Raw genomic sequence first — 288,358 nt, 5'->3', positions numbered from 1 at the left:
TACCCAGGCTACTTGCTGTACATGAAGGCATCAACTTAGCTTTGTGATGTCTGTAGTCATTTCTATAGCTGAAGTACATGCTTTTGCGTGTGTCTATCTGATGCTGGCTGGGTAAGTTGTTCAAGTTTTTGTGAAAGGCAGGTGATCACTCCCAGCTGTGTGCCATGCCCCTAACTTCAACGGTCTTCTAGGGAAGGATCTTGAATGACACTCAACCATAAACACACAGCTTTTATTTAATTATTTTAGGGACCTGAGGTAGTTTACAGGCCGTTCAATGTCTTGATTGAACTACTACATGTCATATCACTAAAGTCAGATGATTTAGATATCCATCCTTAAACACCCGCCAAAACTGAGCTAAGTATCTGTCACTCCTAGATTTATGCCACAGACCAGCTCTCCCAAGACAGTTCGCAGAAGTTAAGCTGGTAGTTTCATGCATGCTTCACAAATCCTCTTATATGTGCTGCTCAAGTTTAGTAAGAATACTTCTGACACTGTCTAAGCATTGTCCTTCCCTCTCTCCCCCTTTCCTTTTTTTTTTAACTTTCAAGTTTGTCTCATTTTACAGTCTTATTTTGGTTGCAGGCACCCATTTCCTTCATGTTCAATTTAGGTATGGGCCACTTTCCCAGAACTAAAATGAAGGCATGAGTAAGGAAAATGGTATGCAGAGTATGAGCACTGGTGAGGAGTAGATGCTCTCCATTACTACAAGTGAAGCCTTTATTATCCCTATGACAAGCCAATTCAGAGCTACCATTAAGGCAGCTTTATTTTGGCACAGGAGGAAATAATCAGTCAGTTCTTGAATTGAGTTTCAACTTTATAGACTAACACAGGGAGTAAAAAAATTGCCTCTCCATTTGGGCCAGACACATGGAAGGACCATTTACCTGGGTAGTATAGGTCTCTCACAGAGCATTGTTTAACCTCTAGGCCTCCTCCAAAACATCTGGAAATTTGCGGGATTGTTTTCAGCTGGGTTTTTGGCCTTAATGCCAATGTGCCCATTTTACTTGTATGGAGCTACATCACATGATACTCACCTCTGTTGCCTCAATGAGCTAATCACCTGGACTCCAAGGCCACAGAGGCAGAGAAGCAACTGCCCATATTTCACACTACTGGATGGAGAAGAGAGAACCTGGCATGTATAAAAAGTACCATTGGTTCTGCATCCCGCAAGCATCTTCCTCTGGTGATTTGTTTTCTCTGCAATATTTCTATTTTTCTTGCCATTAACCATATCACTGGGTCCAACATGTGCCTGATGGCCATTTCTATAAAGTACAGTAGTGGCAAATGTTGGAATTATATCAATGAAACTAAACTGTGCAATTTCTAAGGAAGCTGAAAAGTGTGTGCATGCAAGTGCTTAGGGGCAGAACTGCTTTGTCATCCCATCACGCAGCAATATGTATCACATTGAAATTCAAAAACAAGGAGTGAGCATGCATTTTAAAAAAATTTAAATTAAACCTAATTCTTTTTCCAAGCCCATTTGCTTATTTACTTAAACAAATGGGTAAAACTATCATCAGGAAAACACTGTTATATGACAATCGCCTGAAGTGTATTCTTACCACTGGATCATAATTCCCTTTCTTTCCATTCCTTAAAAGTTCATTCAGTTCTAACTTCTACAGTAATGTTTATCTAGGGTACCTAATTATATAGTGCAACCTGCATCTGGAGTACTGGTTCAAGGTTATTATAGTTCTCCACAGACATAACAAAAATATTATTTTAAACTTATCCATTGAGGAAAAATGGCTGCATTTTACCACTGATAGAAGAATATGAATGTAAAATAAAATCATTGGTACTTTAGAAACATAACAGGGTTGTCTATTCAGATTAGTTTTCTCCTTGAAACTTGCTGTCACAGAAGTATCTCCTTTTTGTTTCTGCTGCGGACATAAGATCTGTCAAACTAAAGTTAAACTAAATAAATTAGATGCATAAAATGATGGATTACACTGATAGGCAAATAAGAAAGGTGAATTTTTTGAATGCTTGTCAGTACATGTTCCTTGTTGGGTAGATTAGATAAGATTAATGAAATATGAATAATGGAGTAGAATAATAATTTGATGGTTTCTCAGTACTCAGTATCTGAAAAAGAAGCTTCCACTTCATCTATATCATACTGATTATATGCAGAGCACCATTACTTTTACTACAAAGAAGAAAACTTTCTTTGGCAGCAGTCGAAGGAAAGTGGGTAGATAAAACAAACTCTTTAATTCATATGTCTTTACTCATAGGTTTCCCGTCAAGCATGGTTTCTTCTTTATTTAGAATCAATACTAAGTAAGGAAAGGATAAATATATAAATCGCAAAACTCTTTCTGTGGGTGTTTTGGTAGCCAAAGTAAATTGCCTGAGGTTTGGAGAGACCATGGGCTTGTTCTGTATTTGCTCTAAAATTCAGAAGTGATGAAGAAATATTTTGCTTCAATCCTTAGAATGAGGGCCACAAGCCCTGCCGGGAGCACTGGCCATGTTTACAACATGCAGCATTCCTGACAGATCCCTTGCTCACTCCCATGGCATTCATGGCTCTGTGGAAAGGGTGAGCTCACACACAGCCAAAAATGGGAAGTCACGAGCCTTTAGCTGGAGCCCAGTTATGGTTTCTGCCATGCCAAGCATGTGCAAGGCAAGAACACTACAGGGCCTTCTCCTCAGGGATTTACAGTGTGGAAGTCTGATCTTCCTAACTCAAGTAGCTATTCAAGTGCAAAGGTAAAAATAGTCCTTTAAAGTCAGCAATGACTTTAGATAAAGAATGTGATTAAAATTCTTTTACTGAGAGTGGACTGAATTAATTGTACTCATACCACCCCCTACCCCCCCAAAAATATTTCATTGTTACCAGGCATGTCACTTCTATTTTGTCCATGTCAGTGCCCTTATGGGAAATGGATGCAGTAAAATGCCCAGATGATGATGTGATAGAGTTGTGAAAGTTCACATTTTTGGCATATCCTAAGATCTCCAGAAAAAGTTAAACAAGAACTACAGAAACTCTAATTTTTAAAATAATGCTTCTGGTTAGTTGCTCAGGTAAGGCAGTCTTCAGATAATGAAATCAGTTGGGAGAAATCATAAGTTTATTAAAGGTATGATTTAATGCTACTTGTAAGCTTCTGAGACTTTTTATGTGTGCCAATATTTTTTACTCCTCTTAATGATGAGAAAGAGCCTTCACTTTTATCTTGGTAAAAATAGTATCAATATTAGAATAAATTTGGGACCGTGATAATTGATACTTCTAGGTATTTGAAGTAAAGTAAGTTAAAAAAAATAAGGAAGTATGAAATACCTGTGTATGGCATAGGAACTTCTCCCTTCCTTTAAAATCAGGCATGTTCACTCAACCATTCAGCTAGATAAGCCTAGACAAGCCAGTGCAGAAAACTCCTTCACATTTCATAAAAGGTTTCAACACATGTGCGGTTAAATATCACTTCAAAACATCTGAGTGTAGCCACCTAACTGGGTCTGACTGTTGCTTAGTAAAAATTGTCAAAAATGGATCAATATCCTAAAGAATGATTGCTTGCATTATGTTAATGTACAGTTTGGTCAACCAACCAACCTTCCTTCTTTCCTTCTTTCCTTCTTTCCTTCCTTCCTTCCTCTGCCCATTCTGAAAATGGCAAGAAAGTCACCTGAACACTCAGGATGACCATGAGGCTTCATTGGCTCAGCTCCAAAGGAAATTAATTTACTTTGAGGAATTTTCAAATTTTGCATAAAATGACCTGGATGCCGACCTGTGTGTTTAGATGTGGAACACATGAAAATTACTGTCACAGTAGATGTGGAAGGTCAAATGATGAGACAATGCACTCCTTGTGCTTGTTTCTAACAATGACAAAAACAGGAAGGAAGTGGTGACATAAAGGGGACTATCTGGGATTACAGGCTGCCTGCACTGGTGCAGTGTTTTTGTTGCATGTCTATCCATAACTAAAAACATAGCTTAACTTTTCATAAGGCTGGTCCTTATGCATGTACAAAAGGTTCAAATAAACATACTTCTGGAATCATTGGGTTTCAGGGGGACTAACACTGAATTCACAAAATAATTTCTTCACGAGAAAAAATGCTGGTGTAAGAATGGAGATGACATGAAAGCAGTGTTGGGGTAGCTAGGGCAGAGGTGTGAGTGGCACAGATCTTAGGTGACAAATGTTCAAGAATTTGATTGCAAGACGTTGAAAGAAGGTTGCAAAAAATCTCAGCCAAGATTTCTTATGGAACAAACACAAGAAAAAAATTCATCATTACAGAGTGGAAATTCTGGAAGACAGTGACAACATTTCCAATCTTGTTTTCATTGTTTATTTTAAGCTTTAGAAATATACTAAGAAAAGTATTTGCTCTCTACACTACAGTCCACAGTATCCGGAATAGGGCAAACCAAAAGTATGATGATGTTTTAGGTCTAAAACAATACTAACAGTGGTCTCTTCTTTGACATTTAAGACCCCACCTGAACAGTATAGGACTTAAAAGCCCCACAGGCCATAGGAACAAAAAGAAAGAGAAAAGCAGAAAGCATTGCAGCAGCAAGACTGGCAGGCAAAGGGAAGGTGGGGCCGTGGGTCTCTTCAAGCCTGGGACAGAGTAAGTGGATTTCTTGGAGCTGAGGAGGTGCCTTATTAGAAATGCCAGGAAAGGAAGGAAGTTTTACAGCCCAGACACAGGGTACGGCTAGTGGACACAGGCCAGACTGGAGCAGATAGGATGCGGGAGCTAGGGACAAATTTGTCAGTGCAAATGAATACATGAAAGAAAACATTTCAGGCTGTCAGTCAAAAAAAGGTGGGAGAATTTCACCCCTGGCAAATAAATAATTGGAGACTTTGCAGTGAGATCACTATTTATCTAGAGGCTGCGGAAGAACCTTAACCAAGCAGGGTGCTTTCAGCCTGGGACTCCATTCACAGAAAGATCACCACAAAGTTGAGTGGTGAAAGCAAACAGCAGCCAAACTGAGGCCAGACAGGTCCAAATTTGATAAAATTGCTCGAATCCAGATATACCCCACATTTTTCCAGACTTTCAACAAAGCTATTACAGACACGATTGTGAGAACTGGCAAACTGCTGCTATGACATGAAACTCCTGCTGAGCCCAAGTTAAAGGAAAATAGCAATTAAAATTTTTTTAAATCCTTTCTTCTACTTACGGTACAGAAATAAGGGAAAGCTGAAGTAATCAATCCAATGCAGCACAGTATCAAGAATTCCTGTTAGTCTAAGTGAAAGCTCAATTCATATACTGAATTAGCCATCACTATTTTCTAAATCACAAAGAAAATGGTTTTCATATGAGATTTTCCTTTAAAAATAAATGTTCACATGACAGCAAAATACTCCCAAGTACACTAGGAAGTTTAAACAGAATTGCTTATTGTCTGAGATCCCAGAGCTCTTCCAGGCCTCCCTCACCATGCCAGGAGAGTGCAATAGATGAGACCCTTCTCTGAGTGTTGCACTTCACTATGTATCTGGCTGGTTTTAGAGTGCATTCCTTATTGTCCTTTTCACACCTACAGTCAGAAGCTCCTGAAGACCACCATTGAATTCCTCTGAAAACAAAGCTAAAAGAAAAAGAGGAAAGGGATGAAGCACCTGCCTTTTTTTTTCAGGGTTTTTCTATTTCAAATAATATCAAAATATGTGAGAATCATTTGTTCCAAAGAAGAAGTAATGTAAATGATGAATTTTGTTCTACTTCAAGGTAGGGGACAACAGGATTACTGTGGAAAAATTGTCCCAGTTCTTTGTTTTCTCTTGAGTACCACTAGCAAAAAATAAAAACATATTGGAATTTGTTTTTCCAATTTCAGATGCTTGAGAAGCTTTCACTCAGCAAACTCAACACAAACGATAAAGCATGTGGATACACTGGCAACCTGTTTGGGTTTTAATGAGCATCATGTATATTTTGACTGGGGAGAAAGAAGTTCCTGTGTTTTTTTTCCAATATACCATTGCTTTAGTGGGAGTCAAATGTGAAATGAAACCATCGTGTTAACCAAGAGGATACCAAGATGATAGTGTTCTTCGGTTGTTCCCAGCACTAATACCCACTTGAAAGCAGTAAGGAGACCTTATTTCCTTTTGGGGGGTTTATTTTAGCATTTGAAATATGGTAGATAGCATAATTGGATTTTAAATATCTGATCCAAATTTATTTCAGGGGACTGAGTCAAAACAAATACAAATTCAAGTTTGTCTAGTGCATCTAAAAATTGGCAGCACACGCATTTCAGGACCTCACCAATTACAACACTTCACTTATTTCTGAAATAGTTGGCTGCATATTATTTCTATCTAAAACCTGGTCCCACACTTTCAGGCTTAGTTGTGGATTCATAAGTGTTTGTTCTATTATTCAGTCATATTATAAAATGAACCACATTTTCCAATAGCTACTTCATGTTCCCCGTTTCATTTTTAATTGCGGCGTTTCTTCAAACATCAGCTCTCCCACAGGATTTCGGTTTTGGACCACTTTTGCAAGCCACTAAAAATGATGAATTCTTGAAGTTTGCAGTCTGAGCTCTCTTTAAGCCCACATACCAAATTCTTATCCAAAACTATGTCAAAGAAGCCAAAACCAACCATCCCACTTCCTAGGTCTAAGTTGCATAACAAAAAGGTCTGAACCCTCCCATAAAATAACATAGGTTCCCTGGCCTACTGCTTTTTTAACAAACAGAGACTTATCTCAATATCCATGGGGCATTGTCTTGCACCATGTAAACATGGGCCTTTTGTCCATTGCATCTGGTTTTCACTCTTGCATTTTAAATCACCTGATTTTCTGTGAACTGATGATATTATTTGTCTCACTCAATACTAGAAAAAAGATTTTGTGATGACTGACAGGGTAGTTTTCATCAGCTAAACCATGTTTTAATTTTTATTTTAATTTTAGAGTGTCCAAAACTGTCCAGATGCTGCTGGTTCTTCTCTCATAACCATATGCACTCTTGAGGACCCTTCTCTGCCCTGCGTTGCAACCTCTAAGACATCCCACGCTCTCTCAGAGAAGTACATGGGTCTTTCAATGTGGTCCAAAAGAATTCACAGAAAAATCTCAGGCCAGTAATCCAGCTTTCTGAGGAAAAAGACAGATCATTATTACAAAGCCCACATGTGAAGAGAAGAATCAATCATCATTTTCTGGTGGAATGAAAAAACAAATGCTGGTGAGGATGAGGTTGCTGCCATATGACTTATGGTGGCTGGGATCCAAGCAATCACCACATCTCAAGCAGGTTAAAAAGGACAGGCACCTCAGCTACATATCCTATCACCACTGTTTGTAACTTCTTCTTGCACCATCAAAAATATCAAATTCTAATTTTTCTTCTCTTATATGTTGCAAAACACTTTGAGTGGAATTAGTTCTTTTACTTAAGTTCTCCTGAAAGGTTTTCATTCTGGGACCAAAGTAATGAGTTTGTCACTGGGTTGCATTTGAAAATTGACTCCAGGCTAAGATGCAAAGCCAGTTTCACGTGCTGCACGAGACACAGCAGACAGAGATATGAGATAAGGAGCTGCAGCCTCTTCCAGTTGTCACCAAACACTGCTGGTCGAGAGTCCTGTAACTCATTGAGCAGCATGTAGGGGCATGTAGGGAGCACTGACATGGTGGCAGTGCCACCCACCTGTGTCTTTGAGCCTACTGTGCTGCACGTTTCCGGCTCCAGGTTCCTGCCATTATTCCTCCTGTAACATGCATGGAGCCCATGTTTTGGTGGCATCCCCTGCATCCAGGCTGGGGAGTCCTTGTGAACACTGGGGAGATTTGCTGAAGCTCTGATAGCCATCTACCGTGGTCCCTATGGCAAAGCAAAAGCAAGCTCAGTTTTTGCTGAGCAAACTGAGTTTGCAGTTCATGTTTCCATACAGCACTTGAAACCCTTAGCTGCATCTCCACCACTTTCCTACATTATCGTTACAGGCTTCTCTAAATTTCCCTTCTGTCACACAAAGCTCACAAAGCTTATCTCCCTACAGCACGGATCACTCCTGCTTCTTTTAGGCCATGAATCCTTAGATCTTTCAGGAAGGTCAGTCAGAGCAAGATGAGACTGGGTTTTGCTTTCACATCCAGTAACAGGCCAGATGCATTTCTTCCTACACTGTAATGAAGAATGCTAATGGAAAAGCCTGGGCTAGATCCTTCTTTTTCCCGTTCAAAAATATCTCTTTTGGGATCTGTAGTCCACAAACAGCAGGTGAATAAACGTGTCTATAATGCATGAATTAATCATCTCAGAATATTGAAAAAAATCTATGTCCATTAATCTCAGAAGCAAGCTGATCCATTTGCATGGCTCCCTCAGCCAGGAATCTGTAGAGTCCCTTGACTTGGGAGGGTCATGGGAAAAGTTTGTAAATGGAAGAAATACAAAGGAAAAGCCAGAAGACTGCTGAGTATAGAGAAACACAGTTAAGGGCGGACCTCACTCTAGTTCAGCAGTTAGTTCATAAGCCTTTCATATATAGCTCCTTTCAAGCCTCAGCAGTCCTCACAATCTTCAGTATATTTATGATTCTACATCAGAGGAGTATTACACCAACCCCCTTTTGGGTGGCCAAAATGTTGACGATTGTTATAGGTTTGCATCTGGCAGAAAAAGTCATATGTGCCTTGACATGGCCATAAAAATTGGTTCTGGACCGAGTTTCTCCTGGAGAGTCCAGGTATGCAGCTGGAATATGCTGAATGCTGTATTTCACCATGCTACAAGAGTCAATTATGCTTTCTCAAGGAGGAGGGCTGGCATAAATTCTGCTAAGTCTTCTGGCTGCCTTCCCTACTCAATTCCTCCTGGCTGGCATGAGTGGTGAGATCTCAGCCAGGGTTTACGTTCATCAAGGTGGTGTATCACTCATCATCCATGTCAGAAATGACAGTGATGTAGGAACTGAAAGTCATCAGTGAATTGGATGCACCAAAGCCAATATTCCTTCCTAACCTTTCATACAAATGTCTTAATACAAAAGCTAAGCCAGAAACAATGGGCTGTAAGTTAATTGGGGAATACAAATTATATAGGTCCCAGCTAATCTCTCCCAAAAGAAAGACTGGAGCTGCAGACCATTATCACAGGTACTTTCCTAAGATTTCCTTAAGTTTACAGACAGTCACAGTAATTCTATGTGAGCTTCCAAACACAGGTACAATGCCACACACTATAATGGACAGTATAAACTAGTGCTCAGTAAGACTGTTCTACCATGGAGTGCATCAGGCACAGCATCTGGGCTGTGTCCAGCTGGGCAAGGGATGCAATTGTCCTGCTCTGCTCTGCCCTGCTCTGCTCTGCACTGGGGCAGCGAGTCCTGGGTGCAGTTTTGGGCACCACAGTATTAAAAAGACTTGAAACTATTAGAGAGCATACTGAGAAGGGCCATGAGGATGGTGAAGCATTGCAAGGGGAAGCCTTATCAGGGGCAGCTGAGGTCACTTTGCTCAGCCTGGAGAACAGGAGACTGAGGGGAAACCTCACTGTGATCTTCAACATCCTCACCAGGTGAAGGTCAAGTACTGATGTCTTCACTCTTGTTGACCAGTGACAGGACCCAAGGGAATGGCAGGAAGTTGTATCAGAGGGAGGTTTAAGTTAAATGTTAGGAGAACTTTTTTCATCCAGAGAGTGGTTGAGCACTGGAATGGGCTCCCCAGGCAAGTGGTCACAGCATCGAGCCTGCCAGACTTTAAGAAGTGAATTCTTGGGGTGTTCTGTGCAGGTCCAGGAGCTGAACTCAATGATCCTAATGGGTCCCTTCCAACTTAGCACATTCTATGATTCTTTGCTTATTCACTCTTTCATTATCTCCAGTGCAAAGCTCCTTATGACTTCTAAGTATATATCTATAACTGGTTGAGAGTGTAGGAAGTGAAAGCAGGAAAGTGAATTCCAAATAGAGCCATTCTGCATGCAGCTACACAGAAGCACATTAAATTAAGATTACAGTTGATATCTGTAATTTTGATGCTTCTTAGCATCTAATAGGCTGTCATGTGGCGAGCTTTCTTTATATGAAGGTGGGGGGGAGTGTTGTTTGTAATTTTTAAGGTTCTTTGAAAAGCCAGAAAAATCCTCTCCTCAATTCCTCTATGTGGAATCATATTGACAGCATGGAGGGATCATTGGCAGGGCTGAAATTCCTACCCAGAGAAAGTAAGACCAGACAGTCACCTTCTGGGTCCGTCAGCTTTCTAAGGGAGCATGAGATGCAGTCTGAAAGTGAACTGCACAGATAATTTTAACATGGCGACAGAGCAAGTCTCAGCAACTGGGTGTAATTTCAAGTCTTCATGGTCACAGATCATGTGTGCCAATTTACAAGGCTTTCCTTTCTTGTTTTTCTTTTCTCCCTTGACACATTCATGACCTTTTTTGCTTTATTACCTCTAATCCTTTCTTATCACAAAGCTTCTTTTTCCTGTCTGTCTGCATGGGAAGTCCCACACTCAAACATTATTCAGCGTAACAACCAAATTTACTGTTCCCATCCACAGTCTCTCCTGTTTCTTCTTCTTCTGCCAATTTCGTTATTCTTTTCTTCCTTATACATGATCCTGGCTCTACACCCAGCCTCTCCAAATCAGTTCTGTATCTAGTGAGTCTGCTTTCCACCCACTTTTTTCATCACCTGGGGTCCTTGTTTCAATCTTTCCTTTCCTCCAACTAGTTCTCACAAACTACCGTTCCTAATCCTCTCCTTAGGCTGCTCAGTCATCTCTCCCTAAGTCTCTCTTCATTCAGACTGACTTCTCATCTGCTCTGCTTTCTTTTGTAACTGCCTCTTCATTCCTAGTGTCTAAAGGTGACCTATGTCCTTGCACTCATCCTTCTTTACAGCTTTTCAGGTGGCCAGCAGAAGTTTCTTCATCCCTGTCGTTGTTCTGTTCTGATCTTGTCAGTCTTTCCAGCTTTTCATATAGGCCATTCTTTCTTACTGATTTTAGGTTATTGTCTCCTTCCTTATCCAACAAGTTTATCCTTTTATTTTCTTTTTGAAAAAACCCACCAGCTCCCATGTTTTTCCAGCTTAAGCTCTTGGTCCTCTCTGGACATATATCTGAGATCTTGGTCTTTTCTTGCCTGGATGGAAGAGAGACGGTTTCTTGCTCTCTGTGGATCTGGCAGCATGTGGGCACAGAAGGCACCAGTCACAAGCCATCCTGCTGTAACTTTTAAAAGCATCTGCAAGGAAATCCTGGGTTGGTAAAAATGCAGAGGGCATAAATTACTCAGTGGAGATAATGCAATTGGCCTGCAAAAGGTAGCACATGCTCAGGACAGACAGAAATTTTGAGGAATTTATCTGCCAAACTCTACCATATTACTACAGAATAGGGTTTAAAACTCAGCCAAATACGGGCAAATGCTTATGTGTCTGGCACCAGGAGGTCTCCAGCCTGCCAACCTCCAAGTCAAAGCATGAAGTAGCTAGCATTTCCAAAAAAGAATTCTTACAACCAATTCATTAACATTGGCAAAACAATGTCTTTTTTTCATAATCTTTTTTTCTGGGAAATAGCATAACCATTTTTGCTGAAACTTTCCAAAAAAAATCTAAACATAGGCAGACACCCAGCATAAAAATTCACAAAGTTATAAATAACCAGAATAGGAATTTATAATTAAAAGCATTGAACAAATTTCCAGTACTGGGTAGCATAGTAGCAATAACAACCATTTTTACTACTGTAGCCCCAAAAATGCTGCTCAGGGACCACAGCTCCACTGTGTAAAATGCATGCAAAAATGGAACAGGGATATGTCTGCTATATTGTGTTTCCAAAGAGTTTATAGCCCAAATTTTAGACAACAGAACACAAATAGATCCAGAGACATGGGGAGTGCAGGAAAACAATACGAAAATCCTATTCAGTGTGACTGGCAAATCATCCCAAGGTACCATCAATCTATATACTGTCCCACTTTTCACGGGTATTTTGAAAAATAAGAGCTTTTAAGGAAAGTGAAGCTTGATCAGAGGACAATGAGGTAGTTAAGCAGATACTTACAGAGGCATGGGCTCAGGATAGGAGAAAGCATGGAGGAATTTAAATTAAAGTAATCGGTCATGCCGTGAACCTGTGGGCAATGACATCCAGCCATTAGAAAGGGCCAGTAAGTAGAGGGACACTGGACTGGAAAACAAGTCAGTCAAGGATGGCACCCAAGGAGTCATCTTAATTATTGGGATTTCCACATGTGAGCATCCTTGTTAGTAGAGGGGACTATACGACTAAAGGACCACTATTTCTCTTTCCTTCCACTTTCTTGTGAGGGAATGGTCTGCTTCACTCTTGTGTGCATTGGAAGGATCCTGAAGATCCTATTTCTTTGTCCCACAAGAGAGATTGGTTGGAGGTAAAACAAAGCCCATCTATAGCTCTAATTGAAGTGGGAGTTTGTGGGATAGAAGTGACCTTATCAGCTTGACTCCGAAGCCTGAAACTCTCCACCATACCAAGCGATCCTGTTCAGCGAGGCTGTCGCGGAACCCGGGGACTCTGGGCTCTCAGCTCGGCCGTTCGCGGCGAGGGCCGGAGTCGGGGCGCCGGGTGCTTGCCCGGCAGAGACGCCGCGTCGGGTCCCGTTGCGAGCGGCCGCGGCCCTCGGGCCAGCGGGAGCAGCCCGGACACCGGCAGGCAGCGATGGGGGAGCCGAGGGGAACGCGGTGAGGATCCCGAGGGACGGGACCGAGGGGAGCGCGGTGAGGATCCCGAGGGACGGGACCGAGGGGAGCGCGGTGAGGATCCCGAGGGACGGGACCGAGGGGAACGCGGTGAGGATCCCGAGGGACGGGACCGAGGGGAGAGCGGTGAGGATCCCGAGGGACGGGACCGAGGGGAACGCGGTGAGGATCCCGAGGGACGGGACCGAGGGGAGCGCGGTGAGGATCCCGAGGGACGGGACCGAGGGGAGCGCGGTGAGGATCCCGAGGGACGGGAGCACGGCTGGGCGGGAGCGCGCGGCGCGAGCGCCATCTGCTGGGCGGGGGGCGGTGCGCGGGGGCTCTGCGCTGCCGCCGCCCTGTAACATGTGCCAGACCCCTCCTGGCACCGCCCTGTAACATGTGCCAGACCCCTCCTGGCACCGCCCTGTAACATGTGCCAGACCCCTCCTCCCCCCCCCTGTAACATGTGCCAGACCCCTCCTGGCACCGCCCTGTAACATGTGCCAGACCCCTCCTGCCCCCTCCTGTAACATGTGCCAGACCCCTCCTGGCACCGCCCTGTAACATGTGCCAGACCCCTCCTGCCCCCTCCTGTAACATGTGCCAGACCCCTCCTGGCACCGCCCTGTAACATGTGCCAGACCCCTCCTGCCCCCTCCTGTAACATGTGCCAGACCCCTCCTGGCACCGCCCTGTAACATGTGCCAGACCCCTCCTCCCCCCCCCTGTAACATGTGCCAGACCCCTCCTGGCCCCCCCTGTAACATGTGCCAGACCCCTCCTGCCCCCTCCTGTAACATGTGCCAGACCCCTCCTGGCACCGCCCTGTAACATGTGCCAGACCCCTCCTGCCCCCTCCTGTAACATGTGCCAGACCCCTCCTGGCACCGCCCGACACCGCCCTGTAACTTGTGCCCAACACCGCCTGCCACAATCTGTAGCTGGCCTTCCACCAGCACCCACCACGCCTGCCATTGCCCCATGCCTGCCGCAGTGTGTGTGGGCAGTAGGTCTATCCCACCCAGTCGTGAGGCTGGCTGGCCGTGACTGGCACGGTCTGTGGGTGACAGGGCAGCGGGCATCGCTCTCGCTGTGCACAAAGAACGGGAATGGCACATCATCCAGAGGGACAGTGGCGGTGGAGATCTCACCTTGAGCATGATGCCAGCACAGCCAGGATCCAAACATCCAGCTTCCCAACTCCAGTCCCTGAGAGGTTCTGAGACAAGTGGATGCTGAAGAAGAGGGCCATGAGCCTTTCCTGCTGCAAGCCAACCTGATCCCTCTGTCAGTGCCCTCAGGCTGAGCTCAGTGTCACCTTCATATCTACTGTTGTGTCAGGGGTTTCTGCTACTCAGCTCCTGGCTCTTGTTACATCTTGCAGGTGGCTTTAAATTGATTTCAGGGCTCTGCCTGCAAACCTTCAGCATCTTTAGCTCCAGTAATTTAGACTTGACCAAGACATCTATAGTGAATGCTGCAGTGAGCCTGTCCCTGTGGAAAGAATCCATTGCTCTCTGATGGGTCTATCAGCTTTGGCAGGAAAAGGAGTTCTTCCAAACACCTAAGTCTCCTTTCCAGAAGCAGTGAGAGGGGTCATCTTCCCAAAACAGTCCTTCAGCAATCCTTGAGCATATATCCTGCTGAGAACACGCATCCTGCTAGCCCCACCAAGCTGTTTCTGGTGGGCATAAATATTCCCTCCTGCAGTAATCAGCATCTGGGACCCAAGTGGCTGGCCAAGGTGAAAGTGCATCATTGGAGGGGATGGAGCAAAATGAGATGATCTCAGCTGTTTGTTCACATTGGAAAACTGTTGGAGAAATAATATTACCATTTCATTGCCAGTGGCCTGGTGTGACCTGCTTTGCTGCAAATGCTTGTCTTTGTTTCACACTTTCAGCTTGTTTCTACCACATATTCATAAAGTTTCAGGGGGAAAAGATTCCAATAACTTTCTGGTGGATTTTGCCATTATTTTCATGCTGAGTTCTCCCAGAAAAAGATGCCCTTCAAGATAGATCAAGAGGTGAAGAATCCATAACTTCCCTTGGCAATTTGAACCAAAGACTAATCTCCCTCTCAGTTAAATTTTAATTACTAATTTCTGATTTGCATTTCTCTGGCTTTATCCGCAGTTCTGCCTTCCCCCTCTCCCCCCTCTATTTTTACTAGTTGGTAAAAACTCAATCCTGTATTTTCTCTGTTTTTTGGGGTTTTTTTTATTAGCTAAACTGGCTAAGCCTATTACATCTACCATTGTAAGTAATATCTCTAGAGCTTTGGCAATTTTTATTCTTTCTCCTCCAATTCTTTAATATCCACTCTGAAATGTGAAGTGTTGATTTGTATAAATATTCTGCAGTTTCAGTCCAATCAGGAAGACCATGGACAGAGGAAAATCCCAAGACCCATGGCTCTTGTGTTGACGTATCTAGACACATCTACGACCATATTGGCTCTTTTATTAAGGATTCACAGTGGAAGCTTATGCTTCTCTCTTCTGCTTTCCAGCATTCTTGCTGGTTTTTCTGCAACCACTGACTACTTTTTTATTTCTTGACACACTACTTTCACTTGATTTTAATAAAAGTCAATTGATTTGAAAAGGCATGGCTTAAGAAATTTTGTTGTTGTTGTTGTTGTTCTATAAACATTACTTTTTACCATAGGACTGACCCCATTTGATGGTAATTTGCAGTGACAGCTACTTTATGAGCTTTGTAGTGGTAATACGTGGAGTCGATATGTGTGCATTTCAGGTAGACGTGAGCATATTTTCTGTCCTCATTGTCAGAGGCTGAGGCACAGAAGTGGTCTAACAATTTATGGCATTATGGTCTTTGATGAGTAGCTGTGTGCATGCCCTTAGACCATGACAAACATGAGATAAAGCCTCAGAAGAAGACATGCATGTCATTTTACATGTGTACTTCTAAACCACCGGGAATTCATCTTGCGATTCCTTGATCTGTGAGAAGTCACCTATTTATCTGAGTCCTGGGTTCAGGATGGGGTCTCAGAAGTTCTTCTATTAGCACATCTCCAGGACTATATTTTCTCTGGAAACACTAGTGTGAAATAACCAAATAGCACAGTAGTTATCAAAAAATATAGAGAAAATTTATTTTAAAAGAAGATTTGAAAAACATCCACATCTGCATTCCAAAAGAAGTTAATTGCTTACATCTGTCTCTTCAGACATTTTTTTATCAGATCTGCCCATAATTTCTGTCATCTCAGCAGAGGCAATATCTGTGTTGTGGCCAGGGATCTCCCTCTTCAGATCTATGAAGAAAGAAGAAAGCAAAAATCAATTCAGCATCACTATCCACAAAGGTTTCTTCTGCTTTTCCTGACAGTTTTCTCCAGATATTTACACATAACATTTGTGAAAAAGTTTAACTATTTTCAAGAGGGATATATAAAACTGCCTTATGCCAGCAGAGGAGATTGACTTTATTGGAATAATGGTGCAGACTCCTGGATTTGTGCTCTTTTAACTAGGTTGATTTCAGACTAAATTAAAGTTGCACCAAAAAAAAAAAAAAAAAAAGCTGGCAAGTGCTAAAATATCCCACTGAGATTTTAAAGACTCTTACCAATGATTAACTACTTTCTTAAAACCACTTAACTGCTCACTTCTGAAACCTTACCCTTCAGATCCTTCTCCATACAGAAGACAAGTACTCAAACCTCCACTTGCAATCCTCTTTTATTAATGTTCCTTGAAGCACCTTTTGGAAAATATATGAATGGTGGTTTCAGACCATTTGTAATGATCTTGCTCTTCATCAGAGTTCCCGGATGCATCCTTCCACCACACTTTGAGATAAAAGTGTGTCGCAAATCACTTGTAAATAAAACAAGACAGCAGAGGTGAAGCTGAGAGCTTAAGGCAAAGGACAGAAACTGGTGCTCACCTTGGTGGAACATTCCTCCCCAGTAACAGAAATTAAAGCTGGCACTTTTTCTGTTTTCCTCTGCTTTTTGTTTTGTTTTAAATAAAGTAGCCATTTTTGCTACAGCTAACAGAGTAAGGGGTTAGGGTTGGCAGAGTATGAACACTGTTACTAACTGTTTGCTCTCAGTCTGCCCATTTTCAACTTCAGTAATGCAGTTTAAACTGCCTATGCTCTGGGTCCTATCAGTAATATCCCTACCTTCAGTGGATCTGCTCACCTAGAAATATGGAAGTGGGAAACCTTTCAAATGGATGTAAAAAGATTGAAACCAAAAGGTTATTCTTCTCTTTCAAAACACGTCGTTCTGAAATCTTACACGGAAGGCATTATCCAAATGGTAAACAGGGTGAATTAACCTAGACTTTGTCCTTGAAGAAAACCAGATCAATTATTTATTGTTAGGAATAGAATTTCTTTCATTTGTCCAGCTGCTTGGCGGTTTTGTCAACTTTGCTACATTCAGCCCAAGGCTATGGGCAGAGGTAGAGTGTAGGGGCAGCAATGCACTGCTTGATTCTGTTGAGTGTACTCTGACCTCCTAACTAGGTACAAGGAGACTCTCTACAGCTACTTGTAAGGCCAGTTTTGAAGATAAAAACCCTACTCTACTTAGGAAAGTAAAAAAACAGCTGCTAATCTCTGTGTCTCTTCAACATTGGTGCAATCAACTAATTTCTTCATTGCTGAGAACATTTTAATATTGTCCTGTAGGGAGAAGGATATTTCCGCTTTACATCCTCATTGCACTCTTCCTCAAGAAATAATTCATCTGTCTCTTCCTTCTCTTCCCCTTTCTTCCCTTTTGAGTGTGCTGAGGTGGTCTACCAAGTTTATAGTGAATGGCTATAAATAGTAGTGTTCAAGGAACCTTTCTAATTGCCTTAATCCTGGTGCCCAGGACTCTCTGTATGCACATTGCACTACATTGACCCAAAGAGTTTAGTCTAAACTGCATCTTTCAACATTTTTTTATAAAAAAGACCACAAGCTATTGCAGACCATGCCTGGAGCTGACAGGGATGACTTTGGGGAGTAACTCCTACCAGGGCAAGGAGTGATCTGGGAGGAAGAAGCCATCTTGATCCTGAATGCTCTGCATTTTTGACTACTTGGAAGCATTAAGCAATCTGACAGCTTGCCCATAATTAAAGGATTTACTAAGATAGCTCTGTGATAGAGTGACTGCAATGCTGAGATGCAGCAGCACTTTTTCTTTCTGCTATCATTTATATTAACTCCCAGAGGAAAATCAGTTGTGGTAATTAGGACTTGTAAGTCTAAATGCCAATATGTAACTGCAAGGTACAGAGGGAAAAGCCCTTCAGGAATGATTTCTTTCCTGTACAGAAGAACACGCGGCAAAACATTTATGCAAAAGGTTAGTCCAAAGCCAGTGGAAAGGCAGGAAACAACCATTTTAAAAATATATTTGGTAACTGTCTCGGTTTTGAAAGACAGGTGTCTGCTAAGGAAGGCAGAGGCCCCCCTTGAAGTGGCAGATATAACCCCTTTTCCCTCCAAGTTATTATATTTTGAAATCAAGAGCCTTTAGGCGAAGATGTGGGAAATAGGAATAACAGTTCTTTACTATATATATATATATGTATATAACCAGTCAAACAAAACAACAACAACTCTGGCAGTAACAGCAATCACAAACCCAGTGCCAGCCTTCTCGGCTGTCAGGCTATTTCCCCTCGGGTGCAGTTCCGCTCGCAGCCGGCAGGGGCGCTGGCGGCTCCCGGTGAGCAGGGCAGGTGCGATGGTTCCCCCGCAGCTGCAGGGGGCGCTCCGGAGCGAGCTCGGGAAACCCGCGGCTCTGGTGCCCTGGGATCCCGGGAAGGGATGGAACAAAGGCTTCACAAACCGCTGGGCAGTTGATCCCGGGCTCTCAGGGACAGCAGGCTGGAACGGCAGGGACGAACGCAAATCCCGGGTGGCAGACGAGATGTATCCAGATGGGAAAAACCCACGGAGGCCCAGGCAGGCAGGGCGAGCAGGGCTACAGCGTAGCGAAAGCTCGAAGCAGCAGCGGAGCAGGGCAGCCACAGCTCGGTCTCCAGCAGGGCAGGGAAAGCGGCTTTTGGGGTCCCGGCGTTGTTTCCAGCAGGAAGAAAGAACGGCCAAAAAGAAAGAAGCAGCAGCTCCTTTCTCTGCAGCTTCTCTCCCCGGACGCTCAGAGCGAACTGACCCCACACCCAGGTGTAGACAAAGGAGTAGCCAGGTCCGCCCCACTCCCCTTTTGTCTTTCTTAAGTACAGCTATTTGTCCCCTAGCAACATGCATATGGGAGAAAATTCCTTTAACAGAGAAAAAAACAGACTAAACTAAAACCCCAACATTATCCACCCCGAATTTTTTCCCATACTAACATGTTACATGAAACTTAACTTTTTTAACCATATAAATCTATGCATTACCCAAATTATATACAAATATACATGCTGATACTGATACAAGTACAGAGCCATGGGTAGTTCACCCTAAAACAAGGTCCCCTTGAGGTAAGCATTGGGTCTCTCCATCCTTTTGCATCACCCACCAGGTGCAACCTGGTCCCTGAGCAAAAACAACCCCACGGATGGGTTTGTCTTTGCTCAAGGCAGACTTTACCCAAACAGTTTTTCCAAGCATACCTCTCATGTGCACCACTGGAACCTTATCCCCGTCTGTTGTTTGTAGGGGTTCAGATTGGGCAGGGCCTGCTCGGCTGGTGGAACCTCGAGTGTTAACTAACCAGGTGGCTCTTGCTAAATGCATCTCCCAGTTTTTGAAAGTCCCCCCACCCAGTGCCTTCAAGGTGGTTTTAAGCAGTCCATTACACCGCTCAACCTTCCCAGCTGCTGGTGCATGGTAAGGGATGTGGTACACCCACTCTATGCCATGTTCTCTAGCCCAGGTGTTTATAAGGCTGTTCTTGAAATGAGTCCCATTGTCAGACTCGATTCTCTCAGGGGTGCCATGCCTCCAAAGGACTTGCTTTTCCAGGCCCAGGATGGTGTTCCGGGCAGTAGCATGAGGCACAGGGTAGGTCTCCAGCCACCCAGTGGTGGCTTCTACCATTGTGAGCACATAGCGCTTGCCTTGGCGGGTTTGAGGCAGTGTGATGTAATCAATCTGCCAGGCCTCCCCATACTTGTATTTGGACCATCGCCCGCCATACCACAGAGGCTTCACCCGCTTGGCCTGCTTGATCGCAGCGCATGTCTCACAATCATGGATAACCTGGGAGATACTGTCCATGGTTAGATCCACCCCTCGGTCTCGTGCCCACTTATAGGTGGCATCTCTGCCCTGATGACCTGAGGCATCATGGGCCCATCGAGCTAGGAACAGTTCTCCTTTATGTTGCCAATCCAAGTCTATCTGGGACACCTCTATTTTCGCAGCCTGATCTACCTGTTTGTTGTTACGATGTTCTTCATTAGCCCGGCTCTTGGGGATGTGAGCATCTACATGACGGACCTTCACGGATAGCTTCTCTACCCGAGTGGCAATGTCTTTCCACTCTTCAGCAGCCCAGATTGGTTTTCCTCTGCGCTGCCAGTTTGCCTTATTCCACCTTTCCAGCCAACCCCACAGAGCATTGGCTACCATCCATGAATCAGTGTAGAGGTAGAGCTTTGGCCACTTCTCTCTTTCAGCTATGTCCAGAGCTAATTGGACAGCTTTGAGCTCAGCAAATTGGCTCGATCCACCTTCTCCTTCAGTAGCCTGTGCAACTTGTCGTGTGGGGCTCCATACAGCGGCTTTCCATTTCCGGCTAGCGCCTACAATTCGGCAGGAACCATCAGTGAAGAGGGCGTATTGTCTTTCACTCTCTGGTAGCTCGTTATATGGTGGGGCTTCTTCGGCACGTGTCACCTGCTCCTCTTCTTCTTCAGAAGATAACCCAAAAGTCTCACCTTCCGGCCAGTTCGTAATTATTTCCAAGATCCCAGGGCGACTTGGGTTTCCAATTCGGGCGCGCTGCGTGATGAGGGCAATCCATTTGCTCCAAGTAGCGTCGGTGGCGTGATGCGTGGAGGGAATCTTTCCTTTGAACATCCACCCCAGCACCGGTAGTCGGGGTGCCAGGAGGAGTTGTGCCTCTGTGCCGATTACTTCTGAGGCAGCCTGGACTCCTTCATAAGCTGCCAGGATTTCCTTCTCTGTGGGAGTGTAGTTGGCTTCAGATCCTCTGTAGCTTCGGCTCCAGAATCCCAGTGGTCGGCCCCGAGTCTCACCAGGCACCTTCTGCCAGAGGCTCCAGGACAGACCCTTGTTCCCGGCTGCAGAGTAGAGCACGTTCTTCACCTCTGGTCCTGTCCTGACTGGGCCAAGGGCTACGGCGTGAGCAATTTCCTGTTTGATCTGGGCGAAGGCCTGCTGCTGTTCAGGGCCCCAGTGGAAATCATTCTTCTTGCGGGTAACCAGGTAGAGAGGACTCACGATCTGGCTATACTCGGGAATGTGCATCCTCCAGAAACCTATAGCACCTAGGAAAGCTTGTGTTTCCTTCTTGTTGGTCGGCGGAGACATTGCTGTGATCTTATTGATGACCTCAATGGGAATCTGACGTCGTCCATCTTGCCACTTTACTCCCAGGAACTGGATCTCTCGGGCAGGTCCCTTGACCTTGCTCTTCTTGATGGCAAAACCAGCTTGCAGGAGAATTTGAATTATTCTCTCTCCTTTCTCAAACACTTCGGTTGCGGTGTTCCCCCACACAATGATGTCATCAATGTACTGCAGATGTTCTGGAGCCTCACCCTTTTCTAGTGCAGTCTGGATCAGTCCATGACAGATGGTGGGACTGTGCTTCCACCCCTGGGGCAGTCGATTCCAGGTGTACTGCACGCCCCTCCAGGTGAAGGCAAACTGAGGCCTGCACTCTGCTGCCAGAGGAATGGAGAAAAATGCATTGGCAATGTCAATAGTGGCGTACCACTTTGCTGCTTTGGACTCCAGCTCGTACTGGAGCTCCAACATGTCTGGCACGGCAGCGCTCAGCGGTGGAGTCACTTCATTCAGGGCACGATAGTCCACAGTCAATCTCCATTCCCCGTCAGACTTGCGCACAGGCCAGATGGGGCTGTTGAAGGGTGAGTGGGTCTTGCTGACCACCCCTTGACTCTCCAGCTCGCGGATCATCTTGTGGATGGGGATCACAGCATCTCGATTTGTCCGATACTGCCGGCGGTGCACTGTCGAGGTGGCAATTGGCACTCGTTGCTCTTCCACTTTCAGGAGCCCAACTGCAGAAGGATTCTCAGATAGTCCAGGCAGGGTGTTCAATTGCCTAATGCCCTCTGCCTCCACAGCAGCAATCCCAAATGCCCACCTGAGTCCTTTTGGGTCTTTGTAGTAGCCATTCCGGAGGAAGTCTATGCCCAGAATACACGGGGCCTCTGGGCCGGTCACAATCGGATGCTTTTGCCACTCCTTCCCAGTCAGGCTCACCTCAGCTTCCAAAAGGGTCAACTGCTGTGATCCCCCAGTCACCCCAGCGATGGATACAGGTTCTGCCCCCACATGTCCCGATGGCATTAAAGTACACTGTGCCCCAGTATCAACCAATGCATCATATTTTTGTGGCTCTGATGTGCCAGGCCATCGGATCCACACCGTCCAGAAAACTCGGTTCTCCCGTGCCTCTTCCTGGCTAGAGGCAGGGCCCCTCTAGCCCTGGTTATCATTCTTTCCCTGGGTGTACATGCTCGAGGTACCTTCAAGGGGATCCGACATATCATCCTCCCTTCTGTAATGCCTGGCAGCTCGGTCACGGGAGGCTGGGGCTACTTTCACCTTAGCGGAACCCCCTCGGTTAGTGCCTCCCTCCTTGAGTTCACGCACCCGCGCTGCCAGGGCAGAGGTGGGTTTCCCATCCCACCTTCTCATGTCTTCCCCATGCTCACACAGGAAAAACCACAGCTCAGCTCGTGGGGTGTACCCTCTCTCTCTAGCAGGGGGACGACGGGCTCTGACTTGGGGGCCTGTGACTCGCACTGGTGCCACACTGACCCTCCTCATCTCCTCCCTCATCTCCTCCATCTTCTCCTTCATCTCCTCTTTGAGGTCCTGGACCACAGCAGAGACATGAGCTTTTAGCGGGCCATTGATCATGCTGTCATAATGCCTGAGCCTGTTGGCAACAGAGCCCACTGTTTCTCGGGTATTGTCAGCATCAATCGTTGCAATGAAGGTGGTGTATTGCGATGGCCCTAGCCTTGCCAGGTTCCACATCATCTGTCCTGTGCACCTGACCTTATCGGGGTCATTATCATGCTGTCCATCCTTCCCAAAGAGTACCTCTAATATTGCCACCTCTCTTAGCTGTTGGATCCCTTGCTCGAGTGTCTTCCACTGCATTCTATGATGATACTCCTGCATTCTTTCTTTGTGAATGAACCTTTCTCTCACACTCATTAAGAGCCGCTCCCAAAGAGAGAGAGGCCCTGGCTCCCTCACAAATATCTGGTCCACACCTGGGTCCTGGGTCAACGATCCCAGATACCTTGCCTCACCACTATCCAGTTGCACACTTGTGCCCATAAGGTCCCAAACCCGAAGCAGCCAGGTGGTATAAGGCTCACGCCCCCTTCGCACAATGTCGTTTCGCATAGCACGGAGACTGTCGTGCGACAGGGACTCAGTGATGACTTCTGGCTCTGGCTCTCCTGCTGGTTGTGAGGGCCCTGGTTGCCCATCATCATTAACTGGTCGTACTGATTTGGTCTTATACTTCCTCCTTTGCACAGGGGCGACTGCTGCTGGCTGTGGTTGTCCTTGTGGTTCAGCTGAAGCCTGGACGGTTGTAACATCCGTGGGTTCCACTGCTGCACCATCGGACTCACCCTCTTTGGGGCAGGGAGAGGGTTTTTCACTAGCTGAGGAGGTGTATTCCCTTAGCAATTGGCATATCTCCTGGCGCACCTGGCCCATCTCCTGGCACATCTCCTTGCGCACCTGGCCCATCTCCTGGCATATCTCCTGGCGCACCTGACCCATCTCCTGGCATATCCCCTGGCGCACCTGACCCATCTCTTGGCACATCTCCTGCATCCCTTTTGCCAGTACCCCCACCCAGTTTGGGTAGTCCATTTCTGAGGTGGACTGTTGGGCAGTATCAGTCTGTGGGGCGGGATCTCTAGTGTCTGGGGCTGTGGCAGGCTCTGGCTCTGGGGTAGGATCTCTAGTGTCTGGGGCCGTGTCAGGCTCTGGGGCAGGATCAGGCTCTGGGGTAGGAACTCTACTCTCTGGGGCCATGTCAGGCTCTGGGGCAGGATCAGGCTCTGGGGTAGGATCTCTAGTCTCTGGGGCTGGTGTCCGGGTAGATATCCAAGCCAATCTCAACTTATCCTTGAATGCTAAATAGAGTAGGCCTATCAGCAGCAGATGGTTAGTATTCAGAGGGAATTTAAACCCTTCGAAAATTGATGGGGTGGGCCCAAAGAACTGGTTGAGGGGTTGGGAGAAAACTTCTCCTGGTGTCATTTCCTCACAGAAGGTACCATTGTTAACATAACCCCAAAAACATGTGCTCAGTGTGTGATAGCTGTTTATCCATGTGCCCACATTCCGGAGGAAGTTAAAAACCCATGAATTCCTCACCTTCTCGACCCATAACGCAAGCTGGATAACAGCAATGGTAGCCTTAGTCAGAGGACCCATATTCAAGTAAGGAGCTGCAAAGGGGAAGAATATAGCCACGGCTACATGCCACCCGAACCAGGGTAAACTAGACCACATAGTGCTGCCTAACAAGGTTCCAATATCCAGCACACAAAATAAAGTTATCGAGGAACTGTTATTCCTTTTTCACCTCTATCTCTTAATGCCCTTAGGCCCCACGTTGGGCGCCAAGATCTGTCTCGGTTTTGAAAGACAGGTGTCTGCTAAGGAAGGCAGAGGCCCCCCTTGAAGTGGCAGATATAACCCCTTTTCCCTCCAAGTTATTATATTTTGAAATCAAGAGCCTTTAGGCGAAGATGTGGGAAATAGGAATAACAGTTCTTTACTATATATATATATATGTATATAACCAGTCAAACAAAACAACAACAACTCTGGCAGTAACAGCAATCACAAACCCAGTGCCAGCCTTCTCGGCTGTCAGGCTATTTCCCCTCGGGTGCAGTTCCACTCGCAGCCGGCAGGGGCGCTGGCGGCTCCCGGTGAGCAGGGCAGGTGCGATGGTTCCCCCGCAGCTGCAGGGGGCGCTCCGGAGCGAGCTCGGGAAACCCGCGGCTCTGGTGCCCTGGGATCCCGGGAAGGGATGGAACAAAGGCTTCACAAACCGCTGGGCAGTTGATCCCGGGCTCTCAGGGACAGCAGGCTGGAACGGCAGGGACGAACGCAAATCCCGGGTGGCAGACGAGATGTATCCAGATGGGAAAAACCCACGGAGGCCCAGGCAGGCAGGGCGAGCAGGGCTACAGCGTAGCGAAAGCTCGAAGCAGCAGCGGAGCAGGGCAGCCACAGCTCGGTCTCCAGCAGGGCAGGGAAAGCGGCTTTTGGGGTCCCGGCGTTGTTTCCAGCAGGAAGAAAGAACGGCCAAAAAGAAAGAAGCAGCAGCTCCTTTCTCTGCAGCTTCTCTCCCCGGACGCTCAGAGCGAACTGACCCCACACCCAGGTGTAGACAAAGGAGTAGCCAGGTCCGCCCCACTCCCCTTTTGTCTTTCTTAAGTACAGCTATTTGTCCCCTAGCAACATGCATATGGGAGAAAATTCCTTTAACAGAGAAAAAAACAGACTAAACTAAAACCCCAACAGTAACATTTATCTGTTGCAGAATGAACTTTGGACATTGCCTCTTCTTGAATAAGCACTTGTTATTTGTTCACTTCAAAATATCCTGCAGTACATCTGAGTGTGTGTTGTTCATATCAATAGAGAAGGGAAAGCGAAAGAGGAAGGTAAAAGACATTTTGATTAATTCTAACGCTCGAGGTTAGACATTCAAGAACACAGATATTTGCTTTTTTTAATCTTCCTGAATTCTTACCTTTCCATGCAACTGAGATATAAACTAAATTACTTAAGAATAGTAAGATAAAAATAACTTCAAGTAAACTGCATTTTCATTAAGTGGTTGGTCAGATATTGATGTTTAAACAACTGTAGAAAGAAAATCAATAATGAATGCAGCAGTTTGGAGGAAAGTCTTTAAAAACAGCATTTCTTTTAATGTCCATAGCAAAGGAAAAAAAAGTCAGTGATATTATTACCTGTCCAAAATAGCCAACCTATAGCTAATTTCTTTTGTTTGATTAAATATGATCTTAAACAAGTTATTTTTACTTTATTTGCTATGACATAGCATTAAATCAGTATTTATAGAGTGTGACAGCCAAGAATTGGAGGTACTGATTAAAACCAGCAGCAACTAAGGCCCGGGAAACAGGGTGAACTATAAAGTGCACAGACCCCCCGCACAATCTGTACAGCACAATATTATCCTACAGACCCGAAAAATAACTGAGACCTGCAGATTATTTGCAACAGTTTAATGCAAAGACTCATGCAACTAGAACAAATGTTTCTTTAGTGTTATGAAAATTGGGATATAGGTTTCTTGAAACACACCTGACATCCATGAGTCTGTTCCTCATGTCCATCCTTCATTGCCCACTTAATCCAGGCTCTCACCTGTGTTAGTCTCAGCCATTAATTTTCTCCAGTCAAGCATACAAAACCTACTGACGCCATCTGTTGGGGCCCTACCCCCGCCGTGGGGTCCTGGGAGAGGGGCCCTGGGGGGGAGGCACGGGGTTTCCCTGCCCCTGCTCAGCCTCGTTCCCCATCGGTTGTTTTGTGTTCCCTGCGTGGGCAAGGACCCTCGGGTCCCGGGATTGCCTCAGTTCCTCGGCAGAGCCCCGGCCATGCGGCTGGAGAAATCAACATCTCTGAAACAGCTATCAAGAATCAGTCCATATATATTTCTTTTCCATGGGCCGCCTTGTTTGATACGCGTGTTACAGTATCCCCACTGTAACAAATGGTGGATAATGTGGGCAGAAAGATCCCCGATCCCTAAGCAACTGATTTGTGAGTAAACTCTCTGGATTTCTCTTCTTGTTTTTGTTTTGCTATTCCATATCTAAACTGTGGAGGAACCGTGGAAAGACTCTTGGCTCTCAGAGCTGCATATGGACATTTATCTTAAACTTGAAAAGAGTCTTGAACAACGATTTGTAAATTTTAGCTTAATTCAAGCTCAAGGGGAACTGAAACATTTCCTTGTATGGTTGTTTAAGAACTTTTTCTACGTTTCTTGGGATTTAATTCTTACCAAAGCCTTTTGGAAGACCGTTTGGACACAGTTAATTTCTGAGTCAAAATATACGCCGATGGAAGAATATTTTCGTGAATATTATTTAATTACCGAGACTGTTGAGCAATGTCAGCTGTGTCTTGGCAAAGGGAAGCGTGCCTCAGGGACCCTGCGGCCTCGGCCACGTGGACTGAGCCCTCTGCGAGCAGCAGCGAGGCAGTTCCCGCGCATGGGTGGAGCGACGCAATCTGCAGTGTCGGCAGCGGAGCGAGGCGCGGTGGGAGCCCGCCCGGCCCTGCGCAGCGTGTGGCGGAGCGAGCCCCGTGAGAGGGGCGGTGCGCGGGCGGCAGCTGGTGGCAGCGGTGGCGGTGGAGCGGAGCTGCACCTCGCCAAAACGCGCGCCGGAGCAGCGCCGCTCGGAGGGCGCGGAGCAGCCGCAACGCAGGTGCCCAGCCGAGACATTGGAATCGGCGAGGCGGCGGCCACGCGGGACCAGCAGCCACGACAAACACACAAGCACGTGATAGGAGAAGTTGTAGCAACAAAAATTACAGGAACTGTGAAATGGTACAATGTAAAAAACAACTATGGATTTATAACAGGAGATGATACAGGGGAAGATTTATTCATCCATAGAACTGCCATTGAAAGGAATAACCCTAAAAATTACCTGCGAAGTGTAGGAGATGGGGAAGTTGTAGAATTTGATCTAGTGCAAGGAAAGAAGGGTTTACAAGCAACAAATGTTACTGGGCCTGGAGGTATCCCAGTCAAAGGCAGCCGTTATGCACAAAATGATAAACAATATCCATCCCAGCAGCTTCCCTACCCACAACCTACTTTCCCCTTTTACCCTATATCCAGTATGAACCCTTTCCTAAGTTTACCCCATCCCCAGTTTATTCCTAGTCCATTTTTCACCCCATGGCTTCCCTATACAATTCCCTTTCCCTACAACTCCTCTCCGATGCCGAGGGGGGGATGAAAAGGGGGAGGGAAGAAATTAAACCCTCTCCTGCCTCAGTTTCCCCACAAAACATGCTCAGAGAGTCCTGTCTCCCTTCTGTCAGCCTTAAGATGTTCCAGAGAATCTGTTTGGACATTTAAAGACTCAGGAGGGTGGCTTGTTTTGTTTTGAAGCTGTCCTCGTTATCTCATGTTTATCCAGTTGTTTTCAATGTTAAGTTTAAATCTCTTTTTGTTAAAAATAAATGGGTGAAATGTTGGGGCCCTCCCCCCCCAGCCGTGGGGTCCTGGGAGAGGGGCCCTGAGGGGAGGCACAGGATTTCCTTGCCCCTGCTCAGCCTCGTTCCCCGTTGGTTGTTTTGTGTTCCCCTGTGCGGGCAAGGACCCTCGGGTCCCGGGATTGAGCAGCTCCTCGGCAGAGCCCTGGCCATGCGGCTGGAGAAATAAACATCTCTGAAACATCTATCAAGAATCGGTCCATAGATATTTCTTTTCCACTGGCCTTGTTGTTTGATACGCATGTTACAGTATCCGCACTGTAACACCCATATCTTGGATATGCTTTAACTCAGGATGGATTTAACACAGGGAAGAACCTGGTAATATCATTATAGAGACTGGGAAAGTCCTAGTGTGTCTCAACAGATAACACACTTGGACACGCAAGGAATGCAAAACCATGCAGGTTATAGTAATACACGTCGTACTTTGTTGTCCGTCCTAATCTGGGTTAACCTAGATTCTCAAAGAGAGGTATCTGTCATACAAGCAAGGGCTATTACTAGCTCTCATCTTCTGCCTGAAAATCATGCATTGTGAAACACTGCAAGAAAGGACTATGTTAAGGGATTTGATTCTCAAGAAAAATACAGATTTGAAGTCTGTATATATTTGTAGCTGTGACCTAACAAACCCATAACTTGCCAGATAAAAGTTTGTAATAATTTGGTCCCTAGCAGAGTGGTAACTTCCAGTTGAAACTATTTAGTAACAAATATTTTCTTGTCAAAATCAAAGCATTTTATGGTAAAAATAACAACTTCATGAAAAAATAGAATTTTTTTTCTACTGAACAAAAATGAAAATGAAATATTTGGTTTCAGGTTTGCTTGGATAAAATTGTTTTGTTAACCAACAGCATGTTCCAGCATCCATGCTCAGGACTCACAGCTGCCGATGTGCAGGCAGCAGTTCTGGTCATGGGTGCCAGAACTCTGTCCCAGAACAGAAGGGAGGTGTTTAATTCCAGAGGAAGCACAGTGTTGGACATGATGTTCTTATTGTTGTTCCTGTTGTCTAGCTTGTGGTCTCTCCACCTCCCTCCTCCTCTATCCCAAGCTGTCAATCCTGTTCTGGGATTTTGGGCTCTTCCCAGCCCAAATGCCCAAGCAACGCCCTTGGGTTTCTGAATTCCTCCCAGTGAATGGGTCTTGCCTTGCCAGTTTGCATCCAAATCCCCTGATCTTTCCATCCTGTTTACTTACCCCAGGTTTTAATCTAACATTTTTTCTCTTGCTCAATTTCCTGCTTGCACTTCTCCTCTTTCTTTGGCTGGTGCTCTATTCAGTGCCTTCTGAGCATAGTTATTTCCTCATTTTATTGACTAATCCTTCAGCCATCTTTGTGCCATTGGAGACCTTCATCCCTTGTATGCACATGCATTCTTCCAGGTCATCACTATGCACTGGAGGCAGTCTAACTGGCTATACTGATCCTTGGTAACAGAAGCTGGGATTCAGTCTGTCAGAACTTACAGGACAGAGGACTCTTAAAGAGAGAGCTGACAACAGGAAAGACTGGAAAACAAAATACCTTTTGAAAATACAGAGGAGAAAAATGAAAAAACAGTAGTGAGAGAATAATCAGTTTCAAACTGACTTTGAAACCATGGCATGAAAATCTAAAGTAAAAAATATAATATAGCTTTAGCCTTCCAACTTCCAAAATGACAAGATGCTTTCTACTGGGGGCCAGTTGGTCTTTAGGATGTACACCCCTTTAATCAGCTTGAGAGACCCCATCTCAGGAAGACATTAGAGATTTCTGAAGGTCTTTCTGGGCTCCCATAAAGTCACTGTTGCCAAAATAGTATCTCACATATACAACTACTGCCAGCACAAGAATTTTCAGCCTGCAGCAAATGTGTAAAATTTAATCTAGTTTAACCCTCTGCACTGAGGCTGACCTAATTCCAGTGGCTATGCATTTGTGGTGGGTTAAAATGCACACACAGCTGCTGTGATGAGGATGACATGGAGTGCATCACCCCATGATAAGCCATTTCCATGGATGTGTTTCAGGGAGTCTACAGGCACCTTGTCCAGGCCTTCTAGACTCAATGGGAATTTTTTCCTTCATGTGACTGGTCCTCAGGATCAGTCCTACAATGACAAAAGAGGCCACTTCCTGTCTAATTATCCCCTTGCCAAAATACTTAATATCTTCTTATTGCAAATGTGAAATTGCTGGGATGGGAGACTGCTTCCAGTTCTAAGGCGATTGATATCACTAAATGACTTCTGGACACTTGTGCTCTGCAAGCACTGCGCTGTCGATACAGGTCAATAACAGACTTATCACAAAATAAATAAATTATATGTGCCTGTGGTAAGATGCAGCTCCACAGTAGAGTGGAGCAAGTAATTACAGAGGAAAGTGGAGCAAGTAATTACAGAGGAAAACAATTTCTCCTTCAGATGGTTTTTAAGAGCACGAAAAATAAGTCAAATCTGGCACTGCTGATTTAGCAAAAATCTGGTGGACCTCAGTAGAGGAGAAATATTATCCCTCCTGCCTCTGGGTTTGTGGTAGAATTTTAACAAGGAGTTCCTAAGAGACCCCTCAAAGCACATCACTGCATGTAATTCATTAGCTCAGCTGCACCTGAGGTCTTGGATTTTCTGGACAGGTTGTGCTTCTGCGAAGTGACTATAAAAAATAGAGACCAGGCTCAAGCACAAATCTCCAGAGGAAGTCCAGATGGCTATTGTGAAAATGCAATCAAAAAAAGCCTCTGGCCTTGATGATTTGTAGACTGATTTTAATAAGAATTATCAGAGCATTTTCTCTCCCAAATTGTGAGAGGATTTTTCAGTACTAAAATAACAATCTGTCACTCAACTGAAATTTGTTTATGACACAAACCACAGGGATCTTGGATGGTGAAGGATAGAAAGTGTCATTGACAACCCAATTTGTCAATTTTATTTTTTGGTTTGGTTTATCCTCTTATCTTTTCTCTAACATTTTTAAAATATCTGACTAAATATTACAACAGTTGTGGGAAGGTTAGAGGAAGAATAAATTTAACTAGATTTGAGGAAGTCAGGGTCTGAGCAATTAACACTTCAGTCACGGTTGGCCAAAGATACAATTTCAAAAATATTAGCAGGTTCAAAGTGTAGCTACTTGGGGAGGTGGTAAAATGTCTTTGTTGCAATATTACCACGTCTGAACACTTCCTAATTAACATACAGGTAACATTTGGAGGATATCAAGCAATGAGTGTTGGCATATCTTTTGAGAAAAAGTTGCTCAAGAGACTATTTTCTAATGTTTGTGCACACTGTGGCCAGCAAGAAACACTCTTAACCAAAAGAAAAGGATTAAAAATTAATGTCGTATCTTTCACAATGTATAATTAAACTGTGACACTCATTTTTACAAAATATTGAGGTCAAGAGTTTAGCAGCATTGAAAGAAAGATTATATCTTACAAGGATAATACTAAATCAAATGGGGTGGAAAAAAATTCAGGTAATACACAACCTCCCTGCTGCAGGCACAGACATCTTCTAATTAATGATAAGACAAATACTCCTCTCGGTAGGTTATCCTGTAAGTGTTCACCACTGAGATTCCTGATGCCCTCTTCCTCTGCCAAGAACAAACTCCCTGAGACAATGACCATGCCAGCAAACCACCACTGCATGCCCAGGTCGCCACATACTTGAAAGGACTTCACCTAAAGAAGGGCCCACCAAAATTACTGCGACTTTAAGAGAAGAACACTGTCTCAAGCATGACCAGGAAATTATCTCCAGTTCTTGTATGGCCTGTTTTGTCTGAAAAATTGACAATTTATTCTAAAAAGGAGCAAACTAGATGGGTAGCCACTAGTAGGGGATGGGATAAACAGTGCAAGGGATCTTGCCTGTATAAGGAGGCTAGCACAGAAAGAGAGACAGAGTACTCATGTCTCTGCAGTGTTAATTGATGCACACACAGAGACAAATTGTTCTTTAACTTCTTCCACTGTCACTCATAAGAAATTTGAGGTCATCAGAAAAGGCAGTGTTCTGCTCCAGACTGTCATAAAACATTCTTTCTATGGGAACAAAAATTAAAGCAATTATCTGTGAAATTTTGTATACAGAAAGTATTGTGTAAAGGTGGACTCCAACAAAGAACGGCACAGGAAGGAGAGAATAGTAACAATACAAAAAATTGTGCTTTTGTTAAAAGCACCTTCTTCTGAAAACCAAAATAGTTGACCAAAACATAATTTACTCAGGCATAAAAAAGTGAAACAAAATTTAAAATGGAAAATTCCAGTGAAATATTTCCTTTAGCTCTGTGCACAGTTATGCTCCCAGGTAGGGGGACTAGTGATGAAGACTACAAACAAAAGAACATGCTGAGCAGGAGGCATCGAGTCAGCCTCTGAGACCTGGTCTCATTTGTTACTGTTGATCCATTGACTTCTCACATGAATACAACTCCTCCCCGATGGCCAGGATCCTATTGTGCCTCTAATTTACTTGGACTCCAGTTTCATATTTCCCCTATGATAACAGCATTATAACAAATCCCAGGGATTGCAGTGTTAGCACGAGGCTCACTGTGGAGCTGCCTTGGAGATGAAATTGTGACAAGTACCACAGGAAGCTTCATTGAAAGATGAGACACTCCATGTGAGAATAAAAGCAAGACCAGCAGCTACAGCTCCAAGGAGAACATCCAATGGACCACAATGCATTATATTTGAGGATGTTAAATTGGTTGCTAAGTGGGTTAAGAGAGAAATTCCCCTCTCCCATTCAGCACGGCAGAGGTGGAAGAATGAAGCAGCTGCTTACCAAAGACTGCTTTTTTCTGAAGCTTTCAGCACTGCCCATGAGGAAGGTGGGGGACAGGGAGTGTGGACTTGCTGCAGTGTTCAATGCCATCCAGTCCCAAGTTCAGAGGAAACATGTCTGTCTCTTCAGGATGTGCAGGTTTTAGGTCACATCCACCAGCTCCATGCAGATACCTCAGATGCTTCACTGAAGACCCCTTAACCCTGATGGTCAGGCACCCAGACTAAGCCCTGAGCTCCACTGACTGAAATAGGAGCTCAGACAACTAAATTTAGATGAAAATGTCACTGTCTAGAGATGCAGCTGGAACCTGTAATGTGTTATCTGTGGCTGAGTATTGACTGCTCCGTGATTAAAGGATATATGATGGTAACATAGTAAGTCCTTGCAAACCAGAGTGCAGGATCTCAAATACCCTCACATTTTTGTGAAGAGGAACTGCAAATATTTAGTCTGTAAATGAGATTCTGGAAAAAGAAATTACAGTGCTGCTAAATATATCCTTTGAATCTTATCCTGTGAATCTCAGAAGACCTGAGTTGGCAGTGTTTTCTCAGTCAGAATTTGTAGGGTATGCCCAGCCTCTGCCCTGGAGGGATGTCTGCTGAGGTAAGAAGATTGAGCAATCTCCAGGAAGGCAGCTACTTTCAGTTACAGCGAGAAGAAGACAGACCCAGAATCCTCTGGGACACTCTGTGCAGATCTTTTGTAGCCCATTAGCCTTTACCCTCTGACACCCACCCTCTGTACCCCTATAAAGCCCCCTGCCCCTGCGAGGGCAGAGAGATGTTTGTCCCTGGCTCTCCTTCGCCGGAGTACGGATAATAAAGCTACCTCGTGTGGAACAGCTACACGAGCCTCTCGTCTCTCTCCCTGGTCTGGCCTGGAGGCTGCCCTGCAGAGCTGAGCTGAAATCACGAGCTGACAATCACTAAAGAGCTGACAGCTTCTGCACGGGCCCTCCTGCCAGCAGCTGAGGGAAGACACCGGGCCTCGGGAAGATGATCCTCCACAGGACCATCTCTCCGGACCGGTCACAGCTTCCTCGGTCAGAGCTACTGACCCCTCACCAGCTGTCATAAGAATTTCCTCTGCTGTTCATGGGATGATGGACTGTGGCTGCGAGTACCATTGTGGGCAGAGTGGGAAGGAGAGGTGAGCTCTTCCCATAGGCATGGAGCAAACCCAGTGAGCATGACATTCCATCCATGCAATTATCTAAGCCTCCATGCCCCCTTTGGTCAAGGGGAATCTACTCTCACCTTGCCATGCTGCAGAGCCAAATTTTTTCTGCATCCTCTTCACCATTTACTGGAGCACAAGGAATTGGATTACATTAACCTCTGTGCTCATACAAGGGAGGAGGAAAGACTCGCTTCCTTCTTCCTGGCTGCACAGGTCCAATGACATCCTCGCCCTGGGGTGCTGTCCTGACTTGAGTAAAACCTGAATAAGCCCAGACAGATCTGACTCAAACTACTACTACTTAAAACAACTTTTTTTTGAAGGGTTAATAAGCAGTTTGAAAATCCCATATCAAAGACATAAGGCTATACATGCGGAATAATGCAGAATATTTCATTTTCAGACGGATTTGCTCCATTCTATTTAAATTCTGTGACCTTCAGGGAATCAAGTTAGTCCTACCTTTTAGCTTATAGATTTTGCATTTGGTATTCAAGGTTAACTTCTTGCTTGATTAGACACAGCTTGCAGCTGCAGTACCACAGTGGAAATGTTGCCCTATACTGTATTTAGTCAGAAATGTCAAGAACCTAGTAGTTATCTACAAAGAACTCATTTTGTCTTCCATTAGCGGCATTCAAGAAAATATGGTACTGTTTTGTTTTCATGTTGCACAACATAAAAATGTCATAAAGTGGAACATATGAGATGATTTGATGATGACCATCCTTATTTACACAGGGAGTACCATTCCGTTGTTAATTCATTATCACTATTATCACAGAAACAGCAAATGAAAGTTCAAGCAATTTGGAAAAATATTTGCCTGCTAAAGGAGCCATGCAAACCATCCTGGTAACACTGTAAATGGATGCTAAAAATTCCAGAATGTTGAACAACGTAAAATTCATATTATGTGGCACACAAGAACAAAAGAATATGAATCAAATACACAGGAGAAAGGTTCAAAAAAACCATCAGTGTTGTGTTTGCCCCTGATTAGTTGCTTAAGATGAACTGGTGCTGGCAGAAGCTGGTCTGTTCAGACAGCTGCCTGTGCCAGTGTCTGCACAGTCTTGTAGGGACATGGTACATGCCCTTTGGCCACCTAATAACTGCCATGGTTTGTGAGGCATCTTTTTCAAATGGAGTGTCAGACACAAGTCTGCACCTCCCAAGATTATGAGGGGCTCCAGCTGTGACCTGCTGTACCTGAAGATGGCTGCTCCCAGGGGCTGCCAAAGCTGAAGGCAATCTCAGGTCCAGCTTAAGAAAGTATATACTCAAGACTGTTTTCAGGATGCTTCAGATCTTGTTTGCCTTGGTAGCAGACTGTGACAGGGCTTTCCTCTTCAGGAGGGGGCCATTGCTGTGTTTGCTGATGTGCAGTGACATGAAGCCAGGCCGGAAGATATAGGTGAAGGTGTCAGGCCAGGCACCGAGTGCCACCCATGGGCAGACAGGGCAGCCCTTGAAGGGGCTCTAGTATGGCCCTGGGAGGTATCATTAGCTTGCCCCAGAGATATTTCCCAAGGCCTTGCCTGTGAATTGGCCTCCATTGTACAGACATGTCCACATTTCCAGGGAAATATCGCTGTTATGCAGCTGTTTCATGCTCCCAGTTCCAGTGCAAGCATCAGCTTCAAGTCAGACCTTTGCCTTATAATGTTTGGTTTACAAATATTACTGACTTTATATTTGAGTGAAGAGAGACAAATTTAGTTTGCAGTCAAAGTAAACACCTTTGAAATGACCTTAGCTAGTACACGGCTGTTATGCATCAGTTTGAAATGAGCTTGACAAGAGAATACACATTGGCTGCTTCTTTTGATGCACAGTTCAAGTACAGACTTGAGAGCTTGTTGACTGGAAACACTCAGATATGGATCAGGGAAAGAATGCTTTCACATGCAGCTTCCTCCTCCACCTTTTCTTTACTTCCTTTAATATGATTTCCAGATATTTCCCCAAGACATTGGCAACAGGAGCTGCTATGTGACAAAGAAACTCTATTTAGGGTGTTTACAGATAATTCTAGACATATATTCAAAAAAATTTTTGATGCTACAGGAACACTACTATTTTCCTTCACTTTCTAAGTCAGAATTCAACCAACTTTTTTATTTTTAGGAGTTGCCAGTGCAAACTGGAATAAAGAAATATAATTTAATGCCTTGGTATTTGAAGAGATCTGATCTTTCAGCACTGCTACTGAGGTATACAGTGTGTTGAAGTTTCAGCAAGATAGATAAAGAGTACTCTTTGTAGGGAAGGTCCTAAAATTGTCATCAGAATTACAACAGCCCTCATAGCTATTTGTGCGGGAGTGCAAGGAATCTTCAGACTAACTTCTTTTCTTGAAGAAGATAAGGAAGGAAAGTGTCATCTAGAACTCCAGTGTGGTCTGGCTGTGCAGAAAATATCTGTAGCTCAGAACTGTCTGCAAGCGGCAGGGGGACCAAATAATATGCTTTTGATACCAGATCCGAGACTGTCCTGTGCCCATTGGAGGTGATCATCAATGGGGTTGGGTAGGCTGTGGGGTCTGAGATGTGAAGTACATGGCTCTCCTAAGACTTGCTCTGCCACTGTCTGTGGACATGCCTTGTGTAACCTTCTCTTTGTACTATGTACAACAATCTCTTCCCTTCCCATCTCTAAAGATATGAGTATCTCTCAACTGTGGTGATTGAGGGATTTCTCCCCATTCTGGGGACTGAAGGTCTGCTAGATGAGACCCACCCTTGCAAGAGCCCAAGGAGCACAGGCTGCTCCAGAGCAGGTTGTAGTGCAAATGTAACCTGGATATGTTGTACCCTGGAAAAGGTTTAGCACAGGTGACTTAGTGTTGCTTCTGGGCTGCTGTAACCAGCACTGGCCCCTTCACAATGCCCAGGAAAGGTAAACCTGCCTATATTATATCACTGTGCTGTTCTTGGTGGTGGGGTCAGTTTGTGCTCTTCTGACAGCTGACAGCATGAACAGGGCCCTGACTGGGAGGGAGTGTTTGGACCAACTCCTGTAGGGTTGGCTGGGCCTCATGGCACTACATTTGCTGAGAAAAACATACAGTCCTGCTGCTGAATTGCAACAGCAATTAGTCTTCTGGAGCACCATGAAGATCCAGAGGAAGAAATACACCAAAACCCCATGTGATGTGGAGGCTCCTCCCACTGGGCCATACTTATCATTACCTGTTGAAACACCGTCTCCCCATCACGGAGGGTTGGCTTCTCCTCTGGGCAGCTGTCATGTGCAAAGAACAGCCCCTTCCTCCTGCCTGCCCATGACTCCCCTCTGGAAGCAGTATCATACACAATAGTTTGCAAACAAATAAATCAAATAATTCTTTCATTGTAATCTATGACAACTGTGTTGAACATGACAGTATTGCAGGTAAAGCAAACCCGCAGCTTCCTTTCTTAGAGTTGTCTTAAATGATGGACAGGTGTTTTTAACCAGCATCAGCACAAGCTCATGCCACCATTCAAAACTGAAGGACACTGAAAATATGAACATGTGTGTTGGTGATTGTACTAGTTTGAAAACAAACCAGTGGGAGGCACTAAGTCAGAATAACAATTTAATGGAAATTAAAGAAAAGGAGAAAAAAAAGGTAAAAGAAAACACTATCAAACTGACAGAGTCAAGGTACAACCTGACACCCTGTTAGGCAGGGTGGTGGTAGCAGTCTGGTAGAATGGTGGCTGCAGTCCTCTGAAGCAGTGATCCTGTAGTAAAACAGTCTGCTCTTCCTCAGGAAGTCCAATGGTGGCTGTGTAGCTCCTGTCCTCTGGAAATCCAGTGGGAAGCCGGTGTCTCTGGTGTTCAGCCTCAGCTTATATCCACGCTGGGATGCTTGGTTCCTCCCTCTGGGTGGAGCATCTCACAATGGGGTAACAAGTCATGAGGCAGAGTGTTGATTAGGCTCATTAACAGAAGATAATCCGGAGGGAGTTATCTCTGAGTCAGGCGGCAGGACAATGATGGGCAATTAACAGAAAGATAGTCTGGGGGGAGGAGGCAAGGAAACACTGCCCCACCTGATTTTAACAGCTGATGGGGATGGTAATAGAATACACTGCAACCCAGGACAGTGATCTTGAAGAAGAAATGTCTGAAGTAAAGTGAGGACTAGGATTAAAGAAGCTCAAAGTGATACAGTATAGATAAGGAAATCCAGGCACAGAGTCAAGGTTAAATGCTTGGGTTCCTGAAAAGCCTAAAGAAGGACCAAGATTTGGGGCTAAAAGCTAGCAAAAAAGGAGAACAAGAGATGCTATGTCATTTAATCCTTTTGGGAAAAGAAGCAGGGTTCTAAGATCAACAGATAAAATTTGCCAATGAGAATATTTCATGGCTTTGCCTAATCCATGGACCACAACTTTTTGGAGCATTGGCTTGCAGTTGGTGGCCTATCATGTACATTTCCTGGATGGCCCAATCTACTGATTTTGTGCCTGGGAGCTCAACTGCATCTTGTTTAAAACATGAAACGCAGCTCTTAGATCCAAGTGATTACTGGCTGATTCATATAAATGTTAATATTAATACAGAGGCGAGGGCTTTCCTTTCCCCCACAGAAGACTGCAAAATAAATCATAGATGCTAATGTTGATGTCTTGGAAATGAAAGCTAAAGTAAACTGTCAATGAGACTTGCGTAAATGGCTCCAATAATTTTGTCTTGAAGAGAACTCAAACTCTTAGCATCAGCCAGCTGGCATGTTCAAAGTCTATAAATATTAAAAGTTTTCTTTGGCAAGAATACCAAAATATTACTGGTATCTCTGGCATGTAATTAAAATAAAAATTAAGTCAACTGTAAATGTTAACAAACCTTAAATAGCCCTGATGCCAACTAAATGGAGAGCTTCATTATGCCAGGCTGACATGGCCTCAAGTAGTGCTTGAACAATAAGGACTGTGTTGGGTGATTCCTGCTGGGTGCATGAAGTGTTTAATGAGGGTTTTCTTAGACAACTGGGTACCTTTCCTTTGATGTGGCTGTTTCTGCAGTGATAACCCCCTCCCCTCTGGCTCCTTTTGCAGCAAGCCCCAGGATGGACTGCTGCATAGCCTAGTTAGGTTTTCCTCTGTCTGGTCCTTGATGTTTGAGACATCCTGAGCCTTTATCACAAGACTAAAAAGCATGTATGCCCTTCAGAGAAGGTCAACTCAGCAGCACATGTGCTGAATGCTGATTCTGCGGATGCACTGAAGATTTCTGGATGTGCAGTGGCCCTTGAGGGACATGTCCAGCCTGTTGTGTGAGCACTTTGTGCAACTGCTGCATGCACAGGAAGAGACCCAGTCACTCAGGGAAGAATTTCTGCACAATTGGAAATCTGTACAAATAGAGCAGTTGCCAAATTATGTATGGAGAAGATTTGCGGAAGATGATTCTGGAGGAGGCTGACTATCCAGTAGCCTTATCTGTTCCTGATTCCCAGAAAACACGTCTCTGGCAGCCAAGTAAGGGTGTTCTGCTTGTTACCTTTGCTTGTATTGATGAAGCCTGGTATGTTTGCAAAGATGGCAGTTCGTCCATTAATGCACAGGTCATTTCTCTAGTCTGAGGCTAAGAACAAGCTGCAAAACACTGCTTGGTGGTTGCTTCCCAAAGACCCCTGGCAGTGGGAAGGAAAAAGAAGAAAATCTGATGGCTGCTGGCAGCCTGGGCTGTGATGTGTATTTCTTTATCAGCCCCAAATCTGTCTGAACTGCATGAACAAGGATTTGAGTCCATGCTAAGGCACTGTGTGTTCCCAGGTTCCTCATCCTTCTCCTCCCCTCAGCCCTCCAGAAGGGTAAAAGGGAGAAAACTTGTGGGTTGAGATAAAGACAGTTCAATTTGGTAAAGCCAAAGCCATGTGCAGAAGCAAAGAAGTACTAGGAAGTGATTCACCACTTCCCATGGACACACAGGTGTTCAGCCATCCTTAGGAAAGCAGGTCTCCATCATGTGTAATGGTGACTTTGGAAGACAAACACCACTACTCCAAACATCTTTCCCTCCCTCCTTCTTCCCCCAGCTTTAAATGCTGAGTAGGATGCTATATGATTTGGAATGTCCCTTGGGTCAGTTGGGATCAGCTGTCTGGGCTGTGTCCCCTCCCAACTCCTTCCGCCCCCTCAGCCTCCTCACTGGTGGGGTGGGATGAGAGGCAGAAAAGGCCTAATGCTGTGTAAGCCCTGCTCAGCAGTGACAAAAACATCCCTGAACTATCAACACTGTTTTCAGCACAAATCCAAAGCACAGCCTCATACCAGCTACTATGAAGAAAATCAACTCCTTCCCTGCCAAAACCAGAACAGTCTGGAACTGAGAACCATCAAACTAATAAAAGCATGGAGATGCCCCTCTGCTAGTAAGCCCAGAGACTGTGGCACTGTGGCTCATTGCATATGCTCCAACACACGAGCAGCTACATCTGTGCAGTGACCTGGCAAACCCAGCAGAGCTCTCCATGGCACAGCCCTTAGCCTGGGAAGACCAAGACCTGCAGGATTTGTAATTTAATTTTTACAGCTCTGTGGTATGGAACGATGAATCTAGCAGAAACTGCAATATTGTATTGTTCAAAAATCAAAAAAATAATGCCCATGAAGCAGAAAGAATACATTGTCAGGCACAATTATTTTTTGATAAAAAGCAATAGGAGTTGGTGTAAGAAGTAGACTTTCATTTTTCCTATCTTTTCAAGTATCAACTTGGCAAAGGGTTAGGTATACATAATGCAGTATTCCGTGGTTATATAGAAGGACAACCTGAGCAGTATGGCATTATATTTTTCAAGGCTATCTAATGAAAGAGGCCAAAAGTGTGTCTAGATTATTTTTCTGCAAATAAGTAATGTGGAAGATAATAAAATATGTTATATAACTGGAACCCTCTGATTATGCTTTATTTTTGGAAATGTTAAATAAAAAAATAGCATTTACTAACTTGATGGGAAATGCAATGTGGGTTTAGCAGAAGCCATGAAAAGAGTAGCAGACTGAAGTATCAAGTGGAGTGCTCTGGGGTTCTGTTGCATTGTACTTGCTGCAAGCCTCTGTCACATGGAGATTATGTGCTTACCACATTTGTCAGGAGAGCAGTTTTTCTCTATTTCCCCACACAAATGTGTGTCTCATGTATGCTTCTAAGGCTTTTAACTGAAACAGGGTGTGTTTCCACCCTGAATTACCAGTAAGTAGTTAATACTCTGCCAGGGAGCAATACAAGAGAGGAGAGCAGCTCTGAGCATCCTGGTGATGCCCACACTTTCCAAATAGTGTTGGAGTCTGGTTTTGCTGAACTATTGCAAATGAGGAGGTTCAGGATCACCTGCTGCTGGTGATGTTGAAGTGCTTGTCTCTCCCACTGTTAACCCTCTGAGTGCAAAATAGGTTTTGAAATGTTATCTGATAACACCACATCATCACAGGCATACTTGGCGTTTTCCAAAATGATGCAAAAATACCACAGAAAGATAAATACAATGTTCCTGACATACCGCCTGGATATTTCATTGCCTCATTGCTACACACCAATGTTATAGTACACCATGCCATTACCTACATCCTGACAGGGTATTATCCCAGGTAAGGGCTCAGGCGTCCTGCTGATAAATTTGATAAATGAACAGATGCAGAAAAAAATTTAAAAATAAAAAAAAAAGAAAAAAAGAAAAAAAGAAGAAAGGACCAGTGAGTGGAGAAAAGAGAGGCAGAGAGCCTGAGCCTCAAAATTGCAACTCTGTTGGTGATCAGGTGAGGGAGAATAGACTTACACACACAGGCCTGTGTCATGTTACTGACTTTATTTATTCAATTAACAGTACTGAAATCAGTCTAATTATTTATTACAAAAAGGCATGCAGGACTCAATGGTTTTTTAGCACTGGCAGGATTTTTTTCACCCCTACTTTAGCAGCTATTTGTCTGAGGGCTGCTTGCACCGGCCTGTGACCAGCCACACTGGCACTGGTCAATGGGAAACCCAGATTTTGCATCTTCTCTGGCCAAATCTGTCATGCTGGGTACTGATAGCCAGGCTGTGCAGAGCTGCTTTTAGGGATAAAATTGGATAATGGTGAATAGACAGGGACTGATGGTGACTGCTAAAGATTTATATTAGGTTTTTTCCCCATTCATCTGTGGAAATGTGTTCCCTAAAGCTGGGGGAAACAATGTGGTTCCTTCCACAGCTCCTGTATTAGAATTCAAAGTAGGGGGAAGATGAGTGGTTGGGACAGGAGGTTTTTATAGAGCCTTACATAGTTTGTGCTCACTGTCATCTGGAGAAGGTGTTGTTGATTTTCTGCTTATTCTCTGAGATGTCTGAGAAGGAAAAATGTCTGCTGTAACCCAGTGTTACACAAGCAACACAATACAAAGTAAACACCAGCTTGGATCAGGACAGTACTAGGTTTTCTGAGTCCATGAGGAGCAGTAAGCTTAGTTATCAGTATCTGCAAAATATTATAAGAGATGAAACGCAGAAAATTCTGCCCCTGGCTGTAGGCAGATGGAGGGTGTGTGGCAGTACAGAGACAGGACAAGGATAAGCCATCAACCACTCCACTGATGGGAGTCATCACCCCACATACCCTCACTTCTGTGCAGTCACTTACTGCACTCTCTGAGGCAATGTCCCATGTAAATGTTTCAAAGGCTGGTGGAACCAAAACCCCCAAATATTTGACCAGCACAGGGGTACAGGGAGGAATGGAAAATTCTTACTAACATATCAGGATGCCACAAATCATGCAACTATTGAAAAGTTGGGGGGGCAAGCTGCAAAAGTGATTAGTAGCATACAGAGTAGGAGGATATTTAACTTAGATTCAGCTTTCCATACAGTACAAAGGCTTCTACGCATCTGTGTGGCCACGGATATGTTGTTTCCTGATAAAGATATCAGTATTTGAAGAAAGATTAAGGAAACATATGATGACACGATCCTACTTTACATCTGCTACTACAATTCTGGGCAGGTAAGGAGAGAAGAGAGAGCCCCACTCTATCCAAATAGTGCACCATGTGAAGGAAACATATACTTAAACGGCAGGAAAGAGACAGCTTGAAAAATTCCTAAACAGCCAAATTTACTTCTAAAATTTCCAAACAATGCAAAATCAGAAAAGCCTGATGTTCAGCAAAGGAATGCTCTGTCCTGTTGCAGTGCATGTGGCAGTGGCCACTGCAGCAGACCATTCAGAGGACTGGGGGCCAGGCCTCCAGAACACAGAGGTCTGATTCTCACCCCGTGGTTACAGCGAGTTCTCACGTTCCCAGTGGTTCTTAGTTTACATGTTTTAAGTTTATTGGTTCAGGAGTTCTCCACCCAGTTTTATGTATAAATTCATGTTTATGTATTTCCCCTAGTTGCTTATGTATTAGTTCTGGAAAGTTCTCCCTTCTTCGATGCTCCATTGGTTTACTCATGTAATTCCCTCCCTTAAGTTATTCCCATCGGTTATTCCCCTGTTATCTCCTCCTCCTCAGTCGATCCCCACTGGTTGTTTCCCTTTGTTCCACGTCCATATAAAGTGCTGTGCTCTCCCCTTTTTCCTGGTCTTTGACCCTCCACTGGCAATAAACCAGCCAGAACCTACACAGAGACCCCTCTCTTGTCCTTTGCCTCTGCTGATGCTTTTACACCACCTTTGTTTTGGGCACGCTCCTTGCTGCAGCTGACAGCTTTCCCTACAAGCTGCAGCCAGCCCCTGCCTGTTGCAGCTGACAGCTTTCCCTCCTTGCTGAAGCTGACCCTTGCCTGCAGCAGCAGAAGCCAAGGATGTATGTAGCTGGACACTGCTGCCTTGGGCAGCCCCAACAGTGTCACTGTCCTTTCCCCAGCCTTCTGCCCATCCCCACTACTTTCCATTTAAGACCATTCACATCCCAGTTGAGCCAGGGCTGTGTCCCTGTATCAGCAGTGTGCCAGTGTATGGCTCGAGCTTTACACAATTAAAAGTTTAAGAGGCTTGTGATACAGAAGGCAAGTTCCTAAATCAAATAAAAATACTCTCTATTTGCTTCAGAGTCTACAATAATTTGTTACAAATTTTCTGCTCTCCATTGGTCCAATTTACACAAACTCACAGTAATTAGCTGCAGAGCTTCTTTTAAATTTACAAAAGCAATCATTCTCTGTGATAGCTCGATGCTATGCCCAACTCCCTCTGAATAGACTTTAATGACACAGTAACCATGGTTACAATATATAAAAATATGCAGCCATGAAATGGGGAAATGTAATGGTGTAATATAATTTTCTCTGGAAAATAAAGGGGTTTGGCATATTTGCATTAATTAGGACATCACATTAAGTATTTCATGTTTGCATTCTTTATGAAAATAAAAGTTGTAACAGATGAAGTGATTTTTGAATTCTATTCAGTGGCATATAGTACCATTGGGAAAGCATTTTCCCTGATAAAATGGGACATTTTAATTGGACATCTCTAAGTGCCATTCTGGTAAATTGAAGTTATAGCATGTTGGAAACAAGCCGAAAGATCCACTGCAACTGGAGCAGCCATATGTCACAGAGCTCAGGCTTTTAATCTGAGTGGCCACTGGGAGGAAACAGCTAAACCCCTTGCCTGCACAGCTCAGCAGGTAACAGGGGAAATCCATGGAGAAGCACAGCAAACCAACACTGGCTGCATTGTTTTTCAGGCATTTTGCTTTCCTGATGCTATTTGTTATTACATCTTCTTAACTGGTATAAAACAATCTATAGCACACAAATTAAACCTGCTGCTAAATGATACCCTGAATATTTTGCGAAAGCTGCAGCCCCCTCCATCAGTTTCATATATCACACCACTCCCTTGCATGGGGTTGAGGATCCTGAAATCTCTCTTCTTCTGACAATATGCCTCTCTGTAGCAGACTTAATTGTACTGATGGGCTGGAATATGATCTACAGCATTTCATCCCTCCAACTTACACCTTCAACATCTCTACTTCGGTGGTTTATTAGGAAGAGGGGGAAGGATGGCCATCTCAAGGCAAAGGGAGAGGCAAAACACAGCCCTGCTCTAACTTTTGCTCTAGCCATATTTAATGCCAACATATCCATGAAAAATGCAATAGGTTGGGTTGGGTGCATCCTCCAGCTCTAGTTTGGAACTGCAGAGATAATTTGAACCAATTTAGCTAGTTAGTAGTGACTGAAATGCAAAGCTTACTTCCAAAGTAGATACTACCTGTTGCTCTGTCCTCTCCAGGGGGCAACTTCAGAGTAGTCCTGACAAGCCCATCTACTTAATTGTATTTACAGCAGTGATGCCATAACGAGTGGCAAATAGCCTTGAAGTGACAGCTTTTATGAATACAAAGGCAGTTACTTTATTTTCTCTTGAAGCATTCATCAAATTACGTTAGATGAGGAATGTATTTATATAATCTGGTCTCTTCATGACAAACTGATGTGCAAGAGAAAAGATTAAATTAATTGAAAAACATTGATTATGAACAGGTCATTTATCTCTAGCCTCAAGCAAACCACCTCCTTGTGAGCTAGGCATGGAAAGATGCTCTGAGTTCAGCTGTACCTCTTGTTCTCCCAGCTGCAGCCTAGTGAAGGAATCACAAAAGAAGGAAGATTAACCTTAGAAAATACAAAAGGATGAAAGGTTGGTGAAAATACTTCAGTTCCATTTAGGTCAGGCTGGCATTCAGCAACTACTCCTGTCCAATTAGGCAACTGGAACGAATCTGCTTTTTGTCCCCATATCTTGTGCAACCTTGTTGCAGAAACAGAAGTGGATGATAACATTTTTATTTCAGTTTCAAAATACAGATATAATAAGATTCCATTTAGGGAAATGAGACTAGGTTTCTTTTTTTTTTTGCTAGCATACTATCCTTTTTTGTTTGTCTTTGATTACATTTTTTCCCCATCATCCAGATTGACATGTATATGTTCTTTATAATCTTGGACTCAATTTCTGAGATATATATTTTGTTGGTGCAGAAGGGACAAAAAGAGCAGGACTCCTTTCTGAATCTTCTGCGTGTTAAAATATTTATGAAATAGAGTCATAGGATGGTTTGGGTTGGAAGGAACCTTAAATATTACCTACTTCCAGCATTCCTGGCATGGGCAGGTGTACCTTCCACTAGACCAGGTTACTCAGAGCCCCACACAATCTGGCCTTGAACATTTCCAGGGATGGGGCATCCACCACTTCTCTGGAAAACTTGTTCCAGTGTCTCACCACCCTCACAGGAAAGAATTTCTTCTTTATTTCCAAACTAAATCTATCCTCTTTCAGTTTAAAGCTATTCCCCTTGTTTGGTCACTACATGTGATCACTACATGTGATCACTACATAAAAAGTCCCTCTCCAGGTTTCTTGTAGCCCCTTGATGCACTGGAAGCACTGGAAGCTGCTGTAAGTTCTCCCAGAATCTTCTCTTCTAGAGGCTGAACAACCCCAATTCTATGAGCTTGCCTTCACAGGAGAGGTGCTCCAGCCCTTTGATCATCCATGAAGCCCTCCTCTGGACTTAATCCAACAGGCACAAGTCCTCCTTATGTTGGGGGCCCTGTAAGTGGATGAGTACTCCAGCTGAGGACTCACCAGAGTGGAGTAGAGGCACAGAATCCCCTCCCTCGTCCTGCTGGTCATGCTGCTTTTGATGCAGCCCAGGACACAGTTGGCTTTCTAGGCTGCAAGTGCACATCACGATGAGTTTCTCATTCACCAACATCCCCAAGTCCTTCTCTTCAGGGCTACTCTCAATCCATTCTCTTCCCAGCCTGTATTTGTGCTTGGGATTGCCCTGACCCAGGTGCAGGACCTTGCACTTGGTCTTGTTGAACTTCATGAGGTTCACACAGGCCCACCTGTCAAGCCTGTCCAGGTGCCTCTGGATTTCTCCTCACAGCACAGAGCATCTTCCTCAGGTATTTGCAAAGCACTTGTCACTATGGGAACAAAATTAAACATCAGAAAAGCAAAGGAAAAACTATTTTCTACTCTATTGTATGCTTCCAAAGAAAAAGAAGGACCAAGTAGAGCACCAGCTCCAAACTTCAGTCTAGGTTTGAGCTCATTTCTAGCAGAAAGCACTGAGGACAACCACCTTCCTTCCTCCCTTTCTTTAATGAACATAACATCACCAAAGAAATCAAAGGGCATTATTTGAGAAAGTAATGACTATATCCTGGTCCACCTAGTGTCATTCTGATAAAAAGCATGGTAAAATCCTAGTCTTTATTGAGTCAATGCAAAAATTAGCATTGATTTCAATATTTTTATTTTCACGTGAAGCACAGTTACAACATTCTCTTCAACACTGAGACTTGACATAAGTACTTCATGTCTACTGGCCATCCAGACAGAACTGTTAGTCAGAGGACCAGAACTCATGATGGTCAGGATTTCACAGCCCTTCTGAAGTCTCAGTGACATACTGATGTGTTACAGTGGGGATTCTGTAACACAATGTATCAAACAAGGAGTCCCGTGGAAAAGAAATATCTATGGACCGATTCTTGATAGCTGTTTCAGAGATGTTTATTTCTCCAGCCGCATGGCCGGGGCTCTGCTGAGGAACTGCTCAATCCCGGGACCCGAGGGTCCTTGCCCGCGCAGGGGAACACAAAACAACCAACGGGGAATGAGGCTGAGCAGGGGCAGGGAAACACCGTGCCTCCCCCCCCGGGGCTACATGGCAGGGGGGACGAACCCCAACACTGATGTTGGTTCCTGCTCTGTCAATACTGTGCCCACCTGTCCTGGTTCAGTTCTGCATCTCACAGAGAGAGGTGGCAAAAGCACCTCCCACCCCTCTCTTTCCCAGAAGCACAGCACTGACATGCCCTGCTCACTGAACAACTTGTCCTCAAACCATTCCGATGTTCTCAATAATTCAAACCTACTAAAAATAGGTGTCTTTTGAAAGATTAATTACACACTACTACTATTCTTTGAAACTGAGTAAGTATATCAAATTATAGCAAAAAAGGGCAGAGATATAGAACAGTGAGCCCCTTCTTAGTTTTTACTGCTATGTTTTTGAGCTATACATTTCCACACGCACTAGGTTCTGTACCCAATAGCAACTCATGGTATCATATGGTATTGTGGTTTCTTCTCCAGTCCCATGCAAAAATGTCAGCCAGACACATCTCGGAAGCTGGCTGTTTGAAGACTAATACATATTGTTTGATATTATTAATGTATGATACTTGTGTTTTATGGTAAAACCCAGTGCTGACCTCATCCAGGAACATTTCCTGATTAAGGGCTGCCTCCCAGGAATTGACCCATGGCATTACTGAAGAGACCCAGAGATGATCAGCTGATGCAGTATACATCACATCCAGACCTGCACTGGTGTTTAAGTTCTCCCTCCTCCCCAGCCCATGCTGAACTGTATTTATGCTTTTTTTTGTTGTTTTTTTAAAATAACTCTGCTGGTAGATCTTTTTCAGTTGCTTGGAATGAAGAAGTCCTTGCTTAAAATTGCTGCATTGCAACATCGCTACTCCCAGCTATTAAACATCCCACAGCACGAAACACCAAGTCCACACAGGCTTACCTTAGCAAGTGTTCCAGTCAAGCACAACATGAGTCATCTTCTGAGCTTCAGCTGGATGACTTGTGAGGAATTTGCAGGTGTGTGTGTTTGTTTGGATTACAAGGAGACTATTTCAAGTGGAGACAGAATGTTTCATTCCTGCTCCTCAGTCTCATACACACATTATATTTGTCACTCCTGTCAACAAACATTTGTAAACTAAAAATAATGAGTTAAATATATGCACTTTATTACACTGCTCTGGAAGCTATTTCTGCTTTCAACTTGAATTTCAGCTCTTGGCTGTCTCCTTTCTTTCAGAGACAGCCCTCTCACTGTTCCATTGGAAAGAAAGATCTGTTCCTCTCCCCATACCCATTCTCAGTTTACTCACCCTTACTTTCAAACTTTATATTCAGAGAAGAGCAACATCTTCTGAAAGTCCACATATTTTGTAGTCAGCCTTGGGAATACTGGCTTGAATCACTTTTTGGGGCAAATTTGCGAGACCTCATTTTCCACCAGTGGAAGTTACATGCAAGCAAATGACAGCCTAACCAGGACCCTGTCAGGTTAAACAAACATGGTCATCCTTTCCAGCACAGGCTTTCTGTTTGCTCTGAGTCAATTTTGCTGGATTGCTCAGACTCCTGAAATAATTGTCTCATAAGGTATACAGGATACAATTTGTAAACTGCATTCTGTCATCTCAAGAATAAATTATCCCCAAACAGCTACTGAACAGTGAGTGAGAACATAGTCTGGCATATCTATTTTGCATGATTCTTGGAAGAAGCAATATCTATATGTAATCATTGCAGTTCAGGTCGTAAGGTCAAGGTCAAATCCTTTGCATTGCCTAATCTCTTCCAAAGGCTGTGCGAAAGGAGCGGGATCATTATCCAGCATCACCTAACAATGCATCCAAATATTTCTATAAAAATCAGATGAGAACTGATTATTTACAAGATCTCCCCAGTGATCTTTCACAGATGCATGTGAGACAGGTAAAAAGAGAGGTAAAATAGGCAAAGTAGGAAAATCGTCTATAGAAAACTAGGCAAAATTAAGAAGAAAAAAAGAGAACTATATCAATGTTAACTAAGGATTCAAAATGGGATAAATATGTAAAAATTCAAGCAAAAAAAAAAAAGAAGTGAACAAGCACAGGATGCGAAGATCATAAATTAATCTCAGATCATCTGAGATTGTTATCAAGATAGCTGTCTTCTCTTCAGCAGATGCACCAAGAATTTCACTTCTGAAATTGTCTGACTGCAATTTAATTGTACTTCAAGCATACAACAAAGTGTCATAAATGGAAATAGAATATACAATTATTTTCATTTTTCTTAATTAAAGCAAAATTGCATACAATTTATACCTTGTTTTCTTTTCTGTAACACTTAAAGACAAAGATAGCCAAAATAATTGGACCTTTTGGTCTTTCATTGCATCTTCCCCCCTCAAAGAAGGTAATTTGCCCCTAGGTGGTTTAAGTGTTTCATTAATTAGGAATCCCAGATGTAAAAGAAAATCTTCATTAACAAAACAGAATGAGAATGAAGGAATTTAGTGATGATTCTCTTGAAATGGACAGTGTCAGCAAGTGGTTCATAGGCTGTAGCAGAGGTGCTGCATCTTTAATAAATGAGCAGCTGTGCAATCTCAGGCATCATACAGTAATGTACCATTTTGCTCTGAGGCACTGGTTCCACCTATCCAATTTTCTTAGTGGTTCTGATAAGCCATTAAGACCTTCCCCCCAATGCCCACTCATCAAAAAATGTCACTGAGCTCCAATCACACACTACAACACAGCATGGGAAGATGTGTGGGCATACTCTGCTCTTCTCTCATGGTGCCTAAGGTAGCTGCACTCTGATTCTGTGACTTGTCACCAGCTCAGTGCATATGTCACTATTGGGAGGAAAGAGTTAAACCCAGAAGATTTGGCAAAGAGGATGGAATAGCTTCTCTCAAACTGACCTTGCAGCTAGGAATGCCAAGAATGTCAGTGTGGGAAAACTCTATGTATTATGGCCACTACTGTTCTTCCTGTACCTGTTTCGAGAGGTGGAATTCCTGTGTGGAAGTAACTCTCACAGATATGCTTGAGCTTCCTGCTGGGAGAGAGAGAGGGAACGATCCTAAAGGCACAGCCTTGTGATGAACTGTGTGTGGGGGAAGCCCTTCGGAGCAGGCAGTGCTCCCCCCACAGCTCCACTGTGCACTAGGATGAACTCAGCCTAAAGGAGCCCATGTCCCCATGTGTCTCTGCTGTCCAGAATTGTTAGCCAGGTAATGAAAAAAACAATCTTTGCATCTCAGCTGAGGTTTGGTGGTCACCCTGGTTACCTGTATGGTTACACTGGCACCGCATGCCCATTAAAATAGTCTCAAGATGTTTTCACTTGTTTACTCTCTCAAGGGAAAACAATTTTAATTTCTTGTTTCTTTTTGATTTAACTTGCTTTCTCAACAATTTTTTTTTTGTTAGGACAGGTCAGTTTGGGACAGCACTAATGGGTTCTTGATTCTAGCTAGACCCACTGCTATTGAAAAAAGTGTTTCTTTTGTTTTTGTTTTTTTTTTTTTGTAAGGCACATAAAATTAAGGCTAAAATCATACTTAGATGCTAATACAGTTTCCTGATCCTGTAATTGGATATGCAATGACAAACCAGAAGGCTAGGATGAAGTTCGCGCTACTTCGAGGGATGTACACATTGCAAAGCCTTGGTCAAAGTGTTCTGAATCTTACAAGTGCTGCCAATAAGAGCAATGTGCAGCTCCAGAGATGCTTGTGTGATGCTCTTCACTACAGCTCACACCCCAAAAGCCAAACTGCTGTTCTTGAATCTCTGCCATGGAGCTACTAGGGGTAATGACAAGACAAATTTTCCCTTTGGCTAATATCTTTCCACCTTCCTGAGATATTTCTGATCAAGGATGGTATGTAGGAGGAATACGAGGAGAAAGCTCAGGAAATATTTTTGTACAAAGCACCACTACAAAAACACTTGCAGAAGATCATTTCTTTCAGCAGAAGACACATAATCTAGAAATAATAATTTGCAAGGCAGACTGTGCACATAGTTATGCAGAAAGAAAGAAAATTTTACAAGTGAAAGGAATGAAACTCTACTATGGGATTAATGGAAAACTCCAAGAAGATATCAACTCTGCAAGAGGTGGTAGACACTTAGCATGCTGAAAAGCATTCCTTTATTATTTTAAAGGAGCAGCAAAAAATACTGAAAAAATATGCAAAGGGAATTGAAGATTAACTTTGACATGTAATATTCATAGCCAGAGAAAATAGCTATTATTATTTATGTAGGAAAGATAGACAATATAGGATTCTTGTGGACATCTAGCAATTTATATAATAACGAGAACTAATTTCAATCTTTTTCTAATCATAGACAAAATAATCTCAAATATTTCTAGTACTCAGATGAAAAATAGTGAGCAAACAACAGAATAACCTAACTCACACATATACACCTCCTTCTGTATCCTAGTCTCCAAGGGCTGAAAAGGTTTTGGTTTGTGACCCAGCATTCCAGCTGTATTTGGAGTTGCCCCTGGAGACAGCCTGAGCAGCTTGGGGTCACCCTAGGCCACCCCAGGCTGAGCAGTTCATCCTGCCAGTCTCCTCTTAGGCACTGTGGAGCCAGCAGGTTGGAGATCAGTGCTGGAGGGGCAAGGTTCAGCCAAGGAGTCCGGCACACAGAGAGGCAGCACAAAGATGTCTAGAATTTAGATCCCTGGGTCATTGTGTTTTAATGTCCACACTCTTTTTTTTCTTTTTTTTTCTTTTCTTAAGAGTTTGGAGTTGAAAATTGATACTTGGCTGAAGACATTTGCATTATTCTTTTTTTTGTTTGTTTTCTTTTTGTTTTTGTTTTTGTTTTTGTTTTTGTAACACCAGTATTTTCATTTGGAGAAAAATCTTTGCCTGGTGAGCTCTAATTAAATATGAAAGCTGGTTTATTTGAATGAGTAACAGTTGCAGGAATTAAGGAGCGTTGCAGATGATCGCCCCATGAGGCAGCTTCAGGAATCCCAGCTGCTCAGGATGATGTAGTTTTAGGATAGTGCTAATCCTCTGATCAACAGTTCCGACCTTTTTGCAATTTTCATGCTTCTAAAAATCAATATGTTCCTTGAGGGACATTGTTTCCTTGAGGGAGACATGTCAGGTATGTGGCTGAGATGCTAGAAGGTGCTGGTGTTTTGCATCTGGGTGACAGGACATGACGCACAGTTCAGCACTCAGGTAGGCAAAGGGTGTCAAAGGTGAAAAACGGAGGGCTGGATGAACTGCTGTTGGGAAGTTGAGTTGTACCTGAAATCGTGTTTCCCACTCTTCCATGGAAATATTCAGTGACAAGCATGGTTTGGACAGCAGATGGAGTACAAAATGTGGAGAGATCAGAGAGCTATCAATATTAAATATGTCTTCTGTATATCAGGAATTGAAATGAACTGACACTGCTCATGGGGAGGAAATAAATCACCATTTCTATCTTTGGGGTTTTATTAAATGTAGTGTAAGCCCACAATGAAAACTACTGAACACCAGAAATGAAGGTTGGCAAAGGCACAGTTCATGGGTAAAGACCCTCCCATGCTGGCCTTTTGGTGAGCTGCTGAGAGTGAAGTCCTTCTGAAAATCAAGTCACTTTGTTGGGTGCTTGAAATAAAGTTTTCCTTTCAAATCTTCATTTTACGCCTAAGTTTGTGAGAGATGAGAGTATGGTTAAACATCCTTCCCTCGTAAAGACACTCTGACAACATGTGAGAAGGGTTTAGGCAATTTTTTAATAGATTGGAATCTAGATCACAAAAACCACAAAAAAAGTTGCTAATTTTATTTGCTTAGAGCTACATGACTATGAAATAAAATGGCTCCTCCGTCTGAAACCATCTGTTACTAGAGAAGGCCATACATCCTGAAATGAAAAAACAACTGTGTGCAAATGAATAAGGAATAGAGTTTGTAAGACTTACAGAAAAATTCTGATAGAAAATGCATGGTATTTTATAATGAAAATCATAGATGATAGCATTTTATGCCAAATAAAAAACAACATTTACGTTAAAGCCTGAGAAAACAATGACTTAGTAAGTCCTTTTGTCATATGTGCTACAAAATTAAATTAAACACTGACTATGTACAACAAACTAAAACAGGCTTATAGCAGCATCAGGGCTAGAAAAGTTCTCTAAAAATAGTGATATTTTGATTGTAAAATGACAACAATGCAAGGCTATGTTTAATCCAGAATATCTTTGGGAAAATCTCTATGGTAAAGGAAGCACTACAAATACAGGATAAGGGATTTCTTATGAAAAGGCATCTTTAAACAGCAGTATCAATTATATTATTTACAAAACAAAAAGTGAAATAACTAATAATGCAAATTGTATAAAATTCTTGAATTTGCCAATGTCAATTGATTGGAAACTGCTAGCAGCAAAGGTCAGAACAGGCTAGAATAGTGATTTCTTTAATAAATGGTCGATGAAAGACCAGGAAGCAGTGGTTATTTGGACTCTATTTCAGTGGGTGTGAAGCTCTTGCAGAAAAAGTGGCTGTAAAAATAGCTATCGATAGGTTGAGTTCTTCATGTTAAATTGCAATATGAACATATGCAAATCCATAACTGAATTAGAGAATTAGGGCTTCCAATGGGAAAAAAAAAAAAAAACACCTTAGACCATAAGATGTAATAAAATTCAGGATGCAGGAAATTCCTATTCCATAGCATTAAAAGAACTGGGATGTGAAATGGCAAGTCCAGTAGAAGGCACTTGATGAAAACGTTGTCTGAAAGGTTGCAAATGCAGTATGTATCTTCAGAGAAGGAGGAAAATATGATTCCAAGCAACACCAGGCCTTTCAATGTAACTTTTACTGTGCAAAATTCTAGAACAGATTTTGGAGGAATGTGTAAGTAAGAGCAGATAGGCAATACAAAGTAGACTAAATTGCAGCATGGTTTTGTTAAAGATAACTCAAGACAGAATAATCTTCTTTTTCTTTTAATGCCAAATTGGTGAGTTACTACACAGAGGTATGCAGCAGATATAATCTAAATAGGTTTCAGTTAGGTGTTTCTTACAACACTTTACAGGAAATTTTGAGGATACGAGGGATTAATGTGAAATGGATAAAGAGCTGTTTAAGGAAAAAAAATTGCCCTAAATCATATTTTGGAAAGAGTTATTAGGCTGACAGTGGTTACTACCTCAATGATCAGTATTGGGACCTATGCTCTTCATATATTAGTGGTCAAGGAGACAGAATCAAATTATTTGCTAATGGAATTTACAGATGACAAAAAGTTGGGAGATGCCATGAACAGCAAGAGAGTAGAGAGTCACACAAGAAAACCTTTCTGCAGAAGACACTGAAATACTTCGGAATATAGTGTTCTCTTCTCACCTATATTGAAAAAAAACAAAGCAAAACAAAACTAAATTGGAATAAAAACACAGAAGGCTTTGGAAGATGAAGTTTTCATTTTATAAGGAAAAATGAAAAGATTAGGGTTTATTTATCTTAGGCAAATGAAAGTTTGAAGGGGATTGACAATTCTTTATATTCGGGGGAAATTGTTAAAAGGGGAGAAGAACTGCATACGTGAATTAAAAAAGCTGGTCTAAGATCAAATGCTATAAAACAATCATGAGTATTTATTAGCCTAGAAATTTAGAAGATGACTTTTAAACATCCCAAGAATTAAATTCAGGAGGAGTTTTCAAAAAATAGGTGGTGAGAACCAGAGTCTGAATTTATTTTAAGATGGAACCTGGCAAAGTAATGGAACTGCTGTTTGGCAACCTAATATGCCTCATTGAAAACTGAAGTCTTTGATATATATATTTATATATATATATATATATTAGTCTTTGGTACTTTTATTTTATTTTAGGATCTTCAATGAACTGAAAGATGTCTTGCTGGTTGTTTGCATCATATTTACACTGCATGTACATGACATACATGCTATTCTATATTTAGATTTAAGTTATTTAAATTTAGATTTAGATTTATTCATATTTAGATTTATTTATGAGGGTCATTCTTAGCGGAAGAAAAGAAAATGTTGTTATCCTTGATAAATATAATCCAATTTCTGCAGTGGAACGAATGAAGGAGATTATTTCATGTTTTCATGAAACTCTGGATGTTGAACAACCTAAGAGAATTTAAATAGAAAACTGTGGTAGTTCTAGTGCCATTAAATTCTTAGGTGATTGCTTGGTATATCCTGTTTCAATCCTCAAATCCATACTTCTGCAATTGGACAGATATTCAGTCAGTAGTAAGGGGAACGGGTAAGTGGGTTAATCACCTTTGTTGCCCTCTGCTGGACTTGCTCCAAGAGCTCCATTTGTTTCTAGTCCTGAGGAGACCAGAACTGGACACAGCTCTCCAGATGTGCCTCACCAGGGGCAGGACCACCTCCCCTGACTGGCTGGCAATGCTCATCCTGATGCATCCCAGGATATCACTGACTTTCTTGGCCACAAGGGCACGGCTGGCTCATGGACAGCTGGTTGTCCACGAGGACCCCGGGTCCTTCTCTGCAGAGCTGCTTTCCAGCAGATCAGCCTTTGGGCTGTACTGGTGCCTGGGGTTATTCCTCCCCAGGAGCAGCACCTTGCAGTTGTGTTTGTTGAATTTCAGACAGTTCTTCTCCTCAACCTGTCAAGGTCCTTCTGAAGGGTTCACAGCACTCTGAAGTATTGGCCACTCCTCCCAGCTTTGTGTCATCAGTGAACTTGCTGAGGAAGCCTCTGCCCCTTCATCCAAGTCATTGATAAGTAAGTTAAATGATACTAGGCCCAGTACTGAACTTTGGGGGATACCACTAGTGAGAGGCCTCCAAGTAGACCCTGCGCCACTGATTACAACTGAAACAAAGTAAAAGATGATAATAATAATAATAATAATGATAATAATAGTACCAATAGTAATTATACTACTACTAATAATAATTGTAACTAAAAGGAGATGGAGATAGGGAGAGAAACCCCAAGAAATATAAGTGATGCACAATATGGTTGCTCACTCCTCCCCCCACCTCATGCCCAGCCTGTTCCCCAGCAGCAATTGGCCCCTTCCAGGTAACTCCCCCAGTTTATATACTGGGCAAGATGTTCTGAGATATGGAATATCCCTTTGGCCAGTTTGGGTCAGCAGATCTGGCCATGCTCCCTTCCCAGCTTCTGGCGCAGCTCCTCACAGGCAGCGCATGTGACACTGAAAAGTCCTTGACTCAGGGTAAGCACAGCTTAGCAACAACCAAAACATCAGTGTGTTTTCAACATTATTCTCATACTGAATCCAAAACACAGCACTGTACCAGCTACTACAAAAAAATGGTATCTATCCAGCTGGGACCAGGACAGCCTGCCACACTAGGCATTTTCCATTCTGTATTTTCAGATAGACTCCAATTGTTCTTTGTCCCCAAAACTGTAATCACCAATGCTCTTAGCATAAAACCCACAGCCATATGCCAGATGGGTGTGGTGAGATGGGTACCATTTTGGCTAGCTGCATGCCAAGTCTCTTCACAGCTTTAATTATTACTGTAGGCTATATCCATGCAGATATTTGCTGATATGATTAGTGAGACAAACAATAATAGAAAGGTTAACAAAACTGGTCATGATGCTCATGGAATTATTATTGAGGTGGACAATTGAGAGGACAGATGTCCCAGTCCTACTTATCTTAGAAATTGTTAACATGTGTTGGCAGTATTTCAGGACCAACCAGCTGGACAAAATTCAGTATCTTTGCCCTCCTATCATATTTTATTCTTCTAAATATTTGTTCCAGTAAATGAATGATGGGTTTTACAAACACCTATTTTATAGAATAGGTCATCTTCTGCCCACAGGAGAAGGAGGTGAACTTTGTGTTTCCCTAGAAGCCCACGCAGATTTTTGCTGGAGAATTCAGGAGCGTAGAGTTTCTCTGAATCTTACATTCCTTTTATCAGCAGGAGGTCATATGCTCTGCCAATCCCATATTCATGTAAATCCAAAAGCCTAAAGGGGGAGATTTACAGAGAACTCTGTGAAAGCAAGTTTGCAATACTTGCCTGGCTCTGTATTTTATTAGCTGCTGCAGGAAATGGGCCAATCCAGCTCATAGTTACAGCAGTATTAAACTAAATAATGGACTTAATAACATAGTAAAATATATTCAGAGCCCTATGATGCAAAATATATTAGATTATTTCAAAGACAGGACAATCTGAGTCCCTGGAGAAAACCAAATGTAATTAAAATTATTTCTACTCCAAAAATTCACTCCTCATTACAAATGTCACCATGGAGTATTCCCAATGTAATTTTTATTCAGAGTTAGAGACAGACATATTAGCCTTCCTAAAAACTGTGTTAGCTTGAATAAAATAGTGTATGCCTTGCCTTGAGTGAAAGACGAATGGGAAGTAGATGCTAGATAGTGTCAGATGACTTTCAGTCTTCACATTACATGATCTTGGCAGGAAAATGTAGTATTTGCTGATGTGGAGATGAGAGACAATCTCATGTGTCTTCAGAGTGCAATTATATGGTATTTAAGGAAGGTATTAAACATATGTGGAAAACAGTGTGTAGGAAAAAAGGGAATCTAGTCATAAAAGTGATGTCTGCTAATTAAAATCCTCAGGTTACTTACCTAACTGAGAATACTTTATTATGTGGAATCAGGGCCAGAAGCAGCAGGTCATTTTATTTGACCTTTCATTCATTTACATTTTATTTTCTTAATTTAAATGTTGAGAGAAAATGAGAATTAATTAAAGAGATTCATAGGGACTGGGAATATAAAACATATGCTTTTCACTATAATAACAAAAGACAGTTTGCTGAGGAAGAAATGTGTGTGTACCTTTTACTTGGACAGGATATTTACACAGCAGTAGGTAGAAGCACCATATGAAAATATAACTTTACAAACACTTGCTCCTCAGCAAATAGTACATTGAAAATTCTTCCTCTGGATGACAGGAACAAGATCATGATTTCTCTAAAAAGATACTAGAAAAGGAGATGTTGATACAGCAGAGAAGAGCTACAAGGCAATAATTACAGAATAGTTGATACAACTATAATTGAAACAGTTTAAAATACTTTGCCTGTGGGAACTCTGAATAAGCTTGAGATAGACAGATGGCTGTCTCTAAAAAACAAAAGAAAAAAGCCAATCCTATCATTTCTAGATAAGGCCAACAGGCTTAGATTTTTGATGCATAGCTGAAAAAGTGAACTATATCCAAATGTACTAAAAATACAGTATATTGATGCAGAGTGATGTCACAGAGTGCCTTGATGGCAACTCACTGAAGAACTGGCAACAATCCAGCAGCAAATGTAAATATAGACATTAGCAAAAAGATTTGGCAGAGGTCAGATGGGATTTCTATTTTCCTGTTCCCCAGCCAATCTTGTCCCGTCAACCACCGGCTTTCAAATTCTGCATTTCCTGACCATTGTCATTTCCCTGCTAAGTAATGAGTAAGCACTGTATTCTCCCACCTGTACAATTTTTCAATGAAACCCACAGAATTGCTTCCCCTTTTCCGCTTCTCCCTCATTCTTCAGGGAGCAAGACGAAAAGACACTCCATCACCCCTACAGGCAAATGACTCTCACAGCTACTGCAGCCCAATAAGCACTTCGTGGTTCTACACTCCCAGTATTTCCATCCTCTTCTCCTTTTTGGAGGAAGAGTGTGAATGTGAAAGAACAGCAAATGAGAGCCCTCCACTGTGGTTAGAATCAGCTACCTTCACTAACAAGTAGTGTCCTTCAGATCAAAATGATGGCAGTAAATGTTGTCTAGGCTCATTCAGCTTCTTATAGAGAGCCAGATATCCTCTTGCAGGAGGATCAAAGCCTATGTTATTTTGTGTTTTACTGTAGCCTTCTAATAGCTGCCATCGGACATATAAATTAGATAATCTAGGAAGAGAAGATGGCCCAGCAGTTCCAGTTCTATGTGGTGAGAAATATTCATCTACCAAAAAAAGATGCAGATGGTGTTTCCCTGCTGTGAAGGGCGTTGATCAGGCACCCCTGGGCAGCAGGGGAAGGACAGACCCTTTCTCCTGGCTGCCCTGTCTCTGTGTGCTTATTGTTAGATTCTTTCTGTCATGCAACTGCTGTGACCATGTTACATCAGTACTTTTATGCATTTAGAAGAAGCACTGTAAAACCTGCATTTACCTTCAGTTAAGATGCCCAATGATTCAGAAAAAAGAACATCAGTGCATATGCACCATTTCTCCAAATTCTGAGAAATTCTTGAATTCACGAACATTTGAAAAATAGATACTTACAATACATAACATTAATCGTTCAACAGAGAAAAAGACACATTCTCCTTATGCATTAAGCTGGAATGCAGCAAAGAGGTTTCATGCCCTTTTGTTGGTGATAAATATGATATGGTATTGGGGCTGTTAGAGAACCTGCTGCTTCATGCATTGCTGCTTTTATGGCAGGTGATCACAGGTGAGCTTGCAAATGTAGCACATGAAACACTGAAAGACCTGCTTGTAGAAGACCATCTAAACTTTGCTGCAGAGAGCTCATACTGCTTGCACAAGATGTGATATGAAAGAAGAGTATAGGCATTGCCATCCAGACCAAGGTGACAACAGCAGCACTAAGTGAGCAGGAGATTCATGGCTCACACTGTTCAAGCTGTAGGAGCAGTACCTTGATGGCTTACAGCATGGCCAAGAGAAAATCACAATACCGCAGACACAACCCCCAAGCTCTGGGAAAAACAGAGGCACAGCAGGAAGCAGAGTGCTGCCAGCATCTCAGAAAATCTTCTTTATATGACTTCACATTCTTGTGAAGAAAATTTGATGGGAAAATTTGATGCAAAAAAACGGTACTGACATGCTTGGGGAACACACATCAGTTAATGTTTTGCATAAGGACAGAAGCAACCTCAAATGCAATGAAGATGCAACACCATGTCAGCGTTTCTGTTGTGTGATTAGGCAGTCTATTTAAGTCTATATCAAGAAGTCTATTTAATTAACATTGGATGTTGATTATTTACTTCCTGCAACATGAAACTGTTTACTTGGAGTATTTAAGACTAGTCCAGTTTATGTGCAGTTTGTTACCTGAAGATGAAATTCCTGAGCATGGTGGTTGGCATGTAGATGTGCCTGTAAGTGTGATTTGTGTAACTGCTGAATTCTCTACTAGAAAAGCACACAGGTCTAGGACTACCACAATAAATATGCAAATATGTAATGGGGATTGCACGTCTTTACCATGAGATGTTAATCAGTGCAGAGTCCAGTTATTTATTATGAGAGTCACAGATGAAGGAAATTCTGCTGAAGGATTTGTTCACAGGGGTAAAATTTAGCATAATCAGATCCCAAGGGACAGAAGTTACTTTAACAATCGTTTACAGCAAGAGATGATCAATCAGAAAAACTTGTTTTAGGAGAAATTGAGTCTTGTGAATGACAAATATCTTCAATGACAACAAAGTCATAGAGCACCAGATGAGGCTCCTGTGACCAACAGGGTTTGGGTCTGTAGAGCTAGCAGGGCTGGGAGGGGTATTTGGGAAACTCTATGGTACAAAAATATATTTTGGATTGAATGAGTAACACCAAGACATAATGTTGTGAATGGCAAAGGACTCCAGATGCTGCTGGTTCACCGTAACACTCCCACAAGCATCAGACAGAACCCAGGGATTTGAGACACAGTGGAAGGGTAACACCAGGAAAAGGAGTAGGAACTGGAAAATGTCTATATAACAATTTAAACTGTATATAACCATCATCATCACCATCATCATTACTATTATTACTATTATCACCATTATCACTATTGACAATTCCTTTCCTTTCATATTCATAAAATATGAGTATTTTAATAGTTCTTCTTTCTTTTTCAGTAATACTTAAATCTGGTCCGACAGTGATTGTTAAATGAATTAAGATTTCTATGGTAAAAACATAAATTCCTGACTTTACATAAAAGGTGTGTTTCCTCTTTGTCCATAGACAAAGCTTTAAATTTAACTAATTGCACAGCCTTTTGGGACAATTGTTTGAATACTTCTCAGAAATGGTGTCCATGTTTTTCATTAAATTGTCCAAAATCCAGTGTTCCTTGGATGTAATCTCTTCTCTTCTCTTCTCTTCTCTTCTCTTCTCTTCTCTTCTCTTCTCTTCTCTTCTCTTCTCTTCTCTTCTCTTCTCTTCTCTTCTCTTCTCTCTTCCCCTCCTCTTTCCTCTCCTTCCTTCTCCTTCTCCTTCTCCTTCTCCTTCTCCTTCTCCTTCTCCTTCTCCTTCTCCTTCTCCTTCTCCCCTTCTCCCCTTTTCCTTTTTTCCTTTTCCTTTTTTAAATTTACTCAGAAGGAATACAGAAGAACAAGCAGTAGAGGAACCAATCATTTTAACCTGCACCAACTCAGCATTACAGAGATGAACTTTGCCAGATAACACTTCAGATGGAGAGAGTCATCTTTTCTAAGGAATGTAAATTTTCCAGCAGGACAAGAATCTAATCTTGGCATTACAAACAAATAGTTTGTAGGTATCAAAGTTTAAAACTGCCAGAAAAATGACAGGCAAACTGTTTTTCAGGCTTATTTCATGCATGTTGTTGAAGAAACTTTGTTCTTGCCTCTGCTTGAGGTGTAAATCAGAACCACTTCAGAGAATTTCAAGCCCGTCCTGGGCAGACCCACAGAAATAGTGAAATCCTGGATCACAGCTAGCACAACACTTACTTATTTCATTTTGTGCTACTGCAGCTCTGATGCCTCAGACTACGAAGTCAGAGCTCTGCTTACTATAGCCCTACTATACTTGATGCAAGAACACTTAATAAAACCAATAGAGAGTATATTGCTCTTCAAAGACTCATGTACATAAAAATAGAGAAACTACCCCTTAAGCCATAGATTCAAACAGCATACAGATTATTTCCTTCTGTGAACAACAGAGGGATTCGAATTAACAGAGATATAAAATGCCTAATGGTCAGTGAGATAACTTAAATTTACAGGCATAAATTCAGATCTTCACTGACATAAAAAGCCCATCAGAAACTGAACACAGGACAGATGTTTCACCCATCTTTATTTTCACTAGGTGTCTGGACAATGAAAGCTAATTGTTGTCCGTACTGGAATTGTTAGTGCAACTATTTGAAAGAGAGTCCTTATCACATCTGATTCCACAGAAGTTAAGTGGCTTTCTGGCAGTAAGATGGCCTAACAACCCCAAGCACTTTAATTTAAGATTGCAAATGGATTTGCCCCGAATGCAGTTGTGCAGTGTACGTTACTCACGATCTTGTTATTTCATTAAATTGACACACAGAATATGTAAAATTGGCTCATACTAAAAGCTCAACTCATTTTCAGAAGAAAAACCTGACAGTGGTGTGTGTATTGGATGCTCCAGTTTGAATTAATATGAAATATTTAATTACTTACAGAGTTCTTAAGAAGCCAACAGTGACCAATATGCCCCTCTCATGAATGTTCATCAAGGCATGGTTGACATGGGCCTGTGAGCTGATGCACCACTTAACTGCTGCTCTGCTCTCCTCCCCTCCGGGTAGGAAGTGACTAGAAATGGCTTTAAGGTCACAAGACACACCTGCTACTATTGGTCACTTTTCTTCCTGCTATTTTCAGCCTGGAAGAAAATCTCAAAGAATCAACATCTGACCAAGGATCACAATTCACCATCTTAGGATGTGAATTTCTTCTTAAGGAAGAAAAGCACAATGCAGGGCCACCATTGGAAACTTACCTTCAGGAAACCAGAGAACTTGAAAATGTCAGTAGAATTTTGAAAGAAATTATTTGCAGGAAAGCAGGAAGGTCTTCACTGGAGACTTTCTATAAAGCCTTTTATGGCATAATAGTAAGAGGCATGTTAAGATGTGGCTTGCCCATTTTTGAAAGACCTCAGTCAGTAAAAGATTCCTTGCTTCCGACATGGGTGAACTCACCATGGGGCTGAAGGTCACGGAAAGGCAGCACTGGTAGCTCTTTTGGCAGCCTTATTAAAGGCATGGCTTGCACAACAAAAGGATAGTTTTAATTTTGTGGAAGATACCATGTATTTCCTCATTGGCGAGAGTTGCAGAACTTTTCTCACACCATATTGCTGTGTACTGCATTGCCTTTCTGTACGGCATCATCGGATAAGAAGAGATCTGTAAAACAGGTGACCAGCAAGCATCACCCATGTTGTGGTAGGAATCTTGCATCTACATTTTGCAGCTAATAGGTATTTAACACTAAGGGCTTTTTAGTGTAGTTCTGGTATATGCAGAGGTAAAATATACAATAAAGGCCTTAAAACTTAAATTATGAAGACTTAAGAATTTACTTGGAGTACTAACCACAGCAGCAACAGAGGAGCGGTTCAGAGCAAAAAGGAAAAATGAAGCAGTCTTATGAAAGAAACTGAAGGAGGCAGATGGCAATTAGGTGTCAGTAAGTTCTCATTAAAAGCAGATGGTTTCCAGACTCAGATAAAAGAAAACTCTTTGAAAACATCTTTTGGAGTAGAAGACAGAAAAAAGAAACATTAAACCCCTTACAAGGCTGTTGTGTATTACAATATATTTTCTTTTCACTCTTACTTGGGGAAAGAGTGAAAAAGTTATATGTGGAATCTGTAGTCCTGTCATATAACTCAGATTTCTGCTGCTATAGGCTTGCAAAACAGAGGTGTTCAAACTAGTAGAAAAAAGGGAATAGAGTGGAAAAATAAAAGCATAACTAAAAGATTGTTCTTTGCTTTCTTCCTGTGTGTTAAAAATAATGAAGTCATTACAACTGACATTTCTAAAAATAATCTGCAGTAGCAATCTTGGAGAGAATACACAGATTTCTCACCTGTAACACAAAGTTAAAGACTCCTTTTGTCTGTTATCCTGGACAAATAATGCTGTGAAAGCTATTAAGATCAGAGCATGGCTGCTTAGTGCCCTCAAAAATCACACCAGTAATCTAACACCAGCTCAGGCTACTATTCCTTCAGCTGCATGAGTTGAACCAAGAGCATCCACATGGCTGACTGCAGTTTCTTCCTGGTCTACACACAAAATGTGTTCACCAGGGCTGAGCATGGGTCAGAACTGTGTCCCTGTGCACTGTGACCTCCAGCAGGTCTGGCTGCAGCCCCACACATGCTGGGGATGCGGGTGGCCTCCAGCTCCTCTGTGGTACGTGCTGGGAGGAGCACAGGGTGACTGGCTGAAGGATACCAGCACCTTCTGAAGGCTACCAGCAGCTTCTAAAGGCTACCATCACACAGGGTTGAGGAGGAGAGAACTGAGCAGTTCCCAGCTCTCTGTTATTCCTGGCAGGCATTTCTGTGCAGCTGGGACAACAGTAAGTACAGAACTGCTGGGCATAGCCTCCACCCCAGGGCCCAAGTCACACAGCTTCTGCTGCTCAGTAGGAAGCTGGACTGTGATGGAAAAGTCTACCACAAGGACTGTCATAGATGTCAAGGAAAGAATCTCAAACGACACCGAACACTTGTGTTTAGACAGCTGAATTGATGCTGGAACCTCTACACACCACAGTCTCAACCACCACTTGCATTTCTGGGCTTACTGCGTATTTCAGAGCTTCTCCATTGCAATGTGTCAGAGAAAGGCACTTGGGGACACCTTCACTGACTTTGGCACAGCTGCATAATATCTGCAAGGGCACTGAAGTAACATACTCAGCCTGCAATGCTGCTTGGCACATCTGCCTTCCATGATCTCACCTCCCCTCTCCTCCCTTTCCCTGTCCTCTCCCTCAAGGCTTTTCAGCAGCTCACACAAAGCCACTTGCCAAGATGGGCACAAAATAACTTACAACTTATTTTGTGCTTATCTTTAGGATGGCAAAATCCAACTTTACAGTAGAATGGAGTTTTGCAGTTACCATAAAATGCTGGGCCAAGGAAGCAAAATGTCAGGGGATTGCAGGAGGTTTCACAGTCATACAGATGGAAATGGAAGAACCTCATATTCTCTCACTAACAACACTGAAGGAACTTCCTCCCCTGTCCCCAAACAGACCATGTTCACCGCCACATAACTCTGGGGACAGAGAGAGACAGCAGGCATCTTTAGCCATGGGGAATCTTGAAAAGAGGCCAGAGAGCTGGAGGGACAGCTCCAAAGGGCCTTGGTGAGCTGGACTTGTTGCTTCTGCTGTTGGGTGATAATGGGAAAGGTGCACTTCCTCCCCCAGAAACCAACATCTCTCACATCCCAATTCCTGCTCAGACAGCAGCAGTGCCTAAGCTGGTCACATGGCTATGTGCTGTTCCCCAAGCCAGTCTTTTAGCCTGCTAGAACAGGAAAATAAGTATCACAGGGCATTATTTGGGTTATTTACATCACCCCAGCGGTCTGTGACCTATCCTTGGCACTGACAGCAAGACCCACGTACAGCCAATTCAGCCAGTGTGAACAGAGATTTCTATTCTCCTGAGGTGTGCTTAGATTCTCTAACCTGTGCTGGATATTGTGGGAAGAGATGGAATAAAGTTGAATTACAAGCTGTAAAACCTGCCTGCAGAGGCACATGGCAGCACAAAGGAGCACACGGTGGCACAGAGAGGCTTGTCTCCACCGGGCCTGGGGGGAGGAGGTGTCACACGGCAGAGCCCTGCAGAGGGGAGCCCGCCGGGAGCTGCCGGACGGGTCAACAGCGAGTGACCACCCCAGAGAAGGAAGTGTGCTGCTGATGTGGCAACACGGGATAGGTCACGTAGTAAGAATTACCATATAAGCAAATACGGTGCCTTAGAAAAGTGTATAAAACCAGCTGATTGCTTTGAACAAGCGGTTCGGATTCCCTGCTGGTCTGGGTCTGTGTGTCAACCGTGGACAAGATACTGCAGCTGAATCCTCCTCTTGCTTCTATGCCAACATAATCTAAATCAACTCCATCTACTTTCCTCAGATGATGCTTTGTGGGTTCGAGAAAGTAGGAATTGAGGATTTGGCACTCCCAAAGCTTGTCTTCATTTGCAATCATTAGTTTAACTTAATACACCTGAATGATTTCATTTGTACTTAGCCCAGCTTTAGGGAGCACTGGCATTCAGGAAACACTACTCCAGCTACTGGAGTGATTTGATTAGCAGTGTGAGTGATTAGATTAGCAGAGTGGCTGGACAGACTGTTAATTACTTACTGTCATTCCAGCTGATGTATCCCCACTGCACCCACAGCTCCCGCTATGCATTTGCATACACAAAACCTGTGCATGCTTGTACTTGGTGGTTTGTAATTCACAGCCTTGCCTTCAGCCAGTGCTTCTGGTCCCTCAGCTTACATGTCGGAGGTCCATACCAGCTGCAAAGTCCATTGTTAGCCTGTACTGGGGTCATTGCATGGTGCTGAAAATGTCAGTGAGAGAAACTATTGGTTCTTGGTCATCACTCCAGCAGAGACCTATTTCAGATTCTCTGGGTAATGCTGTTTCTGGAGTGATGTTTCTTAGCATGCAAAAGCTTCCTAGGAAATAACCCTAGTTTTAAGTCTGGGGCTCCAGAGAAGTATGTGCTCACATTGTATTTGTGACCATTTCTGTTCGAGGGCAAATGAAAATAAAGTGAGTAGGAAGTGAAAGTAAGATTTCTCTCTGTGAACCTAGTCCCCTGTGAGTTACATGTTTAAGGTCATTGATCACCTGGGCTGCTGAAGGCAAGCAGCTTCAAAAAATGCTGCTTTTCCTCCCTTTGGTGACTTCTAGGAAATGCAGCTTTACTGAGTGCTTGATGCTTTGGTAGATAAAGTTCAGTGAGATTAATCCTACCCTTCCTGCTCTCTGCCAAGAGGAAGCAGACCTATGCTGGTGCTCCTCTGCCAAGAAATAGCAGACATTATGTTTCCCCATATGGAGCAGCGCTCTGGATTATTGTGGAATTCCCTTTCTATTAAAAAGACAACCAAAATAGCCTGTTCAGAAAAAATTGAAAGATTTTTAGGAATGTGGAAGAGGTGTTTTTTCCAGGATACCAGAGACAATTTAATGTTCTGCTAGATTGTTATCAATTCCCTTGTCCCTCCAGGTAGTAAAAGCATGTAATGTACAAAGGGAAAACATTAATGCTGTACAAATGATCTCAAAATATGAAACTGATAAGGAAAATTAGCATAAGAAAGAGGATAGGGCTGTGATATTTTGCATTGCTCCTAGGAGTTGATTTTTGCACAGTAAAAGGATAAAATCCAGCAATACTGGACCTACACCTCCTCTGCACTGGGAATTTTACTATATGAGGTGTGAGGCAATAAAAAATCAGGGCCATAATATCCTACTGAGCTTCTGAGTCATCTTACTGCACTGAAGTAAAAGCACTTTAGAAAATACCAGCCATCTGTGATGTTAAATGCAATTATCTGATTTGCCTTAATAAATGCTCACAAATCACTGCCAGCCACTTCAATTTTTCAACACTGTTCTGAGTCATTCAGAAGCAGGTAAAGGTCATCATGCTAAGACCTTATCAACTCTCATCATTATCAAGTTGTTATTTTCTGCAACAACACAACTGCTTCCCTCCAAATCCAGCACATAAAAGAACTTTAAAGGGGATGTAATTTTTTTTTAGCTCTGTCCTGGTTTCAGCTTAAACCATGACAGCTCTGACATTCAGAGGATCACACTAGGTGTATTACATTGAAGTCAACACAGTATTGGTTATTACTTGTAGCTTCTTCCTAATGGCATCAAGGTAAGTGACAAACATTACTGTTGTTAAAGGTCAGATCCCAAGCTCTGTATTTCAGATTCCTCGTGACTGGAGTTTCTGTACACCAGGAATTATCTAGATATGTCCCTTTTCCATTAGCACAATAATTCTGTCCAAGTGTGAATAGGGCACTGTGATTGTACAAATTACATGTTCTGGTTGTAAGTGCACTATGCTCATGATGTGGCAGCCCCACTGGGAATACACAGATCGTGTTCTAGGCAGGCTCTGTACAGATGCACAAGTCCCACAATGCACAGGTTCATGTATTTCTTGCCAGGGAGGCCCAGAACAGCTATGATAGTACTACCTAAAGCTTTATTTCTCTTAAGTTATTTACACCTGTAACAAAAGCTACAAGTATGAATTTAAAATCTATGTTGCATAAGTGGAAACGTTTGCAGCTGCCTGCCCATCAGGAAAAGCTGCACATATGTTACCCAAATCTGAGCACACTGAGCACAAATATCAGTGCACACACTAGCCAGTGTCTAATGTGTGAATGTAGCAGGAGTGATTTAAATGCTCAGCCAGTAAAAAACAGTATAGTAGCTCCACTACAAACCTGGTCCAGGTTCCTCAAAACAGCAGAGAAGAAAATTGCTATAACCAGCAGGAGACACTGTCCAAGCATGCAGAGATGGTGTTAGGAATGCCAAAGCCCACCTGGGGATGTATCTGCATAAAGCACAACAAGAAGAGCTCTACATCTTTGTCAACAGGAAGACTGGGGAAAAATATGGGCCTGCTGCTGAATGGGAAACAGGCTGTAGTGACAAAGTAAATCAAAAAAGCCAATGTACTCAATGCCTTCTTCGTCTTTACTTGTAGGACCAGCCTCCAGGAATCGCAGGCCCCTGGGAGCAGTGACAAAGTCTGGCACAAGGAAGCCAAGCCCTTGGGTGGATGAGGACTAGGTCAGGGAACATTTAAACACACTGGGCTTGATGGTTTGCACCTGACAAGTGCTGAGGGATGACTCAATTATCTTTGAAAGCTCATGGCAATCGGGGAAGATTCCTGATGACTAGAACAGAGCAAATCTGGACAACTACAGGTCAGTTGGCCGTGCCTTGATCCCTGTGAAGGTGACAGAGCAACTAATCTGGGAAACCATTTCCCGTATTCAGGATAGGAATGCCACTGTACTGGAATCCATGGTCAAAAATGGATTTGCACTGGGGAAATCAAGCCTGACTTGACATGCCTGACCCGACAGCCTCCCATGATGAAATGACTGGCTTTCAATTCTGTGTCCAATAACACTGTCTTAGAAAACTGATAAAGTACAGGCTAGGTAAGTGGTTGGGGAGCTGGATAAAACTGGCTGATATGTTGAACTCAGAGAATTGTGATCAGCAGCACGAAGTCCATTTGGAAGCCAAACATTACTGGTCTACTGTGCAGGCCAGTGGGCCTGCTGGACAAGAAACAAAAGGAGTCCTATGGTGGGACAAGTCCTAGGTTCCTTTCAAGGTTAGGGTGAGAAAAGAAGCTTCTCCCAGGATGCCTTGTGTTGCTACGTTAATGTACCCCAGTTCTGCTTCCCTGGTTGGCTCTGTTGGCTGTCCCATCCCTTGTTACCTTATGGGCCCTCAGAGTTTCCCTACTGGTTCCCTTACCCTGGCCTTGCCTTTATACCACCCCTTGCCCTCAGATCATTGGTCCCTGATGCTCTCTCCACTCCAGTATGTAAGCCTGGACCCCCCATTGTTCTTGGGCTACTTCTCTGGAACCTTGCACGAGTGTGGTTGCAGTAAATCTCTCACATAGAACCCCATGCGAAGACCCTTCCTGCTCCTTCATCGTCGGACTGTTTTGCCAGCTGTCGTGTGTGTACCTGTGTGTGTACGTGTGTGTGTACGTGTGTGTGTGTACGTGTCTGTGTGTGTGTGTACATGTGTGTACGTGTGTGTACGTGTGTGTGTACGCGTGTGTGTACGTGTGTGTGTGTACGTGTGTGTGTGTGTGTGTGTATGTGTGTGTGTACGTGTGTGTGTGTACGTGTGTGTGTGTACGTGTGTGTGTGTGTGTACGTGTGTGTGTGTACGTGTGTGTGTACGTGTGTGTGTGTACGCGTGTGTGTGTACGTGTGTGTGTGTGTGTGTGTGTACGTGTGTGTGTACGTGGGTGTGTGTGTGTGTGTGTACGTGTGTGTGTGTGTGTGTACGTGTGTGTGTGTGTACGTGTGTGTGTGTATGTGTGTGTGTACGTGTGTGTGTGTACGTGTGTGTGTGTGTATGTGTGTGTGTACGTGTGTGTGTGTGTACGTGTGTGTGTGTACGTGTGTATGTGTGTGTGTACGTGTGTGTGTGTACGTGTGTGTGTGTACGTGTGTGTGTGTGTATGTGTGTGTGTACGTGTGTGTGTGTACGTGTGTGTGTGTGTACGTGTGTGTGTATGCGTGTGTGTACGTGTGTGTGTGTACGTGGGTGTGTACGTGGGTGTGTACGTGGGTGTACGCGTGTGTACGCGCGTGTGTGTACATGTGTGTACGTGTGTGTGTACGTGTGTGTGTACGTGTGTGTGTGTGTACGTGTGTATGTGTGTGTGTACGCGCGTGTGTGTGTACGTGTGTGTGTACACGTGTGTGTGTACGTGTGTGTGTATGTGTGTGTGTACGTGTGTGTACATGTGTGTACGTGTGTGTGTGTACGTGTGTGTGTGTGTACGTGTGTGTGTACGCGTGTGTGTACGTGTGTGTGTGTGTGTACGTGTGTGTGTGTATGTGTGTGTGTACGTGTGTGTGTGTACGTGTGTGTGTGTGTACGTGTGTGTGTGTACGTGTGTGTGTGTGTGTGTACGTGTGTGTGTGTACGTGTGTGTGTATGTGTGTGTGTACGTGTGTGTGTGTATGTGTGTGTGTGTGTGTGTGTGTACGTGTGTGTGTGTATGTGTGTGTGTGTGTGTACGTGTGTGTGTACGTGTGTGTGTGTGTGTGTACGTGTGTGTGTATGTGTGTGTACATGTGTGTACGTGTGTGTGTGTACGTGTGTATGTGTGTGTGTACGTGTGTGTGTACATGTGTGTGTGTACGTGTGTGTGTGTGTGTACGTGTGTGTGTGTACGTGTGTGTGTGTGTATGTGTGTGTGTACGTGTGTGTGTGTACGTGTGTGTGTGTGTGTACGTGTGTATGTGTGTGTGTGTACGTGTGTGTGTACGTGTGTGTGTATGTGTGTGTACGTGTGTGTACGTGTGTGTGTACGTGTGTGTGTACGTGTGTATGTGTGTGTGTACGTGTGTGTGTGTACGTGTGTGTGTGTGTACGTGTGTATGTGTGTGTGTACGTGTGTGTGTGTACGTGTGTGTGTGTGTACGTGTGTGTGTGTGTGTACGTGTGTATGTGTGTGTGTACGTGTGTGTACGCGCGTGTGTGTACGTGTGTGTGTACGTGTGTGTGTACGTGTGTGTACGTGTGTGTGTACGTGTGTGTGTGTACGTGTGTATGTGTGTGTGTACGCGCGTGTGTGTGTGTGTACGTGTGTGTGTACACGTGTGTGTGTACGTGTGTGTGTATGTGTGTGTGTACGTGTGTGTACATGTGTGTACGTGTGTGTGTGCGTGTGTGTATGTGTGTGTGTGCGTGTGTACGTGTGTGTATACGCGTGTGTGTGTACGTGTGTGTGTGTACGTGTGTGTGTGTACGTGTGTGTATGTGTGTGTGTGCGTGTGTACGTGTGTGTATACGCGTGTGTGTGTACGTGTGTGTGTGTACGTGTGTGTGTGTGTATGTGTGTGTACGTGTGTGTGTGTACGTGTGTGTGTGTGTACGTGTGTGTGTGTACGTGTGTGTATGTGTGTGTGTGCGTGTGTACGTGTGTGTATACGCGTGTGTGTACGTGTGTGTGTGTACGTGTGCGTGTGTACGTGTGTGTGTGTATGTGTGTGTGTACGTGTGTGTGTGTGCGTGTGTGTGTGTGTGTACGTGTGTGTGTGTACGTGTGTGTGTGTACGTGTGTGTGTGTATGTGTGTGTGTACGTGTGTGTGTGTGTACGTGTCTCTGTGTGTGTGTACGTGTTGTGTACGTGTGTGTGTGTACGTGTGTGTGTGTGTACGTGTGTGTGTGTACGTGTGTATGTGTGTGTGTACGTGTGTGTGTACGTGTGTGTGTGTACATGTGTGTGTGTGTACGTGTGTGCGAGTGTGGTGGCTGCACCAAGCGGCTTCCTCCTGGAGACGCCTTTTGGAAAGGTCAGGGCACTGTACCATCCAAAACCACGGCAACAGTCTACTCCAGGGGTTGGTACTGGGGCCAATACCCTTCTGTCATTAATGAACTGGGATGATGGAACAGTGTGCACCTTCACCAAGTTTGTTGATAATCTCAAACTGGAAGGAGTGGCTGATGCACAGGATGGTTATGCTGCCATTCAGAGGAGCCTGGACATGCTGGAGTGTGTCCATTGAGGGCCATGAAGATGATTAAGCAGTACCATCTTCAGGAGTATCTCTTATTCAAGAAGAGGCTGAGAGAGATGGGCCTGTTCAGATCATAGAAGGGGGGCATCTCATCAATGTGTATAAATACCCGATGGTGGGGAATAAAGAACGTGGAGACAGATTCTTCTCAGCAGTGTCTCAGAAACAAGGTAGTGGCCACAAACTGAAATACAGAACATTCCATTTAAATGAAAAAAGAAACTGAGGAGAGATCAAACATTGGAGCAAGTTGCCCAGAAGGGCTGTGCAGTATCCACCCTTGGCAATATTGAAACCAATAAACAGACATGACCCTGAGCAACTTGCTCTAGTTGCCCCTGCTCCAAGCACAGGTTTAGACAGGATGATCCCTAGAGCTGCCTTACGCCCCCAATGGCTCTGTAATTCAGTGCTTGCAGGTTACTGACAGCACTGAATTGTTCCAGTCCACATCAAGTTGCCATTCAACAAACAACAGCATTAGTCAGGATTGTTTAAAGAAGTTACTCAACTGTTTGCTAACTGGTCACATGGACCTGCTATAGTAGACTGCTTCTCTAGTTCTGTTTAAATACACATCCTCTATTAGGTATGGTTCTTCCATTTTTTATGAGGAATGCTTATGTGTTAGGGCTCAGCGAGTCACACTCTCCAACCATGAGCAAGGAGGGCACTCAATATGTAACTTTTCTCTGCAGGAAAGGGACATAAACATTTTTCAGGCAAGCACAAATCTTATTCGCTGCTCTCAGATCTCCAGGACAAACTAACTCATCTGAGGCTATCACTGAAACAGCCAAATTCTGCATCAGTGACACTACCCTCACTTGTTCCCACCTCACACCACCCAACTCCTTGTGCTACCACACTGTTTGGGCAGTCACCAGTGAATGAGAGCAGGTAACTGAGGGGTGTAACACTCAATGGGCTTTGTGCCAGGTTCCAAAAGAAAGGAAGGCTGTTTGAGGTTAATGATAGCAGGAAGGTAATCCACCACTTTAGATAGAAGTGCTAGTCCAGGGCAGCTGAAGGCATTTATGAGATCACAAGATGATGCAGAGTAAAAGGAACCACAAGAGGTCTCTAGCCCAGTCTCTTGCTCCAAGCAGGATCAGGTGCAAGATTTGAGCAGGTTGCTCAGGGCTTCATGCCAGTGGGGGCTTGGGAATCACCAAGGATGATGGCTGCAAAACTTCTCTGAGCACCAACCTGCTCCTATAAATGACTGCCCACCAGGTGAAAAAGGGTTTCCTTATAAACAGCCTGAACCTCTCTTTTTTTCAGTCTATGCCCAGTTTCTTCCAGCCTCCCCCCATACACGAGTGGAAAAGCCAGACTCAAAAAGCTGCCATGCAAGGCAGTCACAGCTGGGGTCTCTGCCTGCAGCCCTGCTGCTGATTTTGGACTGTATTGCTGGGTGAGTTGTCACAAACTTGCTTTGGGAGGAAAATCTGTGGCATATTTCCACATTTGTATAAAAATTATCTATAGTTCACCACAAAGCAATGAATGGAATAACCCATCAAAACATTGATGATGGCAAAAGTCAGTACCATTTTTTGTGCATAAAACATAGGTGTTACTGGAAAGTGGAATTGACCTCCCACTTAGAACAGGAGTGACATTTGTATGTAGTGCTATCTGCCTCAGACATGTACAGATCATGTTAACCCACCCACTTTCCTTCCCTGATCTTCTATCAAGTAAAGTAAAACACAAAAAATTCTATGAATCTTCTAGGTATTTTAACACTCACACACCATTTCTTTCCTCGAAATTGAGAGCAGAGAACATGGTTTTTTAAGAATATTTTAATTTATTTTAAAAAATAAATAAATAACCAAAAAAACCCCCAAATTAGAGAAAACACCAGAAAATACTACAGCAATTATAAAATACACCTGGCAGACATCTTGTGATTGTTTCTGAGTCTCCTACAAATCCCTAAATGCACTTTCTGTAGTATTATGGATTATCACACAAAATATTTTTGACAATTAGGAAATGTAGGCATGTAAGATAAACAATACTCAGAGTGTATTTCAGCAACTGTATAAACAAAATAATATTAATTGTGTAATTAGACTATTACACTAGAAAAACCTGAATATCCTTGCCTTAGTGACACTGTTAAAATCTTATTACATATATTTAAACATATTTATCTATATTTTCCTTGCCTAAGAGCTCTTCTGAACTCATTCTCAGACCCCAGAAAACTCCTTCTGAACATTGGTGCTTACACTGCGACATATACCATACCTTCAGTCATTTTGTGGTAGTAAGCCTGGATCCACACTAGCCTAAGAATCTGTTTCCATGGATAAGAGCATGGGACTTAGACTGAAACTCTGTTTCTCCCCTTTTCTCAGTATATGCCTATATGGGTTAAAGAGAGTCTTTTAATTAAAAGACAAAAAAAAAAGCAGCAATGCACCAAGCATTTTCTCCCTGTGCCTTTCAGGTATTTGCATGAGTCTCAGGTTTCTTAGGAAATGCCACTTCCTGGAAAAAAAAGAGAATGCAGAGAAACTCCACACCCTCCTCCTCTCACTCCAGATCTGGCACCCACAATTCCTCAGGCTGTTTTTCCAGCCATGTGGCTGACTGTGACAAAGGGAGGGGAATTGGAAGGGAATTCTCTACTCACTGCTTCCACACCTGAATTTTCACCTACCTCCTACACTGTAGCGTCCACAAAATTTCTGCCGAAACATCCTTGTTTTTCATTAGCAAACAAGTGCAGCTCCTGGCCCAGGGCATGTGCTAAGAGTGGGCCCGAGCCATCATACAGCCCTTCCCTTTTCCTCTTCCAGCCCTCCATACTGGCAGAGGCACTGAAGTGGAAAACCCCACTTCTTCCCCATCAGTATCAAATCTGTATAGTCCTACATATGTTCCTCCCAAACCTTTTCCCAAACTAAATGTACTTATCATCAGTTACCTTTGAAATACATATTCTTTCCCAGGAATGTAGGAGTCCAGATAATGAAATTTTAGGCAGATGGTGTGGTCCTGTTTCTGTCATCCTTGAGTTTGACAACAAACCATCACAGTTTAGACCCACTCAGCAAAGCAAATCACAGACAAAAATGTTCAGACACAGCTGTGCCACCGTGTGTTCACTGCCAGAGACACGTGGTGCCTGACTTGAGGTCAACTGTCCCTGAAAACTGCTCCTGTGCGTGTGTTTGGGCACCCAAAATAAAATAATCATGTTTGAAAATCTTGGGTCACAGTGATATGGCAGAAGTACCTTGCTAACAAGATCATTAGATGAAGATAAGTGAGAATGTCACTGTTTTACAGAAAAGACTTAGGAACACAAGCAGTTGCTTAAAGCTTAATGACTGTTGAATTTCTATAAGGTGAAAGGGGAATAAAAAGAGAAAAACGATGATGGATTACAGTGTAGTGAAGTATGCAAGTCTAACATCTTGTTTAGACTTCAGAACTCTTGCAATAGAGCAATACTGTTGATGGACATTCATCAACTGTACTTTCATCTGATGTTAGCTGGCAGAAGTCCTATTCAGAAATAATTCAAATGGCTGAGGAGCCTCTGGTCAGTATTGCCTTTTCATCTGGTGACCTAGGGCAAAGTACACAGCAAACTCACTGTGGCTGTGACAAACCAAGTCTGTTTAAAAGGAATTTGCTACACTTTTAAGAGAAAGTTTAGAAGAAATCTCTCCGAAGAAAGGCAAGGTAAAATGAGAAGCAAGAAAGCAAGGCAGAGAAAGCAAGAAATAGCTCTTTCTTAGCAGAGAAAGATGGTCTTTTTCTACACTATAATTTTAGCAGGGTGTTTTAAGAAAGTTAGCTCACTTTCACCTGATGCTTCTGAAAGCTTTTCTCAAAACAGACTGTACTTTACCATAGATTAATTGAATCAATTCACACAACCTCTTGAATCAATTCACAGCCTTTTTTCTCTAATGAGCAACATACATTAAATTACAATTTGTCTAGTTTTGACCAGAATTTGTTAAGTTTCTGATGGTTTTAGATACTGTTGAATATTAGGTTTCACTAGCTATTAGGTATCACACACTACACCTTTTAACATTTGTCATGCCCTATTTGCTATCTAGTCACAGCCGTAATTTTGCTGTTCTTCAGCAGGCATGAAGTTGTAATTAAAAACTACAGGGCTGTTTAAAGGGCTTAGTAAAATTGTACTCACTGGGGATGTCCTCGGGGTCCAGAGCTGAAATGTAGTTACCAGTCAGAAATTCAGCATACCAATGGGGATACGACTCCAGCTCTCCATGTCCATGCCATTTCAACTCTGAACCTTGATTTATTCCCTCTATGGCTCCCAACTCATTTCAAAGAAAGCACTGCTTCACATATGCATTAGTCAGGTAATTACTCCAACATGTCTCCAAATATTGTCACAGTCAAATAAATTATTAATATTTGAATACATAAGCTTAATACAAAATGCCATCAAAATCACAGAAGCTTATTATGTATTGAAGGCTGTATGTGTGTATTACATATATTTGAAAACTGTGATATCTAAGATCATCCTATCTGCTTGACAGAAAGCATGTGAAGATCAGTCCATTCTGCCAGCATGTGGGATCAGGTGTGTAACTGTATTGCACTTGGGAGTACCAGCATATCCTCTCAATTTTTTTACTTATAATGCACTCTGCATATGCCTCCCACTTTGCAAACACATGAACGATAAGGCTGCTGCTCCAGGAAACTTGTATCTTGACTCATGTACAACAAAAAGGCTAATAGTTCAAGTGCTTATGAGAGCAAACAACAAGTCAGCTCTTCAGGGCAAAGTTGTTTATTAGAAAGCTTAAGGAAAGAGTTGGGCTTCAAAACATTCCTTATTGGCTCTGAGTTTCCTTTCTAAAATAAATAATGACAACCCAGTTTTTAATTACTTTAGATATTTCAAAAGTGTCACAATTCCTGGGGTTTATGAAGACTGTATTCACTTGCATATTGTATGTTCTTTGCACTCTAATTTGAAGGTTTGTTTTGCAAAAATTTGTCACAAATAACACTTATTAGCCACAATGGCCACTGCTAACAAACAAAAAGAACATGTGGCAAAGTTTTCATGCCCTATCTGGGTTTGCCCTTGTATACTCAGTCTCTTTGCTGTTGTCCTCTTTGATTTTAATAATGACATAACTTTGATGAGTGGAGTAATTCATAGACTCTTTCTGGGTAGTTAATATTTGCTGGTACACTCAAAATGAAAAAAATGGCTACTTTTGAAGTGGAAAAAAGTTTTCAAAACCTTTCTGATATCTCAAAATAAAACTGAAAAGTGTACAAAGTCCAACGCTGTTTCCCAGGACAGATCTCGAGGGTGCCATTGGCTCCGCTACTGTGTCCCTAATCTCCTTCGTTTTCTGGATTTGTTGTAGGACCTGACAGTGTGGGATAGGGTGGAGAATGGACAAAAACTGAGGGCCTCACTCCGGGGTGAGGTGCTGACTGGTAGTTCCCAGGGCTGTGTGTGCCTTTTTCTTTCGTTGCGGACAAACTCCTCCGGCCGGCCAGGGCGTGCAGCGGGGTGGGACGGGGACAGGCTTATCCTGGAGCCGTCAGCCTGGATGTCTGAGGTGACTGAAATCCTGGAGAGAAACATCCCAGAGCTGTGAAATGAAGCTCCTTGGGGCAGGGTGCCCGCACAGTCCCTGTCCCACACAAACGCCTCGCGGGGGTCCCCAGCCCTGCCGCCTCTCACAGCGCACGGCCCGCCCCCGTGCTGCTGTCCCTGCCCTGCGGGGACACGCGGAGGCGCCCCGGGGCCCCGCCGGCGGCAGGCAACGCCGGTGCCTGGCCGGGCGCCCGTTTCCCGGGACTACGTTTCCCAGGGATCCGCGGCGCGGCCCCGCCCGCTGTCAGCGAGCGCTGCAGGTTGATCGCCGCGGCTGCAGATGAGCGGAGCCCGCGCGGGCGGGGGGGCGGCCGGGGCAGCGCCGCCGGGGCCGGGTCGGCGGCCGGCGCACTATGCGAGGCCGGGAGGATGGCGGTGGAAGGTAAGGGCGTCGCGTCCCCTGCCCGCCGCCCCCGGGGTCCCTCCCCTGTCTCCTCCCCCGGGCACTCACCTGCGCCGTGGCGGAGCTACCCGGCTCGGCCCGGTGGGAGAGCAGTGCCCGCCGGCGGGGCCACTCTGCCGCGCACTGCCCCGGCCTCGCCCGCGGGGTACCCGCCGACCCCGCGCCCCTCGGCCCCGCCGCCCGCAGCGCCGCGGCTGCCCCGGACCAGGTGCCGTGGGGCCGGGCCGCGGCTGCCGCCCCCGCCCGCGGCGGGGTAGGCGGCAGGGGCTGCCCGGCGGCTTCGGTCGGCAACTTCCCGGCGGGCCCGGAGGTGCCGCCTCTCCCGGCAAGGGCGGCCGACCTGCGCCGCCTCCCTCCGGAGCGGCCCCGGCGGCCGCGCTCAGCCCCGGGCGCCTCCCCCGCCCCGCCGCCGGTCGGTTTCCCGCGGGCGCCGAGGCGCCGCCGTCCCTCGCTGCTGCCCAGATCCCTGAAGTGCCCCGAGGCCGCGATGCCCGCGTAGCTCCAGCAGCCCCCGGCCGTCCCCCGCATGGGCGCAGAGCTGTGCTCGGCCCCTCCTTCCCTCAGAAGGATGGAGAAGCCAAAGGGCCGAGATGCTCAGCTCCTGGGCAGCCGGGAGCTGTGAGGTGTTCATAAGGTGCCCAGTTCTTGGGGAAGTACCCCGGTAACTGAGGCGATAACTACCAAGACAGGTGGATGCTTTGCTAGGTCTTCCAGTTAGTGCTGGGCTCCTTTTAGCCGTCTGACATTGGCTGTGTTCCCTTTCCATTGGGTCTTTTGGGAAGTTGGAGGAGAGAGGTGTATGGGAAATGGCAAATCCGCTTTACTGCTCTCTGCTTTCAAAATTCACTTGGTTTTCTAGTGCTTTAGAGTGAGGCAGTGACAGTCCTGGGGTTTGTGCCTCGTCTTGCTGGTTTTGGTGCCCTTGGGAAAATTAAAGAATCCTGTGTAAACCAGCCATCTGACCCCTTCTGCTGTGCTTAATTTAGTGTATGTTGGTGTTTTTGTGTGTTCATTTTGAGACTACTATGAATTTTGTTTCTCAGCTATGCCGAAATCTACAGTTCTACCAGAGACACTTTATTGCTGAAAATCATGCTGATGCTGTCTTTTGCTAGGTACCTAAAGTGAACAGCACAAATGATAGTCCAGCAAAAACTTATGCTTCCTGGAGGCAGTGGGGAGCTAAACATCCCTGGAAAACAGATTCCTATGCAAATTCAAATAAACGTAAACAAGACCACTATGTCTCAAAAGGTGTCTGTCAACATCCCAAGTTGTTCTTCCTAAGCGTAAGCCTCTCCATGAGGCAAACATTTCTTATGCCCAGGCTGCTTTGCCAAATGGCAGTTTTGAAGACTGGAATGATACAAAGAAGGAAGGTCCTGAATAAAAGCTTTACTTCTTTGGTGGCAAAAGCATAGTGACATGAACTGGGCATGCGTGCCCAGTAGTGGGTAAGTAAGTAAATGAAATGGACTGCCATGCACCAGATGGTTCATATGCCAGCAGCAACCCCTGTTTCAGTGTGCTCACTAATGTCATCCTCTTTTATTTACTTGAAGTCCTTCTCAGTCTGTTTGCTAGATCTTTTCAGGTCTGTAATAATTCCTGTCATATCTGCAGTGCCCTCCATCTGAGAATCTCTAAAAGCTTTGTAAATATTAATGAAGGAAAGCTCTGCTAAAGCTTTGAGAAGCAGTGCCTTTCCCTTCTCCTGAGGTGTAATTTTTCTCTTTAACTCCTTCTTCCCATTTCCTTCCCCCAGGATGCATCCTGCTGTGGTGTCTCAGAATAGGCATTCTTGTCTGTGTGTTCTGCATTCCTCCCATTTTGTTTTTTTCTCCCTCAACTTTCTTGCCTTTGCATAATTCTGTTGCCCTCACACTAACACAGCAGTATGACTATTTCAGCACAAGTAGCCATGTGGCCATAACTACTTTGTGTGTATGTAGTGCATCCACATTTCAGGCCTTTTATTATCCATCATTTACTGTTGGAACCATGTTTCTTTGTGTGACTGTGCTTAAAAGCTTGCTTTTCCCTTAATGCATCTTCTGCCGTATTGGAGCCCTGAGTGTGAGCTGTGCTCTGTTCCTGAACTGTGACTTTTGGCAATGAACATGTGGCATTACAGCTTCTGTTTGGAAAGCTGAGAGGTTACTTGTTCCTCATGATTCCGATGACCACAGTGTACAGACCCTGCTTTAGTCGAAAGTAAGGTTGCCATTGAATTTTCTAAATAGATAGTTTTGTAGAAAAATGTCCTGGACTCAGGAAGAACAGTTGGGATTTTTTTGTTTTCTGTTTGTTTGATTTGTTAGTTTTCTTCGGAAAAATGCTTTCCTGGTTTTCAGCTTGGGATCTTGAGAGCATAAACCTGCTGTACATCAGTTCTGGAAGCTTGGTAATAAGGTTTAAGGTGAGGTTGTCTGGCCTTCCAGTCTCTGCAGTAGTCAGCTGGGAGCTTGGCTAGGATGGGCTTCCTGGGCTTTCTTTTATAGAGTGAAGCGAGGCTTTTGAATGGTTGGGCCAGCTGGCTTCTTGCACAGACTTGCAAGTGGCTGGCTCTGGGATGCAACTGGCAGAGAGTGGAAAGGTCCCTGGGGCACAAGAGAGGCCTGGATTCTGCAGCACGGAGAGTTCCTGACCTGAGCCAACATCCACTGCCCCACCAGCTCCACCAGGGCTATTGTTCTATGGAACCTGCTCGTTGGTCAGCTTCAGCCACAAACCCAGAGTCTTTCTTTTGTTTTTTCTTTCAGAAATGCTCCGTGTGGCTAAGGTGAAAACATTTTGTAGCTTATACTTTTTGGAGAATCTTTGAAAAGTTTGTTCATTTTATGTAACAAATTTCTGAAATCTTCCTCAAATCTGATTATTTTAAAGCTGTCTTAGCATGGTGTTTAGCTATGGCAACAAATGTCCATTGGTTTACTTAAGGAAAATATCCAAACATTTTTACTGGGATAGCTGACAGTGGTAGACTTTCAAATATGAAGTGGGAATTTGGAGAATACTACAGTTCTTTGCCATTTATATATTATACATACTCTAGTGTCCCAAAAGAGATTCTGTGGACTGGGAAGTACTTTGGGCTGTATAGTATCAGTGCTTCCAGATTGATGAAAGGATTGGTATGTGTATGAGGAAAGTGAGTTTGCACTCCTTAATATGAGCCCATCGAGATGGGAGCACTGCCAAGGTAAGTCTATTTTTAGACTCAACAGTTTTGACAATGTTCCTTTAAGTGTTTTTTTTCCTTCTAGTAAGAATGAAAGAACTAGGTCAGAGCCAGTAGAAAAAGGCTTTTGATCTCTGGAACAGTGTTCTCAAATTTTTTTTTTTCAGTTTGCTCTTGTGCAGCAGAGGTAAAGGGGAAGAGAGAGAAATGGTGATTTCCTTACCCCCCAGTGTTTATTGCACAGGAAAGTGAGAGACTGACAGCACCTACCAGATGATGTCTGCATACAGGTGATCCCACACAGTTCTGTTGGATCCCCTGCAGCTCTGATCTGTGGTGTCTTTCAGATTCCTGTGCAAAGAAAAAGTGCTAATGATATCATGGATTTCTTTCATGGTAAGTGTTTAATGAAGTTTGGTCTAACACCTTTCTTGTATAGGGTTTGGAAAGTGCCACATAACATTTGTTGCAGGTCTCCTCCTGGAAGTTTATGTAAATTTCCAGTCTCCTGTGGCTCTTCTGTAGTGGGCTCATGCTATTGAGACCTTGGGTCTTCCTATGGGATATTTTTTACTAAGAAGTGGAGCCTTGCTGGCATAAAATGTCAACGACTGGCCTTACCCCTTGGTAATCCTTAAAGAGACTGAGACTCGAAGGAGGTTAGGGCATTCTGTGGAGTGGCATCCAGGTTAACTGCTGCAGGACTGAAGTTATTTGCAGCTTGTAACCAGCTTGTATCAGAGTGATCCTGTGAATTTCAGCTATGTGATGTACCTTGGTTGAACGCCTTCAGTGCCTAGCAACTCCATGGATATTGAATGCTGCCATGTGTTTTTTCAGGGACTCGAGATACGGTGAGCTCATAGATGTGCTATGCTAACTCTGCCAAGAATGTTAAAGTGAGTTCAGGATCATCCAGAGGACAGCTTTGAAGCAGGTTTCAGTGTAGGTACCTATCATGCTGTTCCAGGGTGTGCCCAAAAGTACAACTCTTCTGACAGGTATTCAGTTGTTCAACTTTGTCTTATTCCTACATGCACTTCAAGCTCAGACTGGATATGTCTCCATATCTAAGTCTCCAGGGAACGTGATCCAATAGATGGTCTTTCAGCACACTTACTTTCCTATGGACCAGAGAAGTAACAAACCCTGTGATTCAAAAATAGGACATGCTTCCATCAGTGTTTTTGGTTTCTTCACTGATTTCTAACCACTTCTTAGCTTGAGGGATTCAGACATGTGGCTTGGAAATAGCTGCCAGTTGGAAGCAGGACTGAGACACACATCTCAATTCAGCTCTCCAGTTGAAACAATCACATTGGGCCATAGCAGAGGCGATTGGCAAGACCAATGCTGGAAGTGCATTGGACAGTGGGGCATAAGATTTGAACATCAGCCTTTGGTCTTGTGTTCTGTATGTTACTTTCTGACCATTTATTGTAAAAATGCATCAGCATTTATGGAATTCCAGACCTGAACACAGATCTTTCCTTACCCACGTTCACGTGGCAGCCTTCTTGTTGGTCTGTAACATCTACACCCTTATTTCTTGCTCAGCAGCAGCACAACCTCCTGCCCGCCCCCACAGTGTGCATATAGCCTGGTGGTTGCGTGTGCTTCTCTGCTTTGAACTACTGCTTAGAGCTTTCCAATCTATGTTGCTACATTTGAAAGGGAGACTGTGAGCTGAAGTTCAGAAGTTGCATTCCATTGTGGGAATTGGAAACCCCAAAATGAAGCTAAAACAAAGAAGGTCACTGCAATGGAGTGTCTTTGGGTGTACTCAGATTGAGTGGAGGGTGGATATTATGGAAGTTATGTAATCATTTTACCCTTCTTGCTTTTACAAATGAACATATACTAGGCAGGAATCAAGGTACCAAGTATAGACTTGGTGTGACACTGTGTTTCCCTTGGATTAAATTTGGTTGTAGAATAAGAGTGTTTCTGGAAACTCGGAAGTACTTTCAGGTCAACTAGTTTAGATACAGTTCCTTGAGTGTTTGACCTTACCCTTTAAAATACTTGGAAGACTTAGAAGCTCAAGGAGGGCGTTGATTAATATAAATTTACTCGTTCAGCACAATTGAATCCCATCATAAGGTTAAAACTTGTCAGGTGGTGGTAATATATGGGCAAAAGGAAGGAGTCATGCTTTGAAAGTTCATGTGCTTTCTGCACCAAGAAGGAAATGCAAGTGAGCAAATGACAAGAGTTAGACTTTGGATGCATTTCCTAACGTACTACTGGAAAGTACTGACAAAACCTGTAGTGACATTGTAAGATCTTATTTAAATGGATGTAAGATCTCATGCTTAAATGGAAATTAAATGTAAGATCTCATGCTTAAATGGAAATTATAAAATAGAACTGTTCTTGAGAGGTTTTGGAGGGTTTTTTTGTTCTTCTGTTATGTCCAAGCATGGCACGTGACATCCAAGGAGGTTGTGTAGCTTTGTTCCTCTTGTTTACAGCTGAGTGTATGAGGTTCAGGGCAGGCTGCTTAGAGCCAATCTCTAGTGCTTCCCAGTATTGCTGTGTCACAAGGGCTATGGCAGGAGAACAGCAGTGACAGGCTCAGAGCAAGGCACTGTAGCTGGATGGAGTCAGAATTGCAGACTGGTACTGGTTGTTGAGCTGATAACCATGGAGAGGTTTCTGTCCAAAACATCTTCTATGCAGGCTTGGTGGTGGATGCAGAACTAGGTGTCTGTGGAGCACTGTAAGGTTTTGGTTTGCCCATTTGTCTCTGAAAGTAATACAGCTAGTTTGCAGAGGTAGTAGAGCTGTTAAAAGGCTACTTTTAAGTTCACTAAGTATTGAGTCTGTGGGTCTGTTAGGATACTGTGCCTGGTTCTGGAGCCAATTTTCTCTGTTGTCCTGGCTGAGACAGCTTTACTCTCTTGTGCCCTGTTTTGTCTCTTCACTGTCTCTCCTTTTGTCCAGACTGTGTGATCTCTAATGCAATGCCCTTTCTGTGATCAAGAGATACTCAGTTTAAAACTGAGCAATCCTGTTGTGGGTTATTTCTCATGAAAGCTGTTGCCTTTGAATGGATACAGGTATTTATCCTTGCAGATTAACAGTTGAACAGCTCAGCCCTCAATTATCTCTCAAAACATGCAGAGAATGCAGAGGGTGTAGTTCTGGAAGGTGCCAAGGGCAAAGGTGGAGAAAAGGGCTAAAAAATTGAGTAATTTTGAAGTCTTCTGAAACTGTCTGGTTGGTGCTGGTCAAAATAACAAACAAGATTTCAAGAACTATGAGGAGAACTCAGAAAAAGGCAAGGAAGATCTTTGTTTCTGTATCATTGCGTATTGCTCTTGTATTGTGAATGCTCCCTGCAGCTTTTGCTTGTCACGCCCCAAAAGAAGGAGAGGACTAGAAGGAATACAGAAAAGAACAGTCAGTTGGTCAGAGACGTGGTCTCTGAAGGCAGGTTACAGATATTATCATTCTTTAGCTTGGAAAAGAGATGGGCAGGTTACAAAGATTCTGATTCTTCAGCTCGGAAGAGATGACCATGGAGAGAATCCTTAGGCCTTGATGAATAGTTTGGAGAAGGTGGAAAAAGGAACTAGGTCACAAGGCAGAACGATGAAGCTGTCGGGTTTTGTGCTTTAAATTAAAAAAAGGAAATAGTTTTTCGTATAACACAGAGTTCCCCAAGTGCACTTTTACCTTTGCGGGTTATTCCTAAGGTGCCAAGGAAGGATCAATTCATGTACGCCCTGCTCTCATGCTGTTTTCTCAAGGAGTGGCATAAAGGGCTAGACTTCTAGTCTGACCCAGCCTGATCACTTTTATGACAAAGTCTAGCTCATCTGTGTGTCCAGAACAATTCCACTCACCACAAGAACTTGATTTGCATCGAGTAGCTAAGAGGGAAATTTGGCCAGGACAACCCAGAAACAGAGAGGAGATGGGGAATTAGGCACTGAGCCATAAAAATGTTAACAGGCAGGGTCATGATGCATAAGATATGTAGCTTTCATTTTCCTAGTATATAAGAACTGATACTGCTCTGTAAGAGGAACCCTGCTTTGTCTGGTCAATGGGATTTGGGGGAAGGAGGGGTCCTGCATTAGGCTGCAGCTGTAGAAATGCCATCCTGGAAAGTACTGATTCTCCACAGCAGGTAGGGTTGGAAACACCTGTACTAACTTCTATAAATGAGGCGAAGTATGGTCTGAGAGAGACCTTCAGGAAAAGCTGAAGCAGATTAGATCTACAGATCTCAGCCACAGTGGCTTCTGCCTTGAGTAAGTTTTATGTTCCCTCACCTTTGCATAGGGTCCTCCTTCTCTCTCCAGAAGTGTCCTCTTGCAAAAGGACTACAGAAAGAGTGAGGGAGTTGCTGTGAATAGCTGCATGTTCTCTGTGCAGTATGAGCTAAACTTGGCATTAAAGAGCAGGTTCATTACTTAAAACAATAAGAATTCACCCTAGTTTGTGCTCCTCCTGGATGAAGCAAGGAGGTGTGCAGGGGACTGAACTTGGGCTGAAGTGAACTCTGCATTCAATTACATGATCTAATATGCTTGCAGGGAGTATGTGATTGACAAAAAAAAGGGTATGAGGAAGACACTCAGTGAGGATTTTAGCTGGTCTTTAGTGCAGCCCTATCCATCTCTGTATAATGTGGAACTTTGCTAGCTCCTATTCTTCAGCTGAACAATCAAGTTACTATTTTCCTCCATTCCCCATTCATTTGCTCTCTGCCCTATCTTTGTGGCTTTTCTTTTTAAATTTTATTTTCTTCCCCCAGAGGGGATTTTGGTTGATTTGATCTGCTTCTCTGCACATAACCTAGTAAAAGCAAGAAAGAGACTTTTAATAATGCTGTTTCATAAACATAAAGAAAGAGAATTGTAATGTGCGTCAATAGAAGCTTTCTCTCAGATTGTCCTCTGCGTGCTCTCGGCTGATGGTTCATTGCTACACAAATCATCTGGGGTACTAGAGCGAGTAGGATACAGTGGTATGAGTAAGCAGTAGGAGGTGAAGAATTTTACTGGGGGAAGGAAAGAAGGCGTTTCCAGGCTCTTCAGTTAAGTGTACCAGGGAAGGGATAGCCTTGAACAGTGATAAGGGAGGTAACTTTTAGGCAGTTGAGGGAAAGCCAGGACTGAAAACAGAAGTCAACTGCCAGATAGCAAACTAGTTATGCTAGTGAGAATGAATAAAGATATTTTCATTTGCATTTTGATGACTGTGCATCATTCATGGGACAAGAAATAAAGCCTGGATCGACAGCTGAATCGCAGCCATTTCTGTGCCACATGTTCAGCAGACACCAGCTTTCATGAGTAGGGCAAAGGCAGAGATCTGTGATGCGTGTGTGGGTCAATGCACCTCTGATGCTATAATAAAGACTTAACCACTGTGTGTCTGAGCTGTTCTGTGTGTGTTGGATAGGTACTTTAGTGTTTAAAAAAAGTTTTTGATTTAATGTTGGCTGATTATAGAATTGAATAGTAGTACTGTTAGGACTTGAGAAAGAGGCATTCTCAGAAAAAAAAATTTGTGGTGAAGCATGACTAGCCAACTTTCTAAGCAGTGACTACAAGACAAGTTTCTTCCAAGATCAGTGCAACTAATGAAGACTTGTTGCATACCCAGGTGCTTTATTACTCTTTTTTATCTCTCCATATTCTCTCTGAAATTCTTAGGGCAGCAGTGGTACCTAGTTTGGAGTTTGCCTAAGTAGGTTGGTGACTGACAATTGTAATTTATGGTGAATACTTTTCCTTGTGAGAGAGTTATTTTAGGTCTCTTCCTCTCTATCCACCAATTGGTTTTCTTTGCTTTTTGTACTTACACTTCTTATCTCTTGTAGCACCCTCTTTGCATGCAACTTTGTGCATCTCACAATCTTGAAATCCAGAGTTCTTCACTATTCAAGAGAATCTCTGTAGATGCTTGCACAAGCCTGCTTATTGACTTACTAGTTTGCAAAACAAATGAGCAACTATTTTGTACTTTAATCCATAGCTTAAATTATTTTCTCGTGTGCATGTGATGCATGTTACTTACTGCCCTTTATTACTTTGTTCACTAAGATCCATTTTGCTCTTAAGTTAATTGCATAGCTCACTTGGTCCCCTTATGTCTGTTCTCCTCTTCATCTATACCTGTACAGAATTTGTGGTAGCCTGGCCTTATTTATTCACTGAATGGGTTCATGTTTCAATGAGCCTATGTTGCTAGCGTGAATTCAAGAGCTGCTTGTATCAAGTGTACCTTTATTGAAAAGGAATGAGAAAGTGCTTCAGAAATAATTTGGCTGTCCAGTCACTGTGTCTGCTTTTTACCATGAAATCCTGTTGCTGTTATAAAGGTTGAACTTGCATTGCTGAGACTCCAAGGTCTATCAGCATAGTGATGACATGCAGTCTGTCTCCTGAAGAGCAGGTGTAAAAGAAACTGTTTACAGCATTTGCTAAAGTCTGTGAAATAAGAGATGTCAAGTGGATATTGCCATACATAAAATAAATAGTTTCCAGTAGGAAAATTGTAAAAAATGCATAAGGAAATTTTTTAGCTGAAGAAACTTAATTACATACATATCCTGGTGTGATGAGGGTCTTCGAAGGCAAACTCAACCGATACAAGAAGAGACTTTCTTTTTCTGGGCATAGTGTTTCTGTTCTGTAGAGAACTAAGGGGTCTTTTCTCTCTACACTCAAGATTTGTTTGGCCTTCAACCAAATTATGAGTTTAGTTTGATTCCAGATACTAAAGTGTTAAGTTACTCATTCTGGTTTCTTGATATATTTCTGATGCTGTACAAGATTTTGTACCATCTTATAGCTGAAGTTTGTTTGAGAGATGTATGTGAAGTGTAGTAGCTTGTCTCAGAAAACATACTTTTTCTGTGTTTTTCTTTGGCTTTAGTTTTGGTTATTTTTCCATTGTTTCTGGAGAGAGTGAATGGCTTATAGTAGTATTTGGCTTGATACCATGAGATGACTACCCCATTGCCTAGCTAGAGATGTTCAGGGATAGTTGCCTCAGGAATGCTGTTACCTTAAATTTTCTTGTTGATAATAGTTCTAAAGGGATAAAAAAGGCAAAAGCCCCACAAGTCACAGTTACAAACTAAAATGAACGCTCCTCCTCTGAACCCTTTATCCCCTTCTGCCTCTATCCCCTTCCTACACCTGTCTCTGCTTTGCTCTGCCCTTCCTGCCCTCTTGAACTGGTTCAATGTCCACTTCCTTGTTGCTGAGCTGTCACTTCTCTTGCCCTTCAAGATACCGCCCACTCTTGGGCATGTCCCACTGCTTTAACAAAGACTTGACTGTAAAATTCTTGTAAGAAGCCTGCTTTTTTGTTAAACTGATTAATTAATGATTAGTAGTCATGATAACGAGTAGCTAGAAAGACAAGCAACTCTCTGGAGGGACCTGCAGGTCCAGGTGTGTGTCTGTGTCTGCCAGGCCTTGCTGCCTGTGTCTATCTGAGCTTTGTACTCAAAGCTACGGGTACAGCTCATCAGTAGCAGCAGGTCACAGTGCACTCCTCAGCTCAGTACTGGCCTGCCTTTTGGCACAGCATGTTTGTAATTGCTTAATGCTGCTTTTTGATGCTGACCAACAGAAGCAGATAGCTAGACACCAATATTACTTCAGTTAAGTGCTTTGGGATTTCAGCCTTACAGGAACTTGTGATAAATTCATGTTATTTGTACTGAAGTAGAAAAGGTCCTGACTGATTTGCTGGGCTTCTTTGCTCTGTGTGAATGCTGCTGATTTGGTGGCCATTAGACAGACAAGTTTGAGGAACAGAGCGGGCAAAATCTTGGAAATTACTAGCTCAGCAGGTTGCCAGCAATATTTACTAGGTTGCAACATAAGCAGCAGATTGTATTCATGTGAAACTTGGACTGCATTTTCAGCTGGTCCAACATGATGTATTGGGGGAACTGTGCAAATTTACATTAGGTGGAGAGAGGTCTGCATGGAGAAGTAGGTCTGCTAGGCAAAAGCTAGACTGTTTCTCAAAACTAGAAGCTGATTGATGAGGCAGATGGACCATCCATAGGAGTTATAGAAACTCATTACTGTGGAAGAAATTGCCGCCAGACAAAGTAGTCAAAATACTCCTAAGTTTTATAGTACAAATTAAAGCCATCCTTATTCGCTGTTTTAAATCTTGTTTTTTACTAGTGTAGAAGTGGTACTAACTGCTCAGGTCAGACATCTTTGAAATAATCCCATGTTTCCTAGGGATATGCAGAGCTACTAATGAAGTATAAGCTTCTTGAAATACAAGAAGGGCTTTGCAGTGCAGATCCATCTTGCTCATTTGGTCAGTGTGAGGAGGCATCTCAATCTGAAAAAGACTTCAGTATTCTCAGTGTGACTGTCTCCTCTCTAATCAATGCAGGTAAAGCAGACTGTGAGTAAAGGCAAGCAAAAAGCCTCAGGGATGCTGTCTGACTACTCTGGATTGAAATGCAGCATCTGGAAGTGTATAGAACTCTCATTAAAAATGCTGACTGCAAAATTTATTGTGGTTGGAGGTTTGATTTGCTTTTGACAAAGAAATGGCAAGAGATGGAAGGAAGAAGTCCAGTGAGAGCTGCTGTCCAAAGGTCTTTTGCCCTGGAAATACCTGTTAAATCTTTGTGACTACTGAGATGACTGAAAAGAGATATTTAGACCCTTTTTGTAAGGTTCCTGCTATGTCCAGCCTGAGTTTGTTAGTGTTCAAACTCTATGGATGAACTTTTGTCTGTCCTTTTCAACAGTGTGGCATTTTATGGTGGGAGTAGCAGGTGGATTGTATGGATTTACCTCTTAGCATTGTGCAGCTAAGTCTGTGGAATGAATACGTAAAATGGAGCTTGCGAGTTTGCCAGTATTTGACACATGAAAGTTTTGTAAGGATTGTTAGTGGTTGGGTGGGTATCTCCTGTGCCTGCTTTTTGTGTCTGAATAGCAAAAGCGAGCATATGACTATGATGCATGCAGAACAGGGCACATGAGTAAGAAGATGCTATTTTTACTCGATCACTTTTTAGAATAGAACAATTGTTATTGCATGTAACTCAAGTACTTGCCAAATATGCTTTAATGTAGCCTTAATTGATCTGCTTAAAATATTAAGCAGCCAGCAGTATTCCCACTGAAGCACGTAGTTACGAAATGTTTGACACAGTAGGCAGGGAGTGCACAGAGGTAGTGATTGATCATAGATTTATCTGCTAAGCCTTGAGCCTACAGATGGAGAGACAAAGACTTCCCATCTGCCCATGCAAAAATTTGGATATATCAAGGCTGTGTTTTGAAGAGTGCCTTCAGGCTTTTTTCCAGACAGGATTCACAGAGTACCCTCTAGGAAAAGACAAGGCTTGCCCCAGATGCCAGTAACTTAGGATGGCTCTTGGTAACTTCTGTATACCATCAAGCATGCTCAGACAAGCTGTCTCTTGGCTGCTTGCCATCTGGGAGGCAGGCATGCATGGCAGGAAGGTGGTGGCAGGGAGGGGGGGCAGAGCATTCTTTTTGCCCTGCGAGCTCTCCTGTCCAAATGCATGCGCACCCTGTAAGGATCTGTGTGGGCATGGAACTGGCTCACATGTATCAGCCAGCTTCTGCAGGGCAACAAATTATCTTGCTCCATATACATGGAAAGGACTTGAGCTTGTGTTCCACCGTATGTAAAAAGTACACTGTGTATTGCATTAATTTCCCTAGTTTTTAGAACAGATATGGGGTCATTTTTCCATTTTGGGTGCTCCACTTACTGTTCTTCTGACAGAGCTTTTCACTCTCGTAACCTGGCAGATCTCAGCAGCCTTTTCTTTAAGTTCTGGAAAAGAGGATATTTTCCATTAGATTCCTCTCTACCATTAGGTTAGGAGTACAAGAGTACTCAAGTACCTTTGTTTTAAATAATAGTTTGTTTCATAAATGTAATCTGTGGATCTGTGTTATTGTCAGCCAGTGCCATTCATTATGTGCTTGTTGTGCAGTCAGAGCTCTACAGAGCATCCACCCTCCTTCCACAAAAGGAAACAAGTTCCCACCATAGAAAGCTTTCAATGCAAGTTGAACGACAATTGTTAGAGGACCATGAAGAGAGACATGACATTAATCAACTGAGGCGGGGTTTTCAGCAGGGAAAGGTGAATACAGGTGATCTGAAACTGGATGAATAGTTGTATTACTGAGACATGGATGATACATGAGTATCGAGATTGTATGGAAGACTGTTGGAAGAGGTTCTGTTTCAAAATTTAATGATACTGCTGGTATTGGATACTATGAGCTGATTTGGAGAGTGTTTGTTGTCTTGATGTACTGTTAAAATTTGGGACTGATGAGGTGGATGTAGTTTGGTAGAATGAAGAGGTGCTGAGGGAGTAGGGATATTGTCAAAGGAGTAGTGTGGGAAAATGGTCTGAATGCAGAGGGCAGGATGAGCTAGCATTAGCCAATACGCAGGCAAGGAGGAGTAATGGTCTGGACAATATTTTAGCCAGAAACTACTTTGTCTGTAGGAAGATTTTTTTCCAGATGAATGCTATTAAGTCCTAAAAGAGATTTAAGATATGTCAGCTAAGAGAGTTCGGAGCACTTGGGCTGTGGTAAAGTTAGTGATTTGTGATTATTTTCTAAGAGCTGTTTAGGCTCAGTTCTATGAGATGCTAGCCCTGGGTGCTGTCAGTCCCCCAAGCCCCATTAGGTTTGATAGTTGATCCTGAGTTTAGAGCTGACCTAATCTAGCTAAAATTATATAAGGTATGGATTTAAGATAAGAATAAATTACTGACCAAACATTGATCTCTTTCACTGCCTTTTAACAAATCTTGAAAGGGAACAATTTTGGTTTGTATTGACATTTAAAAGAAGGCAGGAGCTCCACCTCTGTCCGCCACGAAGATGGATCTAGGTATTCTGTGTGGTAACAGGAAGTAACAGACCCATGCAAGCAAATACTCCTTCCTCCTCTTCTCTGTGTAGCTGAGGGTTGGAGGTAGCACTAGAAGAAAGTAGTAGAGCTGGCTACCTGAAGATGTGTCATGACAAAGAAAGATAAGCTTTGCCAAGTGACTGAGATTCTTATTCTCCTTAGGAAATAAATACCCCTAGAAAATAAAAAAGCTGTCTCTCCCCACTTCTCCCCCTCCCTCCCAATATTAACAACTCTCGAAGAGTCCCCTGAGGCAGCCTGTGTTTCTTTGAACCACTCGCCTGTTTTCAATTAAAAGGTAGTGGGCATCTATGCAATTGCTAGCAACCTCTTCCATTTTTTCCTCTTTTCTAACCTGAAGGAGCCCAGTAAAAAGCATTGCTGAAAAAGCACTAGCATTCATTACTCTTGAATGCATGATGGGCTAAGGGTCAAGCAGCATCTTGCCAAGTGACTTATTTCATTTTTAAGCCATCCAGGTGCTTATAAATTTATAAAACCATTGAAGTTGGAAAAGAGCTTTAAAATCAAGTCCTACCCTTAACCCCGCACTGTCAAGTTCACCACTGTGTCCCCAGGTTCCATGTCTACATGTTTTTTAAAGACTTTCAGGGATGGCGACTCTACCACTTCCCTGAGCAGCCTGTTTCAATGCCTCACAACCCTTTCCATAAAGAAATTTTTCCTAATATCCAATCTAAACTTCCCCTAGCACAACTTCATGACTTTTCCTCTTGCCCTATTGTTACCTGGAAGAAGAGACAGACCCCCACCTGGCTACAGCCTCCTTTCAGGGAGTTGTAGGGAATGATAAGCCATCCCCTGACCTTCCTTTTCTCCAGGCTAAACACCCCCAGCTCCCTCAGCTGCTCCTCATCAGACTGGTGCTCCAGACCCTTCCCCAGCTCTGTTGCCCTTCTCTGGACACGCTCCAGCACCTCAGTGTCCTTTTTGTAGTGAGGGGCCCAGAACTGGACAAAGCACTCAAGCTATGGCCTCAGCAATGCCGAGTAGAGGGGGACAATCACTGGCCTGGTCCTGCTGACCACAATTTCTGGTACAGGCCAGGATGCTGTTGGCCTTCTTGGCCACCTGGGCACACGCTGGCTCATGTTCAGTCGCTGTCAACCTCCAGGTCCTTTTCCAAGGGCAGCTTTCCAGCCACTGTTCCCCAGCCTGTAGCACTGCATGGAGTTGTTGTGACTCAAGTGCAGGACCCAGCACCTGGTGTTATTGAACCTCATGCCACTGCCTTGGCCCATCACTCCAGACTGTCCCGGTTCCTCTGTAGAGCCCTCCTACCTTCCAGCAGATCAATACTCCCAACTGATTTGGTGTCATCTACAGACTTTCTGAGGGTACTCTTGATCCCCTCACCCAGACTGTTGATACTAAATAGAATTGGCCCTGGGGAAAACCACTTGGGACCAGTCACCAGCTGGATATAACTCCATTTGCCACCACTCTCTGGGCCTGGCCACTCAGCCAGGTTTTTACCTGGCTGTACACCAATCCAAGCCATGAAAAGCCATTTCTCCAGGAGAATCCTGTGGGAGACAGGCTTTACTAAAGTCCAGACAGACAACATACACAGCCTTTCCCTCATCCACCAAATGTGTCATGTGGTTATACACAGAAGGAGATAAGGTTACTCATCATGCTGCCATGTTATCAAAACCTGTACCATTTGCTCCCTCTAATGCATGGTAAATTAGTGCCATAACCAACAGCGACCTCCTTGTTCATCCCATGCAACCTTTCTCCCTAATCTCTATTGCCTGGGGGCACTGGGAGGGGAGGAGTTGCAATTCACAGGAAACTTGCTGCTGGCAGTGTTCTTCCAGGCAGTTTTAAGTCCCACTGTGCTATGTAATTTCTCTTTGGTGAGCACTGGAACTGGGCTGACAGCCAAAAACTGCCTCTTTCCGGATGTTGCTGTAGTGTGTTAAGGTTTCAAAGGTGTCTCTAGGAGTCTTCCTATTCAGCTAGGCAAGATCCTTGCAGAAGACAGTTGGAAGTATTTTTATGGATCACATTTAGTATCAAATGTCTTTTCACTGCTGATCAGCCCTTGCTGGAGCAGGGTGTGCTGGGAGTACTTTTACAGGTTGGTTAAGATACATTTACATTTTTTGTAAAGGAGGGAATTAATTTGGTTACTAACAGAATGGTTTTCATTTTCCTTGGGCTGTGAAAATAGTCGGTCTTACTGGATAACATCTGTCTTTTCTGTGGTCTGGAGGATAGGCAAAGAAGTTGTTAGTAGTTGTTTCTTTCAGGTAGGTAAATGTGATCTAGAGGAGCTAGATAATAGTAGGTGGGTATAATCTAGGAGAGAGAATTTTTTGGTGTCTTGAGGCACACTGATGTAAATAGAAACCACAGAATCAAATTGTTTTTTAAGTTTTCATAGGAGGTGTTCCTGTCCCTGGCTTGCAGATGTAGGTATTGTAGTGGTTGCAGAGATCACTTACCTTTTACAAATATTTTGATGTTTTTAAAGATCCCAAAGGAAAAAGGTCAACATTTTGGCCTCTGCTTTACTTCTGTACCAAGGAATTGCTGTAACTTAGGCTCAAAGTTTTCAATTAAGACTCTAGGATTTAAGGTGAATAGATTTTTGAAAGGTGCTATAGTTAAAGAACCCTTTGCTTTCACTGCAGCTTGAGTCAGTTTCCTGTGAGAGGCTTTCAAGGGCTGATCTGTAGCTGGTAGAAACTGGCAGTTCTGATTTCTTCCCCAGCTCCCCACCCTTTGCTTCTAAGCCAAGCAAGAGTAAAAGGGCAGCTGTTATTTTGGATGTACATTGTTTCTACTCAGATCTGTCAAACATTGCATCACAGTATCTGAGCAAAGTTCTTTTGCACACAGGGGAAGTTGGGACCATTAAATTACCAGTAGCGCTAAAAGTAGCCCAGTTATGCAGGAACATAAGTGCAAAAGTCAGTTGCATAAAGGGGAAGTTTCCTCAGGATCCACACATTTATAAAATCACTACTATCTATGTGAGTGCTGGAACTGTGAAAATTTGGGCAGGAAACAAGCTACTGCCATAGTTCTAAATGGGCATTTCTGTTGTATTGTTTGCATTTGGGGTTTTTTTTCTCTGGATGCTTTCCTTATTCTGCTGTCATTAGTCTGCACCTCATTATATACTCCCAGGGAGTACATCTCTTTTGCTTGTTAGGATGGTGTAGGTGGTAACTTGGAGTGGTACAAAGGACTGAAGGAGGGATAATCAGCTGGATAAGTCATTACTCTGTGCAGAGACTGACTTGCTGATTTTTTGTGCACAGCTTATTTATTCCACATTCTTTAAGACCTAGAATGTTGTAGGAATTGAAAATGTAGTAGAAAACCCTTAACTAGTTTGCCTAGAAAGGAAAAAAGGTATGGTTGAATGATGAATACTTAGTAAAAGCTCTAAGTTGAGGATCTTGGATGCTGCAGTGACTCCAGCAGAGCACAGTTCCACACGGTAGCCTGCACTAAATAAATTTATACAGTGCTGCGTTCCTCTCATTTTCTTTCTTAAATATCTCACCTTGAATCCGCATCAAGGTGCAGATGGTTCATTTGCTTTGGTCTGACATAGCTCTGGTTACCACATGGCACTTCCCAGTAGTTTGTGCTAAATGTTTAAAACATTGGATTCTTCTTTCCTAAAGCAGTGTTTCTCATATTTTTTTCCCAGCTATCCATTGCAATCTGAATCCAAATGGTATTGATCACCCAGTCCCCACAGAAGGTATTAATCTGCAACTTGAAGGCGAAGGAGTTGAATCACCTGCGGTAAAGAACACTAGTACTCCAAAAGGGCCTGAGTCAAAAGAGTCACCCAAGAGACAAGTGGAGCCAGAAATATCTAAGGTAGGTGCGATTGCCTTCTTATTTGTTTTGGTGAGCCTTTAAGAATCCAGGCTTCCTGAAGTCCTGGCTTCTCTTAAAAAGCATTTCTTATAAAGGTGTAAAAATATCAGTCTGAGGAGGCGGGTGTTACAGAAGCAAGGTACTGCTATGGAGTTGTAGCACACACACATCTTGGATATTGCACTATTCTATTTTTCTCTAAATGAAGATAATTAAAATAATGGAATCTCTCTTTTTCAGGCACTATGGAAACTCTTTTTCCAAATGACTTGGGTAACAAGCAGAATGGGTATAAATGTTTTTCTTGAGGGTTTTTTTTTGTTTGCCTGGGGCAGGTAAAGGAGGAGGAAAGTTCTATGGATATATGAATATGTGGATTTTTATATGGGTGACTGATTTTAATAAACTGTTAACTGATTTTAGGTAAAATACCAGGCCAGTTCTTCTGTGTCTGATACAACAGTGAACAAACATAGTTCGGAGATGAGTTTCTGAAAACAAATGTAGTGTCTGTTGTTACTCACAAGCTTCTACTTCTTTTGTGAGTGCAGCAGACATGACAACCAAGTGCAAGTGAATGTGTGTACTCCAGATACTTTGGTATAGGACAGTAATTTGTCATATTAGATACATTTTTCACTAGAATCGCAGACTATTCTGAGTTGGAAGGGACCCCACAAGGATCAGCAAGTCCAACTCCTAAGTGAATGGCCCGTATGGGGATTGAACCCACAAGCTTGGCGTTCCTAGCATAAGGCTCTAACCAAGGAAGCTGGTCTCAGGGTCAAAGGAAAGATAATGGAATGTTATAAAATAACTGGGAATTATTTAAAATTCTTTAAAATTAAAATTCTTTAAAATTCTTTAAAATTAAAATTATTTAAAAGCCATCTCAGTCTTTTTGATTCTTAAAGGCCTAAAATGAGGAGTTTGGGGGTAAGTTGTGCAGGAGAATTGAGTTTTTACTGAATCTGACACTTGGGGAATTATTAAAGCAAATAAAATGAGTGTATTTTTTTTTTTACAGGTTCAAAAAGGCAATAGAAATTATTTCAATGACTGAACAAATAGGAGTATTTCCTACTGCCAGTAGTACAGTAAATCCAACAAATAATACACATATGGTTGTGATGTATTTCACTTTTAGAATAAAATAGCATAACATGTTTTGAGCAGTAGCCTTGACAATAAAGGCTTGGTATGAATTCTCCATTCTGATTTTTATCTAAAATACCTAGTTTAAAATTAATACAATTTAACTCATTCTGACTTAATGCATCAAAATAGATCCTCCATTACAGGCTTACAACAATTTAAAAAACCCTGCTACTTGCAATCTTGGTGGTCAATTATCAAGCACCTTGCTGATTTCTCCTGAACCCTTGGGGAACAGGTTTGTGCTTACTGCTTTGAAATATCCATTTGGTAACAAGACTACCAGATTTTGGATGCGTTTGGAGACAAAGCTCAGCTAATAAGGCGTTTGCCCAGCTTTTCACAAAGGCAAGCTAACCCTGCTCATGTTTCAACATCACCAGATGAAAATCTGCCCCATATTGAAAGCTGAGGAGGTGTGTTAAACTTGGAGCAGGTCTTACAAGCTTGGGAGTGAAGAAGCTAAATGGTGCAATAGGGCTCCCAGCTGAGAATGGGCTCGTGTGTAGTTGACATGGAATATAGTCAGATCAAACTTGTCTTTGCTTGCAAAAGACTTATCCTAATGAAAAATCAGAGTGAAATACATCAGTGATTTAATGTAAGGGAGCCTGTTTTCACTGTCTTGAGCTGTAATTGTTGGACTGATGATATAAAACAGGCTGTCCTTGCTGGAGATAGCTGGGTAAGAGGGGAAGCTCTCAAAGGACTGAAATCAACGATTGGTTTCCCATATCTGATTGCAGTAACTTTATTGAGAAAACTGGGCACACTTCAGGTTTAAAAACAAACAAACAAACATACTGAATTTTTGCTTAATGGTATAAGCGTAGCATAATAGTATCAAGCAAATGGAATGGAATATTTTTCTGAATGTATTGCTGCCTTGTTAGTAACTTTGTCTTTTATGTGTGCATTAATTTAGTGATGTTTTTCATCTGGATTTATATGTTATAGCCTGAGGTAGCCTGTCTTTTCTGGCTTGCTCTGCCTTAAATTTAAAAATTGCTTTGCTTTATCCTCTAAAATGTGAATATAGATTTTAACTTGTGTAGCTTTAAGAGTTGAATTAAGCTGTCACTAGGAAATTTCATCCATGCAATCATGTATGTACAGTGTGGAAAGATGAGCAGGAATACAAGGAAGTATTGTAAATAAAACATCGTGAGCAGAGCCATTTGTTTTATATTTCCATTGCGCAGTTGTTTTTAAAAGGATTTATTTGTAATCCTATATATTCAAATAATATTAACACATACCTCATATTCACGGTAGTGAGACCTGTGTTGCACAAAGCAATGCAATGTATTGAATATTATTTAAGATGCCTCCTAGGCTCTCGTTCCTGCTTTCAGCTTTCTAATTTTTCATTGAGACCACTTCCAGCACTTTAAACATCTGGTTTTGCTGTCCAAAGAAACAAACAAAATCTTCTTTCTAATGAAGTGTGTCCTTCTTTTTCCGTCCTCAGCTATGGGATTAAAGAACAGTAGTAACTCATGGATTACAACCAGATTTAAAGTTCCTTTTCATGCAGCTACTGTAACATAAATATGGGAGTACAAGTGTTTGTATATTTGGGATGCAGACAACAGAAGGTATAGCTTCAGTGAAGGATCACTTATAAATAAGTTCCTGATGAATATGGAATCTAGTATTTGTAGGCTGACTGAGGTAGAATTATAATGGAAAATGGAACAATGATTTTAGTCTCCCTCAGCTGGTTCCCTAAGGAACCACCTTGTTACAAATATGTGCAAGTCCAAAAATGGCCAAGATTATTCATAGCTAAACTGATGTGCATAATCCAGTCAGACTCTGATAATGTACAGGATATAATACAAATTAAGGAAAATATATGAAGTGTAAAAATGCTTCATTTTTTATTTATGTATATCAATATACACATTTTCTTGATCAGTAATTGATTTTTCAGCATTCATGGTATATAAAAACAATTCAGGCGGTTGAGTGGTCACTTACAGAGCAGAAGAATTCACTGGAGAAAGCAAGGATGGTTTTTAATATACATTTTAAAAATATAAATTATTTCTTTAACCACCTATATTTAACCACTATTATGTGTGTCTTCTGGAATTCTTATCTTTTTCATTGAAATGCTACTTCTGCCTCTTATGTCTGATCTGTTTGGTTTTAATATCATAGTCACAGAGTAGAATTTTGTTAAAAACAAACTAACAAGTTTTGCTATACTTTTGGAGTCCTGTACTTCTCTGAGTATAGACTTTAACAGAAGGCAGCTTTTCTAAGGAGGTTCAGAAAATGATCTCTTACAGCAGAATTGGCTTTTATGAAGGCCTCCCACATGTTGCACTCACAAAGCCTTGTTAATGGTGAGAGTGAGACCCAAATCTGGGCTGTCGCTCATTAGGAGGTTATTTATTCAGGGAGTTTTTATCCCTAAGTAAGGTGTGCATATCTGGTGACACATTTTGTCTCATTATGTGGCAGCAGCAATAGCAAATACTAAAGGCTTTTTAATGGCAACCACTGCTGTTAGGCTTTTTATGCTGTGTTAGCAATTGCAGGGTTTTTTTTTATCTGACTAGAGACAAATTAACAGTCCTTTAAAATGTTCATGAAAACTATGAAAAGAAACTGGTAAAAGAAGTGAGAAGCTTTTACGTTGTCTTCTGTTGATAAGTGCTACATAGTCACCAGTAGACTATGTTTTGTTGCAGTGTAGCTCATTAGTTCTTTTGGTCGCTTTTGCTCTCTTAAAAAACCAGTTTTTTCAAAATTACATTGAACAACACTGAAGGGCTGACTGAACTCAGTACCAACAGGATAAAAAGTTATCTCAGCTTACTGGGCCCAGTTCAGGACTGACTAGGGTGGAAACAGCTCCTCTGGCTTGCCTGGGAGGGATCTGCTCAATCGGAATGTATTTGGGAGGGGTGGAGTGTGTCAAGTGTGTGGTGAAAAGTCCAAGCAGAAGAGTAAGGCTTTTGAGTAATAGGGGTGTTACAGGATTCTTAGAAATACTAAAATTTTGTCAGTTATTTAAATAAAGAAATGTCCCAGTACTGTTCTCTAACAAGAGACAAGGAAAAGTATTTTTCTAGAAGAATTCTCCAGTTTTGTAATCAGTGGCTTCTGCTTCACAATATTTATCCTGTCTGGTCAAGCTTATCAGATGGGTTGGATGAGAAAGACAATATTAGACCAGTCTGGGTGACCAGACTAAGCAGTCTGATCCCATGGCAGGGGATTGGAACTAGATGATCATTATGGTCCCTTCCAGCCCAAACCATTCTATCTCCCCCCCGCCCCTTTTTTTTTTTTAACCTTTTTTTGCATTTGAGAAACACCAATGCCCACTGAACCGGGGCAGTGAGGTTTTGCCATTTTGTGTTGTCTTCCTATTATCTTCCTCTTGTGAGACTTCTCTTGGCCACAGGACCTCAGGATATGGCAAAAAAAGCCCAGATTGGACTGACTGAAGTTAAGAAACATTTTTCTGTTGAAGTGAAGGTTCAACAAAACCCTGGCTGGGCTGTTCCACTCCTCCAGATTTTGCTTTAAAATTTTAAAATTGTGTATCAGGGTGTTTGAATTGCAGATCTCATTGTGTTTCTGAGTGAGGTGCTGACCCTGGATGGGGAAATGTTACTTTACTGATAGATAGTTTGCTTTTCTTAGCTTACTTTTGTGGAGAAGTAGTTAACAGATTACCAGGGTCCACATCAGATCAACACAACAAAAGTCAATAGATACGGTGTGAATGTGATTTTTTTCCCCCTCTCCCAACTCTGACTGCAATAGTGACAAAACACCACTTACTGCATTGGGTCATCTTTATGACTAACAAAATTGGGCACATAATCTCAGTGTACAGTACGTCTGAAGTGGGTTTAAAAATATTTGGTAAATGTTGCTATCACATAGCTGAAATAATTACACTTCAGGGCAATCTGCCTTTCTAGTGTCTCATCCTGTGATTATTATTACTAGTACACAGTAATTAGTGTGCCTGCTTCTATCTTCATTTTCAATAGACTTTTTCATGTGTTACGTAGTTAGAAGTATCCATGTAAATTGGGGGCTGGAATGTTTGATGCGTATGCATCCCTTCCTCTCTCAGCCTGTCATTCATGATTGTGACCTCTGGCTGAAGCCTGAAGTTTCAGAACTGTGCAGTGAACAAAACTCTTATCCTGAGCTGTGACACAGCAGTGCTGGGTGACTTTGTGCATTTCAAGCCACTGAGAGTGATGTTTCTTTTATCATTCTGTGATTCCACTGGAGTGAATGAAGTGCTGAAGTAACCCTACCTGTAGGGCAAAATATAGCTGCTTAGTTCAGAATCCACACTCTCACAAGCAAGAAAAACAAGAAACATCTCTCTTCTGTTGGGGTCCTGTAAGCCAGCTTACCACAGGAGGACAAATGTCTGATTCAAAATCCAAGTGTATTCTTGTTGTAGCATGATTTTTGCCATTGTTGTATCATCCATTCTTGCTATAAATAGTTTAATATGGAGGCCCACATTTTTACAGCAAGGTTTCTCCATTCAGCATGAAAGATCTGGCTTCTCCTGTTCATTCTGTTCACAATGACTGCCTGCCTGGGGATTGTCAAAAATGTCATCTGCCCTGATGGCAGCCATTTGGAAGTGGGAGATCTTGACAAGTTAGTGTGTTGTACTCTGTCCAGGACAGTGAGGGAATGGAAGGGCAGGTGGGAAGGACCATTATTTGTGTCCTTCTCCTTTGCCCCTCATCTCAAAGTGGGATTATTTTCCTACTGCTTTTCTCCCCACAGGAAATCAAAATAATGAGCTCAGACTAACTCTTAGCTCTTCAGGTAGTATAAGTAGAACAGGTGAAGTTTATTCACAAAGACACTATTGATTGACTTTCCAAACTAAGGGCCTTTATGAAGTTCACCTGTACAAGCATTCTCTATTTATGACTTCAGTCCATCAGGTGATATTAAGAAGAAGAATTTCTGTTAGGCTTTTTACAGCTGGACTTTTTAACAGTTGGACTGTGACTTTCAGAAAAAAATAAGGATGAAAACATTTTCAGTAGTTGCATGCACACAAGTGCTTGCATGTGGAGGACATTGGGATGTTGGCCCCTGGGAAGTGGTGCAGTCTGTGACCCTGAGTTGTGCTCAGGGCTGCACAAATGCACAGCAATGAGGGGGCTTCTGCTGCAGGGAGCCAGTCCTTGTATAGGGCTGCCTTGAGCAGATGGTTACAAAGAGGCAGCTGAGGGAGCATAAGGAGGGAAGTGTAGTCTGGTCTGGCTTCTGTTGTCCTGTGAAAATTATCAATGGGAAATTTGTGTTCTTTCCCATTACACTAGTGTGAAATGAGCAGCAATTGCAGTACATATTAGCAAACGTAAGCAGTAAAAAGCTGTGGTCGTACTCTAGTAATAAGTGGGATGGCTAATACTGTAGACACAGACACCTTATTTAAAAGAACTTCACTTTGGGGAAAAAGAAATGTAGATAAAAGGATGGAGCAGCTTTTAGAGGAAAAAGCAATTCAGTACAGCCTGTGGATGCATGATGTACTTACAGTGCCAGTTCTGCTGCTTGCCTCATTGTGAAGCTGTTTCACAAAGCTGTCTAAACCCTTTGCTTCCACTTTGAAGCTACTTTAAGGTCTTCAAAATTAAAGCAGTATTTTAATGACACAGCTGCCTTGTTGGGGACAAAAAAATATAGAATTCCCTGGTCAAGAAAATAATAGTGTTATGATTAGAGGGATTACAAAATGTACTATAGAACAAATTTAGCCTTTAAAATGGAAAATGCTCCATTGTTGACAGCGCAGGTCTGCAAAAGGTGTATTTCACCTGAGTTATAACAGTTTATTAATCTGCCTCATGTGTTTGCTGGACACTTCTGAACAAAACTGATTGGCAGTTGCTGTAGTCGCTATAAATCACAAAACAGTTTGTTTTGGAAGGGACCGTAAAGATGCTCTCATTCCAGCCACCCTGCCATGGGCAGGGATACCTTTCACTAGACCAAGTTGCTCAGAGCTCCATCCAGCCTGGCCTTGAACACTTATGGGGGTGGGGCATCCACAACTTCTCAGGGCAACCTGTTCCAGTGCCTCAATCCCCCCACAGTAAAGAATTTTTTTCTAATATCTGATCTAAATCTCTTGTCTTTCAGTTTGAAGCCATTCCCCCTTGTCCTGTCACTATATATCCTTGTAAAAAGTCTCCTCCATCTTCCTTGTAGGCTCCTTTCAGGTACTGGAAGGCTGCAATTAGGTCACCCAGAGCCTTCTCTAATTCAGGCTGTACAGTCCCAAATCTCTCAGCCTTTCCTCACAGGAGAGGTGTGCCATCCCTCTAATCATGTTGGTGACCTCCTCTGGACTCACTTCAACAGGTCCATGTCCTTCTGTGCTGGGGACCCCAGAGGTGGATGCAGCACTGCAGGTGGGGCCTCACCAGAGTGGAGTAGAGTGGCAGAATCACCTCCACCTTTCTCTACAAGTGGGAATTTTTGTCCTTTCCATTTTGAAAAATAACATAATTGTGGAGCACTGGGAGTGAGAAGTGTCACAGTCACAAAAAGAGTGTGCGACTGTAGTAGCCTTGATAATATGTGAAAGGAGTTTCCTGTGTTATCAGCATTAGAAAGGGAAGGAATTTTATTTGAAGAGTCTGGAAAAGGGTGGCCTGGGGCAGTGAGGTCTGTCTTTCCCTGAGTTCCATTCGTAGAGTTCAGTTTGCTGATGAAGGCAACTTAAATTGCATGTCTTTGTCTAAGCTAGGTATGTAAACTCCTCTTACATTTGGTGGAGTCTAGTCAGCGTGCACAGAGGAGCACAGAGAGGAATCAGGCTCGGTCTGAAGTGAGCACCCCTCACATGAAGCTGTCTACATTTTGGGGATTGTTTTGACACTTTGAGTTTCGGGTTTGGATCTCAAACTTGATTCTTTCCTCTACCTTACTGGCTAACCAGCCTCTGCGTTTGGTATTGAAATGGTTATCCACGTCTGATGGAGTTGAAACCTTGCGTTAGGAGACTGTGTTTCAGAAGCTGCATTTACCTCAAAAATCATACTTGGAACAATTAGGATAGACTACTCTCATATATATATGGTTATGTTCAAAGTGATATTCTGGCAAGCAAATACTGTGTAACCTGGAAAAAAAGTCTTATCTTTTGGATTAAAAGCAAATTATTGGAGTATGTGTGTTTTATTTTTACCCATTCTGTTTAATTGGTCTTGGACTTTTAGAAGCCTGTTGCTCCTCTCTAGAAGTGAAGCTCTTGCTCTCTGGCTCAGTTTACCCAAATATATGTTGATAACTAGGACCAGTTAAAACTATTGTTTCAGTAGAAATCTGAGATCTGGAATAAATTTGCTAACGAAATTTTGTCTTTTGCATGTGTATGTACGTGTAATTGATTGGCCAGGTCAGGCTGTCTGAGACTAATAAATGCAGCAATATGTTTGCTGCCTGTTCCCATTCCTCTCCATGGAACAGATTCTTAATCTGTTTTCCATGGTGGGTACTGGTAGAAGCTTGCATTGGTGCTTTGTCTTTTTCATGCTTCTAGTTTTGATTGGAACTATTTGGTGGATGGAGACTGATGTAAACTGCTGTTTAGAGGGGCCTCTAGGCACTGCAGAAATGCCAACAATAATGACCTCTGTTATCAGGGAGGATTTTCAGTATTCTTTCATTTCATACTTTGCAAATACCAGTTCTTTTTAGCTGTTTCTGAATGTGGACTTCAGTCAGAAGTGTTTTGGTTTTATCTGTATTCTACAGTCAACTGCAGATTATTGTGTTGCTGATGTGCCACTGCAGGGAGCAGGGAAACAACTCCCAAATGTTAAAGCATGCATTTTCTGTGAAGCTGTGTATCATCTGTGGGGCAAGCAGAATATAAGGCAAATGTTGTGTACAATGAGAGACAATTCTTCCCTTTCCCTCTTTAGTTTTTTGGACCAATTAACTTGTAAGTAGCATGGGGTTTCCTTGGCTGTGATGCCATTAAGTGAAACTTTGATATAGTGATTCAGCCTGGGGATGGCTTTAAGTGCCTGTGTCCTACTTCTGGTACTTCTGTGCATCTAGTTATGTTGATGGTGTGCTTTTATATTGTCATTACCTGCTCTGGGAATTTGCAGAGTTAGTTCAAAACTGAGAATGATGTCCAAGTATGGCAGACTCTTAAACTGAAAGAAGCATTGCAAGTGTGCAGTGAGGGCAGGTGGAGTGAGGAAGCAGTACAACAGCATGTTTCTTTGAGTTTGGGAGGTGCTAATGTGCAGCTGAGGCCTTTGGCACTTGTGTTGAGGCAACTTTCCTATCTGACCATCCAGGTGCCACTGGAGTGGGAATAACACTCACACCACTTGAGCTGGGACCACGGCCCCTTCACAGCCACACCCCCCCACACTGAGATGGTCAGACAAGGTTTCCTTACTGCCTCGACCCTGGCTTTCCCATAGCAGAGTCTCAGACATCCAGATCCTTAAAATAATTTAATCGTGTTGCAATAACAAAATGATAATTTGAGCTGCTGCCTCTTAGGAAGGACCCCAAACAAAGCAAACCCTGGGTTTTTTATCCTTATGGTCTAAGTGCTGGAAAGTCTGGGGTCTTCCTGCTGAGTCACTGGCTCCTGCTGTGTCTCTGAGTCACCTGCTGGTGCCACAGGTCCCTGGGCCCTTTGCTGTGCAAAGGGTCAGTGCCAGTTCTCAGCCTCTTGCCTTAGGCTCCTGCCACCCAGAGCTCAATCTGCAGCTCTCACTGCATCTGCTCACTGAGCTACCTGCACTGAATGTATTCCTGATCACTTGGAAAAGACAAATACTATTGGTGATATGTGGCATGAAACATGACACGTAAATTCCCTTTTAGAGATTAGGGAATGTGAATCCAATTCTATCAACAAATCAACAGTTTAAGAAGGGAAAAGAGATTACCTTTTAGGCTATTTACTTACTTTAGCTTTTGAACTGTCTCTCGTTCTGTTTGTGCAAAGTTGTGATGTTTTCTTATTCTCTGAATATTCCAGCTGCCGTCTTCAGTCTGCCATCCTTGTCAGACCCTATAGACTGACACACAGCCATCTCCTTCCTGCCAGTTCAGTCTCCACTTTACCTGCCAAGGTAAAGCTGATTTTGTCACCCCTAGAGCCTAGATGAGGAGTGTCTTTTCTCCTCTACACTCCTGTGGAGAGCAAAGAGTTCACTTGAGTCAGGGTTAGCTACAACAGTTAAGACCAATGTATTATTCAATCTTGCTTTGCAAACTGTTTCCTGAAATGGGAGATGCTGATCCTCATCCCTGTGGTGCAGTGCTACTGAACCCCACCATCTATGCCTGATTCAGAATGAATAACCAGCAGAATCTGCTTAGGGCTTCCCACCAGTCTGACAGCGAGTGTGCATGGGAGAAGCTCAGCATGGGTTTCAGGAGGCAGCTGTGCCCATCTCAAGTCCCTCAGCAGCTCACAGATGTGACCCTTCTTGGAACCTCAAGAGCTGCAACAGTAGAAGCAGCGAGAGTGTACAGCCCTGGCTGCTGGGGAGAGGGGCAGCTCTTTGGGTTACAGGAAGCTGTTATATTGGCTGTTTTTGCTAATCTAAACATTGCATTTCCTGCTCACACAACTGCTAGCAGTCACTAAATGGTCTGCATCAATTCTTCCATCTCCCTTACCTCCTAGTTCCTTACCCAGAGATCACAGTTATTACTGGTAGGGAATGTTGCTAGAAGATATACTTGGTAGAATGAATATTTCTAATTCTGCCAATGTGTAGGAATTAATGTTGTGATGATGCATCAAGCTGCACTTTTGGGGTTAAATGTGTCTTTGACATGTATATCTAAAAATAGAAAACCTTCAGCACCGAACAAGGTAGAGTTACTGCATATCTTGAGGCCTTTTTCTATCTTTAACGTAGAAAATCTCATAAGTGGGTATAATGTTCTGCCAGTTTTCCTTTTTTCTCTGATGTCTGTAAGTGCATCCATCAACTACTGATGACTTTACTGACCTAGACACTCTACTTTTTTTTCCCTTTTTTTCCTTGCTTTAAACAAAAGCATGACAATAGAGTCTGTACCTAATGGTTTTAGAACTGCTATTAATCCATCTTTCATTCAAGGCTGATTGCTTTCAATCTTAGCAGTATGCTTTAGATTGTGAAAGATGTTGTGAATGTATTTTCTTTATTAAAGGGTAGATGTGACTGAACTTCAGCACCCCTATGCTGAAAATACACTCTTTTATCTAAATAAAGCTTGTGATAGGTTTGAAGATGTATTTTTAAATAATCAATATTCTTATTGAGTAAATAGAAAAGCTTTTTCTGGAGGTAAAGGCTATCACAATAATATGTTCTCCTTCAGATGTAAGACTGTCTCAAACTTACTTCTCTTTTAGTAAGAATTTTTGCATTTTTTTTAGGTTTGAGGAAGAGCAAATAGCTTAATTGTCAACATTTCAGCCTTAGGTGGTAATGTGTGAAGTTGATGGGGAAAACTGAGATTGTTCTTCAGTGTACTAAGCTTTCTTGAAGCCTTAATTGTTGACTGTAGAAGAAGAATTTGAAGTGCTTGTTAAGGTTCATGCTTATTTAACTGTCACCATGGATTTCTTTTTCTGTAGGGAAGGCTACTTTGTGGCTTGCAAACTGTAGTTAATTGTCCATGGTGACTGGTAGCAGATTATTTTGGAAAAGTTTTTTTCCTGAATAATTACCAGCTTTGCTTTTCCTAGCCACTGTTTCATGTTCCCTTACTCTCTGTTGAAGGTCTTAGTTTTTAAAGAGTATTTTTTAGGGGGAGAAAAAAATAAAGAACAGTGCCAAATAAAATGCTTACATCAGGGAAGTGTTCAGCATGTTGATTAAACTGTCAAATTCAGATGAAATTCAATTAGTTGCATGTGTCCATTTTATGTACTGTGCCTGCTGCCTTTTGCTGGGAAGAAAACAGTGTAAGATACTACCTTTCTGTTTGGCTTTGGTTTTTTTCGTTTTGGTTTGGGTTTTTTCCTGTTGACCTTTTATTCCCTGCTCTGATTTCCAGATTCCAAAGGACACAAGAATGCTGATATAAGCCAAAAAGAAGTATAATTGGAAAGGAATTTGTCTTAGCTTTTCATTCAAAAAAGAATACTGTACTGTGTAGTCAGGTTATGTGAGCAGGGCTGACATTTGGGGGAAAAAAGCCCACACCAGAGTGCATGCTAATATTGTGCTCTACGATATTTTGTGCAAAATGTAAGTGATTTCTAAAACCACAAAATAAACTGAACAGATGAAATTGAATTTGAAAATTAAGCTAGCTTCTCTATGCGAGGCACAGTGATGACAAATAAAACTGGGTCATTGTTGATGAAATTCTTATTTAACTCTTTTCTGCATGTTCATCGTCTTCTTCCTCTCAGACCCATCTCCCATGGTTTGGTTTTTGTTCTGGATTTGTGGATTGTTGTGTTGTCATGTTCATATCTTCCTGGAGTTTGTTTTGTTTTGTTTTGTTTTGTTTTTTTTTAACAAACCTGCTTCCCTTCAGGATCTTACAAAGACTTCTACAAGACTGGAGAGGAGACAGGATGCAATGGAAGTCGGTCCTAGCTGAACTAAGCTGATGATGGAACACTGCATTTAGTGCTGTAGCACGTTTCAGTCCCCAGCCCCTACTTGCTCTCATTTTATTGAATTGGCAGCTCAGCTCTGACTTCAGTGAGTTGATCATTTTGTCATCCACCTGAATTACCTCACTTTGGCTTTTATTAGCAATAGAGTACTCTGTACTGGTGGATCGAGAGCAACCAGTGAGAGCTGTCCCCTTTGGCAACATTTCCTTGTTAATTTGGCTTATTTTAATCACTTTGCCATGCTGGCAGTAGTTATGGAGAGTACTGCTTTGCTGCTTTTGCTGCTGAGAGGAAACTCTGTGGAAGTGCAATCTAAATAGGGCTAGTGGGTGACTGAATCAGATTGGGAGGAGGAACAGGGGATATCAATCTAAGAGTAGTAATGTTAATAACCAAATGTATTTTGATTTTACACCATATAACCATCTTTACCAAATGCTTCAGTTTTTCCTAATGCAGAAGAGATGAGAATTGGATGATCTTACAGTGAAACGTTGCAAGTATTCTTTATTTGGAGAAATGTAGCACCCCTGTGCATCCAGTGTTACAATTATGTAAACAATATAATGGGAAACAGTGAAATTATCCATCTCATACACTTCAATATATGATTGAGCTCAAGGTATGAAAAGAAAAAGCCAAGGAAAGCATAGTCTGCCTGCAGGGATAGTGGCTGCTCAATGGAGATTGGACAAGGTAGCAGGTTATGTGCAGCAAGAGGGAATTTGACTGCAGAGGATGAAATATAGTGCAAAGGAAGAATAATTTCTAGGACAAGTGTGAATATCCCACTGTATTTATAAATCTTAGAACTGAGGAGGAGGTAAAAACAGGAAATTTTTGCTGCTGCATGCAAATACATAAGAAGACTAAAGCTGCCATGCTGACAAGCAAGTAGGACTACGAAACAAGGCAGAACTTGAAACTATCCTACCTATTAGAAAGTTCCTGTCATAGTTTTGTTAATTGTTATTAATCTGCCACATATATAAGCAGATTGACTGCAGCCTCTCCCTTAGCAAAGCTCCTATCAGTTGTTTTAATCTTGGTCTGAATAGATTGACAAGGATTATTGTGTAAGAACAGTAAATTGAGTTTCATTGACCTTTGGAATCAGCATGAAATATAAGAATGTCAGTGGTGAGCTTGAGGTCTGTTATTGAATATTTCTTCTCTACTTTCGCTTTTGAAATTAATTATCACAGGTGGCTTTTATGATTATTAATGAAAGTCTTTAAGACCAGTGAATTTTGTTAGAAAAGTTATTCTGAATTTGTTAGAAAAGTTATTCTGATTTCCTGTTTTTATTCCCTTGAAGCATATATATATATATAAAGGATTTAGCTCTTACAGTGTTGTAACGCAAATCTTACATGGTAAGTAATTGTGATAGTGCTAACAAGTACTTTCAAATGTGCCAGAGTACTTCAGAGCATCTTTACTGTGTATTATGCCTGTGTTTAGAAGTGATCAAGATGTTAGATAACATTCTAGAGGTTATTTGTGATAATACTAGCCAAGAGAATTTGTGGATATTGATAATATTTTCTTGTCCGTCAAAAAGCAGCCTTTTCTTTTGTGCATCTGCTAATAATTTTGTGTAGAAAAATAATAAAACGTTATAGTTCTGTGTTCAAAGACATAAAACAGCAGCAGGATAAAAGTGAGGAAGAAACCTCGATCTCCATGTCATCTTCTCCATGACAACATGGAAGGATATTTCATTGCATGAAGTAAACCTTCAAAGGAGGTGATTGCTTCTCATCTAGGGACAGTTCAGAAGTTTTTCACTTAAGTGGAAAACCCTTGTTGCCTAAGGAGGTTTTGGAAATGTCCTCATAAACAGCTGGTAATAACAGTAAGGTGGTGGTATAGCAGCTGTGTACAAGATGTAATCATCTCCATGTGGGATGAGTCAGTCACAAAGTGAAATGGGAAAGAAATGGGAAGGTGGAAGGGTTGACTGTGCTACTGTATCTTGGAGCAGTTGGGCTCTGGTGATCCACAAGCAGGAGAACAGCCTAAATGTAATAGATGAGATAGGGCAGGTGAGAAAGAAAATGTGAAAAGTACTACACACCTCTTAGAGAAAGCTGCATTCCTTAAAAGCTGGGGCTGTCAAAGTGCTGCCTGTCAGTAGATGGTGCTCTTAATATCAGATACTTACTCATGCTGCCCGTGTTTGGCCGTGTTTTCGTGTAAAAGGTCTAGTAACATTCTTTAACAGTACATTTCTCTGAATTCTGATGTCTGGGAGATTAGAAAATGGAGTCTTTTGAGAGACTGCCAAAACAAACAAACAAACAAAAAAAAAAGGTTCCTTTGAAACATCCTCCATCCTTGAATTTTTTCAACGACTTTTGCTTGTGTTTGTGTACTGTTTTGAATTTGGACAAATTCAGAAGCTTCCAGCATAAAACCCTTGAACAAACATTGTGGATTGTAGAATATATAGCAGACTAATTTGATTTGGCAAATGACCTGTAAAAAACTGCAATAATGTGGTGTAAAATAAAATTGCAAAGCAGATTTGTCAAGTCATTTGCGATTTTTAAGTTTTCTTTTGCACATTAACTTTGTAGTTTTACCTGCTGTTTCTGGATAGACAGGATAAGTTTATTTCTAAATGTAATGCTTCTTAGAAAGGACTTAAATGAATCAGTGCAACTGTGATTTTTACCTGGAGTCACTTATGCATCAGTAATTGGAGGGATATAAAAACCTGCATAAAAATGAAGATTTCCTTATTAATGTGATTGGAGTGTTATTGGACCTGTCTGTGTATTTTATTACTCAAAAAATATGCCATCTGAAGGAGAAGATGTTAAATGTGTTAATTGTTTAAAAATATCATTTGCCAGAGGCTGCTGTTGAGACAAAAGCCCTGATCTGGGCAGCAGAACAGCATGGCAGACCTAATGGGGAATTTGAGATGTTTGAAGTTACGTGTGTCTTTATGTGGTGGTCTTACAGAATATCAGCTACTTAGCCAAGAGTTAAATTTTGGCTTGTGAGATGAATTTGCCCCTGGAGTGAATCTTGAGAACTGCCTGCTGTTCACTGCCTGAGCTACTGGTCTTTCTGCAAACAGAAACTGAAGGATGAGCATGAATTTTTCATGTAATCTTAAACTGCAATCAAATGGTCCAAGAAAAAGAAGGGAACTTGAGTTTCTTTCAGAAATCTAATTAAAATATTTTCAGTTATTATTCAGGGCCAGTTTGTTTTCACCAGCCATTAATTTAGTTATCCCTTCACAGATTTCTCTCCAGAAAAGATATATATATTGTATGCACTCAACACATTACAGCAGATGAATATCGTTCCTTGTTGGGGCCCTCCTCCCCTGCCGGTCCTGGGAGAGGGGCCCCGGGGGGACAGACACGGGATTTCCCTGCCCCTGCTCAGCCTCGTTCCCCGTTGGTTGTTTTGTGTTCCCTGCGCGGGCAAGGACCCTCGGGTCCCGGGATTGAGCAGTTCCTCAGCAGAGCCCCGGCCATGCGGCTGGAGAAATAAACATCTCTCTGAAACATCTAGCAAGACTCGGTCCATAGATATTTCTTTTCCACGGGCCTTGTTGTCTGATACGTGTGTTGCAGTATCTGCACTGTAACAGTTCCTTACTATGCTTAATTTACCTTCTTCTAGCCCTTCTCTCACATTCATCTCCATATGACGTAAGTTTCTTATACTGAGGCCAGGTGGGCATAATATTTTTATTGAAAACCTCACATTTCTGTGTTGTCACATCCCACAGGTGCCTTCTCCAGGAAGATGGTGCTGGGACATTTTGGGCTTATTTGGGCTTTATTTTTTAATGATACCTGGAACTGAAGATGCAAATCTTCACTGGAATTCCTGCCCTGCTTAGCCTCCCTGTAGTGCCTGCTGGATGTTCCTGGGAAAGTCCCCTTTTCCTATGTGTGCTGGTTTTAATATAGCAAGAAATCAAACTCTGAATGAGCCATTCTTCATCCAGAAAAGAGGGGCAAAAAAGGAGAGGCTGTGGGTCTCTTATAACAATTTGCTAAAACCCCAAAGCAATGGAATAAGACATGCACAAAAACAACAGTATTAATAGCAAAAGGGCCTGGCCTTCATGGATCTCAGTGTGGGGGATAAAAGGGCATTGTAATGCTTAAGTTCTTTTTATGGATATAGGACTTCATAAAGATGATAAGTGAATACAGGAGTTCGCTTATTAGGGAGAGAAGACTAGTTTCTCAAAAGTAATTAGCAATAAATTACATTGACATCAGAAGTGCTCTGCTTGTTTTGAAAACTAAGTGATGGATCTGTCTTTTAGATAATTTATGTGAGAAATCTATTATGACTTTCTATACACAGGCATTGCAATGCTCTTGCATGAATCAGATGGTTGGGCCAATCTGACTCTTCTATCAATATCTGCCTTTTTTTTCTCCTGCTTTTGCTGGAAGGCATGTCTTATTGGGGAAGCAAGAGATTGACCTGTCAGGTTGGGCTCAGACCTTTTCTTAGTCGTACCTATGTACTATAAAGTTGTTCTCCTCAAAATGTGCTTGGCTTAAGAAAACATAGTTAAGAGTCAACTGGCAAAGATAGCTAGAAAACTTTGATTGCTTCTGGGGGATAAAATGCCTTGGCTGCTACACCTGCCTTCTGCATATGAATGAGCCTATCCATAAAGACTGAAAGTTGGCATGGAAAGGTTGTGCTACTCCTTACAGTGCAAGCACCTTACAATTGGCACATCTGCTGGAAACAAAGGTGCCAAAAATGTGACTCACTTGGAAGGAGTAACCCTTGTAAGAAAGCAGCTTGTCATTTAATAGGGATTAAGATCCTCTCAGGATGTTGGATGTACATTTGTACAAGGAGAACATCCTTGTACAAATGTACTATTGTTGAGTCACTACTTGCTAAGTAACAGCTTTTATAACTCTTCTCATATAGAAATGCTTCACTGTTTGTGTGTTTAAGATGAAAAAATGAACCTTCCACCTGATACACTGCAGCTATTAAAAAATACCCAGCAAGTACTCAAACCCCAGTGCTGAGTATCTTCTCAACAGAACACTGTAATTATAAATGGAAGAAGTGAGGTGTGGTCTGTGCTGCGCAGATTTATTATACCAGGGCAATTCCATTAGTAAATCCCCAAGATAAAAAATAATAAAAATTGCCAGTATCATTAATGACAACTCCCCAGAGAAAGGTAATACCGCCTCGGCAAAAGCAGTATTATGACATTGATGTGTATTTCTTTAAAAAGCATGTCACCAAAAACCACCTAACCCCCACTGACACTCTAAAGTACATGTTTCTGAGGTAAGGCTTAGCCTGTACTTGAACAATCTTTTGATTAGAATACCCTGACCAATTAGAAGCATAGGAATACTTGTTCTGCTACCAGTATTACCTGAAATCTCTGGAAAGACTAGAGTACTGCTCTGTACAACCTTTTTTTTTTTTCCCATTAAAGACCTAATTGTATTGTAGTTTAATCCCTAGTAAAGAAAATTAATTTTTATAAGCTTTAGAAAATTCTGCTATTAATCTACATATCATAATTTTTACTTGCCACATTTCAGTTCATAGCCATGTTAATATGGATAATGTGAATATGAAGCAAGTACATTTAAAACTGTCAGGCTCCTGTCTAGTTCTTCTCGTTTCAGGGCAGCTTGTTTTGTGATTTGTACTGCTAACAATTGGTAATTGAGCTGTACTTGAAAGGATACAGTTAAGTGACTGAAGAACTGTAGATAAGGTATCATCAAATACATGTCCTTATGAGTCAGATGCAATCTCATGATTTGGAAAACAAATACAGGCTGACCAGCATCCTTTAACTCTTTTTACTGAATTTGCAAGTGTAAATCAAGAATTTGTTCTGTCCTTCAGATCTCTACATTTTTAGCTCTTGGTTTTAGCTGCTTATTTTTCTATAAGTAAAGGGCAACAAGATTTTAATGTATTATTTCTAATTTTGTGCAAATTGAACATTTTTCCAGTTCAGTTTGGAGAGTGGATTTTGTTGCTCTACAGGCTGTATTTTAGGTAATAAATTCTTCTGTGTGATCATTGTTAAATAAGTATGTGAGAAATTCCAAGAAAATCAGTGTACCTACTTATATACCTGTTTTGTATTTATTTTAATGGAAATCCTGATAAGCAGTCTTGGTTTAGTTCAACTGTAGATGTTGCTGCCTAAGCTGTAACTTGCAGAGATGCTGGAATTGGTTTAAAAAAAAAGAAGTGGGAATGGAGACTCATTTGTAATTGTCAGTTTTGTAGTACAGGTAGGTTTTGGGTGTGGTTATTTCTTTTAATTTTTATTTTCATCTAGACACGGAGAAAGTATTTTTTACAAATACTGAACTTCCTCAGAATTGGAATTTCAGCTGCTGTAACAGTATTTCTGAGTTCAGGAGAATCTGTTAAGAAACAGGGAGCTACATTTCATCACCATCTTAGTTATTACATATTCCTGTTTGCTTTCCTGTATGTACCTGAATGGATATGAACTTACAGCTTCCACCAAGATGGGGCACTCTCCTGTGGCTGCTCTGTGTCTGAGCAGAATATTCTGTGATGAAAACTTATGCCATGAATCTTTTTCACAGTGGGTGCAGTACTTAGTCCTTGAGACAGGGTAAAAAACAAACTAACCTGCAAGTTGCATGTGCCATGTCAAGGATGAATGTCTCAAATTTTTATTTTTGCTGAGGTGGATGGTTAAGTGCAGTAAAAAATGTGTGCTAGTAGTAAAGCTTACTTAATTACTTGTTGTAAATTACCATTAATCCAGCACTATTAATTAAAATTCATTCTGTTTCTTCTTTGGCTGAAGAGTGGTAGCAAGCAGGATAGAGAAGGGCAAGGAGGAACCTTTTCATAGCTGGACAAGGCAGGTTAGTAGGGCACGTGCTGTGTAAGCAGAAATTGTCTGTTCTCCAGATCTATGCAGGATACAGAGTAGGTTTCTCTTTGTAAAAAAAGAAGGATTTGTATTTACTTGTGAAGACAGTAATCTGTGATATAAGATAGTGGTGGTCGGAGCCAGATTTGGACAGGTTTGAATTGTCTCTGGTAGAGAAGGGGAATCTGAGCCACATCAATAAAGAAATATCAAACAACTGACATACCTTGTGAGGTAGCCACTCTCACCCCAATAGAGCAGCTCTTCCTCTCTGTGTTTTCTCAGCAAATATCCAAAAGCAAATATTTAATTTTTGGACTGGAAGGAATCCATTGCGGTGAGTGAAATGGATCTTAAATTTGGCAAGATTAAAAATACAGTTTCTTTACGTGAAGTGGATTTTAAAACATTATATGCTTTGATTTGGATTTGGAGGTCAAAACCTAAAATTGATGGTGCTCCTGGTCCTACCTGTGATTTTATTTTTGGCCTGTGTGTCCCAGTTGTGGCTTTCAGGATTTTTGATAGCAATTAGAATGATGTTAGGCAAGGCTCTTGACAATTCTGAGGAGTGCTCTGTATTCTGCTTTTTCATTCTGACATTTCAGTTCTTCACAGTTTGCTGATAGTGCCACTGCCATTTATATCGACACCTGCATCTGCCAGTCATGATTCTTGCTTTCAGAGTGGGATATTTCACGGAACGAAAGAACTCTCACGGGAGACACGTCACCTTATTTATCTTTGCTTGTTGTTTGGTTCTGTCTTTATCCTGATCAGGATAAATTTCACATGAATCTCATTATATTTTATAATTTGTTTCTCCTCCCCTCCTACCCCCCCTTGCACTCTGTTTGTAACACACCAGTACCTGTGGCACTGGTACAGAAGGTGCTGGATTGGGTCAGTCCTGGTGTTGCTTGAAGGCCAGGTAAAGCCTCTATCTTTGTTTAGTCTTTGAACAAGTGGTGGTGCTACACTGATTTGGGACCCTGGGGTAGAAGTTTTTGCTTAGGCAGAGCTGCCTTTAAACACTGCCAGAACATTGTCTTGGCAGGGACAGCCCTTTATAGTCCACTGGAGGCAACGAAAAGCAACCGGTGACTGACTTGGACCTCGGTGGTGTGAAAAGATGAAGAGACTCAGGGAGGGACAGGAGGCAGTGAACCTCTGCTGCTAATGTAGGAGGGAGGCCCTGTAGCAGGAGCATTTGTTCCTCTCCTTTTCCTCCAGGAAGAGGAAGGATAGGAACAGATAATCTGCTTACCAGGAATTTTTTCACTTCTCTCATACCTCCCATGACTTCCCTGCCTCTCCAGTCTTTGCCCTACCTGGTCCTTTCTGAAGAGGGCTGTCTTAGTCCTGTTCACCGAGTGCTCAGAGGCCTGAGCTGGTGCTGCCTCAGTGTCCTCATCTTCTTCTCCAACTTCCTTCTTTCCCCTCCAATGCCCAAAGACTGTCCCCATCTGTTCAGTGGCTCGATTTCTGATCCATTTCAAGTTTTAAACATTCAATCTTTCATCAGCAATTTTTTTAACATTCAATCTTACAAAATATAAGCTGTCTTACAGTATTTTCCTTGTTTGTTTTGTAATAAATACTTTTTCTTTGGTTTGTTGTTTCATCTTTTCTTAGTATTAAAATTCTCAACAGCACAGATGGGAACCCAGTACAATGGAGGTTCCAGTGTTTTCATGGCATGTCTCCTCATTACTGTAATTTTCTTCTGTCTTTGCTGGAAAAATCTGTAAGTATAAACTATCTAAGTACCTGAGAAAATTTATTTATAAACAAAAATGTGCCCTTTCCAGATTTTTCAATATCTTAAGATAACACATTCACAAGTCTGGTTCTTTTTTTTTTCCAGAACATGAAGCCACATTTTTGTTAGCCATTGATTCTGATTTCTGTATAAGCAGTTTAATGTTTGAGAAGTAATTTGGAATATATGAGAGATTCTCATTTTCTCATCTTTAGAAATATAACTCAAGCATGTTTTAAAAAAATCATGCTTTCGAAATTCTTACTTGGCATTGCTGTTCCTCCTGCTTCTTGTCATAAAATGATGAAGATGATGCTGTTAGTCTTGTTTCCAGAGCAGCCTGAAAGATTTCATAACTTAGATGGCTCCTGGAGCTGTGTAGTTAAGTTCTCTGCTTTATGTACCTGTGTCAGATACACATAAAATTTTATTTTTCTAATTTTTAAATATATCATTGACCATTTATAGTTTGCTTGCAGAAGGCATTATGTTTTGATTTAAGAAATATTTCATTCTCAACTTGATGTATGAATCAATCCCATTACTTTCTTTCCAGTCTCTCTCTGAGCATAGACATGTCAATGGTTTTCTGACCCATTTTAATGTTTCCTGCCCCAGCTGACTCTCTCTTATTCTTGTGACAGCCACCCGACTGCTCTCTCTCTGTCCCTGCTAGGTGGCAATGACCTTACTGCTTCTTTTCTTTGCTCTTCTCATATTGCCCCTTGCAACTATGAGCCCCCTTTTCCCTTAAACTGCCTATCTGGGTTAACATAATGGTTCCATATTGAGTAGTTGTACCCACCTCTACTCCATTAGAAGATTTCTTTGTGTCTGAAGCACAGCTGAAAGAAGCCACACTGCTGGTCTAATAAATGGTGGAGCTTCTCCTTGTAGCCTTGCCTTGCTTGTGTTCAGTCCTGTTTTCAGCTGGAATAGACTTGGTTTTCTTCTTAGTCACTGGTACAGTGCTGTATTTTGGATTCAGTAAGAGGATAATGTTGGTAACATATGGATGTTTTGGTTGTTGCTAAGCTGTGCTTGCCCTGAATCAAGGACTTTTCAGTGTCTCATGCTTTGCCTGTGAGAAGCTGTACCAGAGCTGGGAGGGAGCATGGCCAGGACATGACCTGAACTGACCAAAGGGATATTCCATACTACAGGATGTCACTTCTAGTATGAAAACTCGGGTGGGTGTTGGCCAGTGTGCTGGTCTCACTTGGGGTAGAGTTAATTTTTGTTACAGTGGCTAGTACAGGGCTATGTTTTGGATTTGTGCTGAACACAGGGTTGATTGATACAGAGATGTTTTTGTTACTGCTGAGCAGGGCTTGCACAGAGCCAAGGCCTTTTCTGCTTTTCATACCACCACACTGGTGAGGAAATTGGGGCTGCCTGGGAGGCTGGGAGGAGACACAGCCAGGACAGGTGACCCAAACTGACCTAAGGGAAATTCCAGACCATATGACATCACGGTCAGGATATAAAGTGGGGGGAAGAAGGGACCAAGGAGGATGTTTGGAGTGATGGTGTTTGTCTTCCCAAGTCACTGTTGCATGTGATGGGGCCCTGCTTTCCTGGAGATGGCTGAACACCTGCCTGCCCGTGGGAAGCAGTGAATTAATTCCTTGTTTTATTTTGCTTGTGTGGCTTTTGCTTTCCCTATTAAACTGTCTTTATCTCAACCCATGAGTGTTCTGGCTTTTACCCTTCTATTCTCTCCCTGACCCCGCTAGCGGGAAAGGGAGGGAGCAGCTGCCTGGGGCTTGGCTGCTGGCTGGGGTTAAAGCACAACAGCCAGAAGGGACCAATACTGGGGATGGGCTGGGTATTGCTGAGCAAGTCGTGAGCAATTGTATTGCACATCACTTTTTCTATGGGGGTTTATTTCTTTCTCCTCTTCCTTTAAATCGCTATTATTATTATTATTATCATCATCGTTGTGATCATTGTTGCTATTAACATTAGTGTTACTATATTTTACTTTGTTTCACTTACTAAACTCTTCTTATAATCAGCCCATGAGTTTAACTTTTTTTATCTGATTCTTCTCCCCATCCCACTGGGGGAGCAAGTGAGTGAGCAGCTGTGTGGTATTTACTTGCTGGCAGAATCTAAACCGTGACAGTTCTTTGACCAGCACAGCTGTAATAAAATTGGTTTGGCTTTGTCTTTTTCTAGTTAAACTGAAAACCCCAGAGCAGAGTCTCTGAAGATGTATATTGGAGCAGAATCTGCCTTAATTCTTTCAGCAGTGCCTTTTTTATCCATCTGTTTCATACAAGAAACTGTAGGGCCTGACTTTGGGTAAATTTGAATGTAAATATGCATTGACTATGCATGTATGTCAGGATCAGTATGTTGGCAAACCGGATGTTACAAATAGTATGAGACAGCCTTCTTCTGGCAAACCTGCAGCCCTGTTTGACTGAGCACCCTCATCTCCACAATCCCTGAATTTTGTAATCTGAGCAGGTTTGTAAATACACAAAATGTTAGAGTTGGACAAGCACTTTTAAATAGCTTATGTCAAAGTATGTAATGTAGTTTAAATGATGAGATTGAGTCCTTCATCACTCAAAAATACAGAAGCCCTTTCTTTCTGGAGTAAAATATGATAAATAAAAACAAAGAAATTCTGGTGAATAAATTGATGTTCAAAGTTGGCAGGCTTGGTAAATTGCACCTGGAAGGCTGAAGAGATAACTTGTCCATCATTGCTTAGGAAGAGCAGGGCTTGGTTGCTAATGCTATTCTGAACACTGAAATACACTCTCTAGTAATGCACAGGCTGTAAGTTTGATTTGTTTATTTATTTTATTCTTGAGTTGGTGATGTTGAGTACTATGTTCTCTGCATCATGGAACAAAGTGTGAAATTTTGTCATGTAGTAAATATGTTTGTTTTTTCTTCTTCTTGGGAGTCATTTTATATTTTGAGATATACCTAGCAAAAACTGGAGTTGGGCAATTTAGAAGAAAACATTGTCAGTTTTCACAAAATCCTGAAGAAACAGGTTTTCCTTCACTTTTATTCTCATTAGATCTGTATCTGGCACAAGAGATGGCATAGCATTTGGCAAGATTAAAACTATTAAAGAGTTGCCAGCAAAGGGTGATCCTAGGATGAGTTTATGTCAGGAAAATTAAAAGAAAGGCCAGAACAAAGGTATTTTTTAATACATTCTTTTATTTTAATCAGTTTGGGCCTATTCTTTGACTAAGCTGATAAACAGAAATAAAGTAAAACATAGTATGTTTTTCACCTGTCTAGGTAGTTAATGGCAGGGGTGTCTTTTAGTAGGTATGTTTATGGTAAAGTTAATTTTCTTTGGTTTACTGGAAGGCTTTTTGTATGAGATCTTGCCTTCAGAGCAGGGAAGAAACTAAGAAATGAATTTTGTGGGAGGGAAGGATATTTTTAAGAGCCTTTCATTTGGAGCATCTGGTTAGAAATATTTTGGGTATGATGTTCCAAAAATGAAAGCAAAGACATACTTCTATAGCCATTGCTTTAAACCCTCTTTATTCCTCTAACTCAGGAAGTCCTCATGAATTAGAAAACTAAACCTAACATTTGAAGTTGTCAATGTAAAAATGTCCTCTTTGGACTGCAATTATAAGTTTAAATGTTTCTATCAGAATTCCAAACATTGGACAGTAAGAAGTCAGCATGTATGTTTGCTATGCAGTGATCTGTATATTGCATGGCATAGAAGCTCCATTTGAAACCATCTTTCAGTTCTGTAGGCACAGAGGGATGTGTTAAATTTGTACTGTAATTGTTAATAAACTTGTACTTCAGATATGTAACATGATGGTGCTTAAACCTTTTAAGAGGACAATAGTTGCTGAACTGAAAAGAGCAGCCTCTTGGTTTAAGCAAACATTGGCACTACTTGTGTACTTTCAGCTAGGAATAAATATATTGTAAGTCTATAGCTAGCTGTATATATCTGTATACAAATATTTTGTCATTTAAGTATTTTTGTGATGTACAAGAAAAACCATTAACTGTTTTTCAAGGCCTGACAGACTTTCCTCTAGTCTTCAAAAATTCCAATGCAATAAAACTTTAAGCAGTAACACATATAAAGATAGACAGTGAAGTCTTGAGCCTGTTGTTCAAGGGATTTCTGCAGAATCAGAGAGACTTCTTGTGTCATGTGGATATTTTCACGTTTATTTCTTTGATGTAATTTGAGAAGGACACGCATTTATATATGCATGTAACAAAAAATCATCTAGCTGATTCCATAGTATTGGACTCTTCATTGAAATTCAGTTTTTTCTTTGACTCAAAATAGCAGTAACAAGAAGGGCAGAGAAGTTCAAAGAGGGCCCTTTGATCTTTTGAGTTGCATGAGGAACTGGGAGTTACAGGGCACTTGCTCTCCCTACAGAGGTTGCCCTTTCTCCAGACCTGTGCTGGATCCTGTGTGTGTAGAAGAGGGATGAGCTGCTCAGAAGGGGGGTAGTGGTAGGGCAAGTGCTGCGCTGGGTTTTGTGCACCCTCAACACCTCTGCAAGTTTCTTCTTCTATGGACACCAAGTCTGTCAATTAAGCTTCCGTATCTTGATGGGTAGCAGCAAAGATGAGCCTGATTCTTTGTGGTGGTTTTGTGCATTATTGTGATACCTGTAAATATGGATGATGCCTATTAGTGTGTTTGAAGCAGGATTCATGTTTCTGATGAGTGTATTTTTATTCAAATCAAAAAAAGGCTGAGCTAGGGGATGTGCATTGTATTATATATTCAACCATAATTTTCCTGCTGTTTATTTAACTTCTGCAAGGCAATATAAAAGAGGTAGGGACAACTGGACATGAGAAATTCAAGACACATATGCCTGCTGGATTTTTAGGTCTGCCATATTCCCTGGCCCTAACTTACTATCTTTTCATGACATACTTTATGGACTTAATAGGACATGCAAAGCACTGGCTTAAAACTGCTTTGGTCTTTAGGGCTTCTAGTAATGAAAAATTTCAAAGTAACTTTGTAAAGGTCTGTCTGACAAAAGGCATCTGAGTAAGTACTGGGATAAACCCTGGCTAGTGACATTGAGGGAGTCTGCCATGAGCCCAGCAGAGAAGACGGGTTGAGACATTCCCCTTCACCTCAAATTTGTGCAGAGAAACTTCTGTTGAAACTTACACCACCAGGGAGCTGGAGGACAGTATTCTGCATGCATAGCATTGAAACAGACACTTGGATTTTATTCCCTAGATTCATTCTTTGGCAAAATATGAAGTAAGTGTATACACTGATGTTCACACCCACTTATATCAGCAGTGTCCAGTGTGAAACATTTACTGTTGGTAATAACCGCCCATATGTTTAAAGTTTCCTTAGTCTTCTGGGCAGACTGTGTTGCGAAAAAAAAGATTAAATCACTTTCAATATATTTTTTTGGTTTTTTGCCTACAAGAGGTTTTAAATCCCTGCAGTTCAGGTAGCTTAGAACTCAGCATTTTTATACTATTTTAAAAAGTGTATATGCAAAGGTGGTTTGATTAAATTAAATGTAACTTTATACATACAATAACACAATCAATTTATGAGTATTTTATTAATAAACTGCTAATCTACTATAAAACTGAATTCTAAGGAAAGTATTGAACAGTATTCTTTTTAAAAATTATTTTTCATTTATAAAGGATCAACTTTTTTAAGTCAGAGTCCTACTTATTTCATGTAAAGGCGATTGTAGGAAAGTTAAAGGTGAAAAGGAAGCAAAAACTATAGCTGCTTGTAAACATCATTCAAATTAGGAATTTTGTCAGCTGAAATGCTCAGTATCAATCAATATCACCAGCTCTGCATCCATTGGTGTGTAGTCTCCTTTTCCCAGGCAAAACCAGTCTTCAGGCTTGTTGGCACTAAAGGCCTTTGTTGCAAGATCTTTTGTAATTGTAGTTGAGGACCATGCCTGGCCTGAGGGTACTCCTGGCCTTCTGTGATTATGTCCAAACTGGGACACAAATGTATTATGTCTCTCATGAGTTTGAAGTCTTCCAAGCATGCATCTGTTACCCTCTGTCTGTAGTCAGTTGGTCACTCCTAAAACGAATTATTCAAGTGCAGTATGGTTCTGTGATGCAGGGAATATGCATACCATTGATGGAAAATAATGTTAAAGAACCTTTCACTGTGTGTGATTCCCGTGTGATATATTTGAACAGTGGGGCATGTGTATGTAATGTGCTGGCTATTACTGGACATCTGTCAAAGCAGCTCCTGTTTTGCATTTAGTATTTTAATATCATATATAGATGTCACGGATTAGTATTTCTGAAATTTGTGTGCAGACTAAACATCATTTCTGTTCTTCATTCTGCGTTCCTAGTCTGGGACTGTGAAGCTGACCAAGCCTGTGGCGTTATGGACCCAGCAGGATGTCTGCAAATGGCTGAAGAAACATTGCCCTAATCAGTATCAAATCTACAGTGAGTCATTCAAACAACATGACATAACTGGTAAAGTATGCACTATCAGAAATATTTTACTTACTTAAAATGTGGCGAATTGTTTTACTTTGCTGTTAATAGACTGTGACTGTGCACTGAGGGCTTTTTCTTGATTGTATAACTAGAGAGTTGCAAGGTTTAGAGCAGAGGGAGTATTTCAGCTTTCATGGGATGTGGTAAGTGATAACCTCATTTCTTTAAAAGACGATTTCAGATAGTTCAAGGTCACTATAAAAAGGAAAGAACCTAGTCTGTATGTACGTAAAGGCCTCAGCCTATTCATTCCAAATAAAAAAACCCAAAACCCAACCAATTAAGAAACATCCTATGAGGAAAATGTAATTTATGTAAATTTTCTTTTTCATTGAGGTGTTTGACCTTGAATTAATATTCTTTTTTTGTGCCTCTCCCCACTCTTTTTTTTTTTTTTTTAAATAATCTTAGTGTCCTTAACATGTAGGATGGGAAGTGATCCCAACTGAGTCCCTCCCTTAGCCTGAAGCAGGATCAGTACAGCGAGTTCATTTCTGATGGATGTTTGTCTAACTTTATTCTGGAAAACTTGCAATGTAGCAGATTTTTGCATCTCTTTATTCCAGTATTTTATGGTTCTTAAAGTTGGTATTTTCCTGGGATCAATCTAAACTATTATTTCCAGCCAACCAAACTGGTTTCTGTCCCAAATGTGGCTTGAGTACAACCAACCACTCTTTCTTACAGTCTTTCCTTAACTGTGTAGGGTGCTTCTCAGTTGCACATACTTTCCTTGCCTCGTCTAAAAAATATTTGTTCTATCATGGTTACTCCCCAAATACACAGAGAACCTCCAAACCTTCAAATCTGGGTCTCTTTTCTTAAAAAAATATATTGAAAGCAAAATGGTATTGTTTTCTTATTTACTTTAGAAGTTGATATTGATTCTGTTGATCTGTGTGACTTGTTAACTCCTACTCAGTTTGCTGTAGTTGTCTTTTGGCTGATCACTTTGAATTGACATGAGTTTAGCAAATATAACTTGGGAGTTAAATAGCATTTTTGCTCATATACCAAACAGTAATTAATCTGTAAAAAGTTTAATATGGAACACTGATTTGTTCTCTGCAGTGGTGGTTTACAAAACTGGAAATTGGCATTCAGCCATCTAAAGTTAAGCAGGGATTTGAGTTTCAGTCTTAACAATAACGCGTTGTTAACTAATGTGTGTTTCAGTCAGTATCTGATCATGTACACGTGTACTTGTGTTGCTTCCAATTTTACCTTCATTTCTGTTGCTATTTTCTTTCTAATAATATATGAATGATTTCAAACATGGCAAACTACCCATATATGTTTACTATGTAGCCATGAGTACACATACACACGTGAGAGGTGGTTTGTATTGGTTTGATAAGTGTTAAGGTTTAGTACATAACCATTGTGCCCATTTCCTCTCAGTCACCATCTGCTGAATGCAGTCTGTAGGAATGTAGCCTGTGTCTCCACCCATGTGTACAGAGCTGACTGCATCCAGAGCACTACCAGAAGAAAATGAAGCTATTTTAAAATATTTTCTAGTACTGCTGTACTATATTCTCCGTCTAGAATTAAGGCACTGTGAGATGAAGTTGAAAGGAAGACATTTTCATTTCAACACAAACACAGATGGAAACCTTGTAGTTTCATTGCTGATGTGCAAAACGTTGAACTTTATAGACCTCTATGAAAAAGAAGAATCAAGATCAATCTTTCTTACTTTACACAAAAGAGGTATAGGGGAAATATTGGTATGAGTGTTAGAAAGTAAATCTGCAGGAAAGAAAAGAACTTCAGTAAATACTGAAGAAGAAAGACAATCAATGTCTGTACAGATTTTATAAAAGTATATTGTGATAATATTGCAAGTGAAATTATTAACTCAGGAGAATATTTCCAGTGCTGTTGGTCCCCATGATGCTGATTATTTGAAATCTAATAAAGGGAGAAAACAGTGGATTTGTGGCTCAGAAAAAGAAGAGCATGGAAGGAGAAGGGAAACTAGTGTGAAGATGAAGCCAAGGTAGTGTATCTATTCCCAGATATGGCTGTGGAAAACAGATGTGATTGTTGAAAATTTCTCAGGAATTAATGTGAATTTACAGGCTTTTTTGACATGGAAAAATATGATGGAAAATATCTTAAAGAAGCTTGTTCAGCTGGGAAGGCCAAGGCTCTTGCACCCCACTCAGACAGGCTGACTGGCTGGGAAGCAGCACTGGTGGGGAGGATCTTGATAGTCAGGAAGATGAAATGAGCCAGTGTTGTGCCTTTCAGCAAAGAATGCTGACACTATTAACAGGAACATAGTAACCTGATCAAGATTAGTCATTATTTCCTTTATTCTGTACTTCTTAAGACTACAGTTGTTAGATCTCCAGTGCAAGTTAAGGTGAGGGCCACAAAGATGCTAAGGGCTGGAGCTCTTGCCCCGTGACAGTGGATTGAAGGAGCTGGGCATGTTCAATCTGGGGAAGAGGCAGCTTGTTGGGGTGGGGTGAGGGCACTAGCAGCAGCCCCCACTATGCAGAAGGAGGTCATCAAAAAGATGGAACCTGACCCTTTGCAGTGATGTATGAGAGACACCAGGCTGAGGCTGAATATAAGGAGAAACTTTTTTCCCCAGTGAGGACTTTTGAGCATTGGAATGGGTTGCTCAATTTCTGTTCTGGGAAGGTTTCAAGCCCCAGATAGATAAAACCTTGAGAAACCCGATCTGATCTCATAGCTGACCTTATTTTAAGCAAGAGGTTGGGCTAGAAGTCTTCTGGGGTTCCTTCCAATCAAATTCTTCTATGGTCCTATGATTTGCTGAGTACTTACTGAATACCTCAGAACCAGCCAGTGAAATGCATTTTGCAGCCAGTAAGGGGAATTAAATATGGAAAAGTCTAATAAGAAACTGGGAGATTTTTTTAATACGTAAAATCCTTGGATTTGGGGAGTGGAGCATGTGGTTGACTTATTCAGCAACAGGTGAGAAGTGTTTTTAAGGTGTTGGACTGTCGTGGTTTGATGCTGGTTAGGCACCAAGCTCCATGAAATCTATTTATTTACTTCTCTCTGCTATTGTTAAGCAAAGAGGGGGAAATTAAAACTTCTTTTTCATAAGGTGAAATAAGGATTATTGAGGAAAACAGAAAAACTTCAAGGCAAAGCAGGTCCACACTTGAACAGCTACAGTATAAAGAAGATTTACTGCTAACAGAATTCAAAGTAAAAAGAAATAATAAGGAATTAAAGCAAACTCTGAGAACACTTTCCTCTTCCAGTACCTCCTTTTTTCTACCAACCCGCACAAGGGAAAACAAACATGGAGTTTGGTCAGTGTTTCATTTCTTAAGAATCTTTATGTTTAAAGAAAAGAGTTTCTTCTGCTGTGCTGTGGGATTCTTCACAAAGCAACAGTCCACCCGAATCTTCTGCAGTGAAAAAAAATACCCCTCCCATGAATCTTACATTCTTCCCACACTGTCATCACGGGTCATAATAGCCATAGGGTTTTTAGTCTTTTAAGGATGACCTATTCCAACCTGAAAGCAAAGGCTCTCTTCTTCAATCTTTAAAAGCCTTTCACAACATTTATGGGCTCTGGCGTTGAGCACTTTTTCACGAGCTGCGTGTGGATTTCTGCATCCCCCCATGCACCTCATCTTATAAATTATAGGGAAAACAAATTACTGTATTGTAGTCCAAGTCCTCACCACTCCGCTTGCACGGAGAATTTCAGCTCCGGGCGCTGGAAGTGCCTACATTCTCCTTCCCTTCCTCCACACTGACCTTGGCGCCGCCATGTTGGCTTCGTCTCACATTATCTCACTTTTCCTTTCTCCCTGACCTGGAAGAAAGTTAGTGCCTGTTAAATTGTGGCTAAGAAGTTGATCTTGTCTCTTGTCTGGGCTCCGCGCTGAGGAAGACTCGCCATGTCTCTTGTTGTCGGCCGCATGATGTTTTTGCTCGGTTCGACGTGAGTCGTGCCAGCTGCGGGGAGGCCCCGCCGGCCCTGCCGCCCCTCGGATCCATCTCGGCCGCGCGGTCCCGGCTCCGTTGGAGGTTTTCCGGCCGTGCGGCCGCTCCCGGCTCCGGCCTGTCTTTCCCGGCGGCTCGGCCCCACGCTGCTGCGCCGTGGGGGGCCCCTTCCTCACCACCCCTCAGCAGGAAGCGGGAACAAAAGGAAACTTCTCGAGCTTGTGCTTCCTTTAAATATGTAAATTGAAGAGGCGGTACCAGCTTTTTCACTGGTCTAGCAACCTGTCCATTGAACTAAGTTTAAACTACCGCATGGACGCAGAGACAGGACGGAAAGAACTGGAAGGAGTAATACTGAGCAAGATACAAGGGCACCTGACAGGAATTAGCAGTGATGGGAAAAATAAGAAAATGGAGGAAATGCCATGGTAGGGTCATGTTACTGGAGGCTCTACAACGGGTGTTGGTGTTTACACCAGTAGGAGACATAAAAAGTTGTATTGACCTGCCAGTTTTTCCCACTCATTTTATACTGGTGTATTCCTGGAGATAAACCTGAGAAATAGACCTTGCTCTGTGTGTATTTATGGCTTTGAATTTACTGGGCAGCAATACTTTCAGATGACTGGGGAGTTCCAGAGAGATGAGTTCTTTAATGGCCTTATTCTGTACCATTGAAGCAAATGAAGATTTTTCCAATGTCTCAGCATTAGCAGGAACAAGACTGGGCAAAGAATGACTAAGGAATAACCATTTTGGGGCAAATGGTCCGTTGACAAAGTAACACAGCAGATGTCTAAGTAATTATTTATGAATGTATGATTTAGAGGGAGGAAGGGAGGCAGGAGGCAGAAAGGTGGGAAGGCGAGGAGGAAGGAAAGTGGGAAGGATGGAAGGCAGGCGGGAGGGAGGGTGGGAAGGCAGGCAGGAAGAAAGGAAGGAAACCCTGCTTCATGTTTTGTTTTTACACCATGTTCCCCAGTGTGTTAGTCCATGTCTTCAGAGCAAGAGGTTTTAATGCTATGATCATTAAACAAACCTCATTCTGTCAAAGTAATACCCAAGAGGTACCTTGGTCCAATTGAAGGAATTTGATAGGAGGTACTTGAAAGGACTCAAGCCTTTTTAAATTAAACTTTTAAGAAGGAAAGGAACAGGACTCAAGAAAACCTCATTTTAGTTTTAGAAGGGACCAGAACTTCTGAATATTCATTAAATACCAAACAGCACCTTGGGAAATGAAATATGAACTGCTACTGAAAACCTGCTGCAAATAGTCTTAAAATCTGACTAATTCTATATATTCTAAAGATGCTTGCATTAAATAAGCTTTATTGACATATTTTTCTGAAATTCATACAAAATCATGCTTTTAAAATCAGCATTGAATAATTTTTTTCACTTCAGTAATGTATTTGTAGATGTTAGGGTTTGTCATATCCAATGAAATGCTAAGTTATTTAGCATATTGGTGAAGGGATAGTCTCATGGTTTAAGATACTACACTGGAATTTCGAGATACCTTGTCTCTGTTTCAGTTTACTCTGGAAATACACTGGAAGTTTACTTTGGAAGCACACTGAATCCTCAGGGTCTAAGTTTCTCTCTCTCTACACAGAGAAAGGGTTTGTTTTTAAAATCGAAGTGTTGCGAGATATCTTTCAATTTTTAGAACGTATATAATTTAATTCTGCCCTTTGTTTCATGGACCTCAGGTGAGTTTTGTGGTGCAACCAGCACAGTGGCTTGGGGATGAAAGGTATGTGGTGGAGTGCAGAGTCCTGTGTTTCATTCCTGGCTCCAGGGCAGGAAGGGTGACTAAAACCAGGTGGGTTTATTCACTGCGGTGAGATCTCCTGAACATGTTCATCCTTTGCCATATGTTTTGGTTGATGTGCAACAGAGATAAAGATTCCAGTGTTGTTAAATGTGTTGTAATATGTGTATAAAAGATACTGTTTGAGTGAGCTGAGCCTTCCTGTTAACAGGTCTGTTTCATTTGGAACAACTTTTGCCCACTTCCTGACCCTTCCCTTGGCAAGTGATTCCAACGTTACCTTTCATCCTTCCATTATTGATGAGTATTACACTGACTCAAAATATTTCTCATGCCAGTGACATAACACACCTAATGTGAGGCCTGATGCAAGAAGCAAAATGAGGTTTTCTGTAAAGTAGCCTTTGTAGCTATTCCCCAACTGCTTCCCGACACCTGTCCCTGAAGAGTTTTCTCACAAATCCTACTGTAGTTACATTAGAGAAGACTACATAAACCGGCACCTTTTTTTAGATTATTTTATTGGACATTGTTTTATTGTCCCTTATAAACTGGTCACAGCCTACCCTCTAGGTTGTTACTGGTAGAGGCATGTTTGTGGTCAGCTGTAGGATTGAGATCAAGCAAAGAAAGTCCTGGGTCAGGGCAACGTGTTGTAGGAAAAGTACTTAAGCCTCCTTTAAAACATTATTTAAGTTTTGATTACCACATTTTTCTTTGCTTGGTCCCAAACTGTAGCAGGTTTTGAGCATTCTTCAGCACTGTCATATATCTCAGAAAGCACCTTCACTGTGTCTAAATGGAGGGTATTTCCAATAAAGTATTAGTTACCTTCCTTGTTTTGCACATGACAGTGCTCTTCAGCACAATAGATGTCTTCTGCCAAGCAGTTTAATCTGATAGTGGAGAGCAGAAGCAACTTTCATCTCCAGCCATCTCTACGAAGCCATTCTCTTCTCCATGGTGCAAGGCTTAAACCAGCCTTACCCTCAGTCCTTATTTATGCCATTTTTCCATGCTCTTTCTGTGGGATCTTAACAGCAGTGTTGGTTGGTGGGCTGTCAAATCAATCCTGACTACATCCATCTGCAGTTTAAAAAATAAAATAAAATCACTGCTTTGCCCTGGAGAGAGCTTTTATTCTGCTGTCTGGGTAAGGTCAGGCCTATTTGCAGCGTTCTTTATGGAGCTGTGATGCTTGTATTGGAAGATGTGAGGGACTGAAGAGTTTTCCCTGTTTCATACTTGGTTCCTCTCAAATTTTTAACATGTGGAACACATCAAAGAGTGATGGGTGTCGGGATAGGGCTTCTGTTTGCATAATATGTGGCAACTGTTCTTTTTGCATGGAAAATAGTATCAGAAATATATTAATGTAGCCCTGTGTTTATATAGTGTAGAATTGAAAGAAGTTGGAAAAGTAGAAATCTTTTTTCAATATTCAGCCTCCTACTGACATAGAAAATCTTGTGTGAAAGTAATGTTCTCTCATGTCTCAGCAATGGTTTCTAGGTCTGTCTTTTCAGTCAGATGATAGCTCATAAAATACATGGCAAAATTCCACAGCATGAGACAAAGCTGTAATGGCTGCTGAGAGATCTGGTGTGACCAGGAAGGCTCATCTGCAGTCGAGAAGGAGACAGTGAGGCATTCGAACACTTCATGGGAGTTGTGACTTCAGTATTAATACAGTTGATTCTTTTCTCATAAATTGTCTTTTCTGTGATAAATAATCTGTGGAGTTCATCAATTAGTAATGAAATAGATTTTTTTTCCCCTCTGTGCACAAACCAGTGGGGAGTGTTTGGTGCTCTTATTTGTTACATAAAATTCTGTGTGGAAGAAGTGCTAATATAATCCATTCTGTTTGGTAGAAAAGGGAACTTGATAAAGGGCAATTGAGGCATTTGTGGCCTTGCTTGTCAATGATGTTAAATTCCGTGTCTACTAAATTCAGAATGAAGTTTCCATGCTCCTAATCTATTATCAGCTGTGAGATCTGCTGTGCAAGTAGCTGATGAACATTTTGCACAGTTTCCTGTCTTAGTGGATATTTTTTGGGTCAGGCAGCTTTTCCTTGGTACGCTTCTCCACCTTATCTGGGAAGATCTCTCATGGTCTCAGTAAAAATTGCTCTACAGCATACTCAGAAGTGAATTGCACTCTAGCTGCCTCTTTTTCTTCAGTATTCGGTAGAGCCATGGTAGCCAAATTTGCTGTAGCTGTTACTCCTGCCTGATGTAGAACACAGAATCCAAATAATCTTTGAACTGAAAAGTGTAATTCCAGTCCTTTAGCTTCAGATCTGAAGTTCCTCGTCAACTTAGCATAGATGAGTTCTGTACTCTTAGAGTATGAGCATTTAGGGGAGACAAGAAAAAGGTACATTGCTCTTCATTTGAAGCAGTGTTTAATTGTTCCTTGGTACTTACTCTTCATATGCTGTCAGATATTGGGGAATTAATGTTTCATAATTATACATGCAGTGATAATTGGATTATTCCTTCCCTCTAACACAAGGGTTTTTTCATTTTTAATTTAATCTTGTTATATTTATTTAAGTAATTTTTTTCTTAACTAGAGATCATATCATGTTTTACTGTTCTCCTTGGAAAGATCTTTGTTGTACAGTCCTTGTAAACCTGATCCACTGTATTCTCTACAGAACACTGATTCACATCAATATCGTGTACAACGCACTGGCAGAAACTCTCACCATGGCAGCCAGTTTCAAAATAAATTTCTCTTCCTTACTCAGAAGAGATCTAAAAATGTGAATTAGGGTAAGATATGGAAAACTGTATCAAATGTCTTAGCAAAGCCTTTTTCAGGAATCTCATTCCATATTGTAAAGCTTTGATATTTCCTGGTTTGCTGATAAGGCTGCACAGTGTATCTACAAGAAGAACTGAGCACTGATTGTGACCCACTGACAGAGCCAAAAAGCTTAAGAACTACTGATGTAGCCTTTGGGTGCTTACCTGTCTACCTTAGGTAAATCAGGCATCCAGCTTCACCAGGATTTGTAAAACCAAGGATAAGAGTGTGAATTACTGAAGTAGTAAGTGGAGAGGAAAGGTTTGCCTCCAAACAGATGAATTTAGTGGACTTCATATAGCCAAGAGAAGATGTTATGAAAACAACTCTTTTATGTTTACCCCATTTCCTTTATCCGCCTTTTGTTTTGTGACCCTTCTCATGCTCTTGATGAAGCCTGCTTTTATCAACTATTTTGTCTTTAGCTGCTTTACAGGAGTATTGATTAATTTATTAAATGTTCTAACATTTTGGTCAATATCAAAGCTCTACCCTCTCATTGTATTTCTTAGGATGATCTTTTTCTACACATTTTTGGATCTCTCACTAGCTGTTAGTGATTACATTATTGCTTTACCATGTTCCTTGGTCAATAAAGGCTGTGAGAGAGCCCTTTATCTAGAAGCTGGGCAAGGTGAAGCTCTGTTGTTATTTGTAAGACCTCCAAGGAATAGCCTGAAGCCATGGAATGCAGCATTCTTAACTCTGATGGCACTTATTTATTTCCCTTTCTTTAATGTCCCCACTTGATTTATACTGATGAACAACTTCAAGATGGCGCATAATGGTCTGGAGTCTTTCCACTCGAAGGATGGGTCCTTAGCTTAGAACTGGCCACTGAATATTTAGACCTTTGCATGAATTGTGTTGATTCCAAGTGTTGTGCCCCGACTGAAGTCTAATTATGCTGTTATTCTGTGTTGCTTTTTAAAAACTTCTGCTGTGTTTGTGGAGTCTGGAAATTATTTTTCCAGCTTGGTTAAACTGATGGTTAGAGCTGCTGTGCTCTCATTTCCCATCAAGTCAGGCTTCTCTGCAACACTTCAGAAGTTTTGGATCCTATTCTGGTGTACCAGGAAAAGAAATGGGAGATATTGCAGAGTCTCATTTCAGGTAACTTTTGCTATTGTCTGGGAAGAAATATTTTTTGCCTTTGCTGTGCAACTATGATGTCAATTTTATGGCTCAGTTGTAGGTAAGGAAAACTTAGATGAGGAAAACTAGAGTGATTAAGTGGAGGAGTTGTTAGAGGACCATACAGTTCTTCATTTTGAAAAAGTGAATTAATTTGCTGCTTAGTGGGTGTGTGTTTGTGATATCAGTGAGCAGCTAGAGCTGATTATTTTTATTTCAGCTTGTTACTTACCAGCATGTGCTATTCATGATACAGGAATTTAGTCATAGTGTAATCTTATAATTATTTGGCAGTGTTCCTCAGTCTAATAACACATCCAACCTCACGGTGAAACGCAGAAGGAAGCTCCTGATATCTGAACCTGGATGAAGCCATGGCTGAGAGTTTGACTTGTATTTTGAACAACAGGAAGAATTTCTTCTCTGAAAGAGGGTGGTCGGGAGTCGGAACAAGCTGCCCAGGGAGGTGGTGGAGTCCCCATCCCCAGAAACGTTCAAGAAATGTCTGGACATGACATTTAGTGCTATGGTTTAGTTGACATGGTGGTGTTTGGTCAAAGACTGGACTTGATCTTGGAAGTCTTTTCCAGCCTTAATGGTTCTATTATTCTAAGTGTGTATTTAATCTCTCTCATCCAGCTGGTCTGCAGTACCCTATGTTCCTTCTCTCACCTCTGACTTGCTGTTGCCTCCAGATGCCCTCCACCAATTATGCTGTGATTCCAGCTTCTTCATGGCCTCTGGTTTTTAATATATATGTGGAAAACGACTCCACTCTTACACCAGGTCTCTGACAACTGGATTAATCACATCTGTCGCCGCCCTGTGTTCTCAGCTGTATTCTGGTTCCTCTGCCGGGACTCGAGGCACAGCCCACGGGAATTGGGCTGGCTTCTGCAGCCACCCCCTCCCGAATTCCCCCGCTGCGGCCGGGCAAACAGCCACCTGCAGCCTTCAGGACTTCTCTGCAGTACTTCAGCACTTCAGCGGCTCCGGGCCGGTGTTTGGATAGACCTGGGGATGCCCTTGGGAAAGCTGCGGGTTTCGCTTCTTCCCTTGCGCAGCCCGCGAGCCGCCCGGCCCCGCGGGTGCAGCCCCGCGCGCCGCCTGCAGGGGGCGCCGCCGCACCGGGAACGTGCGGGAGCTGCGATCCCGGAGGAATCCCGGCGCTCGTGCAGCCCCGCGCAGCCGTGACCGCTGCGCTGGGGAGGGCCGTCGTCTCCCGAAGCCTCCCCGCTCTGCTAATGAGCTTGTCAGCGCCTCGTCTGTCATGTCACTCTTTGATTCTGGTTTTGGAAATGCCAGCCCAGCTAGCTGAGCCTTTTGCAGAGAGCAAAGAGACCGGGGGAGAAAGGATTTCTCCCTTCTCTACCTCCCCCATATTACAATAAAAATAAAATCCAAAGCTGCTTTTTTTTTTTGCTTTTTTTTTTTCGTTTTGGTTGCTGAAGTGCTAAAGCAGCTGCCCTCTACTAGTCAGGGTTTGCCAAAGGAATAGCTTTCACTAAAAGGAAGAGCCTCTCAGTGCTTGTGGAAATTGTTTGATTTGATATAGTTAATTGAACAGGTTGAAAGTCTGACAGTGTCCGGGGCAGTGCACCTGACCCCGAGCTTCATCCTTGTTATAGCAGAATGCACACTGCGGGGAGGCCGCAAATACCTGGCTTTTCAGCAAACATGTAAGGACCTAGCTCTAGAATTTTCCTGTAGATTCTGTGGAAGGAGCTCTCAGAATGAAGAAAAACCCCAAAAACGGCTGGATTCTGTCCAAGCCCTTATTGCATTCAGGAATTTATTTTCATCCCTTCACCCAGCAAGGATCTGCACACCCTGAGAAGTTTTTTTCTGATTTCTCAGATCCTGGTGGTGACCAGCACTGAACTAATGCAGAAGAAGGCTTCCTGTCCTTCTCTGGGCATCCAGACAAATGCTTTATTCTCAGAAAGAGGAATCAACTGCGAGAAACTTATATCTTTTAATTTATTCTGTTATCTGTGAACCGAAACCCCACACTTACAGATGTGAGTCTACTGAGACAAAACCTCAGGGCTGGTCTGAAGCGTGTGCATATGGATTTATCCATAAACTTTTTTAACAAGGTGGACTAAAGACGTGACTCCTTAAAAGAAACCACGACAGAATACCGTCTTCCCCTGAGGTTTCATTAATGTTACTGAGCCCCAAAGTACTTATTAGAGGCAATTTCTTGTTATATAGCAATCAACACTAAGTGTTTGGCCTCAGATAAAACTTGGGGGACTCCTATTCTGATGGTTTCTTGTTAACTACAGCTACTATGTACCTTAATGCGATATATGAGTGCTTATATTTGATAGCTATGTTGCTGCTGAAAATCAGGCGCTCTGTTCTTCAGTGGCTGCAGTCTGCTGTGGATTTCAGTCTTTCTTTAGTCTTGATTTTAGTCTTTTAACCCTGCAGAAAAGGATGGGGAAAAAAACCACAAACAAACCTGAATAAAAAACCAAGAAAACCAGAGAAAACAAAAAATCATGTCAAAACATGAGCTGTCCCGTAGTTTTCAGACTCTCAAGAGCCTGCAACCCATTGGGCTGTGCAGACCTTACCCTGCTCCCAGTATTTCTGCTTGAAGCATGAGGAATTCCTGCCTGCCAGGCTGGTAAGAGAAGCCTCCAAGTTCCACAGACAAAAGTGTTGCTTCTTAATCACTGAATAAAAAACCCAAATGCTCTCCCAAGGGGAATTTGAGGTTTTGTTCTGTTTTGTGAAATGACGAACAATGATGCCCTTGAGGAAATGTGTATCTTTTGTCAGTGTGCCATGTGTTTGAGACAAGCTGTCAATGTAATCCCAGTCCTGTCAGCCGTACTGACAGGGCACCTGCATTGCACAGGCCCTGGTGACATTGTGCTGTGATTACAGGGAGGTTTTTTACTGAAATGTTTGATCCCCTAAACAAGTTTATGTGTATAAATAAACTCAAGTCACTTTCTCTGCATATTCTTTTGGGTGCAGGGAATTGCTGACTTGATGTATCTGTTTGCAGGTCACAATCACCAGACTCTGTAACTGTTTTGGTTAGAAATGTCCTTTTGAAACCATCTAGTCCAACCCCCTTGCTTAAGCAGGTTCAACTAGAACAGGTTGTCCAGGAGTGTGTGCAGTTGAGTTTTGAATGTCAGCATAGTTGTTCTATTTAATCAAGGTTTTCCTCGACTATAACTTTGAAGGTATACTTTTTAATGTTTGTTTTGCATAGGTTATGTAGTTTTTATGTTACAGTACTTCTTCTTGATCTAAATATAACATCTCAGAACCTGAAGATGGATTAATAACGTTATTCAAAAAACAGTGCCAAATGTGCAATGATCCCAAATGGCCTGTAAGGAAATGTTTGTTGAATGTTCCAATTTTTTGTTGCTGTTTTTAAGTATAAACACTGTCTGGAGAAATGCCAGGAATGTGACAATCTGTTATGAACATATCAAACCTATGAAGTACTGCAGTCCAATCCGCTGTCAAGCTCTAGTTGAATTGCCATGCGAAATTGCTTGTGTCCATTGGTTTATGGATGCTCTGTGCATATAGATAAAGCTTGTCATATATTGGCTTATCAAATACAAACAAAAGACAGCTTGATTGTGATGAATGTCACCTGTAACCATTATCCTAGGCTAATCTACTGCTGAATTTGCCGTTCACAGATGTGTGCAGTCCTTTTTTATGTCACATTAAGCCATATGCAGACTCACATCATAGCGACTCATTCCAAGTCTATCTCATGGAGAAAGCTTCTTTCTGTTAATAAATGGTGGTCTGCGATTTTTTTATTACTCTCAACACAAGGAGCTACAGACCTGTTAGCCTCTCACCAATTCTGCTAAAAGAATGGAACAGTTAATTTGGGCTTCTGTCAACAAAGAATTGCACTGTATAGGTAATACCAGTTATCTTGATGCTCAGCCTGTCAAACTAACCTGGTACATTTTTCTTTCTTTTGTTTTTTTACCATTGGCAAGGGTACAAGTTTAGTATTTAACAGCTAGCATGCAGAATACAGTACCTTTTTTTGCCCCGAAAGAGTACAGCTTAGGATCACATGACATCTTAATTAAACATGGCCTTTTAATTCCATATGCTGCATGCTGGAATGAGGCTGGTTCATTGACAGATGCCTGCACGCAGTAGGGAGACACTAATGAAAAGGGCCTTTATTGGTGTCCCCTGGTTTAGCTGGTTGTGCAGCGTCGTTCAGCCTTTCTGTGTTGGTTGCCTACGTGTAGCAGCTGATGTGGTAGCAAACAGTCAGCAGGGTGGGTTAATGGTACAGGTGTGGTATAAATAATCCAGCTAAATTGTTCTGAGAAAATTTGTTTTATTGAGCCAAATGTAGTGCAGTATATGAGAAACCCCTTCATCCCACAGGTACAGCCTCTTCTCCCTTGGAAAGCAGACTGTCAAGGAAGATGAGTTGGGAGTTAGTGTAGGTAGACACATTACATGTACTCTAAATGAAGAGCTAATGGGACTAATGTAATCTCTTGTTATAAAAGTTGAATTGAATAGCAGGGATTGTTGTAATGTACACAGGTCAGGCTGGTTAAATCTACAAGGATGCCGTGTCCAGTTGTGATGTTTTAATTCTAAGAGTAGAAGTATATAGAAAGCAGAGCACAGCCTTTTCCCAAGCCTGGAAGGTGAGCCTTGTGTTGTCATGTTACAGGAGATGAAGCTGCTGAAAGGAAGGTTGATAGGTGACTTGATAACTGGATATAGGGATTTAGCAGGACAACAGTGTGCGTTCAAAAGCTGAAATTGGAAGCTTGAGTGATTCAGTAATTGGAAAATGAATCCTGGCTTTGCAGGTCATTTAGCAGTGGAAGTACTTACTAGAAGAAAGGGTAGACTAAAAAATTCGAGTTTTCAAAAGGTGAGAAAGGTGGGTGGAAAAACACATGGTAAGCATGTGTACGTGCAGTACCCAGGCTGCATGGTCACAGTGGTCCTTCAGCAGAAGTATCTGCAATCTCTAGATTTCAGCACACTCTGCAACTTCATTGTGTGAATTTGGGTAGGGGATGATTTGTATTTGCAGTTTTATTTTTCTGCTTCTTGAGGGTCTATGCCTTTAGAAGCAAACATCCCTCAGAAGCTCATGTGAGCCTTGAATTAGGCACCCAACATAGTAGAAGAAACTAGTTAGCAAAACTACAGGTAAAACAATTTACCAATTTTTCTTCCTGTGCTTACACAGGAAAAAACACATGTTTTTTCCTACTTGTTCAATCAGTAGGTCAGACTAGGTCTAGGGTAAAACTTCTGATACACAGGCATTCGCACTTCAGGCTGAATGTGAGCAGTCCTGCATACTACTAGATATAGCCCTGTTGTAACCATCACATTTGGAGTAAGTACCTGAACTTAGGAAACTATGGGGTATTTTCCTGGCAGCTCTCTCCTATTGTTTGACTCTCTTATATTTTCCTGTGTTTGATCAGAGAGCAAGCTAGGCTAGATACACATAGTATGGAAAATCTAAATCTGAGATTTGAAGTTCTTGTCTGTCTTCTCTTTGAATTCTCCTGTGACTTGCATTTTGCAAATGTACCAAATGTGATGTGCAAAGATGATGTCTGTAAGCAATCTATTACATATTTCTTACGAGCCCAGTTGAATGCTGATGCATGCTCACATAACTACCATTCCTTTAATTCTGTTCTTAGGCATCATTTCTGTACAAGATTCCCCACATAGCCTGTTAATACCATCTGTTTTCCAGGTCTATGTACCCATTCTTCTTAGAGCAGATAAACATTTGCTGCTGAAGCTGCATGTGATACTCTTCTGCTGGAACAGGTACCAGAACCTGCAGTCTGGTAGGAGACTCTGACTTCTTGAGCTGTTGCCTGGGAATTTCTTGACATGTATCACTTCGGAAGTGGCTCTTGCACTGTCCTAAAAATGATAATGAAAAATAACTGTTGAAGACTGTTTCTTCTGAAAGCACAACCCTTCGAGTTTCTTTTCTGATCAGAAATGTGTGGCCATCAACTAATGTAGCCTGGATCAGATCAGGATTTTAGCCATGGAACTATGTTTGGCCTCCATATGCTACATACAGTATTGCCATAAGGTTTGCTGATCTAAGTGTGTTGCTGGGATGGGACTTAGAGCTGCAAAGTGCAGACATCAAATCAATCTGACAGAAAGCAAGGTTCACACTGGCTATGTTTGTTACATTTTTAGGCAAGAGTATATTCTAGTTGTGCAAATGCCCTTGCTTTTTTTCTGGGTTTATGGCTTCTTTGGGTTTAAATAGACTACATAATCTCAGGGTTTGAGATTTTGCAAAAACTCTTGAGGGATTCAGATTGTGAAGTTCAGGTGTTCTCTGATGTCCATTCAGAAAAGTTGTTCAATGACTAGGCTTCCAGGAGATTTTACTTTTGGTGTGAATTTTCTTTGACAAAAGCAGAAACAGTTACCTACTCAGGTCAGAGAATATTGTCTGTAAACTGTACAAGATTCCTTTTTTTTTTTTTCTGTTATAAAGCTAAATCTTGAACTTCTGCATAAATGGTTGAAAGAGAAACTGAATCATCTGAGTCTTAATTTCCTGGGCCTCGTAATTTTTATATCTGCACTGCTGCAGCATAGCACAGCTTTGCCTGAGCACAGCTCTCAGGCTAGTGAAGGATCACATGGAGTATTCATGAGCAGTCTTCTCTCTGGGCTGTGAGCGAGGTGGAGCTTTGAGGCAATGGTCTGTGATACTGCAGTGGAGGAATACATTCTTCAATTCATGTGCACCTGCAGACTGCAACTTTAACTGAAAATGTTGAACTGCATTGATTCCCACATTGCTCATCATCAGAGCTAATTCAGTGGAGCTGTCCCTGACTGCTTACAGTGATTAGAGATGTAGGTGATGGTTTCTAATCTTCTACAGGGACCAGTCACTGGAGGACAATGTGGGCTTTATTTTGCCAGTGAATTTTGCAGCAACTGGCTGACAGTAGAGGAAGTATCTTCTGTTTCAGGTACTGATTAATGTCCATTCAAAGCACTGCAAATTCAGGACCTAACTGGGACCTTCCAGCATTTTTGTATTCTAGGCTTAGCCTCTTTTTTCTTCTGTTTTGAGACTTTTTGTCCTTCTGTTGAACAATCTTCCTTTCCAGTAGTGGAAACCTTTAGAAGTGCAGGAGTCACAGTTCTCTCATTGTATCCAGCTCCACAAAGGCACTACCTGGCTTGGATGACTCTGTCCCTAACCTGGGGTTGGAGCATGCACAGTCTCTTGCAATGGCTCTTTGAGTGGGTCTGTTGAGTGGTTGCAGACTGAAATGCTTTGAAGGTTCTAACACGAACAAGTTTACATTGATCTTCATGAAGATAGTATGTTGGCACAAAGGCTTACTATCAAGTTGTGCTTTCCAGTTAGAAACTCTGCGATATTTTTCTTCTTCCCAACAGTTACTTAATTCTTTTAACTGAACTGCAAATATTTTCCCTGACCTTGTAATGAAAATCATTGAAATTTTGGTAACAATAATTAGGCCTAAAAAATCAGTCTGATTTAAAATAACTAACATGGAAATTTTCAGCCCCAGTGGTTGAGGTTCAGCAAAACTTGATGATTATGAAAGGTGTCAAGCAGCTATAATCATAGTCATTGACACCTGTGCTGTTTGTGTGTACCAAAACATGTATTTGGTCTCTTTTGTAAGGAATATATGTAATTGCTCATTGTTACAAGTCTCTGTATTTGTCTGCGTTGCACGTTTCTGTCTGTAAAGGGAATGTGTGTTTAGAGGAACTGTTGCTATTCTGTGGATCAAGTGTATACTTTTATGGAAGCTTTAATTTTCTTCTCATATTGGTTTATTTAACAATGAATTTTTCAAACTAGAAATACACTATCATTCCTTATACAGAAAATAATTAGCAGTAGTTTTTATTTCTTACGCATAATGTGTTGTATATGCAGTTTTTGTGTGTAATGATTTTCATGGATTCTCTCTCAAAGCTAAGTATAGATGGTTTTCAAATCTATTCTAGTTGCATCTTTAAAGCAGTGACCTAGCTGTAGTAATGAGTGTGCTACATCAGGCTGAAGATGCATCTAGCCTAGAATCCTCTCTTTGTCCAAAGGTAATGCTTAGGAAGGAGTGTGGATACAGGAAGAGCATATTTCCTCCTAATACCTTCCTGCCTTCCAGCAGTTTGGTGTTCACAGTCTTGCACGGTGTAGCATAACTCGTGTGTTTGAGCAGCCTCTATTTGAACACATATCCCAAATCTCTGTGGTAATATGTATGAGTAAAGGACATGGAACCTGAAAGCTGACATTTTCTGAGATCTGAGAAGTGCAGCTTTAACACTGACTTCGCGTGTGCTGGTGGTGGTGTGTTTTGTACTAGAAGAAAAGAATATTTAAAGATGCAAGGGAGTAATAAAAGTATTAAAAAAAACTCAAACAAAACACAAAAACAAACAAAAACCCACCAGGCTGATGAATTACAAAACTGTGTGTCCCTTGAGATTGTTGTTTTTATTGCTATTTCATTAGTATTTTCATTAAAAATTTTATTTTCTGGATTAGTTGATGGCACAAATACTCTTTTGTCCAGAAAATGCCCTGAATGAGCAGAAAATGCAACCAAAATGCTCTTGTGAGTCTCTTTCACTTTTCATACATGATCCAGGTTTGTGGTGCTTGATTCATGCAATAGTTTTGGTTTTAAGAGTCCCTTAAAGGTCATCCCATAAGGATCCCGAAAGTCTAACCCCCCCTGACTTGGCCAGGGACACCTTCAAATAGATCAGGTTGCTTGAAGCCCTGTCCAGCCTTGACCTTGAATGTTTCCAGGAATGTGACGTATACGGTGTCTCTGGGCTACCTGTTCCACTCTTTCACCACCCTCACTGAAAAAATGTCTTCCTTATATCTAGTCTGAATCTATTCTCTTCCAGGTTAAAAACCAGGCCTTACTAAAAAGTTTGACCCCGTCTTTCTTATAGGCCCCCTTTAAGTACTGAAAGGCAGCAGTAAGGTCTCTCTGGAGCCTTCTCTTCTATAGGCTGAACAACCACAGATTGAGATATTTCTGTCAACATTGATGGAAGTTAGCTTTGAAGAACTTGCAGCATTTACTTACAAATCCCTACTGCTGCAATCCAGTTCTGACCTTCAGAGACACCACTTCTGAAGAGCTCACAGAGCCTTTTTATTTTGTTGAATTTGATGAATGATGCCTGGCTTTCATTTCCCTGACAGACTGTTTATTTTCACCAGGTGTGCTTCAGGGCTGACTCTCTGTTTGTTTGTTTTTCTCCTTTATTAGAGAGATAGTTCGTTGTCAGTAAAATAACAATTACAGTATCTGGGCATTTATTGCTTGTTCTGGAATGCCAGATGTCAGAATACATCCTACAGAAAAAAGATGGAAACTTTATCTCTTTTTAGTCATAGTAGTCTTGAACACATAAGGCAAAGTAGAATATGGTTTTTTACATTCCATCTGAGTGAATCCTTCAGTAGTAAGCAACTATTTACATACTCTTTATGTAAGCAAGCTCTAGTTAAACAGCATCCACTAAATCTTGTGCAGTCTATTGCTGACTTGCAAGAATTGCTGGGAACTGTTACACCAATATGATCATCCATCTGGCAGAAAAACACTGTAAACTGCAGTGCCATTAACAATTTTGTGTAGCAGAAGCTTTGATGTGCTGGATCCATTCTGTACCTCAGTGAATTACCCACAGTAGAAGAATAGTATAAACAATTGTAGTCTGAAACACTCTCTTGTACAAACCTGTAGTTATAATTGGTAGTAAGAGACTGTGGGAGGCAGTACCTTTTGATAGAATCTCTCAAAAATATATCAAAATGATTAAACAGATTTCCCAAAGAATTTGAGGACTTCCTAATTCTAGACTGATAATGTGATTTTTAAAAAACAAGCATGCAGCTTGCTGGTTTTCAATACCTAATGGCTTTCTTGAGTGCAGAAAAGTGAAGTTGCCAAATTTGACCTTGGACCAAAATCATAGCTGGAATATGGAACTTGTTTTGTTTTATGTAAACCACAGTGACGAGTCATGTAATTGTCCTTTGTAGGAAGTTATTGAGAAGTCCTTCAACTGATTACAACTGCAGTGGCCCAACATGGATAACAAATTAGTTTAACTCAACTTCAAATTGTTTTGCACTAACAAGCCCTGTGACTAAACTTTATGTGTCATCTGGTTGTCAAATCACACTGGAAGTGGATTAACTTAGATGTGGGCTGGATTTGCCTTCCACAAAGTAGGGGTGGATGCTCCTATGTCCTCTTTAAATTCTTGCAAGCATACTAAGTGTTCTAAGTAGTTCCCTGTAACTCATACAGCCAGTAATGCAGTAGCTCAGTACAGACTAATGTGTTCTCTCCTGCTCCAGGGGCATCCAGGCAGGATTTCAATCTCCAGTTTTAAATATTAGCGTGCAACTGTGACCATCCCGTGCAGTTCAGGTTGGTGGGGAGATCATACCTTTGTCCTGATGGGTCCCCAGTCATGCCTCAGGCAACTGTATTGTGGTCATGTACTGGAAATGTTCAGTGTAATTGACCCCTGGAGAGGGGAGCTTTGTCTTTGCCAGGTGTCAGGCAGAAGTTTAACAGAGCTGTAAAGTCAGGAGTCAGGCAGGTTCTGAGCAAGGAGGCAGCCAGGGCTCTCTGCCTTTGTAAAATGGAGTAGCTGTGGTCACACTATATTGACTATTGCCTCTCAACAATACAATGATGGGTGTGATGCTGTAACTTAAAAATTTTCTACATCTCTTGTTAGAGGTGCCATATTGCTTTCAAACCTTGTGGTGATGTGAATAATATCTCTTATCCAAAACCATGTGCTGCTGAATCTTGTGGAGTCACAGAAATCTTTAGTGACCCCAAGTTAGAACAAGAAAAACCTGGACTGTAGCTCTCTACCTCAACCAATAATGTTTCCAATTCCTTTAAGTATTTAAGACTATGTTAGAAAGAGAACATAATGGAAGGAGAAATTATGGACTTACAGCCTTCCTGCCACACCACCGCTGGACTGAATGTAGCATTTAGAGGTGATGCAAATTCTTTATTCTTCTTTTAGGGTGACAAGAAAGCTCAGAAAAGTTATACTTGTCTTTCCACTGTTTGGGTTTTTACCACAATCCAAAAATAATAATAAAGGATAAAAAATAACAGTATCACCTGATTGAAAGATTCTTAAGAAAGGCACTGGAGACAGCTCATTTTTTTCATTGTAGAATCAGTGAGAGAAGATAGAAATGTAACTGATAGAGAAATAATTTAGCCATTTTAAGCAAATGCTGTTCTAGCTTTGGACAGCCTTAGGACTCTGCAATAAAAATGCTTTAATGTGAACACCTATTGTGGTTTTATTATTAAGAATAATAAATAGTATCCTGACATGTCATTGTATTTGTCATTTGATGGTTTTATACTCCTCTCTTTCTGTTTTGAGGCACAACTGTCATAATATCCAAGCAGGCCCCATAACAAATAGAGAACAAGAATTATGTGAAAATAACTTTGTACATAACGGTTAAAACTGACACTGTACAGTATGATGAGACTGTGAATGCCTCAGTTATGAGTAACACTTTGTATGAGTTCACACTCAGGTAGGTAAGTGTTGTCCTGGTTTTGGCTGGGACAAAGTTTGTTTTCTTTTTAGTCACTGGTACATTGCTGTGATTTGGTTTCACTATGAGGGTAATGTTGTAACACGCTGGTGTTTTGGTTGTTGCCTAGCAATGCTTGCCCCAGGTCAAGGACTTTCGAGTGTCTCAAGCTCTGTCCCTGAGGATCTGCACAAGAAGATGGGAGGGAGCATGGCCAGAACAGCCATGAACTGGCTATAGGGATATTCCATACCATAAAACATCATGCCCAGTATATAAACATGGGAAATTGGCCAGGAGGGGTCAGTGGCTGCTAGGGAATGAGGTGGGTGTTGGTCTGTGAGTGGTGAGCAACTGTACTGAGCATCACCTGTTTTCCTGGGTTTTATTTTTTTCCCATTACAATTAGTAGTAGTAGTAGTAGTATATTTTGCTATCATCAGTATTATTATATTTTACTTAATTTCAGTTATTAAACTGTTCTTGTCTCAACCTACAAGGCTTTTTCCTTCCCTCATTCTTGCCATCCCATGGCTGCGTGGTGCTGAGCTGCCAGCTGGGGTTAAACCACAACAGTGTATATGAAGCAACATTTTACTTTATCACACAAAAAAAAATTTCTTATCTAAGAACATGGATTTCCCATTAACCCCTTCTGGATTTGAAATAGGAGTCCTTCTCTCTCTCTTTTTAAAATCACTTCATTTCATAGTGGTGGTTTCTTGTAACTGAGATGATCTGATACTGCATGTTGAAGTGCAGGTCTCTCTTGCTTTCAGAAAACTCTTGATTACATTGTAGAAGTCAGTCATAGCAAGAAACATTTCTATGTTAAGAGCCTGGTTAGCTGCTCTCTAAAAAAGCCATTTTCCCTGATTGTTCTGGGACTTCTTAAGGCAGACTTGAATTGATTCTCTTTTCTGGACAAGGGTTCAGTGAAGGGTTTTGCAAACTTGGGGAGTGCATTGAATGCCTGGCAGTCCCAAAATGCTGCAAGTTCAGACTCATCTCAGGAGATGCTCCTCTCTCTGTAGATGTAAATGTTCTTGTCAGCATGTCTGTGGGTGTAAGTCAGGACCTTTCTAAAGTCCCGGCATTGTGGTACTTTTTAACTTCTTTCATCACTTCTCCAGGTAAACTTTTTGCAGTGGTAAGAGTGGTGCTTTAAAGCTTGATGAAATTATCTGTGGTGAATCTAAAAACTTAGAGTGGGAAGTGGCAGTGTTTCTTTTTAACAGCTTTGTACCATTTGGGAACACTGACAGAACAAACCATTAAGAGCTGTCTTTGTGTTGACCACTTTTGTGACAGCAGAGTAGTTTTCTTGTCTCTTACAGCAGTCCTGTAGCAACTCTGCTGCTACCCAGCCACTCTGTAACAGCAAGAGGCTCTTGGCTAGTGAAGAGGAGGTGCTTTCCAGTACTGGGGAAGTTACTCTGACGAAGGTGTTTGTCTGCGGAGTTGTAGGAATGTGATTTACTTTGATCACATAGTGTTTATCCCAAGTCTGGAACAATATCCCGTTAGTTACTGTGCTTGGGTAGAGACCAAAACCTGGTGCCTATCTCTAGAAGTAACAGCTTTTTATTAGTCTTCCTTTCTCAGATCTTTTATTGCCCTTGCTGTAAAGCTGTTCCTGTGGAGACTGTGCCAGTGGTCTAATTGTGCTTGCGGGTGGGAGGAGACCAATAGCATTTTTTCCATGTGTCCTGACAGTGCTTGAGAAACAGTACTGGCTTAGAGGTCAGGATTGCAGAAGACATTAAAGGTGTTCCAAGAATTACAAGTGAACTGACACAGGCATATCCTACACCTATAATTAATGGTCCCTGTGAATCAGGCAGAATATATGTGTAAAAATCCTTGACGGCTGTTCTGACTAGTGCAATGTGATATGCAGCATGTTGCCCTTCAGAAGTAATCCAAAATTGGACTTGACATTACTGCTTTTGGGCTCTTTTTCACACATTGTCTCTTCCAGGACTTTGCAGAAGCACCATTCCTTGGAGAAATGTGTTGCTTTCCTCAAACACAGTATCCCAGTCATTTACACCTCTTCTCTTTCTCCTTCTCATTTCCTGTATTTGAAAATGTTGGAACAACTTTCTCACAAGTAAGACCTGAGACATGGCCTAAAGCCAGCAGAATCCTTAAAATGCCTAGAAGTGAAACTTAAATCTACATAGAATTGCCATAGTCATTAAAAATTTAACCAGACATCTCTTTCCCATTGCTTTTCATCATTTTCCCTGTTGAGAGAACCAAGTCATTTAGAAGTGTAGAACAGGTAAGAAACAGCAGAGGAAATCCTTTCCAGCTTCTCTGGCTTGTGCCAATGGACACATAGAATTCATGAGGACGGAAATAATTTTGTCTCTCCTCTGACTCTGATTTCTGAGAAACCAGCTTATGCTTTTACTTTTCAGAAAGAGTGAATGAATTCTGGAAGTCTTCTTGTCTTTTTAGATTGAACAAACCCTTATGCAGCAGATGTACTATGTTAGTAGAGCTGGTGGGGTTTTGCCAAAAGAACTTCTGGCTCCATAATGTTGCCATGTTGATGTCAGTGATGTTTCCTCAAACATCATTTGACACTGAGGCTAGTTAGTAAGGAGTTATGACAACTCGTGCCCATGCTGCTAGGGGTTCTTACTCCAAAGGACAGGGTGACTGTGTTCATGCCACCTGTGGGAAATAGCCCCCAGTCTCTGCTCATTCCTGAAGTATACGTGGAAGTTTCTGAGGAACTGTTGAGTGGCCCAGGCCAGTATCATCTCATGAAATCTCAGGGGTGATTTGATAGTACAACTGAGTTACAGCAGCTGGGCCTTGGTGGCACTGGTTAATTTAATGGAGTGGACAGCAGTAGAGAATGGATGTTCTTGGAACCAGATGCAGTCCTCATTTCAGAATGTGTGACATCAGGTGAGCTTCAAAGGGCTGAAAAATCCCTCATTACAAGCCTAATAGCTGCCATCCTTCTGCCTTTCTAACCTTGCTACTTATAGCATTTTCTTTAGAGAAATCAAATGTCTGGATGCTGCTGCTGCTGAGGGATACTGCAGGTAGTGTACACTTGTATCTAAACAATTTTGAGGGAGGTTCCATGTAGGTAGGTATGTTTGCACCTGACTCCTTGGTTTGCGCATTTCAATTGAATACATCCATATACAAATTATGTAAGACTCTTGTATTCAGTACCTGCTAGTTGTGACCTTGCCTGAAGTTCAGGCAGCCTGGTTTGCAGCTCTGTACCTTCATGGAATAGAATCATAGTCACTGTGGTTAGAAGGCACCTCTGGAGGTTATCTTGTCCAACCTCCTGCTCAAAGCAGGGGCCTCTAGAGCAGATTGTCCAGGGCTGTGTCCTGCCTCCTGTGTCCTTGGAGTTGTATCTCCAAGAATAGAAACTCAGCAACTTTTCTGAACATTTGTTCCAGTGTTCGAGCACACTCAAAAAAGGTTCTCTACATTTAAATGGAATTTCCTGTGTTTCAGTTTGTGGCCATTGTCTCTTTATTCCTTATGTCAGGTGTTTACACATGTTGGAAAGCTCCCCTTGAGCCTTCTCTTCTCCTGGCTGAGCAATATCAACTCTCTCAGCCTTTCCTTAACTTACAGATGCCCCAATCTATTAATCATCTTTGTGGTCCTTTGTTGGACTTGCTCCAGTATGTCTATGTCTCTCTTGTACTGGGGATTTCAGAACAGGACACAGTATTCTAGATGTGGCCTCACCCTCACCAGGGTCAAGTAGAAGCAAAGGATCACCTCCTCCGACCTGCTGGAAATGCTGTCCTCCTGCAGCCCAGGAAGCTGCTTACCTTCTTTGCTGAAAGGGCACATTGCTGGCTTACATTCAGCTTGATATTCACCAGGATCCCAGGTCTTTTCTTGCTCACTGAATAACAAAAATGTTTCTTACACCGTTAGGAATAGATCTTATGTGATCTCATCCTTACTGTTTAAGTAGGACATGGCTGCTGAGAGCAGATACAAGGTCTTGAGGCCATGACTGGGAGTGCCCATGCCTTGCTGTATGTTGCAGAAAGAATCTTGGCTTGCCCATCTTCAAAGATCATCAGAAAATTGCTTGGGAGCAGACTGGAAATAACTTGATTTAGATCAGCTTCTTATGCAACTGTGCTGCAGAATTTGTAATTGATACTTCAATCTATAGACAGCTGTGATCCTACTTACCATCCAGCTGATTTAATTCAGCGGTATTGACAGGAATTCATACTGTCAGTGCTCACATATGGCTTAACCAGGGAAGCTTTGCAGTGTGAGAAAACTGGAAAAAAGAATTTGTTCCAGTGGGAAGAAAACAGAAAAAAAATTGTGAGGAAAACCAAGCAAAATGTGTATGACAAAGATGACTCAAAGGAGAACATTACAAAAAAATATAAGTGAATTGAGGGAAGAGTATTTACATATCTGGATATTTGATTTAGAATTTAAATCTGGAAGATGAAGTAAATAATTTTTGAGTATCTGTTGTCACTTTTTTTGGTTTGTACTGCTGCTATTCAGCTCTTGCTATGTGAACATTGTTACTTGCTGGAGTTTCATAAGACATGTGTCTACAACCCAGGAAAGAGAGTTAAGCCCAAATATTTATTTATCACATAGAAACAAGAAATTGTGTTTTGTGCATAACCAAAATCACATTTGAAACTAACCCTAAAATGATTTGGCCTTTGTGTTGAAGACTGAGTGCAAGGTAATGAATGGAGATGAAGATAAACAATTTAGTACTTGACTGAGGATTCAATTTGTGGCTCAGTGCTAGTACTCAGAAAACATTCTCTAGACTCTTGTGGTTTAGAAAAGTTTTGCCAGGCTGAAAATGTTTTTCTTCTCTGTCTTCTTTGTATGTGTGTGTATAAACCAGTGGAAAAATGATTTTGCATATTTGTGTCTGAGCTCTGATATGAGTGAAAGCATCTTCATTCAACCTGTCAGAATAGTCCCTCTTGCATCAGTAAAGTGTCTCACCTTGCACTTAACCACTGTATCACTGGTTCCTAATGCTATTCTGTGGGTAAAAGCACTGTGCTTCAACAGTGACATCTGCCCTTTGGGTCTGCTTAGAGGGTTAGTCTGCAGTATTACTGCAGGAAATTTCCATGATGATAGTTTCCAGTCTTCTCCTCTATATAAATTACTACAGGCAAATTGTCGATAAGGGTTATAATACGTTCACTAGCCACAGTTGTTGCTTTTTCTCTAATCTGATTTTATTGGTTGATTAGTGTTTGTTCAACTCAGTGCCTCTTTAAAGAAAGACTTAAAGGTGGATCATGTCATGCATTCAAATGTGTCCTCTCCATCTACTCTTTCTTAAAAACAAGGTGTAACTGAAGATTCATACATAATACAGTGATTTAATGTTTGCTGTTCTCTCTGAAAGGAAAAATTTAGTTTATAGTAGAAAGAAAACCCACTGAAGCTATCAGAAAGACAATTTAATATAAAGCAAAAAATCACGCCGTATTACCTGAGGTTTGGGAGTTTACTGATACTTTTTTTGATTTATATGAATTTCCTTTTCTTCCTTTTACTCTGTCACACACTTTTTTCCCAAGGCCTTTTTGAATGTTAGATCTCATGCAGAGATAAAGAGCCCTCCAGTACTGCTGCCTCCCTCTTGTGCAGACCCCAATAACCTCAGCTCCTCTGAGCAGTCTCTTCCAAAACCTCCATTTCAAGACCATAAGGACCTGAGAATCACCCATTTCACTGCTAGGTGGCTCTGATTGTGAATTAGCCTCATCATTTAATGAGTGTCTCATTTTAATTAGTTTGATTTACCTTGCAGCACTTCTTTCTTGTTTTGCCCCTTCCTGCTAAATCAAATCACATTGGAAATGGCAGAATTATTCTGCCATTTTAAAATGTTGGTGAGATTCCTCTCATAAGCAGCTCCAAGTATTGCTATAGTCACTGGAAGCCATCCACTGACCGTAGGCTCAGCTGTAGCTAAAATTAGCCAACTCTGGTTTTGTTAATTAGTTGCTAAATTACAAGCTTTTTGAGAATGAGAGAGTATTTTGTCCCAAGCTCTTTTTTAGACATCTGCTGCTGAACAGCCAGAGTGAGTGACACACACAGATCCCATTATGCCTAACTCAGGACCTAGGTGTGATGCTCTGGATTGAAAAGTGAACTCCTAAATTATCATCCAGAACAGTCCCTTGTGTGGTTTCTGAAAAAGCCTGGAGGCACCTGATCATCCCATTTCCCTTTTTATTTTAGCCATGATTTACCTCAGTGCCTGCAGTCGATTCTTTATGCATGCCCAAAATGGTCCCAATGTGAGCAGAAAAGCAGAAAGGAAAATAAGTCTGGTTTCCCCTTCAGGCTGATGGCTTTCAAATCCTGCCTCCAAACTATCCACCTGGGCAGTTGGCCCTTTCCCTAGCACGTAGGAAAGGGAGGGCTGGAGTGGGTTCTCTGTGTCTGGTCTTGGAAAGAGGCTGGAAGTTGACAGAGGTTGGAGCCCTTGCACCCTGCATACAGATTCCCAAGTGTATCACAGCAAGGTCAGTGCAGCCTCAGCTTGGCAGAACTGGGGGCCAGCCCCCTGGCCTGGAGCAGGAACTGGGCCTCACAGCACGTTCCACTGGTAGTTTGAAGATGACCTGTCTCCCTCTTTTTGGAAGAGCTCCCTTGCTCCTAGCTATAGCAGTTATTTTTATAAAAAAGGTCACACAACATTTTCCTGCACTTTGTAGTGGAAAATGAGCTTTTATTTTTGCTTGGGAGAATGAGACCCAAAGCTAGAGCCAGGGGCTGGGCTGCACGTTCCATCTGGGCCACAGTGCTAGGCTGCTGCCTCTGGTAAGGCTCCTGCACATCAGAGTTGCATCATTATTATTAATATTATTGTTATTGTTGAGCAAAATATTTGTGGTACAGAGGACAGAATTAAAAAAAAATAAGGTCTGGATTATGTTATAGGGATGAGTTGCATACAATAATTTGTTGCTTAGGTATCTGGTTTTTTTCTGATCCAAAATGACTGTTGTCTCACAGTGTTATACAGGTCACGTGTAACTATTAAATAGGAGGAATAAACCAGCAGAATAAAATCCTTATGTCCTGATTCTCCTCACAGCTACTGTAATAAAGGCTGGAAGAAATGCAAAGGAGTTCTGCAAAGTTTGGTGTACTACTGAGCCAGCAATGCATCAACAGATTAGTGCCTGTGTCTGCAAGACTGTGCATATAATTGAGTAGAGGTAACTTCTACAACAGGAAAATTATCTTTCTCTTGGTTATAAAATGGGCAGCATAGACAGTAAGTTCAAGGCCCATTAGAGGTGGTGTGTGCAGCTTGACAGGTGCCAGGCTTCTAATTAAAAGCCCACAAAGAGAAATGCTAGAGCAAAACATGCATCTGGATAGATGTGGCAGGTTCCTCCTTGAGGTGAGGAGAGTCGAAGCAGTCTACAGTGCTTAACCTATGAGCATGTTGCTTTTAATTTTCCATTTTTATTAGTATGAATTATTAACCTCATGAATATTAACACAAAACCTTTCTCAATTTAATTTTTTATTAAAAAAATGAAGGATGAAGCTGGTATGGGTGTGGAAGAAAGCATCACTGAAAGCTGCTTGGAGATAATGTGGAACAGGAGGGAGTTAGGGATACAGACTGGGAAGTGTTTTAATACTGTATGTACCTCAGCATTGGGATATGAAAACTTATTTTAATATTTAATAAAATTTTAATTTTTCTCTTTTTCTTTTAAACAAAGCAGTGATTTGAAAATCTTATTAGAAAATGTAAGTTCTCAAATTCTGGTGTGCTGGAGCTTTGATGGCCCACAGACCTTCCGCAATGCAGTACAGTAAGCTGTCTGTGCACATTATATCGGTCCTCCTTGCTTCCCACGGGTTTGGCATTAAAAGAAACTCAGAAAATGAATTAAACATGCTTCGAATACTTCTTCTTTGTGTAGGTTTTTGCCTAAATGCTGTATGGCAGTTAGAGTAATGAGGAGGAAGAGGGAATGGCTTTCCCCAGCAGAATGAGTCAGATGGCCCCCAAGATCTCCTTCCAAGGCATGACTGTGGTGGGTTGATCTTCACTTGACACCAGGTGTCCCCCAAGCCTCTCTGTCACTCCTCTCCTCAGCAAGGAGGGGGAAGCAAGTAAGATGGAAAAAACCTCGTAGGCTGAGATACAGGCAGTTTACTAAAATGTGATGCTCAAGCAGAGGAAAAACTCTTAAGATTTTATTCTCTACTTCCCATTAGGAAGTGATGTCTGGCCACTTCCTGGGAAGCAGGACTTCAGCACATGTAGTGGTTTCTCTGGGAGGCTAACATTGTAAAATAATGAATGTCCTCCCTTCCTCTTCCTATTTCTTAGCTTTTATATCTGAGCATATGTCATGTGGAATGGAATATCACTTTGCTCAGTTTGTGTCAGCTGTCCTGGCTATGTCCTCTCCCAAGATTTTGCACATCCCAAGCCTGCCGGTGTGGGGGCAAATGTTGGAAAGGCAGCCTGGATGCTGTGGGGGCACTGCTCAGCAGTAGCCAAAACCTGTGTGTTCTCAGTGGCTTCCCAGCTACTGCTACAAAGCACAGGCTCTGAGGGCTGCTGAGGAGAAAATGAGCTCTGCCTCAGCCAGACCCAATGCTTGAAAACAGTGGAAGATTTTGCTTATAAATGGATTGTCTTCAGTGTGATTTCAGGGATTTCCCAGTTCCACTTGGGTTGGTCACTTCAAGAATGAGTGTTGGGGTCTTTTGGTATGCGTGTTTGTGTGGTTTTTTTTCTTGTGGTAATAAATGATCCCTTTTTTCTGCAAGAAATATGATTTTTGTAAGGTCCACCATTAGGAGTTACAGAAAAGGTTCTTGTTTTAGTTTGCTTTAAAGACTTCAGTCAATTCTAATGCTTTCTAAATTGTCTTTCCCTTTCCAAATCTGTTCTGTGTAGAAGCTGTGCATTATAATATATGAATGTATGTTTACTCTTGAATAAATTAACAAGACTCTTGCCGGCAAGTATGATCTAATGTGATTTTTTTTTCAAATTAATAAAGAAATGGGATATATAATGCATAATGTGTTGCACAGGGAGCAACATTATATTAACTAGAAATTGAAGAACTGCATGTCCTGCTGATGGTGAACAAACTCAAGGGTGTTGACAGATTCACTCACTCCATCACGAACAGGAAAGACCTTGAGTATGTTTATTTGAATAGGGGGACCATAAATCTAGCACACAGGTACCAACAAACAATAGTCCTGGGGTTTTTTCTTAAAAAATATGATGTGCAATATAATAAAAGCTCATTATTACACGTCTGTATTATCTTTATATATAGCTGTAGATAATATATAATTTTGTATGTCCAGGAAGTAGGTTGGCAGATGTATAGACAACAAACAATGTGGATTTATAGACTGCCTGCTAAAGGATTACATTTATCCTTAATTTACTTTGTGGATCCTATTGTGTCCTTCCTGAGAGCACTAAAAATGGTTGTCTCACATTTTACGGTACGCTTGAAAAGTGCTGTAATATGATTTGTGCCTGAATTTATATTTCAGAAGGGAATTCAAGTTATCACTATTTCCTCCTATTAAAATCATCAGGTGCTGAATATGTTCATCTGAAAAACAGGACCATCTAACAGTCTTTTACTCAAGACTTGTAAGAAATCAATATAGTTCCCATCAGTACAGTAAATTACCAACTGAACCCCTTCCAGTAATCATGATACACAGTCTCTCATTAACCCTTTCCCTTCTCTGTATTGAGATTTGTATTCTAATGTTGTCTTAGAATAAAAATATTTTTGAATGTATCTGTAAATCATTAGACACTAGAGTAATTAATTCAAAATTTTATAACTAGGGCTCTTATGTATCTGTAGCAAGTCTGTTTCATACCTTTATTGATGATCTGGACGAAAGGATTGAGGACATTCTCAGTAGGTTTGCAGACAGCACCAAGCTGGGTGGGAGTGTTGATCTGCTGGAGGACAGGAAGGCTCTATAAAGAGATCTGGACGGGCTGGATTGATGGTCCAAGCCCAAGTGTATGGTTCAAGAAGGCGAAGTGCCAGGTCCTGCACATGGGTCACAACAACCCTACCAGCGAAGGTTTATATTGGATATTAGGAAAAATTTCTTCCCAAAAAGGTTTCTCAAGCACTGGAATAGGCTGCCTAGGGAAGTAGTGGAGTCACCGTCCCTGGACGTATTTAAAAGGCATGTGGCTGTGTCTCTTAGGGCATGGTTTAGTGCTGGGTTAACGGTTGATCTGAGAGGTCTTTTCCAACCTAAACGATTCTATAATATAAGGATGCATGGTGCTCCCACACAAAGTATGCAGTTGAATACTTCCTTGGAAATGTGTGGGTAAGTCAAGGAGCAGGAATTGCTTGCTTTATTTGTGGGAGGAGTTGGGTGTCAGGAGAATTTCACTTCTGGAGAGCGATTTTTGTCTTCAGCATTAATTTTCAAGGTACCTGGACTCTTTTGAGTTACTTGGCTAGAAGTATCTACCAGGGACAAATAAGCATAATTTTAAATTGCAGTTCCTAAATTGAATATTCCAGATCCATGCTCTGTTAACTCACTATCTTTCAGTATTTTTACATGACTTCACCATTACTGCAGGTTTTTTAGTTTTGTTCAGTAGAATAAATCCAACGCGGTTGTGACTGAGCTGTTGGACGTGCTCGAGCCTGTGTAAAGGGCATAGGAGCCTCAAAGATAGTGGCCTGGGGAGAAGCAGCTGGGAGTAGCTAGCTGAGAGGCATCCTTGTGAAGAGCCAAGGAAAACTGAGTGTCAGAAAGATATCTCCTGACTTGAAATTTCAGAGACCATCATTGAACAGGAGAGATACATAGCTCAAAGGACTGTATCAGAATTAAGAGAATAGAAAATGACAGTGGTATATGATGGAATATAGAGGAAGTTGCGAAAGGCAGCACTCAGGTGAGAGGAAGTTACACCAAATGAAATAATCTGAGTTAAATAGCTTCACAGATGCAACACTGACATCTTAATAAGTTTGTCAGAAATAAATTTAGAAACAAAGCCATGTTTTGTTTGTTACTAGTGTTATATTTGATAATGCAGCTAAGTTAAAGATTCTGTTGAGTTACTTTTCTTTCATATTCTGTTCATGCTTGTGGTTCCGAAGTGTGGAGGAAGAACAGGATGGTGCAAGAAAACTGTGACCTGAGAGGGGTTTTATGGAAATAAGCTTGTTTTACTGTAGATTTATTGGCAGAAGTAAAATTGGTCATGGCTTCCTCTTGTCAGAACTATAAACAGACATGATGTTGAGACAAGGGATACAGATACTATTCAGAAAGTGCCTTTGTTTACATAGCTGCTGTTTTGGGTTTGATCGGACATGTATTGACCAGTAGGACAGTGTTTTCTTTGAGAAACTGTATTATAGAGCAGGTCTCATCCAGATCCAGCAAATAATGAATGAGAAAGAGACAGAGAATTGTCTTTGATGGTGCTAACAAATAAAAGCCTATCCAAAGCTAATTTGATACAAGAGCAGATTGATACATGAGCCTTCCTATGCTTCCACTGGAGACATACTGGAGTACTGGAGTCATAGGCTTCTTCCATTCATGTTTTTTACCAGAAGGTAATTCCTATGGCCTCATGGAGGTTTACTGCTTTTGTTAACAGGATGAGAAAGCAAAAGAACGCTGGCTCAGATGTTGGAGAACTTCCTCAGTTGGAGATGTTTAATATCCTTAAAGGTTTTGCTCCTCCTGGTCCCTATCATTTGAGACTGTTGTTCCTTCTTCTTTATTTCTTTACCAGTATCCCTTGTGTTTCCTATCTGTTTAAGCTGGTCCCCATCTGAGATTTGTTCGTCGGATCAGAAGTACCAGGCACATGCCAATAGCAATTTTGGGAGCTAATCTCCTTTGCCTAGGCTGGCAGCTGCCCTTATGCTAGCAGGTAGATCAGTAAGGTGTTTTCTGCCATGGTGAGTCTGATGAAAAATGAATCCATTTTTACTTTTAAAGCAAGTAATTCTTCCCTGATTAGTGACATATTAGATATCTGAAGGGGGACAAAGAGGATGGTAATGCAAGCTGCAGTTTACCAAGAGTCTGCATTAGTCTTAGGGCTAAAATGATTAGTAAGACAAATCAGTTCTAAATGCTTTTGCAAGAAAAGCTGTAGATTTACCACAAAGCATTGTTGACAAAGTGGGTGATGTGTCTGGTTGACTAGTGATGAGACAGGCATGAGAAGGAGAGACGGGCTCTTAAATTCTCATGGGAAAAGCCGAAAATGTAGGACTGTAGAAGATCTGATAGATTATCCAGAAAAGCATCATGAAGTCATACCAAGTTTGCTCTGAAAACTGGATTGATTTCTGGTTTGTGCTGTTTCTTTTAAAAAATAATCTGTGAACTCAGCGTCCTCAATTTTATTCATATCCATTTGTTCTCTTTTCAAATCAGTTCCCTAGTTTAATAGTTCTTCTCTTTTCCCAGTGTTCATCTCCCTCCACTGCCATCATAAGGCCATTCTCATTCTGTAGGTGACTGTTCTTTTTCTCGCCTCCTCTCATAATTTTGCCATTCCTCACTATGAAATCATACCTTCCTTCTGCCTGTTCTTGTTTGCATTCTTTCTTGAGTATATGATGAGTGTTTTATACCTGTGTCTCACCAGCACCTGAACAATGATATTTATGTCTGTGTCTCTGTCATGGAAATTTCTTACGTGATGTGTCCAAGGAGGCTTGTTTTTAAGCACTGAAGTCAAGAGAAGCCAACAATCAGCCTGTATAAGCAAGAGGAAAGCTGTGACCAGACTATTTCAAGTAAACACAAAAGCACCACGTTTAAAAAACTAGATAAGCACACTATAATCCATTAACTAAGAATAAAACGGCATTTGCAGCATTTAAGTATAAACTTGATAAATTTTTCATCTTGCATAATCTAGGGGCTTAGTGAATCTCATTTTCATGTTTTTTCAGGTTTTGCTGGTAAGTAAACTGAACATCTTGTCTTGATAATCAGGTATACCTTTTATATTGTACTCAGAAGACAAGGTCACCTCTCTTGGCCATATTTCACACCATCATTTGTTCCCACTAGTGGTTTATCATTTTCATCAGCTTTAAATTACTCATACTTTTCTTCAGGGTTTTGTGTCATATCAGCCTCTTACTAGCTATCTGCTCATTTCCCTGGATTTCTTAAGTTCTTTGTACCCGTTTAATAAGCCTTTTCTCACCTGTCCATTTGCCTGTGTCACAAGTGTTCTTTCAAGGCTTCTTGCGAGGTATCCCTCCGTGTCTCTGAACTTGCAGTGGGGGAAAGAGCAGTAGGATACACCAGTGCAGGGAGGTCTGAGCATTTCTGATTAGGTAGAGCAGTCTGTGCCGCTTTCCTTGCTCAAGGGCCAATGCCAGCCTCATTGGACCAATGCTTATACTCATGCTAATGTTCTGTGGCATGCAATGTTTCTCCCTCCATTCAAATGTTCATCTAATCCCAGCTTGATCAAATGAGATCTGCAGCAGCTAAGTTATATTAAAAAGAATTAGGCCATCAATCTATTATTAAGCTGGAAAGTAGTTTATATTTTGTGTTTGCCCTCAGGGTGTCTCAGAACATTCCATGGCTGATCTGCCCTGAGTATGAGAGGGCTGGGGTTTAGGTGCTAAAAGATGTGTACAGATACTGAGGGAGTTGTGGAGTTTTGTTTAAAACATTTGATTTCCAGCCTTGCAACTAGCTTGAGCAAGGCCTAGGTGTTTGTCACTGGGACCTTTATGGTTCTGTTGGGTTAGGTGCTTTTGAAAAAAATGTCCTGTTCTCTTCTAGGCAGGTAGCTCCTGTATCTAAGAGGTTGTGCCTGTTCTGTAGTGTTGGGAAATTTTCCTGCAATGGTAGTTAAGTTCATTCTACTTGTGTCTTAGAAAAGATCAGTGTATGCTTTTAGAAAATGTTGCTTTTGTCACATTCTGCTTTTGATAATATATCTGCACTCTCTGAAAATTAAAAATCTACCCCCAATTTTTACTGTATAGCTGGTCTCTGTTTAAACCATGTTGCTTGATAAAATGACCATCTTTTGTGTATTCTTATTAATTTCCTTTGTTAAGCTTAGTTTTTTTAAAGAAAATAGATCTTTAGATTAAGATCCTTCATGCAAGTTATTTCACAGAACAGAGGATGTTGGAAGGCACCTCTGGCAATTATCTACTCAAAGCAGGGACAGTACAGCTCAGGACCTTGTCAAACAGGTTTTGAATGCTTCCAAAGAGAGAGACTCCACAAATTCTCTGGACAGTTGGTTTTGATGTTCAATAACACAGAGCTCTTAGCACGAAATGATTACTCTTTCAGATATGCATAATACAGGAAGCAAGACAGGGAAGTATCCAAAATCATTAGCTGATTGTCAGATCTTGGCCTTAGTGACTAATTGGCTTTAGTGACTGGTCCAGGCGCTAAAAATATAATTTCAAAGGCATGATTAGTATCGGAATGAAAATTATTCCAGTTCTGTCTTGGATGTTGTTGTTTTAAGTGTCGAAGGGGAAGAAGGTATGGGGAGGATTGAATTTTCATATTCAGGTCACTTACTGCATTCTTGAAATGCTGCATTTGGATGTTTGCTTTCTCACCTCATCACTGCCACAGCATGTCACTTTGGATTTGGTGCAAGAAAGAGTTAATTTAAGGCAAATTGTGCAAGCTGCTATAGATAGTATGAGTCAATAGCATCATGCTTGGAGCCTAAGCCACAAAGGAACTGACATGCCAAGAGCTGAAAAGAGACATCTCTGTTTTGTGCACACTCAACTTCCAAAGGCAGTGGCTGGGGTAGAAAAACTGAATATGAGCTAAAGAGTTGCCCGGAGGAAGGAAAGAGTAATGACTATATCCATGGCCAAAAAGAGGTGGAGGCCACTGGATGACATGCATGGCCTCTGTCTGTCTTTCAGATTACTGTTGCTGACTCCCTGCCCTAAGATGACACGTGTTGGCACTCTTTAAACTGGTGTCTTGTATTTTTATTTGCTTTCAGTTGCTAATTTGACAGTACAGACCATACTCTTGAACTGTTGTACGTCCTTTATAAATTGCTTTAAGATGTTTTAGTGTGATAGGACAATATAAAAATTGACGTCATTATTGCTGCCTTTATCACCAGGGGAATTGGACAGCTGGCATTGATCTGCAAGAGACTTAATTTCCATAGTTTGTTATTGCATTAACCCTTAGAATTCTTCTTGCTTGCGATTTCAAAGAAAGGTTTCCTAATCAAAGGTCATCCTCTGTATTGTGTAGGGTTTGAGAGACACAGAAGGGCAGAAAATCTATGAATGCTGTCATTTTTGTCTGATCAATAACATTATACTTTATTAATAGTAATATCCCAGTATTTTGCATTGCATCATATCAAGATCCTATGGAACTTCTTGTGAGTGAAATCTAGCAGTTTGTGAAAGGCGTGATGCTAACTCCTTGGTTTGGGGCAGATATTCTGTGCCCCTTTAAATTTTTGGCATTTATCTTAATTTTTTTAATTAAAATAATTATAAAAATTCTGTACTCCTTGCTATTTTGTAAGGAAGAGATGGAATAAGGGCCTTATTTTGCTGTGTTGAGTAACACTTTCTGATGAGCTAAATTGTACCATTCATCCAAAAGCCACAGTAATGGTAGCACAGAGGTTGCTGTGTTGCAGAGGGAATGACTTGCTCTTTGCTATCTTCTGGTTTCAGAATAAGGCCTGAGAAGTCAAAAAAGGGATTTTTAACAATTAAAAACTAGAGGAGGTAAAAAGTTGAAGCTGTTTAAAAAAGTGAACCAAACATGTAATTTTCAAGGAAGCATCAATGCAACTCCAGTTTGATTTGTTGGTATTGGCCAGGGCACCTTTAGATAGCAAATGTGTGTAGTGGGAATCAAGAGTCAGTAGAGGGCTGCAAGACATTCCTCCCTGTACTCCCTCACACCAGTGGTGAAGACCAAAGAAAGTAAGTTTTGGTTTTCTTCCTAGGGTAAAATTCTGCTTGATGCCTTGGTTCTCTGCTTGGTCCAAATACTTCCGTAGTGTTTGCTCAGCTAGTGTACAGCCTTGCTCCTGTTTATTTATAGCACAGCCATGCCCAAAAGATGGAGTCAGAGTTCCACTAGCAAAATTGGTAGAATGTAGATTGTTTGATTTTTTTAACATCTACAATCTGCCTGGGACTGTGTTTCAACATTAATGTAATACTAAAGATAAGTCACAAACTGGGAGTGAATGCCTGGAAAGACCGTAGGTTCCTTATACTTGGGCATGTGTCTTTTTATAGTCGGACAAAATATTTTTCAGGAATGATTTAGATATAATTGATAGAAATCTCTGGGGATTTTTTTCCAATTTTGCTGTGATAGTTTGCTGTTGAGAGGGATTTGGAAGGCTGAATCATGAAGTACAGCACCATCCTGGGAAATGATGCTGCTAAACTATAGACATATCTGAATTGCAACAATATTAATCCTTGTTATATTTTAAATTGATTTTATTTGTAAAACCCATGGTCACTGGTTTTCACTCTTTCCTTGACATGATGTTTGCAAATAGGTGAGAGTCTATTTAGGTACCTATGTCAGCTATAGACTTAGGTGTTATCCTACCCATGGGAAACCCACTGGAACTAAAGCACAGTAATTGGTTGTCTAAAATGGCACAAGATACCTGTTTTACATGCCTGTATCTCTCACAAAGTACCAAAATAATACGGAAAAAGAATAGAAAAGGGAGGAGTGGCACATAAATCTCTAACAGTATGGAAGTACCTAACTGATGGAACAATATCCTTTCAGAATGAGGTATTTCAGGGCTGAGAATTTTTTCTGTAGCAAATTATCATGTCAGGGTGAGCCTATTACACTAATGGAAATCCTTGGGTGATTTTTCTTTTTGGCTTTTGCATTCAGGCCGTGCTTTGCTGAGACTTACTGACAAAAAGCTTGAACGAATGGGCATTGCCCAGGAAAGCCTGCGACAGCACATTCTGCAGCAAGTCCTTCAGCTGAAGGTGAGAGAAGAAGTCCGAAACCTCCAGCTGCTTACACAAGGTATGAAAAATAATTTTGGTATGGACAGTTACTGAGATCAGATAGGAGAAGTTTGCCTGAGGGCATAAAAGGTGACTTGATGTTCTTCTACAAGAAATGGTGCGTGAAAATGTCTCATGGATTCCACATGCTCTCCAGGGGGGGAGAAAAGGTAAAATAATGCATAAATAAATAGAGATGTTTAGCTGCCTGTTTTGTGTGACGAATAGGCTCCATCTACAATTTGATGGTAGTCTTTCTTAACTGTCTGCTTACTAAGATGAAAATAATTATGTATAAAAGGCACGGGTGGAGGACTTACTGTCTTTAAAAGCATTGTACATTTTGCATTAATTGTTTACTTTCAGTGTTAGGTAAAAGTAATTTCTGTAACCTGTTTTATGGTATCACGTTGGGCACCAAATGTGGAAGGTATCTTTTCAGCTTTATACCGGCTAGCGCTTGTATTTCAATGCCTTAGAAAGCCTCGAGCAGCCTAGAGGGGTAGCACGGGCGATCTAGCACTTTAGTAGCTCTAAAATCGGTACCTGAATCAGCTGCAGAGCAAATACCATCAGCAGAAGCAAAGAGGGAGAAATATAGCTCCCTGCTCGCTCAATTCCCTGCAGTTAGAAGCCTTCAAATGAGACAGACGACCAGAGATGTTCACAGGAAAGTAGCTGAGCTGAGGGAGAGGGCGGAGCCTCCCCTCGACCGTCTTTTATTCGGAGAAGGGGAAAGGGGAGGACTGGGGGCGGACCCGGGGTGAGCGGCCAATCAGACACTGCTGAAGAGTCTGAGTTACATTTGGCTTTGCCCGCGCTTGGAACAAAGGAGCTCGGAGCACATGTCTTTGGGAGGGGGGAGGGGAAGCTCAGAACAGGCAGCAACAATGGTAAGAGATGTCAGTGGAAAATTACCTGTTAGACTGTTTTTTGCAGATGGCTGATTCCTTCTTCATGTTGCAATAATTTTATTGACTTGAATAGAGTCGTTTCTAATTTTTGCTGCTAAGAAAATACAAAACTGGACTCAATATGAAGTCTAGATTAGAAGACAGAGAAGAAGGAATAACAAGAAAAGTTATATATTTTTCCCAAATGAGGTTGAGATGTTTTATGATGACTTTTGTTGCTAGCTCTCTAGTAATGGCTATGGTAACACGGAAGAAAAGCAGTCATTGTGGCAATACTGTAAAGGAACATTTAGACATCCTCTACTATATATCTGCAATACTTTCTCAATGTTAAATGTTGTTTGGTAGTCCAGTGGGATAGCATAAACCACATACTTCTGTGGTGTTTTTGTTCAGTGCTTGTTATGTATCACACTGTATGAAAAAGATAGAGTTCTTCAGTACATGCAGTGTATTTTTAACAAAATGTCGTTCACGCATTACACTGTGTTCCTAATTAAGCCTTGCTCACTGCGTTTGGGGAAAAGCCCTGATTAGTTGAGTAAGCTACATTTTATCTGGAAGAGCTGATGTCTCAACTGAATTGTTTCTACAGGTTTGGTGTCTTGTGGATTGTGCTGAGGAGTTGTAGGCTTTCTTTGTTTTGCCATGAGCTGTAAATACAAGCTCACCTCATCTTGTGTCATGTCAAAGGTAGTGCATGTGCTGAAGCATAAATATCTTCCCCAGATGTTTAGAACTCTTCTCTTTCCCTTTGTCCATTCATCCATTATTCCTACATCCTTTTCTTCAGTGTTGGCCAGGTTCTCTCTTCCACTGCATCTGGAACGTTACTTGAGAGTTTGATGGACTGCTAAGTTCTGGTCATCCACCATCACTGTTTCAGGCCTGCTTATGAAAGTTGGCATTTGTTTGATATGGGACAATGAAGACCCATTAGCTATAAATTTGGATCAGTTGATCAGTGCAGTCCAGATAGATTCCTGCATAAACTGTATTTGGCATTGAGAACTCTGTATTTCCTGGCTTCTTTATTGTTTCTGTCTGGTTCCCCTCTGGACACATCAACTGGTGTATGACTTATGCTCAGTCAGGCAGCAATGACTGCCATTTCAAGGAATTCAGGGCAGCATCCTTTGAGATCTATTCCTTGCCCATGCAGTTGAGGATACAAGTTTGGACTTTGGTACGAGAATGAATAAACACATGCTGGACTGTGAAGGACAGGTTAGCGCTAGATGCGTGGATGTGTGTTTAATGTAGTCTCTCCCTGCCATGTAGAGGGTTCTTATTTACTCTGATCCCTGTAGTGTGTCAGACCATGACAATCCTGTAAAGGCAAGGCATCATGTGCTTTGTGAAAGGCAGCACGAGCTTGACGAAAAGCTGGAGGTCTGCAGCTCCGGCTGTCTTCCCCCACAGTGGTGTTGGCCATTGTGCTGCACTTCAGAGTCACTCCAGTATATCCTTGGGGAAGTGGCTCAATCTGAGAATTCCTGTCAAAAGAATTTATTCCTCTCTTTGCTAGGGTCTGTTACAGTGTAAACATGTGAGCCAGTACCCACAGCTGGTAGTAGAGTGGGTCAGTTCAGAGAGACAAAACATGCTGCATTCAAAGATATGGTTTTCAGGGCTGGGTGGCCACTGGTGTGACCACCAGCCACAAGAACTTGTGGTTGCCCTGTGTTCCAGAGCTCAGCTGGGAATGGCTGTGTGAAGGAGCAAGAAGCTCTGTCCTTGTGGGGAAGAAAACAGTGGCACTAATCCAAACTCATATCAGTAAAACAATACACATACCATTTTAATAAACAAATCCGTGAATGGACTTGATGGCCTGTAAAACCTCCTGTCTGAAAGCCAGCAATCTTCATGTGCTATCGGTCCACCAAGGATAGTATGAAAGCAGGCCTTTCCCATGTGAATGAAAACAGAATGCTTAAGCAGACTCTTTCATTTAAAAAGCTAGAGGAACCAAAACTGTGTTTACTTTCATCTTCTTAAACAGAGCTGAAGTTATGGGCAGAGCAACAGTTTATAAGAACATTCCCTTGTGCAGCAAAGCTGTGTTGATTGTCCCAGGGTGAGGGGACAATGAGTGACAGGAAGACAGCAGTACTCCTGTCCGTATAACCTCATTTGCACCAAGCTTGAGTGTGTGTCTGTTGAAAGTCCTTGTTTGGAAATACTAAGGTTAGGATATTATTTCTCAACTACAGTACAACTTGTAAAGCTCTTTGTATGTCAGTTGTTCTCCAAAACTGGTTCTGTCCTCTTTCCCAGTTTCTCCAAACTGTGTCCACTCATAATCTTATTATGATTCATATGTTCCTGATCCAGGTTGTTGCTGGAATAGCTTTCTGTAACTGGTTTTTGTTCTGGAGAACATTTTTTCTGTGAAAAACAGTTTCTGCCTTTTGGAAATTCCACTTGTGAAGTCCAGGTCAATAGCTATTGCTATGCTGTGCCTTGCTGTCCTCCAGAAAGAGGGGGGAAAAAAGCCCTCTGTCTCTCAGTGCACAGCTCAAGAGATTGTTAGGTGAAAGAAGCTGTTAAAACCCATTTCTGAATTAATGTAGCACACAAGCTGGGTTGCAAGCAATGAGGTCCTAATTCAGAACCCATTGATGTCAGCAAAAAGACTTCCACTGACTTTAGTTCATACCCCAGTTGAAGCTGGATTGAACAGGGAAAGTTTTAAAAAAGCGTTATGTAATACTTACCAGATATTTTAAGTGGCTTTGTGTTCTGTTGTCTGCAGAGAAAGTTAACCTCATTTAAAAAACTCAATAGCATTCTTTTCTACTCCTGTCTCAGAAAATGACTTAAAACCATTTTGTTCTTCTTCATTCAAGACACACCATCCAGTCTCTTAAAGCCAGAATAGTATGTGACTGTATAATTGAAGTCTTGTCTTGAGTTTTAGGAAGACTTTTCTTTGGAGCAAGAACCACCTAATTGAGGCTATTATTGGCAGACACGCTATTCCTGCCTCCAGTAGGATAGAAGGGCACAGGCCCAGCTACTGATCTGTGCTTTTTCCCCAGATTTAGTGATGTTGAGGAACTAATTTGATAAAATATCTTCCAGTGTCTCTTGGGGAGAGCTGCACACTGTTGGAAACACCATTATTATACTGTTATCACTGTAAGTCTGAGTTGAAAGATCATTTTTTTAAAAAAAGCCTTACATAACTACACAGAGAAGGAAGAAGTTATTCTGAGGTTTTTCAATGTGAGTCCTGCTTTGAGCTAGCATAGAAGAGACTGTCTTCAAAGTGGTAGAACAGTTCTGTGTGTATTTCTGAGCAAAGTATCCACAGACAGCAATCTACTCATAGAGCTGAGCTTGAGAAGCATTTTTGGGTTTGGATTAAATGACACTTGCATTTAAGATGATGTTAGGCCCCCTTCTAAGTTCCTCTGTGAGTTTCATATAGGGCAAAGTGCTACTTGAATATACTGCCAGGACAGTATTTCTCCTCCTAGCAAAACATGTTAGAATAAAGCTTTGTGCTTTATTGAAAATCATCTCAGCAGTTGATAGCTGTTGAAATTTCTTCACTAAGTTTTCTGCTCATCCTGCACTGATGCTCAGTTGCTGAAATACATATATGTCCAATGACAGTCACAGCAAGACTGATTCCCTCCCATATCCAACATAGTCCCATTCAAAACCTGTTATGGTACCCTAGCACTGTATTCTTTCAGGAGGGGAATTAGAGGGCCTTCAAAGTTGCATCTCATCTTCATCTAAATATAGGAGTGATGCATCCTAACAATAAAGAAATCAGGCAAAAAATGCCATAAGGCCTGCATGGATGAATGAGGAGCTCCTGGGCAAACTCAAACACAAAAAGTAAGCCTTACAGAGAGTGGAAGCAAGGACAGGTAGCCTGGGAGAAATGCAGAGAAAGTGAGAAGCAGGAATCAGGTTAGGAAAGCTAAAGCTCTGATAAAATTAAAGCTGGCCAGAGACATCAACAGGAACAGGAAAATCTTCTACAGGTATGTCAGTGATAAAAGGAAGACTGGGGAGAATGTGAGTCTTCTCGGGAAGAAAATGGGAGATATGGTTACCCAGGACATGGAGAAAGGTAGTCAACAAATTTTTTGCCTCAGTTTTCACTGGCAAGTTCTCCAGCCACAGAAGGCAAAGGCAGGGACTGGGAGAATGAAGAACCAGCTGGAGAGCTCAGGATCAAGTACGTCTAAGGAACCTGAAGGTGCACAAGTCTGTGGGACCTGGTGAGGTGTATCCGCAGGTCCCGAGGGACAAATGAAGTGGCTAAGCCACTATCCATCATATTTGAGAAGTTGTGGCAGTCCAGTCAAGTTCCCAGTGATGGGAGCCCTAATTATTTAAAAGGGAAAAAAGGAGGACTGCAGGAGCTACTGACTGGTCAGTCTCACCTCTGTGCCCAGCGAGATCATGGAACAGATGTTAAGGGAACTTTTCTGTCTGACCATTCTCGGGCAGTCACACTCTCACTACCAGGGACTTTCAGTGCTGGGAGCAAAGCCCCTCCACAGTGGGTGGCTCCAGGCCAGTGTGTGCACAGCTTGCCTCCCTATACACATCACTCTCATGTGCATACAAATTTCCTTACCAGCTCAGCCCAGGGTTTCCCATAGTAGAGCTTCCGACCTCTGGGTTCTTTAAATAGCTTTCTCATGGTACAGCAACAAAATAACAGCTCAAGCTGCTGTCTCAAAACAAAGGAAACGCTGGGCTTCTGTATCCTTATGTCTAAGTGCTGGAAAGTCTGGGGTCTTCCTGCTGAGTCACTGGCTGCTGCTGTGTCTCTGAGTCACCTGCTGGTGCCACAGATCCCTGGGCCCTTTGCTGTGCAAAGGGTCAGTGCCAGTTCTCAGCCTCTTGCCTTAGGCTCCTGCCACCCAGAGCTCAATCTGCAGCTCTCACTGCATCTGCTCACTGAGCTACCTGCACTGAATGTATTCCTTAACTCAGATCCTCCTGGAAACTATGCTAAGACACATAGGAAATAAGGAGGTGATTTGTGTCAGCCAGCACGGCATCACTAAGAGCAAATTGTGCCTGACAAATTTGATGGCCTTCTAGGATGGGGTTACAGGGCTGATGGGTAAGGAAAGAGCAACTGGTATGATCTAACTGGACTTGTGCAAAGCATTTCTTTAAATTGTAGAGACATGGTTTTGATGGATGGATTAAGCAGTGGATAAGGAATTGGCTGGATGGCCACACTGAAAGAGATGTGGTCAATGGCTCGATGTCCCAAATGGAGACCAGTGATGAGTGTCATTCCTCAGGGGTTGGTATTGGGACCTGTTTAACATCTTTGTCAGTGACATGGACAGTGGGATCCAGTGCACCCTCAGCAAGTTTGCCATCGACACCGAGCTGTGTGGTGCAGTTGACTCTCTGGAGGGAAAGGATGCCATCCAGAGGGGCATGGGCAGGGTGGAAAGGTGGGCCCGTGCAATCGTCATGATGGTCAGCCAGGCCAAGTGCAAGGTCCTGCACCTGGGTTGGGACAAAGCATAAATATGGGTTGGGTGGAGCATGGATTGAAAGCAACCCTAGGGAGAAGGGCTTGGAGTGTTGGTTGATGACATGCCCAACATGAGGCAATGTGTACTTGTGGCCCAGAAAACCAAACATGTCCTGGGCTGCGTCAAAAGCAGTGTGACCAGCAGGAAAAAGGAAGGTGATCCTGTCCTCGGCTCTGCTCTTGTGAGACCCCAGCTGGAGTGTTGCATCCAGCTCAGGGGCTGAAAGAAGAAGGACATGGATGTGCTGGAGTGAGTACAGATGAGGGCCATGAAGATGATCAGAGAGATGGAGCACCTCTTCTGTGAAGACAGGGTTTGAGAGTTGGGATTGTTCAGCCTGGAAAAGGCTCTGGAGAGAGAAGACCTTACAGCAGCCTTCTATAGTACCTAAAGGAGACCTACAAGGAGATGGAGAGGGATTTTTCAAGGGCAAGGATAGGACAAGGAGTAGTGGCTTCAAACTGAAAGATGGTAGGTTTCGATAGGACATAAAGAAGAAATTCTTTACTGACTAGGTGGTGAGATACTGGAGCAGGTTGCCCCAAGAAGCTGTGGCTGCCCCATCCCTGGAAGTGTTCAACGCCGGGTTGGGTGGAACTTTGAGCAACCTGGTCTAGTGCAAGTTGTCCCTGCCTATGTCAGGGGTGCTGGAACTAGACAACTTTTAAGGTTGCTTCCAACCCAAAACATTCTATAATTCTCTAGCTGAGTGAAGAACAAGTAAGAGCCTTGTGTTCTAGTGATGGATCATTCTCTGGGTTTTAGAGGAACTTTGTAACAGAAACATTGCCTTCAGGGTATGTGTGGTGAGTAAGTCAGAACCATGAAACCCTCCTTAGCCAAAGTGTTCTGCAAGGATTTTGGCAGCATTACCAGCCTATTAGTACTAAAGGCAGGCTTGATGAAAATTTGTCATGGAATCCCCCCAGTCTGTCAGAAACATGATGCTACTTCCTGTTTGCCCTCTCTGCTGTTTCCATACAAATGTCAAAGTTGGGGGGAACCTGAGCACTGCCGTACCAGCTTTCATGACTGCATGTGAGATTTGTTGTCATTTTCCATAATCAAAATTTTGAAGTACTAGATTCAGTCCCATCTTCTGATTTCCCACATAATAAGACCTTTCCTGCTGTGGTGGCTCCAGTACACAGCATGAATGATTAGGAGTTACATACCTGGCTGAAAAGGGACTTGAGTGGTCAGAAATTTTGAGAACATGAGACCTTGCCAAGCACAGGACTGGAAGGTCAATGAGTTAAGAGAAGGCCATTGCAGCTTGCTGTCACCCTGCTGTAGACTTTATGGATCCTGTGATACCTGAACTGTTGTTGCCTACTGTCCTTCATGTTCCTTGAAGAAATGTTGCTTGAGATCAGCACGTTTCTTTGTCAACCCTGTAAAGAAGTCAGAACAACTGAGGTTTGTGATAGAGAGTCATCTGTTGCACTTCTAGGATGTACTTTTTTCTCCCCTGTGTACATTCTGGACTCAAGGTTTTGACCCAAGGAATCTTGGTTTCATATCCTTGTGGTGTTCCAGGGCCTGCAGCATTTGAAATCTTGACTGTCTTCTTACCAGACATCCCTTCTTTTGTTTTCATTGTTTTGACCTTACCTTTTTCTTTTGCCTAACCCTGAAGCTTCCAGCTAGTCAGGAAGGGCCTTTCTTCTTAAAGCACAGAGTACTATGCAACTGTTTCTTGCATATGTTGCATACATGGCATCTATCCAAGGCACAGAAAAAAATACTTGATCTTTCAGAAGAGCTCCAGCAAGCTTAATTCCCAGCTGGTTTCCTTTGCTCCGTGCTCCTGTTATGCGCCAAAATATCTGAGACACCTTGTGAGTTGAACACAAAGTGTATCATGAAAACACTGTCAGAAATTACTCAATAATAGTAGTTTTTCCCTTATCATTGCATGAAAACTGTGTTCTAGAACTCAGCATGCTAAATTGCCTGACTACAGGTAAAGAAATCTTAACCTTCTTTTCAATATGGGTTTATTTTCACTAAACGTCTATATCCCTTTTACTCTTTTCTATTGTATGTCCTTTTTTCCTGTACAACTGCAGGAATCATTGCACTTGTTCTTAACACTGCTTTCTAGGACTGTAAAAAGACTTCACTACCACCCATTAGACTAAAAAAGAGCAGTCTTTGTATTTTTCCCATTCCAGTCAAGGACAGTTTCAGCACTTAACAGTGGATGTAGACTCTGGAATCAGAAGCCGTGGTTGTTCGTGAGAGGATTTTCAGACTTTAGGCACTGTTAAGATGTCTGAAAATATATTTTTTTCAGGTTACAAGTATGCACTGAGGGGTTCTGTATGGTTTTCATTTGTTTTAGCTGAAACACAGTATTATATGTGGAGTGTGTATCTGAACAAAGATAAAATATCTAATATACATGCATCAGTGATGATAAATATCAAATTCCATCTATGGCTTCAGTTATTTGAATTTCATGTGTGTGGTTTCTAACCTGAAGAATATACTTTGCAATGCAGTCAGTGGTCCCTGGCAGACCATTGCATTGCTGTGGGACTGTTAGTTACCTTATAGCTATTGCTGTGATGTCAATACATATTCATATCAAATAACCAAGTGAGTCAGCTGACAGGTAAAATAAGTTCCAATACACTGGACAATACATTGTAATGCACTCTGGATAGGTTTAGCACAGAATTGTCCTTCAATATGTGTAGTATATTAATTTGGAATATAAATAAGGAAACAGCACCTATGAAATTTGTATTGATGAACTTTTGTGGCAAGATTTTAGCTGTATAATATTATGATGTGCTTGCATTTTTATGTGCTTCTATAAATATTATTGCAACTCAGTCTACTGGTAATGTAGTACTAGCTGTTTTGTACGATTGCAAGATCACGATGGCAGTTGACTGGTTTTCTTATTATTTTATTAAAGTTGATTTTTTTTCATTCCTGCTTTTCAAATTTCTGAGAAGTCAGCCTGCTGGTCAGTTTGGTCTGGAATGTTTAGTCCTTCTGAACTTTTGCATACCCAAAACTGCCTTACATGTTTGATGAATATGTATTACATATATATAAAACCACACATATTTATGTATGTATTTTTTCATTCATGTGTAAATTGGAAAGAGAAAAAACAATTTTTCTCAAAGTTTAAGAAAGAAAGTAAAATATTGCTGTTTGTGCTGCAGCCAGTCATGGAAGACTTTTAGCTAAACAGGAAAGCTTTCAGCAGTCAGTCTGTTATTTAACAACAGCTGTTTGTGATCAGTGCCAGTGGAAATCACTTGTTTTCACCCATTCAAAAAGAACAGGCTGGTAAAAGAGATTCCAGGAATAGGTACAGTCTTTCACACAGAGTTTAAATGTATCATATTGTAAGATGGTGCCATTTACAATGTAACATAATTGTGATTTCTAATGAGATTTTTCCAGAATCAGACGCAGAATAAAATTAGGATTGGTCATAGAATGGTTTGGGTGGGAAGGGACCTTAAGACCATCTAGGTCCAACCCTCCTGCCATGTAGGCACACCCAGCCACCTTCCACTAGACCAGGTTTCTCAAAACCCCATCCAATCTGGCCTTGAGTAATTCCAGGGATGGGCCTTCACAGCTTCTCTGAGCAACCTGTTCCAATGCCTCACCACCCTCACTGTAAAGAACTTCTTCCTTATGTTCAATCTAAACCTACCCTCTTTCAGTCTGAAGCCACTACCCCTTGTCCTGTTGCTACATGCCTTTGATAGTTGTTTTATAAAAGAACTGAAGAAATCAGAGCCCTAACTATACTTCTGACCCCTTAGAAAGAACACAGACATTTTCACTGCTGTGCTTCTGTTTCAAACCCGACTGTCTTCATCAACTAACACCTTTTTTTTTGTCAAACTGAGTGTATAGCATTGGAAATAAGAAGGTAAGAAATGCCATTCTCAGTTGGATCCAGTATCCCTCTGTCCCACTACTCAGCCTCTAACAGTAGCAGATGATGTTTAGGCAGATCCCAGGATCCTGTTCCCTCTCTGTGGTCCCATTCCCTTGGGCTTCCCAGCATTCAGAATTTCTGTATTTGGAAGAGTATTGCCCTGCCTAATTCTTTAGTATCCATTGAGAATCTGTCTCACACTCTTAAGAAACAAGTTGTTCACAAGAAGTTTTTTACAAACTAAAATACAGTCACTGGCAGCCTCAGTGGTGACGGAAAGTGCCAAAGCCTAACTTGGCATGCCTTCAGTTGGGTACTTCTGCCTTCCACAGAGACTCTAAGCAATCCTACTATCATGTGCATGCAGTAGTAGCTACACGTCCTCTGTATGTGAGATCTAGCAGTCCCACCTCAGATGCATCAGATGATTTATACCTGTTGTTCTCCACCGATTATTACAGACACTTGGGATGGCTGGCAGATGTATTTGTCTATACAGTAGATGACTAAATGTGGATCACATAAATTCCCACTTGCTAAGCCTAGATGTAAACTCCTGTGCTAAAAAAAAATTGTTCTGAAAGCTGGATGAATTGCCCTCTTCACTCAGATGAGTTTTGGTAGCATCATCTTGCTGATTTTATGGAACTGGTATTGCTGCGCCTACATGAATGTGTCCTGTTTGTAAAGTGTTTCACTACATTGGCAGTTCTAACAAACATGAAAGTCACTAAAAGCTTTTTTGAAAATATAGAATAAAGTTTTGCTGTTTTGAATCCCTGAAGGTGAATGTTGCCAAAGAGTTCAAAAGCATTTTTCTTCCTGTTGTTACTAGCATTTATGGCCTGTGCAATAAAAATTTCTAATTACTGGAAAGATTCAAGGGAGCCAGGAAAAAACCCTCTTCTTTTTATGCCTTTGTGAAGTTGCTTTTCTGTGTTGTGTAAAAAGAACCTGTTTTATTTAAAAGCTCCTCTTTTTCTTAATTCACATTCTTTAAAAGCTTTTCTGTATTGTAGTTTTAAAAATGAATGTGGTTCTATTCAAATAAAAGTTTACCCTTAATGGCATTTATGCTTCATATGATAGAGCACCTTCATTTACTTAGTTATACATAGGCAGTCAGCAGTGTTATGAACTGTTTCCTTATTACTAAGCAGTATGCAGATCTCTGGCATATTCCACAAAGGAAAGGGTGGGTTATTTTAAAGCCTTTATTTGACTTGATCACAAAGCATGGATACTAGCCTGGTGTTTTATGACATGCTCAAGTATGATTAATAATTTTAACTATGCTGGTTCCCCCATAAGATCAATATTATAGAATTTTTCCAGTCACTATTTCAGTGTATTTTAATTGAAATTGATTCCCTATAAAATAATAAATTGAAGTGTATTAACAATGATCTTGGGGTCCTTGACATTCAAATTCTGAATTCTAACAAAATTCTGAACAGTTTTAAAAAAATATGTGATTTACCTCTATACAGTATAAGTACTCATGAAGCACCTGTAATTTTTTAAAGTGTTGATTCCAGTAGATGACAGCATAAGTACAGCAGCCTTAATTTGCAACAGGAATGTGAATGAAAATGTGGCAGAGAATTGGTGTTTTTAAAACAACTTACTACTCTGTTGGCAGTTCAGCTACAGCTGTATTGTATGGTCCTAAAATTGAAAAATATTTTTATCAGTAAAAACGCCTGCCGGTCACATGAATTATTAGAAGTTACCTGTACAAAGAAAAGATACATTGAGAAAATCTGCAGTGAGCTGCTCTGTAAGAACTTCAGTGTTTTTCCAAAGGTATCACCTGGAAGGCAGGCAGTGAGTCAGTCTTGGACAATTTTTCTCAGTGTCAGGGTGATAAGTGGAGTTGTAGGTGGTTTGTACTTGGCAATGCCACAGTTCTGAAGCTCCTCAATCCCAGTAAGTTTTCATCCCCATCTGAGAGCTTATTCTTGGTTAAGTTTATCCACATTGTTGGAATAGTTTGTTTACATACATTTGGCTTATACAATGGCTTCCACCTGAAGACAACCTGATTAGAAAACACCCAGACTCGGGAAGGGCACAGTGTGTTATATCCAGCCAGCCTGGTATAATATGTCAGGACTCTGACTTGGTATACTTTTTCAGCTACACAAGAGGGTTGGATCTCTTTCCTCAGGAACTGTAGGGATAAGCAAGTTAGAGACTTTTGTATGTGAGCAAAAAGGCCTGTTGAGGTTCCCCTGCAAGCTGGAGCACAGTCTGAAGGCATGTACACTGACGTGGTCTTGGAGTTTTGAATCCTCTCCCCTAGAAACAGGATTCACGTCTTTGCGGTCCATTCATCTGGCACACCCAGCTGCCATCAGATGGCATTTCATGAAATGAGAGGGAATTGAAGCAGCTCCAACACCTGGACCTTGAAACAAGTAATTTTGTCATACTCTTTCTTTAGTGAGACCAGTAAAGAGGCTTACTGCTGGTAGCATCAGTCAGCAGACTCTCGTTTGTCTGCATTGAAAGAGCACTGTTGTGTAGGACTTTCAGGAGCTGGATTTTGAGAGAAAGATCTGCAAGAAAAGAAAGTCTTGCACAGCAAAAAGAGATTCTTACTCACCAATTTTGCCTTCTTCAGTGATGCAAAGCTTCTGTTCTTAAAGTTTACTCTCCAAAGTCCTCTAAGTCCTCCAAAGTCCTAAGGTTTTTGTTTTCTTTCCACTTTGGCATGTGTCAGAGGTAGAGATGGAAAAGGAATGATAATCATATTTCCTTCATTCTTTAAAGTCTTAGGTCATTCCAGTCTTCTTTAGGAATAAAGAGGAAAGCCTTCTTTCTTACTCTTCTTTCTTTTGGTTTTCATTCCTTTAAGAACTCCTGAGGAACTGAGGATTGTTGTTAAAGTTGGGCTGAGAGATTAATATCTCCTGCTCTAGTTTTATTTTATTGCCCTGTAGTCTAAATATTTAGAGGGCTGATTAGACTACAGTTGTCTGCTGAGGAATTTCTTTAGCTTGTTCCAGAGAGTGTAGCTATGTGAAACACTTTTCAGCAGTTCCTTGTAATTTTCTGTCATAAAGTGCCAAGATGATCCAGCTGTATTTAATGAGTATTTTAAAAATGTTGGATGGTGGAAGGAGCAATCATCTTAGACAATGGACCAGTTTTAAAAGTGTCAGGCAATTAAGGATGCAGATAAACCTTTGAAAATTCCCTACACTGATCATTCCCAGTTATATCACAACAGTTATAATTCTCAGTCTAAACTTGAAAGACTTTGAAGCAAACAAATTGTATTTCAGATGAAAGAGATAGGAAAGAGAAAGGGAAGGGTAGATAGTTCTACCTCTAAAGCTCCAGTGAGAAATCAGTTGTCACCTGGGTAGGTTCTGAACAGATCTTTCTCTAGATTCCAGAGTTGCTTTAATGCCCATCTGCGTGGTACCATCCATTCCATTACAGTAGTTGGCTGTGACACTAACCACTGATATGGTTGACTTTTGTACGTCTCTGCTTAAATGTGGAAGGTTCTGAGTGTCATAGAAAGGCACCCAGCCTTTACAGCCCATCAAGGTAATGAATGTCTTTTTGCTGGGATGTCTCTTCATACACTGAGACACCTATGAGGCATTTTTTTTCTTTTTCTAGAAATGTTTCCTTTTAGGTGTGGAGGTTTATCTCAGATAGCATAATGAAAATTGTGGTTTATTTTCTTCTAATCCTAATAAGCTTTTTCCCAGTGAATTATTATTCTTTTACTGATATTTGCTTGCTAGATTTGTTGGTAAGTTTTCTTTCTCCCTTCTTAAATATCAGCTGCTGTGATAAGCACTAAAATGTGTGACCATTGCTTTGTCAGCAACTCATGTTTTCCTTATTATACTGTTACTGCTGTTACTGCTGTTCTTGACATCTTTTTGGTTCTCTCTAGTAATGGAAATGTCACTGTGGGAATTTTACTTTACTTCTACGTGGCTTAGCTGATCACAGGATAATTCTGGTATGAGAATATACGTTTTACTGATTTCTTCACTGTTTTCTTTTGATCCAGATGATCGGAACCCAGGCTGTTTAAGTGAGGAATGCAAATAGATGCTGGGAACAGAGGAAAAATCCTTTTATCAGGAATTAGGAGCACCTAGAGATAGTATCCTCCTTAAGTTTCTGCTGCTTGTAATTAATTTGGCTAGAGTCTTTGGAAAAGTCTATAGCTAACTTAAAACTGATCCTTACTCTTTGTCCACAGATTCTGTATCAGTTCTAGCACAGTAAACAAATAGCAAGAGTAGCTACTCTTCTTAGAAGAATGTAAATCTATGTCTACCACCAGCTATGAATTGGTTTTATCCAAATTATCTGCCTTTGAAAATTGGAGACCTCAACTTTGCTCTTGGTTCTGTGAGGGCAAATGAAAGAGTAATGCTTCATTGGTTGCAGAGAAATTGAAACTAGTAAAAATGAGAACAGGATCAACCCCATTTTTCCTCTAAAGCATGAGACTATAAAGCCCATTCAAATCAGTGAAGGGTACCAATGACTTTGTTGACCTCTGGATCAAATCCATAAACCTTTTTATAACTTAAAACCACAAATACAGAAACATAAGGGTTCTGTTCTCTAAGCCAGGACAGGTCATTGTGAAATTGAAAAATATGATCCCTTGCCAATTTTATTGAGTAAAAAATGCAATTTTGATATTTTATTATATTTAGAACCTTTTTCTTAATTATATAAGACCTATTTTTCACTTGGTCTCAGAATCTCTTTTGATGACGTGCACTGCCTGTGTTATTTGCAATCCTAATTTCATAATCACTGCTGGAAATGAAAGTAAAAGCTGCACTTTTATCTTACTCTTTTTAATCATGCTCTATACTAAAATGGCATAATCGAAGATAAAAACAATTATACAGTCTTTTAGCTTAAGCAGTTTGAGTAGTTGTTGTTGCATCTTACATTATCCAGCTAAAACTTTGGTGTCCAATTGAACTCATTGTTCACATTCATCAAATAATCAACAAAGACCAGAACCCCCCCCCAGAGATAATCTGTGCCCTTCTAAAAGAGGTGCCCATGATAGGTGCAATATATTGCCCTCTGGAACTTCCTGCCTCTGTCAGATGGAGGACTTGCCATCTAATTTGGAACTCCTAAATTTAACAGAGGAAAAGTAGGCAGTAGCTTTTCCTACTTTTTGCTTTTCAGCATCAAGCATATATAACAAGTGATGTTACCCACTGCTAATTTGACAGCAAACTTGCTCTGCCTTAGTATAGTAATTTGATTTCTTTATCTGTACCTGTTAGCAAAATCTGGTTATGCTATGCCTTTAAATTACACCTTTTTTTTTCTGCAATTGATAACATCATCTTTCATATTCTATTACTTTTTATTCACTTTTTTTTAAATGAGCCTAATTACTACTCGCTGGTAATAGAATTAAAGCATCATTTATGTGTTCATAGGTGAACATTTAAGGAGTTGCATGTTCTGGATTAAGGGTTTTGGGGTTGTTTTCTTAGCTGTAATTTAAATGATCCTTTAGTCTGAAGCAGAGAAGGATGCATTTTATATATTGCCTTGGGATAGGTTTATAACTTACCTTAACTTCTCCAATTTTTCTCAGACATGAGTGCTTTAATAACTGCAGTTAGATCTTAATCCTCTGAGTTCTTCTTTCATCTAAATGGGGTTGCGCCTGATTCAAATATTTAATCATATTTATTATTTTTTTATGATTGTGGATTTGTTGCCTCTGTGGAGCTGGATCCAGTCTTAGACAGGAAGGCAAGGACCAGGCAGAGAGCCCCAGATGGAATGCCCCCTAGGAGCTGAACTCTTACCTTATAATTCAGAAAATTTACTGAAAATTTCTCCTGTTTCATATAATTAATTAGTGCATAGTTTCAATTAAACAGAAAAGCCAGTAAAACCTATCAAAAATTGAATAATGACACAGAAGAGTGACTGAAAAAAACCAAGCTCCTTCATGTGTCTTTTGTTTGGGCTTCCTGTGTCTCCCTTAAAGCTCTCTTGCATTCTCATGCAGCTCATTCTTTTTGTTGAATACTAAAGCCTTTACCATCTGCCAAAAGGTTTTATTTTGGGGTTTCCTCTTATGTGGGAGGGTGATTTCCTCCTTCCCTTCATGCTAGTTTCATTGCTATCTTTAGGACTCGGAGCCTACTGGAGACCTTCCTGTCTCCTTTTTATTACACAGTCTCCTCCTTCCGTGCTGCAAGTTCCTGCTCCCAGGGGCAAAGAAGAAAACAAGAGCTGAAGCTGCTTTTTTGAGCTGCCTGGATGATGCCAACAGGTTTTGTTTAAACACTGGAGTCCAGTTCCTGGAGTGCAGGGCTGCACAGACTACTCACCAACATTCCCAGGGTGGGTGTTTTTAGGAACAGTTCCTGTGCAAAGGCCATGTGCAGCTGCTCTGTGCTTTGGCTGCAGAGTGCAATGGCTTCTCAAAAAGGGTGTTGTAATCTGTAGCACTTACTCTAAAAGCAGTTTATCCCTCTCTATTTGTTAGTCTTTTACCTCAGCACATTAATCCAACCTGTTCTGCCACTGTTAAGACATCTATAGCCATAGCCCTGTAGTTTCTTCCTCTTACGGGAACTTTGAATGTTTATTTTTTCTATGAATGTATCGATTTCCCATCTTTACCTTCCTTGTGCTGCAGAGAAAAAGAAGTGAAATCGAAGGTATTATATTTGCAGAGGGATAGAATTGCATCTCTTTTTTTTTTTTAATTCCTGAGAGCAAAATAAAGCAGATGGCAATCTGGGTTTTTCAGCATAGCTCTCAAGGATGCAGAGTATACAGCTCTAGTGGGATAAGAGTATCCAGGTGTTGAGCCATGAACACAGCAAGAGAAGGCTGTGAGCTCTGGTCATGTACTTCCATTTAAACCTTTGCTGTGGAGCTCTTCAGGAGCCTGCCATCATCTCTCCTTGAAGTAGATGCTACATGGGAGAAACAAAGGTTCCTGCCTTTTCCTTTCAGTGTCTGCCTGCTGGGAGTGAGAGCAGCCTCTGTCTGAGGATCATGCAGTCCTGTTGCTGCCTGTCCTAATTTGCTGTACAGCTGAGCCTGTGACCAGAGGCAGTGTAAATGTGGAAGGCACAGGGAGTTGGGCTGGGTGTCAGATCACCTCCTGAGGGCTCTGCCAGGATCCATATCAACCACATTATGCCTCTGTTGAGTGCATTTCTGGCACTCCTTTTTTGATATTTTATTTAATTACTGGCATTACACCAAACAGCATGTCAGGTAGTAATAGGAATGTAATATTATTTTATTTGTGATTAGCTCATCTCTTGGGCTCTGAGATGTTCTAATCTCTGTCCTTCCATCATCACCCAGTTTTCTTTGGAGCTCTATCCTTTGGTTTATGTAACCTCCCTCTGTAATTGAAAACTTTACTGTTGATCACCATGAGAAATTTGCAGTGCTTAAAAATAAATGATCCATTTTCCATCCCCTCCGTGCATCTAGTTTTTATGACTGTAGGAATCTAATGTAAGGTTGAAATGTGGATGAGGAGGATGAGGGTGACCCAGGGTGTTACCTAAATGCCTGATCTACAGATAAAAAGCAATGCTGGGATTTCTGTTCAGGAAAGTGCCAGAAATACTGCCTAGTTCTTAGCACTGCCTATTTTAATGACATTCAGTTCCAAACTCCTGCTACAGCATTGCACAGAGAGGTCAGTGGTGCCCATTTCTAACAGCAGAATGATGCAACATAACAGCCTGAGATGACATTCTCCTGGAAAATAAGAGGGCTATGTGAAAAAATTTTAAGCAGGAGACACATGTATCTCCTCAGTTGGAAAGCAAGGCTTTGTGCTTCTGATTAAACACAGGTTTCCATGTTCTCCCTGTCACAGATGCACACACATGCACAAACTCTAATTGGATAAAACTGTAAACAGTAAATTAAAGATATGATTAAAAATTAAACAGCCACTGCAGAAACCATCAGTAGTAAATGCTTATTAACTTACATATAACAGTATGCTGGTGTGATAGCTTCAAATTGCCTGCTGAAGCTGATTTGCAGCAAATAAGGCCAGCTTTCTAAAAGGAAAGTTTCAGTAATCAGATCCTCAGCTCTGATTGCTTGGTTTTTTCCTTCACAATTTTCGCCAGCCTTTTTTAAGTAACTGGTAAGGTGCATGACCTTCTTTAACTACAGTGGGTGATGTACTTAATCCTTTGCTTCTGCTGCTTAGCAGAATGAGTCAGTACGGGTCTGCTCCAGCTTTGTCCTCTCTTGTGCATTGCAAGGCTTCTGTGGTTTGCCTGTGTTTTCGCAGGGCTTCGCCAGAGCCCCTTCCCATTCTGGGACCCACCTTGCTGGCTGTTTATGGACACACTGCATGATAAGCTAAAGGGCAAAGCTGATTTATACAAATTCACCTGCCCATCTGAGTGCCACATCCACACATGCACCTGAGATCTCCAGAGCAGCTCCACCTGGCAATGTGTGGCAGAGGCTGCAGTTTTTGGAAAGGGCACCCCTCCAACTCCATGGGCCCTTTCCATCCCATCTCATAACATCTGTGCCCTACTCTTGTGTGTTCTGCATGTGGAGTCCAGTGTATTGGATGACAGGTTGTTTGGCCATCCTGCTTTGTGAGAATTAGCATGTTTCCAGCCAGAGCAAGGGATTCTCAGGAGAACTGTTACAGCCTGGAGCTTTAAGTATTTAGGGGGAAGTTGAAACAAGGTTTAAAAACCTCTCAAAATTGGGACTAATCTGGACGGGCAGAGCAAAGCAGGATCTTTTCTAGTAAGCTCTGATTTCTTGAATATTTGCTTTTCAGTTGGGTTGCATAATATGGATATTTGACCAGTATATGGTATAAAGGAGCTTTTGCATACTTACTTCTTACCTTCATATGGCCGAAACTGAGGGCTTCTCTCTCCAGAGAGCAGCTGAACTTTTTGCATGTTATCTGGGGCTGCTGTGTTCATTTAGGCTGGAGACCTCCTTCCCTCTTTTCTCCGGCCAGTCAAAATCAAGAAATGAATGGGTGTTTCTTGAGTTAAAGATAATTATAGTCTGCCCAGTATCAGAGGATTGTATATATCCTGTAAAAAAAATATTTTATTCTACCTTCCTGTGAGAAAGTAGCACATCCCCTGAATGGCTGCCAAACCCCATGAATGTGGCTGCAGGTGGCTGAAACGTGGCTTTTGTTAAAGCACTGCTGGAAGATGATTTCTGTCATTAACACCTCAGCCCTCTCAGCTGTTTTTGTGCTTGTTCTGCTCCAGCTGGTGTGGTCCGTATTGGAGCCATGCAGTGGGTGGCTCTTTGGTAGCTGCCAGTGTTGTAGCTCAGCATTGGCTGCAGCCACTCTCTGGCAAGCTGGGCAAATGGTGGCACACATGGGAGCAGCTGTTGTCTGCTCAGGGTCACCTTCAGTTTTTTGGACCACTGACTATGTTTTGAGGGATATACAGGCTGCTCTGACTGGTGTATTTACAGTGTGAGTTTCTGCAAGTAGCAGGAAAATAGTGTGAGAAGGGATGCTATGGCTCTGAGAAAGTGGAGGACACAATGGGTGCAAACCAGGTCTAAGATGCAGAGTGAGGTGCCTGCAGCTGCCAAGTGCCACAGCAGGAGCCAGGATCCTGGGCTAGGTAGATTCAGTATTGGCTTCACTCTCGTTTTCTGGGTTTTGTTTCTTGACTTTGCCAAGGCCTTTACAATACAGTTACATTTCTGTCCCAGCTACCAATTCTGAGGCTGTAGGATTAGAGAGAGGAAGCCACAGATACACAATGTGCCTGGTGGAAGACAGGGAGCAAGGTTGGAAACCCACTGGCTTAGGCTGGTAGAGCTGAATTGCTGTCAGCAGCAGAGGGAAGCCTCTCCGGAGTGGTCTCAAGTGTCCAGAATACCACAGGGAGCCATTCTTTTTCTTCTCAGTGTCTTGAAGAACAGATGGATCTGACATGTTTATTGCCGTAAGCTGTCTTGTTTTATCAGCACATCAGATCTAGGTACTTGACAGATGTGCCAAACAGAAAATAACATCCATCCATGCCCAGAGTTATGTATTTTAGCATCTGTGTTTTCTATTTTGAACTGTTCTCTTTATTGTCCAACTTAGCCTGTGCAAAAATTAGGAGGAATTTTCATTTATAATTAAGGGAAGATAGAGACAAATAAACTATTACAAGTACACACCAATTTGTGAGCTTTAAAAGCATTGTTTGACGCATTCAGCTTTTTGGTTCAGAGCTGTGTCTGAGAGAGCAAAAATGTCAGATTTGATGCAAAGAGGCCAGGTTGAACCATACTGGGAATAGTGAAGCACGATGTATATGTTACAGATTGAATAGCTTGATATTTTAAAACCTGTGTAACAATTGCAAAAACATGGAATAAAATATTTCTGAAGACAGCAACATGTTTGCTCAAAAGTTAGTTTCAACACAGTTCTGAATATTGAAAGATGATTTTATTCACAACTACCCCGTTACTGTTTCTTCCCCTCAGCATGCACTTGGATTCTATGGGGGATGAGGCAGCAAGTGCTTCTCTGCCTTTTTTCACAGCAAGGTCTCTGTCATTGGTTGGTTTTTTCTTCCTCTTCGAAAAAAAATAAAAGGACTAAAAATTGTATTAACATACTGAAGTATTTCCAACAGTTGCAAACTGTGCAGTGCAAAGTGGGTATGAAATATTTAATGTGATTTTAAATTAAAACTGTGCTACATATTTACTTTTTTAAAGAAAAGTACATTGGATTTATTTGAACTTCAGACAGCAAAATTAGATCATACAGGTTCTTGTAATTACTTAAATTTCTATTTTTCCATGTATAGCAGTGGCTGCTGCTGAAACACAGCGGAAGTCAGACAACAGGCTTGGTGAAAGTCACTGGTTAAACACCTGTTGTTGAAGAACTAAACTTTTTTTACTTCTGCAGGTGCAGAGATAATATCTTTTTCATGTTTGTTCTGCTATTTCAGTTCAGTGACTAGTTCATTCAAAAATAAGAAACCACTTGCGAGGAGAAAAAAAAGCTGAAAAGCTTGTTTTCCTCTTTGAATCTATAACAAAACCTGTTTGGTAGAGGATGAGATCTACCAGTTCTATGCTCTTGAGAAATATGGCACCCAGAACTGACATGCAGTTCAGCAGGGTAATGCTTCCTTGCTTAATGAGACTGGTTGCTTAAAGTATAATGATAAGCTTATTTTTGCCTTGATTTTGTAGCTTATTTGGAAAATACTGTTCTTCAGCATTTTTATTGCATTTCACTTTTACACTAACATCTATTTTATAACTAGAGCTTAACATGAATCCCAAATAATAAAAAAAATTACCTAAGATAATCTGTCATTACCCATGTCCAAATATAATGAAACTGTAAGGAATGGAAATCAATCAAGAGTCGTGTAAATAAATATGTGTAGGTTGTATTAACTGAATAAGAAATGCCATACTTATTTATACATGGTGTCTTTAAGTTTATATCAACAAGCTGAAACATTCACTAACATTTGTTTTCTACTGCTGACAAGCTTAGGACAAGTCAGTCACAGCCAGCAGGGCTTCATGAGAGAGAAGTCCTGCTTATCAAACCTGATTTTCTTCTATGACAGGGTAACCCACCTACTTGACCTAGGAAAGCCAGTAAAAACATAATTAAAAAAAAAAATAACAAAGGTTTTGGATACTGTCTCTCACAGGATCCTTCTGGACAAAATGTTCAGCAGATATCAGAATAATCATGTTACATGATGGGTGGGCAACTGGCTCACGGGTCAGGCACAAAGGGTTACAGTGAATGGGGCACATCAGACTGGTGACTTGTCACTAGGGGGGGTTCCATGGGGCTCCATCCTTGGCCCTGTGCTCTTCAATACCTTCATTAATGACCTGGATGCAGGACTGGAAAGAATACTAAGTTTATTGAGAACATTGAATTGGGAGGAGCTGTCGACTCTCTCAAGGGCAGAGAGGCCCTGCAGAGAGACCTCGACAAATTAAAGGGCTAGGAGTCACCAGCTGTGTGAAGTTTAACAAGGGCAAGTGCCGGATTCAGCACCTGAGACGAGTCAGCCCTGGATGTTCTCTGGGGAATGAGAGGCTGGAGCAGAGCTGTGCAAAGGGACCTGGGGGTCCTGGTACAGTGGAAAGATGAGCATGAGTCAGCAGTGCCCTGGCAGCCAGGAGGGCCAACCCTGTCCTGGGGGGCATCAGGCACAGCATCACCAGCCGGGCAAGGAAGAGGATTGTCCCGCTCTGCTCTGCACTGGGGTAGCCTCACCTCAAGTCCTGGCTGCAGTTTTGGTCACCACAGTATAAAAAAGACATTAAGCTGTTGGATAGTGCTTTGCTGAAAAATACCTTGGAGTCTTGATAAACAATGATTTAAATACAAGCAAGCAGTGTCTCACTGCAAAGGGGGACAAGAACATCCTGGGCTGTACAAGCAGCAATGTAGTCAGCAGGTCAAGGGAACTGATCATTTCCTTCTGTTTGGCACTAGTGCCATGACATCTTGAGCAGTCTGTGCAGTTCTGTGCTCGGCACAGGAAAAACAATGGCAAACTGTAGTGGGTTCATGGAATAGGTCCCCCAGGCAGTCAGGGTCTGGGGCACATGATGCAGGAAAAGAGGGTGAGGACTGGATTTGCTCAGTCTGAAGACAAGGTTCTGGGAGGTCTTAATCTGCAGCACCCTGTTGGGAGAGTGGAGAAAAGGCAGAACCAGACTTTTCCCAGATGTGCACAGGACTACAACAAGACACAATGGACATGAGTTGTAATGCAGAAAATTCTAACTAAACATAAGATTGGGAGAAAGAGTGATGAAACAATGGAAAAGGGGTCCAGGGAAGGTGTTGATCTCCATCCCTGCAGATATTCCCCCTCAACTGGACACAGCCCAGGATGACCTGCTCTAGCACTACTTCTGCTCTTAGCTGGAAGTTGGACTGGAGACCTCCACAGGTTCCTTCCAGCCAGCACAGTTCTGTGTTTGATAGGTGCCAGTGTGTGAGCTAATTGCCAGAGCTTCGCACTGTGGGTTACTCTAGGAAAAACAAGAACCATTCAAGATGTTTCATGTGATTTTCTTTAGGCATTTACTACAGTGTAAGTTGAATCTCAGTCTGGGAGAGCCTGGTCTCTTCTTTGAGGTGACAAGCTGAATAGATGCCTACCCTTGGTCAAGTGAATCTTGTCCAAGCTGTCTAATGAGAGTTAAAATCTAAAGAGGATTACTTTTGCTTCTGGGGCAAAGGAAATTAGTGAAAGAATTTACTTTATGCTTTATTCTGAGTCATCAGAAGAAAGTGGTTGAGAATTTGAAGACACAAGACAATTTGAGTGAAAATGATCACAAAAGAGTTTCTGATCTGGAGGAAAGGAAGGAATGAATTAAAGCAGCTGAATAATGTCAAAGGACTTTAAAAGAGCTTGTTTCTTTGAACTCCAGAATTGATAGGTAGGGGCTAGGAAGGGAGGGAGAAGAAAGTTCACGGGAGATGACAGGGTTTTGGAAGACAAGATACTACAGACATGACAGCAGACTGTTCCAGTGAAGAAGGAAAACACAAAATATCACAAGTACTTCCGGCCCTCTGCAATTACTTGAAAATCAGGAATTCTATAACTAATGACAACAGGATAATGCTCTCCTAAAGGAAAAATTTAAAAAGTTACACTAATACCTAGTTCAATGAGTGACAACTACAATGGGTGTTAAAATTAAGGTTTTTCAATACTATAGAAATAAGGGAAACGTAGGAAATAAGAGTTCTCTTACTTTGTGCACAACGAGGGGAAAGCTGGTCACAAAGAGGAGGATGAACACCAGCCTATCTTGGATTCAGTTTTCCCAAACAGGCTAAGTGTGACGGGGTGCTTGGAATAGTTTAACTTACACAGAGGGAAAACAACACAAGCTAGAATGGGGGACGGAGATGAAATAATGGAGGGAAGCTGGACACAGTCAAATTACCTGGGTGTCTTGAAAATGACCCTTGTGTGCCTCAGATGAGACCATCCCTAATTTTTAGCTTTCATCTTTAAGAACTTGGGAAGGATGAGGAAGGGCAAATTTAAACATGAAAATGAGGAAGCCTGTCAGCTTAACTTGATACATGGTGAAATGCTTCTGAAAATTATTAATCAATTTGTAAACACCTAGAGGACAATAAGCTGATAGAAAAACAGCCAGTGTGGATTTATTAGGAAAAAACACGTGTCAAACCTTTCTAATTTTCTTTTTGATTAGAATAAGAGGTGTAGGAGATAGAAGTAGTAGGTATGTCTTTAGTACAGTTTTTGGCAGTGTTGTGGAAAGCCATGTAGCCTTTTTACAAGTAAAGAGGTTAAAAAATCACCTAGGTGAGATTACTGTGGGGCAGACAGGTGCAGGACTCCTTGAAATACTGTGTTCAAGGAACAGTTATTGTTTGCTTGGCAGATGAGGAGGCAGCCTGAAGTGCAGTGCTGTTGTTGCATTCTGCCCCAGGTCGGTGCTGCTCATGGTTTCCATTAGTGTCTTGAACAATGGGCTGGAGAGAGCAGTGTGCAAGGGACTAAGAGCTCCAGTAGGCTTTGGATATTGTGGAGGTCAGGTTTAGAGCCCCGAGTGATCTTCATAAAACGCAGAAATGGTTAAAATTAGTGAGATGGGAATTCAGCAAATATAAGTAAGGCCTTCAGTGAAGTGTTTTCCCCAGGAAGGGAAAACAAATGTGTGTGTGCAGACAAGGGATATCTGAGTAAGTAACAGTGAGAGAGCATGTGATGTTGGGATATCACAAGCTGAATATGAGTCACGCTATGATATGGCTGGCAGAGAAGATGGAGAAGAAACCAGACTTTAATCTAAGTCAGAGTCTTGTGTGTAAGCCATAGGACATCCTTCACTCTTTTCTGTTGGCTGTCTGTCGCTCTGCTGGGAGAGTGTCCAGAGCTGGCTTCACACCATGAAACAGTATAGACAAACTGGAGAATGCCAGAAAAAGAGCAGTAGGAGTGAGCAAAGATTTAGGAAAGACCAGTGAAAAAATATTGAAAGAATTGGGTCCAGGATGCAAGGACAAAGATGGAAAGAGTGACAATCTTTGATGTATATTAAAAGTTTTTTAATATAAAATCATAGGGTGTTTTACCATACCATCTCCAGCTAACCAAAGGTAAGAGGAAAAGGAATTAGTTCAGTTTGCACCTAAGGAGGTTTAGTTTGGGTATTAGAAACGCGGCATAAGCATATTATAATGGAGTATTTGGGAGAACTGGAGTAGAGTGGTAGGTGTGAGGAATAAGTAAGAGTCACCTGTGTGGATATTTGTCTTTCCTTCGAGTGAAGGAGTAGACTAGATGATTTTTTAAAGTCCATTTCAGTTCTGTCTTGTCGTTCGGTCCACTAAAGGAAAATACAGATTAAAAATGTAAAACAAGAGTAAAACTGATTTAAACCTTTAAATCAGAGTTAAACTGATTTAAAAGGCTCCGTCTTGTTAATTTGAACTGTGATTATATTCAGCATTTCAAATATTCCTGGCTTAAATTAATCTCTTATGTTGCAGTATTAGTATCATCCGTTTATGGAGGTCTTTTACAATGCCTTTTTATTTATTAAAAAATACTCCTTGCTGTAAAGTGACTGAATCCATACTGTAAAAACTAGACATCTTGTGAAACAATATGTCCAAATAAATGCCAATTTCTTAAACACGTAATACTTGCATAAAAAAGTATCTGCCCTTTAAAAATTAGCTGCTCTCCAAACACGCAGCTCATCCAGACAGTAGCCTTGTATTTCTTGCTTTATCCAGTGTTGTACTGGTGACATTAATTCAATGAGGGGACCAAAATGGAAGCGTAATAGTTATTTTTCATGTTTGATTTTCTTCTCTGTGAATTTAATATAAAGATGTTTATGTTAAGCTAATTATACCTTGGCTTTTTGTTTTCTGCTGCTGAGTGAAATCATGTAGAAGGATTATTTTTTCCTCTTTTCCCTGAAGAATGGAACATTTGACCACAGATGCCATTTTTTACATTAGATAGAGAACCTTGCTGTCTATTACTGCAAGTGATTTATTAGTACATAGGTCACACTGAGGAGCAGTGATCAGCCAACAGGAGACAAAAATCACACCACACAATGCCTGCAGAATCAAATTATGTTTGATGTTTAACATTAACCCAAACTATTAAATAAGACTTAAACAAAAATCCTCAAAAAAGGAAAGCCCAAAAGAAAACAGAAACCAGGGAATTTCTGGGATAAATGTTCTTCTCGCAGGAAATCTGTGCTGAGCAGAGTGTCCAAGGCAAGGGAAGAGTTGCTTTTTGCCCTTCTGTGTTCTGCTGTGCCCAGCTGTCCTCCTTCCTCTGTCTCTTCTCTCTGCACATATGTGCCACCCACCTAAGGAAAGAAATAGAAACGACTGGTCCCAGTGTGGCACTTCAGTCCTTCAAGTTGATTCTGGCCAGGAAGATTTCTTGTGTATAATAATAGTTTATTCACACCTCCAAATCCTGTGCTTCTCTCAGTGTGGGGGGCACATGCTCACCTGCTGGCACAGGAGCCCTGTCGTCCACTGAGCTCCATTTAGCCAGATGTGAGCACCTTTCATCTGAGAAAAAAGGGTCCTTAACAGCCACTGCTAAGGATGTTTCTGACTGGGATAATGCATTAACAGCAGGAATGAAAGAGTTAATTCATTTTTCCATCCATAATTTTTTTCTTTGTAGAACTGATTTGACACAGTCTAGCAGGGTGCTGTTACTGAAAAATTGAAGCACCAGGTGTGATTAAATAAGATCACACGTTTCATTCCCTCTTTAATTTCGCATCATCTTTCAGCAGCTGTACCCTTTGCTTTCTGATAGTTGGAGAGCACATTGCTTTTACAGCAGGCAGCTTGCTGCATTGGGCATGCACTGTTGGGCTGTTGTGAATCAAATCTATTTGTGCACACAAATTATTTATTGTTTGATGGACCAAACTTATTAATCTGTTTATTTCTCAAGTGGAAAATACAGAGTGCATTTAGGTAATGGAGACAGACCTAGCCTGGCTCCTCAGTATTTCCAGAGGTTCATCCATACATTAGAACATGTTTCATTCCACTGCAAAGAAAGTAAAAAGGTAAAGTGTAAAGACAGTGGTGGACTTGAGATCTTTCTTCTGTTCCTGTGAATCATAGCTCTATAGGATCTGATAAAGTCACCTGCTTTGCTGAGATTCCTGCCACTGACCCAAGGAGACTGAACCACTGCTATCCTGGCTACTGCAGGGCAGTAGTACTGGCACAGTGCAGAGATTGTACCCTTGTCCCTTTGCTGCTTTGTCAGAAAGGTGGCACTGAGGCCACAATGGCTATTTGCAGTTAGAACATGATGCCACAAAAAGAAAATAATCATGGTTTTAACTGTCCTTTGCTTTAGAATAGTGTTACTATGTAAAACTGAATTGGAACCTTAGAATATTGCTGGTAGTTATTACAGGCAGTGTTTCCACTTACAAACTTTGTCTGGCCTCACTTGTCAGACAAGAGCAGCTCAAAACAAAAACATGTATCTTTTAAATTTTTTCAGTCCTCAGAGGAATAGGGATTTTTCTGTAATACTCTGACACTGTTACCTGCAGTACAAAAAGGTTGTGCCTATTTATAAATGCGAGTATGCAGCAGTCTTGCCTGTCCTCCAGCACCCTTAGCCCCCCAGGTAAACCAGCCGGTTTTGCTTACCGTGGACTTGTCAAAAATGCATCCATCAAAATTAAATGAATAAATTAAACAAGTAAAAGGGTACCTGAATACTATAGCCCTTTTATTCCCAAGTAAACAGGGTTTTGTATGCTGTAGCATTATTCCAACGTGAAAGAAAAACAATGGAAGGGGATGGTGACAGAAGAAATTTGGAGTTTCTAGGGATACATCTGGGTCTGCGTTTCAGTCTAAATAATGCCTATGAACACCTGTCCCTTCTTAAGTTTGATCTTGGAAGCAGCATTGGGACCAGCTCATTTGATGTCTCCTTTTTTTAAATTGAGCTCTGCAGATAAAACTGGCTGCCTGTAAATGCAAGGATGTCCTTAAAAATGAGTTGGCATTTACGCAAACTTGACTTCATGCAGGAGAAGATACTCTTTAATCTGTGAGAGAACAAAAATTAACCTCCATTAAACTCCAAAGAAAATTTTTTTTTCTTTCCATTAGTAGACCAGTCTTCATGGAGATGTAGAAAGCTGCTCTGACCTTTTTCCCCCCATGTATTAGAGACTGAGCATCACTGTTTCATCCTAAGTCTGAGTTGTCTAAGATTTACTGGTGTTAACACAAACATTATTATTTCTTCACTGTGTATTCACATATATACAAAGGAAGTGTTTCAAAAGGTGAAATTATATTTAAGTAATTGTTTCTTGTTATGCTGGGGAATGTTTAAAATTATTTTTTGAGGTCACAGTGAAGGGCTTAGGGGATCTTTCAGATTGTGAAAGTTACCCAGTAATGTCAAGGTATTTAAAAATACAGTGTTGACCCCCTTCAGAAATGATGAAGTTTAAAAGGAACCCACATTTTGCTCTGGATGTTTTGGGAGGTGGAGTCTATAGCCTATTCTTGGTTTGAAGCTGAAGCATTAAACTTTTATATACCCAAATGACATTTTTGCGCCATTCCCTGTTTTGCAGAGCTGTTGCTTTAAGGCGAATGCTAGATTAATACTGGGAAAGTTGGCAGTAGCCCTTGTTCCTCCTGCCAATGCAAAGTAAGGTGTTATTTTCCCTACTGCTTTCCCCATATCCCTTCTTTTCTTTAGGGGAATGAACTTCTTTCTCTAACTCAAAAAACCAAATCCTTTTGCCTTCCCGGTCCTGTAATGCAGCTCTTTTCACACACAAAGCAGCCTTCACTCACACCTGCTCTGTGATAGGATCCTTCTCCCTGAGGAGAGCACAACATCTGTTTTGTTTCCTCAGTGGAGAGAGACGCTCTCAAGAAATTCTTCTCCTTTCCTGCTTGCTAACAACAGAAGAGATTTTTAAAGCATTTGGTGTTTCTGAAGAGAGGAAAAACCAGTGGAGTACTAGACAGGAAAAAACAGCCATGGAAAAATAAATTGAACATAATTTGAGCTATAATTGAAGGTCTTAAAAAGAAGTCAAACTGCCAAGCTGGAAAGAAAAATGTGCATCTTGGAATAAAGTACCTATATTGGAAGGATGTGCTTGGGATTATAGTGTAGTACTGCTCTTTGGGACGTCTTGGCTCTAAATCTGCTCTGAGCTTCCTGGGTGATACCGGACCAGAAACTTAACCCTTATTTGCTTTGATGGTCCATATGTAAAATGCGGTGGTATTGTGAGTTTTGGTGTTTCATACTGCTTGAAAGCACAGGGAAATGATAGCGGTTACCTAAATAGAAGCAGCTGTGGCATTGCAGTGATGGCAGTTTTTTGTGCATGATACTAAAAAGAGTTTATATCCTTTAAAGTACGGGAAGCATTGTGAAACACTGTATAACTGCACCCCTGGGGAATCAGTTTGTTGTTATCATAGTGGAACCTGCAGCTTCAGTAAGGGGCCTACTTGAGAATGAATTAAAAGGTGTAAAGTGACAGAGTGCTTCAGAGTGACCTTGTGCTCTGCCTGCTGACGCTGTCTGTGCACATTGCACAGATTTTGAAAGCAGCAGATTTTGTTGCATACAATCCACTTGCTAGTTAGAAACCAAACAAACTAAAGGCTCTGAGCTGAGCTGTCTGTGGTCTGGATGGGGGAAGATTTCACATCTCTGTGGGTGCTTCTGCTGTGGCACATAATAAGAAGCTGTGATCAGTGGGAGATAGGGCACTCCTGGCTGCTGCCTGGAAAATCCACATATGCAGCTTTAAGCTACTAAATAAGCATTGTAACCTACCAAAGCTCCCATTTCTGATATGGTTAGAGCTGGTGTCATACAGATGGCTAGTTCCATCATTCATAAATTCTTAAACCCATATGAATAAATTAAAATATTTTTATCTTTTAAAGGTGACCCACAAGTCCTTAAACTCTCTTTTATGTTTACAGTTTAATACTTCAGCCACTAACAACATTACCAATTTGAACCCAGCACATCTGGATTTTTTAAGACTAATGAAAAGTCTGTAATGTGCTGCAACTTCCTTCTGCAGTTCCAATCAAAATAAACCAAAGATACTCTGTTTTTACTACTGGTATCAAAACTGTCTCCAAATCAGTACGGAAACATGCTAAGAGGAAAAACATGTGGATTTCAGTGGCATCTTGGTTTAATCTTTTTATAGCTATATTAGCAAAAATGTACATTCCTTGATGCTTATTGTGAGTTTGAGGGGCCAGTACAAATAACATTTTCAGAGGTGTCAAAGTAGGAGATAGTTGTTAGTAGTGTTTCAGGACTCTCTTAATTCACCAAGCTTATTCTGTACATGTTTCTGCAGATCAGTTAGAATAATCTTCTGTGTTTAAAAATTCTCCTACCAATTTCACAACCTAGAAGCAATCTTGCCACATGGTATTTGTCCTAATCTGATGAATTTAGGACACATGCTGTGGTTTAAAATAGTCAGGCTTTTGGGTCCATTTGCTGTAACATTTCCATGGTAATCTGAACTTCGAGCCACTGGTGGCAGTTCTGTCCTCTCTCCAATGCTCATTGTGATGGCCATATACATTTCCTAAACCTGCCATTCACTTCCATTGTTAGTTCTGTTTGTTACTAGAGGAAGCCACCAGATTTCCACCATCGCCATCTACACGTCCATCTCTGAGGACAGTATAGCTTGTGGATAAGCAACAAAGAACTGGGGAGCAAAAACGCTTGAAAAAGAAGAAATTAACAAGCAGAGAAACTCTGACTTGCTGGAAAGAGAAGATTGGTTGAGTTGTAGCAGAGGTAATGAAGTGTGAAATGTGCTATTCCCAACCAGTACGCCATGCTGCTTTAATTTACAGAATATATAATTATATAACATTAACATTCTGGTACATCAGTCTTTGACAAAAATTGAAATGAAAACAGCAAAATGCGTGAGTCTATTTTTAAGACAATTATTGTAATAATGGTGGATAAGACTACAAATTTAAATAATTTTCCTGATTTTAAGATTATGTCTTTAAGATTCTTTAATTTTGTGCCATGGCAAATCTTTCCATACTGTTGCAAAACCACTTTGTTTAGTAAACCTTTACTGAACACTTGTGGAAGTCCTTCCAGCATACATTGAATCCTCCTAAAGAAGATGTGTTTTAAAAATCAGATTAACTTTTATCGTTCTAGTACTTGGTAATGATTTATTAAGCCCATAGAAGACCTAGAGGATACAAAGTGCGTATGCACAGACCTGGTTGGGTCAAGAGATGAGCTTTCTGAATTCCTGTCTCCAGAGGAAGAAGCATTGTTTAGTCACTGAGATGCTAACAAAAGGCGGTGCTGAGAGACAAACTAATTTTGGTAGCTTCGTGCAGAAGAAAAAGCCCCTCTGAAACTTAATGACCTTCTGTAGGAGAAAAAGGCTTTAGGCATGAAGATACAGGCAGAAATCAACAAGGCTGTCATCTGGGAGAGAATATAGAAAAAGAAACAACTGGAATACACTGTATATTCTAGTTAACTAAAAGTTATTATTTTGACATAGAAACACAGTTGACAGAGTAGGTAAAGTACAAAAACATTACTGTATTTAAAACACAGCTCTTGATCCTTCACAAAGAATAAAGCAGGATTTTAATTAATGGATGCCCAATGTCTAGATGTGTTGCATGCACATCATCAAAGGCATTGAATCAGTGCAGCACTAAATTCTCAGAATCATGAAATAGTATATACAGGAGGAACCTGGGGAGCATAGTTAGAGGTTGTACTGAATTTGGGGAAGAGGGATACATTTCTGACAGGAACAACAAGAAACTCCTGTTTTTAAGATTATTTTGAGGCAGACAGCCAGACTTCTATGTTTTTGAGAGTATAATACTCAAAGAGGTGGATGGTTTAGAACAGCTGTTCTAAAACTGTTAATAATATTTTTATGAAGAAATAGCATTCTTATATGTTCAGATTATGCCAGTGCTCATACAAGCATGTGGATGGCAGCATGGCATGGGGATGTTTCTTAGGAAAAAACAGATACCCAGGTTTCACGGGCCATATAGTCCATCTCTTTGCAGTGAAACAAAATCAGGGCATAGAATTTGTAATTCTGTCTGGAAAATGGATAGAATTATTTTCAGTTGGCAATATTAATGGTTTGATAGCGTATCACAAATGTCAATTATACCATTACAATACTAAGTGGACATATCATGTAGCAACCATACAGTTGTTGAAGGACATGATAATGGGATGGTAACTTACTCAAATTAATTTTTATGTCACCAACCCCTGGCCATGCACTTTGGTGGTGATCAATAGAAATAAGCTTATTCTTCCAGCTATGACAGTGCTACAGAGCTTCAAGAATACAAGCCTTTGTACTGATCCTGAGTATGCAACTCAATGACATTTTTGCTATACCACTGTGATGCCTGAGATGGCCACCTATAAACAGAGACTAGACAAGAATAAGGGAATAAAGGTAGGTATTTATTTGAAGGCCTTCAAAGATACACCCTGGGCATGCCAAAGGTTGCACCCAAGATGGATCCCAGATCATCCATCTTCACACTTTTATAAGTTTGGTTCATTTGCATATCAGGCTTAATTGTCCAATTATAACTTCAGTTCATGATGTAATTACCCCAAGTTTGCCCCCCTCTCAGAGGCTTTTAGTTTACACATTTTGGGCCTGATGTCCTTGAGGTGGAAACCTAGAGAGGTTTGTTATATCTAACCAGCATGAGAGAACAGCAGCTAACAGGCCACGAGAAACTTCAGAGTTACACACTAGGCAGTACAGGATTTGAAAAACATAAATGTTAAAACCTAAGGCATCGCTGGAGGGACTCTGATATTGGAAGCTGTCTTAATGCAGAGATTGGGATATCATGCCAAAGCCATGACTCAGAGAATGAGTTGCTGTGGGACTTCTTTAGCTGGTATTCCACATTAGACAGGTGGTGCTGGTCTTCCTGAAAGTCCCCACTGACAAATGCTTTGGACTGACACAATAATAATACCAACTTTTTATGGTACGTGTACTGGAGGAATTCAACACATCCCTGAACTAGCTCAAGTCTTTCTATGTTCTATTTAAGGAAAATTGACAAAACGGGCCGCATTATCACTCAAGTGATTAATATGTAACCTGTAAAAGGACCTGGACAAAAAGAATAAATAAAGGAAAAACTCTAAACCAAACCCATTTTCTGCTCCTATGCTCCTACTGCTGGTTATGCAGAAGCAGTAAACAAGCCCTATTCCCAAAGCTGTGCTGACAGCACTGATGATGGTGGTGCACAAATTAGGAGGTAAACAAAAAGCCGTGTTAATTTCAAGCTCCATTAGAAACACAGGCGATAAAAAAAAAATCAATGTCTCCCAAACAGAAAAGGTCAAAATTGGTAGGGAAAGAAAGTTGTTTTCTGGTAGGTGTAAGACTTTTAAATTATTGTTATAATTTCTTTTAAATTGTGTGTAAGCAAGAAGAAACTACTGCTCAGTGTCACATTAGTGACTAAAACGCTGAAAATAAACAACTAGCAAAATTTTTTTTTCTTTTTTTTAGAAAAATATACTCATCTTTGGCTCAGGTTGAAATTCTTGTATATAAAGGCTGGTTTCTATTTTAAATTTTGCCTGTAGGTTCTGTGGATATTCAGTTACATTTATAATCTTGGCATGACACATTTGAGGGATCATTCTTTTGAAAAGTATAATCATCAGATTTCACTGTTTTCTCTTGGCATAGTGTATTCTTGGATCCAGATCCTTGGGGGCTGTTAATTTAAATTTTAGGTTTTGTTGTGCATCTAGATTAAGTCAGGAAATACATGTATGTCATTTTGTTATCAAGTTGTCTAGCAGAGGATGACAGGAAGAACAAATACTGCTCTGTATGTTTTTGTTTTATGGTAGTGTGTCACCTTCAACTCCACTACATTAAATGTTTATCACTTCATGTGATCTTTGCTTTGCATAATAAACTAAGTTTCATATGGCCATGTTAAATTATGGATGGAGACTGAGTTCTGCGGCATGGTGTTGAGAACTGTTTCTTCAAACATAAATGCATATGTAAAGACCTTAGAATATAAACATGACAGAGGTTGACCTTACAGAGCCAAGTTACTCACTAAGTGTTTGAGGAACTGGTGGCCTTACTATGGCCACAGATTTTCTGAAAATTATTATTCTTACACATATTACTTACAGAACTGCTATATTTATACATATTTAGTGTGATCTCTTTCGATCAAGAGCAATGTTGTGAACAAGGCTCCTAATGCTTCATCGTTCTGCAGCACCAGCTAGTCACAGCATTTTACTAACACAAGTGTTTGTCCCTGTGTAGTGGGCAATATTCCACCTACTGAATAGGATCAAGATGCAGGGAGTTCAAAGACCATGGTTTATGTACAAAAATGTATTCTTGTGATATTTAGATTGGTTTTAAACCATCTTCCACTAAAGTACCGTTTCTGTAGCAGAGTCAGGATCTCTGTGGTAGAGAACACAGATAAGATCCCAAATCAACACATTTCCTTCCAAACAGCTGCATCTTCTCATTGTCTTTTCAGCTCATCCTTAAGACACAGCTTGCTCTTCTAATTGTCATTCCCTTCAGTGAACATTAGCATACTTGTTAAATTGGCCATTTATGTCCCAGAAATCCCCTGCCTGTCCGGTGACTCACTCAGACCTGCATTTTGCACACCCCGGGGAAGCATGGAACAAGTTATCTCAGTGCTTTCCGCTCCGGGTCCTAAAACTATTGAGCATCAAATTCAGTCCTCCCTTATTGCTTCATTAACTGTCATGTTTGTTAGAAAAAAAGAGGCTTTTAAAGAGGAAGATGTCTTGAAGGATGTGTTCTCTCCTGTGGATTGTTGCAACATCTTCTTTGGGGTTTTTTATTTTTACAAGTCACCAAGTGCTTTCTTCGTCCCTGGCTGTGCTGTCCTGCCAACCTTACCTGCCTGCCCCATGTTTCTTAACATAATCACCACCAAAAGAGAGTTACTCTATCTGGCGGTGTTGCAATTAAGGCATGAGGGTAGCATATAAAAGTCACTTTGCCCATCCATAGCTGTACTGGGAGCATTTGCTAACAGCAGTCAAATCTTGTTTGGCCAGGAAAGGAAGCAGTAGTGATTGAGGCTGTGTAGAAAGGCAGTATGTTCAGTGCCAGCTTTTAAAAGTTCCCCTGATCTGTTTACTTTCATGTTCATTTTAGCTCCTCAAGTTAATGATCACTCATTTTGAGAATGCAACATTTGTATTTGTTTCAGAAAATGATGCATTTGTTTTTCTAGAGACAGTGTTGTCTTCCATCAAAACTTTATTTATACACAGCCTCCCATCCGCATGTCTGAGGCCAAATACTGCCCCTTGAAATCATCAGAAGCTAATGTTAGTGAGTCTTGGGGTTGGCAGCCTGGTTTTTGTGTCTGTCTGAAAATAAATTAACATTGTGTTGAAGACTTTGTGAAACTATCTTCATGACATCTAAGTAGTAATGACTTCAGTGAAGCTTGAGGGCAAAGTGCTCACCGTTTACTACTACAGTAATTCTTTCACAAGGCTTTCCTCTCTTGCAGCACAATTAATTTTACATTTCATTTACTGACATCGGCATGCACTTAACTTTATAATACTAGTTAAAATTGGTTTATGATGTCAGTTTTATTTTTAGCACACTGAAAGCAGGGAAATAATTGAAGCGTGCTATTGTACAATTTAGGGCTTGTGGTGGACTTGGAGAGATGAGGATGTGCCATTCTTGCTTCAACTGACCTAGAGGGAATAACTCCTCCCTTTAACATTTCATTGTAATCTTTCTGATGATACCTCAAAATGTCAGCTTGTGCCTCATAGCTTAAGTTAAGGTCCCAGAATAACTTCTGATGTACCTCAGAAGTTTAAAAATTAAGTCTCCGCAATATACATCAATAACATTTTAATATGAAAGGCAGTTGAAGTTCAGTATATAATTTATTTTGGTTTAGTTCTTTTTTTCAGTTAAAAGTTGTCCCTTAGAACTTAAGTTAGAAGTTGTCTCCTGTATGTTAACACCAAGGAGTTGTCTTTATGGTCTGTCACAGGGTACTCTGCTGGTCAAGCTAAAAAACCAGATTGTATTCTAATGAAGTCTTAGTAACTTTCCGGGATGAAAGGGAATTAAAACATACTTGGTCTGGAGTTTTCTTGCTTGCTTTACAGAATAGTGCTTTGGTTCTAAAATGCCAGTTTTTAAATTCAAGTAACGTTAAGCTTTTCTATGAAGAAATTAGTTTTCTATGAAGAAATTAGGAGGTCAGTCAAGTACTGATTAAAATCTGGTTTGGGGCTCACACTGACTTCTTCAACCTTCCTTAATTCTTGACCTGGAAAAAGGGACATTCATAAATGTTTCCTATCAGGAGTGATGTTTCATCAGGAGTTTGAAGGAGGAAGAACACTCTGAGACATCTCCATGTGAATGGCATCCTATTTGAGTTGCCTTCAGGGAAAATTATGTGTATAGATCATAAGGTTGGCCCTGTCGTTGGAGTTTATGGACCATTTGCCACTGTGTTTGCTTTTCCCTATGAGATAAAGCAACCACTGGAAAGCATTGAAACTCAGTGAATAAGAATGCACAACACAGAGAGCTCAAAGAACAGCAAGACCTTCATCAGCTGGGCAAGGCAGTCCATGTGCTGGCCTGACCTTACTCCCACTTTTTCTATTAGAAGAGCAGGTTATTTGCCAGTCATTCTGAACTCTCACTATTGAAACACAGTTTTTCTGCTGTGCTTGTATGTAAAAGCTATCTGCTTTTATTGCTGTCCCCATCTGAAATAGGTCAGGCTAATGAAACAATATGATTGTTTTTATCTCCAAAGTACTTAATTTCTACTGACGAATGTCATACACAAGAACTCAAACCTAAATCTGAGTGGTTTTCTCTGCTGAGCTGCTTTTAAAAAAGGAATTAGCTTAGTAAAGAGTGGGCAAATACCTGTCAAACATTTTGTGAGGATCACTGATGGTGAAGTTTTGTTAAACTGCACTTCTTCCAAACATGTACAAAAATAGCAACTTTGGAAAACATGAAGCTGAGTCTTTTTCACAGCCGATGCTATTATGAGACTGCAGGTAGCATTCTTTTTCCCTCTTTTCCCCTGTGAAAGCTGAACATCATCTCGAAATGTGAGAGAGAAGTAAGCTTGATGCTTAATGTGACTGACTGCTCAAGAACTAGGTACTATTTGCTATTTTAAGCATTAGCCAGTAATTAGGATTTGCAGCACTGTCTCATTCTCTTGTCATTAATGAGGTCGTTAACAAAGATATGATAGAGTCTTTTCCTCTCGTTACACATGTAACTGAAATAAGTGAAAACTTCAAATATTTTGAGGCCAGTGTTACACTCCTTATGAACCTGCTTCTGTGATGCCTGTCAGCACAAGCAAAGTGAACTTCTGCAATCTTTGGGAAATTGCCCCCCAGAGCCATCAGGAATCCTTTACATGCCTGACTCTTGTGTACATATTAAACACAGGATGCTTCTCTTTTATTCCAGCCCTTCTTGGGCTCTCTCCCTCCCTAGCAGCTTTATGGATTTGTGAGGTCATTCCCCATTGCTACAATGCCACCTCCCACCTCCCACGTCTAAGTTATGATATCACCTGTGCTCTTCTCTTCCATGGGAAGAACTCTCTACCACAAAGTCACTCCATGCTCTCCTCAAACCTCACCTGAAGACTGCGTCTTGCTGGCTGAAAGTTTGCCAGCATTTGAGCTACTGAAGCGTGCTGACTACTTGCTGCCTTGCTGACCTGTGGCTCACTGTTTTCTTGTGTCTCTGCATCTGCTGTTTGTCTTGTCTTTGGGTACGTCTGTACTGCCTTCTGCAGTATGTCATGGAGAAAGATGACCCAGCTAGGCAGCTCAGAGGAGTCTACCTATAGGAGGAAAAGCGTTTTACTCTGCCATTGTAGCTCCTTTTCTTGAGCCAGCTCATTTAGATTTGCATCATTATACTGTACATGAAACTCTAGTTCACAGACTCTCTGTTTTGCATTGGGAATGCACTTGCCATAAGGAGTAGGGGAATGTTTCCATTATTAATAGATAGATGTGTTTTCACATGAATTGGACAAGCAATATATTTCTATAAATTAGAGACATGCCCTATACTGACAGGAAAAAACCTAGAATTATAGAAAAACAGGTTGGAAGAGACCTCAAGGATCATCTGGTCTAACCTTTCTTGGCAAAAGCATGGTCTAGACAAAATGATCCAGCACCCTGCTCAGCTGAATCTTAAATGTGTCTGATGTCGCAGAATTCACCACTTCCCTGGGGGGGATTATTCCAATGGCTGATTGTTCTCATTGGGAAATATTTCCTCTAGTGTCCAGTTGGAATGTCCCCAGGAATAATGTGTATCCATTGCCTCTCCCCTTTTCCCTGTGATTCCCTGTAAAAAGGCAGTCTTCATCTTCTTTATAGCCATCCTTTAAATACTGAGACACAGTGGTAAGGTCTCCCCTAAACCTTCTTATCTCAAGGCTGAACAAACACTTATCTCAGCATTTCCTTTTTTGTGGGCCTTCTCTGGACCCTCTACAGTCTGTCCACATCTTTTTTGTATAGCAGGGACCGAAAGTGAAAGCAGTATTCCGGGTGTAGCCTGAAAAGCACTGAGTAGGGCAGGATAGTGACTTCTTCATCCCTGCTGGGGATGCATGTGCTGATGCAGGCCAGCATTCTGTGGGCTTTCTTTGCCACAGCAGCACACCGTTCACTCATAATTGACGTTGTTGTCCACAAGGACCCTTTCCACGGAGCTGCTCCTCAGACAGACCTGTCCTTGTGTAACTTCATAAGGTTCTTGTTAGCCCACTATTCCAGCCTATCCAGTCTTCTTGCAGGGTGTCTCTCTCTTTCAAAGTGTCCACCTCCCACTCAGTTTGGTATCATCAGCAAACTTCATTGGGGCACACTTTGTCCCATCATCCAGATCTCTTACGAAGATACTAAACATTGAAATGCCTTTTTTTTCCCACTGGTGTGCTTTTTGTACCTCATCTGATTGCCTTACCAATCTTCAGGACACACATAGTGTACTGTAAGTGTAGCTCCCTGTCGCCCTTGCATATCTTACAATAATAGTTTTATTAAGAGTATGATGTAACAATTTTTATTTCTGATGTTGCTGCCCAAAGACCATTATGGGATGATCTCATAAGGAAACTGCTGGTTTGGTGTTTCCCTGTGTCTTGAGTATTTTGATAAATGTGTTATTTTAGAGAACATTTCCACTGTTTTCCTCCTTGATGCTGTTCACATTGGACCTAAGGAATTCCAAATTGCTCTGCAACATTGGTTTTTCTTATTAGCTGGCTAGAAAAGCAACGGGGAGGGACAGAATACAAAAACTTGACATTTGAAGATATTTTCTAGCTCCTTTAGCTATTATTTTGTATTGCTGTTGTACTTGCCACCCCCTGGTGAGAATGGCTGCAGTATGCATGGTAGAAGGCAGTGGCTATCCTGCAGAGCTTGCCTACTAACCAAGGCAGATGGTAGGAATTGTCACCTGAGCATTGCTCCATGGAGGATGAGGCATAGAGGCACCAAACCAAAGGCTTTAGGTGCTGGGACCAGAACAAAATGGCAGCTCAAGGTTCCTCCAACCTCCATTCCTGAGGAAAAATCCTCCTCTTGATGGTTTTCAAAACCCCATCAGCAAAGCCCATTCTCTGAGAGTCCATATGGGCAAAAGCAAAAGCAGTGCCAAGCCCAGTGGCTCCTTCTTACCTCTGCGCTGCTTGCAGGAGCCCTAATGAGACCGATCAGCCTTTTTCATCCAACCTATCTGCTGAAGACTGGAGCGAGATGTGATTTATTAGCTAGGACCAGGATGGATAGCATCATAAATCTCCTTTAGACAGCAACAATTAAAGTTGCCAGGGCTCTCTGCATTGCCACATGGAGTCCAGGCAACTCTGACCAGATTTGACTGGCTTATTTTGCTAAATGAGGGTTTTGAAATTACCGTCTGGATTTTATTAATAAGTGTGTAAATCTGAACTATAAGGGGAAAGAAGATGAACTGATGCTAGTATATCTGTGACATATACTTAATAATAAAACTTAAACTCTTATACAGCCTGATACAAATTACTTCCTCTACTGCGCCAGTTCTGCCACAGCTACACATTTCATTTTTGTGATATGCTCTGCGACTGCTCCACTAGTAAGTGCTGAGAAGGGAGAGAAATAGATAGATGCATCTGGTATTTATAGAGGACTGTTTTAATGGTGCTAAAAAACTGATGTGCTCAGCATTCCTTGCAGCTGCAGTTGCATTCGTGTCAGTAATCCTATCAGGAGGGTTGCTGGTTTCCAGAGTAATTAGAACCCTGAAACAAATAAACAGCAAATGAATTCTCTTCTTTTGAAGTTATCTTCTTTTTTCCCCTCTTTTAAATAGCCGTTCTCTGGTATAATTATGTACCAGTCATTATAACATTAAAAATAATTTTAAGTGAATGAATGCTATTTTTATTGTTGTTATTCATTGCTAATTATTATGAACTAATTGTAATTTCAGATAGTCTTCTAAAAATCTCATTTCATTAGAGAATGGCTACTGACTTAATTGTTTCCCTCCTTGATCCCAGGGAGAGGCAGGAGCTCCAAGCGGGGTTCATGTAAGCTGTGCTGGTGGCTTACAGCACGTGTGGGTGGAACACAAGTGGTTGCTCAAAGCCTTTTTGATAAACTTCTGCCCTTCTAGTGCTTAAGCCATAGGTTAAATATAAATTCAGAATACTATATGCTTGCGACCAGGGAAGTGATGACAGAGATACTACATGATAATACAGGGAGGTAATAGCCTTCCTATCTGGCTTTTTGTGACTTTGTCTGGGACAATACATTGCACCTCGGACTCTCATTCCTGAAAAGATACTGGCAGGAGTTCAGAGGACACTAACAACCTAACAAGTTTTCTAGGGAGAGTTTGACTCTAAGCAGTGGAATCTTCACCATTTACCTGAGTTACTAATTTTGCAACATTTGTGGCTTTAGTCAGATGTTTTCGATTTGTGCTCACATATGCCGAGTTACAGCGTATGGGCACTGGGTCATCGTTGTGTGAACTCTGTAGTCTAGTTTGCATTTTTTGGCTCTTGATTTCGAACCAGTTTCAGGATTAAAAAACAGAATAATAAGGATCACTTACAGTTGCATAAGCAAGTATATGTTAATTGATGTTTCCTGGTAATGAGGTATGAGAATGAAAAGCCCACCCCACCTCTCACATCCCAGCTTGAGTTTTTAAGATTGGCTGTTAGAAGAAAAATGTCTTTGTACTCACAAATTGCACACATTCAGCCCAGAGTTACTAGCACATAATAAACATGGAAACATCTAGTGGCGCTTTCTTTAATGGACTCATTCTTTAGACTAGAACCACAGCTTTTATAACCCAGATTCTTAAAATGCCTTTTATAATGTTGTTTCTTAAACAGCCTTAGCTTCCGTTGTCCTGTAATGGCAATTCTCTCCTATCAAGACGACCAAGACAGCACAGTGCTCTGGCTGTAACCTGTCATGTTCACAGAAATACCTGAGAAAGATGGTGTGGAGATAACTAAAACTTCAGGGGGTTTAAATATTTCTAAAATTCAGTTCAAAGTGAATTCAGGAGATATTTCTATAGCACTGGCTGTGCTCAGGACTTCCCTCCTTTCCTCACCCTTCCTGCAGTTATTTTTGGGTGAGAGATTTATAGCAACAGAGCAAATTGCCATGTTAAATCTGAGCTCAACTTTCAAATCAGTTGTCACTGAGCAGGACCATATATACCCAAATACATAGGAGAAAGATATGGCAAATCGGCTAATGCTTTAAGTCAATGCATCTGTGATAAAGCTCATAAAATTCTCTAAGCAGAATTACGATGTTGAGAGTTATGACTACTTTATGCTTGAATGAAAGCATCCCCGTGTCGGTTTGAGGGACACAACCTCCTACACAGTGACTTCATTCTTTAGAGTGATTTATCTTAATTTTCCTCAGTGTTCCCATGTTTTGAATTGGAGTTCATGTAGGCTGAATTATAGTATATAGACCTTGGGTCATCTTTTTCTGAACCTGTATTTTATCATGCCTTTTTTACCTCTTGGCTTTGAAAGGCATTGCTCAATGAAAGAATGTAGTTTGTGCTTGTGATACATCTCAGAGGCTATTTAGATAATGGTTTCTTGACAAGGAGGTGCTTATGGGGTTTTTTGCTAAGTCTTTTTATTCCAATTGTGATAAATTTGTGATGTATAACAGTGAAAATGAAACGCCCATAGTTTCTTTTGAAATGAGCTTAGGAGTGTGCCATCCAAATGCCTCATGCTGTCAGAGAAACCCTTAACACCTACTATTGAAGACACTTCTGCTGATCCAGGAGTTTCTAAGCAAGGAAAGCAAGATGCTTCATAGATGTGTATCAGCCTCAAAAGGAAGAGGGGATACCTTTAGAGGAGAAAATTTTCTTTCAAGGAAAAAATGAAATTACTGCAGAAAGTCTTAAAATCTTGCGGTGGTCTGCCAGGCAGAAAGATATCTGATCATAAACGGCACTGTATGTCTGGTGCAGCCTCCTGACTGATATTTCAGTTAGATAGAAGTGAAGATAGAAGTGAAGCAGAGGTAAGGAATCTAATCATTCAAAAAACACATGCTCATGCAACATTATCTCTCTTCTGAGAGAAAATGGACATAGCAGTTCACTTAGACCGATGGCAGGGATGAGTAACTAGTTTCCTAGTTCAGAGAAAATTAACAATATAGAAAAATATGCTCTTAATTAATTTTTACTCTTAACAACACATTAAAATTTGAACAATTTAGATGCAATTAATGGGACAAGAAAATAATTGTTAAAAAAATAAAAGCAAGACTGTGATACTGTGCTCCTTGCAATTATTTTTAATGCTAAATAAACACACTAGTGAGAAAATTGTAATATGTAATCATTGCACAGTACTAAAAAGAGCAGTGTGATAACCTGTGCCAGGTAAGCCCTCGATGAATAAAACAGTTTTTTATTGCATTGTGCAATGCTACATTCTGACAGTGTATAAAAGGAGTGAATTTCAGTGGTGATATAGGTTCAGTAAAAGACAATCATGCCAACCTGTTCTGTATTGGTTTTTGGGAGATAGAGAAAGGAGAGGGGAGGGATAGCAATGTCTATCACAAAGAAAAAAGGCAATGAAATGTGACCCTCTTTTAATTAAAGGGTCCCACAAAGTAATTTCCCCCTTTAAATTGTGATAATATGGTTTTGGCAGGAAGAGTAATGTGAACAAAACACTCTTCTTTATAGGCAAAATCAAAGAGGGCAGGCAAATTGTATTCAGTAGCAATTTGTTGGGGAATTTGTCATTTGTTTTTGAAGAGTGCTTGGAAGTGGACAGCAGGAGTGGGGTGTTTTGCTTGTGCCTTGTGAATGGCAGCAGCACTGGGGTTTGAAAAGCTTTTAGAGGAGTCAGGGGATATTTTCCCATGGGAAATTATAGAAAATACCTGTCAGTTTTAATGGCAGCTCATCATTCCAAAAGGAGACTAATGTGCTCTTTGGAAGTATATTTTATCAGCTCTAAGTCCTCTTTGTGGTAACATAAAATAGGGTAAATACAGTCAGGGTAGTGAAATCTCATAACCATCTCTTCAGCTTGGGGAATTTAAAGAAAGAGCTACACAGGTTCCCTCTGGATTTTTGAACAGGGTGTAAATATGTACAAAAATTGTCTTTTTTTCCCCCCTATTTTGATAATGTCTGATATATCTATTCCTTATTTTCTGCCCATTTATGACCAGACTGAATCAATATGCTTTATTTCCCATTTCCCAGCCTAACAGTACTTTCCTTGTGAAAGGACCTACTAAGGACATATGGCCAGAAGAGGTGGGGGCCCTTGCTTTTCCCCCTCTGGTTACAGTATGGTCTGTATCCTTAGAGCGTTTAGAGAAGTGCACCATTCTTTTATATGGGATGTAAGAAAATATATAGCTGGTGTAACTTAATCAGTATATCATGTTTCTCATTGTAGGGTCTGGCCTAGGAAGGTTTTTTTATTAAGGTGAAATGCAGCATGTTGTTGAGCAGGGAGGCTGAACGACCCTGAAGTGGGTCTGCAATTAGTGAGCCATAGACAGGAGAAATTATGCTGCATCTGACACACAAGGCAGTGTTTTCCAGCCAGAAGACACACATGCACGGTGCTAGGAACAGCTGACAGCAAGCCTTTCTGGGAGAACAAGCTGTAACACAGCAAAACTTAATCAGTGCTGTCCTCCCTCTTTCCTGCTCTGTGTGTCTTTATTTCTGCCTTGCGCTTCTGCTGCTTCTATTTGAAGACATTATTTTAGACATTAATATCTAAACCAGGAATCCTACAGAGGAGTCTTGCAGGGTGATGGGTTTAGGTGGAGGCAGTAGGCTTTAGGAAATGCCCAGAGGTTAGAGATGCTATAGTTGTTGTTACTGACAAATCTGTTAAAACCAGAGAGAAGTGGAAATGTGAAGACATGAAGAAAGGCTTAAGTGCTCATACGAGATTTTACCATCAGTTAGACTACCTTGAAATAAGTGGCAGCAGAGTCCTTTCCTTTGATCTGCCACATCCGTTTTTTTGCCCCATTTTTCTTGAATAATCTCTACCATTAAACCAAAAAATAAAATAAAAAACATCCTGCTCTTAATCTAGCCATTCCGAAGCAGATGAGTCACTGTTGTTGGGCTTGTCCTGCAGCCAGGTCAGAGAAGCAGCACACTCTCACAGTGAAAAGAGGGGTGGAGGAAGGCTGGTTCTGACAGCAACTGTGATTAAGCCCCACCATCTTCCTGAGCCATAGCTCCACAATTAACTAACCAGTGGATGTCTCCCACAGTAATACTAGCTGGGGTTTTCCTTTAACACTCTGGACAGATTTCACTGCAAGAGATGCTCTTCTCTAGCAATAGCTCAAGTGAAACTGGCCCCTGTGCAGACAAATCCTGAGCTGTTTGTGTCCATGTTCTAACTGGGTCACACAAAAGCATTTTTCATGCTACTTACTGAGTAAATACTCAGATAACCCTGATGGAAAATGTACAGCGCTGTCTAGTTGTTTGCATGTGTCACAAGATGATAGTAGGGATTGTGTTAAGTTTTTAGGGACTGCTGCAGTTCCAGAAGTGTCCAGTGGCTGCCCTTTGGTTTCCAGAGGACACTCAGTCACTCTGCCAGACTGAACTGTGGAAGGGGCACTAAGGCAGAGGCTGATGTATTTTTTTAGAGATTCTCCTGGCCCTCCAAATGTGCTTAGTCTGGCAATGGGGTGGCTGCGTATTTGGTGGAGTGTGAATCAACCCTGAAGAACCTCCTCGGGCAACAGCTGCTGCTGCTTTCAGTACTGCCCTGAGCCTGATGATCCCTTTGTGAATCTTTAATACTGATCTGCAGTACTCAGGGTTGTTTGAGGTTTTTTTCTGTTGCATCAAGACATATTCTGACCCTCCTCCACTTTCAAGGGAAGAGAGGACAGGCAGCAACTATCCCATCTGAAGCTTCTTCCCATTTGTTGCCTGTAGCTCTTTCACCCTACTACAACAGCTGGACTTCTGGCCCGGTGCCTTTGACTAACTAGTCACCTGACCATCTGAAGCTGTTACCTCATTCTAAGTCAGTATTACCATGTCCATCAGCTGGCATCTCCACAGTTTTTCCCACTTGAAAAGATGTTTGGCTTGTACCTGTTTTGTGAAAGGTGTTTCTGTTCTGCCATTTATTCGTATTTGAAATGTTCCTGGGACTGCTTCTCTTCACAAGTCCACTGGTTCCTTTGACAAGGGCAGAGGCATTTCTGGCCATCTACCAGAAATACCAGAGGAGAAAGGTACATGGTACATCATCTTGCAAATTCTAAAATTTAATAGCAGGTCTTCCTCTTGTTATTCTTATTATTATTCTGTTTAGTTAGTTAGTTATTTTATTTTATGAGCCTCATTACACCTCATCTGTTCAGTTTTTTGTGAGCCACCATATGGCATCAGTGGAAACCTGGTGAAAATGTATTTATCATCTCACAAAACATATATAAAGATGTCAAACACATAATTAAATTAGAAGAAGTCATTCTCTTTAAGATATAGTCTTACCAATTAGTCATTGGGATATTCTGGACCAAGTCTTATCGGCTGTCTGGCAGGGGATATCATGAACATATGTGTCACGACTCAGGATGAGGTATAAAGGAACTGTAAAAGTAGTGCTATTTCAGGTATCACAAACCAATTCTGAGTTCCTGAGATCTTGAGTGAAGTAATTTCATTCTTATCATTAGGAAAATCTCTCTTGGCACAGAGGAGCAAATGAGGCACAATGGAGAACTGTTTACTTGGTGCACAGCCATAGTACCGCCCGGGGTTTTCCCACCGGACTTGCGTTTTACATCTGGAGCTGGGGGTCAAGAAACCCCTTTTAATCCACTGATTCAGATAGGCTTCCAGAGGGAAGTTCACATTTGAGGCAGTATTGTTCCTCCAGTAAATATAAAGTAATCAGGTTGTAAATTTATAAAGTAATTTATTTAAATGCTTTCAGTTTGGTTGGGATAAAGCCAGCCTGTGAGATCTGTCTCTGCAGCCTGGCTGAATTTGCTTGACCATTTGCTTCTAGCAGTGAAGAGTTACGGGGAGAAGCTAGCAGAGCTCTCTTTAGAAGAAAAAGAGCGTGCTCCACAGCTCTCACTTCATGGAAAGTGTTTGGTACCACTACTCCTTTGCCCAGAGACTTAGGTCAGTCATTTCTCTGGTTAAACACTCTTCCAAAAAATCAATTGCATCATTCATTTTTCCTCTTCATTAAATAAGGAAAATAATATATTTATTTTTTATTTCCGCTGTGACTGTTGCATAAAATTCATTCTGTGAGGCCAGGTCAGGTCAGCATCTTGGAGCAGGGTCTAGTCAGCATCTGCTTTCAAGTGCTGTGCCCCTGCTGCTGTAGACATGTCTATGGTGGAAGCAAACATTCCATCACTACTATTCCATGTAACACAACAATGGAATATTTGGTAGATTAGTTCCAGTTTTGAGATGTTTCTGTAGCAGTTTAAATGTCATCTGGTGGATGCTGCTGCAGCTTGTCTATCCCAGCTTCTTCAAGTTTCTAACTCTTCTTTTGGGAACTCATACAGCAGCAGTGTGGAGAACTGATTTAATGAGCTGATCTGGGCAGAAAATAGTCACTGTAAAAACTAATGACTACTAAAGCATTAGAGGGGTTGTGTACTGAAACATTCATCGTTACCACGCTTCGCATCATGCAAGTATGTTCTCACCTTCTGCATGCACACAGGCTTGTTTATGTTCTGTTTGGAGTGTGGAACTGTAGGGTTTCTGGTGCATGTTCCCACTTTCCTCTGAGACAGTACTGCCAAAGGCAGAAGGACCTGTACTTTTTGAAAGGTGGCACCTTTTGTATTTGAGCTTTCAGAAATAGCTGCAAAAATTCCTCTGTTTCCAGACCACCCTGCTGCATGTGCAGTGTATTGGTGTGGGAATGGAGCATGCTGGAGTTGGCCTTCTTTGAAAATCTGTGCCAAAATACTTGCTGTTGAACTGAACTCATTTTGGGTCTGGTGGATCCAGACTCCAGTGGTGGAGTGGCTTATCCCTGTAACACCAGCAGCACTGTCAATTCAGTTTGCTTCCCGAGGGTCCTCTGTATCCTGTTGTTCTGGAGGCAGACAGGGTAGATCAGCTGCAGGCTCTGTCTGTGGTGAAACAGGTGTTGGCCTCTTCCCAGAGAAGGATGAGCAGGTCAGTGGTTTCCTCCATCCACAGAGGGCTCTGTCAGGTGATGTGGATGAGAAATGGGCCAGTGGGCAGAAGGAATGATAGGATAACCCTGGGGCAGGTCACCAAGACATACCAGAGCTCACCCTTCATCGTGGGCCTCTTTTTTGTGCTTGGAAGACAAGAGACAAAAGTTCTTTGTACATTTAGCAATTGTTTGGTGGTGGTAACAGCACAGTTTAGGGAGGGGGCTGCTTTCCTGTACCCATCCCCCCTCACACCAAATCTCTCCCGTCGACTTTAGTAATGGCTATTCACAGTTAGGAAGTGCCTTTCCTCTTTGTGATGTTATTTAGCACAGGCTCCAATTAAAGCAAGCCTAGGGAAAATAGGGCGTGGTTGCCTAGTAACCAATTGCCTTGGGATCTGAGAAGGTAGAGCAGAATTAAGGGTTAATATTTGCAGGTAAAAGTAGGAATGTCCAGGGATGTGGGTGGTGGAGGTTTTAAGTTAAAAAGATCGAGGACATGGTTCAGAGAAGCAGAGTTCCCACTGGGTTCTCTCTCCAAATAACAACACAAGATGAACAGCGTTTAGTTAGAATCCAACTGATGGAAATTTAGAGAGAACACAAGATCACTGTTTGAGAGTGCTTCCTTGTGTATGTTATTTACATAATTTGCCACAGTGTTGCAAGATTTTCTATCTCTGCATTTCATTCACAGTTCAAAGCTTGCCTTAAATAAGCAGCTGCACATGGCCACATAGCCTACAAAAAATAGTGACTGCTTTTATACACGTGTTTCCTGGGGTAGCCTGGTTTCCTCAAGGTGTCAGAAGATCAGTGTTAAATACTTAAAGGTTTATTTTGAGAGTCAAGGCCTGCAAAGATCTTCTGGGGGCTTCATACCTCTGAAAATCAAGCAGCAACCATGCTCCTTCAAAACTTCCTAGTCTGCCTTATCAAGTGCATATTTTCCCTTCTTCACTATATTTTAGGTAGTTTTAGAATAGGATAAATAGAGGAGAGAGATGGCTTGTGTGACAGTGCATGCCACTTGTGAAAATATCCTTGACCTACGCTTCTAAACAATCTTGAACCAAAGAGCACAAATCCAGATGTGGAGCTGAATGACCTTTTGGGATACCTGTGTCCCCACCCCTAGTGGAGAACTGCAGTGAAGGAACCAAGAATGCGGCAAATCAGATGTGACGGTACTTAAGTGTGCTTCAGCTTGGACTCTCTTTTATGGTGTCATCATGAAGTGTGAAACTCTTCTGCAGATATGCAGCTGATTCCCTGTGAAGGTAATCAGGCATCCTGTGAAATCCTTTGCACATTGACTGGTACATGTAGTCTGTGTGCAATATGCACTGGTTATTCTGTCTGGATATTAGAGTCCTCTTTTTCTCACTGATGAAAGCAGAGGGTAAAATAAATCCTTTTCACATGCTGTTGTTATTTCTTTGTGCTTATTTATATTACGACAGCATTTCAGAAGCCCTCCTTGTGGGCCCTTCCCGCTGCACTCAGTGCTTTACGGGTATGTACTGCAAAGACTGCAAAAGATTGCATATGCTAACTATGTCAGAAAGCAGCAGGTAAATGCAACAAATAGATATGGGAGAGAAATAAGACAGTAGCTCTCTCTTAAAGTAAGCCATGATCCCAACAAATCTTGTCATTTTTTTTGTAGACATCATGCTGAAGGGAAATCTTTCTAGATTTCTTCCAAGATTTTTTTAAGAAGACAATAAGTTGTGGCCTCACAGGTGTTATGAACAAATTCTGCCCAGAAGTGGGAGCCTCTTGGGGGAAAATCTGATTGTCTGATTGAGATTTCTTTGACTGGGTAGCAGAGGCAGGTATCTCTGTCAGAGTTAGGATCAACAGCTCAGTAACAAATGAGAAATGGTGGGTAAAGATAGGTTCTGCTCAGAGGGACCTTGAGAGTCTTCAGACATTTGTGAGTCTGCTGTTGCAAATATGAATCCATTATCATCAAAGCAAGGAAACAAAATAGTCTCCATGGCAGCATTTTGAGTGGAGGGAAAGCAGGACCAGGAGAATATGTGAAGTGTTACAACCCACAGTTGATGGACCCTGTTTCTCAAGATAGCCGCAAGCTTGGACAAATTTCCATTTGGAAATGAAAAATATTGTAAGGCTAAGAGGAAAATACTGCCAAGACTTAAATATGTTTTTAATCTGCTCAAGATTGCCCAGATCCTTGGCGGAACACTGTTTGAACTCTTAAACTGATGACTGGATTGTTCATCAAATTTTACATCCTTTGGGTCAGGTACAGATATCTAAAGCTACCTAATGCTATCCAAGCTTCATGTTAGGTGCACCCTGGAGAAGAGGAATGTATGTGTTTGGGATTTTTTCAGTGTTTAGTAGTAAAATCTTTGGAGCATTATTTAAAATACTGTATCCTTTCACTCCTTCTCAGAGAAGGATATGTGTGCTGGGCTTTCATGTGGTATCCCACTTACACCACAACAGCCACTCTGTAGAGAAGAGCTATCCTGTGGTACAACTGTATTTTGCATTGGGATTTACCAATGGCAAAGCATTTCCCTGTTTCCCCATTTCCAGTAATTGAGGTTTATAAGTAATCAGCTCGTTCCTGAACAAGGAAGCAACTTTGTTGATGATCATATGGGCTTCCAAGCACAAGGTGTGCTCAACACTGTTTATGTAGGACCTACAGGCAATAAGTTTTTTTAATTAAATTACTTTGACCTAGAATGAGATTTAATTAAATACCATATTAAACAGACTTAAACAAAAAGACATTTAGTAAACCACTATGCAAATTTAAAGGTAATTAAAATTTGAAATCTGTTGACTTTACGTTATCTCTATAATTGATGCTAAATGTGAACAGATCAAATACACTTTTTTATTATTGTGTTTCCTTATTTATTTTTTGTGCAAGCTAAGATTGCTAATGACTCCTTTGAATTATTTCTATATCTATCTGATCTATTGGAGTCATCATTAGAGTGGGTGTCTTTGGGGTTGGTAGTTACTGGTTGGTTTGGGTGTACCAAAGAAGTCTTGCATAACACAGAGGTGACAGGGCACTCATTAGAGAAAATAAGCGAACGTATTAACTGAAGACAATAATGAAGAAAGTACTTCTAACCAGAAATTTTGACTACTTACTTTCCTAGTTAGGCTGAAAAGAGAGGCTCAAATGTAAAAAGTATGTGAAACCAATGAAATAGAAAAACATCCTCCAAGAGTTGGAACTGGACCAGCTCCACTAGAGCAGGACCGTATTCAGTCGACCAAGACAGCTGACTCACTTAATTCTTGAGACTAAGGTCAAGAAAGCATTGAGCAATATTCATAATCTTCTAGCCAAGAATGATCGACCCTTGCTCTGAGTGATAAATAAGCAGTATGCATACATCAAAAGCCTGTAATAAATGCCTGCAGTTAGGCAATATGGTCCCAAATGTTGAGAAACCGGGTTCTGCTGTTTGAATCTGTAGATAAAATGAGTAGTGAAGGGAGTCCCTCTCCACTCAAACCTCACAGGGAGTCAAAAATGAGCATGATGTGTGGGACCAGTCTGTGTCTGCCTCTGCAAAAGATGAGGCTTAACAAAGCCAACATATTTTTGTACTGGTGACATCTGTTACTACTGCTTCTGCTCTGCAGCAGCTGATGTGACCCAGCTGTGGATCAGCATTTATGAAGGAGCTGAGGATTATGTGCTCAATATCTTTCCAATACATCCTGCTGCAAACTCCACCGATTTCCAGGGCAACCTCCAGAGAGCAATCCAAATGTTCAGAAAACTGCCAGCTCTCCCTCTTGTTGTCCTCTGCATTGTCCTACTCTCCTCCTCCCCTGCCTGGTCCTCCTTACCTTGGGAATTCATCCATCCCCAACCATGTGAAGAAATGATTGTGGTTTTTGCTTTCAGAATTGCAATCTGTGTCTCATAAAATCATAAAATAGCCACAGCCAGTTGAACAGGCAGGATTTAAGATGACTTGCAAAAATCTGGAGAGAACCGAATATAACCATAGATAAAAATTACAATTAAACTTCTATTTTCTGAAAGAGAAAAACCACGTGAAAACAGTGGGCTCTCCCATTTATCCTCCAGATTACAAAGTAACAGAAATCAGTTCTTATTGTATTGAGTACTTAAAAAAGATCTGCCTTTCTCAGCGTATTTATAAATTAGTCTGACTTTGAAATTGTGGCATGTGGATGGTTTCAGAGGTGAAAAGATGAGCATTATTTGCATAATAAAATCACAAAAGGGGTGAGTATGCAAAATGTAATTTATTTAAAATTCACCAATCCAACATGCTGGGCACAGGTGCAGAAGATTAGAAACAAAAATAGTCACCTACTGCATATAAATTAATGGCAGTGTCCACAAGAGCTTCCTTCCCCACACTCAGAAAAACCTTTGGAGAAGGGATATTCAGCATGATCTGACTGTGATAGATCCTGTTAGAACAGGGAGGGTGACGGCAGGTGTGATGGCTGGTGGGCCTGTGGTACAAGGGACAAAGAGAGTCCACTGGTGGGACAGTCCCTACTACCAAAAGATCCTCCCCAGGTTAGGGTGAACAGAAGAGGCTTCCCCCAGGATGTATTGTTCTGGTATGCTAATGTACCCCAGTTCTGCTTCCCTGGTTGGCCCGTTGGCCTCCCTGCCCTTTGGTACCTTATATGTCCCATGCCCTAGAAGGTTCTCCACTCCCTGTTCCCCCATTAGCCCTGCCCCATCGTCACTCCCTCAGAGTTTTCCCATTGTCTCCTTTACCCTGGTTCCACCTGCGTACCGCCCCCGTGCCCTCAGATCATTGGTCCCTGATGCTCAATCCGCTCCCATATATAAACCTGGACCCTCCCATGTTCTTTGTCTTCGTCCCTGGAATTCTTCACACGTGTGGCTGCAATAAACCTCTCCCATGGAACACTGTACGAAGACCCTTCCTGCCTCTTTGCCGTTGACCCATTTCAAGGAGCTGTCCGTGTGTGTGTGTGCATGCACGTGTGTGTGTGGTGCTCCTGCCGAGCGGCTTCGCTTTGGAGACGCTTTTAGGAAGGTTGCGACACCTCCTTATCCGGCACCGACAAGCTGCCGGGGATCAGGCAGGCAGGCAGCCCCGTGCTCCCCTGTGCCAGCAGCAGATTTTCTGCAATACTCCATGGGGCTCTGGGTATGAGCTGCCATGGGCCAGGGTGGCTGAACAAGCAGGTCTGAGTGGCAGCAGTGCCTCTGTCAAATGAAGTACATTGTAAGTATATTAAAGGATCTGCTCTTGTGTTCCAGACACATAACTTTGTTACTTTTTTTCCTTAATCAATGTCTGTGCAGTTGGTTGACACAAAATGGATGACTGGAGGGTATTTGGTAATTCCAGGACCTTGTAAAAATAACTTCTTTTTTATAATACAAGCAAAGGTGGCTGCAGTGGTTGCAACAATGCCACTACATTTCTGACAAAAACTTGATGAAGAGATTGGATTTTATTACAGTTTTATGTTACATGGTTAGTGATGTGTTACACTTGAAAAGCCCAGACAGAGACAGCCTAAATTCTTCCTACAAGCCCTGTGTTTCCTAGTAAATGTTTTCTGAAGCTCTTACCCATAGGAGCTACTTGGCACAGGGAAGGACGTTTGAACTTGGATCTGATAAAGACTAAGTTTGGGCTCTTCTGTCCTAGCTGTAGACCTAATGACGTGACCTACATCTTGCCTAGTTTAAATGTCTACCTCCAGATGGAATGAGATGAGCTACACACCAGAAATACCTGGTGCCCTCTATTGTGGAAGAAAGGAAGGCAGACACTGACCTCTTGGCTGTTCTGCTTTGTGGAGAGCTGCTGTTGGCTAAATGAAACCTTTCCTAAGGGGATTGAATGGTGGCCTGAAAACGGTCAGTAAATAACTGTGTTCATGGTATTGAAAGTAAGTAAGTAAATCTGTAAGGGCATGTCCTAGGAGGCTTCATAGCAGAGATTAAAGCATCTGAATATCAAAGCTTATGGGAAGAACAAAGTCTACTGTTAGATTTTAAATGGGTTTATGGTTTGAATATATGATTTGCATCTATTACTGGGTTTATTTCAGCTGAGTTTTTTAAATCAAGTCCATGCCAAAAAGCACTTTTGAAAACTCCACAAGCAGCTTGAAATAAACAGGGGTTGTATGTTAATTACTGTTTTGCTTACTTTCCTGCTATGTGATCCATTGATATGAACCTCTCTGCCCACTAATAACCTTGGTGGTATCTATACTGCATCGATATTGGGGGATCTGGTACTGCTTTCCAGCACTTGGGTCTAGGTACTTCTCAGCTCCACAGTGGTGGAAGGCTCTTACTTCCTTCTTTCAGTAGACCCAAAAACTTCAGTTTATATATAGAGAAAGCCCAAGTAGCAGAGCATCACAGAACGCTCCAGTGGGCCCCTCAGGTTGGCCATCAGAGGGGAATAATTATAGAATCATAGGATTGTTTAGGTTGGAAAAAAATTTTAAGATTGTCGAGTCCTACCCTTAACCCAGCACTGCCAAGTCCACCACTAAACCATGTCCCTAAGTGCCACCACTACATATCTTTAAACACCTCTAGGGATGGTTACTCCACCACTGCCCTGAGAAGCCTGTTCCAATGCTTGAGAGCCCTTCTGTAGATAAACTTTTCCTAATATCCAATCTAAACCTCCCATGGTGCAACTTGAGACTATTTCCTCTTGCCCCCAGCGCTTGTTGCTTGGAGGAGTGACCCCCACCTGGCTACAGCCTCCATTCAGGTGGTTGTAGAGAGAGATTAGGTCACCCCTGAGCCTTCTTTCTCCAGGCTAAACAATCCCAGCTCACTCAGCTGCTCCTTGTAAAACTTGTGCTCCAGCCCCTTCACCAGCTCTGTTTTTCTCCTTTGGACAAGTTCCAACCCATCAATGTCTTTCTGGTGGTGAGGGGCCCAAAACTGAACACAGGATAATTGTGTGCCAGGTGCATTTTATAACATGTTTCTGCCCTATATTATAAACTGGGCCATGGTGATACAGTTCATCTCAGGCATAGATCAACACAAAGGATAGTACTAATTTAATGCTTGGCTTTGCTCCCAAAGTCCATTGTTCAAAGGTTTATAGAACAAAGCAGCAAAAGTTTTGTTATGATAGATAACATGACAGATTTTCTTCCTGCTTCGCTTTCTTCACCTTTCCATTTCTTGTGTCTCTTCTGAACTGGTCTATATTGCCTCTTTCTGCTCTGCTTCCAGTTCTCCCCACAGCACACAAGTGCCAGGTAGGTGTCAGCTGTCCTTTCGTTCTTCACTAGGGTTAGCAGCTACACAGGTGTTTGTAGCACCAGTCCAGGGGCAGTCAGCTTCAGTGACTGACAAATCAGTAGATGGCAGCTGAAGAGAGTCTACAGCCTGAAGGCAATCAGGTGAGTGAGAACTGGGGGAAGAAGAGTTGTACCCTGGGCATGGAGTTGCTCCACCCAGGGATCTACTCAGAAGCAGCAGGCAGAGAAATGGCAGTTACCACCTGCCTGGCTGTTATTAAATGGTATTGATCAACAGGAGTTATGGCTAATGCTAAAAAGAGCCCTGGCATTGGGCAATTGTTGGTGCTCTCTCCATTCAGACCATGAGTTTCTCACTGGGGGAAAAGCAAGCCAGGATAAAATGTGTGTTTAAGTTGAAAGATCTCTTCAAGGCACATTTTGCAGGTCACAAGGGCATCTCCACTTGGGAAAGTCAGTGATAGGATGAGATACCGAGTGTACGAGGGTGGAGCTGCCAGAGGTATATAAAGATGATGGCCCCCACAGCAACATTTTTGAGTGCACAAGGAAATTGCTGGGCAGTAGGAATGGAAGAGGAGCAGGTGGTGAGCAGAAAAGGCATGATGTGGTCAGAGAGTGAAGGATAAATTTCAGTGTTGACAGCATATGGATTAATAGATCAGCAGGATCTGCACTGATAAAGCTGACACCAAATGCTGTCACTAAGAGAGCTGCACAACTAAACAGGAATTTAAGAAGGGAGGCAGCAATAGGAAGAACTGACAGAGCAGCACACAGGTAAAATGAGGCAGGGAGAGATCATTGAGCTTAATTCCTCTGCCTTTGCTACATTCCCTCTACACCCAGAAAAAAAAACCTTGAGGAATGAGACAGGAACAAAAACAATTACCATAATTTGCCATGAATGTCCTTTTGGCCCTGCTTTCTCTTTCCTATGCCTGTGGCATAATGGGAGGTCACCTCCTGAGGGCACTTCCTCTACCAGCTTTTTAGAAGGTGCAGAACAAATATGTTCCCTGTGAACTATGAAATGTGGCTGATGCCATTTATAGAGGAAGATTGTTAAGGGTAGATTTGAGCTTTAGTAGTGCTGGTAATACATAGCGTGTAATGCTGTCCAGATGTGGAGAATGGCCTCTTATTTATTCTTGATCTGGAAAAAGTATGAATGATAGTAAACACTGTCTGCTTCTGAAGAGATTTATGGCATGAGCTTAATGTGGGCTTCTCAATAAGGTATGAGAGGAGAATATAAAATGAAGCATGGCTGTTTATAATTGAAGAACATTCTCCCCAGGGGATCGTATCACCATTTTTTTTTAAATGAAAATTCAGTCAACTAGATATTTAGTTAGCCGAAGGAAATGTTTTCAGTTATCAATTAAGGGAAGTATGGGTGTTCTGTTGCTTGAAGATGCTATATCTTAAAATGAATCAGGATACTGGATAATTATCCTTTTACTCCTTATTAAATTGCTTTTTTTCCTCCAGCAGTGGCTCTAGCAGCTGTTTAGCCACATTCATTATACTTGTAGAGTAGAAGTTTTTATTTTAACCACAAATATCAGGACTAACATTACTTTTTTTAAGTTAGTCTTTCAGCTGATAGTTGAATACTGAATTAGTAGGAATTGAATCCATTTACTGTTTAAGTATGATTTAACATAAATTTCTAAATGTGAGTTAAGTTTGGAATGGACTTAATTATAAAGTTGTTTTTAGTGCTATTGTAAAGATCTGCATTTTTGAGAGTTTACATTAAACATGCAAAATGATTTGCTTGTTTTTTAAAGCAAGTGAATTAGAAAAAAATCATTTGTACACGAAAAACGCTTTTTCCTGAATATTATAAGTCATGGCTCAAAAAAAAAAAAATTTTTTTTATTAAGCATTCACTCAGAATTTAAGCCAAAGCACAGTTCTGCTGTAGATGAAAAGATGTTTCAATGCACTGGTCAAGGTGGGATTTCATTGATATTCACAATTGCAGGATGTTTCATAACTCAGTGGTCATGGAGTAATGCACAGAAACAATGCTGCAGAAAAGTGAGGAGCTGCATAACATGCACAAAAAAAAGCACTTAACTGTAACATTTGTGAGTATCTCTGTGTGATAAGGACTAAAATTTGTGTGCATAGCTTTTGCAGGGGCGAGGGCTGGGTTGTAGTTCTGGTCACTGTCTTCCACATTCACACTCTGACTCCTGGCCTTCTTTGTCTCGGGTCTCATCCTAAGCCTCCTATGGGTCTCATAGGGTTTGTAAGTTCTCTTTCTGAATTTTTCTGAAGACATTTCTAAGCAATTTCAGATCTGTAGATTGAGGACCAGATGCTGAATTGCATGACTAAATGCCCTAGATTATGAAGTTGGAGGATGATACAGAAAGAATAAGGACTTGAGGAAACTGTGCAACCATAAGCGCACAATAGGGTACCTGATAAGTTGAATCAGCATTAAATGTTCCTAATTAATTCCTAAAATATCACACTGTTTCACTTAGAAAATAAGAGGCTTTTAAGTAAAGTACAGCTACAAATCCTAAATTAATTTGCATTGTTAGAAAAACGAATTGCAAAACAGAACAGCTGAGGTGGGAAGGGGTCTCTTGAGATTGTCTAGTCCAAGCCCTCTGCACAAAATATGGTCCTCTAGAGCAGGGTACTCAGGACTATGCCCTTTCAGGTATTAAATCTTTCTAAGCATACAGACTCCATAACCACTTCAGGCAATCTGTTCCAGTGTTGGATTACCAACACAGTGAAAAGGTCTCTTCTCACATTTAAATAGAATTTCCCCCATGTCAGATTCATGCCCATTGCTTTTTGATCTGTCACTGCATGCTGCCTAAAGGAGCCTGGCTCCATCTTCTTTCCTTCTTCTATCAGATGTTTGGACATAGGCATGTGTTCCCCCAAGCCTTCTTTTCACCAGAGCTGAACAGGCACAGCTCTCAGTCTCTCCTTTGTATGACGGTAGCTCCGGTCCCTTAATCATCTCCGTAGCCTTTTGCTGGACTTGCTCCACGAAGTCCTTGTCTCCCTTGTACTGGGGAGCTGAACACTGGACACAGCATTCCCAACCTTGGTGTGTCACCGGTGCTGAGCAAAGGGAAGGATGACCTCCCTTGCCCTGCTGGCAGTGTTGCCTGATGCAGCCTGGGAGGCTGCTGGCCACCTTTGCTGCAAGGGCCCAGTGCTGGCTCATGGTCAGCTAGACGTCCACCAGCACTCCCAGGGCCATATCTGCAAAGCTGCTTTGCTGACATTTGCCTGAGTTGTGTCCTGGTGCCTGGGGTTAGTTATTCCTCCCTGGAGGCCGGATTTTGTGCTTTATTTTGCTGAAGGTCATGGGACTGACATTAAAACAACAGGTTGTGACACTCACTGGAACTGGTTTGTTTCCTAAGGAGAGGTGGACAGAATACATTGAATGTTAGATAAAATGAAAGGATCAACTTGTTTCCCATGATGTTGTTAAACCTTGTAATTCTCTAGACTGGCAGACCAGGAACTCGTTTGCTAAACTGCCAACATTTGGCTCTCACAGTCAGATGGAAGTTTCTGATTAAGAAGCCTAAGCCTCCAAGTGCTGGAAGTCTGTGGGTGCCATTCCATGAGGTGGAATGTGGGAGTGATCCATCCTTGTTAATGCTGGGTCATTTTTAGATCCAAAAATAGTGTGGCTGGGTACCTAACTTTTACCTCCTCTTTCTGCAAGCTTTTTCTTTCAAAAAACTTAAAGAACACTTTTTGGCTGATACATGATCATATCCAGATAAGCTCAAATGTACTGCAGCTCTCCCAAAAACTGCAATCACCATGTTACAGCTTTCCTGGCATTCACAGCCAGTGCTCGAAGGCAGTCTGACATGTTCAGTCCAAGTGAAGGTGTTGTTCATACAATGAAAGACCTCTCATTGTTTTTACCTTAACTGCAAAATGGTATCGAGCAAGTGCAGGCAGGTTTTTCTTTGTGTGTTTTCAGCTTAACTGAAGTTTGAAAACAGATGAACTGAATTGCAATGTAGAGGAGAAGACAAAAAAAAAAAAAGATAAAAGGAGTCAAAAGGGTTATGAATAAGCATCTGCTCAATATTTAAGATCATTATTGTCAGAAATATTAAGATGCATAGGCATTGTATGCTATTAAAGACTCAAATATGTTAGATTATAGTTGGGCCAAATATTTCTCTGAGAATATCAGCTCTCCAAGAAAACTGTTTAGCAGGACTTAAAGGTGTCCCTTCTTCAGACTTGCCCAAACACACTCAGTAGTTTGCCTTCTGAAAGTGTGATGAAGGAATGCCTTCTACCTAAGGAAGCTCTCATGATGAAATGGCTTAAAATTACTCATAGTCCCAGTAAGCCTTCATTTTAGCTGAAAGTTAATCTAGGATGATGGCATGATGCATCATGAATAGCTTACTTTTGCCTATCCTGAGTAATTTCAGTTAAAATCAGGTTTCTATCTTATGTCACCTTCTGTTTACAACCCTCCCAAAAATTGCACAGCAAGTCCATCACTGTGTTGACAAGCCTTGTCTTTTCTGTTGGGTCTCCTTGAAACAAAATCTATGATAAATCTTTATGTAGCAAGTCTGTTATAAATGAAAGAATACATGCACTGCTCACTGTCCCAGGACCAGTGTTGCTGTATATTGTTTTGAAATGTAACACAAAACCCAAAGAATGAAGATTTCTTGGCATGATAATATATATTCAAAAAAATGTTGTCTGGTGTCAGGACTTGTTTTTAACTGTTTGGAAGGGGCTCAGGGAAGGAGACGGGGAGCATACGGGGGATGGCTATCTTTTCCAGACAGTTGACTGATGCTGTGAAAAACCCAGTTCACGCACAGGAGGCACGACTTCACAGCTCTGCTTTTCACATGTTGCTGTCAGCAAGTCTTTCAGAAGGGATCAGTACAGAAATAGGCAGGTTTGGTGCTCGCCACCGATCCCACCCTAACACCATCTGGTGAAAACAAGAAACCCTGGGAGCAGTTTGTGCAAGTGGGTTTGGCAAATGGCATATAACCTCACCTGCAGTGCCTGTGAAATGCTGCCTGGTGTCATTTTGTCAAAGGATAATGATGAAAGGGAAAATATCTTGATACTACAAAAAGTAAATTCTTGTGCAAATGTGCAACCTCATATTTAGATCAAGCTCTTCTTATCCTGTGAGTTTCTGATTAAATGAGTTATGCAATCCCTAGGCAAAAGCAACTGAGTATTTTCTTTTAAGTTTTGAAACTTTTTGTGGTTTAGCATTTATTTTCTGTAACTTCATTTCTGTCCACTGAAATACAGGGAACAATTTCGATTCTACTAGGCAGAAATTCTTGACTGTGAGGGTGGTAAGACACTGGAACAGGTTGTCCAGAGAGGTTGTGGATGCTCCTACCTTGGAAGTGTCCCATGGCAGGGGGTTGAAACACGATGATCTTTTAAGGTCCTTTCCAACTCAAACCATTCAATGATTCTATGATTCTCATAGGTTGAGATCAATATGTTTCAGACATCTCTTGCCCTTTTTGGCCAGACCTGGCACAGGCTATGGAGAATTGAATGGGTCTGAAATTCTTTATTGAATGCTTTTCAACCTTTTGCTGTCCCTGAAATTACAGTTTGCAGAACAGGTGTTTGAATGCATTATTTCTTGTGTAAAATAATGTAAAGCAGTTGGTGCATTTCAGGAAACAGGGCCTTTATATGATAAAACAAGTTCTAGCAAAAACTTTTTAAAAATTAGGTATGTTTTCTAAAATTTCATCATCTTCATAATTCATTTTTCTTAACAGAGCAAACACCGGGAGATATATAGTGAAATCCTTTTACTTTTTCTCTGAGAAGTGAATCTTTGGACAGTAGTTGTGGTTTTATTTTTCTCCTTTCAGATCCACTGCTCAATCCAAGCTTAGCTGTAAATGAACATATGACTTATTCTCTAGATAGCAGTTTGAAAGAGGAGTCTTTACATGTCTAGATTGTTATTGTTTTACTTCCTTTTTAATATTTTAAAATTTGCCTTCAATATTAAAGTAGTCTGTAAGAGAAACATGGTACTTCTCCAGAACCAGTCTTGACCCTAAAAGTCGTTTTTGTCAACAGAAGCGTCCGCTGATCTTTTAGAAGTATTGACATTTTTTGTAAATTTTGCATTGCATATTCGTGAGAATGGCTCTTTCTGTTTTCATATTGCAAATCTTTTGTCCAAATTGTCACTTTATGAGAGGAAATTTTTTAAAGTTTGAGGAAATCAGGAGGCTGGAGAATATTAGAAAAAGCACTAGAGGGCAAATAGAAGGGGTTTAATTTTTTTTTAGTTCTAAATACCTGGTATTGCTGTGTTACTTCTGTAAATCAGTTGTGTATTACAACGGAAGAAAAATTAAGCCAAGTGCTTTTGAAAGTAACCCCCCTACTCTCCACATATTTTAAAATCTCTAATCAGAACAGTAGTTTAAATATTGTAAAGTTTACTGACTTAATCATAAAATGTTGCAATACAGTAGCAATGCAATCAAGAACCAGGAACTACATCTGATTCCATGAAAGAGCATGGGATATCATATGCATTACTTCCTCCAAGAAAAATCTCCTACCTGAAAATATTTCTACATGTACTGGGTTAAAGCTGGTGAATTTAAAAATAAATTGTGGTTGCTGCATTCCCTGCAGAAAAGTTTATAAAATATCCATGCAGTATTGAATTTCTTTATAGAATAGCAATATTCTCTCTTTTCTCTTATGAAAAAATTATTTTCCAGATTTTTTTTACATCTCTTGCCTTGTTTAAAAGTCTGTCTGCATGAGTTGCTGCTGAAGGTAGCATTTCAACTCTCAAAATCTTAAAACTGTGACCAATTGTATGGTTTTATCATGACTGTGACAATATTTGTTATTTCTCTTTGAGCCACTGCTTCTGAAGTCATGTGAAATTATTAGTTTTCAGTTTTCATTAAGCAATAAAAAAGAAGTTTCTGCCCCTTCATGGTTTGGAGAGAACAGCTTGGAAATGTGACTCGTAACAACTGAGAAATCAGAAAGCGGGTCAATCTCTCAGATTGATTTTTCACCCAGCCTTGTGGTTTTGTGGAGGGGAGTCTGACTCATCTTCTGCTGCGACTGACAATATTGTCAATATTCTGTGATCTCTGGCAGTGTATTTTATCATGTGTATCATCAAGATCAGAGTTCCAAATTTTATACAAAAACAAAACTGTTGATAGACAAAGCAATGGTAGAAATATGGAAAAAAAGTGACTACTTTGAAAAGCAATTTTTTGTGTCTGCAAGAGCTTCTATTTTTTAATGTGCCCTGAAAGTTCCTTTTCTGCTGGATTATTTATCTCTACATATGTAACTGTGGATGTACATACAAGTGTATGTGTATATATATGTGTGTATATATACACACATATATATACATATATACATATGTGTGTGTGGTTGTACACACAACTGGTCTTGCAGAAGAAGAGACAAACCTGCACAGTCCTGGATAAGGCTGTATGGAGTTTAATTCAAGACCTTTGATTGCTCAGGCACTTTAAGATTCCTGTCCTTTTGCTTGGTTTCACATCATACATCCAAACTTGTCTCCTCCAGCCAGGAGAGAAAAGTACAGGGCAAAGTTTTGCTATAATTATAGATGTAATAAACCATTTTTATATTTCTTCAGGAGCAGTTAACTGAGAACACCCAAAAGCTTAGATCCAGCAATCTACTATTTTAAGATTGCCCAGAACAATTTAATGTTAGGTTTAGTGCTTTGTAATTTGACTAGAGAAATGCACCTAAAATTTTAAGATTGAGTCTTGCAGACCTTAAGAAGATTTGCTTCTCTATTCATATCTATAGTTGAAGTGTGTTTAATAATTTTCTGTTAGGTGCATAAAACTACTGCTACAATCCTAGGTTATCTATAGTAGTGGACAGTATCTTTGTTTTTTCTCTGGGTTGTTTTAGAGATTCTGTACTGCAATCTTAGCCTGATCTTAATGAGATCCAGCCAGGAGTTAAAAGAGCAATATCCCCTCCATGCACACACACACACGCTCTAGAAATGTTGATGTGGTTATTTTATTGTTCAAAGCAGGGCTTTGGGAAGTGGCTGCAGCCTCTGGGAGCTGGGGTTTGTTACGGAGGGCTGGTGAGAGGTAATGAAGACAAGACTGACTGTGGCCACCAGGCTTCAGGCTACAAACTGATGCGGGCTGAAAAACTGAGCTTTCGACTAAATCTGGAGGAAAACATCTGGCCATGGTGCAAGACTAATCTGATAGTCCCCACTGGTAATAGACCTGCCTTCAGCCCTGGTTTAAGAGGACTCAGTCCTGCTCCGACAGGAAGGGTCCCACCTGGGAAGGCAAACAGCTCTGGTACATCCACAGCTGTCTCACCCTATACAACAGAAGTGTAAGTTACCTAGTAAATAGTCACTGAATTGCATTTATTTGTACATGGGAAGAGAGCAGAGGAAGAGACCAAGGAACATTAACTGTTATGTTTTTTGTTGTAAATGGCACAGAAATGTGACTCATGGCTGAGAAGCTCATTCATGAGGCTGCTCTCAGTTTGACGTGGAAATCTGACTGCTTTGAACCTCTGACTTTCCTGCAGCCACCCTTCAGCTGTTAAATTTAACTCTCCTGCTTGGAAACCTGTTTATCTGAAAGTGTCTTTCTACACAGAAGGATCAGGTTGAATGGAGTGTATGGCATAAACTTGCTTCATCTGCCTGTGGATGCCCTTCAGACAGGCTACATTGAAGAGGAAACTGGTTAAATTTCCGCAGATCCAGGGAGGCAGAAAAAAATGGAAAGAATAAATGAACTCAGGATGAAGGCCTGAGTGTCTTTGACTGCATCTTACCATATTAAGTAAATAAAAGTTTATACCACTAAAAAAACCCCTAAAATCAATACTAAAAAAAAAAACCAAAAAAACCAACAAAAACAAACAAAACCAAAACAAAAAAAAAACCCAAAGAAAAAGTAGAAGGAAACATGTTTAAACAGCTAAGGGTGAGTCAGCATACTGGAAGCTGATGCACATGACTGATGAGATTATCTGTAAATCTCTTTTTCCACTTTCCCCCTCTTCCCCTAAATTACAGTTTAATGACTCTGCTTTTTAAAGCTTGTTGCTTTCCTGAAGCCCAAAATCTCCCTGTCCTGCGGAGAGGTCAGCTCTCTTCTCCTGCGAGGCACAGAGCTACATGCCCATAGGCTGGAGGCAGATTTTAAAGCCCCAAACACATGTTAAAACTCATTTGCTAATTATTAGCTTCAGGAGAGAATAACTTTCATTTCACAGTAAGCATTTTCAAGGTTATTTTTTAACCTTGCACAGAAAGGATATTCAGTACCTTCGGTCATGAGTGTGTGTACTCAAAATAATACTGCAGGACCTGGATTTGTAGCATCTGCTGAGGCACCAAATGCCAAGGATAACTGCACTTCTAATTGAGAAGCACCATCATTAATTCAGGTATCTCATGTAATTAAGGGTAATTAATAATCACCATTAGTTAAGGTATAAATTAGGTGGGGTGAATGCAACTGTAAGGTTAGACTCTGGTGGATCTGATTTCTGTGTGTAATGGAGGAAAAGAGTCTCAAGAAGTTCTCCAGCTCCTGTCCAAAGATCTCCTGTAATGTACCTTGCTCAGCTGCCAATGCCTAAACCCCTCACAAACCCCACACATCCCTAATTCAGGTGTCAGTCCACCATCTTTCACAATTGTTAATCTTTTACTAGGGGGATAGGAAGCTGGGTTTGGGGGGGGGGGGGGGGGGGTTCCCTTCCTTGTTCAGAATAGCAGTACTTGCTAGAATGGCTGGAAGCACATGCACTGGCAAGCCTGCTGTGCTAATCCTCATGGGATGCCCAGCTCCCTCGTTTCCTGAGTACATGCTGTTCGTAAGCGTGGGTTGACTGTGATGCAACCCCTGCCAACACCCTGAGTGTTTCACAGTCTTGACATAACTTGATTCCGGGAATGACTAGAGCCAAATCTGCTTTTACTTTTCTCCTTCCTCATGTGCACTTACTTCGATTTTGTGCCTGTGATCCAAGTTTGTAAATTCAAACCACAGCTCAGGAGAGGAAGGTGTGGCTTTCTGCTTTGTTCCTCCAGATAGCCTTGAAACAGGAACAGGGAGAAGGCAAAATTTCTCTTCCTTTAAAGAAATGCACTACTTCAAAGGTAGATACTCACTAATGTTCATCAGTCCATTCAAGCAAAGCTCCTATGACTGCTTTCAGGTTTAGAACCTTGTTCCTGGGCACCAGTGAAAATTTCCAGTGAGGGAAAGCTAGTACCACATTATTAAGCCTTTAAATAAGATGCTTAAATAAGTGGCCCCACTTCTGTGAACATTCAGGTTTCCTTACAAATGTTTGAAACAGTGGTAGCTGCTGTAGGTTTAGCATTGTGTTAAAAAAAACCAAAACCCAAGAACCACCATGACCGCTCTTTTCTGAAACCCTGTTTGTGCCTGCAGGGCACAAAATGCTGGTTTCTATTCACCTCCAAGCAAAGGGTAATAGCGGATGTTGTGTTACTCTAATCTCACTGATGACTATTTTTACAAAACAGGCTACAGTACATTTACTAGTACATGACGGAAGGGCATAAATAATTTAAATAACAGTTGTCAAAATAAATGAGCAAAGTGCATTTTGTGATAAATTACACTTGCTTTTTTAATGTGTTTCTCACTTAGTTGGAAAATTCAGTAATTTGCAGTGGATCTCCCAATCCTTAAAATGAATTAGCAAGCCTCTACTCTGTTAGCTATAATTCTAACCTTAACTAGAAAGGAATTATTTAGTATTACTTTGGCACAGGTTCCTCCTTAATATTCTTTTACAGCCATAGCCTAACAGTGTAATGTAAGTTATGTATGTATCCTGGAGACTTGGATTTTAGAGCTGAAAGCTGATGATGGACAGTAAAGAATTTCAGCTAGCATAAATATATAATTGTTTTAAATAGAATTTTAACAACAATTCATATCACTGTCTGCTTCATTCCTTCCACTGGCATGCAGATGCCAACCAAATTCATAGTTGCTTAAGGAGTGTGTAATGGGGAGTTACTTTGTAGATGTGCAGTACTAACATTAATGTATACACAGAGCATACATCTGCTTAATTTTTCTACTTACTTGTTTTTAGGTAAACTTAAATGATGGAACTCTGTTGTCACCAGTCTATTTTTTAATATATATATATATGCAGCTATGCTTGGTCTCTTTTATATTTGGGGTTGTTTTTTCACTTCCTTTCTCCTGAAAGGAAGAGGCTGCCACAGTTGAGCATCTCTGCAAATCAGAAATTAGGTCCTTTTTCTCTACCATTCTGTGGGAGCCTATGATGGATTTTGTTTTGTTTTGAGACTGGCTTACTTAAAGAGAAAAAACATCGCAGAAAATCTAAAAAAATGGCAGTAGGTTTCAGGTGCACTAATAATAGCCAAAGTAGTCTTTTAAAACATTTAGCTTGCACGGGCTAGTTATGGAGATGACAGTATGTTTTTAAATAAATCATCCCTGGTTAAGTATCGCTGTGAGTCCATTTTAGTCTTACCTTGAAATCAAAGAGCAAATTTCCTATGTATTACTCAGACAAAACAGAAGGACTTAAATACAGACTTTCAGAGGTAAGTCTGGCATGTATCGTGACACACCAAGGATAAGCTGGAAGAGTGAAAAATATTTTTTGTTTGGAGCTGCTGACAAGGTGGGTGTATACAGTAATCAGTGCCAACACAGAGAGACAAGATAAAAATCTGATATCCAGATAGATAGATACATAGACAGGTGTCAATAAGAAGCAGATTTGATTGTCTGTACAAAGTACAGTGTTCATGCCATAGGCCCAGATGTCATGTTCAGAGGTATTTTTGTCCTTCTTCTGGCCCTTTCATCTTGGCCATCAATGACTCAAATTGGGGCAAACCATGAGCATTAAAAGGCCTTTGTTTTGGGGAATAAACCTCTAGAAGTACAAATGGAATCTTCCCCAATCTAGATATCCTACCTTGAAATTGAATTTAATGTTGCTACTGGAATGAGACTGGCTGTTTACATAATTTGATTTCATTCAATATTAAGTTTGCAGACTGTTCCAAATATGTAATGTGGGGAAAGGGTGTTGGATGACATTAGAAACCAGCTTCTGGCTATTCTCTGATGCAGCAGGGTTGCAGGGGATGCTTTTAGATCCCCCAGAGTTGCTGGAAAAGTTGCTATTTCCTCATTCATAGTGTCTGCATATATACAAACACAGTTCTATGTGTTAGTCTTGTCCTTTTCTTACATTAAGCAAGTGCTATGGCATGGGGAGATAATAAAGTCCAAGATTATAAAGTCCAAAAAACTAAGAGGATTGGGAGCTACTCTCTATTTAGGATGGATGTGCTTCTAGGTGAAGAGAGCTCCATCAGTGCCAGTCAGACTAGAATGAGGTAATTTGCTGTGCAGTCACAGCAGCACATTTAACTGCTGGCAGATAGCTGATATCAGAACCTCACAGATTTTTATTTAGAGAAAGGAGAGGTCCAACAATCAAGGAACCTGTATGGAATTAACAGGTAAACTGGTCAACAGGGCACAACTTCTATTCCAGTCTTCCAAATCCTTTGTATGGTCATTAAAATCTCAAATAAAATGTTACCACAATTTATATCCAGCACTAGAGTTAACAGTGATTTATCACAACTTGGTATTTAATCAAGGAATCTTGGCCCTCCCCAAGAAAGTCAGTAATTCTGCTGCCATGCAAGCTACTATCAGAAACCTCCGTTTCAGGGAGACTGTTTTTCACCTTTCTAGTGGTTGTCATGGTCTTCAAAAGGCAAAATTTCCCAACTAATTCTGTCTCTCACAATAACTCATATAAAACATTTTTAGAGTGTGCTGTTACACATCAGTATGTAAAAATGGCTCTGCGTTACTCAACCTGTTCCCTGTGTGTATTCAGATCCATGCATTCAGCCTTGGCTAACTAAAACAGTTTTGTTACTTTTTTCCCCCTCAGCTCTGCAGTTGCACCACAGCTCACAGTTCATTTTTTCACGTGGTAACTGAGATTATGGTTGGACATGTCAGGCCTTTGGATTAGATGATCACTGTAGGTCCCCTCCAACTGAAGTATGCTTTCAGTGAAAACCTTGCTCTTCTGCATCACTAAGTCAAATTTTGAGGTCCCATCTACCTGCAGGTATGTCCCAGATTTCTTGGTGGTCCCCTGTAGCCAGCAGTAAGGATCTCCTGAGAGTAGTCAGGTTTGGTGCTGGGAACCAGAGGCAGGGCCTGGCTCTGCACTCTGTAGACAGTCTGGAGATATAAATAGTTAACAGCAGTAGGTGTCTAAAAATAGTTGAATAAATCTGGGCCACACTTTCATTTGCAAGACCTTTGCTGGTACAGAAGCCCAAAAATACCAAGTGTGGTAGGTAGACTTTGGGTTGGACGTGTTACATAATATAAGTAGCTAATGTTGTGTAATGGGGAACAGGTAATTCAAACAATCAGCTGCTGTCACCTTTAGTGGTGCTTCTGTCCTGGGCTTTGGTTTCAGAATTGATCCAGATCCCTACCACAGATTTTAAAGATTTTTCAGGAGCTCAAATTAAACTTTTGGCTGTCAGAATGCCTTAGTTTTAGTGGAAAAGGTTATCAAGCTTTCCAAAAACCTCTTAAAAGCTGCTGCAAATGTTTTGGAAGCCGAATGTCTGAATAGGGGGCAAAAACATGGTCTGGAAACTGTTTTTCATGTTGGATCAGGTGAACTGGAATTGTGTAAAGATATTAGCCACTCAGTCCTGAGCTAATATCCTAGTCACTTGTCCTGCGGGCAGTCTGCTCTCTGGGAATAGGGGTCATCTTTTTTAAAGGTCGTTGCAAATGATATCTCAGCATGGTGATATGGATGAGTTGCTGGGTTTGTAGAATGTAAGTATTTAGTCATAATCACTTGTGGTTATTTTATATATATAGTCATGATCAGTAGATTTTGTGTGATATATATGTGTATATATATATGTTTCTCGTGACATTTTAGCTAGAGTTACCGTAGACACATAGCCTGTCTAGATTCTAGACACAGAACCTCTCTATATTTTGCATTTATTGTGCAAAAGTGTTTTTAAAGTGCTGTGCATGCTTCCGAGCATCTCATGCTGTCACAGCAGAGATGATGGCTGTCTAGTGATAGACACGGTGAACTCCTTTGTTCATGGGCAAATGAGTATGTGATTGTGCAGTTGGTTTGTAAAGCACACCTGGATGAACAGCACTCGATAGAAGCAAAATAATCACTGTTCATTAAAATTTGTTTTAGGATCATGTACATATATAGACTTTCATTTCTGTGTGCTCTACTCCGAATCAGTATCATTAATGAAACTGAGTAATTTGCTGGTAGCTGGCAATGTGTTTTTAGAGTAGCTAATTTTAAATATCTGGACTGTAACTGCAGTGCATATTTTCCCCATGTAGTTTCTTTACAAATGGCATATGCCCCATTTGTCTAATCTCTACTTCCGTGATTACAAAATAGCCAGGTTACATAAAAACAACTAAATTACATATTTGCATACAATACTGCTGTGGCTCTTCAGAAGCCATTTTGGGCTGTTCAATGCTTACAGTTTCTTTCATTGAAAGGGCTTGTTATTTCACCAGCAGCACTGCAGAGTTGTTCCAGTATTTTGCTTGGAAACATTTTTTTCATCATTCTACTCCAACTGCTGCAAACGAAATAAATAATATTTAGTAAAATAAATAATAAAAGACAATAAACCAAATTACTGCTTATGTAGTTCTTTCTGCCATTTAAACCTATGGGATTTTTTTAAGTTGGATTTCAGAGTCTTTGGGCAGAAACCAGCCTTTAAGTGTTTGAATAGCACAGTGGAACCCGAATTCATGGCTGGGCACTGACAAAGTAACACTACTAAAAATAGTTTGCAGAGTTGGGCCCTCCAGTAGCAAAAGAAAAGTCAGAGACTACATAATTTGAAGAAATGGCTCTGGCTGTTGCCAGTGGGTCTGCTGCCCGTATTGTTATTTAAAACCAGAATTAGCTGTGCCTGTTATCTAGAGCACAGTCCATCCATTTGCAGCCTGCTGGCTTCATTCTGTATTACCTTTCTAAATCTAATTAAACATCTGTGTTCTTTGAGAGACCATAGTCAGCATTTGGGGAGACACAAGCCAGGACTCCATGTTACGAACACTCAAATTTCGGAACTGGCTGAAGGGGCTTCTGCTGCTGCCCACAGTCATTCCTTGCGCTCCCTGCCAGGACCACTGCAGCCATGGTGGAGCTCTGAGGCAGATCTGGGAAATGAATTGCTTTAAAGCTTTGCTCTAGCTTTTCTGATGGGCTTATTTCACAGGTCCCTTGTACTGTGCAGCAGCGTTGGGCAAGCAGCAGGGCAGTGGAGGAAGGGGAGGAAAGACTGGAGAACTGTCTCCACCACTGAGTGATTCATCACACGGAACTGTGCTCCCAGTACTGTGTGCATGCTGGAAGCACAGCCATGGTCTTCAGCCCACAGGCAGAAGGCAAATCTCTTTCTGTTGCTTGAAGGTGCAAAAAGAAAGCTGGTTTAGCAGTGAACAGAATGACTCCCTGTAATGGTTTGGTTCAAAATAACTATTACTTACTTATTTTCTTCTGTGAGATAAGAATTAGGAGAAAGCAAAGCAGGCACAAAACTTAAAAGAATATAAAGAAGTTTATTAACAGAACTAAAAGAAAGAAAAAAGTGAGAGTCAGACTAAACCTTCAGAACACTTCTCTTCCCCCCACCTTTCTCCCTTCTCCCACTGACAACATAAAAGGACAACCCTTGAGATTTTCAGTCAGTATGCCACCTCTGTAATAATCTTTTTCAGTTCACTTAGGGAGAGGAGTCTCTCTTGCTCATGCTATGGAGACATCACAAGAAGTTCTCTCATGGCTTCAATGTCACAGCGACACAGCCGCCCAGGTTGGTTCTCTGCTCGCATGTGAAAGTCCCTTCCCTCGTCTTACAGCTTTCCCCACAACTGTTTTCAAGGGTCCAATCTTTGCTAATGGGGTACCATTTTAAGGATGAGCTGTTCAGAAGCAAAGGTTCTCTTCACCTATCTCCGGGAGCGTCTTCATCTCTAGGAACAGAGGTCTTCTTCTTCCCTGAGAGCAAGGGTCTTCATCACTTTCATCTCTCTCTGTTCAAGCTTCTCATCAAATCACAGCTACTTCAACATTTTCTTATTTCAGCACAGGTACTTTTGCAACTTTTACAATTGCAATTTGAATACTCCACCCCCCCATGCTTTCATGAAATTACAGTGTGTACTCTGATGTATCATAGTCCATCACCATAGCTTTACAACAGAATTTCAGCCTCTAAGTTTGAAGAATCTCCTCTTTCTCCTCCCTCACGGTTTCAGCCCTTCCTTCTTCACTGACTTTGGTGTCTTTATGGTGTTTTCTTCACGTGCCTTCACCTTCCCTCTTCCACTGACTTGTGAGAGGATTGATGTCTGCAGGCTTCATCTGCTCTGGAGGAATCTTACAACACTAAAAGAGTTAATTCCGCAGCTGGAATTCGCCTCTCGCTGTTGCTCACATGATCTTTGCCGGGCAGCGGCCTCAGATGAGTTTCGGCCGCACTGGGTGAGGGCCGGCCTGGCCCGGCCGCACCGCTGGGCTGCCCGCACGGAGCGGGGCCGCGGCTGGAACGGGGCCGCACGGCTCCGGGGTGGCTGTGTCCCGGCCGGCCCGGCCCGCACGGAGCAGGGCCGCGGCTGGAACGGGGCCGCACGGCTCCGGGGTGGCTGTGTCCCGGCCGGCCCGGCCCGCACGGAGCAGGGCCGCGGCTGGAACGGGGCCGCACGGCTCCGGGGTGGCTGTGTCCCGGCCGGCCCGGCCCGCACGGAGCAGGGCCGCGGCGGGAACGGGGCCGCACGGCTCCGGGGTGGCTGTGTCCCGGCCGGCCCGGCCCGCACGGAGCAGGGCCGCGGCTGGAACGGGGCCGCACGGCTCCGGGGTGGCTGTGTCCCGGCCGGCCCGGCCCGCACGGAGCGGGGCCGCGGCGGGAACGGGGCCGCACGGCTCCGGGGTGGCTGTGTCCCGGCCGGCCCGGCCCGCACGGAGCAGGGCCGCGGCTGGAACGGGGCCGCACGGCTCCGGGGTGGCTGTGTCCCGGCCGGCCCGGCCCGCACGGAGCGGGGCCGCGGCTGGAACGGGGCCGCACGGCTCCGGGGTGGCTGTGTCCCGGCCGGCCCGGCCCGCACGGAGCAGGGCCGCGGGGGGAACGGGGCCGCACGGCTCCGGGGTGGCTGTGTCCCGGCCGGCCCGGCCCGCACGGAGCAGGGCCGCGGCTGGAACGGGGCCGCACGGCTCCGGGGTGGCTGTGTCCCGGCTGCGCCGGGTGTCCAGCGAGCAGAAGAGGTTGAGATCTCAGCCGCGCCGAGCAGGGCCCGGCCCGGCCCTGCGGGGTCGCACCGCGGCCCCCAAGTTACCTGTCCGAAAGCTGGAAGCAAGAGAGCTTTCCCGGGCTTTGTTCGTTCTTAAATGTGGATCACAGCGGCGTGTCAAGCTTAAGTGGCTTTAGAAAGTTGCCGCTATTCACACTAGCTGGTTGATCGGTTCTGTCGGGTCTAGAGGAAGCTGTAAGCACCTCTTTGCAAAAGAATCACTTCCGCGGCTGATGGAGCCCTCTTAAACTAAAAACCCAAACTATGCTAAAACATGACACTCCCATTAGGCACCCTCAAGGAGCACTGAATGTGCACAGTCTTAACAGCAGAGACCCCAAAATGCCATGAGGAATTTGCATAGGTAGGGATATTCCCAGTCTTGGCATTGTATAAAACATGTTGTTTAGCATAAGAAGCTAGAACAGACATAAAAACCTGTTTTCTAGGTGAGAAGGGTAGCTATTGGATCACCTTTTTTATATACCAGATTCAGAAGTCTTACCTTTTTATGGGTGATTTCACAGGTTATCTCCTGGTGAAATTCTTGCAACTGAATCAGAAGCAAAAAGGCTTTTTTAGAAGTTTTTTTTTTTCTTTCTTTCTACATAAAGGCATTAGTATCTGCTAGATTGAAATCTGGGGTGGGTTTGTACCGGTGGCTTTAGAAGTGCTTATTGGCGTGGCCTGGTCTGTATAATTGCAATGAACAATAGTTGTATGCAATGAAGAAATACCTTTCATCTATGTCAGAAGATGTAATTTCCTGAGACATTAGAATGAATTTTTCATCTGGAATCTGGGCCCAGAGGTTAGGCAAAAGTTCTTGTTGGCAGGCAGCTCCCAATGATCACAGAGACGTCTCCAGGATGCTCCATTAAGGCCACAGATACAGTAATCTTGTGGGATTCTCTAACCAGAAAAAAACTGGAAAGTACAGGGAGACCTGAGCTGCAGCAGCATGTTGTAGTTACGCCCTAGTGAGGTGAGATCACTTCTCTTTGTAATCTCAGAATGGAAAGTAGAAGCTGAATGATAGTGTCATTAAGAAGTTGATATTTAACACATTTACAGCTCTCCCAGTTCCCATACCCTTCAGGGCCAAACTCCAGAATCCTGAAATCTGAGACTTTTCCAGAAAAAACCCCTTCATTAGTAGGGCAAACCAACTGGCTATTCCTGAGCATCTCACACTGCTTTTCTGATAAGGCTGCTGTTCAGTTTTGCAGTCTCTGCAACATCATAGCTTCCTTTTTATATCCATTTAGCCATTTTATGTGTGCAATGTTTAAATATGTCTCTTCAGGAACCTAGGGCATGGATCCTCCCAGCTAACCTCTTAGCCAACCTGTGCCAGCATCTACTTCTTCATGATGCACCCAGCCTGGTGCAGCCTAAGTGGGGATGAGCACCAAGTACAAAATCCTTGAAGGGTGTATTGGAGGTGATGGAGAACAAGTTAAAAAATGGCTTAGCAAAAGATGATCTGGCTGTGTTTATTCTTGGGCAGTGTGTGACAGTGGCCGGGCTTGTGAAACAAATCTGACAGCATAGCTACCTGAGCCAGGTGACAGTGGGGCCACTGGAAGATGGAGTGTGAATGCTGAGCACGTGTAACTTGCTCCTCTTCACTGGCAGTGCACAGCGCTGCCCTGTGTTTACCACAGGGCGAGGGCACATGGGCGGTTACAGCAGAGCATCTGTTCTGCTGCAAATCCAGACGCCCGTTCCCTCACAGTACTGTGTTCACAGAGGCATGCCCTTAATTACCCTAAATAGACAAATGCATGATGCAGACTGAAAATTCCAGACATATGGACATGCCAGAAGTTTTGTGTTTCTTGTGGGTGAGGCATTAGAAATGTCTTGAGGGGTTACCAAAACTTGTTGCTACCCCAGATCTGCTTTTGAATGATATGTTAGCACTTGTTTGAGATAAATGTTGAAAGACTTGTAGGTATCATCAGAGAAAATTTTCACAAGTAACTTTGAAATCAAAGTCTTGTTGACTTTAATGAGACTTTGGTGTGCAAATTACTTGGGGGTTTTTGAATATCTTGTCCATCTTCTTTCTAGCCCAAATCTGTTTTATGCTCCAGTGGCAGAAATCCTTCCTTCCTTTCTTCCTTCCTTGAAGCAAAAATTTAATTGGGATGCTTACTGTTCTGGCACTGGGAGTGAACTACCACATCCCATTACATATTTTTCCCTGACTTTGGAGGCATGAAAGTTTGTCTGCACATGAATCGTGATAAACTGTTTGGCTTGGGATAAAATGGTAGAAGTTTTCCAGTTACAAGTTCTTACCAACCTGATTTCCTACCACAGCTAAAATATGAAAGGTGTTTAATAACGAACAAGCTATTTTTTTTTTTGTTTACTCAAATTTTACTTACCTATGTGAATTTTTTTCCATTTGTTCATATATTGCAAGTGGAAATGAAAAGAAATAAGTGGCGAATCGAAACAATTTGGCAGCATAGGCACAATAAATTATCCAGCTACAAAATGATACCAATTGTGCTGAGTAAATAATTCCTCTACAAAACTTTGTGGGTTTTTTGCAGGAAACATCTCATTATCTCAGTTATGTGTATGAATTTTTAAGAAGATTATTTGGTGTGTAATTTCCTTGTCAAATTCCAGTATCCAAGGCCTCAAAGGAATTTAGGGCTCTTATCCCTCACCAGAATCTGTATCATTCTTGATATCAGTAGAAATGTAAGCATTAAGCATGCTAATCCTGAACATTGTGGTACCTACATTTCACATGCTAATTGGAAATTGTAACAATCAAATTAAGCATGAAGTTGCAATTCCTGTCACCTCTTGTTTGCCATTTAGTTGGTGGATAACTACTCTGAGCTCATCATTCATCTTTCTTGGTAATCAGAGAAGAGAGGAGCTGCCAAGGAATCGTTTATCTAATATGACAAGTAGGTAGGTGGGTCACTCTTCGAAGGGCCCTGTCTTTCTCCACTGCATTTGGAAGAAGCCCAGATAACAGTGTAGGCTGGTTGCCTGTCTAGGATGGGTGGAATGAGTTTGTCTGTTCAGCCACCTCACAAACTTCAGAGTCAAGTGAGCTGGTGCTCTGCACAGCAAATTACTTCTCATAGCTCAGCACAGGCAGGGATGGATTCTCCCATCCCACTTCTGTCTGTGATTTGTATTTATCTGGGGTTCCAGTCTGCAATTATGTGTGGAAATACCCAGCTGGATTTAATCAGTCTATCTGCAGAAGTTAAAGTGAATAATCTCAGAAATCCACACAAGGTTTATTTATTTATATCTCTAACCTTAAAGACAAGCTTCTGGGTGGGAAAGAGATATGCTGTATGTCTTTTTTTTAATGCTGCTCCAGTTTTTGCAGAACAATTACGTATTTATTTAACTAGACAGTGAAGGGAAGTCTAGTGATCTGTGATATGGCAGATGAGGCCTTCGCCTTAACCACTGAGATGCTGCTCTGATGCATATTTCACTTTCTTGCATCCATCAGTCCATACTGGTATGTTCTGCAAGGAAGGAATCTGAATGATGAATCAAAGTCTTTCTCCCGAATATGACATTTAGCCCCAAACCTTTCTCCTTAAAGTGTAGCAGTGCCCTTCTGTCTGACTTTTAAAGGTCAATTTCTCCCTGGTATTGAATTATTTTCTACCACCAAATACATTGGTCCTGTCCTTGATTTACACTGGGTATGCCTCTGCTACAGCACCTGAGAGCGTGCCCCAGCCCTGGGCGCTGGATGCCCAGCCTGGCCAGTGACGATGGCATGTGAGGGTGAGGATGGGGAGTGTATCATCCTCCCGGGCCTGGGCTTCCTTGGGAAGAAAAACTGGATTTGGAGGCAGACAGGACAATGAGGAGAATTCTGGCAGGTCCTGTAAACTGTCCCACAGGACGTGGTTGATACCACTTAGTTTGAGCAGAGGGAGAGATTACGCGGCATTTTGCTTGGGATGGCAGCAACCGCACACAGCATCACCGCCACTGCGTAGTATGGTCTGTCACCATTTGTATACATTTCTGTGCAATCGTCTTTTCAGGAACATGTGCAGGATTCAAAAAGAGACAGAAAAATATGCAGGTGCTTTGGATAGCTTCCAAATTAAAATGATAGGAAACAGGCAAATCAGAGTAAAGCACAATTTGCAACCAATCGAAGAATCTCTGTGCTGAGCAGGAACTCCCCAAAACCCTGAATGACTGAATAGTTCATGCATTCTGAAGACTGGTTTTCTTTGTTTCATACATGTCAGGTTTTCATGACCGACTTCTTTGCTTGGCTCTGTGGTCAGTACAGCCCACATAATTTCAGTGCTTAGAATTGATGCATGACTTAAGAACTTCTTTGATGCAAACTGCCCATCCTTTGTTTATCAAGCAGTTCTGCCAAAGCAGCATTACTGGTATTTAGGGTCTCTCCTTTGGGCATACAGGCAGATACAGTCTTAGTAATCACCTAGGGGACTCTTCAAATGTGGTAACTCATTTTGATCACTGTGGTTCACTTTCCAGCTGTTTAGACAGAGACATGAAGCACGATGTGCAGAGGGCGAGCCCTCCCTGCTGCCTCGACACAGCATCTGTTGTGGGGTGCAGGAGGATCTCTGCCTCAGATGGGACCTGGCCTCACTGCAGCTTTCTCCCTGAACTTGGTCCTGCAGCTGGGAGAATGAGACCAGGGGCCTTCTATTTGATTTTATTTTTAAAACAGTAGTGGTGTATGCAACATGCTAATTGTTCTGTAGACCTTTCTGAGGATGCCTGGGAAGACTTGGTCACAAACAGATTGATGAGGCTAAAATAGTGGCTGCTTTTTTCCTGTACAACCCAGTGGCTGTGGAGGGCCATGCTGGGTTGTAACATTGATGGTCCAGCAATTTCACTTTCAGATGACAATCAGTAAAGTACAATTTTGAGAAAAAATCAGACTTTGGGCCGGATTATGAGAAGGCATCATTGGCATTCTGGAGTATGTATTCCAGAAGCTTCCTCAAATCCCCTTTCCTCAGGAGCCCCACATGGCTCTGACAGCCTGAAGCACTTCTTGCTGGAGACAGGAGACTGGACAGGCAGCACCAGTGCAGCCTTGTAACTCTGTCCTTAACTAGGAACTGTAAAATAAGGCCATGTATTCTCACTGAGGTATTTTGAAATTAAGGCCTTTTTTGGTTACATGTTTAGACACTGTGTCCATGAGAATAGCAATATTTTTTTCCAGATAGAGGTTGGACATTGTGCATTAAATGAGGTGGTGGGGCACATGCTGAACTGCAAGAATAAAGCAAGTAGCAAATGGTTCCAAAATGCTCTTTGTCTGCATTCTGTCTGTTTGGTTCTCAGAGCAGTGCAAGGGTCTTGGAGAAAACAGTGATAACACAATATGTCATACAGGTAAAGGGTATATATTGATTCATTCCTGCAAAAAACTAAACAGAGTTGCTTGTTCAGCTAACTAAGGGGTGGGGACTGGTTTTGTAGGCTTCATGATGCATTTTTGTTTTGTTGTGTGGTAAATGTGTGTGTGCATGTGTGCAGTCTTTTAGGTGGTGTTAGTAGGTATAATTTCCCTTTTCGCTTGGTTCATCACAGAATGGAAATTTTCATTTCAGGGAATCTCACAGTGAATATCTCCCTAAAGGTGGATAGTTTGTTCTACCTATTAATCCTGCATAAGCTCTGCATGAGCTCTGCATAACCAGTGAGGGAGTTGTAGCTCCAGAGAGTTTCCAAACCCTTTTGCCATAATACTTTGATTTTTCCAGTGAACTCTTTAGTTTCATTTGAATATGTTTCTTAATTTAATGCATATTTCATTGTGGATCCTAAAGCAAGTAATAGGATGATATAGTGTGGGGTGCAGGAGAACTGATAATGCACAGAATAATTCCCAAATGCTGCTGCACACTTCTGAGTGGGGTAGGCTTGAAAGTGTCCTGCAGAATCTGCAGAAGAAATGCCGATACAAGTTCCAGGTTGTGATCAGAGCAGCCACCAAACCACCAGGGACTCTGTGGTTAAGCACCTTCTGTGCATGCTGAAGATACCACTAAAGGCTATGTCTTCTTTGAGTTCACTCAGTTTGTGCAGGTCCTGGAGCTTCATTTTAAAATCCTGTCTCTCGAGGTGAAAGCAATAGATATGCAAAGGCTCACAATGCAGTGCAAATGGCTGTACAGAGCCACAGCGTGGGGAATGCCATTCATCTGTGACAGCCTTTTTCACTTCCTGCAGAGCACCCCACAAGAGCTTGGGAGACTGAGAACTGATTACAAGCAGGCAGTGAGAGAGACGCATGATAAGGCATTAAGTCAGCAATCTCATATGCATTTTCAGTTTCAGACAGCACCAGATGAGACTATCAGACACCTTAGCATCACATTCCTTTAAACCTTTGCTTGCTACGATTTGCATTTCTTGAGCAGAATGCTGCAGGACAGCCAGTTCACTGTTCACAATGATAGGTAGGTGTGCAGTAGATCAAGAGAATTCTTTGAAAGAATCCATAAGCATTAAGGAAGCAGTTGCATGTACTTCTTCAAAATATTTTAACTGTTTGTTAGTTCAAGAATAGCATCATAATCTGTTGAATGCAAGTGTTTTTCTGTTTTCTTTGAATGTTTGCAGCAGCAGGTGGGTAGTGGGATGTATGAAGCATCTTGAGTTGAGATTAATGAACCACTTTGCAAGAAAGAAGGAGTGTCTCCTAGGATTTTTCCTGATTTTTGAACCAAACTTCTAAGCTTGGGAAATTTCACAAGCTAGTTAGGCACAGGCATAAAAAGGACATAATCTCTTGGGACAGATTTTTGTCCCGAGGTTTTCAGATTCCACTATAAAATCAAGTTCAGAAGATGTAAAAGGCTTTTAAGATATTTTTCAGAACAAGGCTAGAGTGTGAACTCAGGCCCTTTAGAGGGTTGTCCACCAAGAACTCTGATTTTTGATGGAAAGGGCAAAGAACCAAAATTCCTGCATAAATCATCTGTACACAGAATCAATACATGTCCTCATTTTGTTTAACCTAGTAAAGTTGCTGAGAGATTTTCTTTGGTAAGGAAGCTGGGGCTGTGTGTGACTCATGAAGACACTCTTGGCTAATCTGACTATTTGAGGGCTTTGAATAGCTTAGCAAAACACATTTTGGACAACTACATTTTCAACCCATTCTGTGTGAACCAACTGTGTTCCACACAGCAGCTGCAATAACCTCTGACTAATTGTCTTTTTGGAAGGTTACCTGCTGAGAGCATCTGCCACGACATCCATTCTCCCAGAAATGTTTCATCTCAAAATTGCCTGATGCAGGCTGGAGAGCCCAGCATTGCAGGAAAGAAGGGAGTTATCTCTTGAGGCAGAACATAGAGGATGGGATTTGCCTGACCTTGTTGAATGTTCATCATCTGTCTTGAAGCTCTGAGCATCCTGTCTAAACTGCCTTTGGATGCCACCGTGAAGCCTTCCTTGAGATGAGATGTGCCATTGATCCGGACAGCACATCTGGGATGAGCCAGGATCCCACATACCCCCGTACTTGCTGGGGCTGGTCGTGTCCTCCACACAGCGCCTGCCCAGCGCTGTGCCCGAGCGGGCTGTGCCACGCTGTGTTCCAGCTGCCCCTCAAAGCTCTTGTCTGGGCCTGGGACACTTAGAGAGCAGCACAGCAATACATAAATAACACCAAGGAGTTTATTGCATGTAACGTCATCCTCTTCCCTAGATCTCATGCGGGAGTATTTATTCAGGAGAGTATTTATGGTGATGGTATCAACAGATATTAAAACTCTATCCAGGAGTATTAAGAGTACCTGCTTATGGGAGCGAGTTGTCCAGAAGTAGAAAAAGAAACCTTGAATTTATCCTTGCAGAAATAGCAATTAATGTGTCAGCTGCTCGTTGTTTTAAAGACTCTGCTCTTGGAATCTTGTGATGGTACATCAATGTCCCTGACCATTTCAACAAAAAATGTCTTGTTTCATGGTTGGGTTTTATAGTTCATGACAAATATGTCCTACCTGTCCCCTAAAAAAGTAGGTGTGAAGAGAAAACAACATTTAATTCTATGTATTTTTGGCTTTTATAGTTATTTTGCATGGACTCATTAAAGAATATTAAGTACTTGGGATTAGGATTACTGTGTTAGATGCTCTAGGTGTTGTGCTCATAGACCTACCTTTTCTGTCAAGCTACTCCAAAACCAAAATCTTGGTTTCCTGCTTGGCAACAAAATAAAAAAATCGAAGTAAGAAGAGACTTCCTTCCCTTCCCCCTTGGTATTTTTCCACCATATTGACAACTGCATTTGACAAACAACATTAAATTACCTTCAATACTGTATCAGGTACCAGTTCTTAGTAATGAGGGGAAAATCAGACAAGTCAGACTAAGACATGATTGGTTGGGAATCAAAACAAAATTGGCAGCTTTATCAAAAAGCATCCACATCTCTGTATTCTCTCGGCTGCTGGGTTTTGCATTCAGTCCATAGATTTATGTGTCACTGTTTAACACAGGCTGCTGGGCTGTGGCACTGTCTCTGTGCAGCCCTGAGGCTTGACTTGCAGCCTGTGCTGTGCTCCGATGAGAGGAGGGGTCAGTGGGTGGATGGGGCTGACTGCGGGGGCGGTGCTTTGCCACCCCCTCCGTGCTGGCTCCAGCTGGCTCCACACATGCAATTGTTTGAGGTAACCTCGGATCTCTGGCATTGTTGACTCTGGTTATCAGTGACCTGTTACGTAATGAGGATATGCAGCAATAGCTGCATTTATGTACAGGTTAAAAGAACCAGTGCTGTTTTCCACCCAGAGCAGGAGTGGGATGGCTTTGTGATAGAGTGAAACCAAATGCTGGTACAACTTCATTTGAAAAGTACTGAGGTGAATGGTTCCTGTCCCTGCCAAGACTGCCCCATGGCAGCACTTCCCAGCCCCTGCCAATCCTCCTTCCACCACAGTGACTGACTGGGATCAGCAGCTCTCCAAGAAGGTACTTTGTTTTTACATGAACTTCATGAGCCTTACAGAGACACCTCATTCTCTCACACCTCAGTGTTAATAATAATTCAATGAACAATAAAGAAAAGGGTAAATCTATGAATGGGCTGCCAGGCATTTTCTTTTATCAGTGTCCAAAATTCTTCAAAGGTAGTGGTATCTGTTGGGGACCCCAGAGCTGGAGATACACACACCATCTGGAGTACAGTGTCCAGCTGTGGAGTCCCCAGTACAAGAAAGAATGGACCTGTTGGAATGAGTCCAGAGGAGAACCACTAAGTTGATCAGGGGGCTGAAACACCTTCCCATGAAGACAGGCTGAGCTGGGTCTGTTCAGCCTGGAAAAGAAGAGGCTCCAGGGAGACCTTATAACACCTTCCAGTACCTTAAAGGGGGGGTACAGTGAGGCTAGAGAGGGACTTTTCACAATGGTGTGACAGGACAAGGAGCCTTAAACTGAAAAGAGCAGGTTTAGATCAGATATTAGGGAGATGTTCTGTACTGTGAGGGTGGTGAGGCACTGGCACAGGTTGCCCAGAGAAGCTGTGGATGCCCCATCCCTGGCAGTGGCCAAGGCCACGGTGGGTGGGGCTCTGAGTAACCTGGTCTAGTGGAAAGTTCCCTGCCCACGCAGGAGAGTTGGAACCAGATGATATTTAAGGTTCCTCCCAACCCCAATCATTCAACAGTTATATGAACTCTAATTAGTTAATAGCAAGATGCAGCAAGTTTGCAATAATGTACAGCATATTATAATGTCTCAAGTGACATGAGATGCGTGAAGTGAGATACCTGTGGCCTTTCTAACACAGGAAAAATATTACTAAATATAGCTGAATGCAATTTTTCACAGACTCCAAGGAACAGATGGTAGATGGATATTTGGAAGTAGGCATTTTTCATTATAATTCTATGTTTGAAATGTGCTGATTTTAGAAATACAGTATAAAATTAGTTCCAGGAGAGTAAACCTAGTAAAGATAATAGATGCTTGTTTTCTTTATCAGAATCCCTCAATTACGGAATTGTGACAAATAGGTAATACCTCTAGGTTGAGTTGAATTAACATGTGTTTAAAATGAATGTAAAATATGTCCCTTTCTCAGTTAGACAAAAATCACACAGCACAGATACTCAAAAACTGAAATAAATCTCCGGCTTTGAAATTATAGTTGTCTTTCTACATCAGCTTCTTGAAAATGTCATGTGAGATTAGATCTGTTCATTGTTGTTTTGGTTAGCATACACACCCCCTGCAAAGGGCTGTCTTTGTTTCAAGAGCTTACTGTCTCAGGAAAGGTTTTCAAAGACAGCTGCTCATTTGTGATACCTTTTACAAAGATCTTTACTTTCAGAAAACACTGGATATGTACTGTTACAAAACCAGGGTCCTTAGAGGAGCCTCTAGCTGGGCATGAAAATTTATGCAGGTAATGAGGAAGAATAGATGCTTCTAAAACCCTGTCCTCAAAAGACAAAGTGAGAACAGAACAGGCTAGATGACCACTAAATCCTCAGTTTGCTTGCTCTAAATGCAGAGCTTGACAGAACTACTGCTGTCCCTTTGCTCAGTGTTGCTAGTTTTATTCAGACACCTCTGCAATGTGCCCTGTATGGCTCGAAGTGGCTGTGCTCCTTCTGCAGTGTGGATGGAGCTCAGGTTGGGATCAGTTCCATTTCTCCTTGTTCATGGGTTTCTGTCTGAAGGGCCAGCTGGCTCATTTCAAACTTAAGTACAAGTACAAGCTAATGACTGAGACAATGGGGATGATTGGGGAATTTCAGCATAAGTGCAGTCCTGAGGCCTGACCTGATGTAATTAGCCAGTGTACCATTTTATTTTAGCCCCCCAACTCTGTGGCTAGGCAAGGTATTTTCCATTGCTTGGGAGAGCTTTTCAGACTTTTCCTTCTTTGCAGCAGATGAGCTCAAAGAAAGTCCTGTTTCTCCTTTGTGGGACAGGCCCGTCTCTGTTGGTGCTACACAGATGGGAGACATCCTCTAGTTCACTTGAAATCAAACACTTTTGAGATACGTACATGTTTACTGCTCTCCAATTTTAAAACCTCCCCATAGATTTGTCCTTTGTCTTCAAAATTGCTTGATGTCACCACTGCTTTCTTTTGTGTCTTGGGGGATGCAGTCAGTTATCTGTCTAGACCAGCTGTCTGTCTAGACCAAAGCCTTCCTGTATGTTCTTCCATGGAGTGAAACCGGTTGCTGGGTCCCAACTGTGCATCTTTCTCAGGCCACTACTGATGTGGGTATCTCGTGTAGTAGATGACAGTAGGTGGTGTTTGGAATGTTGCCCTAGAGAACCTGGAGGATAAAAGCAAAGCCGCTATAAAAACAGAAATCAAGAGTAGCACCATAATCTGGTATATATGCCCACATAAGGAGGGAAATAATTAAGGAAAATGGTTTTTTACTGTTCCTCTATTTCGTAAGGCATATTTATATTCAGGGGTCAAGTGGTCATGGCAGGGAGTGGGTGGTTTTTTTAGTCTTGTGCAATACTTACTGATTTATCATCCCATCCTTTCTCTGCTCAGTCAGACCTTCATGTCCATTGCTACAAAAGCTTGCAGTTGGGAGAGGCAAATACGGGCGAAGTGACAGCTTGGCAGAGGCAGTCAGCCCACACCCCACAGAAATCCACTGTCAGCCTGAGTTTCAGCTGATGTGAATGCTGGCTTGGCAGCAGAATCAGTATCCTGTTAGCTTCACAGTTAGGAATCTGGCCCCAAAACCCCAACAATCCAGCTCTTCCCGCACATACAGATACATGCATTCATGAAAGAAGTAGGATATCAGCTGGAAAGGGTGCGAAGTCCATTCTGATGAGTCCCATCCCAGCACTGCCCTGGTCAGAGATCTGGTCTGTAAAACTGGTGATGGGTGAGGGCTGTGTGATAAACAAAGCTGCATCCCAAAACATTTTAGTGGTGGCCTTGGCAGTGCTGGGTTAACACTTGGACTCAATGATCATAAAGGTCTTTTCCAACCTAAATGATTCTATCATTCCATGGAATAACATGGTGAACTTGTCTCTGCATGGCTCCTCAGCCCCAGAAGCCTGAGCCTCTGATGGGTTTACAAGCATTTGTTTGCTACACACTGAATTAACAACTGAATGTGCTTCAGCATGAGCAGTTCTGCACAGGCACTCGTCTCCTGTTCAGAAAGGCAGAACAAGGAGCACAAATCCCCATCAGAAAATGTACAAGCTAAAAAATATTTAGGTTGCAAGAGGCTTCAGGAGATGGTTCCAGTAAACTATTCTCAAAGCAAGGCCAAATCAGGCTGTGTGGGGACTCATCTGGTTGAGTTGCAGATATTGCTGTAGGTGCTTGGCCAGGCAACTTGGTCCAAGATGTGACCACCCTCACTGAGAAGATTTTTTTCCTTGCATCTGACTGGAATATCTCTTGTTGCTTCTTGTGTCCATTGCCTCTTGTCCTTTTGCTGTGCTTCTCAAAGAAACGTTTGGCTGAAGGGGAGGAGAAGTTGCAAGTAACTTCCACATTCTCTTCCTTCATATTGTGATGACTGTACACCTCTGCAAGGGCTTTCAGGCACAGAATAGCAGCCACCAACACTGAGTGTGCTGTACTGCTTAGCAGGGAAAAGAGAAACTCTGCAGCCTCCTCATTATTTTATGGGGTCTGAAGGGGGGAAGGATATGGGTGAGCTGTTTTCTTATCTTCTGGGCACCAGTAGCCAGTTCTTATGATCTTCACCAGCAGAAAGGGTGCAGGAACATCAAATACTACTTGGGCATTTGACAGAGCCTTTCCAGCCTTTGGCTATCAAGCCTTCAGTAGTTAATGCAAATCCAACCAAACAGAAGAGCCCTGCTCTCTGGGACTCAGACTACAGGAAGAATAAGCAGTGCTTTCACATGAGGCAATAAAATTCAAGTAGGATTTGTTAAATCATGCAAATGATTGCTGGTCTGCACTTTATATTTATCTAAGGAATTGATTAAGCACTGAGCTTTTTGGTTGGTGAGTAAAGTTGATTAAAAAAAGTACAAGGGTCCCACTATATATTCTAGGAGTACATTTACTAAGCTCAAACCTGACTTTTTAAATTTTAGTTAAATGCATGATAATTCCTTTGCTGTGTTCTATACTCACAGTCTGGTTTTGGATTTCTGTTTTGTTTCTTACAGCCCCAGCGGAGAGCTCTCCATAAACATTTCCAGCCTCTAAAGCTGCTGTCCTGCCACTTGATATGAAAGTGAACTTTCCTTCATGAAAAAAACACAATAAATGGCGCTGCCAGAAGATGGCTGTGGAGGATGGAAGACAAACTTGAAGTAAAATCAGCCCACTCAGCTGATACATTCTGGGGAGACGTGGTTTGCTGTGGAGTAAATATGTGGTGCAAAACATCCAGTGCTAATTTGTTGAAAATGGTCATTGACAGACCTTTAGCTGGAAAATTTCTTCCAGTCTTCATCACTGTGCATAACTTCTGAGTTCCCTTTAGGGGACTGTCTATGCCCTTCACTAGAAGTCCTGTTTTAGCATGGCAACTACTGGATTCTTTTATTATGTATGCAGATGGCATGATGTTTTAGGAAAAACTTATAACAATTGTCCAATCTCAGTGGATATGTTCACAATATTACACCCTGATAGGAATGTAAATGTCTTGTATGTGTTAGTTTTGCAGTCTAATGGCATTCTGTTAAACAATATCAGCACTTCATATGTGCTTTTCTCACAGAACTAGCACAGTCCATATATATATATAATGGTCTTTTTTTAAAATACTGAGGATATGTTTCAGTGTTTGTGCTGAGACTGCATCCAAACTGAAGCCCAGTACTAGCATCTCTTCACTGATTCACAGTAGGTTGTGTAGATAGATTTGCACGTGGCAGAGATGTAACTTCTTTTATGTGACTTCAAGAACAGCTGTCACAGAGGTAGCCAAGAACAGGGTAGGTTGAATGAGCTGTAGGACACTGTGTCTGCTCTCCCTCTCACCCACCAAATATCAACAGTTCTCGTTTCTGGTGTGCCAGTGTGTTTTCTAACTCAGCGAGGGAGAGGCAAGGGAGAGAGCCTTTCTCAGATGTGTGTGTGACCCTGGGTTTGGTCTGCAATAAAACCACAATAAACTGGAAGAATTCAGGTTCTTTATGCTGGCCACCACTTACGTTTTGGGCAGGGCTGGGAAATTGTAGTCCAAACCAAACTCTCTAAAAAGGTAAAGTGTAAGACTATACTTCTAAGGAGTGAGACACTCCCTTTGGAGACAGCAGATTTCTTCATTAACTTTTTCCGCTTTCTACTCAAAACAGTATTTTCGTAGGAACTGGAAATAAGTAAATGGTTCCAATAAGCCTTTCAATATACTGTAGCAGGCTCAAGACTGTTGCATTCAATCTGAACGTTGTTTTTTGTTCAGTCTCTGAATGGCTGACCTCATCACTGGTTGTATCACAGCTGGCTGTGGTACTGTTTCTTCGATGGGGACTCAGTGGAATTAGTGTCTGTCCCTTACATCAGGACCTTCTGGCACACTCTTTATAATGAACTGATGTCATCAACATACTGAGGGGGCTTACCTCTGTTGTTCCTTCTTTCTTCAAAATCAAAGGTAGCTTTTTGTGTACTTAAAGACTGTCACTCTCTCCAACCTGATAAACAGGTACTGTAGAGTTGCTGTTAGCATTTATTCCAAACTCTGGGTGAGACAATGTTGTGTGAAGATGCAGTAATGGAGAGAATGTGCAGCTAGAGTAAGTCAAAGGCACCTTTCTGGAGGAAGCTCCTCTGTTATAATTCTTAAAAACTATTGTGCAGTTCATTGCTAGAGAATGGAAGGTCAACCACTGAGGGTGCCTGTACAACAAACAGATAATTATCTTCAGGGTTTCATTTTTTTCAGATGGTTATGGGCTTAGGTTTCAGATCTCCACCCATCTCAGATTCAGCATAGTGGATACTTCTGTAGTATTCAGTCCAAAAGCAAATTATTTTTACTGGTGACCAAGATTTTCAGAAGTTGCTAGTGATTTTTAATGCTTTGGGTCTTTCAATGGATTCTCAAATGGAGCTCCCAAGAATTACAGAGCAGTAAGCTCCTACATTCTCTTTCTGAAAATCCTGCTCCCTAATTTCAAATTAATTGATGTAAAAATTCTCCTTAAAACATAAGGATTTTTGCCAATTGCAACATTTGCACTTTTTAGAGCTTTTCATAGGGTTGCAGGTTGGAATCTGATACCAATAGAGCCGGCCATGTGCATGGCACAGGTCCACTGTAAGCTTCAGCAAATTTTACAGCTCTTTCTGCTACAGGTTTTAAAAATGCATTCTGACAATTGACATCAATTTCATGTGGGTAAAGCAATGAAAAACAAAATACTTTGATTGATATGTTAAATTAAAAGGAGACTGCTATACTTCTACAATATGAGTTCTCTTATTTTACTACCCAGTGAAAAAATCCAGAATAATTTGAATTATAAAATAAGAGTTTATCAGAGAGTGTTATCTTAAAAGGGTGTGTGAGAAGAAGTTGCATTAGGCAGAGAGCCACTATAAGCTTTTTTTGTATCAATGTTAGTTTTGAACATCTTCCAGTATATGGGCATGAATTTAGATGTGTGCACTTCTCCTGTTTAAACAGTTTGTTTTAAAAGCTTCCCAGGATTTTAGCTATGGTGACCTAGAAAAGCAGTGTTATAGGCCCTGAGAAATGTGAAAATCAAGTCCAGACCCTTGAGTAGCCAGACTCCAAGAGAAGTCTGCTGTAGGTGCCTACCGGACAAACCTCCCTTGAAGCTGGTGTAGGTCTCCATCCTGCAGCCAGCCTATGCATGTGGATCACTGCAAGCATAGCTCCCCCGAGCCCCGTGACACTTCTCACGTGTGTAACTGTCTGCCAGAGCCATAAGGAAATAACTGTACTTTTTGGCTTGTATTTAACTATTCATTGTGTTTGGGTTTTTTTAATCACTGTTATTCTCCCAAAGTAGGCCATGCTTCCTCAGGGATATTTATGAAATTGTTCTACATCTCCTGAACAACTATCTGGATCCCAGCGTATTCTTCTGAAAACTTTTTAATATAAATAAACATGTGGGAGAGATTTTTGTTGTTATGAATGGGGGCAGGTACTGTGTTCTCGGAAAGGCTGTTGAGTGCAGACAATCAAGTCTATTGCATTTTTTATGCCGAACACCTTATTAATAGCAGACATATCCGCTTTTGCCTGGGTCGCAGGAACAGTTCAGGGGAAAGAATGCTTTATCTCTAGTCAATAAATCATTTATGTCGAGAGTGCCAAAGACCAAGTCAACATGAAAGGGAGCAAATAAGTTATTCCGGCAAAGGAAGTGAATTGAAATATGCTCAGAGCCATTAGTTCAGTGTAAAAGAGTGGAAGACTAATGCTATTTTCATAAAGCAGCCATTATCAGCCTGTGGAGATAGATAAATTCATAAAGGCCATGCTGCTGTTACACTGATCACCAGTTACTATCTCTGAGACGAGGCAGGGTTGTGACCAGGACGCTGTTCCCTGTGCAGACCTGCAGCCTTCCTCCCACCATGGAGCCTCCCCCTGCCTCCACACTCACCTGGTTTCTCTGTGTCCAGGTTGCAGCATCGAACTCCACTCAGAGTCCCTGTCAGAAACTCAGCCATTCCAAGTGCTTCACACCATGAGAAGTCCTTCACTAGAAGCCTGAAGGAATTGCTCACCCCACAGAGCACGCTGCAGCTGAGAGCATCCTTTGCACTGTTTTGTTCCTCATTTTTTTTCCATCTGTGTGGCTTTCTGTGCCTGAACACCCACCATTTATTCTATTGAGGGCAAGGCAGCCTTCCAGGAGGGGAGTTTGAAAAAGCTCTTTGAGCTCTTTGGTTTTGCTTTTACGGGCAGCACAAATGTCATTGAGGAAATGAAACCATTAAGAATTACGAAATTCTGGGTTTGCCTTGAGTTTTCAGAAGACCTCATGCCAGATCCCAGCAGACTTACATTGGCACTACTCTATTGCAGTCGCCAGAGATGTGTTGATTAGTGCCAGCCAGGGAGCCAGCATTGAGGTGGGGTTTTGTGTCATCATTAAAATGAACGTCCCTCCACCTGCCATGAAGCCAAAAGATCTGCATTATTCAAAATAAAGCAAAGTAAAACCCTGCATCTTTCACACTGGTCCCCTTCAAGAGTTACCATCTCTGCCATCAGAATCTCCTTGAACAGCTCTGCTGCAGGACTGCAATTGACCCTGGTATATATAGGCTGTCAATAAGATTTTAATTTAAAAAGAGAAGGTCCTTTGGTATAATTAAAATTGATGGGTGAGGGGAAAATATTACCAGCATTACCTGCAACCTCCTATAGTAAAATTCAGAAAAGTAATCTGGAGTGCAAAAAAACCTACCAACATAATGTATGGGTGATTAGGCAGGCTCATGAGGATAAATCAGCAAGTAAGAAAAGTAGATGCTTAATGAAGGAAGCCAAAAATGCATGGGAAGTCAGTAGCAAATAGGTTAGGTTACACCAAAGACTTTACATATATCCTAATAAATACTGTCATAGCAAAGCTAAGTGTGATGTTAGACAGGCCCAGCACAGAGATTGCTCACACTACATTGGAAACCCAACAAATAGTCTTGTTTTGTATTTGATAGCAGTGGAAGGAGAGAGTCAGATTACACATTAAAATGTAATTCCTCCTACTCCATCAGTAATTACAAGTAATATTAAGCAGTAACTCTCCAAACATAATTTTAAATTTGTAGAACCATTAACTGAATCCAAAAGTGAAGGAAAAACTTGCCTAGGACTCCTCAGAACCAGAAAGCATAAAGGAAGCTTCAAATGACACCAAACCCACAATAATTCCAAAGAAGGAGTTGTTTGATCCAGAAAACTATAGGCTCATTGGCTTCCGATCAGTCTTAGGCAAAATCATGGAAAAGTTTATATGGTGTAATCATTAGAACTATTAAAAATTGATAAATCCCTCCAAATTATTTTTATAAAACTGTATCATGCCAAATAAACTTGCTATTATTTTTGTGATATCAAAGGATTGTTAAGAAGCTCTGCTAGCATACTATACTCAGCCTCCTATAGAGCATTTGAATCTGATAAAGAACAAAATAGCACAATGCAAAATCAATATTGCCTATATTAAGTGGATTAAAACTGGTTACAGGCTAGATCACAAAAAATATCTGTAAATATGAATTATTCTCAGTGAGACTATTTCTGATTAGCTCCTCCCAAGGCATGCTCTATTTTCAATATACCCCCCCAGAGAAAGAGAAAATTACTGTTGGCAACAGCCAGAGATGACAAAAACAGGGGGGGAATAAATAATGATCTGAGTAGGTCAGTGGTGAAGAATAACCTAGAGGACAGAAAAGTTAAAAATCCAGGAGAGATGGCAGCAAATCCAAATTAGAAGCATGGGGAATATGTCTGCAATAATACAGAGTCATAAATTATCCGTTCAGCATCAGCCCCAGAGATGCTCTTGCTAGCTGGGATGTAGGACCTGGCAATACTGATGCCATTCCAGTCTGTTTGGTCACTGTCAGTCTTTCAAAAAGGGTATCGACAACTTGGAAAGATTATTTTCAATAGTTCCCAGTGTCATTCAAGGGCAGGAAAACAGGTCTTATTATAGTGTCAGACTAATGAAGCTCAAGCTATTAATCCATCAGAGGCAATTTGAAGAGGTGACTTGATCTCCGTCTGCAATCACACTCTTCTATCTGGGCAGGGAAGTGCTGTTTGAAGGCGTAGCTCTTCTGTTTAGAAGAAAAGGGAATGATGTGCTCTACTGGTTGGAAACTGATTTCAGGCTAGAAATTAAGTGCAAATACTCAACAGGGAGGATGATTACCCATGGAGACAACTTAGTTACTTGGCATGTTCTCCTTCACATTAAGTCTTTAAATGTATGCAGAGTATTTTTCTAAGTCAATAAGCTCTACCTCAAACTGAAATCCAGGCCTGGGGCAGCAATCACTGGATGAAGTTACTAGGCATGTGTTATGCAAGGATTAGACTAGATCATCAGATGTAAACTTCTGAATTAAAAATATCCTGAAGTTTCCAATATTACAGGAAGGCAGGGCAATCTATATCCTTTTTTTCCCCCACAAAATGGTATTAATTTGAACAGCTTCTGTGGAAAGCTGTGGATTTGGTATGAGCATCAGTAGGTCTGCTCACAGTTGTAAGGTTCTGCTGCACATAATTAAGGGAAGAGAAATGGACAAGAAAGGACAACAAAACCCTTGGACATACCAAGAGTCTGTAGCCTTTCACTGATAGCAGCATGGGACAAAATGCTGTATGTAAATGATGGGGCCATGTGGATGTGTAGTCAAAGCAAGGAATAACAGCTGTGCATTTGCCTCTTAAGGAGGTAGCATCTTGCTGGCAAGAAACAGATTTTCCTGCCTGCAACAACTGGCAGAGAAGCTGCAGTGCTGATGGAGAGGGAGATTGTATCGCTGTGCAGCTGAGCACGGTACACAAGTTCCTTGCTTCAAAGACAGCAAACTTCTGCTCTCATGACGAGCCCCATTGGAGCTGGTTAATAAAGCCCTGGAAGTGAAATGACATCAGTGGGATTACCCAGAGAAATGACAGCTGCTCCCAGCAGTGGGTTTTTGCCAGATTGGGTCCTGTTACCATTGGCTGGTTTGAATGTTGTACTTCGGAAATAAGCAGAGGAGTACTCGGTGTCTGATTCAGATTTCACAAAACCACTGTCAAAGGGTGCAAGGCAAGTGTGAACCATTGGAGTCATCTTCCATGTGCTTCATCAAGTGGTGGGAAAAGCACAAACTGGGATGTGCGGTCTAAAGAGTAAACAGTTCACACAAACAAGGGAAACTATAAAAGCAATACTTACTGCAGATTGATATTGAATCAACATCAAGGAGCTGAAACAAGAAGGAACTAGCTATGGCCATAGCTATGAAGATAGAGATCTTTGGGGATTCTTGCTCTAATCCAGTGTGAAATCCTAGCAAAATGAGTTTGGACTAGATTTGTGGTTTAAAGCACATTGGTATATGCTGCCTGCCAAATTCTGAGGGGTCCCTGGCTTTGGGGTGTGATACTTACAGGTGTCCTCATGCTGCTGGGGCGCCTTGCAGCTCTGGAGGAGAGTGTTCTGTGACAGGCATGGCTGAGGCCAGCTGAACTTGGCTGGGGCAGGGACGAAGCTGAACTTGCACATGACTGTAACATCTGCTTCTGCTGTAAGAGTAGGACTGACAGCTTTATCACAGCACAGCTCAGGCTCAGACCAGGCTCAGTCTAAGAATGAAACAAAAAGCTCCTTTCTGATACTAATTCCAAATATATCTAAATAGTTTCTCAGAAAAAAACCATCCTCTATAGTTGTTACACCTGTAATCACATTCCTTCTATTAAGCATTTGCCTTGAATTTATCTATTTAATATCGTAAGTCACCAAATTAAATAGCAAAACACAGGGATTTTTTTTCTAAAGCAGGGAGATTGGTATTGCAGCAAAACTGCATGTAAGCAATAAGAAGCTGTGCAGGGAAGGAAAAAAAAACCATAAATTGTCCCATCAGATGCTTAGGGGACTCGATCAGTTGATTGGGTTTTTTTCAATATTGAGAGGGCAGCTTTACATCTAGGCAGAAGTTTTCCTTACTGAGCTAGGCTTTGGTCTCAAGACCAAATAGCTAATGTTTGAAGTCCTTTTAGCACTTTGTCTGCTTCCTTTGTTTGTAAGAGGCTCCTTCTCTGCATTTCTGAGGAAGGTAGAAAAGAGATCAGGTGACAGTAGAAAAAGCACAGAGGGACAGGAGCTTCCAGCCTATGCAAAGCATCTCCACATGAGACCCACATCTCATCCTTCTCCCCTGAATCCAACACCACTGACCAAGGGGAGGAATGGAGCCATGCTGGGCTAACCCACAAGCAGGGCCCAGTGTTCTCTCTGTGCTGAGCAGCTCTTGCAGCCACGGCAGGAGACATGACCTGGCAGGACTGGACAATACTCTGGCAATGGGAATGACCAGCATTTCCCCAAAAAGGCTGCGTGCTCTGAGGAGAGGAGTCCTTTGCTTTGCACTAAGCTGCAGGGATAATTGGCAAGGCTAAGAGGTGTATTTTTAAATTTCTCACAGTTACTGCAGAATCTGAAAGTGGCAGGGCAGTGCTTTGAGATGTGCTGGGCTTTGCTTTCAGCTTCTTGTAGGGACTGCAGCTACCTGGACCTGCCTTGAAATTACTGTTTCTTTTTCACTGCCTGGGTAAGATGGGAGGAATGCCTGCCTGGCTCTGGACACCATAAACCAGCAAAGGGGGCTCTAAATTTGGGCTCCTCTATTTTGGGGAGTTGAATTTAAAGTTGTTTGAACATGACCCTGAGGAAAGCAGGCAGCTGACAGCTGGAATTGCAGTTGCACCTGAGTTGTCTCCAAAGGTGGCCTCCCAAAAAGGAGCCCATGCACAGAATCAGATGGCAGGCTGTGCCAGGCTGTGCCAGGCTGTGCCAGGCGCATCGGCCGCTGATGAGGGACATGAGCTGCAGGGAGTGAGAGGGAGACTGGGATTGAGGGAGACTGGGATTGAGGGAGACTGAGATCGAGGTCCTGGGAGATCTGGTCACCTGATGGAGAACAGCTGGATGCAGAAAGGCTGACTGCAAGCCCATGGTCATGGTCAAAACAGTCACCTGAAGCCAGCAAGTCATGTCTGGTCCTGCTGCCTTTGGACTCAGTTCTGGTTGACGTTCACTAAGGAAATACTCTAAGCCAGTGATCTCCTTTTAATGTTAACTTGGTTGATAATCTAGGAAGATGCCAGCACTCTAATGCTTATAAAGTGACACACTGTTACTCCCAGTACATCTGTGTCTGAACTTTTTAATGATGGAGCCAATTGAGGTGGCATGAGACAAAAGTGTGCCTTTTTGTTTGATGTACACTGCATTCCCCCAGGCATCTAAGGTGTTCAGCTGCAGAGCAGTGCTTTTTTCCCAAAACAGAAATTATCATGCAATCTAATTTTTAGTATACAAAGTGGCCATCACTGTTAATTCCACCTTACAGTTTTATATTCAGTCTTTACTTCCTTCTGTTTTCAAAAAGCAACAAAAAATAAAGCCTGGGTGGGAGGGAGGAGTTCTTTTAAACAATAAAATTAAAATCAATATCAAGTTTTTGGTATCTTTGGGCATGATCTCTGGAAGCTTTGGGTATCTGCTTTATCATTTTGTATATTTGACAATTTTGTACTCTGCATTGTTTGACTTCATTTGTGCATGGCAATGTATTAAAACATGGAATTTTTATTATACACTGAAAGTATTTTGTTTGATTTTAACAAGGTCAAGCTTGATCCAGGTCATGAACAGGAGGAGAAAAAACCCAGAGGTTTTTTCTAGCGACAACTCTCACCTGACAGTCTGACCATTCTCGTTCGGGTGGTTTCCAGCACCTGAAGGTGGGCAGAGCTTTTTGCCCACCCACAAGTCTCCTTCCCCAGCTGCAGTCCCTGGGTCTGTGCAGTGTTTTGCTGCACAGGGTGCAGGGGTTGCCTAAATGCAGCAAAGAAGGCTGTACCTGAGCAAAGGGCTCTGCTCTGCTGGGCTGGGTTTGCGTGTGAATCTAGACCAACTCTTCTGGTTTTTCTTTAGTGCAGTGCAACAGGGAGCAGACACAGCACATGGTGAGAAAGAATTCTCCTTTCACTGCCCTTATTTCTCAAGACTTGGGGGATGCCCTTGTCAGCAGTGAAGCATCTTCTAAGGGAACCAAACCGCAAAAGAAGCAGGTATTAGACTGTTTATGCTGTGAGGCATTTCACTCCCATCCCACCCACCCCATTTATTCTCAGTATTTATGGCACGTGAGCAATTTAAAAGTCAATGGATTAGGTAGTTTTCAGAAAAATGCTGAAATTCCAGCATGGTACTATGTTCTTCCATATATGTGTTTTTTTTTCTTTTCAGCCATAATTCTGAATATTCTCATATTTGTAAGGTAGAGACTGATGACATGTTTTGGTCAAACACAAACACTAGATTAATACAAAATAATAGAAAAAAATTATACCGTGTAAGCTATAACTGACAAAGTCAAGATAAATTGTCATCTAAAAAAAATCATAAATCATGTTTTTTATTGTAACATCTCATGATGGGACTGCAATTTACTAAATTCTGTTTATATCTTTTAAAAGCTTTCTATTCCATAAACTTTGTCAGTGAGAAGAATATGTTAGCAGGAAAAGTTCTGGTTTTGAACAGATCTGTGCATGTTACTTCTTGGGCTGAGGGAAATTAGAACAATAATACAAGTAAAGAAAAAGTTGCTATGTCATATACCCTTTTCACAATCAGGGTCTCCCTCGGGGTTACAGTGGTGCCATATTTACAACTATATGTGCTGCACACTAGGGTTATTTCCATTATAAACAATATGCCACCTAAGCCAGATCTGCTTTATAATGAAACAGCAGCTGTCATGATCATGAAATATTTCTCCCTGGTGACAGAGAAAATAGTTACTTGAAGCTGTGGACAAGGTGTGTTTCCATTTGTGCTCATACGGGTTTTGCGTTACAAATCTCTGGGATGGGGTTGCAGTTTCTTTACACACAGTTTGTTACTCAGAAGCCATCAGTGGAGCAACCAGTTGTACAGTTTGTTTTTCCTGGTCATTTTCCTGCCAGTGACAATTAGTCCTTGATGAAGATGGAACTTGCTTGACCTTGTGTTATACCCAAGTACATCCCTTACCCTGAGTGTCTGTCAGGGGTTGCAGGCCCAAGTTGTGCTGCTTGGACCCTTGGGCTCAATGCTATGTCCCTGTCCAAAAATTGGATTCCTGAACTAAGATCATGTTAGCTGAGCAGATCTGTGCTGATTTGAGCAAAGCCTTCTGATGTGAGCACATGTCCTTAGTCCATAGTGAAGTCCGGTGAATGAAGTGCAACCCTAGAAACACATGACCTGTTGTTTGTGAAAGGACAAGTTCCTCACACCATCTTTTCATGTCTCATCTCCTTATCTGTAGAACTGGAACTGCATTTATCTGTCACGGTTAAACCTTGAAAGTCCACAGAGGAACTACAAGTCTTCCAAGGAGATTGTGTTACAAGTCAGATTGATTTGAACAGGCTGGGCAGTGTGGTACAAAAGAGACACCTTATTTGAGAGAAAAGGAGTTGCCATCCACAGCTCCTGCTGCTCCGTTGCCCCCCTCTCCCTGTCCCCAGGTGCCGATCTGTGCATGCAGTGACACTTTCATGGGTGAGGTGTTGCATCATCCCCCTCTCAACGTGTCTGAGGTCTGTTTCTCCTTTGTGCATTCCTTTGTCTCATTCATGTCACTGCCATGTCATTGCCTTCCTGCTTTTCTGCACCTGATGGGATTTCTTGCCTTCTACTGTTATTAGCATCACATGGGAAATACACTGAATTATTGCATGTGAGAAACACACTGTCAAAAAGAAGAGTTTTCCTTTTAATAAATGGCACCAAGGCACTGGCCTTGGGAGGAGATAAAGCAGAGAAATGAATTGCTACAGGTTTGTTTTAGGGAAACACGGGGATTAACCTCATCTCCATGTCAGTGATGGAACAGCAGGCTAAAATGGCAGCAAGGATGCACACTGGACACTTTCTAAGAACAACAGAAAAAATCCTTTTTAGGAACAGGGATGCTGAAGCAGTAGCAACTGCTTAAAAGAGATGGAGAATAGCTTTGACAAGCATGCCTCAGCAATCCTGACCCTCTGGTACTACAGGACTGAGTTGTCTACCAAAATCTCTTTCTCAGTTCAATTTTCCTGCATGTAAGACTTGAATGGGAAACAAAGACTGTTAATTATCATTATTTTACATTTCAGATGGGACTGCATCTTCATTTTCTACCTCTTCCAGGTGAAAACATGCTGCTATGTAGCTATGACTAATTCCAGACTCATTTAAGTCAATACCTCAGGCTGTCATCTGAGAAACTGGGACATGTCCCCTGCTGTGGCCAGTTCAGATGCAGAGCCAGAGCCTGGGGTGACAGCAGGGACCGGGCCCACCTTCCCATCCAAAGTCACCAGGCTGAGCGAGAGCCCAGTTCCTGTGCTGTGCAGTGACAAACGCAGCACTCAGTGAGACCTGAGAACACCAAACAGGTGGCACCCTGCAGGACCAGGGTCAGCCCAGCTCCTGCATCCAGGCTTTCATTTGGTCTTTGCTAGGCACCATCAGAAAATTAGGGATAGGTAGAGAAAAGCCTTGGAATTAGGGGTTAAAACAAACCAAAAAAATTATATTGAGCCCAGTTTGAGCTGAAGAAAGGCACCACTTTATAGCCAGCTGGCTGAAGCCTTGAGAGCTTCAGCCATCCATTACAGAGGGCAGGCTGAGGGGGTGTGCATGGCCACCTCCAGCCTCCACCAGCAGCTCTAGGCGGATTAGGAAAACTGCTTTTCCTTCACTGGGGAGTTTTACTGCAGAGAAATGAAGCACTTTAGGGCACATCATAAGTCTCAGCTTGAACACTCTGCTCTGGCACTTTCCAGGCGAGACGGGAGAGCCTGATTGGTGCTGAGCACCGGATGCTCAGCCTGAGGGGTGCTTTGGCTCTCCTCCGTGCTGTGAAATGGGACAGAGTGGGAGGCAAATTGTTTTATGGAAAATATTGGAAACCATTGTACTAAGCTGATTAACTCATTTTAACAATTTTACTTAGCTGCAACAGTTGCCCCACATGAAAAGTGCAGCTGCGAGCATTTGCACAAGAGAAACGCTCCCACATGCAGGAAAGCCAGATAAGCCCCTGCCTGTTGTCATTACAGCAAGAAATTTTAGTACTCTGGGGACATTGCAGGGTTATTTCTGCCTCTGTTTAAGGTTTAATCCACAGCATGGAGGGTAGTGTTATGCTAACTGGTTTTGTCCATGTCCCTCAGGTCCCAGACTCAGCCTGGCTTTGGCAATTCTTGGCAGGTAAAACTTTTGTCAGGCACGTGAGAAACTGCAGGATTCAAGGCTCCCACTGTCTAAGTCCACCTGGGGACAACAGCTGCTTGTTTTACCCCCAGGCAGTATCTCTCCTGCCCTCCTCCATTTCCATGAGTCGTATTACGCAGGGGAAACTAGGCTTTCTTCATGCTTCCCCTCTTTCTCCATGTTATTAGTCCCATAACAATCTGCCTCTTAATCTCAAAATATTAACCTTTTGGACAGTGTTCTGCTAATCCCATGAGGGACTTGGCAACCAACAGGAAAAACAAGATTGTCTGGAATATTATCCAAACATGTCGGACCAAGGACCACCCTCAGCCTTCAGCATTTCTCTTGGGTCACCAGTCACACACCCCTCCCTTTTAAATTAAAACCACTCTAAAAACAGTGTGGTTTTAAGCACTAGCAGCAGGGCATTTGTATGGGATTTTCAGACTGATACTTCTCCACAGGCCAGTTTGGGACCTCCTGAGAGTAGGATATTGTCTCAAAATATTCCCTGAAAACCATCAAGAAGCCTTGGTATCTAAACATGTCAGTAACTGTTCTGCCGTCTCTGCAAGATGCAAATCAGTTTTACCCTCTCTGGATGTTTCAGAGCTCATGGTTGGTGCTTTTGCTCCAATTTCCTATGCTTCCAGTTATAGATTTGAAGCAGCAGCAGACCTCCACCAGAAACAGGAGCTGGGGTGGCCGCATGCTCCCTCACTGCCAGCCAAGGCACAGAGCTGCTGTAGGGAGCCAGAAGCCGTGGGCATGCATCTCCATGGAAATAGGTCCTTGGGAAGATCAGAGTGATGCTGGGGGTTGCATTCTGCCATTCAGTTTGTTCTGAATGGTAGCACTGTAAAAATCAATATGGCACTTTTAAAATGGATTATGAGGCAGTTAAATGACAAGTCTCCAAAGAGGAGTTGCAAATGAAGAGTGATCCCATGGGAGTTTTTATAGAGGGAATATTCGGGAAGCTGTTCTTGGCTGTTTACCTAAAAGGTCACAACAGATAAGCAATTGAATATGAGTTCCATGTGTGATACTCTTGTTAAAGGGGTTAATATGACCCTAGGATGTATAAATGGGAATATTGAGTGGTAGGGGAATATATTAGCTCTATACATGACATTAATGAGACAAAACGAGTCCAGTTCAACTGTCAACACTTAAAAATCATGTTGTAACACTGAGGAAGGTTGGGTGAAGAGCTGTAAGGCTGATTGAAAGCGTATCTTACAATGACCCAAAGGAGCACAATCCATTTTTATCATCCAAGAGGAATATAAGAGATTAATTGATCTATAAGTATCTCTACATGGAGGAGGAATATGGTACCAGAGACTACTTAACCTAGCAGACAAAGGCATATAAACCAGGAAGAGTGGAGCTAAAAAAATCAAGTTGAGAGACACATTTTTCTCTTTAATGGTCTTGTAATTAACCGCTGGAGGAGCCGACATGGGACATGGTAGCTTCTCCATCACCCCAAAAGATACTTAAATTAAGCGTGGATGTCTTTCTACATGATGTAGCTCATGTATCGGTGTGGGAATTGCTGGGCAAAACTCCATGGTCTGCATTATGCAGGAGGGCAGAGGAAACCACCATGGTGGTGCCTTCTGCTTGTGAAATCTATGAAACTATCAAAGTGATGACATCTGTATATCACATACCAGCAGCATCCTGCCTATTTATGCAGCACATGTTATGAAAAGGCTCTTTTAGGGATATTTAGAGGGCTTTAAATATTTTATTAGAGGTTTTTTAATATACTCTGCCTGTAAAACTAGGTAGATGAAATAAACCATTAAAAAAAAAAAATCCTGAAATAGATTTCCTATATCCCCAAATCCCAGTTTTAAAGCCAATATCTCAGGATACTCTGGGCTTTCAAAATGACGCTCCAAGGGCTCAGGCCTTTAGCATGGTTTAAAGCTTCTGTTTCACAGATTTATAGATGCTAAACTCAGGAGGGACTACCGTGAATATCTATCTGACCTTGTACATAAGAGAGGCCACAAGGCATCCCTCAATTGCTTCCAGGCCATGCTGAAGCCTTTCAGATTCTTCCTTCAGACCATAGCTAAGACCCAGCCTTCCCCTCCATCCTCACAGATAAACTTCAGATCATCTCACATCTCACCGCAGCATCCTTCCCTCTGCCCCTGACAAATGAAATCTTTCCTGGCACATGTCCATTCAAATCGCTGCCGCAAAGATCATTTGCCATTCCTGTGTCTCCTTGCTGGCTCTCACTTTTGCCTTTCCACCAACACATCTCCTGTTCCTCCTAGTACCTACCTTTGCCTGTTCATCCCATTTGGTATCAGCTCACTCCAGCCTCTCACAGCCTGCTTTGCTACCTTTTTTTTTGTATCCCCTTCTTTTTTCCTGAAAAAGCCTCATGTGGTGTAGCACCAATTCACATGGAGGGACCCTAAGTCACATCAGTGCTGCTAAATGAAAAGATTCTCAGAGCACTCACACCCATCGGGGGACAGGGAATGGGGGTTGTGGTCAGTTTATCACACCTTGTCTCTGCCACTCCTTCCTCCTCAGGAAGACTCATCACACCCCTCCCCTTCTCCCGTGTGGGATAATTCCCATGGGAGACAGTTCTCCACAAACTTCTCGAACATGAGTCCTTCCCATGGGCTTCAGTTTTCCACAAACTGCTCCAGCACGGGTCCCTTCCATGGGGTGCAGTACCTTAGGACCAAACTGCTCCAATGTGGATCCCTCATAGGGTCACAAGTCCTGCCAGCAAACCTGCTCCAGCCTGGGCTTCTCTCTCCATGGTCTGCAGGTCCTTCCAGGAGCCTGCTCCAACACAGGCTTCCCATGGAGTCACAGCCTCTTTGGGCACCCACCTGCTCCAGTGTGGGGCCCTCCAGGGGCTGCAGGTGAATCTCTGCTCTAGTGCCTCAAGCACCCCCTCCCCCTCCTTCCTCACTGACCCTGTGTCTGCGGGGCTGCTTTGCTCACATATTCTCACTCCTCTCTCCACTGCTGTTACTCTGAAGAGGTTTTTTTCCCCCCTTCTTAAATACATTATCACAGAGGCATTACTGACATTGCTGATGGGCTCAACCTTCGCCATCCTGGAGCTGGCTGGCATTGCCTCTGTCAGACATGGGGGAAGCTTCTGGCAGCTTCTCACAGAAGCCACCCCCCTGTAGTGCCCCCGCTACCAAAACCCTGCCACTCAAACCCAACACAGTGTATCAGTGGCAGATTCTTGTCACTGGATTCTTGTGCAGGGAATTAATAACTCATTCATGTGAGTTATTAAATGTCTGTATATCATTTCAAGGCATACAACAGTGTGGTACAATTTGCATCTAGACAAAGCCTGTATTTTAATGCCCTTTGTCCTTCTTGAAAAACTTCAGTGCAGGAGACTCGCATCATGGGACTGTGAACAGGGGAGAGCTGGGGCAAAGAACAGGAGGTGCCACAGCAGTGGAGCAGGAAGGAAAAGTCAGACCATGGGGTAGCTCAGCCCAGACTCTGCTTTCTAGAGAAGAGCTCCTTGCCCTCTGTGTGTGTGTGCTCTGTCTGGGGTAACAGGTAAGTGAGGGGAAGGGACGCACAGGAGAATCTACTGCCTTCACTGCTCCTGCTCCGTGAAAACTGACAAACATCCTCTTTACAAGGCCTCAGTGCACAGAATTTTTTTAACCTAATACTGCTCTACACAACTGCACAAGGTTACCTTACTTTATGTTACAGCAGAGTTTAATCCTTCTGGAGCCAAACTCCATAAAATTGCCAAAAACTGACACACCTCTCTGCTCAGCGCTGCCTATTGACACGCAGGCACCTCTGGCCAAACTGAGAGGAAAACATCTGTTAGTAGGTGTTAATGAGACCATCACATGTAGCAGGCAAGACCCCACCAGCTCAGCAAGATCTGATAAAATTCATGTTCTCATCAGGTGATCACAGCTATCTACAGTTCCACTCAGCTGTCAGGGAATCACTCGCACGTACCCTTCCTCACACAGATATTTCACTAATTTTAAGAGTTAGCAGGATGCAAATCTGCCCTTTGAGGCTCGTCTGCCAAAGCAGAGCTTTGGCCAGTACCTTTCAGGGGCTTCTGCAGGCAAACAAAGCGTTATTAAAGAGTGTCCTAAGTACCCATCTCTCTGAGCCAGCACAGCTGAAGTCTGGGGGCAAAAAGTACTTTTTTTAGCAGAGATGTGAAGTTAAATGGCCCATTGTTTGTAACTAGTCCTGATGCCATGTTGTTTTTGCAGAAAGTCATGGGCGGCTTCAGTCTTCATACCCGCCAGCAGTCCTGAAGGAAACAGTGCTGCTGGAGAAGGTGTATGGCATGTTTTCAGTTTGTCAGGCAATGGCATTGTGGCTTTAAACACTGGTGAGTTAAAACAGAAGGGAGAGGGGTGGGGGGAGAGGGAGAGAGGGGGAGCAGTAGTTCACAGAGAAAATTTTAATTTAATTAACTGATAATTTACATCTCACTGTACAAATCAGAGCTAAGCATATCTGTCCAAGCCAATGTATATGACTCATAGTTCGTCAAATAAATATTCAGGAAGTGAGAAGTTACAGAAATAAAAGTCATGAATCAGTTGTTCCTCTATGCTCGTGGACAGCACCTTTTGTTACATGTAAATTCCTTTTATAGCCATTGCAAACAGGAAAAATAGCTGAAGTCAAGTTTGCATGGATAGAAAAGTGACAACAAGAAACTGAATCTAAGGATGGGTTTCACCCTGTTGTGTTAGAGGGATCCACCTGACCAGTACTAACCATCTGCAAAGTCTGTGTCTGGGCTCTGCCTGGGGATTCCCATCCCAGCCTGCAGCAGGCAGCTGCAGCACTGACACACACCCTAAAAGCTGCTGTTTCCCTCTCTTGACCACCTGAGAAAGCCCAGATAGAGACTGTGGTTTACTAAAATTCATAAACCACGAAGGAGCCCTACTTGCTAATGCTTCTTGAAGACAGATTCATAGACAAGTCCCTAAAAATTTTAAGAATTTCCAAAGAGACACCTAGTTTGATGCATGAGCCCTTCTCTGCAGTATGCTGAGATCCTGCCATGCTACCTATGAAGATAAAAGCAGCAAATGCCTCTTCACACACCTTTAAAAGCCACATCGCAGAATCTGAGCTGAACAGCCAAAAAAGAAATGGCTTATTTTTAATATGAGTCCATGTAAGGTTTACTGTGAGCATAGCCCAGTCCTGTGCTGCTCTTGAGAGCCAACATGGGCTTCTGCCATGGCTTGTTGGGAGGCCACACGTGGTTTGTCTGCAGAGGGTGGAAAGCTCATTTCTCAATGTTTCTTTAGCATGCCAAGAGAAGTCAAGGGTTTGCACAGTGGGAAAAAGAGCCCCATACCAAAACATCTCAGGTGAGACACCCCTTTCAAGGCAGCTCCTGCCCCATGTCTCTCTTCTAAAGATGCACCATGCAGGAGGACTACACTGTGTATTTTTTTTCCCTCTGGAGCACCTCCATGGAGTCAACAAACAGGTGGATATAAATTTATCTGTTTAACTGACTCAATTGTTTAGAAATTTAACAAACAAATGTACATACCAGTAGGTATCTGGAAACCAGTGTTTTCTCTCTGAGACAGCAAAATGAATGAAGAGCAATAGTCAAACACTAAAAGTTAGCAGACTAGGTACAAAAATATACCAGTTGCTAGGAGATGGCATTTAATCTGGAATTTTAGGCAGTAAGTAAAAATTAAGTTATAAGAAGAAATATTGTTTAGGGCAGAAATCAATCCGAAACAAGAGGCTATTTATGAGAGGGAGCACAGCAAGGGTGCTGCTCGAGCACGCGCCATGGGGCTGGAGGTGAACGGGAAGGTTATTGACTTGACCATGGGAACAAAACCCCTGCCAGTGAAAGACAGCGAGGACAAAACTCTTTCCTGGTAGGTGGAGATGTGCTACTAAGGTAAATAAGGGCTGTACTTCAACCTGCAAATATCACCTTTGCCTGTGATGGAAGTCCAATCAGAAGCTAAAATGTTGTGAAACTCAGCTCATTCCCTCCAGTTGTGAAAATTACAGGAAAAACACAGCAAAAGTTCATTGCTTGTGAAGTTGGGTCCCCAAACCGGATTCTGCTGGTTTCTTTCACCACTGAAACCCCTACTTGCTTAATAGCATTAGAATTGATAAATGCTGGGTTTGAAGACTACGCTATCTTGTGAAACCATATGGGTTCAACAGCAAGGCCAGCAGGGAGTGGGGCTGGCTGCTCCTTACAGCAGCCCAGTCCCCAGTGGGAATTGTCCAAGTGGGATTTTAGTCCTGTTGAAATCAAGGGCAAAATTGCAATAGACCTCAATAGGTCATTTTCTCCCCAACACACACAGGTAAAGGGTTCTGTGTAATCTAGTCCAGCACATGGCAATCACCTACACATACAGAGGACAAACCCCACTTCTAGTTCCTATAAGTACATGCAGGTATTAGAAGCAGTGTTTGCCTTCAGCACCACCCCTGGGTAGTTTTCACCTCAGATATCCCCTTGACCAAGGCTGGTAAGCATTTCTACAATACTTGGTGACAGTGATTACATTCATTAGTCGGATCAAACTATTGGGAGGACAAGACCAAATTCCGACCTTTTACGGCTTTGATATTACCTGTAATCCTGATGCTGGAGCACTACTTGTTTAGACTTCCTTAGGCCAGTGATTGTCAAAGTGATTAATAATTTTTTCTGGGCAGCAACCAAAGATCAGAGCCCATGCTGACATCTGCAATCTGCCAGAAGGCTTTGATATTGTCAACAGGGCTATGGTGAAGCCTGAATAACCACTGGTCAAGAGGATATGTTCTTCTTGCTCAGAAATCCAAAGGATTGTCCTCTCTGCTGACCCAGATTGTCTTCCAAAGGATAACTACTGATTGCAGACATTGCTGGCTGCTTCACTGGCCTCTGCAGAGCAAAGTTTCTGGCAGAAAGGGAGTAATGTGTGTGCTGTTCCATCAGTGCTGCTGGTGGCACTGGCATCTCCTCTTCATGCAACCCGGACAGCAGAGTTGGTACCATGTGGATCTGCACACTTGCCAGGGTACTCTGCAGTGAGGAGGGGCTGGACAAGGACTGATTGGTTGTTGTTCAATCCCTCTGATTGATCCCACTGGTTTGGTGGCAGAGTATCAGCCAATGAGGGTTGGCTGGATTTTTGTCATTACCCGTGGTTAAGAGCCCAACCACTACAGTCACTGACTGCATCGCTCATATTTTATCATCTCTACATGACCCTGCTTGAGTGGGAGGGTTGGACCAGATGCCCTCTGAGGTCCTTTTCAACCTCAGTCATTCTGTGATTCTCTGATTTTTATGCAAGCAATGATTGCTGAACTTACAGAGCTCACTGTAAGGCTCAGCGAGAGACCTCACCTTTGGGAGCCTGCTCTTCCACCCCTGTGAGAGGCCCAGCCTGTGCTGTAAGGCTTTCCAGTTGCACTGGGGGGACCTCCAGGAGGTACCTGGAGGATGCTTTGAGGAAGGACGATAACGGTGATGTACACCACACCTAGTGCAGGAAAGCAGGAGCCCTTGCAGAAGCGCAGTGATGCACTTGGGTCACAACAATCCCATGCAACACTCCAGGCTTAGGGCAGAGTGCCTGGAAAGCTGCATGGTGGAAAAGGACCTGGAAGTGTTGGCCAACAGTGACTTAACATGAGCCAGTGTGTGCCTAGATGGCCAAGAAGGCCAATGGCATCCTGGCCTGTATCAGAAATTGTGGCCAGCAGGACCAGGGCAGGGATTGTACCCCTGTACTCAGCACTGCTGAGGCCACACCTCAAATCCTGTGTCCAGTTCTGGGCCCCTCACTACAAGAAAGACATTGAGGTACTGGAGCGTGTCCAGAGAAGGGCAACAGAGCTGGTGAAGGGACAGGAACACAAGTCTGATGAGGAGCAGCTGAGGGAGCTGGGGGTGTTTAGCCTGAGGAAAAGGAGGCTCAGGTGAGACCTTATCACTCTGTACAGCTCCCTGAAAGGAGACTGTAGCCAGGTGGAGGTTGGTCTCTTGTCCTAGGTAATAAATGACAGGACAAGGGGAAATGGGTTCAGGTTGCACCAAGGGAGGTTTAGACTGGATATTGGGAAAAATGCCTTCACAGAAAGGGTGGCCAGGCATTGGAACAGGCTGGCCAGGGAAGTGATGGAGTCCCCATCTTGGGAGGTATTTAAAAGACTTGTAGGTGTGGCACTTAGGGACATGGTTTAGTGGTGAACTCGGCAGTGCTGGGTTAGCAGTTGGACTTGATCTAAGAGGTCTTTTCCAACCTAAATGATTCTTTAATTCCATGATGGCATGGCCACTCTGGGCTGCAGCCAGCTTTTCTCCCAGAATGACTGGAACTGCCTTTGCTTCTGCTGGCAGCAAGCACAGATTAATCAGTGGGTGATGGAGGCAGTAACCTCCTTCCCTGCCGTGTCAGGTGCAAGGGGCCAACTGCCCACACTGCCCATCTGTCCACACTGTGGCCTAGCCTGGGGCTCCCTTCAACCCAATGTGGGGTTTGAACTAAAATGAGAAAGAAAGAGAAATGTAAAAGAAGCATGTGGCAAACATTATGATTTTTTCAGCTTATTTTTAAGAGTGTGTTCATGGGCTTTCAAGGGACAGCAGGACGGTTTTGTCCATATGAAGTGAGTCACAAAGTGAAAGAAAATCCCAGAGTATCCCTACCCTTCAGTTTGTAATTGTTGCAGTGATTTCAACCTGGAATATTGTGCCAAAGCAAATCGTATCCTGGGCTGCGTTAGAAGCATGGCCAGCAGGTGATGCAGGAGCTTTTATTCTGCTCTTACAAGACCTCACTTGGAGTACTGCATCCAGCTCTGAGACCTCAAGTAATGGAAAGGCATGGACCTGTTGGAGTAGGTCCAGAGGAGGGCCATGAAAATTAACGGAGGGATGGAGCATCTCTCCTATGAAGGCAGGCTGAGAGAGTTGGTGCTATTCAGCCTGGAGAAGAAGGCTCCAGGGAGACCTTTAGCAGCCTCCCAATACCTAAAGGGGTTTCACAAGAAAGACAGAGAGAAACTTTTTACCAGGGCCTGTAGTGACAGAATAAGGCATAATGGTTTTAAACTGAATATTTGATAGATTTAGACTAGATATGAGGTGATTTGACCTGGGCTGGATACCAGGTGCCCACCAAAGCCAATCTATCACTCTCTTCCTCAGGAAGAGAGAAAATATAAAGAAAGTCTTGTGGGTTGGAATAAGAACAAGGAGAGATTACTCAGCAATTACCCTCACAGTCAAAAAAGACTCAGTTTGGGGGAAATTGCTGAATTTATTACAAATCAAAATCAGAGCAGGACAATGAGAAGCAAACCAAATCTTAAAAACACTTTCACCCACCCCTTCCTCCTTCCTGGGCTTAACTTCATTCATTGTTCTCAATCTGCTCCCCCACAGCAGCACAGGGTTATGGTCAGTTCATCTCAGGCTGTTTCTGCCCCTTGATCCCCCTCAGGGAGAGTCCTTTCCACGGGAGACAGTCCATGAACTTCTTCAGTGTGAGTCTTTCCCATGGGCTGCAGTTCTCCACAAACTGCTCCAGCATGGGTCCCTTCCATGGGATGCAGTCCTTTAGGAACAGGCTGCTCTAATGTGGGTCCCTCGCAGGGTCACAAGTCCTGCCAGCAAACCTGCTCCAGCGTGAGTTCCTCTCCATGGATCCATAGTCCTGTCAGGGATCTGCTCCATGCAAGCTTCCCAGGGTATCACAGACCCCTTTGGGCATCCACCTGCTCCAGCATGGGATCCTCCAGGGGCTGCAGGTGGATCTCTGCATCCCTGTGATCCTCCATGGGCTGCAGGGGCACAGCTGCCTCACCATGGTCTGCACCACGGGCACCTGGAGCACCTCCTGCCCCTCCTTCCTCACTGACCTTGGGGGCTTCAGGGCTGTTTGTCCCACATATTTTCACTCCAATCTTCTCTAGCTGCTTTTACTTCCATGCAATAACTCTTTCATTTCCCTTCTAAAATACGTTATCACAGAGGCATTACTACCACTGCTGATGGGCTCAGCCTTGGCCAGCGGCAGGTCCATCCTGGAGCTGGCTGGGATTAGCTCTGCTGGACATGGGAGAGCTTACAGCAGCTTCTCACAGAAGCTACCTCTATAGCCCCCTTGCTACCAGAGTCTTGCCATGCAAACCCAATACAGATATTGAAAGAAATTCTTTACTGTGAGGGTGGTCACAGCGTAACTGGTTTCCCATAGAAGTTATGGGTGCCCCACCCCTGGAAACGTTTAAGGTCAGTCTGGATGGGGTTTTGAGCTTTTGAGCAACAGATCTATTGCAAGATGACCCTGACTGTGGCAGGGGGGCGGACTAGCTATTTGTTGAAGGTCCCTTTCAACCATTCTGTCGCTCCACGATTTGGCCATGTTTTGATTTGGGGGCACTTCACAAACCTTTAAGTCAGCAATGCAACACCTAAGAGGTCTGGGAAGATACTTCTGTTTCTCTTCTGGTATCTAGAGCTGAAAATAAGCAACTGCTTGGTGAGGTAAGTACCCTCCAAATCCAGGGACTGGTACACAGACCAGTCAGTGAAACCAGCAGCCAAAGGGCTTCTTGCTCCCTGGTGAACAGGAACTTCCAAACATTAGCAGGATGTCTGTTCTTCACTCCTTCAGCGAAGCTCGCCCCCCACATGCAGGGGCTGTGGGCTGGTTGGGCCTGCTGGTCTCTGCTACCATTGGTACACAAAGCCTGATACAGTCTGGTGCCCTGGGCAAGCTTAGCAAAGACAGAGTAAGAACTGCTGTTCCAACATAAGCTGAAGAAAGAAGTAAAAGCACAAGGCACTGCCAGGGTCCAATGGCAGCACCATGTGAATCGTAAGAAATACGAAAGGGGGATAGAATTTGTTACCACTTTCCCTTGAGTTTCCTATTTCTCTTCTTTTAAAACTGAATGTTGAGGAGATATGTGAATTTTGAGGGTCCTGCTGTAACCTCAACTGTAACTCGATGTGCAGGGGGGAGAGAGTGGAGAGAGGGAGAGGTTTGTGTGCTTTTCACGTGGGGAAAAGAAGAGAACCCAGGACAAAGTATTTCTGAGGTTTACTCAAGGCTCAGTGACGATCCCAAACATCACCTTTCTAACTGGTTTAAAACCATAGAAGCCAGCTGTGCACACCCTGAAGGGACCAAGGTCATGCCAGTGAATAGAAGTGACTGCTAAAGATTCCCTTTCTGCAGCAGCACGGCTCACTGAACCCGGGGAGCCTGGAGAGCTGGGCTGAGCTGGGCTCAGCCCAGCCAAGCCAAGCCCAGCCCAACCCAAGGATTCTCCATTTTCCTGGCTGAGCTTGAGGAGCCTTCTCATTTCCTCAGCAGCCTCTTTGGGTTTACACTCACCACCTATCTATGGAAGTGGGGCTGGGGGCTCACACCCACTTACTCTGTGCAGCAGAGCAGGCTGTGTGGAGAAGATGGATTACTTTCATCTTGGTGATTGTGTTCTACCTTTTGATGCCCTGGATGTTTATTCCTTTATCATGTATCAATTATTGGCATTCTCTAGGCTTCCTTCTGTCTTAATCTGATTTAAAACAGACATTTGCATTTGAAAAGTAGCTAGCATGTATAGCAAATCCTTTCCCTTGGTTTGCTTTGATGTATTATATTAATGCTGTTTGCCAGGGGTGAAATCAGCACACCACCTATGGAGAGGCATTTCCTTGGTGAACCTACTGCTTTTACCCACAAGCAAAGCATCTGCCTACCCTGGTGAAAAACCTGGGTGCTGACTGCAGCACCATGGTCACACACCTGCTCCTCTCCCTGCTGCCTTCCACCTGGTTTTGGGAGGCTCAGAGGCTCTTCACTGTGCTCATGATGACCCAGCCTGAGGACCTGCCACCAGTGAAGGGTGGATTTACAGAAGAAGGATTAGACATCCATTGCAATGGAGAAAGTGAGAGCTAAACACACTACAGGGCACCAAACAAGCAGGTGAGGGCTGTGCAGACAATGAAGCAGGCAAGTGCAGAGGAACTCATGGCCAGAAGAGGACTGGGTGAGATGAGGATTTGCCTGATGGTCTCCCTGAGGGTTGTAAGCACCGAGGCTGAAATGCATGTGTGCTTCAGAATTATCCAACCTTTACGTAGCAATATCTCGGCCAGCTGAGGAATAGACTAAATCAATCCTCTGGTGAGTTCAGTACCACTACTTCCTTCTTTTCCTTCTTTTTTTTTGATTGCACTGTATTGCTTACATAATTTAAGGCTTTTGGGAAGTTGTCCGGAGCCTGATTGATCTGTCTGAGCTGGTGCAAAGGGCATATGGAGCCATTGCTCTATCCCCCTTGGGCTGGGTTCACCGCAGTGGTGAGTGATGGGCACGGGACAGGTGACCAAAGGTGCAGTGCCTGGCCTGCTCCTGTGACAGTAGCAGAGGTGGCTCAAGTCACCAGCCTCAATCCACCATGGCTGCTTGTGCAGGCTTTCCCTCTGCTCTGCTGGGGTCTGACTGTCAAACTGCCTGGAGCAGCCTCTCCTCACCCTGCTCTGGCACAGTATTCCAGATCAGCTGTGACTCCTTGAATGGCAGGGTTTGCTAATCTGGCTCCTGGTAGCAGGGCTGGGTGAGAAGCTGTATTTCTGCGTGGCAGAGCTGGGGAGGGTGATGGGCTTTGGCAAGAAGTGGTGCCAAGCACTAGGGTCTGGAAACCAGGCACTCCCAGAACAGCATATCTGATGATGGCACTAGTTGAATAGAAACAGCTCAAAGTGAGCTTGTTTCTTCCTAAATGCTCACATAGAATTTTGCACCAGGTTGAATTGGTTTGAAAAGCATTTAAGTTAAATTATTATGACTTCTGCCTCTGGACAAAAACTTAAAGAGTTTCCAGAGCTCATTTACCAAAGGGGTTGGGAAAGTTATTTCAAGTTAACAGCCTACATTACAGTAGTAGTTATTTGAACAGGTGGGGACTGGGGGAAGTAGGGACATTAGCCAAAGCATGAATCATAAGCTAATCAGATTGCCACCCATGTTTGCACCAAAAGAAAAGCCATGCACGAAAATACACACATCTCCAGCTACAGAATTGATTCAGCAAGGACCCGAACTTTTGTTGCGGTTTGTTGGCGTAAATGGCTACACTTCAACGTGGTAGGGGCAGGAGCTCTCTCTGGAAGCCACCAGGGAGCCTGGCTCCCCTCTGGCAACTCTGAAGGCCTGGGACTTCTTTGGACTCCTTGCTCCCCACTGCAATTCTGCTCCACCCAAGCAGGGAGAAGTTTGGGGCCTTGCACTCTTTATCCTTCATAAGGCCTGTTCTGGCCGCCCTTGGATCTGAGGCTCTTTCCACAGGTGAGCAGGAAATGCAAAAGGCCAAATAGATATTCCTGGAGGGCACCTCAGAACATCCATAGCCTCCACCTCCAGGGCAGCTCCTCTCTTTGGTAGAGCAGGATGTATTTGGCTGTCCAGGAAGAAGTGGGTCACAGAGCTGTTCCTTGACCCATCCAAAACCCAGGCAAAGGGCTGTGCAGAGCCATGCCATAGCCCAGCTATGCTGGGAAGCAAGGGCTGCAGCAGCTCTGCACTGGCTCTGCACCTGGGTGGGGGTTCATTTCCTCCTGGAGCATAGTCACTGAAAAGTCCCTGGGCTGAAAACAATATGGAAATTTAACTGGATTTAGAATAAAATAAAATAAAACTACACTATTGAAACTCTGTTAATGTTAGTGGAATTCCTTGGGTCTTACACCAGCAGGCAGAAAAATCAGATCTTAAGTGCTAAGGCTGCTGGCAGATACTTTCCTGTTTGTGTGTGCAGTGGAGAAAAGTGCTTGTTTGGTGCTGATTGCAGACTATGGAATAAGAGCAATTTCTCATCCCACCTCCACAGAAGCTATTTAAATAGTTCGACACCCACTTTGAAAGATACTCAGTTAGAAAGGAGTAAATCTGGAAGTTATTACTCCTCAAAGAAAGAAGCGCCAATAAATAGGCTCTGCTAAGGCTGCCGGTGCTCTCAGGGATAGCACCCGCCCAGGAGCTTTCCCTTCACCAGCCTGCCTTTGCAGTGATACAGTTATTATTAGGCAGCCTGCAGAGCAAACACACGCTGTGGGAAGAGCCCTGCGGCTCGTGTCTGAGGAGCCCTTGGAGCTGACCCTTTGTCCCAGTGAGGCTCGGAGCCAAAGCCCAGCTGGCTACATGCAGGCTCCTTGCAGGCTGCACAAGCCCCCACGTGCTCCACATCCAGCACAGGAACGGAGGGAAGAACCAGCAATACCAGGGACATGCCAGGAGAAGCAATAGGCAGAGCACTAATTTAAAAAGCCCTTATGAAATACTGGGGACAGAGTGGTGTCATGTGCAGTCATTCAATGCCTCCCTTTCCCCTCCTTGGGGATCGCTGACGACAAACTCACCAAGTGAAAATGTTTGCCAGCTCTTTCCCAAAACTGGAGGTGGAGATTTAACCCATGGCACAGCACCTCTGCAGGGCTTCTGGCAGGATGCTGCCCACCACCTGGCTGCTCTCCTGCTGCCCATGTCCCCCTTTGCTAGACCTCCTGCCCTGCAGGACAGTGTAGGGGGAGGCCCTTCCCCAGAGAAGTTGCTGGCCAAGTCTCTTCCTGGGGGATATGGAGGGAAAAGTTAAACTCAGGTGGAGAACTGGGCCACCAGCTCTGTGCAGGGAGAGCCAGGTGGGACCCAGGAAAGTTGCCACTGGTTGCCCCCAGGCCACCTCCAATCCTGGCCACACCTGGGAGTGGGCATTCAGGAAGCCCGGGAGCTTTCTCACCCCACCACATTAGATGTTTGTGGATTTAAGTTGTTTCCAAATTAGGTTGGACCCAAAGAGAGACTTTTATGAATTGATGCACTCAAAATAGCCAGAGTGGTAAGCCCTCACACGAATCTCATACAATGCTACTGTCAGAGCCAGCTGCTTGTATTCAGACCCTCAGCAAAGCCATTCTGCTCTGTACCCAGCACACCAAGGCCCTGACCCTACAGCAAGTTTCAGGCAACACCTTGTTTGTCTCTGGCTTTTCCCCAGCAGAGCTCTGCTGCGAGATTAAGATCTTAGTATTTATAAGCCTCTGGTTTTACTATCCATTTAATATCATGGTAAATCAGATGCCTACACCACTATCCCTCCAACCCACCTGAAAATCTCACCTTCTTAACAAAGGGCAGTTCCATTTTTCCTTTAAAATAAACTAATTATAAAACCACTGTGATTTTCTCACGTTTAAACAGCCAATTATTTCTGAGGACATGAGAAACAGCTGTTGCAATGTTGAAGCTCAAACAGTTACATCTCTGCTATTTTAATGGATAAGAGACGATATTTTCATTCCCGTGTGATATTACCAAGACATGATAAACAACCATAGCATTAGTATTAATTTGTGGAGCAAAAATCACTTTAATTTGCCCCAATGAGGAATAATTTTAACAGAAAATTAGCATTCCACAGACAACTATTTGAAAGCCTGTTGCATTTCCCCCCCCTTTCTTTCCCCTCTTCCTTTGTTTTTTGATAAAGCAACAAAACCCCAGGCAAAGGCAATTCGAAGGCAGAGACAGTTTTTAAGGCAGCTTTTATCTTTCCAGACTGGGGAGCGGACTTCAAAAAATGCTTTCTAAAGTTTAACCTGGCACTGTTGACCACTGAATAAAGGGAGAGCACTGACTTTGCCTCCCACCAGAAGGCGAACAAATATCAAATAGGAGTCACTTCCTCTCCCGCAGCCTTCAGGTGAAGACTTCTGCTAAAAGCTTTGCTCTTCAATCTGCATATGATCACCCAAACCAAAGTGGCATCTGCAGGTACTTGGCATCTGTGGAAACCAGGCTTATAAATGCAGAGCCAAGCCTGGAGCTCCAGGCTGCCAGTTCTGCAAGGCTTTGCTTTATTCTTTGGAAATCCTTATTGCACTTAGCCAGGGAAAAGCATGTGTGTGGCACAAAGGATGGTGGTTTAAGCTAATCAAGGAACAGAGTAACAATTTTTAACTGCACATGTGCCTGTCAACAAGCTCTTTCAAACATCTTAGCTCCATTGTATTTTTATCCTTTTTTCCCTAGGATCATGACACTCTTGACAGTGGTGATAAATCAGCTCTTATGCTGTCCTATTAGCCAAGAAAACATTATCAATCCCATTTAGCTGGAAATGTAAGACCCACAGGTAGTCTAATAGAGTGATTACCCCAGGTAGTTACCTATAACAAGCCAGTCTCAGGAGGGGAGTCATTCTACCCCCTCAGAGAGGATGCTCTCCTGGAAAGTGCGGGGGTGATTTTAGGTCTTTTACTTGGACAAACACTTTAAGCACAGAGTTACCAGATCTAAAAAAAAAGGGGGATAGGGACAGGTAAGCAAGTGAGAGCATTTTTCTTTTATGTTTTGAGTGGATTTCAGTGCAAGAATCAAGTTTCTGTGTTCACCTTTGAACCCCATAGATGGAGAAACGTCTAATGCCCAGTGGATCAGTCAAGGACATTACTCAACAGCACCAAAACTAACATGCATCCAAGTGTGTGAAGCAGTAGGAAATTTTTCACATTAAAAAAGTGGAAGGTACCTGTTGGGGCCCTCTCCCCCCAGCCGTGGGGTCCTGTGAGAGGAGCCCTGGGGGGAGACATGGGGTTTCCCTGCCCCTGGTCAGCCTCGTTCCCCGTTGGTTGTTTTGTGTTCCCCTGCGCGGGCAAGGACCCTCGGGCCCCGGGATTGAGCAGTTCCTCGGCAGAGCCCCGGCCATGCGGCTGGAGAAATAAACATCTCTGAAACAGCTATCAAGAATCAGTCCACATATATTTCTTTTCCACTGGCCTTGTTGTTTGGTATGTGTGTTGCAGTATCTGCACTGTAACAGGTACCTCAAGATTTAAGTGACAACTGAGCCGGGAACTCTGAGGAATTAAATTTTGAAGGCATCTAAAGCTACAGCTGGACACCAAGAGAGACCCAAAAATGAGGGGTCCACACTAAACTACCTCTCTAAAAATTTGGCCCCAAGTGACTTGCCACAGATTGGGCAGGTGTTAAGTTGCAAAGTCAGAAATAGAAAACCAATTCCCTCTCCTGGCCTTCATTTGAAGGCTTGGACAGATTCCCAGACAACTGCCAGCCACATGAAGATATAAATTATTTGGAAGAGTGCAATGGGTAATGAACCAGAGTCAAAAGCCACCTGCAAACTTGCAGACCCTTAGCAGGCAGCAGTGGCCAGAGCAAACCTGGGGGTGTGACTTATGTTCTTGCCATGTGGATACACTGAAATACCCTTTCACCACTGATTCTTCCCCATCTTCAGGCAGAATTTCTATCATACACTGGTTTCTGCTCCACCATCTACCTGCCTGATAGCAGATGCAGGCAGAGAAAGGTAGGCTTCCAATTCTTGAGCGCTCTGCCTCCAGTGCCCGCCCAGGCTGCGGATCACTCTCCAGCTGGAGAGCTGAAGGCTGGCTGGGTGATTCCTGCCACGCTGCCCACAGGGCCTGAGCAGCAGCAATAAAGTGGGATGGACACAGGCTGATTTCAGTCCATGACACAGGAAAGTTATAAACAGTGGGTGATGGCTGGTTTGGAAACATCTTCAAAAAGGCAACTGATCACCATAGCCACTCTCTCCCCAGTTACAGGCTCGCACACATCTCCTGAAGTTGGTTCTGCCTGGCACAATGGGATCCAGATCTCTCTGGAGCAATCATCCTGTAACTCAGGAATCCTACAGACAAAACCTGCTAGCAGTGATCTGTAGAGGTTTATTTCTCGGTGGTCTAAAATGACAACCTCATTGCCTTTTTCCAGATCCAAACATTTCAAACCTGAAGTATTCAGTATGCTGTGAAGTCAGCAACAGTGTGGGTACCTCAAGTGCAGGGCAGTTCAGCTGGAAACTCAACAGCTTTCACTTCCCTCCTACACTTCCCTGTTGCAGGGAGTGATGCCTTAGGTTTTAACTTTTATATTTTTCAAATCCTATACTACCTAGAGTGTAACTCTGAAGTTTCTTGTAGCCTGTTAATTTCTGCTCTCTCATGCCAGGTAGAGATAACAAAGCCTCTCCAGGCCTGCTCTCCAAGGACACCCAGACTGTCCTAGGCCCAAAAAGTATAAACCAAAAAGCCGCTAAAGAGGGGCAAGCTGAGGGGAACTACATCATTAACTGAAGCTTTAATTGGAGAATTAACCCTGATATGCAAACCAAACCTATAAACCAAATGAACCTATGAACCAAACCTATAAAAGTGTGAAGGACTCATGACCTGTCATCCATCTTGGGGTCCATCTTGGTGAAAGACTCTGGCTCCCCAGGGGGTACCTTTGAAGGCCTTTCAAATAAATAGCTACTTTTATTCCCTTACTCCTGTCTGGTCTCTGTTTCTAGGAGGCCTCTTAAGGCATCAGGAGCAGCACCATAGTACCACAGGCTCACCAGCACCCCATCCTCAAAATCTATTTGCGACAGCTACCATCCTTGGCACAGGCAGCAAAGCTCACAGCCTTCCTTTTCTGTTTGAAACTGGTCCCCAGAGGCTTAATTTGCAGAGCAAATTTGCAGTAATGGGATTCCACCTTCCTGCGCCCGACAGAAGGTGCCTCTGCAAGCTGCCTTGGTTCACCTTTCAAGAAGCTGACCTCTTTTTTCCTGAACGGCATCCCAGTTCTGGTATGTGGACTGTGGCAAATGCTTCAGAGAAAGACTACAGGGTTAATGAATAGATTAAGCACACTTCCCCACTATTGGGTCATTGTCCAAAATTTCTGCCCCCTGTACCTAAATCTACACCAGCTACAGATACGACTTTGTTCTCAGAATCTGACTTCTTACTATTCCCAACTTCTTCCTGCAACAGTCCTCCCCACAGCCAAATTATTTCTGAAGAGAATTGTCTTCTCTTGGCTCCAACTACAGGATTGACCCTCATTTTCTATCCACAATGCACCCTTCCACAGTAGGCTCTCACCACATTTTCTGAAGAGACACTATCTTCACACACATTACAGTCCGTTTCTCCTCCTCAACTCAGCATCAGTGCAGGCAGAAGAGGAAAGGACATAACGACAGCACCTTCAGCTCATTCCTGGGATATGCATGGAAGAGCACAGGGATGGGGAAGCTTTTGGCCAGCGTGGGATTTCTGTCCCTCAGGTGGTGTAAGACCCCTCTACATCTGGCAGCTCTAGATCTGAAGAGAGGGATTGCAACCCAGGAAAGGCAAATCCGTTACAGTTTTAATGCTGGATACCTGCGACAAGGAAGGCACATTGGGACAGGATTTAGCATTGGATAGTTACTTGACATCCAGGGTCTTGTGCAAGCACCTTGAAGCCCATCCCAGGTAATTTCCCCACTATTATTTGCTGAGCTAGCAGGACTGAAACAGATACATTCATCGGCACTGCAATCATCCCTTCCAGCACTGTGGGTGCCAAAGCAAGCTGGGGGCCCCAGCTGTGCTCCTGCCATCCCCCCGGCCTGGGTTCACGGTACAGACCACCCTGCCTGAGTGATGAGGGCTCTCCCGGAGCACAGGCTGCTGGCGATGGAACCGAATGCCAAGGGCTGGATGAGGTTAAGCTCAAACCCGTAGCTGCAGGGATGGCTAGGCGCTTAAGCAGCTCCCTACAGACCACTCGTTAATCAGCATCGTTTTGCTGTCTGCCAGCCCCGAAGAGTCGCCTCAGTGGTGCGGAGGGCCTGCTCCCGAGGGACGCCGACCACACCGCATCCCGGCCGGCGACAGCGGGAGCGCCGGGGTGCGAGGGCAGCCCCAGCGCTGGCAGCGGAGCCACGTCCCCGCCTCTTCCAGCCTTCCCTGCCGAGGAGAGGGGCCGCGACCACGGTCCCAGGCCCTATCCGCACCACACAGAACGCTTGTTACCAGGCGCCTCATAACAGTGTTTTTGGGTCTCAGCCCCGGTTTTGGGTCTTTTCACTCGGGGCGGCTCCAGCATAGCGGCGCCACACTCGGCAGGGGGCGGCAGCGGCGGCGCCGGCGCTGCCGGCGGAGAGCGGGGTCGGGACACCCCCGGCCGGGGGCTGAGCGCTGCACTGGCAGGGGGCCGCAGCGGGCCGGGCACGGAGCGAAGCAGCGCCGGGGCGGGGCTCACTGGCTGCCACCCCGCGGGAGCAGCACCGGCCAGGAACCCTCAGCACCACCCCGGCAGCGGCGCCCCCCGCCCGCCGGGCTATGAATGGGCGCGGCGGAAGCCCCGCCCCCCCGGACGTGACGCCCGCCAATGGGGGCGCGGGGTGCGCGGCGGGGTGAGGTCAGCGCGCGGGGCCGGGGCGGGGGCGGCGCGGGGCCGGGTGCGGCGGGCGGGGGTCGCGGCCCCGGGCGGGCAGGGCGGGGCGGGTGAGCGGGGCGCGGGGGCCGCGGCCTGGGGGAGGCGGGGAAGGAGGGAGGGGCGAGCAGGAGAGGAGGGTTCTCGCCGCTGTTGCTCCGTCCTGGGGGCCATTCAGTGGGAGCGAGGCGAGGAGCGAGTGACGCCGGGGCCGGGCGTGGGGCGCCGGGCGATGCGGGGCTTCGTCAGGCTGCGGCGCGGCGGCCGTGGACTGTGAGCCGGCGGGGCTGGGCTGGGCCGGGCCGGGCCGGGCTGGGCTGGGCTGGGCTGGGCTGGGCTGGCGGCGCGGGGCGGAGAGGGGTGGGCGGGAGCGTGGCGGAGCCGAGCGCCGGCAGCGGCGGGAAGGCGGGAGCGGCGCTGCCCGGTGCCCGCCCCGCGCGGGGGGCCGGCCCTGAGTGCATGCGGGGCGCCCCGCCGGGCCGCCGCCGGGCCGCCGCCCGCCGCCCCTGAGACACCGGCGGCGAGAAAGTTGCGGCGGTCGCCCACATGCGCGGCCGCGGCCGGCGGCTTGGGGAACGGCGCCGAGCGGAGGTGGGCGAAGAGAGTTTGAAGCGCTCGCCGGCGGGAAGATGGCGGAGCGGAGCTGAGAGCGGCGCCCGGCGAGCTCGGGCCGCCCCCGCCTTCCTCCGCAGCCCCCCGGACCCCCGCCGGACACATGCAGGCCAAAAAACGCTACCTGACGCTTCTCTCTGCCGGCACCTGTCTCGCCCTGCTGCTCTACCTGGGAGGCGTGCGGCTGCGGGCGGCCCGGCATCCGCCGCCCGGTAGCCGGCATGGCCCGCGCCCCGGCGGCGCCGAGCGGCCGTGGCCCCGCTTCCCCGACGCCCTGCGGCCCTTCGCGCCCGCCGAGCGCCCGGGGCCTGAGGGCGGCGGGCGCGTCTCCCCCCGCCAGCGACGGGACGCCAGCGCCGGCCTCTACCGCGGGCGCCGCTGCCGCATGGAGTCCTGCTTCGACTTCGCTCAGTGCCGGAAAAACGGCTTCAAGGTCTACGTGTACCCGCAGCAGAAGGGGGAGAAGATCGCCGAGAGCTACCAAAACGTCCTGGCCGCTATCGAGGGCTCCCGGTTCTACACCTCGGACCCCGGGCAGGCCTGCCTCTTCGTCCTCAGCCTGGACACGCTGGACCGGGACCAGCTCTCGCCCCAGTATGTGCACAACCTCCGCTCCAAAGTGCAGAGCCTCCACCTGTGGAACAACGGCAGAAACCACCTAATTTTTAATTTATACTCCGGCACCTGGCCCGACTACACTGAGGATGTGGGGTTCGACATTGGCCAGGCTATGCTGGCTAAAGCCAGCATCAGTACTGAAAACTTCAGACCCAACTTTGACGTTTCTATCCCGCTCTTTTCTAAGGATCATCCTAGGACAGGAGGGGAGAAGGGATTTTTGAGGTTTAACACCATCCCTCCTCTCAGGAAGTACATGTTGGTATTCAAGGGGAAAAGGTACCTGACGGGGATAGGGTCAGACACCAGGAATGCCTTATATCACGTCCATAACGGAGAGGATGTTGTCCTCCTGACCACTTGCAAGCATGGCAAAGACTGGCAAAAGCACAAGGATTCGCGCTGCGATCGAGACAACGCCGAATACGAAAAGTAAGTGAGCGGTGCCCGTTCCCCGTGCTTGTGTCCTCAGGGCATGCCGGCATACCCTACGCTGCAGGCGGCCCGGGCCGCCGGGCAGATGTGAGCAGATGTGTGCCGATGCGCTGGTGGTGGCCAGAGGAAAGCATTCATCACTCCTTTGGGCGAGTCGGTGGCTTCTCCCGTCACCCGTGAGGCTGCCGGCTGGCTCTGTGCTGCCTTGGCTGGGGGAGCTGGCGGGGAGGCGTTGAAGGGCGATGCGGTGTCCTGCAGCCGTGGCGTTGCTTGCCCAGGGACTGATGACCTGCATCCGCAGCCCGATGGCTTTCCAAACATTGCCAGCGGCGGAGGTGCTATTGGAGGATGCGCTGGCATTTGGCACTGCCTTTTGTTCCACCAGCGCCTCTTAGACTAGATGTCCTGTGCCTTCCCTGCCCTGAGACAAAGTTTGTACGAGTCCTCAGCTCTCTGCAGGTCGCATGTGAGCCAGGCTCCCGAAGTGGGTTGGTTGCTGAGGGCGATGGCTCTGCCCGGCGTGTGACCTGTGTGTATCTCTACAGACAAGCTAGTAACTTGCGTTGCCGTGTTTTAACTCTCAGTTCAAACCAGCGCAGTATCAGTAAAGAAAGAAGGAAAAATGAGTGCTGGCTGTGTTCGTGTCCTGTGTCTGAGTTTCTGGTTTTCACGTGTGAGGGGATACACCAGTGATGGGAGCTCAGCGTGTGCTTTCTGTGAACGCCTGGTTGCTTGGCTTCCCTCGACTTTTATTTGTTGGTAATGTCACTGCGAAGCCAAATTTTGTCTCGCTGTACTGCTGCCCTTGTCTTCAGTCTGCTTTTCAGGTTTGTATGTAATAGCTGCCGGGAAATCGCTTCTGGGAATTACCTCCAGGACTGCGATGCTGACTAAGCCGTTTGCAGCTGATTAGTTCATTTAAATGCCGACCACCGCTATGTTTGCTGCAGAATAGGTGCCTGTATATGAAGTTCGTCACACGAGAATATTTCCTGGGTAGCATGAATTACACACTGAATTAAAACAGACCAGCCGTACAGCACTGGGTGATGTGCAGTGGAGCTGCACCCAGAGCTGCCAACGGCTAGAGGGTTTTGTGGTGCACAGGGGAATGTGGGTGGAAAAATACTTCTGGAGAGCATTTGGGAAGAAACTACGTTGGCATTAATGCTGGTGAAAATTGCCGACTGGCTGGCTGTTTCTCCACTGAAACTATCACCGGGGGTTGGGAAGAGACCGGGAGGGTCAGCATTGCAAAGTCGGGAAGCCTGCATGAACTGCCTGGGTGAACTCTGCTCACCTTTTGGTTACTGTAATTCTGCTGCAGAGGGGGAGGAAAGAGCAGTGCAAATACTTAGTGGACTTTTAATCCCATTCGTTTTCAGAAAACGGATGGGTGAGTGGTGAAACAATGCACACGTGGAAGCTGTAGAGGATCAGTGCCGGGTGATCAGTAGAGATACTAAGCTAAGCTCGTGTTTTTTGTCACCAGGAAGTCCCTTTGGCTTGTGATCTCCTTCAGGGAATATATGTTTGGGAAAGAAGGGAGACCTGGCAATGACAGACTTTCAGGGTGTGTTGGTTTTTCGTTTTTAGATCTCAGCAATTGGAGCTAATTTACAGATGGGAAAAATTCTGGTTATTTGCTGTATACTACAGTATGTGTGCTGTTAAGTTGGCATAAAACCAAACATTACCTGCCTGTGGTTACATATGAGTCCATTCTTTTACAGCTATGCCGTTTGGTCTAATAAAAGATAGACCTCTCTCTGTGAGTTCTGCTCCTCCTAAAGTGTCTTTGCCACTTATTTTGTGGTGAGATTTGTACATAGCAACCCTCAGGGGACACGATAGCATGAACCCAACCGGATTATTCATACAAAAAGCATACTTGCCTCTAGGATGCGGCTGTATCTGGGGTGGGGGGCTTCAACATTTGTTGCAATGCTGCTGTTAGAAGACAGGAACTAAAAACTGATGCTGACAAGAAAATAAGATTACGCCAAGAATTGAGGCAGGCTCGGTCTGTGGTCAGGCTGCTGAGGTGAAGGGGTTTGCTCTAGTGAACAACTGCAGATGCTGCAGCTCTTTGACCCAGCATCTTACCGGAGCAAGGGCACCTGGCAGAGTGTGCTGCTGCTCCTTCTCACTTGTGCCTTGGTGCCAATGCACAGCAGAGTGTGCCATCTGCTGCTCTTCCAGTACCGCATCCTGCCAGGGCCTGTGTCTTCTGGTTCCTCTGTGCCAGTAAGGACCATGCCTGGTGCTCCACTCCCTTTATAAAATCTGACAGTGTCGCATCCCCAAGGTAGCAAGGACACGGCATCCAGTTGAAATGCTTCTGTGCTGATGTGTAGCTCAGGTGTGAAAGCCATAGAAGGAACTCCATTTTTCATCCCACGTAAGGCAGCAGCCAATCATCAATGAGGCTGTAGTGCTTGGGAAAGAAGTGACTCTAAATACATCTGGGCCTTGAAAACTGTACACGGAGTGGCTCTTGTAAGGTGTTTGGAGCATGGATTTAACAATGCATCCTCAAGGTTTTAATCTAAAAGAAGGAAAAACATACTCTCCAGGATATGTCTATTTGTATATCCATATACAATTGGGAATTGCATATTGTGCTTTTCTATGCCAATTTTCCCTTCCTCTGCTGTGATACCACTTCATGTGAAGTACAGGCATTTGGGTGCCCTGGCCATGGAGAGCTGGCCTTGACATATGACTGCTTGCCAGGGTGATGTATGAATGATGTGGTCTAGGTAGAGGCCTTGCCAAGCCAGGTAAATTAGGTGACCAAATTTTAAAACAAGCTAACCTTGTGTCAGCAGGGTAGTGGTGTTACAATATGTTGGGCTTGGGCCTGCACAGAACACAAGTTACTTGTGGTGGGGTTTCATCTAGGGTGTAGTATCTGGTGCTGAGTTCATATGAGGTCCACCTGTATGCTGGATGTGGTGTTTCCTCTCTAGGAGATTGAAAAAGCCAAGAAAGGTGACTTCCTGACTTCTGGAAAAATGTGTAAGAGTGTGTTACTTCATTTGGGGAAAGGAGGGATGGGCATGTGTGTATTTGACTGTCTCTGTGAATTGTATTGAAAGATCCATCTGTATGTCACAGCTAATTAATTTGCATCCTAGTTACGCATCTCAGCAGATAAAGCTGAGGCAGACTAAAATGAATTACATTATCATGATTAGACTGCTAGCAAACAGGATATAAAGGAAAACAAAGGAAACCTCTGGTTTTCTTTACAATGTCCTTGGTTGTCAGAATTGGCCTTTGTCACCCAGCACTAGGGCAGCTGGGCTTTCTGAGTTCCTCCACAATAAGGTTTCAGCCTCAAGCTTTCTATTTCACGAAGGGTTAAGTGAATAAAAGCTGCTGCTGCTGAAGTTTGAAGACAGCGTCTTAAATATTTAATGACAGGCTAAATATATACATATGTACAATGTGTTTTAAACAAAGGCAGAATTCATATACAGTCTTAACTGGTTCCAAATAATTACTTTTTGGAAGGTAATACAAATGAGTATGGATACTGAAAGAAATGGAGGAATGCAATGTTCTAGTAAAGCCAGATGCAGAGAATAGGTTTGCACCAAAATGAAGATCTTTCTAGGAAAGTAAGATAATGTCTGTGGCATATCCCCTGACCTGTAGCAGCCCTGCCCTTGGAAGATGGAGAGAGTAGGTTGATAGTATCCAAAAACATAATGTCTCACCAGAAGCTCATTCAAGGAGACTTTTTTCTCATCCATATCTAAAGTAAATGATGAGAATGAAACAACGGGAAATAAAAAGAAGAGAGTAGAATGGAGGAGGAGAAGTGAGAAAAAATGTATTTTTGGAGAAAAGTGAACTGTGGTGGAGGACAAATAGTATAGTGAGATGTTCCTGATAGACTTACGATT

The 288,358-nt window shown here is 42.5% G+C and overlaps 2 protein-coding genes and 2 long non-coding RNA genes across 4 annotated transcripts in view; 2 read left to right on the top strand and 2 right to left on the bottom strand.

Annotated features, from left to right (window-relative positions):
- Nucleotides 1–5,922: 5,922 nt before the first annotated feature.
- Nucleotides 5,923–13,189, bottom strand: LOC116454894. Its single transcript, XR_004244233.1, has 2 exons — nucleotides 12,088–13,189; nucleotides 5,923–11,273 (listed from the first exon to the last, which is right to left on the bottom strand). It is a non-coding gene; the product is annotated as an uncharacterized LOC116454894 (long non-coding RNA).
- A 63,683-nt stretch (nucleotides 13,190–76,872) lies between these two features.
- Nucleotides 76,873–79,171, bottom strand: LOC116454892. Its single transcript, XR_004244231.1, has 2 exons — nucleotides 79,050–79,171; nucleotides 76,873–78,572 (listed from the first exon to the last, which is right to left on the bottom strand). It is a non-coding gene; the product is annotated as an uncharacterized LOC116454892 (long non-coding RNA).
- On the top strand, nucleotides 78,846–258,793 carry SAMD12 (sterile alpha motif domain containing 12). Its single transcript, XM_032131986.1, has 5 exons — nucleotides 78,846–78,980; nucleotides 96,800–96,975; nucleotides 124,773–124,902; nucleotides 163,227–163,367; nucleotides 249,631–258,793. Exons 1-5 carry the CDS (start codon nucleotides 78,968–78,970, stop codon nucleotides 249,651–249,653), a joined length of 483 nt encoding a protein of 160 aa, XP_031987877.1. The 5' UTR covers nucleotides 78,846–78,967; the 3' UTR covers nucleotides 249,654–258,793.
- A 24,464-nt stretch (nucleotides 258,794–283,257) lies between these two features.
- Nucleotides 283,258–288,358, top strand: part of EXT1 (exostosin glycosyltransferase 1) — a 185,838-nt gene continuing 180,737 nt past the window's right edge. Inside the window, exon 1 of the mRNA XM_032131971.1 lies at nucleotides 283,258–284,441. Within this exon, the coding sequence (XP_031987862.1) occupies nucleotides 283,495–284,441 (947 nt within the window). The 5' untranslated portion in view covers nucleotides 283,258–283,494. The remainder of the gene's footprint in view (nucleotides 284,442–288,358) is intronic.

This window comes from Corvus moneduloides, chromosome 1, assembly GCF_009650955.1.
Source record: "Corvus moneduloides isolate bCorMon1 chromosome 1, bCorMon1.pri, whole genome shotgun sequence".
NCBI lineage: Eukaryota > Metazoa > Chordata > Aves > Passeriformes > Corvidae > Corvus > Corvus moneduloides.
This window is presented reverse-complemented; position numbering and strand designations above follow the sequence as displayed.

Bases quoted from the DNA above. Each gene is read 5' to 3' on its own strand.
- SAMD12 (XM_032131986.1), top strand. The intron at 96,976-124,772 runs GTAGGTGCGATT...CTGCGTTCCTAG, and splicing joins TGGAGCCAGAAATATCTAAG to TCTGGGACTGTGAAGCTGAC. The intron at 124,903-163,226 runs GTAAAGTATGCA...TTTTGCATTCAG, and splicing joins CAAACAACATGACATAACTG to GCCGTGCTTTGCTGAGACTT.